This window comes from Bubalus bubalis, chromosome 2 (genome assembly GCF_019923935.1).
Source record: "Bubalus bubalis isolate 160015118507 breed Murrah chromosome 2, NDDB_SH_1, whole genome shotgun sequence".
Taxonomy (NCBI): domain Eukaryota; kingdom Metazoa; phylum Chordata; class Mammalia; order Artiodactyla; family Bovidae; genus Bubalus; species Bubalus bubalis.
The window spans coordinates 142726595-143014952 of NC_059158.1; the positions used below are offsets into that span (position 1 = coordinate 142726595).

General features: G+C 41.4%; 4 protein-coding genes, 1 long non-coding RNA gene and 5 other non-coding genes across 15 annotated transcripts in view; 8 read left to right on the forward strand and 2 right to left on the reverse strand.

The window, feature by feature from the left end:
• Positions 1 to 22456: 22456 nt before the first annotated feature.
• Positions 22457 to 151574, forward strand: KIAA2012 (KIAA2012 ortholog). The gene is made up of 23 exons (XM_006080540.4): positions 22457 to 22855; positions 24222 to 24506; positions 39897 to 40056; positions 41765 to 41920; positions 44690 to 44832; positions 46339 to 46525; positions 47345 to 47487; positions 49881 to 50049; positions 53357 to 53506; positions 57006 to 57176; positions 59512 to 59622; positions 69766 to 69834; positions 79763 to 79839; positions 96177 to 96314; positions 105681 to 105750; positions 133900 to 133990; positions 136553 to 136718; positions 142322 to 142436; positions 144585 to 144922; positions 147215 to 147417; positions 148384 to 148556; positions 149277 to 149496; positions 151436 to 151574. The coding sequence occupies exons 1-23, from the start codon at positions 22772 to 22774 to the stop codon at positions 151572 to 151574; spliced, it is 3558 nt and encodes a 1185-aa protein (XP_006080602.2). The 5' UTR covers positions 22457 to 22771.
• On the reverse strand, positions 111795 to 115370 carry LOC123331992. Of its 3 annotated transcripts, none has more exons than XR_006548798.1 (3): positions 113932 to 115370; positions 113582 to 113781; positions 111795 to 112649 (listed from the first exon to the last, which is right to left on the reverse strand). It is a non-coding gene; the product is annotated as an uncharacterized LOC123331992 (long non-coding RNA). The 3 variants fall into 3 exon arrangements; XR_006548796.1 differs by having other exon boundaries at positions 113568 to 113781; positions 113932 to 115368; XR_006548795.1 differs by lacking the exon at positions 111795 to 112649 and adding an exon at positions 112672 to 113326 and having other exon boundaries at positions 113568 to 113781; positions 113932 to 115368.
• A 2150-nt stretch (positions 151575 to 153724) lies between the features above and the next one.
• On the reverse strand, positions 153725 to 181375 carry SUMO1 (small ubiquitin like modifier 1). The gene is made up of 5 exons (XM_025278012.2): positions 180998 to 181375; positions 167789 to 167863; positions 162860 to 162937; positions 160589 to 160660; positions 153725 to 154555 (listed from the first exon to the last, which is right to left on the reverse strand). Exons 1-5 carry the CDS (start codon positions 181058 to 181060, stop codon positions 154487 to 154489), a joined length of 357 nt encoding a protein of 118 aa, XP_025133797.1. The 5' UTR covers positions 181061 to 181375; the 3' UTR covers positions 153725 to 154486.
• On the forward strand, positions 156922 to 157006 carry LOC112583090. The gene has a single exon (XR_003107438.1). It is a non-coding gene; the product is annotated as a small nucleolar RNA SNORD103/SNORD85 (small nucleolar RNA).
• A 22468-nt stretch (positions 181376 to 203843) lies between the features above and the next one.
• Positions 203844 to 227692, forward strand: NOP58 (NOP58 ribonucleoprotein). Of its 3 annotated transcripts, none has more exons than XM_006080546.4 (15): positions 203844 to 204111; positions 208450 to 208526; positions 210509 to 210561; positions 214544 to 214665; positions 216002 to 216138; positions 217845 to 217909; positions 218754 to 218888; positions 219917 to 220062; positions 220632 to 220758; positions 222308 to 222471; positions 223331 to 223465; positions 223920 to 223981; positions 224754 to 224887; positions 226833 to 226999; positions 227402 to 227692. In XM_006080546.4, the coding sequence occupies exons 1-15, from the start codon at positions 204067 to 204069 to the stop codon at positions 227450 to 227452; spliced, it is 1620 nt and encodes a 539-aa protein (XP_006080608.3). In that variant the 5' UTR covers positions 203844 to 204066; the 3' UTR covers positions 227453 to 227692. The 3 variants fall into 3 exon arrangements, with proteins under 3 accessions (XP_006080608.3, XP_006080610.3, XP_006080611.3); XM_006080549.4 differs by lacking the exon at positions 203844 to 204111 and adding an exon at positions 210763 to 210883; XM_006080548.4 differs by lacking the exon at positions 210509 to 210561.
• LOC112583124 lies at positions 209804 to 209892 on the forward strand. The gene has a single exon (XR_003107469.1). It is a non-coding gene; the product is annotated as a small nucleolar RNA SNORD70 (small nucleolar RNA).
• LOC112583123 lies at positions 210657 to 210743 on the forward strand. The gene has a single exon (XR_003107468.1). It is a non-coding gene; the product is annotated as a small nucleolar RNA SNORD70 (small nucleolar RNA).
• LOC112583137 lies at positions 220116 to 220201 on the forward strand. Its single transcript, XR_003107481.1, has one exon. It is a non-coding gene; the product is annotated as a small nucleolar RNA SNORD11B (small nucleolar RNA).
• On the forward strand, positions 220903 to 220986 carry LOC112583135. Its single transcript, XR_003107479.1, has one exon. It is a non-coding gene; the product is annotated as a small nucleolar RNA SNORD11 (small nucleolar RNA).
• A 53582-nt stretch (positions 227693 to 281274) lies between the features above and the next one.
• The window catches only part of BMPR2 (bone morphogenetic protein receptor type 2), a 152790-nt gene continuing 145706 nt past the window's right edge, over positions 281275 to 288358 (forward strand). The window contains exons 1-2 of one of the 2 annotated variants that reach the window (XM_044937359.2): positions 281275 to 281611; positions 282337 to 282414. In XM_044937359.2, coding sequence (XP_044793294.2) covers positions 282339 to 282414 — 76 coding nt within the window. In that variant the 5' untranslated portion in view covers positions 281275 to 281611; positions 282337 to 282338. Of the gene's footprint in view, positions 282415 to 288358 lie in introns of both variants that reach the window. The other variant, XM_006080551.4, reaches the window with a different exon arrangement.

Below are 288358 nucleotides of genomic sequence, written 5' to 3' on the forward strand. Positions count from 1 at the left end.
ATTAAAGGCTCCATCCTTTACTAACAGTTAGCCCTAAATCTCTTTGTGCATACAAATTAAAGCAAAATCTTTAGGGAGTTCTTCCTTCGCTGTGTGTGTTAACTTCGATGCAAATTATTCAAACACATCAACAGGAAAATAAATGGTATTTCATGTTTGGTGGTTGCAATTTTTTTTTATCACTTAAAAGGAATGATTACATAGAATTTCCCCCCTTTACTTCTGGTGTTCTTGGGCAATTTGAAAAAACAGAGAAATGTGATGACCATTGGTTTCGGGGACATTGGTTTTAGAACTAATAAGCATAACAAAAAAAGAAGAGGAATTTCTACAATTAGTAAATTGTTGTTATACTCAAATGTTTCAAGCTAACATTTTTTTACACTCCAAAAAAAGGCAAAAGAAAAAAAGGGCAATTGCTTAAGTTCTATGGGAATTTGTTTAAAAAAAAAAAAAAAAAACCTCACGGGAGCTTTTTTCATCATCAGAATTGACAAGGACATGGTGAACTAAGAGAAACCTAAAATGACAGCAGTAATTTTCATCAACATGAAGATGACATGGAATTTTAACTCAGACCCTTAAGAAATCCCACTACAAAGGGAAAAGTGTTCACCCACAATTACCCACTCCTCATGCCACATACTAAGGGTATCTGACATATGATATTAGTCAGTGCTCTGCATTTGGTCAAAATACATATTACCAAAATTCACCAGTCATGCATTTCAACCAGAAGAATGGTCTTTCAAAGAGATTATTGAACCCTAACAACGCAGAGTTTGAGCATCTTCTCTCCTTCCTTCCTTCCCCTTTCCCTCCCTCCTTTCCTCCATCTTTCCCTACTTCCCATTATGTATCAGGCACTGTGCTAAGCAAAGGGGAATGACATACATTGTACTCCTGTAAGATTAGGAGGTTTTGGCAGTTATCTCAAATTTGGACAGACAAAGATGCACTTTGGGATGAGGAAATTGTCTTTGATGTGTGTAGGGGGCGGGCAGGAAGCTGGAGGAGAAGAAGAAGGATAATTGCTAAGAATGATTGCCCTTGGGAGGTCCTATTTCAAGGTCCTATTTTAAGACAATTTTGAAAGGCATAGTCATGAGCTACTGCTAATATTCCCACCATGTTACTTCCTCTACTTTCCCTCCAGTGGATCAAACATTTAACTCAGAACTTAAATGACTCCCCTCAAAAACCTATGATATAAATGATGGTATCCAGGACACATGTGTTGATATCATAGGCTAAATTATGAAGGTATGGTGTTCTCTTTTCCTCTCTGAATAGTGTCGTAGGAACATTCATGCCTCATCAAAAAGGAAAAAGGACGAATGAAAAGGACCCCAAAAAGGTTTTAGAAGAGGTATACATTGAAGTTGTTCAAATACATTTTTAGCATTTACTAAAAATAGCTCTGATTGCAGGAGAAAATAAAGTAGATGAAAAGCTTCTAATCAGATTTATGCTATCTGATCATGTAATTACACCCGGCTTTTAGGCCATTCTAACAAGTTTATTTGAAAAGGAAGAGAGATCATTGTTTATTGGAATGGCAATAATTTGGGTTTCTTTAATTGACTCCTGGTGTGAATAAGTTGATGCCTGCTGTTCTCTAAGAGGCAACATGGAAAGTTTCCAGGAAAAGTTCACATTCCAGGGACAGCTTTGGAATCCACTTTCCATTGCAACCCAAGTCTGCCACTGGGGCTTAAGTTCTTCCCAAGGAAACATCGGCTTTCAAAGGCAATCTCACCAGGTGGCAGTCACTGCGGCTGCACCAGGGGTTGGACAAGGAGCCCAGCATTAAGCAGGGCCATCAAGGCAATGGAAGGCATCTCTGAAACCTCACCTTCCCTGTGTCCAAAGCACGGAGGGCGCCAGAGGCTGTGACTTTAGGAGCCAACAGTGAGCATTTGGAGACCGCATTAACAATTTGACACTGAGTCAGTCCAGAGGGGCTACAATGAAGTGGGGGAGGAGAGTGCAAAATCTTTCTCCTCCCAGGGCTCTCAAATGCCCAAAAGCAGTGTTGCCAGGTGCCTGCTAAAAATGAGTACATTCCAGAGGAGTTTAATAAAGTGCAAAATAAAACTAATCCATACCTACTTGAAAGCAGAGGCACGTTTTGAAGTCCCTCACTGCTCTAAGCTCTAGTAGACTGACATTTTCTTTATGGGAGTTTCAGGTAAGAAGGAAGGTAGCCAGCCACTGGGGGCCTGAAAGAGGAAGTGGGGGTTTCAAAGCCTGGTTTGATCCTTAAGGCCTAAAAGGTGGCCGGCTCTGGACACAGTTCTAACAGCTGCCATGTGCTTGGCACACCTGTGGCGAGTTCTGCCTCAGTTCATCCTTACAATGACCTTGCAAGGTTCACGGTATTATTCCAATTCAGCAGATACGGAAAAAGAGGTTGAAGAAGGTTAAGTAACTGGTCCTGGATCTTCTGGCCAGTATATGAGTCTAATATCCCAGTTTCCTCTTTTTTTTTTTTTTTCTATTTGCTTTTACTTTTCCATTAAATGAAGAGTCATCAGCCAAAGGAGAAAAGAAAGCTTCCCCCATTTCTCCATCTGGCCCACATGGTTCGCTTGAAGGATGTGCTGAACCAGGATAGGAGCAGAGCAACTTCTCTTTCCTCCTCTATTTCTCTCAGCACCTGCCAAACAACTTTCAAAAAACACACTCCTACCCACTTCCATCAGACAGAAGATGGAACACTTTAATTTAGTCCGAACCGTCTTTTAAAGCACAAATTGCAAGTCATGCTGCTGTTTCAAAGCTTTCAATGACTTCTCATCCCAAACCCCTTAACACTAACTCACAAGACCCCACTTGACCTGGTTTTTACCTCCCCCACCCTCATCCTTTACTATCCTCCCCTGTGCCAACTGCTCCCCCCACAACACCCACACCACATTGGCCTCCTCCCCTTGGTCAGACCCACCACTCTTACTACAAGGCTTTCAGTGAGGGAATGCCGTGCCCCTACTGCTTCCACTTAGCCCAGCAGGCTCCTTTTCTCTAAAGGTCTCAGCTGAAATGTCCCCTTCAAGACGATCTCACCAACTCTACTATCTAATCAGGTGCCTCCCTACCCCATCATTCTCCATCCACATTCCCTGTTTAATTCCTTTTTGAAACTTATTATCACTTGTAATTATGTATTTTTTGTTTCATTGTGTACTTATGGTCTGTCACCCCATCTGGGCTCCTAACACAGTGCCTGGCACATATTAGATATTCAAAATATATTTGTTAAATGAACAAATGTGCTAGCTCCAAAAACTGTTTTATTATTCTTGACAGAATGGCAATAAAAACCAGTCTCCTCCTGAAAGATTATCGAGCTCTCCAGAGAAGAGGGAGGTCTGGGTGTTTATACATGGCTGAGCACTGGTGCAGAAACACATATTGCAAACATATTCTGCACAGTATAAAAATGATTTTGTCCTCTCAGCAACCCTCCTTCCTTCTGAGAACTTCCAACATGCACAGAGTGACCATGAACCCCCCATGCTGGTATAATGTGGACCATCATGGTCTCTTCCCTGACCCAGTCTCTGTGAACATGGCTGTTCATGGTGAGAGTACCCATCTGACCTAAGCTGGGCCAAGTTGAGCTTTCTCTTGGGACTCAGAATGGGAAGTGAAAAGGGAAATCAGTCTCTTTTGGGGTCTCTGGGTTGCAGGATGTAAAAGGCCAGAAGCCATTAGTGGCCATCCGATGATCCTCAGAAATGAGAGGCAGCAATAGCATCCGGCTGCCATTTCCATCTCAGATTCTGCTTGTCCCTGAGATGCAGGAACTCAATATCATCAGCATCAGGGGTGCTTAGTCTCTCAGTCATGTCTGACTCTTTGTGACCCTACAGACTGCAGCTCCTCTGTCCATGGGGATTTCCCAAGCAAGAATTCTGGAGTGGGTGATCATTCCCTTCTCCAGGGGATCTTCCCAACCCAGGGATCAAATCTGGGTCTCTTACATTGCAGGAGGATTCTTTACCAGCTAAGCCACCAGGGAAGCCCCATCAGCAACATAGTTCACCCTTTTTTGCTTAATCTAGTTTGCCTTAGGTTTCTGCCATTTGTAACAAAGAGAGTCCCAACGAACAAAACAAACCTTTCTTTAAAAAAAAAAACTCTATTTAAATAAATAATTGGCACAATAAGAAAAAATTAGGATGCCTTTCTTTTTTTTTTTTTTTCCTTTTTTTTTCACTTGTTCTTTTTTTTATGGATGTTATGGTTATGAAATTACAATGATTTTTTAAATTTAAATTTATTTATTTTAATTGGAGGCTAATTACTTTACAATATTGTATTGGTTCTGCCACACATCAACATGAATCCACCATGGGCGTACACATGTTCCCCATCCTGAACCCCCCTCCCACCTCCGTACCATCCCTCCGAGTCATCCCAGTGCACCAGCCCCAAGCAAGGATACTGTATCAAACCTGGACTGGCAATTTGTTTCTTATATGATATTATACACGTTTCCATGTTGTTGTTGTTGTTAAGTCACTTCAGTTGTGTCCGACTCTGTGCAATCCCATAGACAGCAGCCCACCAGGCTCCCCCGTCCCTGGGATTCTCCAGGCAAGAACACTGGAGTGGGTTGCCATTTCCTTCTCCAATGCATTAAAGTGAAAAGCGAAAGTGAGGTCAGTCGCTCAGTCATGTCCGACTCTTCGAGACCCCATGGACTGCAGCCTACCAGGCTCCTCCATCCATGGGATTTTCCAGGCAAGAGTACTGGAGTGGGGTGCCATCGCCTTCTCCGACATGCCATTCCCCCATATCATCCCACCCTCTTAGGATGCCTTTCTAATCATCCTCTAGGTCTGCTTCCTTTTCTCCAGGAGACTTTCCCATATGCACTTCTTACTGCCCAAAGTATCTCTCACCCTGGTGAATACCCAACGGCACCAACTTCTAAAACACAGTGGTAATTGGAAAAGGGGGTGAGAAACATCGAAGCAAATGCAGCAACAGATTTGGAATGCATTGAAGACACCCACCTGGCATCTCCACAAAGACTGGGTGTCTGTCCAGGTCCTCCAAGGAGCAGACACCACGAGGGGATTAGATGTGCAAGGGATTTATTATGAAAAACGCCTGTGAGGGAAAATGGGAAGGGAGCCAGGAGAACTACCAGGGACAGGTCTGACCACATAAAGAGGGGAGAAGAAAGTTTGCATTGGAAGCATCTTAGACTCGATGCAGTTCTGAAGAAGCAAGGCTGCCAGAAGTCCTGGAGCCAAAGTTACCCCCACCAGCAGTGCCTCCCAAGAGCTAGCCTGCCTGCCACACCAACTGTCATTCTCAGTCCTCCACGAGGAACGGTCTGCGGGAAGCTTGGCCTCGGTGCCAACGTGATGATGGAGCTCAGAGTGCGCAGGTGGGGTCCTCGATCAGTTATGCTCTGCACAGTCAGAGATCTGAGAGGTGCTTCTTCATGGCCACCACAATCGGCCTGTTTTCTTCACAAGATCCCATCCAGTACCTATTTCTCCAACCTATTTCAAGAGCACTTGAATATCGTCTGCTCCTCTGCCCTGATCCATACAAGCCAAGGTACTCTGTCCCTCTGAATTCCCATAGCATCTCTCCACTCCTCTCTTACACAACTGAATACTTTCTATATTGTCTTACTTTCTTGTAATACTTTCCATTTTGTGTTGTGTGTGTTACATGCAGCACACCCAGATACAACTAATTCCTGGAAAACATGATTCTGTAAGGGGGAGGAGGCTACTTGTCTCTTTGCTAACCCTGAGCACCAGAATCCTAAAATGAATATTGCGAGTTTGCTTCCCTTAGATATCCGCCATATTCCCTTTATTCTCAGACTCTATTTGTTCACATCTGCACCTTTCTAAAATCGGGATGCTGCTTATATCACGGCAAAGAAATTTGCCACCTGCTGGCAGGAGAGTGAGTTGAGACAGAGTTGTCATTGTCTACCCATGGGAGAGCTTAGCGAGGCATGTTTACAGTAAGGGAAGCAAATGTTTATTGCTGAAGGCATGACTACACTTTCATGTTTTCATAGCAAAACAACAGCCAAGCATTTCAGAGGACACAGAAAGGGGATTTGCCAGTCTACACAATGGGCACTGTAATTACATACAATAAGAAGCGACACATCTCTCAGGAGAAACGGAATTTTTAAAGTTAAAGGAGGTTGGAACGGTCAATCCACTCATTGCAAAGTCACCCGCAGGTGCCAAATATCTTTCTGAACCTTTTGGATGACTTTCAAGACAAGCTATTTACCTTCCAGAAAGGAGTAATTTAATTAAGAGTAGGACAAAACTGTGAGTTTAACTGAACAAGAAATACAAATGAATCCCTAGTAGTCTTTTGTTGTTGTTGTTGCTTAGGCTCTAAGACATGTCTGACTCTTTGGGGACCCCCCATGGACTGTAACCTGCCAGGCCCCTGGTAGTCTGCAATATGACTAACAATTAAAATGCCTGGCCTGCACTTGCTAAGGAGGTCAAGATCACTAGGCAAGGTGAAGAAAAGCAGAGAATCCCCATAATGCTACATACAGCTGCCAGTGGTCAAAAATGATTCAGGAAGAATCATCAGGCTGAATTTAAAAAATGTTTATCCTCATAAGTTGGATGGAGTACTGAAAAAAAATGTTGAGATAAATGTTATTTTTAGTGTTCAGATTTACAGTAGTTTCTTATCCTTAAAACCTGTTATTAAATCAAGAATATATCTTAAAATATATGACATCTTGGAATTGAGGAATTAGGTTTAACATACTAATAAATGGAATGGTTAACTTTTGATTCTATGTTAACACCCAAAGAATTTGTTAAGAATAATGAAATCTACACCCTGAAATGAGAATCTGTACAGTTTACAATATTGAATTGGCAAAGCTCAGTATATGTATCACAATTTACTCTTTCTCCCTCGCCTATGGAAGACATAAGTAAAATCAGCTATGGAACTCTTTTTTGCTAGGCTGGGGTCCTGTGGAATTATTTTCAATCAAGTATTCTAGGGAGCCACTAGCAACTGCTTCTACTTGGTCCATAACAGTTAACCTATATGCCATGCCTGTGATATATTCTTTTGTAGACTTAACTCCAAAGAAAATGCAAGGAGTTTTAACCCGAGTCTCCTCTTTCTCCGTCCTAAGGATTAGTGAAAACTCACAACAGTGTGGCCAAAAGGACCATTTGGGGATTAGCTTGGAACCTTCTTGCAAGTTCTTGTGCCCTCGTGTTGCTGTGGCCATCCCATCTTGTTAGTAACCACAAAAAATTTGTTTACATATTTACTCCTATACAGCTTTTAAGTACCAAGCACCTTTCAATTGTAGAGTAGGAAATGGCAACCCACTCCAGTATTCTTGACTGAGAAATCCCACGGACAGAGGAGGCTGGCAGGCTACAGTCCATGCGGTCACAAAAGAGTCAGACATGACTGAGCGACTAAACAACAACAACAAATCTTTCACTTGATGCATATGAAAGATTTTCTTTCTAAAAATATGCCATACTTATGCTTGTTTACTACCTATTCTGCTAACTAATGAAAATAGCAGTGTAGTATGTCATAAAGCTGAATGCACTAACCAAGGGTTCTGTGTCTTTATTCTCTTGGTCTTTAACCAGTGTGCACTATCCTTTGTTAGAAAGGATAAGAATCACTTCCTGCTTAGAATCCAAGCTGAAAATGTGTTCCCACTTCAGAGTGTCTTGAAACTTCCTGTGTCACACCATTAAGATTCCCGCAGGCAAGAGCAGCTTGGAGTCTTAATACTTAATCATGCCCCTCCCTGTAATGTGTAGGCTCACTGTAACATGTCCTCTTTTCCATTGCTAGGATGTAAACTTCCTGAGCCCAGGAACGATATATTTATCTATTTACCCATATCACACTATCTTTTGTCAAAGCCTTCATGTAGATGCTCCATAGTTTTTCCATTTTTTTGAATGTAAAAACTATTTGGAAAAGGCTCAATGACAGAGAACATTTCCACTGCACCAGACTACACCTCCATTCCAATCTGTTGAAAGTCCTGGATCTGAAGAAAGAGCTAAGGAATTTTGTTTCTTTTATTACATCCTCTTCATCTCCATCCCCAAGAATTCCTGATATTCAAGGAATTCCTCAGTCCAAAAAATAAATAACCAAAGAGTCTCCTACCTGCTGCATGTGGTTCTCAATGCTGGCTGAACATTAGAATCACCTGAGGAGCTCCTGTGAATAAAAATGATCAGTGTCAGGACCCTACTTCAGAATAATCAGGATCAGTGGGGGTAGCACATCATTTCTCCTAGTCCTTGCCTAGCCCCACGTGACAGATGCTATTATCCCCATTTTCCAGATGAGGAAACTGAGGCTCAGAGATAGGAAGATTTTTTCCATTACACATCTAACAAGAGTTGGCACAAGCCTAGTCCCCAAATGACTCTCAAATATATGTTGTTTTTGTTAAGTGTCCTCAATAGCATCTTTTAACAACTTGTGAGGTAGCACCACCCAGGGCCCTCACTCGGCTAAGCTGCAGGCAGGCTGGTATCAAACACAGAGACCCATTCATCTGCACACACAGCTGCAGAGAAGGACCTTGGCTTGCCAAGCAGAGCAGCCACAAACCCTAACTGTCTCTGAATTGTCAACTGCCCCATTACATCTTGGCACCACGACCAGGATGACGGTTTCTCTTGAGAACCAGAAGGTTAGGGCAGCACAAATGTTAGGATGAATGGCCAAGCCAAAAGCCAACATCTTTTCTAAAGATTACTGTGCATTTTGAACACTTTAATTCCTGAATGAGGCTATGTGTTTAGATTTCAGTGAGTATAATAAGGACATGGGATGACATTTGATTAAAAAAAAAAAAGATGAAAATGAATTAAATGGATTGGTATAGGTGAGCCAAAAGTGAGAACAGCTTGCCTTCTTTCTCATCTCTATTGATTTCATCTATCCATTCGCTAGACAAAACAAGAAAACTCAAAGTGATTCTCTGTAAGATTAAAGGATTCCCCTAAAAATGCCCATCTTTATTAGTTAGAGAATCTCATCAACTTTCTTCCCCGCAAATGCTGCATGAAGAGCTACTTTACCCTGTTCTTCTTAGCAAATCTGAAGCTGCTAAGACATTTTGGGGTGGGTGGAGGAGACGCCAGGCTCCCTGGGTTCTGTTGGAGGCAGACTTCTTTCCCCGGCTTGTGGCAGACTGGGGACAAGCCTTCTACAATATGGATTTCGTTGTCTGAACTCCCTCAATTCAGCAACGCCCCTTGTCAGAGCACAGAGCCTGCAGTTATATCACAGATCAGCCCAGGAAACAGCGAGTCATGAATCACAGAGGCACATGGATTTCTGCCGAACAAAGAAAGCCAGCTCTGGGAAACTTTCTGGCCCTGGCTTTCCCTCTGTCCCAGTGGAAAAGCAGGTAATTTCCAACTGGTCCTGTAGAAAACCAGTACAAGGATCATGCAAGGCAGGTGTATCCAACCCAGTCCATTGCTTTATCTTCTCACATACACAAATACTATTTTTCATACCAGCTGCATCCTAAACCCCGAGTTAAGATGGTGATTAGTGGTGGTGGTGGGCGTCTCAGTAGGAGCTTTCTTAAGAAGAAAGGGCTTTGATTGAGCCAATGAAAGCTGTTGCCAGGGAACCAGATGCCATGAACAGGCCACTCCAGCAGCGTAAGAATACAAGCCTGGAGTGCTGGACTGAGCATTAAGTGTACTTGGCAGCCGAGTCCTATGAGGCCAGTTAACTCTTTGTGCACCTAACCATGTCTAGACAGTGAATCAAGACGAGGATTTTTGTAAAATCTGAAAAGCTGCCCCTCCTCTCAGCCAATTCCATTGGAATGTACTCTTTCAAAGAGGTTCTTCCTACCTAACAACTGCCCTGTGAAACCTGCTTTAGAAGGGGTTGGCATCAGAGGTGGGCGTGCGCAAGGACTGGTTAAGGCCCAAGGTTCTGCAGAGGACATGCTCACATCTGACCACACTTTTTGTGATATTAGTGGGTCCTCTCGACTCTCAGTAGTCCTGCATCCGGTCTTTGGCCTCTGAGAAAGGACTTTGCTGCTCTAGGTGAGTCTGCTCTGCAAGATCAGAAGGAGATGCTTCTTCCCTCCTTAAACACCTACTTACAGAGCTTCCTAGGGCCAGCCGGAGGTTGGCAACCTCTGCCCCACTTTAATATTGTTGCCTGGAGGAGTGTAGGCACAGGCTGGCTTTCTGGGGAAATGGGGAAACAGGCAAAGGCACTGAGGATGGGCCTCATGAACCCACTTCCCAAGGGAGATTTACCCACTGTCTTGCCCCAACTCTTCCTCTCCCTCATTTCTCCCCCATCAGTCCCAAACCCAGGCATGTGCTCTGGGTCCCCTTCCTACACGGTATGGTTAATGCCATCTCTGCAGAAGGACTCAAACCTGAACTCGGCTCTCCAGAAGATATGAATGCTTTCCCAAAGGAAACTATAAAGGTTGAGTCACAGACAGTGGGTTTACCTGTGGGCCAGGGGCTCCTGGTACAAAGTGAACTCTAGCAGCAAGGGCCTTGAGGTGAAGTTCTCCCAGAACCCAGGCTCCGTGATGCCCCTTCCTCTTCCTCAGACTGTCAGCTCCAGCTCCCTGGCAGCTCCCTTCCTGGGCTAGGAGTGAGGACACTGATTGGTATATCAAAACCTCACTAATGTGGGCAAATAGAGGGGAGGTATTTGTGTACCTTGGGTTATACAATACATATGTCCCTGGAAAGATACAAATGCTTTGTACATCAAATTAACATTTTGCTAAAATGATTAGCAGACAGCCCACAATTTTCACTCCATAGTAGTTAGAAAGTATAAAAACCATTACCATCACATGGTTTAAAGAGTGAACTGGGAGCCAGGTGACGGAGAAGTATCTAGTTGTGCAGCCCCAGCGACTTACTGTGAACAACACATGAGATTCCCTAGTGTGAGAAAATGGCTTTCAGGACATCATTTTGTACAACAAAGCTTCACCACTGTGTGCTAATGGTGGGGGGAGAATTTCTGTGTATTCTCAATTGTGTGATGCCATTCAGTTCAGTTCAGTTCACTCAATGGTGTCCGACTCTTGGCGACCCCATGAACCGCAACGTGCCAGGCTTCCCTGTCTATCACCAACTCCCAGAGTCCACCCAAACCCATGTCCATTGAGTCGGTGATGCCATCCAACCATCTCACAGTCTGTCGTCCCCTTCTCCTCCTGCCCTCAATCTTTCCCAGCATCAGGGTCTTTTCAAATGAGCCAGCTCTTTGCATCAGGTGGCCAAAGTATTGGAGTTTCAGCTTCAGCATCAGTCCTTCCACTGAACACCCAGGACTGATCTCCTCTAGGATGGACTGGTTGGATCTCCTTGCAGTCCTAGGGACTCTCAAGAGTCTTCTCTAACACCACAGTTCAAAAGCATCAATTCTTTGGCTCTCAGCTTAATTTATAGTCCAACTCTCACATCCATACATGACCACAGGAAAAACCATAGCCTTGACCAGACAGACCTTTGTTGGCAAAGTAATGTCTCTGCTCTTTAATATGCTGTCTATGTTGGTCATAATGTTCCTTCCAAGGAGTAAGTGTCTTTTAATTTCACAGCTGCAATCACCATCTGCAGTGATTTTGGAGCCCAGAAAAATAAAGTCAGACACTGTCTCCACTGTTTCCCCATCTATTTCCCATGAAGTGATGGGACCGGATGCCATGATCTTAGTTTTCTGAATGTTGAGCTTTAAGCCAACTTTTTCACTCTCCTCTTTCACTTTCATCAAGAGGCTCTTTAGTTCCTCTTCACTTTCTGCCACAAGGGTGGTGTCATCTGCATATCTGAAGTTATTGATATTTCTCCTGGCAATCTGGATTCCAGCTTGTGCTTCCTCCAGCCCAGCGTTTCTCATGATGTACTCTGCATGTAAGTTAAATAAGCAGGGTGACAATACACAGCCTTGACATACTCCTTTTCCTATTTAGAACCAGTCTGTTGTTCTATGTCCATTATCTATTGAAAAAAATTTTTTTCTATTTACTGAGCAGGTACTGTGTGCCAGGCACTACACCCAGTGTCTTACATAAGTCATCTTATTTGTTAATTAAATAAACATCACTGTACCTATAATTAATGAAAAGAAAAAGAAAAAAATTTACCCACCACCATGTAATGACATATATAAAGTATTTTACCTTCTTACTCTAATATTCAATGGTTCTAAATTATCAGAATCTGTGTACTTTTGATGAATGACATTTGCTCTGAGATTCTCCACTTAGAACTAAAATCACTGTTCTCATCACCCCTCACAAGTTGGCCCCTTCAAAGGTGTATTATGTTTGCCCCTGGTGACTGAGCCGCTAACCAGAATGATTGATTTCCCACATGTTATGAAAGAATCAAGAATGTGTGATTTTTATTTCTTTTCCAACCTTACTATCTCTCCATCGTGAATTTAAAAGCTTGAAATTACTCTGAGCACTCCTACTAATAAAATGAAGCCCTGAGCAAAAGCAAAGCTAAATATTTTAGACTCTCAACGCAAACTGTTCAGAAAGATCTGAAGTAAATAGATCTCTAGCCCCCTCGCTCCTCAACTAGATGAACCATGTGGTCATAATTTATCCATGAGAAGAGGAAGGGAGCAGGGAGTCATGGCTGACACTTTCTCCCTTGCTGTGATTCTAGAGTATTCTTTATTGCCTTTTGCATTTTCTTCTTTCAAACCTGATCTGGGCCGCATGAGAAATTAACCCTAGCCTCTGAACAAGCCAAGGAAGACATCTTCAGCAAGTCTGTGTGTCTTCCAGCAAATTGAGAGCTCTGTATCTCCCTCATTAATTCTCTTGGTGCCCTGTCAGCCTCTAAATATCAAGGTTTTTGTTGGTCAGTGACTTTCACCTATGACCCTAAACTTTGTTTTTGTTGTTGATCAGTCATTAAACCATGTCCGATTCTTTGCAACTCCATGGACTGCAGCACACCAAGCCTCCCTGTCCCTCACAATCTCCAGGAGTTTGCCCAAGTTCATGTCCATTGAACCAGTGATGCCATCGAACCATCTCATCCTCTGCCTCTCTCTTCTTTTGCCTTCAATGTTTCCCAGCACCTTCAATGTTTCCTAAGCTTTATAGTACAGGCGAATTACTAACTACTGAAACAGGCTTTAACCTAATTCTCTCCATATATCAGTCCTACTGGCTCAAAGATCATCACATATCTCTCTGTACATGTTAAAAAGCAAGTCACAAATGTTTATTCAACTGTTACTATATATAAGGGGTGCTAGGGGAAGTACTGGTGGCCCAGACAGTAAAGAATCTACCTGCAATGCAGGATTCCTGGGTTCATTCCCTGGGTTAGGAAGATCTCTTGGAAAAGGGAATGGCAACCTACTCCAGTGTTCTTGCCTGGAGAATTCCAAGGACAGAGGAGCCTGACAGGCTACAGTCCATGGGGTCACAAAGAGTCAGACACGACTGAGCAACTTTCACTTTCAAGAACTATAAGATGTGGTCTCTACCTTCCAAAGATTTCCAGTCTAGTCAGGAGTATAAAACACAAGCAAATAGAGCTTTTCATAATGCAAAGCCATGCTGATTGTGACATACACAGCCCACATTTTTAATATTTTTTATTTGGACTTTCTTGGACAATTTATCTTTGGTGCTTGTGGCAGATGACCACAGATGGTTTTACCAACCATCATTCCATGTCCCTTCAGTGTGGGATGCTGGAAAGCTAAAAATGTGATTGCCTGGACTCCACTGCAACTAGATTTGAAAGGTCAAGTGAAGAGAAGAAAGGTTGAAGAGATGTGACTATTTTGAGGTTATCACAGCTGCTGGACACAAATCCAGTGTCCAGTCACCAGTTTGATGGTAGTGTGATGGCCTCAGTTAGCAGCTTCCAGACTGGTGGATATTAGCCAGGATGTAATATAGCTTCTTATGAATCATTGCTGCTACTCTGTTGCAGAAGCGGGATGACCAATAGGCTGGGATTAGGGCTTCCCAGGTGGTGCTAGTGGTAAAGAACCTGCCTGCCAATGCAGGAGACAGAAAAGACACAGTTCTATCCCTGGGTCGGGAAGATCCCCTGGAGGAGGGCATGGCAACCCACTCCAGTATTCTTGTTTGGAGAATCCCACGGACAGAGGAGCCTGGAGGTCTACAGTCCCTGGAGTCTCAAAGAGCTGGACACGGCTGACCGACTTAGCACTCATGCAGGCAGGACCAAATTTGGACTAGGTCTTATGTCACCTCTGGTTTGTCTGGCTTTGTGCAAATCATTTTTTTTTTTTTACATGTACACACTGCTTTATTTTTTTATTTTTGGCTGCACTGGGTCTTCATTGCTGTGCAGGCTTTTCTCGAGTTGTGGCAAGCGAGGGCTACTTGGCCACAGTGTGGCAAGCCTGGGGTGCTCAGGCTTCTCGCTGCAGTGGCTTCTCTTGTTGTGGAGCACAGGATCTAGGCACATGGGCTTCAGTAGTTGCTGCACAGGGGCTCGTCAGTTATGGCTCATGGGCCCTAGAGTGTGCAGGCTTCAGTAGGTATGGCATACGGGCTCAGTTGCTCCACTGAATGTGGGATCTTCCTGGACCAGGGATCGAACCCTTGTCCCTGGCATTGGCGGGTGGATTCTTATTCCTGTGCCACCACAGGGAAGTCTTGTGCAAATCATTTCATTTCTCTGTGTTCTGGCCTTGCCTCATGGAGTAACTAAGACAGCAGCAATGATTCGCCTTGTAGGCTGCCTGAGCAGGTAACTAGAATTCCTAGACCACATTCTCACATTGCCCTTTAAAGGGGGATAAGGACCTGCACCATCCCATAGGCTACTTCGCCAACGTGGCATCCATTTACTGCAAAACACTCTGGAGCAAGGGACAAATTCCTGGACGTGCTGGGGACATGGCCACTGAATAACATCTCTTTTCTTTGTTTCATGTGGTTTCTATTTATTTACAGAGCGCCATGGTTATTCATGATGCTTTACAAACCATAAAAACGAGGTCTCCACCCTATAGAATTTACAGTGTAATTTAAACAGACATGCTGCATGGGCTGACAGGTCAGGCATGCCAGGAGATGGTGTTGGTGTTATATAACATGGGTGTGGAGGGTTTCTTCTTGAGTTATAAATACTTTCCAGTTACAAGGGCCTTTCATCTGGGATCCCCTAGCACTTTAGAATAGCAATAACCTCGATTGCTTTCTAAATGCACTTTCCATAAACTGCTGTGGGGACTGAGTAAATGCTTTTAAATGTCTATTAATTGATCTGTACATCTGTTCATTGTCTGTATTAAACAGCATGGATGTAAACACGACAGTTCAAGAGAGGCCCTCTTTGGGCTATGATTTGGCTGCTCCCAGACTACCATCCCAGCCTGGCTTCACAGCATTGGGAGAGCCAGATGGGCACCCAGCTATTTTCCCAGGTGAGATGCTCATCCAACCTAGACTCAGAAAGACCACTTCCTGGGGACTGGCTTTACCACCTATGCATGAGTTAACATTTCCAAGTCAGGTGAGCTCAGAGAAAGAATTGCCAATGGAAACCTTGGAGTTATTCCATAGCCAACAACAATGGCTCTCATCCAAGTTCCAGTTACTCCATCACTTTGCTCTTATGCTCCTTACTATCTCCCTTGAGCAGCGGCATTTTCAAAATGTTGTTCTTCTTCAGTCACTAAGTCATGTCCGACTTTTTGTGACCCCATGGACTGCAGCATACCAGTCTTGCCTGTCCATCACTATCTCCCAGAGCTTGCTCAAATTCATGTCCATTGAGTCAGTGATGCTATCTAACCATCTCATCCTCTGCTGTCCTCTTCTCCTTTTACCCTCAGTCTTTCCCAGCATCAGGGTCTTTTCCAATGGACCCTGATGCTTTTCCAGTGGGTTGGCTCTTTGCATCACGTGGCCAAAGTATTGGAGCTTCAGCTTCAGCATCAGTCCTTCCAATAAATATTCAGGGTTGATTTCCTTTAAGATTGACTGGTTTGATCTCCTTGCTATCCGAGGGACTCTCAAGAATCTTCTTAAGCACCGCAATTTGAAAGCATCAATTCTTTGACACTCAGCTTTCTTTTTTGTTTAATTAATTTATTTTTAAATTGAAGGATAATTGCTTTACAGAATTTTGTTAGTTTCTGCCAAACATCAACATGTATCAGCCACAGCTACACATACATCCCCTCCCTCTTGAACCTCCCTGCCATCTCCCTCCCCATCCCACTCCTCTAGGTTGTTACAGAGCCCCTGTTTGAGTTCCCTGAGTCATACAGCAAATTTCCATTGACTATCTATTTTACATGTGGTAATGTAAGTTTCCATGTTACTCTCTCTATACATCTCATCCTCTCCTTCCTCCCCACCCCCACACCATGTCCATAAGTCTGTTTTCTATATCTGTGTCTCCATTGCTGTGCTGCAAATAATTTCATCAGTACCATCTTTCTAGATTCCATATATGTGAGTTACTATACAGTATTTTTCTTTCTCTTTCTGACTTACTTCACTCTGTTTAATAGGCTCTAGGTTCATCCACCTTAACATTCCTTTTTATGGCTAAGTAATATTCTATTGTATATATGTACCACAGCTTCACTATTCATTCATCTGTTGATGGACCTCTAGCTTCCATGTTCTAGCTATTGTAGATAGTTCTGCAATGAACATTGGGGCACATGTCTTTTTCAATTTTGGTTTCCTCAGAGTATATTCCTAGCAGAGGGATTGCTGGGTCATATGGTGGTTTTATTTCTAGTTTTTAAAGGAATCTCCATACTGTCTCTTCCATAGTGACTGTATCATTTGTATTCCCACCAACAGTGCAAGTGAGTTCCCCTTCTCCACACCCTTTCCAGCATTTATTGTTTGTAGACTTTTTGATGATGGCCATTCTGACAACTGTGAGGTGATAATTCATTGTAGTTTGATTTGTATTTCTCTGATAATGGATGCTCAGCTTTCTTTATGGTCCATCTCTCATATTCATACATGACTACTGGAAAAACCACAACTTTGACTATATGGACTTTTGTCGGCAAAGTGATGTCTCTGCTTTTTGCTATGTTGTCTAGGTTTGTCATAGCTTTCCTTTCAAGAAGCAAGCATCTTTTAATTTCATGGCTGCAATCACTGTCCACATTGATTTTGGAACCCAAGAAAATAAAATCTGCCACCATTTCCATTTTTTCCCCATCTATTTACCATGAAATGATGGGACGAGTTGCACAATCTTAGTTTTATGAATGTTGAGTTTTAAGCCAGCTTTTTCACTCTCTTCTTTCACCCTGATCAAGAGCCTTTTAAGTTCCTTTTCATTTTCTGCCATTAGCGTGGTATCATCTGCATATCTGAGGTTGTTGACATTTGGTGATCTTGATTCCAGCTTGTGATTCATCCAGCCTGGCATTTCACATGATATATTCTGCCTGTAAGTTAAATAAGCAGGGTGACAATATACAGCTTTGATGTAATCCTTTCCAAATTTTGAACCAGTCCATTGTTCCATGTCCAGTTCTAACTGTTCCTTCTTGACTTGTATACAGGTTTCTCAGGAGGCAAGTGAGGTGGTCTGGTACTCCCATCTCATTAAGAATTTTCCAGTTTGTTGTGATCCACATAGTCAAAGGCTTTAGCATAGTCAATGGAGAAGAAGTAGATGTTTTTCCAGAATTCCCTTGCTTTCTCCATGATCCAACAAATGTTGGCAATTTGATCTCTGGTTCCTCTGCCTTTTCTAAATCCAGCTTGTACATCTGAAAGCTCTTGGTTCACATATTGCTGAAGGCTAGGTTGAAGGATTTTGAGCATAACCTTGCTAACATGTGAAATGGCAACATTATATATCATTACACTTGGTATGGAATTTTCCCTTCTATGTCTCACTCAAAGGCTATTTAGCAAGTGACTATTCCTGGCCTATTTAACAAATTCATTCAAATCCAGGGGAAGTTTGGCATGGGATGCAAGGTCCTAAAAGTTCACCCAGAAGTTTATGATAAGCTAACATCCCTTGTTCTATCCATCCTTTATACTGTTCTCAGAGTTATTGTTCTAAGATCCAGGTAGAATCACAACAACCCCCTGTTTTCAAAATCCTACTAGAAGATTGAAGTCCAAGATGCCTTTGCAGGGACATGTTGCCTTCGTGGTCTTGGCTAGCTGGCCCGTCTTTCCAGCTTCATCCCTGTCCGTGGGAGCCAAAGCTGTGGTTACACCGAAGAAGCTGGCTACACCAAAGAAAGTGGCCCTCTGCTAGAGATCTCAGACTTTCCTGTCCACGGCTCCTGCCCCTCTCATCCTCCCTGCTCACCATCCATGAATGTCCATTAAAGCCCACCTCTAGTACCCCTCATCCTCATGGCCTTCTACAAGGCCCACCACCATGCATCACCCCACCATCACCACGCATCACCCAGCCATCGCCATGCATCACGCCACCATCACCACACATCACCCAGCCATCACCATGCATCACGCCACCATCACCACACATCACCCAGCCATCACCATGCATCATGCCACCATCACCACACATCACGCCACCACCACCATGCATCACGCCACCACCACCCTTGCTTCTTTTCCTAGAGCACCTGCTCATTTCCACCTCCAAATCACTGTTGTCACATCATCTTTCAGATGCTGGTCCCCACACACCTGTCTTCTCACCCTGATGGGAGCTTCTTGAGGGCAGAGACCACATCTCACATGTAGTAATCTTCTAGTAGAGCTTTGTTGAAAGGTCCTTTTGACCTTTTGGGGATGGAGAAGATGATGGGAGAGAACGTGCATGCACTTCAGTTGTGTCTGACTCTTTGTGACCCCATGGACTGTCACCCACCTGGCTCCTCTGTCCATGGGATTCTCCAGGCAAGAATTCTGGAGTGGGTTACCATGCCTTCCTTCAAGGGATCTTCCCAAACTAGGGATCCAACTCATGTCTCAGCAGATGGGCTCTTTACTACTAGCACCAACTGGGAAGCCCATGGGAGAGAACATCAGTAGCTTAAAAGTCCTGGAAACTTAAAAGTCCTTGGAACCTTCATTTTGTAGAATTTTGTCTCATCTGCTGTAAGGAGTTCACTCTATAGTAATGCTGACCAATGGCTTTCAGATTACAAAGTGCTAAATTCAGTTTTTTATTTTCTTTGCTCTACATTTTTTTAGATTTTAGCTCAAAATCTAAAGTATGCATAACATAAAACGTATCATTTTAATAATTTTTAAATGTACCATTCATTGACATTAAGTACTTTCACATTATTGTACAGTTATCACCACCACCCATTGCCAGAACTTTTTCATCTTCTAAAATTGAAACTCTGTACTCAGTAAACACTAACTTTCCATTCCTTTCCCACATCTCCTCGGAAACATCATTCTAGTTTCTGTCCCTATGAATTCAACTATTCAAAGTATTTACCTCATACATTTGGAGTCATGCAATGTCAATATTTGTTCCTTTGTGACTGTCTCATTTCATTCAGCATAATGTCTTCAAGGAAATCCAGCCAGTTGATCCTAAAGGAAATTAACCCTGAATATTCATGGGAAGGACTGATGCCGAAGCTCCCATACTTTGACCACCTGATGCAAAGAGCTGACTCTTTGGAAAAGATCCTGTTCTGGGTAAGATTGAAGACAAAAGGCGAAAGGGGTAGCAGAAGATGAAATGGTTAGATAGCATCATTGACTCAATGAACATGAATTTGAGCAAACTCTGGGAGACAGTGATGGACAGGGAAGACTGGTGTGCTGAAGTCCATGGGGTCACAAAGAGTCGGACACAGCTTAGCAACTGAACAACAGCGTCTTCAAGGTTCATCTATATTGTAGCGTGTATCCAAATTTATTTCCTTTTCAAGGGTGAATAATATTCTGTTTTATATATTTGTCACACTTTGTTTTTCCATTCATCTATCATCTGTCAAGCAAACAGTTGAATTTTTCCCACATTTCAACTATTGTGAATAACATTGCTATAAACATGGATGTTCAAATATCTAACTCCTTGCTTTCACTTCTTTTGGGTCATACACCCAAAAGTAGAATTACTGGATCATATGGTAATTTATGTTTAATTTTCTGAGTAACTGCCATACAGCTTTTTGTTTATGTATTATGCCAAATGGCTTGTAGATGTTAGCTCCCATCAGTTCAGTTCTGTTCAGTTCAGTCGCTCAGTCGTGTCCAACTCTTTGCGACCCCATGAATCGCAGCATACCAGGCCTCCCTGTCCATCACCAACTCCCGGAGTTCACTCAGACTCATCCATCCATCGAGTCAGTGATGCCATCCAGCCATCTCATCCTCTGTTGTCCTCTTTTCCTCCTGCCCCCAATCCCTCCCAGCATCAGAGTCTTTTCCAATGAGTCAACTCTTCGCATGAGGTGGCCAAAGTACTGGAGTTTCAGCGTTAGCATCATTCCTTCCAAAGAACACCCAGGGCTGATCTCCTTTAGAATGGACTGGTTGGATCTCCTTGCAGTCCAATGAACTCTCAGGAGTCTTCTCCAACACCACAGTTCAAAAGCATCAATTCTTTGGCATTCAGCTTTCTTCACAGTCCAATTCTCACATCCATAGATGACCACTGGAAAAACCATAGCCTTGACTAGATGGACCTTTGTTGGCAAAGTAATGTCTCTGCTTTTCAATATGCTATCTAGATTGGTCATAACCAGGGATTTAATCGATCTTTGGCAGTGAAAGCTCAGAGTCTCAACTACTGGACCATCAAAGAATTCCTGACATACTGTTTTCCACACCTGTTGCATCATTTGATATTCCCACTAATACACAAGGATCCCAATTTCTCCACATCTTCAGAACACTTATTATTTTCTGGACTTTTTCTGTTTGTTTTTATTTTTTTTAATAGTCATTCTAAGATGGTGCTAGTGGTAAAGAACCTGCCTGACAATGCCAATGCAGAAGATGTAACAGACCCAGGTTCGATCCCTGGGTCAGGAAGATCGCCTGGAAGAGGAAATGGCAACCCATTCCAGTATTCTTGCCTGGAGAATCCTGTGGACAGAGGAGCCTGGTGGGCTATAGTCCATGGAGTCTCAGAGTCAAACATGACTGAAGTGACTTAGCACATAGCATGCAAGGACTGTCGAAGTGGTATCCATGGTGGTTTTGACTAAATTCAGTTTTGAGCCTCTGCATTCACTGCCTTGATTCCCTGTGATAAATCCAATCTCATTATACACCATGACCTCTATTTCTTCCTTATGAGACTTGAGCCTGCCTCCCAGAAAAGTGACAGCCACAGAGGGAGATGGAACAGTACGTTGGCCTGGGTCCAGCTGTACTTCTTCCTCCAGGTCAGCAGGGAGCACTCCCACAGGACTGCCCTGAAGACTCCGATGACAGGTGACAGGACAGGTCGCCTTTCCAGACCAAAGTAGAGTCCCAGATCACCTGCAAAAGGGTCTCTTTTTTTCCCCTGGCCACCTCCCCTCAGTCCTGTCCTCCTCATGGTGTCAGCAACAAGGAGAACAAGCAGCCCAGGCCCCAACAGTGTTTCTGAAAGGGGATGACTTTGGCACTCAGAGTGAGACATTTCTTCATTAGGCAGGACAGCAGACGGTCATTGTGACAACCAAAATGCCCACTACCCACATCTCCCAAGTACCCTCTCCCTCTAGAGATGAAAGTGAAAGTGTTTGTTGCTCAGTCTTGTCCAATTCTTTGTGACCCCATGGACCATAGCTTGCCAGGCTCCTCTCCTCTGTCCATGGGATTTCCAAGGCAAGAATACTGGAGTGAGTTGCCATTTCCTCCTGCAGGGGATCTTCCTGACCCAGGGATCAAATCCAGGTCTCCTGCATTGCAGGCAGATTCTTTACCATCTGAGCCACCACAGAAGTCCCTCTAAAGATGGGAGTTGCCCAAGTGAGATCCAGGTATGCAGAGGAATCTCGAGAGTCCAGGTGTCCTGCACTCATTCCTGCAAAGCAGCAAATACCAGAAAAAGGGGCCTCATGTCCAGCTGAGAAGACGCTGGAGCTCAGCCAAGGAAAATGTCACAGGTTGCTTTAGATGACCTAGACGACTCCTCTGAGTCTGTTAATGTTTGGTTGACAGTGAAAAGGCTCTCATATCCGAAGAAGGGGGAGACACTCTCTACCAGCAGAACAAGTCCTGTAACAGAAAGAATATCCCAACATGCCCCCCATCCCCGAAATCAGGACCTGAAATCTGAGCCTGGTCCCTTCGATGTCCATTTGACCCTCCCTCCCCACAGGGTGTGAACCCTGCCCTCAACAGTCCCTGCCTTGCCTAGACTGGCTTCAGCGACTTCACCTCCCTGTGCTGCCATAGCAACCAGGAAACAACCTCCGGTCACAGTGAGAAGGAGGGTGCCTGTGGCCCAGATCTGCCGATGCACACGGCCGGTACCCGAGCAACAGGACCAGGCACAACAAGGGTGCAGGCGAAGAGGAGAGAGGGCTGCCCAGAGAGCAGACAATCCAGGGCTTGAGGAGTCTGGGTGTGTGGTTTATTTTTTCTCCCGACAAAGACACACACTGTCTAAACTGTGTGGCTAGTTGTTATTAAGAAACTGCTGTATGAGTGAAAAAAAATGTATTTCATAAAAGGCCCAGTGTTTGTGGTCTTCTTGGGCTCACTGCTGAGCTCAGGAAACCCTGAGGTGTGACCAGTTTTCAGCCTTCAAAACCAAGATGAACTGCCCTTGAGAAGGGTGCTCAGAGGAAAACCATGTTCACCCTCTCTCTCCTGAGCCGGGGACATGGCAAGCTGGTCCAGAACAAACAGAAGCTAGAAGTCTATTTTGAACCGGAGGTGAGTCTTACCAATGAATAAAAGCATATTTGGGGGATGGGAGGGGAATGTTCTGTTTTTCCACTTGGGGCTGAGCCCTGTGTGTTTTGGTTGGTTTTGTTTCTGAGGTGATGGGGGTCGCCGAGAGATCATCCCTCCTCCTTGGTGAAACTCAAGAAAATAAGGTAGTTTGCTTGACCCACGGAAGTTGCCACCTGGGCCTTGTCCTCCCCCTCCCTCACTGATTTATGGCCTCATTTACTTTAGACAGGAGGAGATTCCACATGGTCTAGAATTGGGGTGGTTTGGTACAAGACCAGAATTTCCACCTGGGTTCTAGGCAAGCTGATGGCTGTTTGGGTTTTTAGACATCGTGTTCTGTGGTTGAAATGCTGAGTGTGCTCATGCCAATTCAATGGCTTCCTTGAACCTTCTGGAATTCAACCCACAAGGACTCATATTTAATATAAGCAAAAAAAAAAAACAACTTTTTTTTTCATTTTAGAAGATTTTTAAAGAGGTGGCAAAATTCCTTTGTTGTACTGGAATTTTATTTCATTGAATCCTGCCAGGAGTAAGAAATCCACTGGGGGTGCTTTGAAAATTTTTGGATCATACAGAGATTTCCATTGTCATGGTAGTTTGTCATGATATTCGACCTTCACTGTATTAAAAGACATATAAAGTTTCAAAAGACCTCTGTGGCCAATGGCGTTCACTTACTTACAAGATATGTAACTACTTTATAGGCTCCTAAACAGCCAAATTAGGTAACATTACATAGCATCTGGAATGTATAGAAATTCTCCCTGAATATAGCTGAAGCGATGGGTTGGAATGGTTTTCTCCCATTTAAACTGCCAGCTACTCCAGGTCTAATTTCAAAGTTATCTGCTGCCCTTGGTAATTCTTACTACTTCCTTGCATACCAGGAAATTTTAACTGGCCTAGAAGCCACATTCTACCCCATTCAAGCCTGTAGGCATAAAAAGGCTCTCTTGAAAGTTATATGGGGTAAAAGAGAAACATGTTCTGGGTTCTACTAACTCTGAGAGGTGGAGAACAAAATCAGTTGCTAAGAGGAGTGTGGGGGGTTGGAAAAGAATGGATACATGTATATATATGGCTGAGTCCCTTCACTGTTCACCCGAAACTATCATAATATTGTTAACTGGCTATACCCCAATACAAAATGTTTTCGGCGTTAAAAAATAAATAAATAAATGAATGAAAAAAAAATTTTTTTAAATATTGTGTTCGTGACACCATGTGAACAATTCAGAGAAAAGCAGTCACAGACAGCATGTTAAACACTTGCCCAGGCAGTATTTGCCATGAAAGGGCCTTCCACTGGGGACCAATTTAAGGTGCTTTGTTTCCACTGCAGGATTACTTGAACTGGAAGTCCCCGGAAGATTACATCCTGGTCAGAAAACCAGAGGATGAGGGCAATGCTGACCAGCACACATGGAGCCTCTTTCTTCCTAAAACATTCAGCACTAGAAAAGGCGCCCTGATCCTCTACTCGGAAGGTTTGGCTATTTCAGCATGGACTCCCGAAGAGAGGAGAAAAGGCCCCTACCGCCCCAAAGGCCGCAGGAAGAGGCCAGATCTTGAACTGCGCACACTGCAGGACCTCAAGGAAGCCATCCTGGCATACGGAAGGAGACAGGTAAGCAGAGCAGTGTCCAGGGCTCAGAGAAGGCCCTGTTCTGAGTGTCTAGGAGTCCAGCTACAGACTTGGGTATAACTTCTTCAGAGATCCTAGGAAGCTCTGAAACCCTCAGATTTCCATTTCTTCATCTCCAGAATGGGACTGTACTCATGGCACACCACTCTCATGAGGCTTACATGAAATAATCTACATGAAAGGGCTCTGGAACACATGTGAATTGAAGTGAAAATCTCTCAGTCATGTCTGACTCTTTGTGATCCCATGGATGATAGCCTATCAGGCTCCTCTGTCCATGGAACTGACCAGGCAAGAATACTGGAGTGGGTTGCCATTTCCTCCTCCAGGGGATTTTCCCTACCCAGGGATGGAACCCCGGTATCCTGCATTGCAGGCAGATTCTTTACTGTTTGACCCACCCGGACTATTTTATTATCGTTTTGTGTTTTCCTTTCCACACAAGGTCCTTTTCAGAATTCAGACAGGTCCTGCCAGCAGACATTTCATCAGCATCCTTGAAATCCTGTCTCATAGCCACAAGCATCATCTTCACACCTCTGATATTCTTGGCTTTGTGGAAAGGAGAATATTTTAAATATTTACCTTGAGCCCTTCAGCATCTGCAGGATAAGTTAATGACTTTTTCCACCCTGAATTTAATATTAAGGGGAAACCCTTATGCTCATTTTTCTGATTCATGCTTTCTAATCTCGTATGAGATGTATATATGTCCCCTGCTTTATATATTAGCATTGCATCAGCCCTTTGGTTGAGGCCATGAGAGAGACTGGATGATGTATCACTTCATGAAATTCTAGGTCATAGATGGTGGGAGACTCCCTAGTTTAAAAGTCTCTGCTGGCTTTTCTTTCTCCATAGGATAAAGTCGTTAACTTCTATGCCAGGCCCTTCATGCACTGGCTTTCTCTTTCATTTCTAGCCATATCTGCCACTCGTTCTAACCACCACCATGGCTGTGGACCCCTCAAGGCCCCGTCCATGTGAAGAGCTCACCTTTCCACTAGTATCTTGTGCCCTTTTGTAACTTTACACTTTTGCATGTGCCTCTACATCTGGAAAACTCCTCTTCATCCTTCAAAACACAACTCCACTATCATCACCCACTGAAGCTTCTCCCACTTCCCTAGACAGAGCTATCCCATTGCTCCCTCCTCTGTGAGCATTCCCATACCATCATACATCGCAAGGCATCTCTGGTCCATCAGTTGCCATCTCCTTGAGGGCAGAAACCACATCTAAATCTTAGTTGCCAAAAAAAAAAATAGTGAGTACCCATAAATGTTTGTGAAATGAATGAATCAATCATGCACGATACCCTCAATGTGTTTTAAATCATCCCCCAGTATCATTATAGAGCAATTTGTCATATCCCTCTGATGAAGAGCTTCCAAAAGGAAAATTTCTCTGCCCTCTTTCCTTCTTTCAAAATATTTCAAAGAAGCTTAATGACCTTGACCCCATGCCCAGTTGCCCTTGATATTAAAAATCATAAATTGGATGAAAGGAAACCTATTGTTGTTGAATACTTATTATATTACAACTTTGATTGCACTGAATCTTCACAATTACCTGTGAGATGTGGTTTCTCTTGCCCCCATTTGTAGATGAGGAAACTGAAGCTTGGAGGAGTTAAGTGACTTGGCCAAATTCTCAAAGCTAGTAAATGACAGAGCCCAGATTCACACCAAGACTGCCTACCTCTCCATGCTTTGCACTTCATCCTGTTGTCTGTGGGCCGGGGGGGCCTCCAGGAATCTGTGTCAGGCCTTGGCCTGTTTGCATTCACATTGTCTCCTCGCCCTTACCTCACTCAACTCTGTATCACAGTTGGATTGGCCACAGGCTGCATGTAATTCCACAGATATCTGTGTCAACTGGCTTCTAATTGCATTTGCCATTGGGTGACATTGGAAGGAGGTTGGAGAGGGAGAAGAGAAAAACCTGGGGATTTCTCTCCTCCCAGTCCACCCATGGTGGTAAGAAGTACCCCCATCACCTCTGTGGTCCAGCTCCAGGAAGGCCCATTGTGGCTCCAGGTTCCTCCAGGTGACCTTGCCAGCTACTCCCTCTGCCCTTTAGCCTAGGGCTCAGACTGGCTTCCTGATATTAGTAATCTCAGTGTTGCCTCAACATCTTTTTGGCGTCTGAGCTTTCTAGTCACTGGTGTAATCAATTTCCTGAATTAAATTTCTTCTATGTTTAAATATTTAGAGTGGTTTCTGTTTTACTGGGTGGACACTGATACTTAGGCTGACTTACTGCCCAAAGCAAGAATACCTTCTATAGTTTTCAGATGCTCGTCCATATGGCTGAAATATTCCAGGCAACAGGAATCTTATTTCTTTATAAAGTAGATGAGTCTTTTGGGGAATGGCTTCATTTTTAGTTAGACCTGGGCTCAATGGAAAAAAGAAGTTCCCATCTCCTTGAGGTATCCATCTATCATATTGACAACATTCAGTCAGTTCAGTCCTTCTGTCATGTCCAACTCTTTGTGACCCCATGGACCGCAGCACGCCAGGCCTCCCTGTCTATCACAAACTCCTGGAGTTTACCCAAACTCATGTCCATTGAGTCAGTGATGCCATCCAACCATCTCATCCTCTATTGTCCCCTTCTCCTCCTGCCTTCAATCTTTCCCAGCATCAGGGTCTTTTCCAATGAGTCAGCTCTTTGAATCAGGTGGCCAAAGTACTGGAGTTTCAGCTTCAACATCAGTCCTTCCAATGAACACGCAGGACTGATCTCCTTTAGGATGGACTGGTTGGATCTCCTCGCAGTCCAAGGGACTCTCAAGAGTCTTCTCCAACAGCACAGTTCAAAAGCATCAATTCTTTGATGCTCAGCTTTCTTTACAGTCCAGCTCTTATATCCATACATGACTACTGGAAAAACCATAGCCTTGATGAGACAGACCTTTGTTGGCAAAGTAATGTCTCTGCTTTTTAATGTCTGCTTTTTAAATGTCTCTGCTGTCTAGGGTGGTCATAGCTTTTCTTCCAAGGAGTAAACATCTTTTGATTTCATGACTGCAGTCACCAGCTGCAGTGATTCTGGAGCCCAAAAAATAAAGTCAGCCACTGTTTCCACAGTTTCCCCATCTATTTGCCATGCAGTGATGGGACCAGATGCCATGATCTTAGTTTTCTGAATGTTGAGCTTTAAGCCAACTTTTTCACTCTCCTCTTTCACTTTAAAGAGGCTCTTTACTTCTTCTTTGCTTTGTGTTATAAGGGTGGTGTCATCTGCATATCTGAGGTTATTGATATTTCTCCCAGCAATCTTGATTCCAGCTTGTGCTTCCTCCAGCCCAGCGTTTCTCATGATGTATTCTGCATGTAAGTTAAATAAGCAGGGTGACAATATACAGCCTTGGCGTACTCCTTTTCCTATTTGGAACCAGTCTATTGTTCCATGTCCAGATCTAACTGTTGCTTCCTGACCTGCATACAGATTTCTCAAGAGGCAGGTCAGGTGGTCTGGTATTCCCATCTCTTTCAGAATTTTCCACAGTTTATTGTGATCCACACAGTCAAAGGCTTTGGTGTAGTCAATAAAGCAGAAATAGATGTTTTTCTGAAACTCTCTTGCCTTTTCCATGATCCAGTGGATGTTGGCAATTTGATCTCTGGTTCCTCTGCCTTTTCTAAAACCAGCTTGAACATCTGCAAGTTCACAGTTCACCTATTGCTGAAGCTTGGCTTGGAGAATTTTGAGCATTACTTTACTAGCATGTGAGATGAGTGCAATTGTGCGGTAGTTTGAGCATTCTTTGGCACTGCTTTTCTTTGGGATTTGAATGAAATTGACCTTTTCCAGTCCTGTGGCCACTGATGAGTTTTCCAAATGTGCTGGCATATTGAGCGCAGCACTTTCACAGCATCATCTTTCAGGATTTGAAATAGCTCAATTGGAATTCCATCACCTCCACTAGCTTTGTTCGTAGTGATGCTTCCTAAGGCCCACTTGACTTCGCATTCCAGGATGTCTGGCTCTAGGTGAGTGATCACACCATTGTGATTATCCAGGTTGTGAAGATCTTTTTTGTACAGTGCTTCTGTGTACTCTTGCTACCTCTTCTTAATATCTTCTGCTTCTGTTAGGTCCTATATTGAGCCCATCTTCACATGAAATGTTCCCTTGATACCTCTAATTTTCTTGAAGAGATCTCTAGTCTTTCCCATTCTGTTGTTTTCCTCTGTTTTTCTTTGCACTGATCACTGAGGAAGGCTTTCTTATCTCTCCTTACCATTCTGTGGAATTCTTCATTCAAATGGGTATATCTTTCCTTTTCTCCTTTGTTTTTCACTTCCCTTCTTTTCACAGCCATTTTGCTTTTTTCCATTTCTTTTTCTTGGGGATGGTCTTGATCACTGTCTCCTGTACAATGTCACGAACCTCTGTTCATAGTTCATGAGGCACTCTGTCTATCAGATATAGTCCCTTAAATCTCTTTCTCACTTCCACTGTATAATCGTAAGAGATTTGATTTAGGTCATACCTGAATGGTCTAGTGGTTTTTCCCTACTTACAAATGTACAAACAGAACACTGTAGTCTAACTCCAGTGAACAGAAGGAAAATGGTGTGAGGAACTAGGAAAGGAAAGAAAATGTTTGGAATAGTAATAAAGCAGGAATCTAAGATTAGAGGATATGGTAGATTAAAATAGAAGAAAAAATAACTCAAGAGTGAGTTGGTATTAAAAACAATGAACACGGTCAGAAGAGGAGAGCTTTGGAAACTACAGAGCACCATCTGATTACAAAAGCTACAGCCTGGCAAGAAACTTTTAAAATCATTATATCCACTACTGAGAAGGCTATGGGGAAATGAGCTGTCTCATACAGAAGTACAAATTCACGTGACATTTCTAGAGGGCATTTTGGCAAAAACCTAAAAAGGGCTAATACTCTTTGATTTAGCATTCTATTTTTATAAAGTTGCCTTAGGAAATAATCAGAGATGTGGCCAAAGATTCATGCACAAGAATGTTTACTACAGGGTTATTTACCATGCAAAACACTGAAAATAATACATGTCCAACAATGGGACATTGATTAAACACAGTCATACAGTGATTTTGGGGTCAGGCAATAAAGTCAAGTATTACTTATGAATAACATATCATGAGTAAATAATAAAGTCACGAATAACATGAGAAAATACAGTGTATTTTTTAAAAGCAGGTTAAAAAATAGTACTCATTTAATAAAAATACCAACATTCATTAACATTTTTTAGTATTTAAAATGTTCCAGCCACTGTTCTAAGTACTTTCTATTATATAACTCAATATACTTTCTATCAATTGTAGGAGTAGGTACTATTATTATCTCATTTTAAAAGTAAGGAAATTAAACCATAGAGAATTCATGTAATTCACTCAAAGTTATACAGCCATGTAGATAATTACACCAGAATTCAAGACTAGACAGTATAGAAAACATCACCTCTCAACCATAATCCCAATTTTTAAAAATTAGTTGTATAAGCAGGAAGATACACATCAAAATTTAACCATGGTGGTGAGATTATGTCATACTTTTATTTTTACATATCCTTTCCAAAAAAAAAATTTTTTTAAGTCATGGGATTTAAAAAATAAGAAACTATGGCCTCGAAAGGATAGTGAAAAGTAGTCTCCAGGATGACCGTAGAGAGCCAGGTAGGGCAGCGAAGCGGAATAGAAACAGTGCTGTAAATTGAGCCCTGCGATCATCACACCATCTGTCCCTCGGGGTCAGTATTTCATCATCCAAATGATATAATACAAGAGTTAAGCACACCACACTCAAAGCAAAAGAGCCAAAAGCGGAGGGGGTAAAAGTGAGAATGGGTAATCGATAGAGCAGTGCTGCTCACAGAAACATCTCTCCTGTCTGAGCTGTCAATCAGGAAACCTATACAACGCAGGCTCCACTCAGACCCGTGAGAATCAAGGCTGTCGCAGGAAGGTGAAATCACATTTTTAAAGCATCTCACACCATCTCCAGTGCTATATATGGATCTAATGACAAGCATGCAGCAATCTGTCTGAGTTTTATAGCCCAACACACACCTACTCTTTAACTTTCTTGATGGCCCAACTTCCTAATGAGCAAAGATTAATGCTAAGTCAAGACATTAGGTGTCAGAGTTCTTACTCTTCTAGATACACACAGATATGTTGCTTTGGTTTAAAAAAAAAAAAAAAACAGAAGGAAATACTGTTCAAATATTTTCAGAGTTAAAACCACGAGGCCTCTAATTCATCCAGCTTCCCATCATGTATTTAAAAATCAAATAACTATGAAATCTAAATAACCATAATTTGGAGTAGTATCTAGATAACAATCAACATGATGCTTCTGAAGCCTAGCAGAAACCTCAAGTACCTCTCAAATCATCAGAAAATGTAGCTAATTTTCATTGTTTTAACATTTATTCTTCTTATATTTTTAGAATTTTATAAGTCCAGTAATATTTTTAAATGTCTAACATGGTATTTGGCTAAATAATGTATTAAAAATAATTTGTTTAAAAATTCATTTCACAGAGCATCTCATTTCTTTATCCCATTGAAGGATGAACAGGATTCAGTTTACTATAACTGGTTTCAACCAAGGTTGTGTTGGGTCTGTCATCTCCCTTATAAATGTGGTTACACCCCCTGGAGGAGGGCACAGCAACCCACTCCAGTATTCTTGCCTGGAGAATCCAATGGGCAGAGGAGCCTGGCAGGCTATAGGCCATAGGGTCGCAAAGAGTTGAACACAACTGAAATGACTTAGCATACACGCACACTTAAAAGCATTGTCAACCTTGCTCCGCAGATTCCATACTGCCTAATCTCTGTACTCAAGGCGCTTAACTATCCAATGGGTGTTTACAGTCATTATGCAGCCCACAAAGGTAACTTCAGACTTCTATTTTATCGAGTAATATTGTGATAATGTTTTTTGAATAAAGTTTATTTTCCATCCTAATCATAATGTCAGCCTGTTATATAAAATAGAAAGATATAGAAAAGTAGAAAGAATAATACATTATCCTTTCAGCCAGTGATCAGGAAGACAAAGTCTGTTTGCAAGACCTGTATAATTACCTGCTACTGGTGTGATGGTGCCCCTAAGAAGTGCTCTGACGGCCCTTAACAAGGTGTCAGAGTGTTAGTCACTTAAGTCATGTCTGACTCTTTGCAACCCATGGACTGTAGCTTGCCGCAGAATTCTCCAGGCAAGAATACTGGAGTGGGTTGCTGTTCCCTCCTCCAGGGGATCTTCTGGATCCAGGGATCAAACCTGGATCAAATCTGCAAAGGCAGATTCTTTACCATCTGAGCCACTGGGGAAGCTAACAAGGTGTCAAGACAGGCACCAAAGCAGCGAGGTGAGTATGACCTGACTTCACTCCTTCTGCTAAGTGTGCTCCATTTAGGCAGCTCCTGAGCAGCTGTACTTAGAGCTTTTAACAAACTAGAAGTAGGAAACATCAGGAGAGATGCATGGGTCATCTGTGATGACGAGGTCAAAGGTTTTATCAATAATAGCTAACATTTATTGACTGCTTGGCATAGGTCAGCCATTTAATCTCTATAACTACACTCAATCTGCACAAGTTTATGAGTGGTGTGCCGCCATTACCTCCATAGTGTAGCAGGAAAAATGGGGGCTTGAGGTTAACTAACTCTCCCAAAGTTATATATCTAAGTGGTGGAGTTAGAATTAGAGCTTGGACAACTGATCCCAAAGCCCCACTCTTAATACCTAGAGGGCCTGATTTTGAAGATTCCACATGCTCCAGGGGAAAAAAACATCTCTCCTGCTTTAACAGCATTTTTTTAAAGGGCTCTGGTTCTTCCAACACATCCTTCAAAACCCTTTACTATACTTCTAGGAACACAAATCAGATTTTCATTAAAACCAACCTCGGTTGTAGGTAACATGTTCAAGTAAGCATACATACAACCCAGTAGGCTTGGCTGTATGTACTTCATCCATTGGGCCCCTGGTATAACCATTTGATGGAAAGTAAGAAGGCAATGGCACCCCACTCCAGTACTCTTGCCAGGAAAATCTCATGGACGGAGGAGCCTGGTAGGCTGGCGTCCATGGGGTCGCTAAGAGTTAGACACGACTGAGCGACTTCACTTTTACTTTTCACCTTCATGCATTGGAGAAGGAAATGGCAACCCACTCCGGTGTTCTTGCCTGAGAATCCCAGGGACAGTGGAGCCTGATGGGCTGCCGTCTATGGGGTCGCACAGAGTTCGACACAACTGAAGCGATTTAGCAGCAGCAGCAGCATGTATAATAACAGCTAATACTTAATAGGCAAACACTTAAGTAATAGTATTGTACCCCTCAGCATTCTAAGCACTTTATACTAATTATCTCATTTAATCCTCACAACAACTTTATGTGTATTTTTTATTGTTGTAACATATAGATAAACATAACATTTACCATTTTAATCAATTTAAGTGTACAGCTGAGTGGCACTAAGTACATTCACCTTGCTATGCAGCCATCACCACCATCCATTTCCAAAACTTTTTTTATCTTGAAAAACTAAAACTCTATACACATTAAACAGTAATTCCCTATTTTCCATTGTTCTAATCTTTGTGTCTATGAATTTGACCATTGTATGTACCTCATAAGAGTAAAATCATATGGTAGTTATCCTTTTAGTATTTTGTGATTGGTTTATTTCGTTGAACATAATGTCTTCAAGCTTTGTTCATACTGTAGCAGGTATCAGAATTATTATTCTGATTATTATTATTCCTTTCTTTTGAAAGCTGAATAGCACTTCACTATGTGTATATACCACAATTTGTTTATTCGTTCATCAGTTGATGGACACTTAGCTTGCATTCATATTTTGGCTATTTGAATAATGCTGCTATAAACATGGGTGTACAAATATCTGTCGATTTCCCTGCTTTTAATTCTTTTGAGTATATACCCGGAAGTAGAATTGCTGGATCATACATAATTCTATTTTTTTGTTTTTTGAGGAACCACCATACTGGTTTCCATAGCCGCAACTACATTATTTGACATTCTTATTAGCCATGCCCAAGGGTTTCAATTTCTCTAAACCTTCAATAACCCTTGTTATTTTCTGTTTTTTTTTTTTTAAATAATAGCTCTTAATAATAGCTCAAACTCGTGAAGTGGTATCTCATTGTGGTTTTGATTTGCATTTCTTAATAACACGTAATATTGAACATCTTTTCATATGCTTATTGGCAATTTATATATATTCTTTGGAAAAATGTCTGTTCAAGTCTTTTGCCCACTTTAAAATCAGATTGATTTTTTGTTTTTGAGTTGTAAGTGTTCTTTAAACATTCTGCACATTAATCCCTTATCAAATATATGACCTGAAAATAATTTCTCCCATTCTGTGGGTTGGCCTTTTCACTCCTGATAGTGTTCTTTGATGTAGAAGAGTTTTACATTTTCTTTTCTTTTTTTGGCCACATGGCATGTGGGACCTTAGTTCCCTGTCCAGGGATCAAACTCGTGCCCCCTGCAAGAGAACCATGGAGACTTAACCACTGAACCACCAGGGAATTTCCAGATTTTACATTTTCATGAAGTCCAACTTACCTACTTTTTCTTCTGTTGCATGTTCTTTTGGTGTCATATCCAAGAAATCATCACCAAATCCAATGTCATGAAGCTTTTCCCCTAAGTTTTATCCTAAGGGTTTTATAGTTTTAGCTCTTATATTAACTATACTTTGAGTTAATTTTTATATATGGTGCACGGTAAGGATTCAACTTCATTTTTTTTGCATGCAGGGTATGTACTTTCATCATCCTTATTTGACAGAAAGACTGAGGCATAGATGGGTCAAGTAATTTCCCCAAAGCCAGACAGCTAGTAAATGATGGAGCCAAGATTCAAACTGAAGCAGGCTGAGTTCTTACAGGAACTGAAGCTTCATATTTTCTGATTTCAATTCTAGTTGTTTTATCTTTGCTTTTGTGGCATATGACTAGTCAAATCTTTGATACTAAATGGTTTGGTCAGGAATCAAACCCTGTTACAACATTGCAGCTATGGGAAAATTCAAACCACTTTATGATTCCCTTCTTAATGGCCTGATATTCAGTAACACATGACTACCAAAGATATTTGGGAGTGAGTGTGAAGTCACTCAGTCGTTTCTGACTCTTTGCGACCCCATGGACTGTAGCCCGCCAGGCTCCTCTGTCCATGGGATTCTCCAAGCAAGAATACTGGAGTGGGTTGCCATTTCCTTCTCCAGGGGATCTTCCCAACCCAGGGATCGAACCTGGGTCTCCTGCATTGCAGGCAGACGCTTTATCCTCTGAGCCATTTGCACAGACTCTCAGAAATTAAACCTGCAGAGAAAGAGCTGGCTGAAAGTGGCACTGTTTACACAAGACTGATGAAAGTCAGGCTGGGGTTGAGAAGTCTTTTCAGGCACAGCTTTAAGTGGACACACACCTCTCCCCTCCCCACCTCACCTTCACCTTGACTCTGGTTGGACTCACCTCGCAGCCCCAAGTCTGGCTACTACACATGTATAACAACAATGATGGTCACTCTCTGTCCTAAAGCTTGGTCTTTGCCAGAGCACACGGACTCTGTGTCTCAGAGCAGGAGAAAACAGGCTTTGCTCCTCTGGAGAGAAGGACTTCTGACTGGAGTGGGCAGCTTGAGGAGACAAGTTGTCAGCAGAAAAGTACAGGAATATTTGGGGGATTTCCATTCCTCTGAGTTAACATCTTGAATAGTTATTAAATAATGCCTTGAACATTGCCTGACACATGGCAAATTCTCAACAAATAGTTGTTAGATGAACATAGTAGTTGCCAGGGTGTGGCGGGGGGAGGCCATAACCTCTACCCAGCAGGGGTGGGTGTACAATGTGATCAGGGAGGCAGATTTGCGCCCCCGTGACACTTGATACAAGGCAGCCTAGGATAGGATATAGACTACAATCTATTAATATGCAGTCAAAGTATAAAGACAGTAGAGACTGATTGCTTCTTGCTAGGAAAATCTAGAGTGACATCTTGGAGGAGGTAGAATTTGAGCTGAGTCTTGTGGTAAAAATAATTGGAGAGAGACTCTCTGGGCATAGGTCAGTGAAGGCCCAGAGAGGAGAGTGGCAGAGGAAAGTCAGAGTAACTAGACAGGTGTGGCTCTTACCTGGAGAAATGGGTAGGGTCAAGTTACAGATGGCTTTGCCTGCCAGCCCTTGGGATATCTGAACTTCCCTCTTCATCTCTTTGTGGACTCCTGCACACAAAGGCTGGCCACCTTCTGTGCTATGATGGCAGCTGGCAATCCGGGTGTTTCATGTCTTCCTGGGGACACTGGCACCCTGCCACCCCATAACTGCAAGGCAGGAGCATTGCACATATGGGCTCCTTCCATCTTCTGAAAACCTTCACCTGCCAGGAGTGGAATAACATGGCCATGACAGCCAGTGGGGGGCTGGGGCCAGATGCAAGGGCAACCCCCTCACCCCTCTGCACATGGGGGCTGGAGGACACCGAGGAGACGGCGGGCCAGAGTAAGTTCCTCATTAGAGGATGCACTCCTAGTGGAATGTGGATAAGAGAGCCCTCTGGGCTTCCCTGGTGGCTCAGTGGTAAAGAATCCACCTTCCAATGCAGGAGATGTGGGTTCCATCCCTGGTCTGGGAAGATCCCACATGCCACAGAGCATCTGAGCCCCTGCGCCACAACCACTGAGCCTGTGCTCTAGAGCCCTGCTCCACGACAAGAGAAGCCATCACTTTGAGCACTGCAACAAAGAGTAGCCCCCACTTTCCACAACTAGAGAAAAGCCCGTATAGCAAGGAAGACCCAATACAGTAAACAATGAATTAATTAATTAATTTTAAAAGAGCGAGAGAGCCCTCTGTACACATTAATCACTCATTTCAGAAGAAACTGAAAGCTGGGGTTGATTAGCAAAACCAAGGCAAGCCTAAGAAGTCTGGAGCCATCGGCAGCCACCCTCCTGCTGTCGTGTATTTCCCAGTTTCAGGAACTCCCTTCCTGGACCCCTTCTGCCTCCTTTCATGTTTTAGAGTCATCTTCGGTAGTTAGAGGTCCAGGATCATGTTGGTGAAGGAAGACAGAAGTATGCAGAAACTATGTAAGGGTGGTGGGTGCAATAAAAAATCAATTCATCAATTTTTAACATGTTTTCCATTTATAAATATAATCTATTTTATGGAAATTTTGATTCTCTAAAAAAGAGAGAAGAAAAAACTATCTGTAATCTTATGCCCAACACTTTAATACCATTGTTATTAAATTTCTAATGTTATTTTCTTCCAGTGTTTCCACCATGATTATGCATTTATAAAATAAACTTTTATGAGATTGCCAATATAATATACATTCACTCTGCTTTTTGCCACTTTTTCCATGTTGGAAATGAATGAACAGGTTTAACCCTGAGTGAGCTTTTCAGTAACCTAAACAGGTCTTAGGCCTTTGGCAGTGCTTCAATTTATGCAATGAGATGTGAACTTTATCAACCAACTTCACAGGCATAATTTGAGAAATTACCAGCTGGAACCAGAAAACTAGAAAAAAAAAAAACTTAAAGAAGCTGTGGTAGGCAGAATAATGGCCCCCCAAAGATGTCTACATCCCAATCCCTGGAATTTATGAATAAAGTAGGTTAGATGGCAAAGAGAAGTTAAGGTCACTAACCAGATGAGCTTGAAACAGTGAGGTTATCCTGGACTATCTGGACAGATCCAGTATATTCACAGGGATCCTTAAACATGGAAGAAGGAATCAAAAGAGAGAACCAGAGAGGGGGCAGCATGAGAAGGACTCAGCCCATTGGTGCTGGCTTGGAAGATGCAGGAAAGGGTCACAGGCCAACGAATGCAGGCAGCCTCTAGAAACTGGGAAGAGCAAAGGAACAGATTCCTCTCTAGAGCCTCCGGAAAGCCCTGTAACACTTGATTTTATCCCAGTGGGACCCATTTCAAACTTCTGATCTCCAGAACTGTAAAATAACGAATTTGTATTGCTTAAAGCCACTACAAGGGGAATTCCTTGGTGTCCAGTGCTTAGGACTCAGTGCTTTCACTCCACTACTCTAGGTTCAACCCCTGGTCAGGAAACTAAGATCCTGCAAGTCGAGTGGCATGGCCAAAAAATAATAATAATTTAAAAATAAAGCCACCGAATGTGTGGTAATCTATTACAGCAGCAACAGGAAACGAACACAGAGGCCAAGATCAGCCTTCAAACTTGAAGCAAAAATGTACCAAGATGTGCCAAATTCCAGGATAAGGAATTTCCTAAATCTCTGCCCCATTGAGCAAGCAGCCCAGTAAAGCTCCAGAACCAACCAGGAGCTTCAGAAATGCACACTGCTGAGAAACAAAGAGCTCTTGTCCACTTCAGACAGTGCATCGTGCAATCTGCTCAGGGCCACAGCATCTCAGAGGAGCCTTGGTCTTATCACATTTAGAAGAGAATCATTGAAAGCAAAGGTTTATGTGAGGAAATGAAGTTGCAGTTCATCCAGAAAAGGCCTTATTATGATGGCTCCATATTACAGGGCTTAACACAGTGCCTGGCACATAGAAGGTGCTCAACAAATTCTTGCTACATGATGCATGAAAAAAATGGAGAGAGTGAAAGAACTTAAATCATTTTGTGTTCACTGCTCTCCCTACACGAACCCTTTCATGTTCTTTGGAAAAAGCCTCAAGTGGGGCTGAATTTTTCAGGCTCTGTTAGCACTTGAAGTAAACTCTTTTTGCCATATAAACTGTCTAGACATCAAGGACCACTTGATGTTCTGTGCTTGGATTCCAAGCATTCATTTAATTAACAAATTTCAAGAAAATAGAGTCAATTGAATAATAAGCCATGCTTTCTTTTACCTTTTACTGAATTTATTTATCAGTTATCGACCTACTTTTTTTGTTGCTTTTTCTCCAGTGCCTGGCATTAGAATTGCTTGATAAGTGAATGAATGAATGAATGAAGGCCTTAGATACCTGTTTACCTCTTCCCAGCAGAGGAATTCCTTCATTTTATGGACTTTGGCATTCCAGCCCTCTCTTAAGCTAAAGAGAAGTCCCTGGTGGTCTTGAATCCTCAGCGATGGCTGTGGGCGTCCACTCTGTGGCATTTCCATCTCCTGAATTAATCAGAATGCGAGCAAATCACAGCTCTGTGTAGCAGGGCAAGCACCCAAACCCTAAAGCCTTCCTCTCACCCATCAATCAGGTTTTAAATTGCCATATTTTTCTTGTTTCCTTTCTCTTTTTTTTGTTAAACTATAAACCTTCACTGGTAAATTTGCCAGGATATGGCAAAGAAACTCAGGCCAGTATCTTACTAACCGCACCTAAGAATGGTGATGACCTGGTACGTATGGAGACATTGACTAGAAAGTGGCATGAGAGAATTTTCTGGGCTGATGGAAGTGTTCTATATTTTATTTTGTGTGGTGGCTACAAAGCTGTATAACTGAATTGTCAGGTTGTATTAAATTGACTATTTAAGCTCTGTGCATATTATTAAATATAAACTATGCCTCAGTTTTTAAAAGAGAAGGATGCTGAGATCACAATCAGTTCATCAGTCAAGAGTCCTGTGATTGATTGGCAATGTCTGCCAGGCACCAGGGGGATGAAAAGAGATATCAACACAAGTACCAAATGTTTGCTATTTGTGTGCTTGAGGGAGTTTCTGCCTCATCTTAGTGGTTATGATATTAACTCATCTACCTTAAAGGATTATAACGAGGTAAAAGTTATTTGTATTTATATAAAGCCCTACCTAGCCAAATGTAAGATGTTATTATTCACATTTATCTGCCATGATGACTTACAGTGGCTTTGGCAGGTAGGTGCCCAGAAACTTCTCCCTGGCTGAAATGAAATGCTGCAGAGCCAGATATTTTCAAAATGCAGTGCTCCCCTTGAACACGGACAGAGCTTGTCTGTCCCATTACTCATATGGCAAACATAGAATGCTAACACTGACTTGTCAAGCTGTCTTTCCCACCGCTGTACAGAGCTACTTTTAAGGTACCGATTTCCACAGGCTAAACTAAATACTCTGTTTTCCTTTGAGGCTCTTTATCCTTTTCTGATGCTCTGTCTCAAAATGGGGTCTGGTAGTTCTCATTTCTCCTTCTCCTTCCAACTGCAAATCCTCAGGGGACTTGCAGAGCTTTGCTCCTTGGGCTCTTGGTTTATGTCTGTTGGCCGTGGCATCCGTTTCTGGTGTCTTGCAGCATCTATCAGGAGTCTCCGGATTACTGATGAGGATGGTTGTACTAGCCAGCCTGTATTACTGGGGGGCTCCGGGCTCAGCAGCCCTGCTGTTTCCTGACTGGTGTCCCCACAGAGAGAGCAGGACAGAGCCTGGCAGCCGTACCTTCACTTCCGAAGCCAACCAGAAAGCCAGGGCCTGCGGCAGATCCAACCTGGGTACTCAGCCAAGAGATACCTCCGCGGCCTCTTGCGGACATGGCCCCCTGGCACCATATACAAGCTCCAATGTGCAGGTCAGTGGGGACGTGGGAGGAGGTGTGCCCTGAGCTGCCCGCCACGCATTCTGGTGCAAGAGTGTGTTTTCCATGAGTGTCTGAAACATCAGAATTTTAGGCCCAATTCTGTGTTAAAGGTGCTCGATCTTGTTAGCCTCCAAGCAACCATCACACCTTTCGCCTCTCCTACATTTGCGGAGGGATGGCAGCCTGAAGTCTTGCCTTCCCTCCAGCGCCCCTCCGCAGCCTCAGGCCCTTCATCCGGAGCAAAACGTGCTTCCCAGGCCTGCCCACTCAGAGACTCCATGTCCTCCAGTTCAATCTCGATCTTTTACAAGAGAAGGAAAAAGAGCCCCAGGGGTAAAGGAATATGTCCAAGGTCATTCAGCCAAAAGCAGTGCTGAGACCGGAAGCCAGGTCCTACCCACATCTCCGACACCACAATCTTCCCAACACCACTGCTTCCCCTTCGGAGGGGACGTCAGATCCCCTAGGAGGTAGAAATGTTAGACTTTCTCCTCGAAGATGGTGGCTTTCCAGCACTACCCACCAGACAGACACCCTGCTGCTGAACAGACACCCCAAATGCACTCTGTGAAGGCTTGAAAATGAAAGCAGGCAGTGGCTGAGAATTAGAATTGCCAGGTTAGCACCTACACATGTGCACATACACACACACACAGAGGCACTAACCAAAAAAAGAGAAAAAGTTAAGCTTACAATATTTGTACATATTCCTACTTTTAAAAAATGGTATTTGTTGTTTATCTGAAATTCAACTTAAACTGGACATCCCATATTGCATTTGGCAAACCTATTGGGGAAGACAAGGGTGAGCAGTAGGATCTGCCAAAGCCTGCCTGGCTAGTTGCCATCTCTTCAGCACCGACAAACAGACGGGACCAGGGGAAGACTGACTCTCTCTTGCTTTATAGGTTTACTTTGGGAGAGAAGAGAAAACAACTCTCTCCCCAGTTAAGTGATGACTTGAAGGAAAATGAGAGTTGTGGGCTTGCCCAGTAGTTGGTTTACCCTTCATGGCCGGCCCACGGTTCCAGGCAGTTCCATTTATCTAACGCTAGTGAGAAACAGCCTCTTAACCAGAGATATATTTATTGTTAGGTGCTGCAGAGGGCAGGGCAGGCCACTGCCCCATAGCCCAGGCCCAAAATCTTCAAGGGGGAAAGCCCTTCTTAATATCAAAAGACGTCTCAGACCCTTCTGTGAAAGTCATGTGGCTACAAGGTGTGGTTTAAGGAAAGGTCCATGTGTCCGTGCATTCTTGGGCCTCTTGCCATAGTTCCTGCCTAGCAGAGAGGTGGGACCATTGGTGAGCCTCAATAAATACTTGTAGAATGGATTGAGAATCACAGGGGTTACAAAGCAAGCCAGGTACATCCAGAAGAAACCTTGAGACTTCATCTAAGGCAGGAGGAGGCTTTTACCCAACCCCAAAGAAACAGCCATGTTCCTTCCACCAGGGGAACCCAATTCCTGGGAATGGAGGGGTGGAAGAAGTATATATATGATACAGAACCAGAGACACCCAAGACATTGGCTAGAGAACCCTTTATGGGTTCTATCTGATTTTTTAATCTCTTCCATCTTCTAATTGTCTTTCTTAATGCGCAATGTCCAAAGCTAAGACTAATGCAAGTGGGGAAACTTGTGGTTACCATCAAGACCTCTAGACTGACAACCATTATTGTCCTGACCTACTCTTCAGGATATATCAAGGATTCTGTGCTGCTTCAGGACAGTCAACTTAACGTACTAAAGAATCTCAGACCACAACAGGACCTTTCAGGTGTACCCCTCAAATACCATCTCCTGCCTGTCTTCCCTCCATTTTGGATTCAACAAGGAAAATCTTTTGGACAAGGTACATGTTGATTTTATCAAACAAGATCTCAAATATTGGGATTTTTAACAGCATAAAATGAAATTTTTCAAAATAAGGTCTAGAGAGTCTTGGTTTCCTTGTCCTCACCTATAAAATGAGGGAGTTAGTCTAGACCAGCACCATCCAATAGTACTTTCTGTGATGATGGAATGTTTTGCATATATAGTGTCCAGTTCCAATATAGTAGTCACCTGCCACATGTGGCTACTGAGCACTTGAAAAGTAGGTAGTGTGACTGTGAAAATGAGTTTTAAAATTTTACTTACTTTTAATTAATTTACATCTAAATAGCTACATGTGGCTAATGGCTACTGTATTGGACAGTGCATGTCTAGAATTTAGATTTTAGATTATTTCTTATGACTTTTTCACTCTCAGAAGAAATATCAATAACCTCAGATATGCAGATTACACCACCCTTATAGCAGAAAGCAAAGAGGAACTAAAGAGCCTCTTGATGAAAGTGAAAGAGGAGAGTGAAAAAGCAGGCTTAAAATTCAACATTCTAAAAACTAAGATCATGGCATCAATCCCATCACTTCATGGCAAATAGATGGGAAAACAATGGAAACAGTGACAGACTTTATTTTCTTGGGTTCTAAAATCAGTGCAGATGGCGACTGCAGCCATGAAATTAAAAGACTCTTGATCTTTGGAAGAAAAGCTATGTATTCTTGCCTTAAGAACCCCGTGAACAGTATGGGCCTCAGTTTCTTCATTTATCAAATGAAGATGACCATACCCACCTTGGGACTCAAATGGGATATGCAGTATCTGGCACACAGCAAGTGCTCAATAAATGTTAGTTATAGACATCCCTACCTTGTGTTTTTTAAACATAATTATAACACCCAATTGCCTATGATCACAAGGACCGAAAATCAACTTGTAAAGAAGGAAAAATAGCTCAGACTATATCTCGAACCCTGACTGATGATTCTATAGGTTTTAATTTTATCTCCCCTTGGCCTCATTCTCCTTGCCAGACACTGTACTGGAGAAAGTAGCAAAAGCCCTGGCCACAAATTTCAGATCCCCCAACAGTGTGATGTTACTTACGCTTCATGCATCCTTAATTTGCTTATCTATAAAATGGGAGTAATGCTATCTGCATTCCACCCTCTCTGGGTTGTTGTAAAAAAATCATAGGAGAAGACATAGATACAAAGCTGTCTAAGAGCTCTAAATTATTACCCCCACTCACACTGTTTGAGTAATCTGAACCCATATTTGAGATAGAGCACATGGTGTGGTCTCCTTTCAAAAGTGAAACTTCCCATACCTTGCTTGCTAACCTGTTTCTGTTAAGCATAAACAAATGAGCCAGAGCTGACATTTGCTGAGAAAAATCTTGGTTTCCCTCACATAGATTGAGTCATATATTCAATATCACCTGGGATACAGCCAAAAGGAAGAATCCCTCTCTGTATCCTCCTACACAAAACACCCTGCCCCAGGTTAAGCAGTCTGCCATGTAAGACCATTCAGCAGGTCAGCAACCATTTGCGCAGAGTTTCACTTCCTATACCCTTAGAAATGCTGGTAGAGGCTACCAAGTGCATCTCACCAGGAAGGATGGCCCTGGAGCCTGGCTTGACCTCAAAGGATCATTCTAAACACATAAAAAGGTCTTTAGTGCTGCATCCTATATGCAGCTGTGGTCTTCTTGGGGACAGGCAGATCGAGGGGCTCCCTGAGTCACTAAACTGAGCAGAGCCCCCGAACCTAAGTGTGAGTCTGCATCTGCTCCACCAACACTCTCAGCATCAGCTCTGAGCCAAGGTCGCCTTCAGGAGCCAATGGACAGAGGAAGGGGAGCTGCAAGGAGGGAGTGCTCCATAAGTGGGCACTTGGCTGTTGACCCAGTGACACCAAGGATGACGTAGGGAATGACAAAGGTTGGGGAATACAGGAGGACGGTGAGGCTGGCCGCGAGCCTCCAGAAGTCCAGTGCTCCAACACACACAGAGCCCCTGAGCGCTTCCAGAGCCCCTGGTTGAAAGACAACCCTACATCATGCCTCAGAGCCACAAGCAGAGATTTGAGGTGTTGCTATAGCAGCTCCAAACAGGGAAGGTTTGCCAGACTATTTCAGCAATAAATCTACCTTGAGTAAGTGATGAAAATAGCTGCAGGACCCTTTAAACCATCGACGAAAGATTTGTTCACTGTGCTGGAGTCATCTGTTGACTCAGATCCTTCCTGGGGGTTGCACAGACAGGGTAAGTGCAGCTTGCTAAGCAGCCATCCCACCGCAGAGGATCGTCTGAGTTTCTCCACAAGGAAATGACCAGTAGACAGCCCCAGAAATCAAGTGCTTCAGACTGAACATCTCAGTGACAACAGAGCAGAGCTGCAGATCATCCCACCATCATCACACCTCGGTTATCCCCTAGCCCCTCACAGCTGACAAAGGGCTGTCACATGCATGATCTTATTTGAGCTCCAGATAACTCTGCAGGGAAGCAAGGGCAAGAAATCAGTATCCACATTTTACCGATGAGGAAACTGAGTCCAAGAAATGACTCAACCTTAAGCTCCTGACTCCCAGAACAGTCTGTTCCACTGAGCTGGCTGCCACTTCCATAGAGACACTACCAGAAATACAGAAATCAGGAGGGCAGAGGAACAAGGGCCTTGATCAACACTGTTGCTCAGAAAAGCAAGAAGGGAGGTAGTTTGTAAGCAGCTAACAGTGTCATACTCGTATTTGGGCTTGCAAAGTTGACCCACTGTTCACCTTTGCAGGTCAGAAGGACCTGGATGAAGGGGAAGCTGGGGCTGGTGGACAAGTGGACCAGGGCTCTGTAGCCAAGGACCGTGGCATCCAGGGGACTTGCTTGCCACCACTCAGGAAGCAGCCCTGGCAGGAAGATGAAACCCAGACAGAGGTACCATTTCTAATGAAGGTCCCCTTTCCCTGATGGCTCAGAGGGTAAAGAGTCTGCCTGCAATGCGGGAGACCCAGGTTCAATCCCTGGGTCGGGAAGATCCCCTAGAGGAAGAAATGGCAACCCACTGCAGTACTCTTGCCTGGAGAATCCCCATGGACAGAGGAGCCTGGCAGGCTACAGTCCATGGGGTCACAAAGAGCCGGACATGACTGAGTGACTTCACTTTCATTTTCTGTCATTGTTCTTCTTGACTTTGGAGATGATACTCTCTCCCGTCACCATTTCCCGGGGTCCTCCAGAGAAGAGAAAAGTGTTAATACTTTGAGCCTATTGATCCCTGTTTTTCAAGGTGCAGCTGGTAGAACCCTAGCACTGCCAGATGCTCCATGGGAGAAAAAAAACTGGGAAATGCTGTGCACCACATTCTCCTTCCAGAGAGGCACAGTGCACATTTGACCATGGACCATTTGAGAAGTTCTGTAGTAGAAGAGCTGATTTAACTTTAACTTGTGGTTTTCCAATCTCACTTAACCACAGATCCTCCCTACCCTCTTCACTGCATCTAGGCATCTCTAGTCATCTCTAGAAAAAAAGAGCTTTTGGTCTTCGAGTTGGAAAAGTCCTGTATCTTGCTAGCTGTGATGAGCACATCCAAGAAACTTAACTCTGAGCCTGAATTACCTCTTATGTAAAATAGAGCATTATCACACACACCTCTCAAGTTTGCTATGAGGATTAAATCAGTAAAAATGCTTTTTAGGGACTTCCTTAGTGCTCCAGTGGCTAAGAAACTGTGCTCCCAATTCAGGGGGTCCAAGGTTCAACCACTGGTCAGGGAACTAAATCTCACATGCTGCAGTTAAGAGTTCACATGGCACAGCTAAAACTCAGTGCAGCCAAAGGGAAAAAAATAAACTTTTGAAACTCTAAGGCCTGTGTGTGTGTGTCTGTACAACAGAGAAGCATAGATAACGCATGTTCCTATCTTGAATAAACACACATGACTTACAAGAAGATCATGTGCCAATGAGATAGGAAAGGGGGAGAAGAGAAGTACCACCTAGTGGGAGGGAAGAGACATTTTATGATGGCTAAAAACAGTGAAGCTAGCATGAATATACTTGATGCCACAGAACTATACACTTAAAAATGATTAAAATGATACATTTATGTTATGTATATTTTACTGTGTTAAAGAAGTCTGCCAAAAAGAAAAGACAACGATACTAGAGCTCCATTTTGATTTTTAATTTTTTTCAAGAAAGCAGTATACATCAGGCATGGCTAAATGTCATTCTTTCTATCACTAGCAATAAAACATTTTATGAATGTAATAAACAGCATTAGAGATCTGGCCACGATAACCATGTTTTTCTTCCCAGGCTGCTAAGAAGATTTCATCCTTGGAATCACAAGTCTAGCCACAAGGTCTGACTGTTAGAGGAACCGGCTCTGTTCCTTTGCAAAACCTGTTTTCAGGAATGCATATCTGTCGTTCCCTAGGACATGTCAAAAGACAATCACCATTGTATCCACACTTCAAAAGAAAGCCACCGTGAAAAAGCACAGCAAACCTCCAAGAGGACCCTCGGGCATGCCCTCTTCGATCACTCTTGGCTCCTGCATGACAAATCCCACACGACATTCTACTACGGAGGCACTTTCCCCAACAGGAAGGCAGACCTCAGCGGTAAGAAGCCGAATGCCTTGCTTGTTGATCTGGGTAAACCTGATCCTGCAGAGAACACTGAGCACGCTGAGTGTCTCTTCCTCATGCCACTCACCTTAGAAAATAACCACTGAAGTTCAGCCAGAGGTGGGAATGAGACTAGTCCTCAACCACACACATTCCACAATCAGACTGCCTGCGCTCAAATGACCCCCACTTACTAACTGTGACCTTGGGCAAGTTATTTAATCTCACTGAGGCTCCATTTTCTCATATGTGGAATGGGAATAATAATAATACCTCCATAAGGCTATTAGGGACTTCCCTGTTTGCTCAGACAGTCAAGGATCTGCCTGCAATGCAGGAAACCTGAGTTTTCCAGGAAAATCCCCTGGAGAAGGGAATGGCAACCACTCCAGTATTCTTGCCTGGAGAATTCTATGGACAGAGAAGCCTGGGAGGCTGCAGACCATGAGGTTGCAGAGAGTCGGACATGACTGAGTGACTAACTTATTATTATTAACACTAAGGCTATTATGGGGATTCAGTTAATGCATGTAAAATACTTTGCCCAATTCTCGTCCCACAGTCAGCACTTAACACATAGTAACTATTAAGATCATTATTAGTCTCTCCATCGCCTGACTCAGCCATCAAGAACCCAACCCAGATCATGAGATTAGGGCTCCCTGAAGCTGCCTCAGCCACTGTGGCTCTCCAGGTGTCTCAGCATCTCCTTGCCTCTCTTCCCATTAACCTAAAGGTGATTAAAGTTGAAAGTCAACTGTTCATCCCCATGCCTGCAACTAATAAGCTCTTGTTGCCATCCTATCTCTACAGACAAACAAGCGACTATGAAGCTGCACCACGGCAGAAGCAGCCACTTGTTCAAGGAGCCTCCTGCTGAACGATGTCTTTTCCCTCCGGTAGCATCTGCTGCTGGCTCAGAAAAAAACATGCCTGGGGACATGAAGAAGAAAAAGGTGTGTGTGTGTGTGTGTGCGTGCGCACGCACGCACGCATGTGCACGCACATGCTTAAAAGATTAACCTTAGTCTAGGAACGAGGTGATTCAAAGAGATGTCTCCAAGAACTGGCCTTACTTGCTTTTGAGCTCACTGTGTGGAGTTGGACTAAAGGGGTAGTAATTCACTAAATGTTGAAAACAATGAATAAGAGGAATTTAAGCTGCCCTGCATTAAAGCAGATGGTGTTACCACACTGATGGCAATAGAACCCTTTACTCTGTTAAGGGGCTGAGGGTTATCTGTAAGCATGTAAGGACAGAATTTGAGTTTGTAAGCAGCTGACCCACTTCAAACTCAAAATGCTTGGAACCTGGTAATGGTTTTGCTTAACTGAGGGTCGGTCAGCTTTGAAAATGTAGGATAAATTTTGCAGGTTTATCAACCCCTTCAGAAGTTTCAGGTACATCTTCCTGAACTTGTGCTGAGCAGGACTGAGCAGGGGCTCTGGAATGTTCAGCCATCGTGGCAGCTGTATGACTTGAGCGAGTGGTTCACCGCTGAGCTGCTCCTCCTCTGTACACAGGGATAATAATACCAGCCTCACAGGGCTGATGGAAGGATGAAAGGAAATGAAGCACTTATGTGAATGTATCTTGTGTCCGATAGGGACCAACAACAATGTTAGTGGGATTCATGCCATCTGAAGTGACCCTGAGGAGCCGTGGGCACGCCAGGTGGCCCCAGTGCCAGTGAAGAGGTTATTTTCCGTCTGTTTAGGATTTTCTCAGATTCTCTGTGTCTAAGGTGATCTAAATCTTTCCATTCACACCAGAAGGACCTCTGGCTTTTCAGGTTCCTTTGGACCAGGAGTAAACAGCAGGCCTGACCTGCCAGGGTCACCCAGGCCCAAGAAAAGTCCTCAGTCTCACACGCAGATCATCCCAGAACTGAGCCAGGCTCAGAGGATAGGAATCCCTCCCATCAACCCATGTATATGATTTAGCAGAGGAAAGCAATATTTTCCACTATATTAAAACTCTGTAAATTTTTAATTACAATGGAGAAATTTAAGGCATAGCTTGTCAGCCATATCTCACACGAACCATTTGAGTTTCCACATAGATTTCCCAATGCAAACCTTGTCAAACAAAATACAAAGGTCGGTATTCAGGAAAGGGCAGTTGGTGGGCAGCTGGCTCCTGGAGAGTGGAGATCTCTAGGAACAGAACGATCCCATGTGCATGCATTGGGTTAATCATTTTCTTAACGTCTCAAAACTATACATATTACCCTGCATGTTGCTGGGTGAATTTCCTCCTCATTCAACTCTAAACACGTAGGATGCTTGTGTGTGTGTCTGATCTTTTTTTCTTTTTGAACACTAAAAAGTAAGAAACGTTTTTATTTTTCCTCCTGTGAAATTGAACTCCCTGAAACCCAGCACACATATACATTTCATAGAGCCGAGTTCATATGTTAAAAGCTGCAAACTAAAAGGAAAAATTTTTAGCAACTTCTGAATAATTGGAAACTGGAAGCTCTAAGTACTAGCCCTAGTGCCTCTCTCCCCCCACCCCCACGGTGCATACATACACCTATGTTTTGGAGCTTTTGGGACATAAAGGAAACTGGGTTAAAGCTGTGGTTGATCCTGACACAGAGTGATTTTCTTTTTCTAGAGATCTTCATATTTCAGATGTGTGGAGACACCTAGGTATTCTGCTAGTGTCAAGATTCAGTATTAAACCCTAAGGACAGAACAGTCTTCTCTCAAAGAAATATTATAGAAATAAGTCTAGTTCCAAACACTATTGTAACTATGTATAGTTAACTCATTTAATCCTCATGGCAATTTATGAGGTGGGCAGTATGATTACCCCCATTTTACAGAAGGAGAAATTGAGGCTTAGAGAGATTACACAAGGCAAGCAAATATACAAATGTGTATTCCTATTTCTGCCCTTTCTTATCTGAAAGGTTGCACAGTTCATAGTCTGAGCCTTGCCTTTTTCCCCATAATGACACAAGTCAAGATTTTTCCCTCTCCAGACATGAAAATAGCTCCAACATGTCAATCCGGCTGTTTCAGGGCTACAAAAGAAAGAAAGACTGCATATCCTCACAAAGGCTCTTGAATTTACCATGTTTATGCTTCTCAGAGCAGTTGGAGACTGGGTTAATAGGGACATAACTTAGTCCCCACCAAGCAAAGCAGCCCCACTCTAGTGAGTTGACCGGCTTCCAGGTTGGTCAGTTTTCCTTCTCAGCCCTGGATACAGAAGCAACATCACATCCAGCAGCTTCTGATGCTAGAGAGTCAATAAGATACCATATCACTTATCCCTTGCAGGCAGCAGGATTTAGATACCTGCCATATTGGGGTCTGTTTGTTTTTACATTTTCTCCAGGCACCTAAAGCTTTGAAATTACCTCTTATCTCAGAAGAACCACCCAGAGTCCTGGACCCCCTGAGGAGTCAACTTAAAGCCAGTGAGCCCCCAGCAGAGCTCTTCATCTTCCCTGTGGAGATTCATTGTCATAGCCAACACCCGCCAAAAGGCAAGGCACAAAGAAGAGGTGGGTCCTTGTGAACGGGTCTCCTGAGGGAATGAGGCAGGCCAGGAAGGACTGGAGTGTGGGACCCGCTCATGCAGCCCTCTCCTAAATCACGGCTGACCCTCTCCAGGGTCACCCCCTTATGAGAACTTTTTTAAAAAGAAACAAAAAGGATAAATCTGCAAATAGGTCTCTACTGGTCATATTCAACTCAGTTTTTAAAATATGCATTGAGTCCTTCATTAAACAGGGCATTTTGCTAAACTGTGGAAGAAAATGGCAGTCAGCCATACACATAAATAAGTCCAGGGCACCATAGATGTTATAAAGGTGCAAGAATTTTCAGGCAGTTTACAACAAGTAAATGCCATATATAACTGAAATTGAAAAAATAAAAATCTGGTTAAAAAGAGTAGAGAAATAAATTTTATCAGACATCTGCAGTGAATTCATTGCCTTTGATAAGCACTGGATTTAGATGAGCTAGCTACCTGGCAGCCAGGATAAAAAGGATATTTGGATCTTTGGATTTTAGTTTTATGAAAGATCAAAGTTTGTCTGAAGAGCCACTTTTCCTGATTTTTTGTAGTTTATTTTATTGAAGTATAGTTGATTTATAATATTGTGTTAATTTCTACTGTACAGCAAAGTGATTCAGTTATACATATATATAGAGAGAGACATTCTTTTTCACATTCTTTTCCATTATGGTTTATCACAGGATATGGACTGCAGTTCCCTGTGCCTTACAGTAGGATCTTGTTGTGTATTCATTCTATATATTCCGGTTTGCATCTGCTAACTCCAGACTCCCACTCCATCCCTACCCAACCCCTTCTTCCCCTTGGCAACCATCAGTCTGTTCTCTATGTCTCTGAGTCTGTTCCATTTTCCTGATTGTGAATTAGGTAACATTATTATGTAACTTAGATGATTTCTACAATCCTTGTCAGGAAAGATGTTGAGCTTTTAAGCAAAGTGCTAAGAGAGTCCGGGTAAGGAGAGATCAATTCCAACCTAAGACTTAGAAAGAGGCTTCTGAGTGACCACTCAGTTCACCCTGCACATGAGCAGAAATTCTTTCTGATCTTCCCAAGCCATTCCACAACACCCTGGCCAAAGGCACATTATTGCCCCTGGGAATTTTCTGGGCAGCCTGAGGCAAAAGGCAACTCTCTAAACAGCTGACTCCAATTTTGAAAAGTCCTAGTTCTGAGCTTTCTAGAAACTTCAGAAAAACTGCCACTGATTTCTCAGTTTTCACTCTCCAGCTGTTTGGAATTCTCACTATGAAGAATATCATAACTGTTAAGCTTAGAAGACTGGTCAATGGAAGGATGCATAAAGGAACTTTCTGAGATGATGAAAATGTTCTAAATCTTAGTTGGTTGCATGGATATATACATTTATCAAAACTCATTGAACTGTTTACTTAGGATCTGCTTGCTTTCACTGTATGTAGATTTTACCTTTCCAAAAAATTATGTAGCTCCTTAAAACACACACATACAGTATTACAGTATTTTTAAATGCAGGGTTTTTTAAATTATTATTCAGGTCTAATGAAGCCAGTAGATCAGGAGACACTTGCCAGTGAAAAGATAGTCTGTTACTCACAGTTCCCAAGAGCAGAGGGCATGCCATGTCCCACAGGGCCACATGGAAAGAACCAGGGTCAGTTAGGAGGCAGAAGTGCTGGCAGGGGGCACAGTGTGTGTGTGTGTGTCGGGGGCGGGGGGGGCGGGGTACAGGGAATGGGCAAGAGTTTTTATTCCATTTTTGGCAGGAAGAAATGGCTGAGGCAGGGCAAGCAGGCTAAGCAAGTTTGGCATTGGCTAGTTGGAATAATTTGGGCAGACTCTGTGCATCAGGGCTGTCCCTGGTTGTTGGATACCTGGCCCTGGGGTCATAAAGGCAGGGTGATAGTGGCCTGGCAGGGACAGGGAGGCCTGGCGTGCTGCAGTCCATGGGGCTGCAAAGAGTCAGACACGACTTGGCGACTAACCAACAGCAACATAGTGTCCTGGAAGTGTAAGAGCTGTTTAAAGGAGGTCATGCCTGGGGAGAGGCGGGAGGGGCTCTAGACTGGTTAGTTGCCGTATGAAATATGCACTTGCCTTTACTGTCTCAAGGCCCTGGCTAGCCCTGGAAGAGACAGTCTCCCCAGGGTCAGTAAAGTCCCAGAAGTCAAAACACTAGAATAAAAAGACATGCTCACTGATTCACTTTGCTGTACACCTGAAACTAACACAGCACTGTAAATCAACTATACTCCAATTTTTAAAAGAACATGCTTAATGCACATAAAGACAAGACTATCAGCAGGATTCAATTGAATCCTGATTATCTTCCATGATGACCCTGGAAGGAAGGTCACCAGGACATCATGCACCAGATTCTTAAAGCAATTAGATCCATTGAGCTTGCCAACACACTGCCAAATGAAAACCAGGAATAAAATACAGAGAAAGTGAATCCATTGAGTTCTTCCTTCTTGTGTATGTCTGTGAGGACTCTTTCAGTAACAAGTGTTAAAAGCCTAACTCAAACGCTCTTAAGCAAAAAAAAGAAATGTATTCACTCATGTAATTGGATAGTACAAGGATCAGCCAACTCCAGGCTGAACTGGATCCAGGTTTCAGAAAATGTCCTCTGGACACTATTTGTCTGAGTCTCTCAGCTCTGTTAGTCTTTCCTCTCAAGTAGGTTGTCCCCATGTAAAGATGGCCTCTTGCAAATCCATGATAGCTTATTAATCCCAGTAGAATGGATATACCTCTTAAAAGCTCTAGAAAAAAGTACCAAAATTGCCTCTGATTGGCCAGGCTTGGACTCTGTGTCCCCCCTGGACTCAATCACTGTGGCTACGACAGTGAGATGCTCTCACAGCCAGGCTTCAGTCACATGCCCATCCCTGGAGTCAGAGAACAGACCACCCAAAACCACATGGAGTGAGTGACAAAGAAATGGGTCCCCAAAAAGAAGAGACAGGGACTTCCCTGGCAGTCCAGTGGTTAAGACTCTATGCTTCCAATGTAGGAGGTGCAGGCTTGATCCCTGGTCAGGGAACTAAGATCCCCCATGCTGTACCCCCAAAAAAAATTTTTTTAAAGGCTGAATGTTTGAGAATTTCCTGGTGGGCCAGTGGTTAGGACTCTGTGCTTCCACTGCTGGGAGCATGGGTTCAATCCCTTCTCGGGGGATTAAGAAAAATAAATAAAATAAAAAGCATTTAAAAAAATAAACAGATTTTTTTAAAAAAGAAGAAAAGACAGCTGGCAAAACCCACAGATGTCCAGCACAACTTGGCTTTCTCTCTGTCTCCTAGGTGCTCCACAGCCTGAGTCAGCACCAGAAACAGAAGAAGAGTACACGCCGTCATGGAGACCTCCCCTGAAGCAGGTGTCCCTAAGGGGGTCAAGGGCGTTAAGAGTGCATCTCCCAATGGACACAGACAGGGACACACTCTCGCCTCAAGGTAGCTACTCCTTCCCTCCAGCATCCCACAGGATCCTGCACCAGAGGAGAGCAAGGCAAGACACGTCAGGGTCCCTAGCCACGAAAAACGAGGCTAAAAGGGACAAAGCTCCTCCCCAGCTACTTGAAGGTACTTCTGCTCAGACAGCAGCTGCCATAATCAAAGTGCCATCGTGAAAACAACTTCATATCTAGCTCACTAGTGACTAATGAAACCCCCTAAGAATATATTCTATGGGCTTCCCAGGTGTCACTAGTGGTAAAGAACCTGCCTGCCAATGCAGGAGACATAAGAGACGTGAGTTTGAGCCCTCTGTCAGGAAGATCCCCTGGAGAAGGAAATGGTAACCCACTCCAGTATTCTTGCCTGGAGAATCCCATGGACGGAGGAACCTGGTAGGCTACAGACCATGGGGCTGCAAAGACTGAAGAGACTTAGAACACAAGAATATATTCTGATTGCAGATGTAAAACAGCAGTAAATTACTAAACATTTACTTCACACTCTAGTTTCTATCTTTTTAACCTAATCTACTTAGAAATATGAGTTTATTCATTAAAAGTTCATAATATCAATAAAAGTCTTCATTTTTTTTCAAAACATCATATGAACATCTGAAATTATGTATATATCAAAGTGTATATTTTTAGGTGTGGATAGGTTGGAAATAATGGGCCATATTTAGAAAGATCTTCACTTTTAGAAAACAACCTCCTTCCCCAAGGGCAAGATGACAGGATCACAGATGCTAGGTGATCTCTGACTGGTGGTAATCAGAAGTAAAAGGAGGCACATTAATATTTAAGTTCCTCCTCAGTGCCAGGCACGCTCCTCAATTTTTAACACCTCTCATCTCATTTGCTCCTCACAACAGTCCTACCCTTGTTTCACAGATCAGAAATCTGAAGCCCTGGGAGATGAGGAATTTGTCTGAGGTCACGCAATTACAAGTGGCCTCGCTGGGCTTGGAGCTGCTTTCCAGTCTCAGAACCTGTACTCTTATTCATCACACTGCACTGCGTCTCAGAACAAACAAAGCAATGAACCCAGGTCACGACATTCTGGACACATTTCAGTTTTGAGAATGGCCCTTCTATTTTTCTGTGTATTATTATATATATTATTTTATTTTGTCATTTAGATATTAAAACAGTGATAGTATATAAGTAGTTTCTTTATTTTTAATTTTCAACTTCATTTTTTTAATGGAGTATAATTGCTTTACAATGTTGTGTTAGTTTCTGCTGCACAAATGAAGTAAATCAACTATATGTATACATATATCCCCTCCCTCTTGGACCTCCTTCCCATCCCCTCATCCTGCCCCTCTAGGTCATCACGGAGCACCGAGCTGAGCTTCCTGTACTTTAGCAGGTTCCCACTAGCTATTTCAGTTCATGGAACTCAAAATCAGAAAAGCAAACAACCCAATCAAAAACTGGACAGAAGATTTAAATAGATATCTCTCCAAAGAAGATACACAGACGGTTAAGAGGCACATGAAAAGATGCTCAGCATCACTAATTATTAGGGAAATGCAAATCCTTTGATTTTTGAGGCAGGGGCTTGTTTACCATGTTTCTTAAGTGAGAGTTAATCATCCTAAAGAATTTGAAGTTGTTTGTAAAAAATCCACACATGACAAGGGTCACTCTGTGAGCAGACAGGTAAGAAAGCAGCTTCTCCCTGTGCACCACAACGTTCAAGGAACAGCCTGAGCCACCAGGATGGATGGCAACACCAGGGAATTTTGTCTTCTGAGCTGCTCGCCTCACCAGCCCTCCACTTGTTTTGAGCTGCTGTGTCCACTGGGGACAGAGGATCTAGAACTTGTCCATCCTCTAGATCTATGAGGATCTACTACCCTGCCAGAAGGAAGTTGGCTAAGAAGTCCCTGATCTCTTGATTAGTTAATATATTAGTTCAGTGTGTAACTCAACCAGGTAGCAGATGCATTTAAAAAAAAAAGGATGTGGGGGTTCAAACAGGCAAGATTTCCGTGGGAATCTTTCTCATCCAATGGTCCCTGAGGCAAAGGTGTTTAAAACTAGTAAGTGAGACTATCCCAGTGTTCAGAGGTTGCACAGACCCATTTACTTGCCTAGCCCTGGATTGTTTCACTTCTCATATCATAAAAATGAAGCCAGATTTTATATATGCACATACACACATACATATTTTATTTTATTGCTGAACCATCTGAGACTTAACTGCAGACTTTGTACATTTCATCCCTTATCAGCATATGTCTCCCAAGAGCAAGGATGTTCTCCTTCATAACCACAGTGCAATTATCACATTCAAAAATATTAACACTGATGTCATACTATTTTCTAATATATAGTCCACATTCCAATTTCTCTAATTACACCAGTAACATTTCTTATAGCTGTTTTCTTCCCAATCAATCCAGGATTCAACTCAGAATCATGCATTGTATTTAACTGTCACATCTCTTGAGCATCTTTTTCTCTAGAACACTTTCGCAGTCTCATTTTTCATGACACTGACATCTTTGAAGAGGATAGGCTAAGCTGCTTTGCAGAATTATCCTCAATTTAGGTTTGTCTGTTTCCTCATAATTAGATTCAGATCAAACATTTTGGACAAGTATACTAAGTTGGTTATGTGTTCTTCCCAGTGCATTACATCAAGGGACATAAATATGCCTTTATATTTATCCCACTAGTTATAATTTGCTCCATTATAGGTGATGTTAAACTTCTTTATTTGGTTAAAGATGTGTCTGCTAGATTTCTCCATTGTAAAGACACCTTTTCCCTTTGTAAGAAGTGGCTTATGGTACTTTGAGACTGTGTGTGAAGCCAGCTTTTCTATACAAACAGCAAGAGTGCATTGAACATGAAATAAAGACCACTCTCTCTGAGATTAAGACAAGGTCTCAATCACTTTTAGATTACTGGGTTTCACCCTCCCTAAAGTAGTCCCTGCTGACTTTAAGAAGGAATAAAAGAGAGAAAGATGGAGGCCAGGATGTGCTTTGTGGAGTGTTATCATCCATGCTGTTACCCTCTACCATCTGGAAGGGGCTGCTGTGTGCTTTATGACCCAGAGGAGCCATGTGATCACTGGCCTGCTTAGGAAAATTGCTTTGTGGTTGGAACTCTGTAACCAATAGTCCCATGAGCTTGAAGGCTGGGTCTCCCCAGTTAGGGAAGGACCTTGCAGCCTCCCTTGCCTTTCTTCTATCTCAGGAGTCCATCAGCAGGACAAGAATAAGAACAACCACTGTTCGGCTTCTCCCAGTTCTTAGAGGTTCCCCCAAGGAAGGGCCAAAAGTAATCCCGCCTTGCCTATAGGAGATACCTGGCCTCTGCTCCTTAGCAGGGCTGGAAAAAAGAGAGACCAATGTAAGAATATGGGGAATAACCAATTCTAGACACCAGGAGCCATCACTTGAAGAGTTAGCAAAAAGGTTACCTCTGCTTCTTGCTGTTCCTGATTCTTACTCATGCTTTTTCTCCTTTTGCTTTTGAAGAGGATGTTGCTCCGCCCCAGAAGGGGACCTCATCACCATCCCTGAGGAAAGGAAAGGAAAGTCCAGAGAGCCAGAGAGGCCCAGACAGCCCCAGGACATCAGGCCGCAGCAGCCCCACAGGCCCCGCACGTGAGAGACCAGCTGGGGGGGCACTTCCAGCAGCAGGACAAGGTAATCACTCCTGGGGTAGATGCACCCCTTTGGCTTGTCTGTGACTCTGGGCTCATTTTAATCATCTTCCAGGGCCACACATAAGCTGTCTGAAAGCCACCCCACTGAAGAAGGGAAATCAGCAGTGTTTCCGACCATGTCAGTGGGATTAACGCTCACCATGCTTATTCCTCAAGAGTCAGTCCATGTTTTTAAAAAGGGTTTTCTGCACCAGCTCACACTGCCAAGCTGTTCTGTGCTTCCCTCCCTCCTGGCAGCACCCGTGATGACGCGGCTCCCTGCGCTCATCACAGAGACTCCCTACTGGGTTTACGGGGCATTCTCCACGCCTAGCCATAACCCTGCCTCTGGGGGACCTGGCTAAGGGGAAGAGTCCCAAGGTAGGAATCACCCTCCCCAGCCCAGGGCAGGGCCTGAGGCCTGTGAACAGAGAGGACTCCAGATCTCTTCTGAAGGGTGAGGCAGGCAGGACCACACCCTCGGTGCTTTAGCCCCACTCGGAGTTCTCATCCTTAAGAGCCGACAGCTCAGGAGGAGACAGCGCAGTGACAGCTTCTGTGGGGGCAGCGCACAAAGCAAAAATTGCTTAGAGTCCAAATCACCCCTGAAAATCCCTTAGGGAGGGTCCGAGCTGGAGACCTACGAACCCACAAACTTCTAGAAAGTGCAGCCCAACCAGCTGTTCCTCCCTCATCAGAGGATGGGCAACTTTCTCAGGTTGAGCAGCAGATGAAGGAGATGGAGTGTGTTTGGTGAAGAAAATGCCTCTGTTAACAGTAGAGCCTCACCTGGGGCTTCTAGAAGCTCACATTCAGAGAGGAACATGGCAACTGAGAGCCACCAAGAAACAACAGGCACCGCCACTTTCGTCCCATCCCACACTCACTCAGGGACAGACGCCTCGCTGTTCAAACCCTGCTCGCTCTCGCTCCGCCTGCCTCAAACCCAGCGTGTATATTTGAAGCCTTGTGAGCATAAATTCAATACATGGATCAATAACCCCATTATGTGTTTGCATCTTCTCTGTTTAAGGCTGAAATGGTCAAAATCAAATCCTATCTCCCCCTCCTCCACCTCTTTTCTTTCACCAAAGAAACTTCCCAACTGTTTCAAGGTGGAACCTTTTTCTTACAATTCCCTCCCTTTTATATTTGCAGGGCAATGATGCTCTCTTAATTTGGAGCTAATTACCTAAACTTTAGGTACCATAATGTCACCACCAAGGGTATTCCTACGAGGTTTCATTACCCAGGACAAATCACACCAAACACACAGACAGACAGACACACACACACACCCCTAATTGGACACCCTTACAAAAGGAGAATCTGATTAGAATAAACAACAGGGCCGTGACTATGAGAGAAGTGTAGCCTGAAGCCTCAAGTGCATAGGTTGAGTATGTGTAAATGAATGTGTGTACAAGGTCACATGTGTGTCTGAGGGCATGTGTGTGCTTATATAGCTATGTGAGTGCATGTATGTACTCGTGTGCTCACGTGTATATGTGTGATTAAGCAGGCATGCATGTTTGCCTTTGCTTGTGTTGCTGTGCGTCCCTGTCCGTGCATACACACCTGCGTGTGTGTGCATGTGTGCTATGTGCATGGGTACATGTGCATGCACACCTCGGTGTAAGTGTGTGTGAGTGTGTGTTCCCATGTGTGTCAGGCCTCAGTGTATGTGTATAAACACACACTTGTAAGCGTCCACTGTGATTGATTGCCAGCTCTTCTCCTGACCCCTTTGCCTTGGAAATGGGGAAAGTCAAGTCATAGAAACATCTTCAGTCTTTCTAGGCAACGGGGAGAAGTACAGTTTTCTCCTCCTCCCTGGCCCGAGCCCCTGGAGTCACTAAGAGTGGCAGCACTTGACCGTCAGGGCACAGCTATGCTGCTGAGTAGGGCACAAAGGCGCCAGGCAGAGCAGGAAGCAGAGGCTGGAGTCTCTCAGACCTGCGCCGAGGCTCTGGGCTGCACACGTGCTTGAAGGACGTGGCTCCATTTCCTTCGCACAAGATGCCCCCGCCAGCCTCACCTTGTCCCTGCAGGGATGCCTGAAACCAGAGGACCCCCTCTTTTCTAGACCTTCACGGAAGCCATGGCATAGGCAAGTGGCAGCCCCACCCCATTCATCCCACACTGACTTTAGACAATGGGGCCCAAACATGGCGCAGCTCTGGAGAACCCCAGGAGGGAGAGGGCAGCTCTGCACCCCGGCGAGCTCCTGAGCACACCCACCAGCAGCTCCCCGCCGGGGAAAGCAGGCCACATTCGGCCTCCCTCCCCTGCTCTAGTGCTAACACTCATTGCCGGTGCCTGTGCTTATTTTCAAGAAAAATCTGGAGACCCTACATCGGGACACTTCTTGCAAGGTCCAGGTGGAGAAAACATCTGCCTGTCCCTCCCAGGGCCCACCCACACCCAGGAGCTTCTGTCAGGGGAAGGTAAGATGAGACAGCCCAGGTCAGCCCTGTTTCCTTGGGGGAAGATTCTACCTGCAGCTTCCAAAACTTCCCAGCAGCAGAGACATCATTAAAAACAGACGCAAGTCAGCCAGTTTCTCTCCTCTCGCTGACACAGAGGTGCTTCTGTAGTTCAGACACAATAACCCAATGTTTGCTTAACAAGTTTGCTCTTGCATCAGGAGAGAGACGTTCCTGTGGAATGGCTCGGAGGAGGCCTAATGTGCTGTGCTGATGCCTCGATGAGGATGATAAAGCCCTCTTGGTATTTGCCCAAACTAAACACCATCTTTTCTCTTCTTTCCAACCACCCTCCAGAGGTGGAGGTGGCTAATTGGTAATCCAATCAGGTCTCCTTGTTATGAGCGTTGGTTCACTGCTGCAAATCATCTGGCTCCTGACAGATAGCAAGGCAGTTTCCAAAAACCCTTCTGGCAATGTTCACTTTTTGGAAAAGGGATGTTGGCTCTGAGCAATAACCATCTTGCAAAGGAGGGAAAAAAAATGAAGTCAGAGGGTGATGAGTGTCAACCACCCAGGAACCCTGATGATATGTATGCATGAGTCGTACAGCCATCAGGCCTCTTGATGAGGAAGATTAAAATCTGCACTTGTTTCATGGGTGATGTCATGACTGCATCAATAAAAAGAGCATGGACTCAGAGCCAGGAGATTCGAGTAACCCTGGCTGGTCCTCTGTATTTTCAGATGACTTTGGGTCCAGTCCTTCCTTGTGTCCAAGGCTCCTCATCCCATTGAAATAAGGAGATGAACTCTGCCACCTGCAGCTATTGATTATTACTTCATTTTATGTGTTGTGTCTGTTGCTGTGGAAGTAGCCACTTAGTATTAATACATGGATTTCTAGAAACAAGAATGCATTCATTCCAAATTCAGCGTTTAAGAACTTCCATCACCACTTAGTCTGTCGCATGATATAAGCATAAAAATAACTTGGTTCTGAACTAAAGGAAGCAGGAGTTAGACAGGTGGAGGCCAGGGTCAGTGCCACCCAGCTGGTACAACAGCTGGAACGCAAACACGATTCTGTTCATCTGCTGCACATTTGTCCACTCTCTTCCAAGAGAAATAGCCCTCCTTCGGGCAGAGCAAAAGCCAGAAGCAAAAGGGAACATCTTCAAGTTACATATTTAAGTGTGTTGTCGCATTGTCAATATCGTGTTTCAGTCGTTTTGGTGTCCCTGGCACTCAGCGCAGTCCCTCACACCAGTGTCTCAGGGTCACAGCAAATGTTTACTGAAAAAGTCTTTCGATGATTGCCACACAAAAGAAAGAAAGAGAGAGAGAAATGAAGTCTATGCTGAATGAATCAAGACTTGCTCTGAGCACTAACCATCTCACATAAGGAAAAAAAAAATTTACTATCTTGTCCTACTCCCCTGAACAATGTATGTAATCCTACTTGCCTCTCAAACCTCCAGACATCCACTGTGAGCTAGATAGATAATGAACAAATGGATCATCAGTCCATCAGTCAGTCAGTCCCTGGCCTCTCCCTACTCTCTATCCTATCCTCCAAATACTGCAGGCTGGTGGACCTGCAGTCTTGATGGTGACTGGGTAGGGCCCAGGGTGGTGGACGAAACCCTTAAACCCACATTTCCCACAAGCGCCCGTAGAACAGGTCCAGCTCTCTAAGAGTCTCTGCTAATGGGAAAGCCTTGTTTTGTTTTGAAAAGCAGTATACTGGAAAAAAATTTCAATTCCTGCAAAGGATTTGCTCCAACCACACCAAATTCTTTGCAGCTGTTTGTTCACATTCATCTTGATCACCATCCCCATCCCACTCTTCCAATCTCACCTCCCACTATATTCAGGCCCACCCTTTTCTCATCTGTCCAGTGACTCAAACATTCAGTCTCCCTTCTCTTGTCTCCCAGCCTTGCCTAAACTGCCCTCAAATATTTAGAATCGTTTTAAGTTCCAGGGGAAGGCTCATCATTTCTGGGATATCGTCCTAAATAAATCCTCCTCAACTCACTGAACTGCCCCAGGGTAGCCTCAGTCCATTTCTCTCTCTCAACCCCACTTTTTTGATTACTGCATTTATCTACATCTGTTTTTCCTTTGAGCTCCCAAATATATTATAAGAGTCCTAGAGAACTTCTTATCTTTATCATATGTCCAAGAAATGTGTGTTGATTGACGCAATACCCCAGGTGCCACAAAAGAAAGTTTTTGGAGATCATAGTTGTTGTTTTTTAATTTAAAAAAAAAAAAAAAAAAACCTTGGGTAAAAGTGGGAATATGATCTGTCTGATCTTTCTGAAACTTTCAGACTCTGTCAACATCTATTTGGAAATAAATTCTTAAGCAATTAGATCATGATATCTTGCTTTCAGATAGCATAGGGAAATGAGTATAAACCTTCAGAAGAAGGAAAAAAAAAGATGTGAAGACTTGAGCTGGAATTTGACCCTCTTGGTCATGTTGAGATGTTGCTACACTTAGAAAATTCAAAGGCTGAAGAAAGGAAATTTTAACTTGGAAGGATACAAGTCAAAACATTGGCTATTCACTTCAAGTTGCTTATCCTTGATTCAAATCCTTCATTTATTCCCCTAGTCACAATGCCAGCAATAGAAGTTTTCTTTCAGAAGATCTTTAATTGAGTTCTTTACTGCAAGAAGTTCAAGGATCTCTGTGCCCATGATTCAGTATGGGACTCCAAGCCCCATGCAAATTTAAATTCTTCATCTCTTTCAGAGTTTTCAGTTAATACTTTCTCTTGTCCTAAATGGATTTTCACCTCCAAATCATGTCTTGGTTTTTGGTCATTTAATTAGCATCTTTCTGTCTTGCAGCTCTTTCTTGGTGTGGTGTTTTTAAAATATGTCTACAAATTCTTTGACACTTGTTTCTTCAAAAGGGGGAGCCCAATTTTCCTCCCTTTGAGTGTGGGCTGGACATAGAGTCTCATTTCTGATAAACTGAAGTAATGGTGTGTGACTTCTGAGACAAGAGAGGAGATGGTCATGCCCAAGTGAAACTTCCAGATGACTATATCCGTGGTTGACACTGTACTGAAGCCTCACAAGAGACTGTACCAGAATCACAGCCTAAGAGTTTCCCAGATTCTCATAGCAACTCTGTGAGATATAATAAAGGCTTACTATATCACTACATATAGTAAGTCACTAGATTTGGGGATAATTTGTTTTCATAATAGATTATGTACTGGTGCCATTTCCTAATGGTCTGCAATTTAGTAAACAGAAAGAAGGGTCCAAGAATATCCCAGTTACTCTCAAAACACTGATTATTTGAAGGCAAACATATGCAAAGTGGTTGACTTTCTCTGTGTTCTCCCCATTTGTCCTTTGTGAAAAGGTTGGTTGTAGGGACTCATGGATAAAAGGATCCTTCCACATTGGTGGGATATTTGACAAAATATGCTTTTCCCTGAGTAGCCTATCTCTTAGCAGCTGTTGCTTTAGCAAAGATGCCTGGAGATTTGAATGGAGAAGTCCATTAGATGAGACAGCATGAAGAAGAAGAAAGAACTCGGGACTAAACGTCCACAGTCTTGGGTTTTATTCGCAGCTCTATCACCTTGATTTCTGTGATCATTGCAAATGAATTCACTGCTTTGGCACTCAGCTTCTCTGTATGGAAAAAGAGGGACTGGAATTCAATCCAGTTCTTCCAGTGTATGTCCCATAGAAATTCAAGTCCTCAGAAAGTTAGCAGGCATTCTGTTTTTTAAAAAAAATTCTAAGACTAAATAAGTTGGAAACCAGTGGGCCAAAGTGAAGCAGATTCCTCCCTGCCAGAGCCTCTACTATGTTAATATGGGTTATGGCTCCTCAAGATGAGAATATGCAGTGTTTCCCAAACTTATTTGACCATTGAATTCTTTCTTGTTTGAGTAAAGTGTCATGCACATCTAACTAGTTTTTGAAACACACTTTGGAAAATGCTAAACTGATGATTTCTAAGGTTCTTTCCAGTTATAATGCTGTATGTTAGTAAATAACCCCATTTCCCAAGAAGACTCTCTGCATAAAGGAGTTCTGTTGTCTAAATCCTGAAGCAGGATATCAGCTATTCAATAATTCATGCTTGTTCTTGTTTTCATTTCCCAAACCTCAGTTCTGAATCTACAATCCTTCCATCTCCCTGTAAAAAGGAAGGTGGAGGAAACCTGGGTGGTGATAAGGCCCTTTTGCCCAGTCAGTGTTTGTTAATAAGCAGTCATGTTGGTGGATTTAGCAGATCTCAGATGTTGAAATAAGGAAAATGTGGTTGGATATGGTCATTTGGCACCCAACAGTTCCTTCCAGGGCACCTTCCTGTACTCCGGAGGCTGGCAGGCTGAAAACCACATTTCCCAGATAACCTTTGCAGTGAGGGAGGCTGAATGCAAATGTGTATGTGTGTGTTAATCGCTCAGTCATGTCTGAATCTTTGCAACTCCATGGAATGTAGCTCACCAGGCTCCTCTGTCCATGGAATTCTCCAGACAAGAATACTGGAGTGGGTTGCCATTCCCTTCTGCAGGGAATCTTCCTGACCCAGGGATCAAACCCAGGTCTCCCACATTTCAGGCTGATTGTTTACTATCTGAGCCACCAGGGAAGCCCTGAATACAAATTAGGTTCTGCCAAATAGATGCACTTGCATGAGGCTTGAAGGGCAGAAATGAGGTAGAGGCACTTTGGCTACTTAATGCCGGCAAGCCAGCTGGTGAAGACTTGGTATCAAGAGGCAGCTGCTGCAGCAATTTTGGAAACACCAAGTTTTCTGTAGCAGCTCCGTTTCCTCTTAAAATACTTTGGTCGTTTCTGTTCTCTACTGAGTCCTGACCCATATACTCTCCTCCCCTTGCAGAAATCATGGGCAGTTCCCAGGAGGCCAGGTGTGGGGCTAATTTGGGTCTATCCCATGGACCACAGGGCAGTGATCACTGGGTTTGTTAGGACTTCAGAGCGAAGCGGAGTTCCTTCCCTTACCGCAGTGAACCCAGCACAGCCTCAGCAGCCCACGCTGGACGGTGCTCTGCTGGCCACCTGCAGAGAGCCACTGAAAACCTCTGGGCGGTCTCCTCTCCTTTGACAGAAACCTCTCATGCTTTCTCTGAGTACAAAGACTCCCCTCCCTCGTATTTGGCTGAAAATGTGATATTATCACCACTTTATGCCTTCCAGAGAAGAAAAATATTAAAAATAACAGTTCTTTCTGAATCTGCTGGAAATTCTCTTTTTTAAGAAGAAATTCAATATGAAGTGTTGAAGAATACTTAATTCCTCTTTATTTTTTGCATATGTACTTATATTTTTCTTTCAGAGCCTGCGAGGCTGTAAATTCTACTCCCCTCACAATTTTTCATAGAACCTTAGGGTTGCGAGGGACTGTAGGCATCATGTTCATCAGCGTGTAAGTAGGGGATGCATTTTATCAAACAGATTTTTCTGGGGATACCTACAGATAAAACAGAAGCAGAGCTGCCTGGTTAAAGTGAGGATGGCCTGACTGTGCGCCCACCCCCTCAACTTCTTCAGAGCCCAGCTAATTCTTTCCCTCCTAAAATGATTCCTGGCTGTGGGGTCTGTGCAGAGTCACTAGAACTATGAGACCACAGTTGAAAACTCATTTTATGGAAGGGAAACTGAGGCCCAGAGAGGTATGGTGACTTGCTCAAAGTCACACAGATTCTATGTGACAAATCTAAGATTCAAGCCCAGATCTTCCTGCAACAACTTAGGCCAAAGATCTTCTCCTTAAAACTTATTGCCTCTAGTTTCTAGGCTTTAAGGAGTAGCTGAAGTCCCATCTTCATTGCACCACCTCACCTGACCATCGAAGCCCACACTGACTGCTGCTATCTTAGGTTCTGCTAATTCTTACTACCTGGGTCTCTCACCAGGCATTCCCTCCTTTTTTATCTTTTTTACTCTTTTTCTTCATTCTCCTCTGAGATTTAAAATTCCTGTAGATATATCCCCCACATCTACTTCTGAATACACCAGAGAACACCATAGGTACTCCCAGAACACTATCCATAAATATTGATTGAAACTGTGAGTAGCAAAGATTTTATCTGTTTCCCAATATATATTTTTCCATTATTCCTATTAATTCTAGAATCTCCTACCATGAAGTTGGCTTCCCTGGTGGCTCAGATAGTAAAACATCTGCCTACAATGTGGGAGACCCAGGTTCGATCCCTGGGTTGGGAAGATCCCCTGGAGAAGGAAATGGCAACCCACTCCAACACCCTTGCCTGGAAAATTCATGGACAGAGGAGCCTGGTAAAGTTGGACACGACTGAGTGAATTCACTTCACTTTCACCATGAAGTTTAATTGAACACATGGCTGCCTGGTTAGAAATTATATTTCCCAGCCTCCTTTGCAGCCAGGTATGACAGGTGTGGCTGATGAAATGTGAACAGAAGTAATGTGTACAACTTCTGAGTCATCTCCTTAAAAAGAAACCACTGCCCTCCTCCTTCTCTTCCTCCTCTTTCTTCCTCTTCTTTCCCCTTGGACTTGGTTGTTGTGATGAAGTAACTTCAAACACGTGGAAAAGGGCAGTGCTCTAGGGGATGATGAAGCCAAAAGATATAAGGAACCACGATGCCCAGATAACTTTGTGGAGCAGCACCACCCCAGTCTACCCACCTCCCTCAGGACTCTTACCTGAAAAAAAAGAAAAATGTTTATCTTGTTGAACCTCTTTGTTACAGCAGCTTGTGTGTGTGCTCAGTCATGTCCTAATCTTTGCAACCCCATGGACTGTAGCCCGCCAGGCTCATCCATCCATGGAATTTCCCAGGCAAGCATACTGGAGTGGGTTGCCATTTGCTCCTCCCAGGGATCTTCCCAACCAGGGATCGAACCAATGTCTCTTGCATCTCCTGCATTGGCAGGCAGATTCTTTACCACTGTGCCACCTGGGGAGCCTACAGCAGTTCACCACGTTCCTTAATATAATGCAACTATGACAATACCTGCCATCCTAGTTTGCTTTGCTTTGTGATAACCAAACCAGATCATACATACAGTACATATTGTAAAATATTAAGTAAAATTTCAATATAAAATGTCATTGGACCTAAAACAGAAAAGACACATTACATTGTGCCTGACTCCTCTATCAGTGGACAGGATGCCTACCATGTACAAGGGATGGAAAAGGATGTTAATACCAAGAGCAGACATCCTCAGGCATCTATGTCATCTCATTCCATCATCCCAATAATCCAATGAAGGGAGTATTTTCATTCACATCACAGGTGAGGAAACTGAAACACAAGGTTAACTCCCTTGTGCACATTAATCGCCCCTGGGGAACAGCTCAGCATAATTGTTCCCAGGTCCGTCTGTTCCAGAAACGGTGCTCTTCTCTTTCCACTGCCCAGGGCTTAGCACCAGACCCTGTGGCTGCTGCCTTCAAAGACCTCACAGCCCACATGAAAACAGATTCACAAGCAACTGACTCTCCCACAAGGCAGAATGAGGTGAGCATTGTCACAGAGGCCAGAATGCAGGGGCCTTGGTGGAAGGTGTGATGGATTCTAACCTGGGGGATGAGAAAGGATTTTTGCAGAGGAATTCCCATTTGCACTGACCTTTAAGAAACTGGTAGAAGTAGATAAACAAAGAAGAAAGACATGACCCAGCGAGGGACCAGCATGAACCAAAGAGATAGGAAAGCCGAGTCCATGCGGGAAATGATGAGTGGCCTGTAAGAAGGCCCTGTGGGGCAGGGGACATGGGGCTGAAAGGTAGACCAAGACCAGACCAGCCTTGTGCACCAGAAAAGAACTGAAATTCTGCTTTTTAGGCAACAAGAAACCACAGATGCCTGAGGAGGGATGTCAGGAACAGGCGTGCCAGCAGCAGGCAGGAGAAAAGGCCAAGTGCTCAGACGACTACAGAACCATCCAGACAGCAGCTGCCAGGGGCCTGGATGGCAGGCAGTGGGCAGACATAGCAGATGTAGCAAGGCGACGGCCCCCAGGGCCACCAGCCGCTTGTGGGGAGGGTCACTGGCACATTGAATCTGAGCAGCCAGTGACAAGCCTGTGTGTAGAGTCTCTTCACAAAATTGGCTACAATTCTCATCTCCCACGTGGCACTAGTGGTAAAATACCTGCCTGCTAATTCAGGAGACTTCAAAGACTTGGATTTGATCCCCAGGTTGGGAAGAGCCCCTGGAGGAGGGCATGGCAACCCACTCCAGTACTCTTGCCTGGAGAATCCCCTTGGACAGAGAAGCCTAGTGAGAGACAAGTCCATGGGGTCGCAGAGTCAGACACGACTGAAGTGACTTAGCACATCCTCATCTCCAATTTTCTACTCAAACTACCATTTTCTGTTTTCACTTTCAGTTAAAAGGATTATTTTGGGGTTTGGGGGGATGTACATGCATCTTGTGTGCTATAATTAAGGTAAAACAAAAATCAAGACCTTGGAGCCCGAGTCCCCCCCACAGGGGCACACACAGGACCACAGTCCTTCCCCGTGTGGCCCTCAGTTCCCACAGCTCCCTTGATTTAAAGTCAAACTCCCACCAACACGCACAAAAAATAAATTCCACAGTAAAAATAAACTGCATCTCCGCTTGTCATGCACCGTGGCTGTTTTCAGGCATGTGTGCTCTTGGGGAACTGGTTGAGCATCCCTACAGAAGGCTGTGGTAAATAACAAGAGTTCTAAGGAAAGCCCTGATCGCAGATTCCCTGGAGCTGTGAGGAGGAAGGGGCAAACCATGATGGAGAGTGTTTGTATAACCCTCCTGCACCCTCTCACCCTGACACACATTGAGCTTTCTCTTTCATGATTGTTTTAGCCTCTTTTTCCCTTCCAACCACCGACCACTCAATTCTTTGAGGGAAAATTAACATTCATTATGCAATTTATCTCTCTCCTTTTAATCCAGCATGCCTGTCTCCAAGGTCCCTACTCAATAATTAATGTTTGTTCTCATTTCCCATTCTCCAGAGCATCTATTCTTGAACTGTAGGGTCAACAATTAACACTAATTATGGCTTTTTCTCTCTCTAGTGTTGCCTCTCAGAATCCCAAGTTGCCCTGCTCAGCCTAGGATATGTGTATGCTTGTGGCTGCGTGCGTGCAATGACGGGGTGGGAAAGCGCCAAGGAGCAGGCTTTTCCAAGCCCCACCATGGTTTAGCAAATCAGCAAAACCAAACATTCTTTTCTGGCAGTGTCTCTGGTATATGTATTATCAGTAATGAGACGATGAAGCATATAAATACAAACATGTATAGGGAAATGAGTGGGGGCGGGGGAGTTAGATAGGTCTCAAAATCTTTTTCAGATGTATTTGATTCTCTATGACCTTCTTCCTCCCTATTTTCTATCTTTCTGATATCTCACACCTTTGTCTCTCTGACAAACAGACACACACACACACATACTTCTCATTAAAAGACCCGTTTCAGATCCACTCAGCTGATCTCCTTGCTATCTGTTACCTCTCCCCTAACTGCCTTTCTCTGGCCTGTTATCCTAACCCTCTTCAGCCATTATTTTAACTAGTTTTCATTTTGACTGACAAGGGCAGCTAGGAGAATATTTCTCATCCAGAGTGACTCTGAAGAGTTTGCAAAAAAAATTCATCAGGGCTGTACAAAAGCCTGTCTGTCTTTCTGGCTGGGATCAGATGGGCTAGAAGCCCTCCTGTCTCCCTGGTCCAACCCTTGAATTTGGCTACAGCTGGAGGCGGGGGCTCCCCACGCTTGTCTGTCATCCCCCCGTCGCTGTCCCCACTGGGGCCCTCATGGCACATCTGCTGTTCAGATCTGGGCATCTCCTCACAGCGGGTGTCAGGAGTTAACTGTTTCATGTTCTTGTTCTGTCGCAGGTTCGCCTCTCCGAATTTACACGTCACAGTATCTACGGGATTTCACCCTCAACACCTCAAATAAGAATATTATTATTTCTTCCATGCTTTTTAAATTCTAGATCAGCCTTCCCTCAATGATGGCATGTAAGGGTTTTCAAAACTATTTAATTCATTAGGAGACCTAGGCATCAAGCCATCCCACTGTGTTTTCCCCCGCCTTGGGGTAAGGAAAATAGCTTTTTTGCAAGACTTTTTTCATAGACTCAGGTAAAACCCTTATTGTTTTTCAGCCTATGAATCTGTCAGTTCAAATGCCAGCCACGGAGAGGAGGAATCTAGTATTCAACATCTATTAAAAGGTAAGATTTCCCCCTAAAGAGTCACTTCTGCTTCTCCTCTGGGTTATTGGACTCATATACATTTTATTTCATACCCAGACCTCCAGAAGCACACAGTTTCTCCCCAAATATAGCAGTAAGTAGGAAATAAGATTCCTTTCATAGAAAGTCTGAGAAATACAGCATCCTCTAGAGTTACTCATGGGCAGTCCTGTTGCTGTGGTATGAGTGTAAATATTAGGAGAGAAGAAAAGTCAGACCAAATGCCTGTGCTGAGCTGGCTCCCAAAGGAGAATTTGCACACATGTCCTGTGGGTTTTGCAGACCAAACGCTGCACAGTTCACATTATAATGAGGTGAGTATTGCCTCCCAGGGTTGGGCATGGTTCAAATTTCACATCCACAAACTAAAAAACTATCCGGAAAAGGTTCTCGGGCTTGTGTTCTAAATGCAGGAGTGAGGTCAGTTCTGCCTCTTCCATGCTTACTTTTCCATTTCGTTTCCCCCATGGAGAAATAAGCAAAAACTGGAAGTATAGGTTTGACTTTGAAGCTCATCTTCCAGCTGCTGCGACTGTTGCTTCTGCTTCAAACCAGGGGGAAGGATGATTATGTAAAGATTTTTCTCTCACTCCTAAAAATAGTCTTTGATTAATAGAGAAATGTGTGTGGTCTTCCTCACTGCTTATTTTGGGACAGGCAGGCATGAATCCTGCATGAGAGACCTGCTATAGCAACAGGAAGCGAGGCCACAGACAGAGGGCTGGAGCCAGATGGGTGGAGGGCACTGGTTTTGCTAGAGACGGCAAAATTCAAAGGACAAAAGCACTGTCACATGCTTGCCAATGTCAAAATCTGTAAGCAGAGGAACACCAGAGAGCCCGGCATTGGTCCTCTCGCCATTCTCCTTGGGGGGACATCCTGATCATGGTGGGAAGAGTGCCGAGGCCAGTTGTGTTCATTCTCACTTGTTGGGCTGGAACTGGGCCAAAGAAGCTCTTCATAGGAGCCCTCCAGGGAAGGATGAGGACGATGAAGATGAGAACTACCATCGCTATCTGTCTTCCACACGCCAAACACTGTGATGAATGTTCCACATTCATTAGATCACATCATCATCATAGCAATGATCAGAGGTAATTTCTATCATTGTCCTCACTTTTCATCTAAGACAAGGTGGCTCAGAGAGGTGAAGTGATTAGCTGAAGGCCATACAGCTAACTGGTGAAGCTGGGATCTGAACCACAGGAACCTGTATTTTTAAGACTATGCATGGTTAGTGGTGATGTCAGGCTAAACACGCATGTTTCCTAGACTTACAGAGAACAGACTTGTGCTTGCCAAGGGGGAGCAGGGGTGGGGAAGAAGGATTGGGAGTTTGGGATTAGCAGAGGGAAACTATTGTATAGACAGTGGATAAACAACAAGGTCCTACCGTATAGCACAGGGTACTATATTCAATATTCTGTGAGAAACCATAATAGAAAAGAATATTGTGTTTATATACATATATAAACACATATATAATCACTTTATTGTAAGGTGGAAATTAACACAACATTGTAAATCAACTATACTTAAATAAAATGTAAAATAGAATAGACAGGTATGTGTCTGCCTAACATACAAGAGCTTAGGAAGTTCCTGACTTAATAATGACTCACACTAATAAATGATTTCTGTTGCACATCCTTTTCACCTTTCAATGACCCTTACTCAGCATCAGACACTTTTTTGTGGATAACACCAAAAATGATTTACAACTTTTAGAGATATAGAAAGAAGTTGAAACAAAGTCAGAACAGTTTAGGAGAACCAAACTCCCAAGATAGATTATCAAGCCAGATAAGCCTGTTTACAGGGTAGCTCTCCAGATCAAAAATATTCTTCCTAATATGGCCGAAAATGGTACAGTTTCACTTCACTCTGTTAAAATCTCACTAATAATAGATTCACTTTGAATTCTGAAGTAGTCTCTTAAAAGGTTGATACTTCTGAGAAGCTTACAGTCATTCACACTTTAGTAAAAATGTGTTTAATCGGGTAACTGTCCTCTCACAACCTGGTAAGAACAGCTGCCCTGAGGGACTAAAAATTCTGATGGGATGGAAACAAAGTTGGAGAATTTGGGAATAAGTGGAGCTTTAAGAGTTGAAATATTCCTGGTAGCTGTGGTACATTGGAGGGCTTGGATGAACAGGAAAATATTAGCTAAATGGAAAAAGAGATTCAAAAAGAAAAGTATAGGAAGGGAAATGGTAAAGTGCCAAAGACAAACCTGAGCTATTTCAGAACAGCCCCATGGCAAGCTTTGTATCCAGGGGAAGGAAAGAAAACTTTTAATTCCTTCTCTTTTCTATTCCTAGTAACTGAAAGACCTTAGGCTAATGCAAATCTCTCTCTCATTTCCAAGCTTTTGAACACACTGTTCCCTTTGCCTGGAGCATAATTCCTCATCTCCTTCAGTCCTCTGACATTTGTTTAATTGTGGCAAAATACACAGGAAATAAAATTTGCCATCTTAACAATTTTTAAGTGTACACTTCAGTAGTGTTCGGTAGATTCACATTGTTGTGTAACCAGTCTCCAGAACTCTTTTTATCTTGCAAAACTGAAAGTCTATCCCCGTTAAATGACAACTCCCATTCCGATGGGACTACCCATAGAAGCATAGAGTACCTGCTTCGGGGCTTAGAGTAGAGGAAACTTATTTGTTCCCTTGATTTGCTCAAAGACCTTAACAAAAAATTCTTACATCTCTTTAAGCCTAACACTCCCCATTTGTTTTTAAGAAAATAGATGTAACACTACTCTGAAAATACCAGATAGCCGCTGGGATTGAGTTTTAAAGAGCAATTTAAAACATCTATTCATCGGAATCTATAGAGCTTTAACGACTTTTTGTTTTCTTGGCCGTTTGGTTTTAAGGAATAGTTTTTATGGTAATTGTGCCACATATAGATGTAGTTTTGATGTGTTTGTGGGAGAAGGTAAGCTCCACGTCCTTCTTTTCTGCCATCTAGATCTCTGCCCCAAGGAATATTTTCAGATAAAAATGATAGGATTTTTAAAAATTATATAGATGACAGACTTTAGGTATTTGTGTACTTGAAGGACAGTTTTGACTATTTGCAAATGACTTCAGAAGTCAGGGACACATACAATCTATCATTTTACAGAGGTAAGAAGTCAAATTATAGGTATGGCCAGGCTAGGAGATAGAAGCTAGTGAGTACACTAAAACAATCTCAGCCTTGTGGTCTATATTCATTGTAACATCTGCAGGAGCTCTTGGGAAGTTAATTTTTTTAAAAGAAGAACACTAAAAAAATAAATAAATAAATAAAAGAAGAACACTGTTTGCTTGTTTGGGGCTGTATTGGGTCTTCGTTGCTGCCCACAGGCTTTCTCTAGTTGCAATGAGCTGGGGTTACTCTTCCTTGTGGTACACAGGCTTCTCATTGAGTGGCTTCTTTTGTTGCCAAGCACATCTTCTAGGCTTCAGTAGTTGTAGCACGTAGGCTTTAGTTGGGGTTCTCAGGCTCTAGAGCACAGGCTCAATAATTGTGGCACATGGGCTTAGTTGCTCCGGGGCATGTGAAATCTTTCGAGACAAGGAATCGAACCTGTGTCCCCTACATTGGCAGGTGAATTTTTATCCACTATACCACCAGGGAAGTAAGTTCTTGATTTTTTTTAACGGCCCTAAAAAGTATACCAACTGCTGTGACTGGTAATGGAATTAAGAGAAAGTGAAGTGGTCTAACAATTTGAGGATTCTCTGCCAAAAAATAGTTTTATAAATCATTCAAATCCTATATATCTATCAACTCATTAAGAGTCTGAAGAGCTCCCCCTCTTTCTTCATTTTTAGTTTAGCTTTACTGGGGATGTGATACACACTAGGAGTATTCACAAATCTAAGGATTCTTGGAATGCTCAGGAAGTGTACTTTCTATAGTGCAGGATCCACTGTCCATTAAGTGTATGACATGCATGAGGGATCAGGGCCTTGCTCAAGCAGTGAAGTCATGCTTAGCACAATGCACTTTAAGGCTGGTATGGATTTCAAGATGTCTCGGTGTGTGTGTGTGTCTGTGTGTGTGTGTGTCTGTGTGTGTGTGTGTGTGTGTGTGTGTATCAGCTGTAATAAAGTTAAGAATATTAAGTTTTGTCCTGTCAGAGTGATTAAAAAATGATAACTTTTATTAACTAATAATCCATAAATACTGTTTTCTGTTCCATTACTCTCCAGACATTTGTGTTACCTTCTCATAAAAAGGATGATAAAGAAGTATGAGGTCTTCTTAGGGATTTTTTTCTCCTGGTTTCTCTCTTGCTTCCTTCACACATCTCCCTATGGCCTGAGGATTTACATTTGCTGTCATCTTCATTCCTAGAAATCCCTCACTTGAAAATTAATGAAGACACCAGCATCAGAACATGTCCAATGGAAAGAATTAGTGCATCTGTTTTACGGGACACATAAAGATTGCTCATTCATTCATCCAACAAACACTGATAGACCATCTACTAATGCCAAATAATGTGCTGGGCATAAGAGTTGAGAGAGAAAGTCCATGCCTTAAAGTCATCCAGACTAGTGGAGTGTGCTGAGAGCACATGGGGAGTACATGCTAACTCAGTCTGGGGGTTAAGAAGGCTGAGTTTCTAAGGATATAGATAGGAACTAGCTATATCAAAGATGAAAGAATGCTCCAGGAAAAGGGACCATAAGAAGGTTAGAAAGCATGGTGGCATGGGAGAAATGTAAGTAGCTCGTAGTGCCTGGACCTCAGGGTACATTTAAGAGAGGAAGTGGTGAGAAATGCAGCTGGTTGGGTAGACAGGAGCAGATCAGAAAGGCTCATAGGTAGCAACTAAGAAATTTCTCCTAAAGGCTGTGAGATCCTGTTTACACACAAACTGACATAACCAGGTTTTTATTTTAGAGAAATGACTCTCCCAACTATGTAGACAATGGATTGAGCAGGGTAAGACCAGAGATCTACACTTGCTTGACAGCAAGTGTCCAAGGACAGTATTTTCCGCAGAATATTGAACCGAATTGATTGGTCACTCTGTATGTAGCTCCACCTTCAGCCTCTTCTTTGAATTCCCTTCTTCCATGCCATCTTCTACCACAAGTATCCTTATTAGTCATATGATGTATGTCAATTGGAGAATTTCTAGTGTAGTTGATATTTTATTGCTACACAACTTGAATTTCAATTTGCCTTCCATCTGGGGCTTGGTAAACTGCCATGCACCTTTGGACCTCTCCATAAAAAGTAATTTATGAACGTTTGAGAGAAGTTGGTATTCCCAAAGCTAGACTCTTGAGACTGAGTTAGCCTTGGTCTAAGAAGATATAAGTAAGTAAAAAAAGTTATTTCAAATTGGAAGAAAAATAATGTCCTTGCATTTAACTAGACATTTCCATATTTAAACCCAGACTGACTCATATCTTCTACATCTGTCTACTTGGCTCCTTTAATAGAGCTCCCTGGGGTACATCTTTAGGCTGGAGACTTTCACAGGTCTTAAGCAACTGTTTGATATGCCCATCTCATCCTCCTCCTCATCCAGGAAGATTTAAAGTGAAAACGTATAGCATAAACAAGACCTTAAATCTTGTTCCAAGAATTTGCTAATGACAATACCAAAAGGCCATCTTGGGTCTTGATCTCCTGCATTAAACAAACAGGTTCAAGATTTATTATAACACAACAAAAGCTCTACAGGTCATAGGCATCTTGAGTCATATCATAGAAAATAAAGTATTTTTAGATACTATTCTTAAGGAAAGGTCAGCAGGGCTATGTAAAGGGGCCAGTATTATCCTTCCTTTTATGGTTTTGTTTCTACTGGAAAGAATTTTTTTTTAACAATCTGGAATTTGCCTTTGCATTTTTCATTTTTGACCAAAAACACAAAACCATGAAGGTATGAAGGCTAACTCTTAAGCCTCCTCCCACTGGTTTCTGCTGCAAGTCCACATGCAAAGCTGTGGGAAGGCAAAAGTACTTTCTGAGATCTATTTGGCATTGGATCAGATCAGATCAGTCACTCAGTCGTGTCCGACTCTTTGCCACCCCATGAATCGCAGCACGCCAGGCCTCCCTGTCCATCACCAACTCCCGGAGTTCACTCAGACTCATGTCCATCAAGTCAGTGATGCCATCCAGCCATCTCATCCTCTGTCGTCCCCTTCTCCTCTTGCCCCCAATCCCTCCCAGCATCAGAGTCTTTTCCAATGAGTCAACTCTTCGCATGGGATGGCCAAAGTACTGGAGTTTCAGCTTTAGCATCATTCCTTCCAAAGAAATCCCAGGGCTGATCTCCTTCAGAATGGACTGTTTGGATCTCCTTGCAGTCCAAGGGACTCTCAAGAGTCTTCTCCAACACCACAGCTCAAAAGCATCAATTCTTCCACACTCAGCCTTCTTCACAGTCCAACTCTCACATCCATACATGACCACAGGAAAAACCATAGCCTTGACTAGACAAACCTTTGTTGGCAAAGTAATGTCTCTGCTTTTCAATATGCTATCTAGTTTGGTCATAACTTTCCTTCCAAGGAGTAACCATCTTCTACTTTCATGGCTGCAATCACCATCTGCAGTGATTTTGGAGCCCAGAAAAATAAAGTCTGACACTGTTTCCACTGTTTCCCCATCTATTTCCCATGAAGTGATGGGACCGGATGCCATGATCTTGGTACATCCCCTCAATGATGAACCACTGCAAGTTATGGGGGCAGTTCCGTGAATGAACATTAGCGGTCAAAGGGAACTCACGCCTCAGGAACAGCATGGTGGAAAAAGACGCTATGCATAATTTAAGAGGCTCCTGCCAGCACTTTTGATAGCTCCTGCCCTTGTATCCACCAAGCATTTGACCCCTTTGGAGCCTGCAGGTCTGACATTCTCTCACAAGAACTGACACACAACTGGGAAGGAATCAGGTGGCCCACTCTGCCTGATAAGGCGACTTTCAGTCTCTATTTTGATATCAGATGAGCATCCTATACCAAGAGAAATAAGTATTCTGAAACAATCAGAATAAATATAGCCATGTTTCATTTTTATTTAAAACAATAAACAACAACTTGGGAATTAAACATGGCCAGCATAGGTTGAGAAGGCAATGGCAACCCACTCCAGTACTCTTGCCTGGAAAATCCCAAGGACAGAGGAGCCTGGTGGGCTGCAGTCCATAGGGTCGCTAAGAGTCGGACATGACTGAGCAAGTTCACTCTCACTTTTCACTTTCATGAATTGGAGAAGGAAATGGTAACCCACTCCAGTGTTCTTGCCTGGAGAATCCCAGGGATGCTGGAGCCTGGTGGGCTGACGTCTATGGGGTCGCACAGAGTAGGACACGACTGAAGCAACTTAGCAGCAGCAACATAGGTTGAACAGCAACAACAATAACATAGATTGAAATTGAAGGAAATTTTTAATTTATTTTTATTTGTAATTGAAGGATAATTGCTTTACAATATGGTGTTGGTTTCTGCCATACATCAACATGAATCAGGCCTAGGTATACGTAGATCCAGGGCTTCCCAGTAAAGAACCCACTTGCCAATACAGTAGACATAAGAGACGTGAGTTGGATCCCTGGGTTGGGAAGGTCCCCTGGAGGAGGGCATGGCAACCCACTCCAGTATGCTTGCATAGAGCATCCCCATGAACAGAGAAGGCTGGCAGGCTATCGTTCATAAGGTTGCAAAGAGTCGGACATGACTGAGCAACTAACGCTTTCACTCACTTTCATCTGTTTTACCTATGGTAGCGTATAGTATATATTTCCATTCTACTCTCGAAATTGAGGGAAATTTTAAGGCACCTATATTGCATGCTAGTATCAGATGCTGTTTACTGCTTTTCAAGTTTTGAGTGCTTGCTGAAGGATCCCATGATTTGAAGAAGGCAAAAGAGGTTTGGCATGAGACCCCACCTAGAAAGGGTCATCTCTGAAATTGCCCGATTATCTGGCAGGAATGCTATCTCCTTGCTAAAAGCCTGCCACTAGATTAATGCTAGCATTTGAAAATCTACTTGGGCCCAATGGCAGGCAGCAGGGGAAGGATGTGTTTTTTGTTTATCTCTTTAGTGGCAGAAATGGTCACCACAAAAGACTCTGAGCCCCCAGTTTCAGGCAGGCCTGAAAGTTGTGTAGTGTGTGGTCTGTGAATGTACACACCAGCTCAGGAATAATGGGAAAAAACTGTGCCTGTATTCACACCCAGCTGCCTGCGATGGTTGATGGGTTAGTCAGTTTCTTCAGCTTGATAAGAGGGGCAGATCCTGCCACATGGTTCAGAGAGGAAGTGTTACCACCCCCATTGCTCTATCTCCCAGGAATGCAATTTGAGTTGTGTCTCCTCCTTGACAGCTTGGACCTCAGTAAATTACCAGGGTCTTGACCCAAGAGATGGAGAAGTCTTAAGCAATTTTTCAGTCTCCTATCTAAAAACGTGTTTACATTTCTTGAACTCTGGCTGACTGATTCATTCTCCTGGTGTTGCAAGAACTTTCCTTATGCATTAGAATTTATAAGTTTCTTTTCTAAGAGACTCATGGTTCCTTCCAAGCCACGGTCAAGTGAACCTCATCGCAACGCAATTTTGTTGGGCTGGATTTGTCCAGAGGATGGATCAGGGCCAAACAGCTGTGATGTGGCAAGATCAAGTGAGGCTAACAGGAGGAGGTGTGAGGTGGAGGGGAAAAGTAGGAGATACTAAGTCAGGAGGTCTGGGTTCAAGTTCTGGTCTTGTGCTCTTTCAAGGTATGGCCTTGAGCCAATCCCATGAAATCACTCTCTGGGCCTCAGTTTCCCTAGTTATCTCAAATAACAAATGTTTTCAATCTGTGCAGAAGCCATTTTCCAGCAAGATAGAACAGCTGAGAAACAACAGAAAAGGGAAAGGGAAAGTCAGCCCACAAAGAAAGAATAGAGGCTTCAGGTCAAAGAGGCAAAGATGCAGAATTGCATATGGCCAGACTCGTCACATAACTACTTAGGAGTAGCAAGTATGTAAAGAACTTTGTGTTGGACACTAGTCCAGTACAAGAGACTAAAATCCTTTTCAGAGGAGCCATGCACTTAGCTGAATCTGTTCCTCAAATAAACATTCCTTTACAGACATGAAATTTACTTTCTTAGGGGAAAAAAAGAAAAACAAAATAAATCCTATCCTCTAGCTGCATGAAGTTTGAGTCTAGCAGTCTTGGACTCAAATCCTTACTCAAAACCTCACTAGTTGCACACCCTTGGGTGGATTACTTTCTCTTTTGAGCCTCAGCCTCCACACCTATAGCAAGTATCACAGCACAGCCATGGAGGGGAGTCGTGAAGGTTACACGCCAGCCCATGCGGTTGTCCATATGTGCCTGCTTCTGGGTGAGCGGCAAGATTTCTGTTAGTCCCCTCCCACCAGCCCCGTTTTGACCCTCGCCTTTGTTTGCTTGTGTTTCCACCTCTCCTATTGCCCCTCCACATAATGAGGAAAAGGGAAGGCTCTGATCTCTCTATCTGGAAGGTTGCAGAAGCATTTTCCTACTTCAGTGAAGTCGGATCATACAAAATTTATATTCAACAGTATCAGCAGATTTTTTTCCATCAATATTTCCTTTTTAATTTCAGCTTTATCTGAATTTTAGTAGCACCAAGAATTTACTTTTGTTCTTTTAAAGAGCAACCAAAACAAGAAAAATAGAATTTGAATATAAGGTCTATAACACTTTGTTAAATGGAGCATTTAGACTGTGCCTATAGAGGTTACATGTGTTATTTGGTAAGTAAATATGAATGCCATAAGCATGTGTGTGTTTATAGTCTTACACATATGAACTAGGTGTGTAGGTGTATGGTATATATAAAAATTCATGAGACCTATATCTGACAACCTTGACCCTTTACTCTCTGATTTTCATCATAGTAAATGCTGAATCCAGAACAGATCTTCATATGAATCTTAATGAGACCTCACCTTTGACTCAAAAGCCAGAGAATCAGGTACAGTATTGATTCTGCATGAGCAAGTGACTGGTAGTCGGGACTTTGAGGTTCTTGTCCCTGCTTGCTATGTGACCCTGGGTGAGATTCTTCACCTCTCTGGGCCTCATTTGCTTCATCACTTAAATGAGACAAGTAGACTATAAAATCACAGAGGTTCCTTAACTCATAGACTTGGAATGTCTTAACTCAACTTGGCCTGTTTTGTCTGGCTCTTCATAAGCGCGAATAAGCTGAAGAGGCCTTTCCCTGACTTCTGCAAAGTCAAAAGGGAACAGGGAAACACAGAAAGGCATCCTCCATGGAGGCAGTGGGGACTAAGACTTTGTGCCAATGGACCCATTTTTTTCCTACTCTATTTCTCATTCCTAATGGGGAGAGAAAAAATAGCAACTAAGAAAAAAATGCAAGGACACTGTGAAGAAAGGAGAAAAATGCTTTATCTGGGTGGATTAAGAATACTTATTAGTGGGACTTCCCTGGTGGTCCAGTGGCTAAGACTCTGAGCTCCCAGTGCAGGGGGCCCAGGTTCGATCCCTGGTCAGGGAGCTAGATCCCACATGCTACAACTAAGACCCAGAGCAGCCAAATAAATAAATAAAATTAAAAAAAAAAAAAAAAAAAAAGAAAGTATACTTACTAGTGATTTGAGGACATATGTTCACAAATATTTATAAATTGGTTCCTTAAAATGAAAGATTTGAAGCTGGCACTGCCTTGAGATTCACTCTAGAGAGACAACTCAGGGTATTTCCTAGAGCTTTGGGGGCCTCAGCAGACGCAGCACAGCCCGGGGCTCTCCCTGCTGAGTGACAGCGGTGGTGGGAGTGAGGAGGTGGGGCCAGGCGGGTGCTGGTGGTTGAGAGATGAACCAACATGGCCTCTATTTCTCCCTTATCTCCAACTTCCTGGCTTTCTCCTCTTCCCTCACACTCATTAAAAAACAGTAATAATAAAAGTAGCTTTGTTTCCCTGTGTGTGCCTAGTTGGTTCTGAGGAAGGACCTGAACTCTCGCTGTTAGGACCCCAGGCCTGGGTCAGGCCTCCCCTGAGCTGAAACACAACTGAGTCGACCCTTCCTGCTACTGAGGAGCCACACAACCAACATTTGCATTTTTTTTAATGTGCCTGTTTTGAAGATACCCTTTATATGGAATGTGAAAGGTTTTCTTCTTCAAGAGAGGCTGTGACAGAGGAAAATATACTGTATTCCAATAATTCCACAACTCCAGAGGCCTTGCAAATACCTCATGTACTCCAAATTCACACAGCCCTGTCGTTATATTCCAGGAGACCTCATATCCCCTGCAATAAGAGTGGCTCAGCCACATCAAATTAAATCCTAGACTGAATTATTAACCTTGCAGCCAGAAAGAGGAACACCAGACCCAGGGTCTTCAACTCTAATCCTGGGTTTCCCCTGTAAGGCTCTGGCAAACCCACTCACTCTGAGACTTGCCCACATCCCCGCTTTGTGAATGGACGGGAGTTGTTCCCACCAGAACCTATTGGTTTGTTCAAGTTGCAGTAGTCTTGCTTCCTTGAGAAGTAGTACCAGAAGGGAAAGCCATCAAGGAAATGTCTAGGAAGTCTCACCAGCCTCCAAACCCAGAGAAAATGGGGGTAAGGTCTGAGAGGGGGAGGTGCCTTCTATGCCTTCCTCACCCCCTTACTTCTTGAGGCTAATGGCTCTTTATTAGATTAATCACTGACTTCAACTTTAACTACTTCCTCAACCTACTCCATGTAAATGGCTAATTTCATGTTTACTATAAAGCATCTGGAAAGGATTTAGAAACAAATTTCTGCCCAGCGGATTTCAGTTATGTACCTTGATGGGCCACTGACAAGCATGGTAGATTCCTTCCACTGTCGCCTTCCCTCTCTGAAGCAGGCTAGGATATCACACAAAATTGATCTTTATCAGCGCCAGCAGTTTCTGCTCTTCTTTCCTTTCCATGAATCCCCACTCCCACCCCTGACTCTGCCCCCCGCCCCGCCCCCTCCCACCACTGGGATCTGACCATATTAGGAGTTCAGTCACATACGATACTTTTACTTTTATATTAGTGTGCTGAGAGGAATCTTTTGGCATCACCATGCTTTAAATGAGAAGTCACACACCTCGATTTGGAAAACAATTTCTGACGGGTGGGTGAGAAAGACAGCCAGACAGCGCTTTGCAGGACGTGCCTGGGTTCCTGGATTTACCCAGTTCTGGAGGCTGCCTCTGGTGCCCCCTAGTGGTTGGATTTTAAAACCTCCGCTGTGCGTTTCCGAAGAGGCGGTGGACGCTGTGGGGATGAGAAGAGTCAGAGAGCTCTTGCCTCTAGCACACAGGATGGCTGCTCTTCCGCACCTGGCCGAGAATCAGGGCCTAGGCGGTAAATCCATAAATAGAGAGGAGTAGCAACCGACGTCAACAACTTCCTAGGAATTGAAGGAGGTGGTTTAGTGGGGAAAGGGTGGGGAGGAAACCTACAAGAGGAAATTCGGAGATGAGAAATGAAAAAAAGAAAAAGGAGACAAGCAGACATGTTTCACTTCCAAGCTCCCATTTCCTCTTTCAAATGAGCTGCTTCCCCACTGTGAACAGAATCAAGTATTTATGAAGGCATTTTTTGCATATTAATAGCTGCATGTGGAACATTTCCAGTTCTGAAGTCCTAAAGGTATGGTGCCCTTTTTTTAATGCAGGTCCTTCAAACTCCTCACAGAATTTGATATTCTTCTTCATATGTATTTTCCTTTCTGCCTTGTGGCTCCTCCTAAGGCATTTCATTTGATTAAGGGAAATTAGTTCCTGGGATACCATCAGAAACGAAGCACTGCTCTTACCTTGGTGGCTGACCTCAATCACTAGAGATTTTCCTCTTCCCCAGGGCTTCTCTATGTAAGAGGCCAAAGGTTGGGTGAGGTGAGCAGAATCTAAAAAGATTATTAAAAGTGTAAATTAAAATTCTATAAGGAAGGGTTAACATATCTATCTTGAGAGGGGAGAAAGTAAAACTTTCTTTAACAAGTAAGAAAAATAATTATAATTGCAGTAACTACAACAGTATTACTATCTATGCTTGGTAAAGATCACATTCAATTTTAAAAGAAAAACATTGGGCTTCTCTGGTGGTCTATTGGTTAAGAATCTGCCTGCCAATGCAGGGGACGCAGTTTCAATTCCTGGTCCCAGAAGATCCCACATGCCACAGAGCATATAAGTCCATGAGCCCCAGCTACTGAAGCCTGAATGCCCTAGAGCCTGCGCTCCGCAACAAGAGAAGCTGCCACAATGAGAGAAGCCCGAGAACCGCAACCAGAGAGTAGGTCCGGAAAGTCTGTATGCAGCAACAAAGACCCAGAGCAGCCAAAAAAAATAAGTAAATCTTTTTTAAAAATAAGAAGAAAACAAAACCAAGTAGAAAAATAAGCAAAAGACATAAATAATTCATATCAAAAATGATAGTAATAGAAAACATATATGGAAACAATAGTCATTTCTGAGTAGCAATTTAAATTCAAATTGAGGCAAACTGGAGGTACAATTTTATATCTGAGATATGTGCCTCCTCTCACCTTTTTTTAATGGTAACACCCAGTACTGTTGAGTTTTTGGCAAAACTGGTACACTTAAACACTTCTGGCGGGTTGTAATTTGATTCAAACCACTTGTAAGGGAAAATGGCAGTATAACTTGTATAACATGAAAAAATATTCATACCCATTGATTCTGTATTTCTGACTTTTGGGGATTTATCCTAAGGAAATAATTCAGCAGGGGGGAAAAAAATCGAGTGAGGATATCCTAGAGAAAAACTGGAAACAATCAGAGAAACGATTCAATTAATTGTGAGGGGTTTAATTCCGGCATTAAAAAAAATGAGGCTTGTTCATCCTAGAAATGTGATTTAGTACAAAAGGTTTAACACAGGGTTTCTCAACTTCAGCGCTTTGAGCCCGATAGCCTTTGTTGCGGGGAGCTTTCCTGGGCATCGCAGGATGCTGAGCGGCACCCCTGGCCTCCACCCACGAGGTGCCGGTAGCACAACCCACTCTTCAGTGACAGCGTCTCCAGTCTTTGCCAAACGGCCCCATGGAAGGTGAAAATTACACACACCCCAGCCCCAACTCCACATTGAGAACTACCAATTTCATTTTAAAAGTGGAAATCAAAGTGATGTCAACTATGACTGCAACTACATTAAAAAAATTACTGTATAAAGACTTGCAAATAATACATGCAAAAGAGCACAGGCATACTTGTTTGAAATTATGAATATGTTGGGTGGAGTTTTTTTATTTTTATTTTATCTTCCTGGTTTTTTATTGTTTTTCTTTCTTTTCTATTTTTTCAAAATTCTCGCTGTAAGGAGGAAAAGTGGGACTATGAGCAGAGCTGGTTTTATTCAAGCCTAGCTTAAAATGATCAGGAGTCACAGTAAACAGCAAATATACAGCAAGTGAAACAAGGGTCAACGCTGTAGTGCCATTATTAACTACTGTTAGTTGCAGTTATTTAACATGAATCAGGTTTTCATTAGATTATTAGATAGGACCATCAAAATTCTCCTCTTAAGGATCTCAAGCCCTTGTCGGCATTTTCTCCCTCTGATCCTAGACTTTGGGGAGGCAACGAATTCACCTATTTTTCTGAAAAGTCTGGATCTCAAAGTATCAAACTCTAATCATCCAGATCCATCTTTTTAAGCTGGAGTCTAGACAGGCCCTGAGCCCACTGATTTATGGAGTTTTCAGGACAGAAAGGTTGTCAGTTAAAAGAGTATCAGAGTACAAGCTCAAACTTTACTAGATTCTCCAAGAATCACTGTGTCTCTGTTTAAAACAAGAAAGAAACCATCTCACCAGTTTTGACATTGTTCTCTCCCTTTGTTAGGGAGAGCAAACATCCTTTCTCACTTGCTTTATCTTGGGTTTTGTTGTGTTGCTTTGTGGGGATTAGAACTTCGGTAGTATCCTAAAAATGCTGTTATACAAGAATTATGTCTCTTTTTCCCATTTCACAAAGCCACTTCTATTTCAACCTATACTGTCTTCTTGAGTTCAGATTTCATGAATGTACAACAGTATAAATTCATATTTGATCTTGTATGTCCTAAATTTACCTCTTTCAGATTTCAAAGAGCAGCCTGTAATTCTAGCGCACTAAGGATTTAGGTTGAATAAACCTGTGTTTACCCCATCTGCTTCCTTGGTGGTTTCACAGATGGTGTTCATATCCCCTTTCAGCCTTCCTCTTTCAGGAGAAAAAAAGAACACCTGTAGACACACTAAGTTTTTGTGCAAGGGTACATAGATAACCTTTTGTTTCAGTGTCCTTCTGAACCATAGCCTGCCTTTTGTTGAACTTTTTAGCTGTCATCTTAGAGAACAAGCTACTACTCTTTAAAGACAGACTTTTTTTTTTTTTTTTTATTCTGCTCTACTCACCCTAGCATCTCACATGTTTAGGACAGTTCTTGGCATATGCTACCTCCTCAAAAAAAGAAAAATTGACAAATAAATCTCTTACTGACATTAAGGTCCATGTCCTAGATGGGAAAAGCCTCTAAATAGGATTCAGAGATTGCAGGTTTTTTAATACTTATTGATGTATTTTATTTGGCTTTGGCTATACCAGATCTTAGTTGCAGCATTCAGGATCTTCCATCTTTCATTGTGGCATGCAGGATCTTTAGTTACAGCATGCAAATTCTTTTAGTTCCCCAACCAGGGATCAAACCCAGGCCCCTACCATTGGAGGCACTGAGTCTTAGCCACTGGACCACCAGGGAAGTCCCAGGTTGCACTTGTTTTATTTCCAAGGAAATGATATGGAAGTTCAGCTCCCATTTCTCTAATAACTCACACCATCTCAGAATACTTCCTGCTGTTGGTTGCCATGATTTGGCATTTCATGCTCTGAAAACTTTTGTTCTTGTGCACATTGGAGATGTCACTAGAGATACTTCTTAGAGTCTTTTTGAGGCTGAGGGGTGAGACTGGACCTAGCAGGAATGCCTGGGAGAATTAACCATCTGCATCTCCCTATCCAGAAAAGCACACTTTACTGCTCGCCTTCTGTTTCTCATTTCTGATGGCATGGCACAGCATTTCCGGAGCTCCGTGCTCTTCCTCCCCACCCCAGCCAGCCCCTCTCTTTTCCTTCCTGCTTTCTTTCTCCCTGGTTTTGTAAATGGCTTTGGTTAGGAAACTTGATTCAAAGGGTTTTGTGTTTTTTGTTTTTTAAAATCTAAGCAAACTTCATCTTCTAGTTCAGTCTTACCCACAGGATTACTTTGTCAGCCCAAAAACTCTGTTGACAATGTAAGGATAATTTACTGAGAGGGATTTGTTTTTAATTACCAAACTGAGGCTTTTGTTTGTTTAATTTTCACTGCAGCTATTATTTATTCCAGTAATTCTGTATCTATTGATATGTTGGCTACTAGTGTGACCAGACACAATATGTGTCTGATTTTCTTTTTTATTTTTATTTTGGAAAATTTCAAATGCAGACAAAAGTAGAGAGAACAGTGTAACAAACCTCCATGTACCTATCATGCCTGCATGCATTCGTGCTTAGTCATATCCAACTCTTTGCAACCCCATGGACTGTAGCCCACCCAGCTCCACTGTGCATGGAGTTTTCCAGGCAAGAATACTAGAGTGGGTTGCCATTTCTACTCCAATGTACCTGTCATAGCCTTCAACAATTATCTCTCCGTTATCAAGAGGGACTTTTTAAATGGTCATAGCAGCCAGTGTTTTTGAGGTTTACTGTGTGCAGAGTTTAGCATTATCTCCCTTAATCCTTACAACAGCCCTATGAGATAGGTGCAGTTATTGTCCCCATTTTACAGATGAGGAAACAGATGTCATGACAGACACGGCCCTATTTAACACGCAACCTGCAGTTGCCGAAAGGCCTACTGGTTTGGGAATCCCTGAAAGCTGCTTTTGATTCTTGGACAGCAAGGAGATCCAACCAGTCAATCCTAAAGGAAATCAACCCTGAATACTCATTGGAGGGACTGATGCTGAAGCTGAAGCTCCAATACTCTGGCCACCTGATTCGAAGAGCTGACTCATTGGAAAAGACCCTGATGCTGGGAAAGATTGAAGGCAGCAAGAGAAGGATGAGATGGCTGGATGGCATCATCGACTCAATGGACATGAGTTTGAGCAAACTCTGGGAGATGGAGAAAGACAGGGAGGCCTGGCGTGCTGCAGTCCATGGAGTCACAAAGAATTGGACACAACTTATTGACTCAACAACAACAAAGCTGATTTTAGATCCCAGCTTCTTCTGTACTGACTGTGACTTCAGAGGGGTTACTTAGCCTCTCTGAGGCTCAATTTCCTCATCTATAAAGGAAAATGACAGATCTTCCTGATGGCTGGGTGGTTAAGACTCTGTGCTTCCAATGCAGGGGGCGTGGGTTTGCTCCCTGATTCCATATTCTGCACAGTGTGGCAAAAAAAAAAAATTAAAGGACAGTGGTAGTTCCCTCATGGGGTCGTGACAAGGATTAGATGAAACAACCTATGGAAAAGGATTAGCACAATGTTGTCACTAGGCAATCCTGATAAATTACAATAGTAATTATTACTCTAGGCCCTTGTTCTCTGCTTGAAAACTGCTATAAAGCTGAATTTGGAGCTTGTAAGCAATCTAAGTGTTCACATGTGGAAAAGGAGAAGTTTGAATGGCAGGAATAACCTGAAGGACTATAAGTCAATCTAACTATGGCTTACCCACTCCACCCACCTTCAGCCCCCAAGGCCCTGCAAGTATCCTCCATACCGTCTGGAATTTTTTGTTTCATTCCTTTATGTAATCCTACCTGTTGCACTTCCCTTTGGGTTTCTCCTATCCCATTGTGGATTGCTATTTATTTGTTCTCCCCCCTGCACCTAAGGGAGCACAGCAGAATGCCAGGGGGAAGGGGAAGCAGAGATTTTGTAGGGGGGTGAGGGATCCTGTATCCAGCAGTGCCCCAGCTCCCCCAGAAGGTGGCTGCCCAGAAACATTGAGAGGTCAGAGGTCAGGAGGGCAGTGGAGGGGAAGGGGGCAGGAAAGAAAAGGAAGGATGTCTTTCTCTTCTCCCAGCCCCGTTTACTAGATTACTAGATTACCCAGCATTACTAGATTAGTTCAGCTCCTCAGCCTAGCTAAATTATGGGTTAAATAACTTTTTAATGGATCCACGTGGGAATCAAATCACCACAGGTAACATTTCTTTTTTAGTGAAAGTTTCATTTTTTACAATGAAATCAGTTTGCAAGTTGAGATCCCCTGTCTCCCAGCTGCCAGGTTGGAAAAGACACACCACAGTCAACATAACACAGAAGGCACACAGTCGGGGGTTAAAGTTTGGGGTTAGAAGAAGCTCGGGACTTCTTCAGATTGCCTGCCCCACAACCCACCACCTCCCATCTCCCCATCTAAGTCTAAAATAGAATGCGTCATGTCTCAAATACAGGCAGAGTTCCAGCCTGAAGATGGCCAGACACCCCCTCACAGAAAAAGCTAGTTTCCATCTCCCTTGGAGCAGAAGAGATCATTATTTTGGCTTAAATTTTTTCTCCTCCAACCCCTGCTAAGCCAGATAAACAATGATTCTGTTGTGTCAACAAAGCACTTAATTAAACTGAGGACAATATCAATTAGAACTCCTGGATAAGATTTTCTTCCAGATAGTCGAAGCTTTGGAATTCAAGTGTCCTGTGTTTCATTATTCCAAAGCTCCTTGAGAACTGAGATAGGGAATCTGAGGCACAGAAAGCTTAATGAGTTGACAACAAAAGTCACCACCAGTCTCTCCCAGAAACTAAATCTAGACATCGCTATGTTTCCCTTCCTGGTCTAATGTTTACTGGCTATCAGGCTAATTTGTAAATGCTTGTGTGCTCGGTTGTGTCCAGCTCCTCGAGACCCCATGGAGCCTGCCAGGCTCCTCTGTCCATGGAATTTTCCAGGCAAAAATACTGGAGCAGGTTGCCATTTCCTACTCCAGGGGATCTTCCCAACCCAGGGATCGAACCGGAGTCTCTTGTGTTTCCTGCATGGGCAGGTGATTTTTTTTTTTTTACCACTGTACCACCTGGGAAGCCCTTAAATGCTTAGGAAGATGTAAAATCTCCTTCCACAGAAGTGAGGATAAAGTGAATGAAGACAGGCAGGGAACAAGAAAGCTCTTCTCTGGCCTCCAACAGAACTGTACCCCCACCACACCTCCTTGTGGAGAACTCCTAAAACACTGTCCACTCAGCCCGTTTCCCCAGCACAAATTGCCTTGAGAATGTAAAAAGAGGGCGAGGATGTCAAGTGGCCCAGATGGGCAGGATGATCACAGGTGACAGGCACATGGACCACTGAGCAGACTTGTGGTGCGTGAAACCACGCTGTCATTTGGGGTCCCATGTGCTCCTCAGAAAGAGGCTGTGCAGGCAGACGGGGTTGTTTAGGGACTTTGGGGGCAGGGGTCTGGCCGCACACCATGTGGGATCTTTGTTCCCCAACCAGGAATCGAACCCTCACCCCCTGCAGTGGAAATGCAGAGTCTTAACCGTTGAACCACCACTATGGACGCCTCGCAAGCCGGGTTGTTGAATTGAGGTCCTGGTGTTTCCTCTGGCCTCCTGAAGACCGAAGGTCTCCCCATCTTCCAGGCCAGTGAAACCTAGACAGACAAGGTCTCAGAGTGGGACTTGGGAAGGCCGAGTGGCTGGCCTTACACAGCTGGGTCCCTCCACATCACCCTGAGCTGACAGTGTATACAGGGCTCAGATCCCTCCCCAGGCAGTCCAGCCATGGGGAGCCCCGCTCAGCCCCACCTGTGTCCCCATTCCTACTGCCTGCTTTTATAATAGCTCCACAGGTTGCCAAGGGCAAGAAAGAGCCTGAGAAGGCCAAGTGCAGGGGAACTCGCCAGGCCCTTCAGCTCATAACTCCAGGCAGGAGTGACCTTTTCCAGGATTCGGTCCCTATCCCCAGTGACTTACTCATCCCCACTGGGATTCAGAGCCACCCCCCACCCCCACCTTCCAGGGAAGCGGAGGGACAGACTCTCGGCCAAGGAGGGGGCCTGGTGGTCCAAAGGAGCCTCTGACTCTTTTCCTTTTGTTTGCTCACAGGAGGGGACAAATGCCCAGTGTGCAGAGAGGTTTGATGTGACAACTTGATAGACCACATAAGGGTTTCAGCAAAGGCCTCCCGACCCCGCTCTCCATGCACTAAGATAATGCTGGGGTGTGTAGCATATTTCAGATCTTGCCTACAAAGGCCCTCCTTCCTTCTGTTTTCCTTCTCCAGCCCAGCTGGCCCACAGGTTCCCAGAGACTCTTGGCAGCTTGCTCTCAGGCAAAACTGAAGTTGTGAACTGCATGGGAGGCAGTGAGACAGCCAGAGTGTTGCAGCCTCCTTAATGTGGGACAATAGCTCCTCTTGGAGCCACAAAGCTGCAGCTACAGAGATGGGGGACCCCAGTTAGGAAGGAGTGGGAGAAGTGAAGAGACACCCACAACAGATCAGAATCTGTGTGGCTCTGTGGGACCTATGGGGGGCGGGACGTCTAACTGGTTGTGTTAGAGTCTCCTTCCCTTCTTAACATAAGATGTTTCAGTGGCTGCAGCCCATGGTCGTGAGCCCTCGAAAAACAACTTGAAAGGAGGAAGGAAAATTATCCAAGAGAGGGTTTCACCTTGAGTTTGTAGCTCAGATATTATAATCCCAGAGTAAGAAAGGAAATGATATTTATTTTATTTGATGGACGTCCTTTGTTGGTTCTCCTACTTTATATGTGTGTGCAAATGGATATTTGTACACAGCCAATAGCTGTCTTTTGTTCTGGCTTTCAAGTGACTCCCATTATGTTTACAGCATGATAATAATCCTGGATTTTCCATGGCTCAGTCTGTCAGAGCATAAGATTAGCTCTTGAATTCATTAACAGTCATCTCCTTTTAAATGTCAGATAAATTCTTAAATGCCAAGCACTTAACACAATGGCTTCTGTGCAATCCAAATCAGCTTTACCAAATTAGCTCATTAATCTTTATTATTTCATTTCCTGAAGAGAAAGGCTTCCTGGGGTTTTTAGCAGAACATAATAATATTAAAGTATTTACAGTACCATACAGGTGAAGGAATGGGTTTTGATTTTCTGCTAAACATTTCACCCTTGCCTCAGTTTTATAATCATTCTCACTGAAACAGACACATTAAAAAAAAAAGCTTCAGGCATCTCTGCTTTCTTCTACTTGCCCTGTTTTCCTTCTCTCAATTTGTGTTTTCTCCTCCCCTCTACTCCCTGAGACCTTGACTCCCTGTGACTATTTATTCTGCGATCTTTAAGAGCCTAGTGTGCGACTCTACCACCCAAAAAACAGAGGGGTGCCTCACAGGGTCCGGATGGAGTCAAAAGGCTGGGGCCGAACAGGCCTGGATATCAGGAACTCTCCTTTCCAAAGAACCCCTCCGAATAATCAGATACAGGCTATGCTGACTGCCAAAGATAGATCCTTCCAGGACTGGCTTCTTCCTGTCACCCAGCTCTCTGCTCAAATGTCACTTCCCCAGAGAGGTCATCCCTGATCACCCAGAGGAAAACCCCACTCCTCCTCCATCAACCTCCATCCTATCACCATTTCATTGTCATCATAGATTTATCACCATCTAAAATCACTCTGCTTGTTTATGTGTTTTTCTGGCACACACAGTATCACTCAATAAATAACAGTTAAATGAATAAAGCTTTAAAACTGTGGTACTAGAAAAGACTCTCTAGAGTCCCTTGGACAGCAAGAAGATCAAACCAATCAATCCTAAAGGAAATCAACCCTGAATATTTATTGGAAGGACTGATGCTGAAGCTGAAGTTCCAATACTTTGGCCATCTGATGCAAAGAGCCAACCCATTGGAAAAGCTCCTGATGCTGGGAAAGATTGAGGGCAGGAGGAGAAGGTGGCAACAGAGGATGAAATGGTTGGATGGCATCACTGACTCAATCGACATGAGTTTGAGCAAGCTCCGGGAGATGGTGAAGGACAGGGAAGCAAAGCCTGCTGTGCTGCAGTCCATGTGGTCACAAAGCGCCAGACTTGATTTAGCAACTGAAAAATAGCAAATGAATAAAGTGAAATGAAAAACCACCCCAATGCATAGCTTTCCTTTTCCTCTTATCACTACTTTCCAGAATCCTATTTATGTATTTAATCTTCTTTCCTCTCATCTCCCAAACCCTCTTTCTTTATAATATATTTGTTAGAATACTTGAACGTAATAAGCAAAAACAGTACTGCGTGGACTTCCCTGGTGGCACAGTGGATAAGAATCATCTTCCAATGTAAAGAACACAGGTTTGAGCTCTGGTCCAGGAAGATTCCACATGCCGTGAAGCAACTAAGCCCATGTGCAGCCCACGCACCTAGAGCCTGTGCTCCACAACAAGAGAAGCCCTTATACCCCAACTAGAGAGGAGCCCCTGCTCTCTGAAACTAGAGAAAGCCTGCGTGCAGCAGCTAAGGCCCAGTGCAGCCAAAAAATAAATAAATTTTAAAAAACAGTACTGCACATTCCAGTGACTGTAGAGTCTCACTGGAAACATTCCATCAAGCTAGAATTGATGGCCCCTAAACCTTAGAGAGATGAGCCATACAGTCAAGAAGCTTGTTTTATCAAATGATTTATAGGCTAAGTGATTTGGAGAGACTTCTCAAAGTCTCTCAGCTCCCTGCTCTTTAATCTGAGCACCACATAAGGAGTTAAAATAATTCCAGCCATTGGATTGAGTCTTGGCTGTGTCTTTTGTCCTCCAACCTAACACAAAATCTTCTCTTGACGATCATGAAGAAACTTCCCTCAAAATCAGTGTTGTCTGATTTCTATTATTCCACCCAGTGACTCATGTATGGTTTTGGAAGCTAGAAAGCTTCAAATGCTTTGTTTGATTCTTGTTTGGACCAAATGCTTTCATTTGATCTAGAAACAGGGAGGGGAGGTCTCACTTGGAGAAGCTAATCAGATATATAACTGAAATGACAAAAAAAAAAATGCGTATGTATTTGTCCAGAATCTCTAGCCCCATTTCAAAACAAAGGAAAAGGGTGTGGATGTTCATCGGAATGATGACTGCTTATGGGGGTTCATTGACTGTTAATTCATCATTAACACTTAAAAGTAATTCAAATGTGATGGGAGGGAAAGCTATGCCCAGAGACAGCCATCCGAGAGTTAGTCTCCTAGAAAATATGGAAATGATCAAATCCACACCCAGGGTGATCTCATAGCACACTAATGTATGTGACCCCAGGAAATCAGCCCTGAAAAATAACACGTCACTTTCCTCTGGGAATAAGGAGGCCGGTGCTACACAGAGGACAGTCCTCGAGGTCAGCACATGCTTTCTGGATGTCTCTCTTGCACTCCCCAACCAAGCTGGGCCATAACATGTAGCTTGTGTGCAATGTTATCATTACTTTTTTTTTCCCCATGCTTTTTTATGGTGGTAAAATTCATATAATATAAAATATACTTATTTTAACTGTATTTAACTGTACAGTTCAGTGGCACTAAGAACTTTCACATTGTTGTGGAGGTCTCACTGTCATCCATCTCCCAAATTCTTCACCTCTCCTAAACTGAAACTCTGGCCCATTAAACACGAACTCCCTATCCCCCACCCCACGCCGCTACTCCCCAGCCCCTGGCATCTACCAATATTGTTTCTGACTCAATGAATTTGTCTATTCTAGGTACCTTGTATGCGTGGAATCAAACCGTATTTGTTTGCACCTAATGTATATTGGCGGAGAAGGCAATGGCACCCCACTCCAGTACTCTTGCCTGGAGAATCCCATGGTCGGAGGAGCCTGGTGGGCTGCAGTCCATGGGGTCACCTGCTAAGAGTCAGACACTACTGAGCGACTTCACGTTGACTTTTCACTTTCATGCATTGGAGAAGAAAATGGCAACCCACTCCAGTGTTCTTGCCTGGAGAATCCCAGGGATGGGGGAGCCTGCTGGGCTGCCGTCTATGGGGTCGCACAGAGTCAGACACGACTGAAGCAACTTAGCAGCAGCAGCAGCAATGTATATTGGAATGCATTTTAATGTTAATTTATGTCCTACAGATTGTACCTTCTTTTTCTCCCCCTGTGGTAGGTTCTCATTAGTTACCTATTTTATACATGAAGTGAAGTGAAAGTCACTCAGTCGTGTCCGACTCTTTGTGACCCCATGCACACAGTCCATGGAATTCTCCAGGCCAGAATACTGGAGTGGGTAGCCTTTCCCTTCTCCAGGGGATCTTCCCAACCCAGGGATCAAACCCAGGTCTCCCACATTGCAGGGGGATTCTTAACCATCTGAGCCACAAGGGAAGCCCTATGTATGTATTTTATATATAGTGTATATATGTGTATGCTGCTGCTGTTGCTAAGTCGCTTCAGTCTTGTCGGACTCTGTGCGACCCCATAGACGGCAGCCCACCAGGCTCCGCCGTCCCTGGGATTCTCCAGGCAAGAACACTGGAGTGGGTTGCCATTTCCTTCTCCATATATGTGTGTGTATGTGTATATATATATATATATAAATCTTAATATCCCAATTTATCTCACCACCCCCTCTCCTCCCTTGGTGTCTATACGGTTGTTCTCTATGTCTGTGTCTCTATTTCTGCTTTGCAAAAATGTTCTTCTGTACTATTTTTCTAGATTCCACATATATGTGCTAATATACGATATTTGTTTTGTTTGGCAAGTATGTAGCAAGTGTGTATTCATTTCCTGACCCTGTGCAGGGCACGGCAGGTACCTGGGAACAGGACAGCCACGGTTTCCGGCCCTCGTGGAGCTTACAGTCAGTCTGGTGGGGAGGAAAAGGTGGCTGCACATGCATGAGCATCTCTCTGGGCAGGGTGGGAAGAGCTGTGTTCTTTAAGATGTCACGGGAGGCACAGATGAGCCAGACCCAAAGGATGGGGAGGAGTTAAAAGGGAGGGGGTGTGTTCCCCAGAGATGGGGGGCATGTGGGCAGCCTTGCTCCTGGAACTGAAAGGTCAGAGCTGACGGCAGCCCTCTGAACTTGCTCTTCCCACGGTGAGGTCAATGGTTCCTATAGAGAGCCCCACCAAAATTCCCCTCGCCTCCTTCAGAGTTTTGCTCAAACACTGCTTTCTTGTAGGCGTTGTAGGGGTTGGGGGGGGCGGTCCTTGACTACTTCAAATTGCAACCTCCATCACCTTCCCCAGCTGCTCCTCACTCCCCTCTCTGCTTTATTTTTCTCCATATCACAAGTAACCTTCAGATGTAACTGATGTTCCACCTATTTGCTTGTTATCTCATCCCTCTCAGTGGAATGTATGTGCAGTTTTCCTGAGAGTGAAGCCTCTGTCTGCTTCTTGCACTGCCGTATGCTTTCTCCTGGGCATAGAACAAGCACACAATAAGTATTTGTTGAATGACTGAATGAGACAAGAAAGATAGTCCAGGGCCAGGCAAGAAGAGTCATGTAAACCTTCTAAGCGGGTTGGCCTTCATCCTGAAGGGAAGGCCTTTGAAGGTCTTAAGCAGAAGAATGATGTGGTCCAGTTTGCATCCAGAAAAAGCACCTGGGTTGCAGTACGGAGCATGGGCTGGCAAGCAAGTTCAGGATATGCTTTGTCATGCTCTGTGGGGTGACAACATTTGCATGTTGTGGCCACAGGAGATCAGAAAAGCCCCCAGACACCTCCACCAGCCCATTCTTCTTCCCTCTCTGCTAGATTTGTTCAAATCACTCTTTCTAACACATCAAATACATTTTAAATTTGGAGATAAACTGAAGTCTTGATATAACTGTGTTTGCTGCAAGGCAGATTTAATAACTGTTCATGGAAGCTGTAGAAGTAGCAAAAAGATCTCATCAAAAAAAGGATTTCAGAAAAAAAAAAAAAGTTCGGGGCAGTCCGTGATTTCGGCTCTGTATTTACCTGCTGTGTGACTTTGGGCAAGTTACTTAACCTCCAAGAGCCTCCAGTTCCTCATCTGCAAAATGGGGCTAGCAATACATGCCTCACAGAGCCGTTGGGAGGATTATATAAAGTGACTCCTACCCGGCAATACAGTAAGGTGCTTTTTCCCACTTTCCCATCATGCCGACTCCAGGTGTGAATTCATAACCAGACTCAAGTTATCCTCCACACATATGAGTCCCCTGTCTCTTCCATGGTAAAAATAGGTGTTACTATTAGTGTTCCAACGATGAAGAATTGCTTTCTATAAATATTTGGGGATTCAGACTAGCTCTTGTCGCACTGTATATCATTCCTATGAACACTGGGCTTTCTGCTTCTCTTCACAGGGAGCCCAGCAGTCCTTGGAGGCAGCAGCTCAGAAGACAGGAGAGCCTCAAAGTTGTATAAATAAAGGGCTGATATGTTCAAACAGAAAAGAATTTTACACGCGCAAGCTGCACCTCGACATGACGCCGTTCCTGAAGGTGATCTCACACTGAGAAGACGAGGGGTTTTATAGACACATACACAGGAATTCCAGTTAATACACTTCTGCATGGTACAAAAAAACAGCTTCAGAAGTCCCTCAGAGTTCCTGCTTTATCAGAAGGGACAGAAAATAGGCAGCTTGTAGCAGAGGAAGATAGAACAAATTAGGACAGTAATCACAGGCAGCCATCGGGGACAAATCAGTTGGGTGTCTGGTTTGGTTGGTGGAGGACAGGGAAGAGAGAGGAGAAAGGATAACCTTGAACCACTCATAAAACAGGTAAATATAACTCATTTTATCTTGACAGTTGTTACAATAATTGTTACTGTTTTACCATTGTAAGCGGGCAGAGCTGATAATCCTACTATAGAGAAGGCTAATTCTTGAGTTAACTATTTAGAAGGCAACTGCCAATCCTCTTCTGGATGTCTGACCCTGTTTTCCGCTCACTAGGAGTTCATTACTTTCCCAAGCTCAGCTTCAATTCAGCTAAGGGTACTGAGAGTTCCTGTGGTGGGGATGGCACTTGTCCATCTTTGCAATACGCCCTCCTGCCCTGGCATCTAACAGCAACTGGCTCATGGAAGAGGCTTCCTAAATGCTCCATAAGTGGATCCCCTTCTCATCCCACAATCCTCTGACTTTAGAGCCTCTTTCTCCCCATTATTTGCCCCCCTCAGAGGTGAATGAACAAGAAATAAATGACCTTGGAGTGAAAGAAACTGATCAGGAACAAAGCAAGTCTTGGCCTGGAAGGATCTCAGGTCCTTCATACTACCCTCAAAAAACAAGATCCCAGGTCCTTGATAAGAAGTGGTGACTAAGAAAGATAGAAACAAAGGTGAAGATGTCAAACACTCATGGGGCTCATGATGAGATCACTTTCCAGTGCTGTAGACTGGCAGGGACTTCCAAGTTCATGTGGGTCACCCTCCTAACCTCACTGGTCCAGAGTTCTTAGGTTCCAACTGCTTTGAGTGGTCCCAGTCCCAGCTTTGACAGGTGGGGCTTTGATTCCGAGTCACGTATTTGCCCCAAATCTGTCTCTCTCCATGGCTGGGCTCTTCTTTCCTGTTTCCTCTTAGATAGGCTCTTTCCCCATGGTTTCAAGGTAGCCATGAGCTTCTGTTTTCTAAATCACTGGCCTAGCTTGCATGGCCATGCACAAATGAATCACCATGGCCAGAGGAATGGAAGACACTGATTTTCCCAGCCTGGAGCCATAGGAACTCAGAGTGGGGAGGAGAGGAGTGTTTCAAAAAGGAAAACTTATAAGTAGAAGAAGATAATGGTTCTGGGAAGCAAAACTAAAGATTTTCCTAGAAGTATTCCAAATAATTACTTTGATTCATTATTCATCGTATGCCACCAAAATAATGTACCACAGTCTGGGTGATTTAAACAACAGAAATTAATTTTCTCACAATTCTGGAGGCCAAAAGTCCAAACTCAAGGTGTCAGCAGAGTTGATTTATTCTGAGGTCTTCTCATTGCTCGTAGATAGCTATCTTCTCTCTGTGTCTTTACGTGATCTTTCCTCTACACATGTCAGTGTCCTAATCTCCTCTTGTTTAAAGACACCAGTCATATTAGCTTATAGACCATCCAAACAACTTCATTTTACCTCTTTAAATATCCTGTCTCCAAACACAGTCACATTCTAGGGTACTGAGGGTGGACTTCAACATACGAATTTCAGAGAAACACAATTCATCCCCAAACACTTATGTTAATGAAACTATGCTCTTCTTTTCCTTAGCAACACTTTAGTTCTTCCCTTAGGGCTTGAAGAATTATGGTTGATGCTTCCTGGGATGCGATATCATCATTAGCACTATTCATTCATTCAACTCATAATGAGCATCCACTACCTACTGTGTGTCTGGCACTTTCTGGGCCTTTGAGATACATCAACAAACAAAACAGATAAAGCCTTGTCCAGGCAACATATACGGTAAATTAATAACTGCTATGTAAATAAGACAAGAACATATTTATGGAGCCTCTAGAAGCTGCAAGTGAGGGATTTTACAATTTTTTTGTGTGTATTTAGTGTCCACAGTGCTTTCCTGTTACACGTTTTCATTCAGCAATTTTGGCACCATATTATAGAAGGAAAGGCACTGTCATCCCCAAGGCCCACTTTCTTGTCCATCCTTTTCAAGACTCACAGAAATTATAACTCAGTCTACTTCTGCATGAGACTGATGGGGACACTCTAGACTTTCAGACTCCCAGACCAGTCCTTGCCCCTCATACTACATCTTTTCTTGCAAATGTTCAGTGTTAACAGCTCTCCCTAGATAGACCTTCTGCTTGCTGAGGTGGCAGCTGATAGACTCTTAGGGGCTGCCTCGTAGAAAGACTCAAATCTCAGGATTGTACATCAAAGGATGGAAAGCTCAAATCAAGAAAGGCACACAGGCTGTTCAACTCAGTCTATACTTTTCATCTCTGCACTTCCTGCCTAGTCAAAGGGCATTTCATTCATTTTTGGCTGGTGCATGTAGGAAGCAGTGCACGTTTCAGGGGATGAGGGTAAGAAATAAAAATATTGGAGCAGAAAAGGGAAATGGAAAGGGATATAAATAATCACAATTGCTGACATGAATGAACAATTGTTCTGTGCTAGGCTCTGTTGTAAGTTTTATATGCAAGAACTTATTTAACTCACAAAGCGAATCTAAGAACTAGGTAGCATTATCCCATTTTACAGATGAGAAAAGTAAGGTCTTGAGAGGTGAAGTGACTTCTCAAATGTCATACAGTTGGTCAGGCAGCCCTGCGCCAGAGTCCATGTTTTGTTTATTTGTTTGTTGGGCACACCACGTGGCACGAAGAAACTAGCGCCCCCTGCAGTGAAAGTGTGGTCTTAACCGCTGGCTACTGCTACTGCTAAGTCACTTCAGTCGTGTCCGACTCTGTGCGACCCCATAGACTGCAGCCCACCAGGCTCCCCTGTCCCTGGGATTCTCCAGGCAAGAACTCTGGAGTGGGTTGCCATTTTCTTCTCCAGTGCATGAAAGTGAAAAGTGAAAGTGAAGTCGCTCAGTCGTGTCCGACCCTCAGCGACCCCATGGACTGCAGCCTTCCAGGCTCCTCCATCCATGGGATTTTCCAGGCAAGAGTACTGGAGTGGGGTGGAAATCCTGCTGCTGCTGCTGCTGCTGCTAAGTCGCTTCAGTCATGTCCGACTCTGTGCGACCCAATAGACGGCAGCCCACCAGGCTCCCCCGTCCCTGGGATTCTCCGAGCAAGAACACTGGAGTGGGTTGCCTTTTCCTTCTCCAATGCATGAAAGTGAAAAGTGAAAGTGAAGTCGCTCAGTCGTGTCTGACTCTTAGCGACCCCATGGACTGCAGCGCACCAGGCTCCTCCGTCCATGGGATTTTCCAGGCAAGAGTACCGGAGTGGGATGCCATTGCCTTCTCCGAGGGAAATCCTGGGACCCATGTTTTCAACCACTTCGCTATAAAACTTCCCTGCAGGCCTCAGCTGAGTCCTATCCAATCAAAATCAGCGCCTACCAAATTAGATACGCATCCAACACAGCTCCTTCTAGAAAATTCCATCCCTAAGCACTCATCCAGTCTTTCGCAGGAAGATTTTCTGATTCTGCGGGGCTCTGCCATTCCCCTCCGTTTCACCTGCGTTCTGTGGAGTCAGCATAAAGCTTTGTCTCCCCATGATCGCTCATTTCCCTTCAGACAGGATACATTGAGTAACCACTGTGTATCAGACACTGTTAGGCGCTGAGAGTACAGAGATGAATCATCGCCATCCCTGGCCTTCCAAGGAATCTGTAATCTAAGAGGCAGATAAACAAAGAAGTGGATAGTATCAGCACAGTTTTGTGCAGAGGTCAGCCCAGGTTGCTACAGGAGAGACGCCGTCATTTATCACACGTGGAATCCTCCTCAGATTCAAGAACCTCTTTATAACACTGAAGGCAATGCTGTCAGCCCATTTTATAGGATAATCTGTATCAGGCTTAGATCTGGGGAAACATGATCAACCCAGAGTACATCTGGGTTCACATAAAAATTGACCCATGTTTTTTCTTTTTAAATCTATTTTTTGTGAAAGAAATGGTAATTGAGGAATAAATTAAGATAGAGTTTTTTTCCCTGGGAATTTTAATAAATTATCAGGGTTAGGTCATGATAGTGGGGAAGAAAAGAGCAATAATGCCAATTAATGCTAGATACAGAATTGAATATGCTTATACTCAACACTGACATCAAAGGGTATGTATGTTATGCCCAGAAGATATGAAGAATGAGAAATAAGCCTCCACCTCACAGCCATCACACAGGCAGTCATCGCTTGGTGCCCTTGAATCCCGACAGAGGGACCTGCCTGAAATGCTGTACCCTGAGTTGTCCCCTGTCCTCGGTTAGGAGTCAGGTGTTACTTGGATGTAACTTACGCAGGCAGGTGTGGGTACATCCCACCAAGAAGAGTCTGGCTGTCACTACCCTGAACCCTGTGGTCATGTGGGGAAGAGACAACATGGATTTCAGTGAGGAGAAGTAACGGCAAAACGATGCTCGATGCTCGAGACGTTGTCCAGAGGCGGAGTGGGCCCCTGAGGAGGGAAGTTCCGGTGTCCAGAGTCATTGAAACCTACTTTGTTGACCACCAGCAGGCAAGTTGCAGAAGAATCCCAAGCTGGTTTCCAGATGCGATGACCTCAGGACACTTGAAAATAATTTTGCCAGCAAGAATATTCAGGGCATTGAGTCTGTGACAGTTCCCCCAAAAAAGAAGCCCGAATTAAGTGGACTCTTATCAATATTAAAGTATCTGACCAGCAGTTGGGAAGCCCTGGGTATTCTCAGACTCTGAGCAACCTTGTCACACTTGTGGGACTCCTCTTCAGCTGCCTCTTCAGTAAGATGGAAATAGTAATACTGGAACCTCCCTACCTACCTCTCAATGGTGAGGCGAGAATTAGACGAAATAATAATTTTCAAGGAGTGTTCACATCTATAAAGGATTCGATTCACAAAGAAGAAAGAAATATTCACTGATCCCTGCTAAGAGCAGGCCTTCCACATATTAAACCTTATTTAATTTCCCCCACCCCCTTCCTGGTAAGTACAGTTCACCACTGTGTAGATGAGGAAACTGAGGATTGGTGAGATGAGCGAACCAAAGGGTGATGTAACTGGCGGGAGAGGGAGCTAGTTTTCAAAGCCACCAAACCCACAATTCCTCTTATTGATGAGGTTTATCTGTGCTGTTCCTGAGAAGAATTTAATTGTATATCTTTGTTTAGCCTTTCAGTACCTGGAAGAGGAACAGAGATTTAATACTTTCATCTTAATAATGCAAGATACCTTATGATTTTCATAAATCCATTCGCTTTATTGAAGAATGAATGTGAGATCTTTTTAATACATGAGAAAAGTTGTACGACCTTGCAGTTGAAACTCACAAATGAGACCCTGATTCCCTTCAAGCATCAATAAGGCATTGAAATTGGTCATATAGATGCATGTGTTAAATGATATGTTACAAAGAATTTCCAAATATATTTTCCTAATTTAGCTTTTCTAGAACTCTCTACAAAATGTATCATTACTCCCATTTCACAGATGGAGAGACTACGATCAGTCATACAGCGTGAGGCCAACTGGAGGCCCACCTCTGGCTCCTGCTCCCCTCCGCCCTATATTTCTTTCCCGGAGCCTGCTATGGGCCTAGAAGTACCATGCTCAGATAGGGGCCTGGGTGTGAGGGGAGAGGGCAGGGCCAGTGGAAGGTTCTCCAAGAACAGCTGAGACCTTCAGGACACCTGGCCCAGCCCCTGTCTGTTGCAGAAACTGAGGCTCAGGAAGTAATTACCTCACATGACCTGTAAGGCCTGAGATGTAGGATCCAAGCTTCAGTGCACAAGGTCTGAGTCCAGGGCCTGCACCCCAACCCCTCGGGCAACTGTCTCTCTTGTCTGGTTTTAGCGCTGCAGTTTGTGTTTACCAAGTGTTTGTTACCATCCCCACTCACCCGCACCCCTCCCCAGCCCTAGAATACCACACTGTTGCCAGCACTCTTTCTAAATACAGCTCAGTCATGCCACTGGTTTGCTTGAAATTTCCTACCACGTCCCCATTGGCCTTCCGGTTAAATCCTGGCATCAAAAAATGTATTTCTTTTATAAATAGAAAAATAGAGCAAACGAAAAAAAAATTTTTTTAACTCCAGACTGCAATATGCAATATCTGGCTGGCCAGAGTCTGATTCCCACTGTCTGGGCACTGAAGCCACGCCGACCATCCCCGGCGCCAGCACAGCCTCCTTGCTCTGCGGGAACTGCCCGCCTCCCCTTCCCCGCAGGACTTCGCACCACGTCCTCTGGTAAACAAACCTCCCCAGCCTAATTTAGCTTCACCTCCCCTGAGGTCCTGCAGAAACCTGTCATATCACTACATTTATCACACTGCATGGCAACGGTGAGATTTCTTGTTTCTCTACTGAGAAACAAGTTACTGAGCTTCTCACAGATTTTTTCAGCTCGGTGCCCCCGGCGTCCAGCACAGTCCCTTGCACACAACAGACACTCAATATATAGTCGTAAGCTGAATGAACAGATGAAGAGCGAATGACTTGGCCAGAATAACTGAGCTGGGATCTGAATTTTCTGTCCTTTGGTTTGTTTGGCTCACTTGAGTATTATTGCCTGTGTTTCAATCATTGCCTTTGTAACTCATTAAAAGCGACAGCATTTTATTTAGTTTTGGTTTTTCCAGTTCAAATCTTGAATTCAAAATATATTCAGGAAGTTTAAAATATTTAACTATAAAAGGGTATGTCTCCCAGCTGGGCTCCCTCCCCATCCCACGCCACTATTGGCTGGTTTTCTGTGTACCCTTCCTGGGGTAGAGACATATTTTATATATGTTTTCACATATTATACTGGAGGAGGAAATGGCAACCCACTCCAGTATTCTTGTCAGGAGAATTCCATGGACAAAGGAGCCTGATCCATAGGGTCAAAAAGAGTCAGTCAATACTGAAGTGACTTAGCAGGTTACGTATTATACACATTGCTTACGGTCTTACTTTTTTGTTTTACTTAATATATCTTGGAGTTCTATTTCAATTCATTAAGAGATCCTTTTTAATGGTTGCATTGTATTCCATCGTGTAAATTACCGTGATTTACTTAATACATCCCCAATTGACGAGACTTGTAAGTTGTTTCTAATATGCTGCAACGAATGACCTCAGATATGCCTTTTCACATGTGTGTTCATGTATGTAAAAAATAATAGGTTTTTGACACCTTTCTAAGCAACAGGCAGAATTTTTTTTCTTAAGGCCACACCACATGGCTTGTGGGGTCTTAGTTCCCGGACCAAGGATTGAGCCCACACTCTTGGCAGTGGAAGCAGGAAGTCCTAACCACTGGACCACCAGGGAACCCCCCAGAATTTCAAATTAAAACTATTTATGTTTCTAACAGGGACTCATCAGAAAATTCTTTCCAAATCCCCAATTCTGTCTGCATCTCTCCATCTGTGAAAGGAAAAGAGTATTTCTTGCCCCTGAAAGCTCATAGCTGCTTGCTATTAAGACTGAAGGTTTATTCTTCTGGGCTTTGAAATTCTTCCAAAAGAGGAAGCTTGTTTTTCCCTTTTAATCCAATTTCCTGTTAGACTAAAAGGATTTATAAACAGGATTTTAAAAAATTTATCTCTTTTCTAGTCTTCTAACTTAGCAGTTTACTAGACTGAGGCAGGTTTTTCCTGCAATCGTTTTTTTAAAAACCTTTCCATTTACTCAGGGATGAATTTTTCTTTTTTCTTTTTTTTACTGCATCAGGCCAAATCTGCTTTGTCTCCGAACGGACACATGCAAAAGAAGGAAAGTTACTTACCTGCTGTAGGTTTTCTTAGTCAGAATATCTTAGCAACCACAAACACTAAGCTAACAGGTGAGAAGCACGCTGGGTAAAAAGCCACCAAGCAAGCAGAGAATGTCAAAACAAATTAGCAGATAATTGACTCTTCTCAAAGCAGCTTAGGTATTTGATGATAAAGTGGAAAACTGACTGTCAGCTAAAGGGTGAAGAACTGGAGTCCCGGGGAAGGCTTCCAGGGCCTTCAGATTCCTTCTCCATGGCTGAAGTGAAGCTGTGTATTAAACAGATTCAGGTGACAAAGGCCAAGACCTGCCTTATAGAACACTGGGGGCTTTATTTGAGTCACTGACTCTACCTGCCACATTTCCTTGGCAACTTAAGAACTGCTCTTCCTGCCCTCTAGAGAAGACGCATGGTTCTCAATGCTGGCTGCATATTGGAATTACCCAAGAAGCCTTAAAGATGCTCCAGCTCCAGAAAGTCTGATTTTAACATTTGAGGTTAGGGCCTAGGAATCTTCAATCCTAAAGGAAATGAGTCCTGAATATTCATTGGAAGGACTGATGCTGAAGCTGAAACTCCAATACTTTGGCCACCTGCTGGGAAGAGCCAACTCATTGAAAAAGACCCTGATGCTGGGACAGATTAAAAGCAAAGGAGAAGAGGGTGGCAGAGGATGAGATGGTTGGATGGCATCACCAATTCAATAGACAAGAATTTGGGCAAACTCCAGGAGATGGTAAGGGACAGGGAAGCCTGGCATGTTGCAGTCCATGGGGCTGCAGAGTCAGACATGACTTGGAGACTGAACAACAACAACTGCCTAGGAATTTTTTTTTTTTTTTTTTAAGTTTCACAGATAATTCTAAGATGCAGCCAGTGTTGAGGACCATCATTATAGAGATTTCTGGGTTGTGGGATTGCAAGCAGCTTGTATCACCCAGAGAAAGAAGAAAGGGTTTCATGTGATAAGAAATCCAATCCATGGTTATCCTGGAAACCCTACAAGCCTGACCCTTTTGCTCCCCCACTTGAATCCCTCAGTACCTTCCATGTGTTTTAAAGGTAAAGACCAAGGTACTGAGAGTCTGACTTGTCCCCAACCTTTCCACTTTGCCCCATCTCAACAGTGGTCACACTGGAACCCCCTCGAATCCCTGCAGGTGCCTCGCTGCCTTCTGTCAGTCCATCTTTGCCAGCGACATTCTTTTGCCCAAGTAGGCCAGGCATGGAGCACAGCTTGGACAGGTAGACAAGCCTTCCAGAGAGAATGACAGATGAAGACAGTGCTCAAGGTCACTGCTAAGCCCACCTGGCTCTTCAGGGCCATTCACCCTGGCAACAGATTTCTTGGACACTTAAGTTAAAATAAACTGACAAAGGAGGAGAAGAGACCACTAAGAAAACTGGATTCCCTTGTAGCAAAGGGCATGGACCCTACGAGTGCTTGCATTTATTGTGTCTTATGTATCTTTTGTTGTTGTTACCTAACAGGCAAGTAGAGAAGAGATGGATGATCATGAAGAAGGCGGAGAACTCAGAGAAAATCATCCAGACGCTCAAGGTAGAGACAGTTGGGTTGGGTTTTATCATATCTGATTACAATAATTGTGGGATGAATTGTGCATCTGTGCATTGTTCAAAGATGTTAATGAGGAATGACCGTTCCATTTCCTGTCAGGCCATGGGTTGGAAGTCAGAGTATAGACTCTGATGCACTCTTAATGCATCACAAGCCAACTGATAATGACATGCTTTTATGTCCTTGGACTTGAGAGATTTATTTCCTGCCAGCGGCTGCAGATTGATGGAAGGCAGTGGAGACTTTGGGGCATTACAAAAAGACCCCACATGCACGTCTGTCTCTGGCTTCTCCTGCTTTCCCCAGCACTTGGGTATGCAGGTGAGGGACCTTAGATTCCCTGTCTGGAGGGACGACCTTACAACAAAGGGAGACAGCATCTTTGGAGACCCAGCCCCTGACACCCACAGCTCTGGGTGACCAGAGCTGTTTGAATGTGACTTCCTCCAAAAACGATGCTGCATTTGATAATGATGATGACTCTGGGAAAGATTGGGCCCAGAACTAGGCTTTGGGGCATAGCTCATATTCTAATACCCTGAACTGGAAGCTCTTCCCTGGAGGGGAGCACCTGGGCTTGCTACAGGATGCTTCAGTTAGCTAGGCCCAGGTCCACAGAGGTGGACTTTATCCTCATTGCTTCTTACAGAAGTGGAAACAGTTGTGTGAGAAACACTTGCATTCTCAAGGAGTGGATGCAGGGTCCGCCAGAATTGCTTTTGTGGATTGCTGTATAAAAGCGTCCAGCAGAGGGAGCCAGAAGGTGAAAGTGAAGTTGCTCAGTCGTGTCTGACTCTCTGCGACCCCATGGACTGTAGCCCACCGGGCTCTTCCATCCATGGAATTTTCTAGGCAAGAGTACTGGAGTAGGTTGCCATTTCCTGCTCCAGGGGATCTTCCCAACTCAGGGATCGAACCCGGGTCTCCCGCATTGCAGGTGGACGCTTTACCGTCTGAGCCACCAGGGAATCCCTGGAGGGAGCCAGAGAGGGCTGAAATCCCGCCTCTGCTCTGTTCCCAGGCGCTCCACCCCTGGGTGCATCCACCCAGGGGAGGCTCCTTTCCCTACTTGGTCCTTCTACTGGGACACCTTTCTGTAAGTCACATAAGGTTCTCTGGATAGCCGGTCAGCAGCAGATCTGAGCAGATGAGTGGAGAGCCTGGGCTCTGGAGATGGACTACCTACCTCTTCCTTAACCTCCCCACCTCAGTATCCTGTTTTCAGAGACGAAAACAGGACTGCCCTTGGACTTCCCTGGTGGTCCAATGGTTAAGACTCCTAGATCCCACTGCAGGGCGCGCGGGTTTGATCTCTGGTCGGGGAACTAAGATCCCACATGCTGCATGGCTTGACTGGAAAATTGTCAGGAAAAAAAAAAACAAAACAGTACTGCCCTGCCCTGCCCTCATAAGTTTGCATGAGGGATAAATGAAGTAATTCATGTACCATAGCCCTTTAATGAATATGAATCTCAACTTGGATATCTCAATGAATAACCATGTACCCTCTTCACAGCCACATTTTACCAGTCTGTGAAATGATGGCACGATTCTTCCTATCCTGTCTGGACCCTCATAGGGTCCAGAGAGACCATAGAACTCACTGGAGATAAGAGTGCAAGTCATGGATTTGGGGGTTGCACCCTAACTTGATCTTTTTCTAGTTTCTATCTTTTGCTATTTTTTTCAAATGACACTCCCCTCCCAAAATTAATTTTAATATTCATTATAATTTTATACTCATTTTTAAATTTTTCATTGCTTCTGAATATCAGACAATAAAATATTACAGTAGCCTGATCCCTGTGTTCAGTCAAACTTTTAAGCAAGGTTTCTGCTGACCTGCGTCTCCTGCCACCTCCGTTTTAAAAGCTGAGTAACAATAACCAGGGAAATGTATTCCGGTCTTCATATCTTCCATATCGTAAATCGCATATCCAGACTGTGAACACTGATGATGCTCCAAGGTCTTGGCCAAGTGCAGTGGAGGTTTTACGCAGTGCAGAACATGGCCAAATCTAAGCAATGACCAAGTCAAAACAGATTTCCTGGGAGGGACAGGCCCCGGCTCAGTTCCATAAAGGTTACTCAGTCTTTTACCCAGTGAAATATCACCACAGAAAATTAAAGAAAGCATTTGCCTGTCCCGAATGATAAATGCTAATGTTCAAAAAGGATTTCAAATCTTTGAAGGGAAAAAAAGGAGGGAGTGCCAAGGAATTTTTTTTAACTATTTAAGGATCAGTTTTCCCCTCGTGGGTCTTACAACTAATTGTCAGGATTTTTTTCCTCCTCTAAATTAAGTAGTGAGCTGCAAGATTAACTATAAGCAATGAGCCAGGGCCACATCCAGTGAGAATACCCTGAGTCTTGGACAGGCTGAGAACACAGCATGCAAGTTTTCACAAGACAGGTCAAATCAGCAACCCCCAAGTCAGAGAGGGCTTGGGAAACAGCTCTTATTTTAAATATGAAACTTTTCTTTCTGCCTCTTTCTCACCCCCGAAGTCCAAGGAAGGAATAAAATTTCCATTCTTTTTTTTTTTCTTTTTGGCTGCACGGGGTCTTCATCCCTGTGCGTGGACTTTCTCTAGTTACAGTGCACAGGCTCCTCATTGTGGTGGCTTCTCTTATAGCAAAGCAAGACCTTCAGTAGTTGTAGCACTGGGACTCAGTAGTTGTGACTCTCGGGCCCTAGAGCAGTAATTGCTCTAGGCTTCAGTAATTGCAGCACGTGGGCTGTGAGGTTGTGGCGCATGGGCTTAGTCGCTCCTCTGCATGTGGAATCTTCCCAGACCAGGGATCGAACCCATGTCCCCTGCATAGGCAGGAAGATTCTTATCCACTGGACAACCAGGGAAGTCCAAAATTTCCATTCTTCTTTCAATTCTTGTTTATTTCTTAGGCCAACTGCTCTCAAACTTCAGTGTGCCTCAGAACCACGTGGCAGACTTGTAAAAATAAAGATGTCTGGGCCTCCAGAGCTTCTGACTCACTAGATCTGGGCTGAGGTCATAGCATTTACAATTTTATTAAATTCCTCAGTGATTCTGAGGCTAGTGGTCCAGGGACCACACTTTGAGAACCACAATCTTGGGCCTTGCTTCGAGGATTTATCTCTCTGAATATGACAGTGACTCAGTTTAATCTGTTCTTTTGGACATAATAGGAGTATGAACATTGGAGGGCTCTGTTTAGGCAGCATCACAATAATCAAGAGCATCTATTATTGGGAATTCCCTGGTGGTCCAGCGGTTGGGACCGTGGGCCATGGGCCTGGGTTTAATTCCTAGTCAGGGAACTAGGATCCTGCAAGTCTCACAGTACAGCCAAAAGAAAAAAGAGCACCAATTATCAAATCTGAGTCCCTGGGTTCAAATCCTGGTTCCACCTCTTACTAACTGTGCAGCCTTGAGTAAGTTACTAAACTTCTCTGGGTATCTTTTCTCTTCATCTGTAAAACGGGGATACTATAGTACTTCTCTTGTGGGGTGGTTGTGATGTACAGGAGTTCATACATACAGTGTGCCTGCAAGAATGCCCCGCACACAGTGAGTACTCACTGAAGGTTAGATACCAGTCTACTTCTTAAATACCTTAGTTTAGTAGCCCTATCAGGAAAGACTTGTTCTCGGTTTAACATGATGTAACATAATGATTTACTTACTTTCCAAATCTGTCTCATTTGCAGGGAGGCAGGGTGGGGTTGCTGGCTCTCAGGGACTGACTGAGTCCTCTTTGAGAGTCCTTCTTCTGCTGAGGTCCAGGGCCAGGTAGCAGATCCAGTCTGAATGAGGTCGTGTTGCAGTAGTGACAGAACCCCTCGGAATGTGGCAGACCTTAAAATAGTCTCAGGAGCTTTGAAAGATCTGGGGAGCCCTGCATGAGTGCAGGGGGTCCTCAGTGACTAGCCTGAAACAATACAGGGTGGGAGACAAAAACCAGATCTGGCAGAAAGCCTTAGAGACCAACCATTTCTATTCTACCAGGAAAAAAGGCTCAGAGCATCCTTGCTCTATCATGCAAGAGACAGATGTGCAGTAGTTAGGATGTTGGTTCTAACAAAGGCCAAAATAAAGTGACTTCAAACAAGAGGGAAGGTTTATTTCTCTCTCAGGGAAGGGTCTGAGCTGGCAGGCAGGGGGTGGGACAGCTCCACTCCACAGGGCTGTCCAGGACACAGGCTCTTTCTTATCATCTCTCTGGCATTCCATTTGCTGTCACTCCTGTCTGCCTGGTCAGAGCTGGCTCAGCTTCCCCTTCACCCTGCAGGACAAGGGAGGGAAAGGCCCAGCTGCCTTGTAAGAGCCTAATTCAGGAATTGCACCTCTTCCACCTCTGCTCATATCCCGCTGGCTTACCTGGCTACAAGTGAGGTTGGGGAATGAAATGTCTTACTGTGTGTTCATGTGTCAAGCTAAAATGTGAGGGGGTCTGCCACCCAAACACAGGGCAGAATGGACATTAGGTGGGACTTAGCATCAGAGTCGGACACGACTGAAGCGACTTAGCAGCACAGCAGCAGCAGCATCTCTGCCAAGCTGGGTAGATGGCTCTGTCTGGCAGATGCTACCACTTCCCTACCTCATGGACTCAGAGTCACCATGGTGGGCCATTTCTCTCTTCCTTTTTTTTGGCCGTGCCATACGGCATGTGGAATCCTAGTTCCCCGACAAGGGATCGAACCCATGCCCCCCGCTTTAGAATCTGAGTCCCAGTCCCTGGACTGCCAGGGAAGTTCCATTTCTCTCTCTGCTGCAGACACCATACATGTTTTAGCCACCCCCTCTGTGACTGGCCTGAGAAGAGGAGCTTGTGTATCCCTGTTTCCCATTGGTCTTTACAGCGTCAAAGGGAAAGCTAAAAATTACGATGCATTTGAGAATTTGCCTGATAACTTTCAAAAGTGCAGAGACTTCAGTGAGGCTTCAGTGCTCTCATTTCCACCAACCCCAGTAGGAACTGCCGAAGGAGCCAGACCCCTTCTTTGAAACTGAGCCCCTTATTAGGGAGCGGCCAACACCAGCTGCTCTCCTTCGCCCTCTCTATCATTTGATGACGCTGCCACCTCCCCCAGAGCACTGAAGTCTAATCCAATTTCACACATACTTATTGGTGGTGCTGCTGCTGCTAAGTCGCTTCAGTCGTGTCCAACTCTGTGCGACCCCATAGACGGCAGCCCGCCAGTCTCCTCTGTCCCTGGGATTCTCCAGGCAAGAATACTGGAGTGGGTTGCCATTTCCTTCTCCGACATACTTTTTGAGCAACCACTAAGTACCATATTTTAGCCCACATGTTAGGTATATTTCTTGAAGGCAAGGATGTGCATGATTTAGTCAGGCCTAGCAGATGTTGCATAGATAAATCAGTCCAGTAAATGGAGGAATGAGTGCCTGACCATTCAGGAGATTCAAAGAAGACAAACCAAGGTTCCTACCCTTAAGAGCTTATAGGGAAGACTCAACTTTGGGCTTGGCATACTTGCTGTGAAGAAACAGTGCCTGCAGGGGTTAGTAAGGTCCAAGTCCTCCAGAAGGACTGCACTTACATACCCACAGCCACCAGTCAAGACCTGCATCTGCACAGAAGACACAGAAGCAGCCAATGGGGCGACCAATAAGGACGAGCCAGTGAGGAGGGCCTGGCCCCGCTGGCTTCTGTGTGAAGGGCCCTATGGCTGGCATGCCTTCATTAACCCAACAGTCTGGTCTAACGAATGGCTAGTGTACTAAGTAGTTACATCATAGCAGAGCTGGCCTGTCTAGCCCTGGTTTTTGTGAGAATCACTGGCCTAGACCTTTTCTAGCTAGAACCTGGGATTGTTTGAAATCTGGGCAGAATTTGGGGTCTCCTCCCAGACCTTGCTGTTGTTCAGTTGCTCAGTCGTGTCCGACTCTTTGCGACCCCATGGACTGCAGCACTGCCAGGCTTCCCTGTCCTTCACCATCTCCCGGAGCTTGCTCAAATTCATGTCCATCGAGTCGGTGACGCCATACAACCATCTCATCCTCTGTCATCCCCTTCTCCTCCTACCTTCAATCTTTCCCAGCATCAGGGTCTTTTCTAATGAGTCGGATCTTCGAATCAGGTGGCCAAATTATTGGAACTTCATTCCTTTCAATGAATATTCAGGGTTGATTTCCTTTAGGATTAAAATCCACCTGGGACTTGTTAGAAATCTGGGCAGAATCTGGGGTCTCCTCCCAGGCCTACCTGTGCCTTAACAGGATCTTCAAGTGCTTCGTGTGTCCATTATTATTTCAGAAACCCTGGAATAGCCTCATTGAGGAGACTGAGTTTCAGATTTGAAAGATATGGATTCAGTTACCAGTTCTGTCTTTGATTAGGCCCCAGACTCTAGAGAACATCACTTCTCTGGGCCGTAGATTCCTTTCCCTTAAACCAAGGAGGGGGCCTGGATAATCTCTCAGGGTCCATGTCCCACCCTCACTCTCTCTGCATCTGTGAGTCACCAGGGTTGGTGATAAGTGATAAGCAGAAAGCCAGGACTAGGGCTGGACCTCCCTCCCAAGCTCTTTCCACCACACCTGCTCCCAGGGAAAGCCAACCGCCATTCAACACATAAAGCTCTGCCGCCCAGTCAACCTTGGGTGGGCCCTGACCGAGAGAGTCTGGAAGGAGATCAGCAGCTCCTGTGCCGCACAAGCAGCCCAGGCTCAGCCACAGCAGCCGGTGAGTGAGAGCCCAACGGGTCAAGAATGAGAATACTGGCTTCACCACAGTCCTCCTGTACCGGCGTGAGGCAGCCAGGAACCCGCTGGCTTCTAGGCTTTGACTTCCTCCCGCATCAGGAAATAACAAGGCTGACCTTTCAGTCTCTACTGCTCATTTCCTGTGACTCGGTGATCTTGGGATTGTTTCTGTTAAGGCGAAGAACAGAAGTCTCAGTGTTACCACCGAGAAGCTCCAGGGTTCAGACCCCAGATTCCGGCCTTCTTGAGTTTTCAGCACTCACTTCACAAATGGGGATTTCCTTCATTTACTTAGCAACCATTTGCTGATCCCCTGCTAATTGCCAGGCCCTCCATGACTGGATAAGACACACTCTTTATGGAACACCCACTCTGATAGAGCAGCCAGACAAATACAGGCATGGTTCAAACCATCTGTGTCTTCAATGTATTTAGCACTCCAAGAGAGCTGGTGCAGACCAACATGGGAGAGACGGGGAAAAGTCAGGGAGGGCTGCCTGGAGGAGGTGATGCCAGACATGCTGGAAGGAGTTTACTGAACCCAGAGTGCATTCACCCATTTGCAATGAAGCCAGTGAGACAGGGGCAGCAGTTCACCCTCACTGTGTGCCAGGCATCACAATTTCTCTGCAAATTGCTTCATTTAATTGTTATAACGATCCTGTAAAGAAGGAGCTCTTATTATTTTCATTTTGCCAGATGGGAAAACTGAGGCACAGTGAAGTTAAGGAATATGTCCTTGCTCACAGAACTGGGCAGAGGCAAGGCTGCAGACTCCATCTGTAGAGATCAATTCTCCTGGTTGTTAACAGTTACCAAAAGGAATGTTTGCAGACCCTGGAGTGCTGGCAGGTAGAGGGGGAGAAAGCAGAAAGGTCAAGGGTAAACGGAGAAGGAGAAATCTTCAGGCAGGTTTTCCAAGAGAAAAAAAACATGTGGCAAATCGGGGAGAGGGAAGAGAGGACAGAAGGGCCCAGCAGTGGCTGTCTCTGCCTCCCAGGGGGTGGCCGCTTCTCTGGTGCCTGCCCCACCGCCCACCGGTGGCTCCCGGACCCTGCATCACCGCCAGCACCAGGCCTTCCCCACCTGTCGTTCCTGACCTCCTTGCAGCGAGGCCGGGACTGCAGGCCCGGCTGGCCCCTGAGGGTCTGTGCTCTGGGCCTCCTGTGTCGGTTTTTCTTCTCCCAGCGGTGGTGTGTGATGTCTCTCCCTGCCCAGGACCTCCTGCGGATCCCAGGCCTGGGTGAACACCCTCAGAGCCAGACGGTCTCAAAATCTGCCCAACAGGCCGACTCAGACTCTAGGAAGAAGGTGGGAGGCAGGCAAATGGGCAACACCCTGAAGTGCCAGCCAAACAGTATAAACTTTGCCATTTATAGTTTATCTTTTGGCTAGCTTTCGGGACATTGTCACTTGGGTAGAGAAAAGGGAAGGAATGTTTGACACTTACTCTGAAGCAGATCACTTTACAAGGTGCTTTTTTTTTTTCTTTTGGTACTTTTATCTCATTTTATCCTCACCATAACCATATAAGATAAAGTGCTTTATCCCTGTTTCCCAGAGGAGGCAAATGAGGCTGAGAGATTAGGTAACTAACCCATGGTCACACAGCCCTAAGTGAAGGAGCTGAGCCATGAACCCAGGTTTCTATACTCCAAGCCCCTGGCTCTTAAAAGCAGTAAAAGCCATCCATGTGTTTCTGATTAGGAAATAATTACAAGGTCGGAGAAGCACCACAAAATTATGGCACCATTTTTTTTTAAGCCAGCATGAAACTTCGAGATTATTTAGAATCTCTACTAGTAGGTAAAGGAACTTGAGGTCTAAAAGCCAAGAGAATCATGAAAAAACCGTGGCTAATAATGAAAACCGAGGTAACCCGAGTCTGCCTCAACTCAGTGTCCCTAGGTGTTTCATTTAGTTTAGATCAATTTACTTTGGTTTTGAAGGCGTTTCCTTAGGAGCAGTGCCCAACACCAGGAATAAACAGCTCCAAAAGGAACAAGAATAATGACTACCTAATTTGTGCCAAGAAGTGAAGCAGCCACTGATGCAAAGTTTCTCTTAAAGCTGGGGATAAAATAGGGAGACCAGAAGGACGTGCCCAGGAGGGGAGGCACTGCTCCTGCGCCAGCATCCATAGCCTGGAAGGTGCTTCCCACTGCAAAGGGCCGCCTCGCAATGTGGGTCTTGGCTCCTCACTTCCAGAACTGCTGTGCCTTGGTCTGCAGTCTCCGTATACTGCCAGGCTCTGATGTCTGGAGCCCTGGCACTGGGTTCAGGGTAGTCTGCTAGCTCTTAGCAGCCTAGATGACCTACACACGGTATCACTCCTTTATTTTTCCTTCTGGAAAGAATTTCAAAGTTCTCCTCTATAGTGGGAAGCGATGCATCCTTAAGACTGTTTCTGGCTCACTCCACTCAGCCCAGGATGGAAACCCCCCAGAATCCCAGAATACAGCTGTTGCCCCTTGATCCTGAAAATCCTCTTCACCTCCCAGGAAGTAAAGCTTATTTCTAACTTGACACCCAGATTCATCAAAACCAAAAAGAAGTTGAAACTAGAGACAAGAACAGCATAAGAAAGAAAAATCTATAGACCAGTCTCACTCGTATGTGTGTATCCAAACGTACCACAACTGAATTCAGTTTACCCCAGGAACTAAAAATGGTCTAACACTCAAAAATCTGTGTCCGTACTTAGGATCATCTCAATAGATGCAAAAGGAAAAATCAATTTATAAAATTCACCCATTCATGACTTAAAATGATCAAACTAGGAATGAAAGAGGAATACCTGATTTTGTTAAAGAGTAGTTTACATCACACTTGAATGGTAGAACTTCTGAAGCAGCCTCATTAGAGGCAAGACTAGGATAAGGACGCCCTCTATCACTGCTTCTCTTTCACCATTGTTCCCGTACAGTAGAGACAGCAAAATAAATGAAATAGAAGAGAACACAAAGGAGGAAATGACCCTGCCATTATTCTCAGACAATAGTACTACTTAGGTAAAAAATTGGAGAAGGCAATGGCACCCCACTCCACTACTCTTGCCTGGAAAATCCCATGGATGGAGGAGTCTGGTAGGCTGCAGTCCATGGGGTCGCTAAGAGTCGGACACAACTGAGCGACTTCACTTTCACTTTTCACTTTCATGCATTGGAGAAGGAAATGGCAACCCACTCCAGTGTTCTTGCCTGGAGAATCCCAGGGACGGGGGAGCCTGGTGGGCTGCTGTCTATGGGGTTGCACAGAGTCGGACATGACTGAAGCGACTTAGCAGCAGGTAAAAAATCTGAAGGCCTCTAAAGACAAGCTATTAAAAGACAAACAAAATTCAGCAAGATTACTAAACATAGTCGTTCAGTCTTAAGTTGTGTCTGACTCCTTGTGGCCCCATAGCCTGCAGCACACCAAGCCTCCTTGCCCTTCAATATCTCTCTGAGTTTGCTCAAACTTATGTCCACTGAGTTGATGATGCCATCCAATCATCTCATTCTCTGTCACCCCCTTCTCCTCCTGCTCTCAATCTTTCCCTGAGTATAGATCAATATACAAAAATCGATTGTGGAAAAAATTAGTGTTTGCAAAATAAAGTACAATTTATGATGCAATTTTAAAATAATTCTTATTATAGAAAACCTCAAACATGCACAAAGATGGATAGGACAGTGAGTTTCATGTACCCATCTCCTGGCCAATACTGTTCACCCATATTCCCAATCCCTTCTTCCCTTCCATAGTATCTGAAACCAGTTCCAGGCTCATACCATTTTACTCATATACATGTGAGTACATATCTCTAAAAGACAAGAAAAGACTCTTTTGACATAACCATACTACCACTGTTGTATCTAAAAATTAGAACTATTCTTTAATATAATTGGATATCCAATCAGTTTTTTCAACATCCTAGTTGTCTCAAAATTATTATAATTGTTTTTTATTTTGTTTGTGGTTGGTTAATATGACTTTTTTTGGTTGACATATGGCTTTATAGGTTTTCCTCATTTATTTTTTTCCCTCCCTCATTTAGTTTATTTTTAGGAAATTGGGTCACTTGCCCTGTAGAGTTTCCCACAATCTAGATTTTGCTGATTGTATTCTCATGGTATAGTTTTCCATGTTTCTCTGTCTTCTGTATTTTCTGTAAATTAGTACTTAGCTCTAGAGACTTGATCAGAGTCAAGTTTGGTTTTTCCATTTGACAAGACGACTTTACGGAGGAGGGCACTGTGTTCTTGTTCTTCCCTTGGGAGGCATGATGTTTACTGGTCTCTTCATGATGTTAGCAGCTGCAGAGCCATTAATTCATTAGAGGTTATGAAATAGTAATATTGAAATCCTATCATACTCACTTCATTTATTACTTGGGAAACTCCTACCAGAATTTTTTTTCTTCTACTGTTTAGCTGTCTAGTGGTGTTGATTAGAAGGCAGGATAAATGTAATTTTAAGACATATATAGTATTTATTTTATATTAATATACATATATAATAAAGTGGTCATGTATGGATGTGAGAGTTGGACTGTGAAGAAAGCTGAGTGCCGAAGAATTGATGCTTTTGAACTGTGGTGTTGGAGAAGACTCTTGAGAGTCCCTTGGACTGCAAGGAGATCCAACCAGTCCATTCTGAAGGAGATCAGCCCTGGGATTTCTTTGGAAGGAATGATGCTAAAGCTGAAACTCCAGTACTTTGGCCACCTGATGCGAAGAGTTGACTCATTGGAAAAGACTCTGATGCTGGGAGGGATTGGGGGCAAGAGGAGAAGGGGACGACAGAGGATGAGATGGCTGGATGGCATCACTGACTCGATGGACGTGAGTCTGAGTGAACTCCGGGAGTTGGTGATGGACAGGGAGGCCTGGCGTGCTGCAATTCATGGGGTCGCAAAGAGTCAGACATGACTGAGCAAGTGATCTGATCTGATAATAATTATTATAATATAAAATATTGTATATATCCTATGTGTATAGAATACACATATATATATCCAAGCAATAAATCAATAAATCTAAAAAAGTATTAGACTTTCATGAAGAAATTATAAATTTTATTAAATTAACTAAAAATAGGCCTGAATAAATATAACATTCTATATAATGCTACATATAATATTCATAGATTTGAAAGTGACAGTTCTCCCTAAATGTATCTATTAATTCAATGAAACTCCATTTTTAAAAATCCCCAATAGGGTTTTTGGTGGAAGTTGATTCCAAAATTCATAAAGAAGGGCCAAAAATAGCCAATACAATTTTGAAGAAAAGCAAAGAGGAAGAGTTTGCCCAGTCAAATATCAAAAATTACTTTAAGGTTGATGATGTTGACTTTGGGAGAGACAGAGTAAAGAATCTAGAAATAAATGCACCCATATATAGAAGTGATATGTGGAAAAGTATTATAAAACAGTGGGGAAAGCACAAACTATTATTCACTATATAATTTTGAGATAACTGATTATCCAATTTTTAATCCTTACTTCACAAAGTATCAAATATATTCAGGATCTAAATGTGAAAAGCAAAACTCTTAAGCCTTTAGAAGAAAATATACAAGAATATCTTTATGAATTCAAGAAGGGAAAATTTTCTTACACATGATTCAAAATACAAACCAAAAAGAAAATTACTGACAAACCCAATTATATTAGAATTAAAGTTTTTGACATGTTATAGTTAAAAAAAACAAATATAGAAGACAGTATCTTTAGTGCATTTAGCCAACAAAGTATTAGTACCCCAAATGCACCAAAAACTGCTACTAATATAGAATGAAAAAGACAATGAACCCAAATGAAAAATGGGTTGTGGTTTTTTAGTTTATTGTTTTTTTAAGGGGGGGGGGACCTAAATAAATAACCATTTATTTATTAGTCAAACTTGCTAATCAGGAAAATTCAAATTAAAACAAAGAGATATCATTTCATATAAATCAGATGAGCAAAAAAATTTTAAGTCTCTAAACACTCATTATTAATAAAGGTATGGAGTTTTAGAAACTCAGAGCAATTTGGAAATACCCAATAATACCCAATAAATTGAATGGATGGACAGAGGATGAGATGGTTGGATGGCATCACCAACTCGATGGACATGAGTTTGAGCAAGCTCCAGAAGTTGGGTGATGCACAGGGAAGCCTGGTGTGCTTCAGTCCATGGGGTCACAAAGAGTCAGACACAACTGAGCGACTGAACTGAATTGAATAAATTGAAGATGCATGTACTCTGCAACCTAACAAGTCCATTCCTAGATATACCTTAGAGAAACTCACATATAAACAGTTACTCAAGAAGGTACCTTGCAGCATTGTTTGTAATCACACACACACACACACACACACACACACACACACACACACAAAACCTGGAAATAAAACAGCCATCAACAGCAAAATGGATAAATTGTGGTAGGTTTATACAACGGAATGGGCTTCTTTGTGGCTCAGACAGTAAAGAATCTGCCTGCAATGCAAGAGACTGAGCTTCTATCCCTGGGTCAGAAAGATCCCCTGGAAAAGGGAATGGCAACCCACACCAGTATTCTTGCCTGGAAAATTCCATGGACAGAGGAGCCTGGGGTCACAGAGTTGGACACAACTGAGCAAGTAACACCATACAATGGAATGGGGCTTCCAAGGTGACGCTAATGATAAAGAACCCACCTACCAATGCAGGAGACATAAGAGACACTGGTTCAATCCCCTGGGTTGGAAAAATCCCCTGGAGAAGAACATGGCAACCACTCCAGTAATCTTGCCTGGAGAATCCCACGGACAGAGGAGCCTGGTGGGCTAGAGTCCACAAGGTCACACAGAATCAGACACAACTGAAGTGACTTAGCATGCACGTATACAATGGAATAAGGTATAGCAGCTTAAAATTAATGAATGAAAACTGTGTGCATTAACAGGGATTAATCTCAAAAACATGGACTTCTCAGGTAGCTCAGAAGTAAAGAATCCACCTGCCAAGCAGAAGTCACGGCTTCAATCACTGGGTTGGGAAGATCCCCTGGAGGAGGGCACAGCAACCCACTCCAGTATTCTTGCCTGGGAAATCCCATGGACAGAGGAGCCTGGCAGGCTACAGTCCATGGGGTCATAAAACAGTAGAACATGACTGAGTGACTAAACAACAATAACAATCTCAAAGACAAAATGATAAGCAAAATAAAGCATGTTGCATAAGTGATACAATACTATTGATACAAAGTTTTAGTATGTAAAATAACATCATCTGTTGTTTACAGGTGCATTTATATGTGGTAAAGATATAAAAATAAACATAAGGACTGTGTCCATCAGTCCCCAGGTCTCACTTGCAGTCAATACACCAGTACTATCCAGTGTAGCTCTGCTGCTGCTGCTACTAAGTCACTTCAATCATGTCCGACTCTGTACGACCCCATAGACGGCAGCCCACCAGGCTCCCCTGTCCCTGGGATTCTCCAGGCAAAAACACTGGAGAGGGTCCAGTGTAGCTCTCAGTTCAGTTCAGTTCAATTGCTCAGTCATGTACAATTCTTTGCGACACCATGAATTGCAGCACGCCAGGCCTCCCTGTCCATCACCAATTCCCGGAGTTCACTCAGACTCACGTCCATCAAGTCAATGATGCCATCCAGCCGTCTCATCCTCTGTCGTCCCCTTCTCCTTCTGCCCCCAATCCCTCCCAGCATCAGGGTCTTTTCCAATGAGTCAACTCTTCACATGAGGTGGCCAAAGTACTGGAGTTTCAGCTTCAGCATCAGTCCTTCCAATGAACACCCAGGACTGATCTCCTATAGGATGGATTGGTTGGATCTCCTTGCAGTCCAAGGAACTCTCAAGAGTCTTCTTCAACACCACAGTTCAAAAGCATCAATTCTTCAGCACTCAGCTTTCTTCACAGTCCAACTCTCACATCCATACATGATCACTGGAAAAACCATAGCCTTGACTAGACGGACCTTTCTTGGCAAAGTAATGTCTCTGCTTTTTAATATACTATCTAGGTTGGTCATGGAGAAGGCAATGGCACCCCACTCCAGTACTCTTGCCTGGAAAATCCCATGGGCGGAGGACTGCCTGGTAGGCTACAGTCCATGGGGTCGCTAAGAGTCGGACACAACTGAGCGACTTCACTTTCACTTTTCACTTGCATGCATTGGAGAAGGAAATGGCAACTCACTCCAGTGTTCTTGCCTGGAGAATCCCAGGGATGGAGGAGCCTGGTGGGTTGCCATTGTCTACGGGGTCGCACAGAGTCGGACACGACTGAAGCAACTTAGCAGCAGCAGCAGCAGGTTGGTCATAACTTTCCTTCCAAGGAGTGTCTTTTAATTTCATGGCTGCGATCACCATCTGCAGTGATTTTGGAGCCTCAAAAAATAAAGTCTGACATTGTTTCCACTGTTTCCCCATCTATTTCCCATGAAGTGATGGGACCAGATGCCATGATCTTCGTTTTCTGAATGTTGAGCTTTAAGCCAACTTTTTCACTCTCCTCTTTCACTTTCATCAAGAGGCTTTTGAGTTCCTCTTCACTTTCTGCCATAAGGGTGGTGTCATCTGCATATCTGAGGTGATTGATATTTCTCCCGGCAATCTTGATTCCAGCTTGTGCTTCTTCCAGCCCAGCGTTTCTCATCATGTACTCTGCATAGAAGTTAAATAAGCAGGGTGACAAATATACAAAATATACAGCCTTGACGTACTGCTTTTCCTATTTGGAACCAGTCTGTTGTTTCATGTCCAGTTCTAACTGTTGCTTCCTGACCTGCATATAGGTTTCTCAAGAGACAAGTCATGTGGTCCGGTATTCCCATCTCTTCAAGAATTTTCCACAGTTTATTGTGATCCACACAGTCAAAGGCTTTGGCATAGTCAGTAAAGCAGAAATAGATGTTTTTCTGGAACTCCTTTGCTTTTTCCATGATCCAGCTGATGTTGACAATTTGATCTCTCGTTCCTCTGCCTTTTCTAAAACCAGCTTGAACAACTGGAAGTTCACAGTTCACATATTGCTGAGGCCTGGCTTGGAGAATTTTGAGCATTACTTTACTAGCGTGTGAGATGAGTACAATTCCGCGGTAGTTTGAGCATTCTTTGGCATTGCCTTTCTTTGGGATTGGAATGAAAACTGACCTTTTCCAGTCTTGGGGCCACTGCTGAGTTTTCCAAATGTGCTGGCATATTGAGTGCAGCACTTTCACAGCATCATCTTTCAGGATTTGAAAGAGCTCCACTGGAATTCCATCACCTCCACTAGCTTTGTTTATAGTGATGCTTTCTAAGGCCCACTTGACTTCACATTCCAGGATGTCTGGCTCTAGGTGAGTAATCACATCATTGTGATTATCTGGGTTGTGAAGATCTTTTTTGTACAGTTCTTCTGTGTATTCTTGCCACCTCTTCTTAATATCTTCTGCTTCTGTTAGGTCCATACCATTTCTGTCCTTTATCGAGCCCATCTTTGCATGAAATGTTCCCTTGCTATCTCTAATTTTCTTGAAGAGATCTCTAGTCTTTCCAATTCTGTTGTTTTCCTCTATTTCTTTGCATTGATAGCTGAGGAAGGCTTTCTTATCTCTCCTTGCTATTCTTTGGAACTCTGCATTCAGATGCTGATATCTTTCCTTTTCTCCTTTGCTTTTCACTTCTCTTTTTTTCACAGCTATTTGTAAGGCCTCCTCAGACAGCCATTTTGCTTTTTTGCATTTCTTTTCCTTGGGGATGGTCTTGATCCCTGTCTCCTGTACAAAGTCATGAACCTCCGTCCACAGTTCATCAGGCACTCTGTCTATCAGATCTAGTCCCTTAAATCTATTTCCCACTTCCACTGTGTAGTCATGAGGGATTTGATTTAGGTCATACCTGAATGGTCTAGTGGTTTTCCCTACTTTCTTCAATTTAAGTCTGAATTTGGCAATAAGGTGTTCATGATCTGAGCCACAGTCATCTCCTGGCCTTGTTTTTGCTGACTGTATAGAGCTTCTCCATCTTTGGCTGCAAAGAATATAATCAATCTGATTTCGGTGTTGACCATCTGGTGATGTCCATGTGTAGAGTCTTCTCTTGTGTTGTTGGCAGAGGGTGTTTGCAATGACCAGTGTGTTCTCTTGGCAAAACTCTATTAGCCTTTGCCCTGCTTCATTCCATACTCAAAGGCCAAATTTGCATGTTACTCCAGGTGTTTCTTGACTTCTTGCTTTTGCATTCCAGTCCCCAATGGTGACCCACTCCAGTACTCTTGCCTGGAAAATCCCACGGATGGAGGAGCCTGGTATGCTGCAGTCCATGGGGTTGCTGAGTCGGACACGACTGAGCGACTTCACTTTCACTTTTCACTTTCATGCACTGGAGAAGGAAATGGCAACCCACTCCAGTGTTCTTGCCTGGAGAATCCCAGGGATGGGGGAGCCTGGTGGGCTGCCATCTATGGGGTCACACAGAGTCAGACACGGCTGAAGCAACTTAGCAGCAGCAGCAACCCCTATACTGAAAAGGGCATCTCTTTTGGGTGTTAGTTCTAAAAGGCCTTGTAGGTCTTCATAAAACCGTTCAACGTCAGCTTCTTCAGCATTACTGGTTGGGGCATAGACTTGGATTACCGTGATATTGAATGGTTTGCCTTGGAAACAAACAGATATCATTCTGTCGTTTTTGAGATTGCATCCAAGTACTGCATTTCGGACTCTTTTGTTGACCATGATGGCTACTCCATTTCTTCTAAGGGATTCCTGCCCGCAGTAGTAGATATAATGGTCATCTGAGTTAAATTCACCCATTCCAGTCCATTTTAGTTCGCTGATTCCTAGAATGTCGACATTCACTCTTGCCATCTCTTGTTTGACCACTTCCAATTTGCCTCGATTCATGGACATAACATTTCAGGTTCCTATGCAATATTGCTCTTTACAGCATTGGACCTTGCTTCCATCACCAGTCACATCCACAACTGGGTATTGTTTTTGCTTTGGCTCCATCCCTTCATTCTTTCTGGAGTTATTTCTCCACTGATCTCCAGTAGCATATTGGGCACTTACCAACCTGGGGAGTTCCCCTTTCAGTATCCTATCATTTTGCCTTTTCATACTGTTCATGGGGTTCTCAAGGTAAGAATACTGAAGTGGTTTGCCATTCCCTTCTCCAGTGGACCACATTCTGTCAGACCTCTACACCATGACCCGTCCGTCTTGGGTGGCCCCACATGGCATGGCTTAATTTCATTGAGTTAGACAAGGCTGTGGTCCATGTGATCAGATTGACCAGTTTTCTGTGATTATGGTTTCAGTGTGCCTGCCCTCTGATGCCCTCTTGCAACGCATACCGTCTTACTTGGGTTTCTCTTACCTTGAGAGATACATGGGATATCTCTTCACGGCTGCTCCAGCAAAGCACAGCCGCTGCTCCTTACCTTGGACGAGTTGCCCCTCCTGACCTTGAACGTAGAGTAGCTCCTTTCAGCCCTCCTGCACCCGCACAGCCGCCGCTCCTTGGATGTGGGGTAGCTCTCTCGGCCGCTGCCCCTGACCTCAGATGTGGGGTAGCTCCTGTCGGCCACTCCTGCGCCATTACAGCCTGGTAACTCTACTGGTTGTTAAAATCTGAAAGTACTGTTAGTGTGTGCAATCAGTGTATCCAACTCTTTGCCACCCCATGCACTGGGGCCCGCCAGGCTCCTCTGTCCAAGGGATTCTCTAGGCAGGAATACTGGAGTGGGTTGCCATTTCCTCCTCCAGGGGATCTTCCCAATCCAGGGATCGAACCCACATCTCCTGTGACTTCTGCATTGGCAGGCACTCTTTATCACTGAGCCACCTAGGAGAGACCTGTGTAGGAGAGGAAAAACTTTTCTTCTACTCTCTTTGAGGCCCTAGCTGGGCCTGAAAATTAAAATGACAAAGACAGACTAGGAGAAAAGCACACAAATTTATTTGATATAAGCTTTATGTCACATGGGAGGTTTTATAAACAAATAAGGACCCAAAGAAGTGGTTAAGCCTGAGCATTTTTTTAAGTAGGTTTGATGAAGAGTGGAGAGTTGTGGGAAAATGTGATAGGAGAAAGGGATAAGTACAAAGGGTAATCAAGTCGAGGAAGGAGAGCAAGGCTTGTTTGTCTGCTTTCCTCTCAGAGTCCCTCTGTCTTCAGAAATAAGGGTGCTCCCTTCCTCCAGGTATTGAGTTGGCCAAAAAGTTCTTTTGAGTTTTTCCATAACATCTTACAGAAAAACCCAAACAAACTTTTTGGCCAACCCAATAGAACCTACTTCTTACATGAGTAGCAGGTCTGATAATTTGCACTCCCCTTTCTCAGATTCCTTCCACTTAAAGTAGTCAATATGCCAAGGTGCAGTGTTTAGGGGGTAGCATATTCTGAACTCAGTCAGTTGATAAATACCAAATTTAAGGGCTTCCATGGTGGTTCAGTGGTAAAGAATCTGCCTATATTGCAAGAGATGGGAGTTCAATCCCTGGGTCGGGAAGACCCCCTGGAGAAGGAAATGGCAACCGACTCCAGTATTCCTGCCAGGATAATCTCACGGACAGAGGAGCCTGGCGGGCTATATGGGGTCACAAAGAGTTGGACATGACTTAGTGACTCCCCTCTGGGGAGAGAGTGAGGGGAATAGGATTTTATGTGATACAATAAAGTCTTAGATGATATCTGAATTGTTTTATCTCTTCAGAAAAAATGTGCATCGAATATGGCAAAATGTTAAGATTTCACAAAGGTAGGTGGTAAGTACATGGATAATCATTATACAGTAGTTTTTCTATGCTCTGCTGTTTTAGCTTTTTTAAAAACAGTTAAAAGACATGGGCATACCAGACCACCTGACCTGCCTCTTGAGAAACCTATATGCAGGTCAGGAAGCAACAGTTAGAACTGGACATGAAACAACAGACTGGTTCCAAATAGGAAAAGGAGTTCATTAAGGCTGTATATTTTGTATATTTGTCACCCCACTTATCTAACTTATATGCAGAGTACATGATGAGAAACGCTGGGCTGGAAGAAGCACAAGCTGGAATCAAGATTGCCGGGAGAAATATCAATCACCTCAGATATGCAGATGACACCACCCTTATGGCAGAAAGTGAAGAGGAACTCAAAAGCCTCTTGATGAAAGTGAAAGAGGAGAGTGAAAAAGTTGGCTTAAAGCTCAACATTCAGAAAACGAAGATCATGGCATCTGGTCCCATCACTTCATGGGAAATAGATGGGGAAACAGTGGAAACAGTGTCAGGCTTTATTTTGGGGGGCTCCAAAATCACTGCAGATGGTAATTGCAGCCATGAAATTAAAAGATGCTTATTCCTTGGAAGGAAAGTTATGACCAACCTAGATAGCATATTCAAAAGCAGAGACATTACTTTGCCAACAAAGGTCTGTCTAGTCAAGGCTATGGTTTTTCCTGTGGTCATGTATGGATGTGAGAGTTGGACTGTGAAGAAAGCTGAGTGCTGAAGAATTGATACTTTGGAACTGTGGTGTTGGAGAAAACTCTTGAGAGTTCCTTGGACTGCAAGGAGATCCAACTAGTCCATCCTAAAGGAGATCAGTCCTGGGATTTCTTTGGAAGGAATGATGCTAAAGCTGAAACTCCAGTACTTTGGCCACCTCATGCGAAGAGTTGACTCATTGGAAAAGACTCTGATGCTGGGAGGGATTGGGGGCAGGAGGAGAAGGGGACGACAGAGGATGAGATGGCTGGATGGCATCACTGACTCGATGGACGTGAGTCTGGGTGAACTCCGGGAGTTGGTGATGGACAGGGAGGCCTGGCATTCGGCAATTCATGGGGTCGCAAAGAGTCCGACACAACTGAGCGACTGAACTGAACTGAAAATTGTAGGCTATTAGTCAAATACTGACTTGGTTTATTCCAATATTTCCTAAATATAAGGTTGTTTTACTAGAGAAACAAAACAAGCACTCTTCTATGGTCCACATCCCAGCGACAGGATATCAATTCTAATCAAAACCGTGAAATCACACCAGTTGTAAACCCTCAGCTTTTGGTCAATACAAACGCGCCCTCTGCTGGTCATATAGTGCTTTGTCCCAAATTTCAAAACAGTGGTGAAGAGCTGTGAAATCCGTTCCATCAGACAGATTTTATTAAGCCGGCAAATTAGGGAAAGAAACCCTCACAGAATTCCTCTTAATCACAAAAATACTTAAATCAGTTCCCACTCTCTACTAATATTTACATGTTATCCAAGACAAAATAAATTCTGGGTACCAAGCCAATCAACCTTTCCAGTTTCCTCAGCAACCTCATACACTGACAATTTTGTCCACACTCCAAAGTCTGTAGTTGATGTATGAGACAGTAGATGCCATCCTTAACATTTGGGAATAGCAGAAAGGAACCCAAGTTCCTCTGCATGGCAGTGCAGACACCACCGAACACTGAAAAATGAGCAAATTATTACTAGTATTAAGGGAATAATGCTGGTGGGATAACAGGTACATTTTTTCTTTTCAAATCTTTTTTTGAAGTTACCAGTTCAGTTGCTCAGTTGTGTCTGACTCTTTGCAGCCCCATGGACTGCAGCACACCAAGCTTCCCTGTCCATCACCAACTAAAGCTTCAGTGATGCCATCTAACCATCTCATCATCTATTGTCCCCTTCTCCCCCTGCCTTCAATCTTTCCCAGCATCAGCATCTTTTCCAATGAGTCAGTTCTTCATATCAGGTAGCCAAACTATTGGAGTTTCAGCTTCAGCATCAGTCCTTCCAGTGAATATTCAGGACTGATTTCCTTTAGGATGGACTGGTTGGATCTCCTTGCAGTCCAAGGGACTCTCAAGAGTCTTCTCCAACACCACAGTTCAAAAGCATCAATTCTTCAGCGCTCAGCTTTCTTTATGGTCCAACTCTCACATCCATACATGATTACTGAAAAAACCATAGCTTTGACTACATGGACCTCTGTTGGCAAAGTAATAACGTCTCTGCTTTTTAATATGCTGTCTGTTGATCATAGCTTTTCTTCCAAGGAGCAAGCAACTTCTAATTTAATGGCTGCGATCATCATCTGCAGTGATTTTGGAGCCCAAAACAATAAAGTCTCTCACTGCTTCCATTGTTTCCCCATCTATTTGCCATGAAGTGATGGGACCGGATGCCAGGATCTTAGTTTTCTGAATGTTGAGTTTTAAGCCAACTTTTCACTCTCCTCTTTCACTTTCATCAAGAGGCTCCTTGAAGTTATGATATCTTTAAATAAACAAAATTGAGGAAAAATCAATTAATTCATGCAAGAATCTACTGCTCAAAGAGAGAGGGTATTGAATATTAGAGTCTTCCTTTCAAAAAGTTTTTTTTTTAACTTTTTAAATTATTTAATTTTTCTTTTGTTTTACTTTGTGCTAGTATCCATCTTCCCGACTAAAATTTAAGCTTCCTGAGACCAGGGTGTGTATCCATCCTACTCACCACTATATTCCCAGCACCTAATGTAATGACCATCATGTCAGAGATCAGATCAGTTGCTCAGTCCTATCCGACTCTTTGCGACCCCATGAATCGCAGCACGCCAGGCCTCCCTGTCCATCACCAACTCCCGGAGTTCACTCAGACTCACGTCCATCGAGTCAGTGATGCCATCCAGCCATCTCATCCTCTGTCGTCCCCTTCTCCTCTTGCCCCCAATCCCTCCCAGCATCAGAGTCTTTTCCAATGAGTCAACTCTTCGCATGAGGTGGCCAAAGTACTGGAGTTTCAGCTTCAGCATCATTCCTTCCAAAGAAATCCCAGGACTGATCTCCTTTAGAATGGGCTGGTTGGATCTTCTTGTAGTCCAAGGGACTCTCAAGAGTCTTCTCCAACACCCCAGTTCAAAAGCGTCAATTCTTCAGTGCTCAGCCTTCTTCACAGTCCAGCTCTCACATCCATACATGACCACAGGAAAAACCATAGCCTTGACTAGACAGACCTTTGTTGACAAAGTAATGTCTCTGCTTTTGAATATGCTATCTAGGTTGGTCATAACTTTCCTTCCAAGGAGTAAGCATCTTTTAATTTCATGGCTACAATCACCATCTGCAGTGATTTTAGAGCCCAGAAAAATAAAGTCTGAGACTGTTTCCACTGTTTCCCCATCTATTTCCCATGAAGTGATGGGACCAGATGCCATGATCTTCATTTTCTGAATGTTGAGCTTTAAGCCAACTTTTTCACTCTCCACTTTCACGTTCATCAAGAGGCTTTTGAGTTCCTCTTCACTTTCTGCCATAAGGGTGGTGTCATCTGCATATCTGAGGTGATTGATATTTCTCCCGGCAATCTTGATTCCAGCTTGTGCTTCTTCCAGCCCAGGGTTTCTCATGATGTACTCTGCATATAAGTTAAATAAACAGGGTGACAATATACAGCCTTGGCGTACTCCTTTTCCTATTTGGAACCAGTCTGTTGTTTCATGTCCAGTTCTAACTGTTGCTTCCTGACCTGCATACAGATTTCTCAAGAGGCAGGTCAGGTGGTCTGGTATTCCCATCTCTTTCAGAATTTCCCACAGTTTATTGTGATCCACACAGTCAAAGGCTTTGGCATAGTCAATAAAGCAGAAATAGATGTTCTTCTGGAACTCTCTTGCTTTTTCCATGATCCAGCGGATGTTGGCAATTTGATCTCTGGTTCCTCTGCCTTTTCTAAAACCAGCTTGAACATCTGCAAGTTCACGGTTCACATATTGCTGAGGCCTGGCTTGGAGAATTTTGAGCATGACTTTACTAGCGTGTGAGATGAGTGCAATTGTGTGGTAGTTTGAGCATTCTTTGGCATTGCCTTTCTTTGGGATTGGAATGAAAACTGACCTTTTCCAGTCCTGTGGCCACTGCTGTTTTCCAAATGTGCTGGCATATTGAGTGCAGCACTTTCACAGCATCATCTTTCAGGATTTGGAATAGCTCAACTGGAATTCCATCACCTCCACTAGCTTTGTTTGTAGTGATGCTTTCTAAGGCCCACTTGACTTCACATTCCAGGATGTCTGAGTCTAGGTCAGTGATCACACCATCGTGATTATCTGGGTCTTGAAGGTCTTTTTTGTACAGTTCTTCTGTGTATTCTTACCACCTCTTCTTAGTATTTTCTGCTTCTGTTAGGTCCATACCATTTCTGTCCTTTATCGAGCCCATCTTTGTATGAAATGTTCCTTTGGTATCTCTGATTTTCTTGAAGAGATCTCTAGTCTTTCCCATTCTGTTGTTTTCCTCTATTTCTTTGCATTGATCGCTGAAGAAGGCTTTCTTATCTCTTCTTGCTATTCTTTGGAACTCTGCATCCAGATGTTTATATCTTTCCTTTTCTCCTTTGCTTTTCACTTCTCTTCTTTTCACAGCTATTTGTAAGGCCTCCTCAGACAGCCATTTTGCTTTTTTGCATTTCTTTTCCATGGGGATGGTCTTGATCCCTATCTCCTGTACAATGTCACGAACCTCATTCCATAGTTCATCAGGCACTCTATCTATCAGATCTAGGCCCTTAAATCTATTTCTCACTTCAACTGTATAATCATAAGGGATTTGATTTAGGTCATACCTGAATGGTCTAGTGGTTTTCCCTACTTTCTTCAATTTAAGTCTGAATTTGGCAATAAGGAGTTCATGATCTGAGCCACAGTTAGACAAACCCAAGTAAGACGGTAGGTGTTGCAAGAGGGCATCAGAGGGCAGGCACACTGAAACCATACTCACAGAAAACTAGTCAGTCTAATCACACTAGGACCACAGCCTTGTCTAACTCAATGAAACTAAGCCATGCCCGTGGGGCAACCCAAGATGGGCGGGTCATGGTGTAGAGGTCTGACAGAATGTGGTCCACTGGAGAAGGGAATGGCAAACCACTTCAGTATTCTTGCCTTGAGAACCCCATGAACAGTATGAAAAGGCAAAATGATAGGATACTGAAAGAGAAACTCCCCAGGTCAGTAGGTGCCCAATATGCTACTGGAGATCAGTGGAGAAATAACTCCAGAAAGAATGAAGGGATGGAGCCAAAGCAAAAACAATACCCAGCTGTGGATGTGACTGGTGATGGAAGCAAGGTCCGATGTTGTAAAGAGCAATATTGCATAGGAACCTGGAATGTCAGGTCCATGAATCAAGGCAGATTGGAAGTGGTCAAACAAGAGATGGCAACAGTGAATGTCGACATTCTAGGAATCAGCGACCTAAAATGGACTGGAATGGGTGAATTTAACTCAGATGACCATTATATCTACTACTGCGGGCAGGAATCCCTTAGAAGAAATGGAGTAGCCATCATGGTCAACAAAAGAGTCCGAAATGCAGTACTTGGATGCAATCTCAAAAACGACAGAATGATCTCTGTTCGTTTCCAAGGCAAACCATTCAATATCACAGTAATCCAAGTCTATGCCCCAACCAGTAACACTGAAGAAGCTGACGTTGAACGGTTCTATGAAGACCTACAAGACCTTTTAGAACTAACACACAAAAAAGATGTCCTTTTCATTATAGGGGACTGGAATGCAAAAGTAGGAAGTCAAGAAACACCTGGAGTAACAGGCAAACTTGGCCTTAGAATACAGAATGAAGCAGGGCAAAGACTAATAGAGTTTTGCCAAGAAAATGCACTGGTCATAACAAACACCCTCTTCCAACAACACAAGAGAAGACCATCATGTAGCAGGTATTTAATAAACATGGGATAAATGAAGGAATGAATGACGATTTCTTTGGCATGTAAATTGGTACAAATTTTCTGGGAAGCAATTCAGCAATAGACATTTTACTCTTAAGACTGTACATTCTTCAGTCGTAATAGATGTGGACAAAGAATTAAGTCCTTTGGTAAACAGAAACATTCCTTATAAGCATAAGCTATATAAAGTACATTTTAGATATAAAAATTCAAAGCAACTTGAATTTTAATAGCTACATGTTTGGTTAAGTCAGTTAAGGTATCCATATGATGAAATGCCATGCTGGTATTAAAATCATTTTTAGAATATTTAATGATATGGGAGATTCTAATAACATCAAAGTTGATTTGAATTATATGTATTATTTCATTAACTTATTAAAATGAGTATATATTTACTATATATGCATGAAAGTATATACACCAAAATATTTGCTGTAGTTGTATGTAAGTACAACTACATACATAAAACCCTGATCATGAGTCAGGGTTTTTTGGGTTTTGGGGGTTTTGTTGTTGTAGTGGTGGGTTCTTTTTTTTTGGTTCTTGTTTTTAGCAGGTGCCAGCACTGTTTTAAACACTTTATTTGTATTAATATATCTTCAGTTCAGTTCAGTTCAGTCGCTCAGTCGTGTCCGACTCTTTGCGACCCCATGAACCACAGCACGCCAGGCCTCCCTATCCATCACCAACTCCCGGAGTTCACTCAGACTCACGTCCATCAAGTCAGTGATGCCATCCAGCCATCTCATCCTCTGTCATCCCCTTCTCCTCTTGCCCCAATCCCTCCCAGCATCAGAGTCTTTTCCAAGGAGTCAACTCTTCACATGAGGTGGCCATATAACTTAACTTTGTTAAGCTTTTTAAACAGCCTTATAATAAATTATACCTATTTAAATTGTACAATTAGATAAATTATCTTTAAGTGTTAAATATTGCCATTTTTCTATTAAAAAAAGATTTTAATGCAATCAACTTCACTTTTCCTTAGATTTTAATTATGTATAATTATTTAGTAGAATATAAAATTATTCAACCATCAGTTTTCTTCTATATAAACATTGAATATTGCTATGATTTGAAGGGGCAGCTTCTAGTTTTCTGGAGATATAATTGACATATAACACTGTAATTAGTTTAAGAGGTACCACACTATGATGTGATACATATTGCAAAATGGTTACCACAGTTAACATCAGTCAGCACAAGTAGTTACTTTTTTTTCTTGTGATGAGAACTCAAGATCTACTAGGTAAGTTCTGATACATATCTATACTCATGAAACTCACCACAGTCAAGAAAAAACATTTCGTCTTTTCCAAACGATTCTTCTTCCTCTGGTCTCTAACACCAGTCTCTCTCATTTCCAAACCAATCTGCTTTCTGTCACTATAGACTGGTTTTCACTTTCTAGAATTTACTAAATGGAAGTGTACCATACATACCATTCTTTGGTTGCTTTTACTCCACATAATTCTTTTGAGATTCATCCATATTGTTGAGTGTATCAATACTTCCTTTCTATTTGCTACTGAGCAGTCTTGCATTGTATGTGTATACTAGCATTTTATCCATTCACCTGTTGATGGGTATGTCGGTTGTTGCAAGTTTTTGACTATTGCAAATAAAGTTGCTATGACCACTTGTGTATAAGTACTTATGTGGACATATGCTTTCATCCTTTTTGAGTAAAATACCTAGAAGTATAATGGTTGGATGATATGGTGTATTTAATATTTAATTTTTCAAGAAACAGTCAAACTGTTTTCCTAAGTGGTTGTACCATTTTATATTCTAACCAACAGTGAATGAGCATTCCAGTTCCTCTGGATCTTTGTTAATTCTCGGTATAGTCAGGCTTTTTAGTCATTCTAATAATTACGTGTTGATGGGGAAGGTTCTTATTTATACTTGTGTTTTCCTATTTTCTTCAATGAAATATATCTTTCATAATTAAAAATTGTTTAAAGTAACTAAAATAAAAAGTATCCTAGTCTAATATGAAGTCAGTCTGGAGACTCTTATTCTAAAAACTACCCAGTATGATCTTCAGAGAACCCAGCAATAGCTGTGTAGCCTGCATAAACCTTCCTCAAAATATAACAATTTTTTAATCAATTTTCTTTTCAAGGTTATAACCACGCTGGGGTTTTAAGAAAAAATTTAAACACACATAAACCCCTTTAACATATTATTTCCTTTTTCTGTTTTGTCTTCCAGCTCTTATTCATCTACACACATATTTTATAGAGCTTTAATACACAATTCTAGTTTACTATTTTTTACTTGTCATTATATCGTATTTTCCATACTACTGATTTATCTTTTCAACCATAATTTTAAATGTCAAAATAATGCATTGCAAATTTCCCATTGTTTGGCTGTTTCTAATTTTTTATTATTTATCATGTTGTAATTAACAACTTTGTACAAAAAGCTTGTTTCTTCTTTTAAATTTTTTCCTTATGATAATACCCAGGAGTGAGATTCCTGATCAAAGACAAGAACGTTTTTCTAGATCTTGATATGTACTGTCACATCGCTTTCCCAATGGGGCTTACTGATCTTAATATCACTTGCCATGTGTCAGCTCTAGTTTCTGCAGCATTTGCGAATTTCCTAGGTATAACATACCCTATTGTTCTAATTAGCATGCTGTTGACTGCTCACCAGGTAGATGTATTCTCGTGTCTGGGATCACAGCCTGCTGTCCTTTGCTGATTCAGGATGCTTTTTGTCTTTGCAGACCCAGTGCGGAGGAATATGACCCTTGACCCTCTTTGGGCTTCCCTGGCCGAGCACATGCAGACCCCTGAAGCAGATACTGTCCAAAAGGCGTAAGTATTCAAAGCCATCCTAACATGGACTTCTCAACTTTTGTTTTTCTTTGCTTTTATGAACTTCATTTCTGTTTTTTTCTAAGTGATGTGAAGGCTCTCAGCTAACCAACCACAGGCTCTGGCAACCAGAATCAAATTACTGGCTAAGAAACAAAGATTTGGGGGAAGGATTATATTGTGATGTGTTTCCTACTTTTAAACCTGTTCTTTGGCTGGGTGGGTGAGAAGCAAAGTTGAACTTTAAACCGTGTGGAAGCCACTTTCTCCATTTTTCTACATCTGAGCTCTGCGGCCATGCCCAGAAAGTAGAGGTCAATTCAACCTTGGTTTCTCCTCTTAGCATTCACTCAGCCCTGGGTAAAATCAATAATACCATTAATACTAATAAATTGCTAACATGTATTAAGTGCTTCCTACATGCTGACTATGTGCTAACTATGAGCTCATCAGCCAGCAGCTCAGACAATCAGGCTCAGTCACTTGACCTAAGCCTTGTTTGGCAGTAGCAGCTGGAACGACAGCCTCTTGTGACCTCCCATGAGCCTCAGTGATTTGCGAATCTGCCCTCACCTGCCTTGTGGTATAACAATTCCCTCCTGGGTCAAAAAAAGGCTGGGTGTTCCCTAGGAATAAAGAAGGACGAGCACTTGGGTGGTGAGGCAGCTATCTGAAGAATTCCACTTTTTAACTTTTGTATTTCATCTTCTCCAAATGGATTTAAACTGCTTATAATAACGCACACCCCCCACCCCAGCCTATCCACCAAAAAAAAAAAAAAACAAAACTAGATAATATAAAAATATATATATATTTTTTAATCTGGAGGAAAAGAAAAAAGAACATCAACAATCTCCAATAAGTGACTAAAGTTCAGACTTTCAAAAAAAAGAGAAAACTGAAAAATAGAAAACTTCAGACTTTCAGACTGAATGTGAAAGCAAAAAAAGCCAAAAAGGAGCAACTCAATCAGGTTTTGTGGTTCTCGTTTGCAGCATGCTCATTCCTCAGGGGAAATAAAGGTTTTCCTACCACTAAATTCTAAAGGATACTTCTATGGGTTTTTATAGAGTGACATTGAATGATTTAAAGACTCATTTATTTATAGGAAATTCCATTTACCTCATTCGACAAGTATTTCTCAAGTTTCTATAGTAAGGCTCTGTACTAGCCCAGCACAGTAAATATAATACTGATTTAGCTAAAAAATAAAATCTTCAGGACCAGGCCTGGCACAACAGTAGCGGCTGCAGCAGCCGTCACTGAATCCACGTGGCTCTGTCGTGGTGACATTTTTACCTGGAGAACGTAAGTCAGCTGCCCTCCAGGCACATGGTCCGTGACAGCGGTTCTCCACAGGATCATACTCATACAGCAGTGAACTTTGGTGGCTGAATTTGATCAAGAATAGAATTCAGAGGGTGTAAAAAATGGATATATAGGTAGGTTCATGTTCTGATGACACTCTTTCTTAAAGGTCACTTTTTCTTCAACTAAGCCACGGATAAAAGAAACTTCAGCCTGAGAGAACCCCAAAAGTGAAGGCCAGACTTTCTAATCTCCTTTATTCAGGGATGTGTTGAGAGAAAGAGCGCTGACCACGTGTGTAAAATGCCCGCCACAGTGCAGTGCCTGGCAGAGCACAGTGGTTCAATCAGTGTTTGTTCATTTTCCCCTCTTTCTTGTTCACTAGAGGTTTTCTTTTTCTTTTTAATTGAAGCACGGTCATCATTTACGATCATGTTGAATGGTTTGCTTAGAAACGACCCAAGCTCATTCTGTCACTTTTGAGGTTGTACCCAAGTACTGCATTTTGAACTCTTTTGTTGTCTATGAAGGCTATTTCTTCTAAGGCATTTTTGCCCATAGTACTAGATATAATGGTCATCTGAGTTAAATTCACCCCTTCCCGTCCATTTTAGTTCACTGAGTCCTAAGATGTCGATGTTCAGTCTTACCATCTGCTGCTTGACCACGTCCAGTTTACCTTGATTCACAGACCTAACATTCCAGGCTTCTATGCAATATTGTCCTTTACAACACTAGACACATCCACAGCTTAGGATTGTTCCTGCTTTGGCCCGGCCGCTTCATTCTTTCTGGAGCTATTAGTAATTGCCCTCTGCTATCCCCCATAGCATATGGGAGGAGGTCTTATCTTGGTGTCATATCTTTTGCCTTTTCAAACTGTTCATGAAGTTCTCTAGGCAAGTATACTGGAGTGGGTTGCCATTTCCTCCTCCTGTGGACCACATTTTGTCAGAAGCTCCACCAAGACTGCTCTGTCTTTGGTGGCCCTGCATGGCATGGCTCATAGCTTCATTGAGTTATGCTGGCCCCTTCGCCACGACAAGGCTGTGATCCAGTTTCAGGTGAACAGCAAAGTGATTCAATTATACATAACCTTTTTTTTTCTGGTTCTTTTCCATTGTAGGCTATAACAAGGTATCGTCTAGAGTTCCCTGTGCTATACAGCAAATTCTCTTGTTTATGTTACATATAGTGGTGTGTACACCAGAGTTTTTCTTTAGTTTGGTCCTGCTGTTTTACTTTTTTCCAAAGGGGCAAAGATTATAATGTACACCATCGGCACAGAGGACTTTCAGGACATGGGCCTGACTCACCAGAAGGGCTGGATCCTACAGACACATCTTTTCTTCCAAGAGGAAAAGAAGGGAAGACTGAGCCAAGGCTGTTCAACCAGAAGACATCAAACAACATCAGTAACGTGAGTGTAAACACCTAGGTAGGCGCTTGGTCCAAAACCCCACCTGGAAGGTGCTCCCATCAAGGTTGCCATGTCCAGTTGTAGAGACTGCTTACTAGACAAGGGCACCTGCAAAGGGGGGCAGTGAGAGCTCAAATCCACTCTGTGGTTCACTCACTATGCCCTGCATCCCAGTAATGGGTTGCATCTTTCTGAAGCATGGGGTACCCTTTTGTAATTTCTACAAAGGTACTACAAGGAAGCTTAGTTTTCCTACACTTTCATATCACTTCTAACATCAAATGTGTGAAGGCTTTTCCCACATCAACCAATTCTTCAGCTCTCTGGAGACCAACCAGGTGACCTACAATTCTACTCTGACGCTAACTACCAGGAATTAGCACCGACCCCACAGGTTAAGGGCTCAGTCCCACATGCCTGTTCCACTTCAGCCACCAAGTCCCAGGTTGTCACCTGTACTTCTGATCAAAAAGCTATAAATAGGGGGTTCCTACAACCCATCCTCAGTTTCAGTAATTTGCTAGAATAGCTCAGGAAACATTTACTTACTACTACTGATTTATTACAAAAGATATTTTAAAGGATACAGTTAAGTCCCCTACATACAAATGAGTTCAAGAGCATGTTCATAAGTTCAATTTGTTCATTAAGTCCAACAAAGTTAGCCTAGGTACCCAGCTAACACAGTCAGCTATATAGTACTATACTGCAATAGGTTTGTAATACTTTTCACACAAATAAAGTAAAGTGAAGTCGCTCAGTCGTGTCTGATTCTTTGTAACCCCATGGACTGTAGCCTACCAGGCTGCTCAGTCCATGGAATTTTCCAGGCAAGAGTACTGGAGTGGGTTGCCATTTCCTTCTCCAGGAGATCTCCCCAACCCAGGGATCAAACCCAGATCTCCTGCACTGCAGGCAGACGCTTTACCATCTGAGCCACCAGGGAAGCCCTTTCACACAAATAATACATAACAAATACAGAAACAAAACATTTTTAATCTTCCCTAAAATTGGCCAGCAGTGCTGGAGACCTGAGTTCAATCCCTGGGTCAGGAAGATCCCCTGGAGAAGGGAATGACAACCCACTCCAGTATTCTTCCCTGGAGAATCCCAAGGACAGAGAGGAGCCTGGCGGGCTACAGTCCCTGGTGTCCTAAAGAGTCAGACGCAACTGAGCGACTAACACTTGAAAAGTAGAGTAGAACAGTGCTGGCATACAAGGGCTGGCATTGGGTGAACATCCTGGTCTTGAAGTAAAGATACTGTACTACTCTATCAAATTGTAAAGTACACAAAAGCACAACCACTTGTAGAGGACGCATGCATGTGACAGTGTACACCAGACACATGAACTAACTTATGTGATTGGACATGCAAAGACATGTCCACATCTTTGGAAGTTCACAACTTGAAGGTTCATATGCAGGGGACTCACTGTCCATGTGAACAGCGAGGAAGAGACACACAGGGCAAGGCCCTGACGGGTCCCAAGCACAGGTGCTCCTGTCGCCTTGGAGTTTGGGATGTGCCACCCTCCTACCACACCGATGTGTTCACCAGCCCTGGAGCAGTCCGAACACGTTTGGTTAGAGCTTCTATGGGGGCTCTGTTACACAAGCAGAATTGATTAAGTCACTGGCCAACGGTGATTAATGCAACTTCTAGCCCTTCTCCCCTCCTCTAAGGTAGTGGGAGGGGCAGGGGGCTGAAAAGGCCAACGTTCTGATCACGTGATTGGTCCTCCTGGTAACCAGTGCCCCTTTTTAGGGGCTTTCCAAAATAATGGTATTAACATAATCTCAGGTGCTGTTGAAAGGGGCTTGTTAATGAATAACAAAAGACAATCCTTTCATGTTTATGCTCCAGAAGTTACAGGCATGTCTCTCATTTTATTGTGCTTCACTTTATTGGCTTCACAGATAATGTGATTTTACATATTGAAAGTTCAAGCAAGTCTATCAGCCCCATTTTTTCGAACAGCATTTGCTCATTTCATGTCTCTGTGTCACATTTTGATAATTCGCAAAACATTTCAAGCTTTTTCATTATTATTGTATTTGTTTTGGTGATGTGATCAGTTCAGTTCAGTCGTGTCCAACTCTTTGCGACCCCATGGACTGCATGCAGCATGCCAGGCCTCCCTGTCCATCACCAACTCTTGGAGCTTGCTCATACTCATGTACATTGAGTCACTGATGCCATCCAACTATCTCACCCTCTGTCATCCCGTTCTCCTCCTGCCTTCAATCTTTCCCAGCATCATGGTCTTTTCCAATGAATCAGAAAGAATTGGAACTTCAGCTTCAGCATCAGTCCTTCCAATGATATTCAGGACTGATTTCCTTTAGGATGGATTGGTTGGATCTCCTTGCAGTCCAAGGGACTCGCAAGAGTCTTCTCTTAACACCACAGTTCAAAAGCATCAATCCTTTGGCACTCAGCTTTCTTTATGGTCCAACTCTCACATCCATACAGGACTACTGGAAAAACCATAGCTTTGACTAAACAGACCTTTGTTGGCGAAGCAATGTCTCTACTTTTCAATAGCTGTCTAGGTTGGTCATAGCTTTTCTTCCAAGGAGCAAGTGTCTTTTAATTTCATGGCTGCAGTCACCATCTGCAGTGATTCTGGAGCCCCAAAAAAATAAAGTTAGCCACTGTCTCCACTGTTTCCCCATCTATTTGCCATGAAGTGATGGGACTGGATGCCATGATCTCAGTTTTCTGAATGTTGAGTTTTAAGCCAAATTTTTCACTCTCCTCTTTCACTTTCATCAAGAAGCTCTTTAGTTCTTCATTTTCTGCCATAAGGGTGGTATCATCTGTGTATCTGAGGTTACTGATATTGATACTGAAGTGTGATCAGTAAGTGATATTTGATGTTACCATTGTAATTGTTTTGGGGTATCGTGAACCATACCCATATGAGATGGTGAATTTAATCAATAAATGTGTGTTCTGACTGCTCCACCAACCAGCCGTTCCCTCTGTTCCTTTCCTCAAGCCTCTCCCCCACCCCCATTCCCCGAGACACGACAACATTGAAATCAGGCCAGCTGATAACCCTGCAGGAGCCTCTAAGTGTTCACGTAAAAGGAAACGTCTCCTGTGTCTCATAACAGCGAACAACAACTCATGTTTCTTAATTTACATCAAAAGCTAGAAATGGTTAATGAGGAAGCCACGTGGAAAGCTGAGAGGGGCCAAAAAGCTTGGCCTCTTGCACCAAATGGTTAGCCAAGTTGTGACTGCAAAGGAAAAGTTCTTGAAGGAAATTAAAAGTGCTACTCCAGTGAATACATGAATGGTAAGAAAAGAAAACGGGCTTATTGCTGATATGGAGAAGGTTTAAGTGGTCTGGATGGAAGATCAAACCAACCACAACATTCTCATAAGCCAAAGCCTAATCTAGAGCAAGGTCTTAACTTTCTTCAATTCTATGAAGGATCAGAGAGGTGAAGAAGCTGCAGAAGAAGAATTTGAAGTGAGCAAATGTTGGTTCATAAGGTTTAAGGCATGAAGGTGAAGCAGCAAGTTATCCAGAAGCTCTAGCTAAGATAATTAATGAAGGTGGCTACTCTAAACAATAGATCTTCAATATTGATGAACAGCCTTATGTTGAAAGAAGATGCCATCTTGGACTTTCAGAGCTGGAGACACGTCAATGCCTGGCATCAAAGCTTCAAAGGACAGGCTGACATCATGTTAGGGGCTAATGCAGCTTGTAACTTGAAGTTGAAGCCCGTGCTCATTTACCATTCCAAAAATCCTAGGGCCCTTAAGATTTATGCTAAATCTATTCTGCCTGTGTTCTGTATGTAGAACAACAAAGCCTGGATGACAGCTTATCTGTTAGCAACGTGTTCTACTGAGTATTTTAAGCCCACTGAGACCTACTGCTCAGAAAAAAGACCCCTTTCAAAATATTACTGCTCGTTGACAATCAGCTAGGCCAGCCAAGAGCTCTAATGGAGATGGACAAGATTAGGGTTGTTTTCATGCCTGCTAACACAACATTCTGCAGCCCACATATCAAGGAGTCATTTTGACTTTCAATTCCTATTTTTTAACAAATACACTTAAGACTATAGCTGCCACAGTTAGTGATTCCTTGGATGGATCTGGGTAAAGTCAATTGAGAACCTTCTGAAAAGTATTCACCATCCTAGATGCCATTAAGAACATTTGTGGGGAATTGCCTGGTTGTTCAGTGGCTAGGACTTAACACTTTTACTGCTGCAGCCCAGGTTCAATCCCTGGTAGGGGACCTAAGATCCCACATGCCTTGTGACATGGCAAAAAAAGAAAAAAAGAGATTACAATTTGTTGAAGGCTCAGATGATAGTTAACAGTTTTTTTGCAATATAGCATCTTCAAATTCAGGTATGTGCACTGTTTTTTTAGACATAATGCTACTGCACACTTTAATAGACTACATAAGTAAACATAATTTTCATATGCCCTGAGAAACAAAATATTCATGTGGTGTGCTTTATTTCCAGTATTCACACTGTTGGGGTGGTCTACAACCAAACCCACACTATCTCTGAGGTACGTTTGTGCAAGGGTTTTAGGAGCTCTGTGCCAGAGGCTAGGTTCAAAGACCAAACATATATTTCTTATTTTGTCACAATATTATAGGTACTAAGTGGGGTAGTCATGGCCTGACTGTGCCATCCCCTGTTAGAAAGAAACACTATACTGTCCCAATCCTTGGGGAAAGGTGAAAACTGACATAGCCATGGTCATATGCTTGAAGTTTCCCAAAAGCTAGCAAATGATGCAACAGTGAATACAGCTGGCTTTGATTTAAACTAGTTAATCATTAATTGTGGCAACAGCAATCTGTCAAAGGTGAAAACTGCTTCACTTTGATCCAGCTCTGTAGATGATGGTTTAGCATCAAAAAAGGGGGCAGGACTTCCCTGGTGATCCAGTGGTTAAGAATCCTCCTGCCAATGCAGGGGACATGGGTTGGATCCCAGTCCAGGAAGATCCCCCAAGTCACAGGGGAACTAAGCCTGAGCACTGCAACTACTGAAGCCTACACTCTGAAGCCCAGCTCTGCAACCAGAGAAGCCACCCACGAGAAGCCCGCTCTCTGCAACTAGAGAAACACCTTTGCGGCAACAAAGACCCAGCACAGCCAAAAAGATATAACTAAATAAAATTAATTTTTTATAATTATTTAAAAAGGGGGGGCAGATCATCAAGCACGTTCTATTTCTCTTTTCTTCTATGAAATTATACCTGAAATTATATCAAAGGCTGAATCTTAGGATTCTCCCCTCTGGCTCCACACTCTCTGTCTCATTCATTTGCTTCATCTGGAACCCATATAAATTCCATTCTAAGCCATTCTGTCTTGTTCAACATAATCTCCCTTTTCTTCTGTTTTCTATTTTTATTTGTTGGCCATTGGGATCTTAGTTCCCTGACCAGGTATTGAAAGTGCTGAAGTCACTTTCAAAGTGAAAGTGACTATTGAAAGTCCAGTCCTAACCACTGGACTGCCAGGGAATTCCCAAAATAATCTTTTGATTTTTTTTTTTCCCCTTGCTTTCTACTTTAAAATGTTCCCTTTCCTTAATTTTCCCCTTTAGGAGATGGAATTGATTGAAAAAGCCAAGAGCAGGAAAAGGGCCAAGACAGATAAGTCCAAGGCACCCAAGAGGGAGAAAGAAGGAAAACTCCATGAGGAAGCAGAGGCTGCTGTTGGTAAGAGTCCATCCGGTAGAAGACACCTAATGGGAGCCGGAAGGTGTCACAGAGACTCAGCATGGATCCCATGGGATAAACTGTCTGTGCTGAGTCTCCTTGATGACCACAGCTAAGATGGTGTTGCGTCCCTACTTCATGTCAGTATCTTGGGAGACAGGGATAGAGGAAACTGGGGGAGCCTGGAGGCCTGTAATTAACAAGAAAGGAAATTACAAAAATAATACCAACACCTACTAAATGAACACGCACTGTATTAGTGATAGCTTACGGCGAACGCTGTCAGATTCTTGATCTCCAAAGAAGACTTAGCTTCGGGACCAGGCTTGATCACTCAAAGGGACAAAGAAAGCTTCTGACATAGACATCAGAAGGCGGGTGGAGAGTGCCCCACTCACTAGTCTTAGGAAGGGAATTATATACTTTTTAAATTAGTTCTTACAATAAATCAAATGAATGTCTCAAGGTTGTAAAGATCTTACTAGACCCACTCCCATAATATACATTTTAAGATAACAGGATTAGTCAGAAGGCTTTTCAGGAAGGAGAAACATGTCCTCAAGCAGGATACATTATTGTTATATAGTCCTTACTAAGGAATAAAGAAAAAAACATTTGTCCTTTCCTCCTCCTCAAGAATTCCAGGCCCCTATCTTCTCCTTGAGAGCCCCAGACCCCTTTTTCCTCCTCAGGGACCCCAGACTTATCAACCTAGGAATTGACCGTCTCATTAGGAGCTCTGCATTTATGATGTCATGAAATCCCCACATATCCTTAAAGCAAGCACCATTATTATATCATGTGGAGAGGCTGGCTGATTTAACACTGAACAGTAAAAAGTGGTGGACCCAGGGTCTGAACCTGCCATTTGATTCCAAACTCATGCCTTTCAAACCCTGCCTCTATGAATAATAAACAAGTCACAAGCTGAGAATTGGGCTATGAGAGCATTTGGGAGGGAGAAGTTTGCAGCATGCCCTGAATGGTTACTCCAGCTACCGTTTTTCCTCTTGGTTCATTGTGTTGCACCTCACTGGGAACTCAGGTGCCTATGCTTCTGAGGACCTTCTTTCTTTTTAAATTAATTTTTATTGGAGTGTAGTTGATTTACAATGTTGTGTTCTGAGGACTTTCTTTAACCTGAAACCTACACGCATTCTTTCCTGGCCATGTGAAGACCCTCAAAACAAATCAAAGGCCGCAGCAACGAATGACACTGCATAGCCAGCCTCCTGGGCCAGATTTTTTTTTTTAATTGAAGTGTAGTTGACTTACAATGTTGTGCCAATCTCTGCTTTACAGCAAAGTGACCCATTTATACAATATAGACATTTTTAATATTCTTTTCCATTACGATTTATCACAGGATATTGAATATAGTCCCCTGTGCTATACAGTGGGGCTCTGTTGCTTATCCAGATCTATTTTTGAGGTCTGCTTTTTAAAGTCTTGCTCAGTTTATGTTGCTGTAGCCTGTAACTTGGGTAGCATTGGCAGGACTGGAAAAAGAAATACTTGTGGCGCCCTGCGGTGAATTGAGGAAGAAGCCCTAGAGTATGGAAGGCTCAAACTGTGCCAGGTTACAAAGTTGCAACCTCAAGCTAGACTCTTGAGGCATGATTTTCCAGCTGTGCCTATAGGTCTTCTTCCCTCCAGAGAGTCTTGTCCCCACCATAGGTCAGGGTGAATCAGAACTCTTTTAGTAGCAAGACTGCTGATTACAGTTGAGGCAGGTTCTCAAAGGGTGGTCTGTAGGCTGTGCTGTGCTAAGTGGCTTTAGTCGTGTCTGACTCTTTGTGACCCTATGGACTGTAGCTGGCCAGACCCCACTGTCCATGGGATTTGGGTTGCCCATGCCCTCCTCCAAGGGATCTTCGTGACCCAAGGATTCAGCCCACGTCTCTTATGTCTCCTGCATTGGCAGGAGGGTTCTTTACCACTAGCACCACTTGGGTCTATGGACTACCCTTCTCAAAATCTTTGGAGTGATAGCTGAAATGCAGATTCCTACAAAATCAGACTCTAAGGGCGGGCTCAGGTATCTGCACACAGATGATTCCATTGCACATGGGAGTTTTAAAGTCAATGAAAAGGATACAGAGATCATGTTTATTAGCTATGCCTCTATCCCCAATTGTTCTCTCCTAGGAAAGTCAAAGGAATCAAAAGCTGAAAAGAAATCACAGCTAATTCCCAAAGGAAAAAAACCAGGAGCCAAAGGGAAAAGGACACGGAAGGAGGGGAATCTGGAAACAGCTGCAGAGCTGAGTGGGCCTGATGGCATTAACTCTAAGGAAACCAAAGACCGCTCAGGTGGAGGTTTCTTCCGCTCAGGCTCTGGTGTAGAGGACCCTTGGCTCTCTTCCAAAGTTGAGGCTCCTGAGAGCCAAGTTTCTATAGATGGAAGGTCATCACCCACCCAGACTGCAGCTGTCCCTGGAAACATGGAACCCGAAGAAGAGAGAAGCCACGAGGACCCTTCCAAGGTAGGCTTCAATATTCTAACCCTGGCCAAAAGGATCTCTGTCCTCACTGGTATAACTGCAGAGGTGGAGAAAACTGCCCCGGATTATATTAAACTGCCTAATTTTATTTATTTTACTTTGTTTTTTCTGACCCTTTAAGATGCCAGATCTGATAAAAGACACTAGGGTGGCAAAGTCCCTCTGAAATGAGGCATTCTGTGAGGCTCCCGAACCGCCCGGCCATGTACCCACCCCTCATGAGCAGAAAGGTGGCACAGCACTCGTCTGTGAGAAGTACAGGCCTCACAGTTAAAAGGAAAGGTGAATTCAGGCCTCAGAGCCAAGCACATATTATTGACTTAGCCAGGAGTTTATGCACGGCTTGCCTCCCCAACACTGTAGAAATTCCTCCATCCCTAATCTGCTTTACTGCAGCACAAAGCTGGGCCACAGGCAACTTACACACACACATCTATCTGCCTTTTCTTTGAACACTGCAAATGTACCCACAGCTAAACCACTACTATGGTTAAACTCACAGAAGTTACATGTAAATAGGAACAATTCTGCTGAATTTCATTTCATCTCTACAGCCACACTCGTGACCCAGGTATGATCCACCCATTTCATACACCTACAAGCTAAGATTAAAAGGGTTAGATGTTTGCTGCCAGAAATTGGGCAACCATCAAGTGGCAGAGTCAAGACTTAGATCTTTTGACTCCAAAAGAGCTCCAGAGCTCTTGCACTATTTTTAATTATTATGTATTTATTTTATAGCCCCTGGTCTTCCAAAAAGGATTTCAGGAAGCTTTTTCCTTTCTGGTTCTCATTCTTCCCAGCTGCCAAGGCTACAGCATTCTACTCTATATAGCAGATGAAAATTTTAAGCTGTGGGCAGAACTTCTCTGAGCCTGCTATAGACTCAGAATTTCTAGATTTATTGTCAGTACACAGTACTGCACTGCCTCTGCAAAGGCTAAATAAGGAAGTACCCACCTCATACTGGATACACAGAGCTGCCATGGGACAGTGGCCATCCATCCAGTGTTCCCCTCAGAGGCATACTTCTGACTGAGGAGGAGGCATCAGGAAGACCAAGAAATCTAAGACACTCTTCACAGAAACTGAGAGCACGTTTCATTGGAAAAGTGGATTTGCATAGCATTAAATAGGAGTCTGACACATCTACACCTAGGGCTGCCCCTAAAGGAGCCTTTAGCTAGAACCTGTGGTTCTGACCCCTGGCTTCACATTAGCATCACTGCAAGATGTTTTTTAAAACCACCAAGAAAAATAATATATTTTTAAGTAGGTGGTTGGGGTGGAGGAGAAGTTTCCTGGCAGTCCAGTGGTTAGGACTCTGTGCTTCTACTGCCAGCCAGGTTCAATCCCTGGTCAGGGAACTAAGATCCCACAAGCCTTGCTGAGTAGCAAAAAAAAAAATTTTTTTAATTAAAATTTAAAAACCTGCCAAGGCCTCCCACCTAAGTATTCTTATTTAATTGGTCCGGGTGGGGCTTTGGCCTCAAGTAATCTTTAAAAGCTCCTTGGGTGATTATTAGACACATGTAGCAGACATGGTCAGAGAAGGCAATGGCAACCCACTCCAGTCCTCTTGCCTGGAACATCCCATGGACGGAGGAGCCTGGTAGGCTGCAGTCCATGGGGTCACTAGGAGTTGGACTTAGAGACTTAGCAGCAGCAGCAGCAGACATAGTAGCTCAGCTGGTAAAGAATCTCCTGGGTCAGGAAGATCCCCTGGAGAAGGGATAGGCTACCCACTCCAGTTTTCTTGAGCTTCCCTGGAGGCTCAGATGGTAAAGAATCCACCTGCAATGTGGGAGATCTGGTTTTGATCCCTGGGTTGGGAAGATCCCTTGGAGGAGGGCATGGCAACCCACTCCACTATTCTTGCCTGGAGAATTCCATGGCCAGAGGAGCCTGGCAGGCTACAGTCCATGGGGTCGCAAAGAGTCTGGCGACTAAGCGACTAAGCACAGCACAGCAGGCATTATGTTGGCACTTTCACTGTTTGAGTTAATTCTGGTAATAGCCAGCCAAGAGGAAGACAGTTCAGACAAATTAAGTTGTTACCCTTGAATTCTGAAGCAAGTAAGAGAGAGACTTGGATCCAGGTCAGTCAGAGCCCAGAGCCCGGGCCAGTGGTAGCAGAGTTTGTACGACTGTGGTCAGAGTGTGGAAACCACCTTATCTCTGATTAGAGGCCATGTGGTGGGGGTGGAGGAGGGCGCGCTGCCAAGACGAGGTCACCAGCGATCACTGCTCACTGACAACACTCTGGCTCCTCAGGCCTTCCTCGTCAAGAGGGAACAAGAGAAGGCTTCCCGGGACAGGCTTCGAGCAGAGCGGGCCGAGATGAGACGGCTGGAGGTGGAGAGGAAGAGAAGGGAGCAGGAGGAGCAGAGGCGGCTCCAGCAGGAGCAGCTGGAGAGGGCAGAGAGGATGAAGGAGGAACTGGAGCTGGAGCAGCAGCGCCGCGTGGAGGAAATCCGGTGGGTGGGGAGGTCGTGGCCACGGCTGTGATGGGAAGCAGAAGACAAGTGGGGCTGACCTCCTCTGGGGGTACATTGGCTCTGAGGCTCATCGTTGTTGTATTCAGTCGTTTAGTCATGTCTGACTCTGTGACCCCATGGACTGCAGCACTGCCAGGCTTCCCTTCACCACCTCCCAGAGCTTGCTCAAACTCATGTCCATTAAGCCGGTGATGCCATCCAACCATCTCGTCCTCTGAGGTCCCCTTCTCCTTCTGCCTTCAATCTTTCCCAGCATCAAGGTCTTTTCCAATGAGTCCACTCTTTGCATCACATGGCCAAAGTATTGGAGCTTCAGCTTCGGCATCCGTCCCTCCAATGATATTCAGGGTTGATTTCTTTTAGGATTGACTAGTTTGATCTCCTTGCTGTTCAAGGGACTCTTTAAGAGAGTCTTCTCCAGAGGCTCATGCCCTAAAGGAAAACAGCATGTCTCATTTTATCCTCAGTTATCCCAGGGACAGTCTGGACCAAAGATAGATAAGGTGTCTTAAACTGTTAGGGTTACTCCAGACAGATGTTGGTGGATCTTCCCGGGAAGGCTTTGAGATCCGTTCCAGCAAACATTTGTTATGCCTCTTGCCACACTGTCTGCATTGCGCAAGGCCCTTCATAAGCTTCTAGGCTCATTTAATCTTCCCAACTACCCAGTGAAACAGGAACTTCAAAATCCATTTGATAAGAATGGAAAATGAGGATCTGGGAACTGAAGAGCACAGAGCTGTCAAAACTTTCAGGCCTCTAGTTTCAGTCCTGTTGTGTTCTGGCTTCTGCTGTTCAGTCAGGCTTCCCTTGGAAAAGGAGTCTCTGCATGAGATGCTGTTTGTGAACTACAGCCTGCAAAGTCTCCACCAGAGGCACAGTCTGTCCTGTAAGGACACTGCAGTGTTTCTGCCATCTCCCTTACCTGTTTATGGGTTTTCTCAGCTTGAGGAAACAGAGACTTGAGGAAGAACGACAGCGGCAGGAGGAGGAGGAGAGAAGGCAGTGGCTCCAGTTGCAAATGGCCCAGGAGAGAGCTCGGCAGCAACAGGAGGAGTTCCGGAGGAAATGTCAGGAGCTGCAGAGAAAGAAGCAGCAGGAGGAAGCTGAGAGGGCTGGTGAGAGGTGCTCCGCTCTCTGCAACTCCCTCTATCTGGGACAGAAATATTTTTATCCCCCTGTGGGTGTTCATCTGATTCTCCCCAGAGTTATTCCTATCCTAGGTCTCAGTGTGAAGCACTCTAAATGGGTAAGCTGATTTTTTTTCCAAAGTGATTAGTAGGTGTGACTCTAGTGAGCTGAGATAGAAGATCAAAATAAGAAAGACTTGTTTGTAGCAATGACTCGTGTGGTCCCAGTGATCTCCTGGAGTGGGACCCAGCCCCTTGCATTGCCCTTCCAGCATTGCTCAGAAGCTGCCTAAATTGGAGACACAGCTCTGCTCCTTGCCTGCTTCCCTAGCAGATGGAAACAAACACCTGGATGGCTGCTGGGCAGCCTTTCAGGTGATGTATGGATTTTCTGTAGCCTCATATTTGAGGAATAGGTAAGTGCTTCAGCAGATGATGCCCCTCTAGAGTGGTCAGACCAGCTGAGTAAGCACCAAGGTTCTCCAGACCCTGCCCTGCACTGCACACAGTAGGTACTTGATAAAGGACTCTTAAGTTAGTAAATGAACACAGGGTAATACCCACAGAAGATCTGGCAACCAGCTGTCAGGTAAACCATAGAACATCTCATTGGGAGTCCCTGGGAATCAGACTTGAGAGTCAGATCAGAGAATTGTTTTCTTGAATAATGAGACCCCTGCTGAGCCTACCTGTTCTTCTGTTCTGCAGAGGCAGAAAAGCAAAGGCTGAAGGAGTTAGAAATGCAGCTAGCAGAAGAGCAAAAGCACCTGATGGAAATGGCTGAAGAAGAACGGCTGGAGTACCAGCGGCGGAAACAGGAAGCAGAAGAGAAGACTCGGCGGGAAGCAGAGGACAGATGGCAGAAGGAAAAGGAAGCGGCAAGGTTGGCTCAGGAGGAAGCCATGAAACAAGCCCAGGATCAAGCCAGGTATTTGACATTTGAACAACAGTTGCAAGAGTGGGATTGTTCAAGGACTTGACTGCCTGCTTCTAGTACCAGCTTTGAGCTGCCTTTGGACACGTGATGTTTTCCCACTTCCCATAGCATGGTTTGGAAGAACTGAAAAATAGAGATTCTCCTGCTGCAAAGGTGATAGAATTTTTTGATGGCTTTAAGAACTGACATTGAAGCTAGATGGGGTTTAGAGATCATCTAGCTCAGCCCTCTGCTTCACAGATGAGAAAAGCAAGTCCGAGAGAAAAGGACCCTGATCAGGGCTATCAGTGAACTAGGAGTAGCACCAAGACTAGACCAAAGACTCCACCCCCACCCCTGATTCTGAAACACTGCCTTTCTCAGTATGTGTTTACTGGGTACCTGTTATGTGCCGAACATTGTTCTGGACACTGGGAACTCAGGATTAAGAAAGACAGACGTCTCTTCTCCCATAGCATTTACATTCTAGGGATGGGGGTGGGGAGACAGACTCTAAACAAAGGTTTTTTAAGTTGGCAATAAATGTTATTCAAAAAAATTTTAAACAGATATGATAGGATTGCAGGAGGTTTAGTTTAGACAGGTTGGCCAGGGCAAAACCTTAGCAGAGGTGATATATAAGGGTGGGACCTGAATGACAAAGAGTTAGTCACATAAACATCTGGAAGAAAAATATCCCAGGAGGTAAACAGCAAGTGCAAAAAAAAAAAGTTCAAAGAAAAGAATGAGCCTGGCATGGCTAAAGAATAAAAGAAAAGTTAGCATGGCTGGAATGAAGTGAACAAGGCACAAAGAATACTTGTAGATGAGGTCAGAGAGGTAGACCTTTTTAGTAGAAATAGCTCAGAATCAGCCATCGGGGCCAGCAGCATTTCCCCCTTTATCATCTTACAATAATGATTATTACACCTCTCTGATAATAGAATCTCTTTAGTAATGTGCTTTCAATTGACTCCTTAAAAACCAGGTCCTCCATAGTGGCTATTATCATAAATTTTCCCTCCTTAGTGAAAGCAACAAAGTAATCCTTGTTTAGAACCATCACAACTGAAGCGAAAGCAACAGTCATCCATCACAACTGAAGTGTAAAGAAGTCTGGCAAAGAAAACCATGTGATTCCACTCTTAACCATAAACAATTTACTCCTTGAAATTTATTTTCTACAACTTAAGCTGAATCTAAGCTAATAAATACTCTTCAGGGGACGAGAAAAAAAAAAGGGAGCCAGAACAACTCTATTTCAGGGTTTCCCACCTTACCTTGAGTTGTCCTCCTGGATGTTCCTCAGCTGTTATGGGAATTACAAAATAGATTAAGGGAAGTCTTGATTCAGTTTCAAAGTTGTATTCCACGTATCACAACAGTAGGCCTGGGTTCATAAGTATTGAAACCAAAAGCAAAGCTGAGTTGCAATTTTCCACAAAGAAAACTGTCCAGAAATACAAGGGGAAGTTGAGCTATTGTGCAACGCTAATCCAAGTTGCTTTGAAGAAACAGCTTCATCTCCACCAAGAATAATTAAAGGGGTACGTGAAGGGTGTGAAAGAGCCTCATTCTAGCAAGTGTTAGAACTTAATGCCAGCTGGCTTGATTTCATCTTCGCTTGTGTGACACTGGCCCAGGTATACTTTAACTTCTCTGGCCTGTTTCTTCATCCCTAAGACAAGAGAGTCCCTTCATGAACACAGATTTAAGAACTGTTATACCCTTCCTTTTAACATTTCTAGAAGGAAGATCATGATCCTTGAAACCTCATATGTAAAGTTACTGAATGAAGACAGTATGACCTTCCACTAAAATGCAAGTCAGTAACCCCAAGTCTAATGATGATTACTGAAATTCTTAGTGAAAATTATTCGACTAGCTTATAAAGACAATTTTCTAGGATGTTTTATCAGTGTTGTGATCATGGGTGTGAATTGTTTCTTAGGCAAAAAGACGCTTTGAAGAAACATCTTCATTTCCACCAAGAACTCCATAAGGAAGCCAGTGGCCTACAGTGGACACACAACATTTCCAGACCATGGGTCTACTCTTACTTCCACTTCCTACAAATACCAAGACCTTAAGACTAGAAGAAAACTAAAAAGTTGGAAGATGGTGATGGAAAAAGAGAACCTTCCTTCTATAATGAAGTTCCATACTGAGCTGCATTAGTTCCATTTCATCTGGTTCACTTCACTGTACAGCTGACTTCACTCTAGGACCTCCATCCACACCACTGTCCAGTAAGTAGCCACATGTAGCTATATAAACGTAAAACATTCAGTTCTCCAGTCACACTAGTCACATTTCAAGTAATCAGTAACTGAATGTGGCTACTGGCTACAATATTGGACAGCAGATACAGTGGAACATTTTCATCACAGAAAGTTATATTGGACAACATTGTATTCTTGAGCCCTGAAAATTAACCAGCCTTGAGGTTTTGCTCCTAACTATGCCTTGAAAAACCAGCCACTAGCATGATTTCCCCATTTTAAAAATCACACTGACTCTATCAAGAGTCTTGATTAGATAATTTATCTTTAACATCTCTTTAGTAAGTAAAAAAAAATTATAACAGTAAGTATCTACTACAGAACGATTGTTAAAGGGGATGAAGAACCTTTAAGATACATAAAAAGATGTTAAAGCAAGCAGTATCTGAAGCAAAATTTTCCCACAAATTTCCTTTGGACCCACTCTATACTTCAGTCTGCATTTAAAAACTTAATACTTGCAGATGATTCCCTGGAAATCTCACACTACTGCTTATAAGGTGCTTTCTACAGGAGCTGCACTTCCACAAACCAGAAGTCAAGCTCTGTGTTTGTACTGCTGTGTTACTGGACTTGCTTAAATGTGATGCTCCAACTCCTTGCTTTATGTAACATAGAAATAAAATGGCCAAAACACCGGCTATTGTAGTGAATATGTCACAGTCTTTCTCAAACTTGTTGACCCTACTTGCACATTATTCAATTGATCCAATAATACTTAGATGAGAAAGGAGCATCTCAAATAATTCAACCAAGAGAAGAAAGAACACTCAAGGAAAACATCCTGGTGGGGGAAATTACCATTCCTGATTTTATTTTCTCTCTTCTTTTACAAATTTCAAAAGTTGCAGTCAAGCACCAGGTAGAGTGGCTACACTATAATGTTATTCGAGGTGCCTTCCAAATCTGATATTCTATTAAACTGCTGCTGTTAAAGGCCTATTTTATCAGCACTACTAACCAGATAAGCACATTTCTCAGTTAACCATAGCAGAATGCACAGCATTTAGAAGAATCCAATAAACTAAAATCAAGTATCCCCCACAGCTAAGCTCCACCACCTAAATGCCAAGTCTTCAGACATGCAAACAAAGCTGATACCAAACTACATATAGCGCATTCTGGATAGCTCAAATAGCCTATCAGTTTTCTCAGGCCTGACAGAAATATGCAACTCAATAAGGACTTTCTGGAAATGGGCCTTATTTCTATGTACTATTTAATACAATGGTCTAAAAGTTCTAATTTACCTAGACTATATATGTACAATACAAATAATTTTTCAGGTATGGTCAAAATAAGATTTATAAGACAAGCCAATTATTTTTCAACAGGAAATTTGAGAGGGTATTCAAACTATAATAGTTTGCATTAGAGATAGGTTTTATTTGCTCTTCTCAAGTAGCTAGATGACATTCTATTTGGAATAATACGAAATTGGATTACATATGTGCATATTTATTCTGTGTTCTGTGATTCATTAAGGAGTTAAAAGAAAAAGTTAAGCCCTCTAATTTAGGAACTAATTTAGTATTTTAATTTTACAGTTGAAATGACGATATAAAGAAAGAAAATATAAACAACCTTAACTACAGAGAACATTTTGAAAATTGTTAAGGGAAAAACTGAAATTATCAATATCAATTAAGAATTTCTGGCGTGCCCATTTTCAACATATTGGGTAACTGTATCATATAAATGCACCATACAGGAATATCAAGTTTTTTTAAAAAACAACAGTGAGTATTTAAGAAGGTACTGTGACCTTAATTAAATCCTTAATTCTGAAGGCACTTCAGTAACTTTCAGTGCTTCAAAGTCATGATCATCACCGCACAATCCGTAAAAAAATCTGTACCATGTATGAACAATAATTTCCAGTATGATGCAAAAAAACCTTATGTTTTAAGCATTTTCTTTTTTTCTTTCTGTATAATTAAAAATAAAATAAACATGGGTACAGTTTTTACAAATATTTTGTTTATTTTAATGAAGCTGGTACAGACACTGTCCATTTAAAACCCATATCCCAGGCCAAAAAGTACAAATAAAGTCAAAAAGAGCAGTGTTCTGTTGTATACACTTCTGCATGAATAACTTTAACTGCTAATGAAAATTAGATCTTTTCTGGGATCTTCTGACAAGATTTTTCTTTCATCTTAAAATGCTTTCTCTTCAGTGAAGTCATCTTTGGAGTTAGTCATTATTCTCTGTCATTTTGACTCCAAATGGATATTCCTCTTCTTTTGGTCCAGACCCTCAGATTTTAAAAGTAGCTTCAAGTTAAGGAAAGGTCATTTTTCCACAGTTCTGTTTTCCGAAAAACTTCCATCTCCCACTGAAAGTCATAGTCCAGGAGTGAAGCAATCACATGCTAGAACGTCAGGGCCAATTGGAAAGTCATTAGGAACACTTGCATTAGTTGATCTTATTTATCACAAGCCTGCAAATGCACAGTCCTGGAAAAGGCGGGCTCTCTATGCACACATGTAATTTTTAAAAAGGAGAGAGCGATATGAAGGGGGCTGAGGTTTGATCACCAAAAATCAGCACAATGAAAAGAAACAATAATGAATAATGGGCACTAGAATTCAAATTACCAGATGTTTTAAAGAGATGGGGTGCCAGTTTCAATTATGTTTTGAACACCACATTACAAAAGAACTATTTTTAAAAATAAAAAAGGATTAAGGGGAAAGAAAAAAAAATAAAAAGAATATCTAAACCGTTGAATGACCCCCTGTTTGTTCCTGATAAACTTCAATCACATCTTCTTCCTCCATTCCCAGCTGTAAGAGGAAAGAAAAGTGTTAGTAGTAGAATAAAAAGTACTCTTTTTTTAACTGGCTGCAACTATGTGGCAACTGTGCAAAAAAGATACAAAAATAATCCATAGTTATCCTGTTCTGAAACTAATAATCTTGTTTCCTTTAATCCAAAGAACAGAGAGGTATATTCTTTTCTTCTGATACTATGTCGATATGAAATCATTCATGTTACTTTGCTGAGCCAACTTTACTTCCCAGTTTATTCACCATGTAAAATTTAAGTGTTTCTGAAAAGTACCTTAAAGGAGTTTTAAATCTAATGAAACATGTATAGAATAGTTTAAGTAATAGTTTGATGCCATGTTTTCTAAAAATCATTTTACTTCCAGATGTAATTACTCGATAGAATCTCTTTCTTCTCTTTCAAAAAACCTGACTTCACTTGAAATATATGTGGGTTTTGGCTAGAAAAATACTGTCTAAGGGTTCATTTCTAAGTAGTTTGCTTTGTTATCTACAATTCCTTCTAGAATTTAACTATTATTTTCTTTGATACTGACCACTCTCAATGAAGAGTTATTATACATCTACTTTTGACACTTCAATTCTATAGGCTTGATTTTTCAGGCCAATTCTCAATTCTTACAGAAAAGGGGGGTGAAAAAAAGACCCTTTACAATGCCTTTTACAGAACATTAAGCAAAATATATGCAATTTTTTTTTATATGCGTGAAGTGTCTGGAATGTTTTTCTTAAAGACATTATTAATAATGGTTGCCTCTGAGAAATGGGAATGCAGAGATATCTAGAGTGTATTTTCCATTTTATATACTTTGGTAGTTTGGTTTTTTAATACTTTCATTTTTAACTACAAGCATTCTTTATTTAAAAAATAAAAGTGTACAGAAGGGGGCTGGTGTTGCATAGAAACCCATAGAAGCCTCAATGAGGCTTGTAAAAAACTGAAAATATGTTGATTCTGGTGTGCAGCCAGGGTTAAAGAACACTGAAATAGGCAGACTGAAAACAAAAATCAGCATTGTTTCCAATGAACTACAGTGAATCACAAAAGCAAATGAAAAATAATAGTTCATATGGACTCTGTGAGAGAGGGAGAGGGTGGGAAGATTTGGGAGAATGGCATTGAAACATGTAAAATATCATGTATGAAACAAGTTGCCAGTCCAGGTTCGATGCACGATACTGGATGCTTGGGGCTGGTGCACTGGGACGACCCAGAGGGATGGAATGGGGAGGGAGGAGGGAGGAGGGTTCAGGATGGGGAACACATGTATACCTGTGGCGGATTCATTTTGATATTTGGCAAAACTAATACAGTTATGTAAAGTTTAAAAATAAAATAAAATTAAAAAAAAAAAAAGAAAAATAATAGTTCAAAGGAAAGTTCAAGTAATCTCTAATGAGACAAGTTCTATATTTTATACAGGACAATTTTGTGCTGAATTAAAAAATGTGAAAATTAAAATATGCTAAGAAATATAAAAATAAGTGGATTTAGAATTTTTTAAAGTGATTAATTGGTTCTGGTGTCACAGATATCTTGACTGTGATAAAACATGAATGTTAAAATAATTATTAAAGATGCTATTAAAATTTAATTTTAATTGCACACACAGCCTGGTAAACACTGCAAGGACTAGAATTCCGAACAGTACAAGGAACCCTTGAATGGGGAAGGTAGCATATGTCCTTACACTATGGTGAATATGAAACCATCAGCTTTAAGAAGTACACTGTCGGATAAGAGTAAACAAGCAACAGTACAAAGAGGTCACTCCCTAAATACCTACTCTCTCCCACTGCCCCATTATTCTTCTAGAAAGATAAATCTTTTAATGATAGTAAGGGAGGTGTCACTAAAATGTATCAAATAACCTCCTGTGTTGGTGAGATTATGCCAAGCTTTTGTTGTTCAGTCACTAAGTCTGACTCTGCAACCCTGTGGACTGCAACATGCCAGGCCTCCCTATCCCTGTGCCTTAGCCAAGTTAAGACAGGGAAAATATAAAATGAGTTTGGAATATCTTGTGCCAGACAGTAAGGAAGTACTCAATAAAGTAGGTGGTTACTACACCTACAGGGGAAAGTCTGATGAGAAAAAGGACAGTCACATAGTTTCAAAGTATGTGCCCACATATTACTCAATTACAACAGGAAAAATGGTTTAACCACACAGGAAAAAAAAACGATAACTGTTAAACCCAGTGATATACTCCAGATATTACAGCCTGAGAAAGACACATCACCATTTACATAGTAATCCAGACAAACACACATGATCCAAATCTAGTCATGAGTTAACAGAACAGCCCAAATTGAGAGTCTTTCTGGAAAATAACTGGTTTGTACTCTTCAAAATGTAAATGTCTGGCAGTGATGAGCCACTTGCCCTCTCTGAGAACAGAGTTCGGTAATGACAATCTTTACTCTGGACTCAAGTTCTGAGCCAGACGAGGCACCCACCACCTCCAGTTCAAAACAAAACACCATGCTGGTGTTGGCGATGGCAGTTGAAGGCTGGGGAGTCGAGTCCTTAAGCTGTGAGACTCAGATGGGCCTGTCAAGATGCTGGTGAGGGCAGAGGGAATGTTGAAGATGCACAGCAGGTTGGGAGTTCATTCCATTCAGTGCCCAGCACAGGAGGTACAGGGAGAAGAGGATGTTGTGTGTAAGTGATTAGAAGCAGGGGTGAGGCTACTAGTTTGTTTTCTCCTAATGTTCAGATCGTTATCAGTTTTAATTTTCCCTGGGGTGTTTCAGGATGAAAATGTGATGACTGAATCTTTCCTTGTTAATTTTCTTGTTTCTTTCGAACATGGAACTTTTCCCCCTCTCTTGACCATAATGCCCACTTACTGAAATCAAGCAGGAAATTTTTATTTCCCAGGTATTTTCCATATCTTTGCCCTCTCCCACCAATATGATACATTGTTGATTTTTTAGATATATATTTTACTGTATTTTTTTGTTTGTTTTCTGATCCAGTGGCTACACTGTAGTAGTTTTTGTCTCCCTTCTCTTCCCTGTGCCCCACCCCACCATTTGTTCTTTCTACCCTATATATTCCTGAGTATCTTTTCCTGATCTGGTTTCTCTGGGATTCCTGTTCTGGGTCTAAACTACCTTTTCCAGTACAAATAACTTAGTGTTTTCCATATGTAAGTGTATTTTAGGTGAAATAAATTGATCTCCAGTGGGGAGAGGGGGGATGTAAATGTCATGAAGACAAGGACAGTCTGAAGTTCCAAGTTAAAGATAATTAAAGTGAAAATGAAAGTCGCTCAGTCATGTCTGACTCTTTGCGACCCCATGGACAATAGCCCACCAGGCTCCTTCCTGTCCATGGGATTCTCCAGGCAAGAATACTGGAGTAAGTTGCCATTCCCTTCTCCAGAGGATCTTCCCAACCCAGAGATCGAACCCAGGTCTCCCGCATTGCAGGAGGATTCTTTACCAGCTGAGTCACCATGTGTTCATACTGAACTGGATCCTACGATGAGGGAGAAAACTTATTATAAGAGGGAAAATTGGGACAAATGACAAAACAGTATTCTAACAGTATTAAGTGTCCTGAATCTTAACAGTACTTGAGTTATATAAAAGAAAATACTTGTTCTTAAGAAATACACACTAAAATATTTAGCAAATGACCATAGTGTATGCAACCTACTCCCAAATGGTTCAGATGATACACATACACACACACACACATATGGTGGGGGGCGGGGGAGGCGAATAATAAAGTACATAAAGTACAGGTAGGAAAATGTTAAAAACTGGTAAATCTAGGTAGAAGAGAGTACAATTTTTTGCACTTATTCTTGCCACTTTTCTGTAATTTGAAAATCATCACAAAATAAAAACTTTTTAATTTAAAAAGATGAAGGGATGTCAAAAGAACAGATGTGCCAACTTGAAGGGATTCCCACTGGCTAATATCTAAAGAACATCACTCATACCAAGTATCTCCCCACAAATTACTTATTAATTACAAAATAACTTGGATAAATTGATACAATGCTACAGTGGATAAAATGATACAATGGATAAAATATCTGGCAGTTACCATCTTAACTAAGTGATCAAAATTAGTATTACCCATAGTAAGACATGGACATCATATACTTCCTAACATCATGCACTTGGAATTTCACAGCTTCATTCAGTGTTGCTCCTACCAAATGTTCAAACCTGAATCTAATCATAAGGAAACAACAAACCCCAACTGAAGGACATTCTTTTTTTTTTAATTCATTTATTTTAATTGGAGGCTAATTACTTTACATGAAGGACAATCTAAAATACAGTTGGCCTGAATTCTTTTTAAAAACGTCAGTGTAATGAATCAGTCAGTCCTAAAGAAATCAACCCTGAATATTCATTGGAAAGACTGATGTTGAAGCTGAAGCTCCAACACTTTGGCCACCTGATGCAAAGAGCTGTTCACTGGAAAAGACCCTGATTCTGGGAAAGACTGAAGGCAGGAGAAGGGGACCTCACAGTTGGATGGCATCATCAACCCAATGGACATGAGTATGAACAAACTCCGGGAAATGGTGAAAGACCGGGAATACTGGTGTGCTGCAGGACTATTGTGTGCATGGGGAAACAAAGAGTTGGACACAACTTAGCGACTAAACAACAACAGTATAATGAAAAATGAAGACTGAGTAACTGTTTCATATGAAAAGGAAGCTAAGAAGCATGATAACCAGTTAGAATGCATATCCTGGATGAGATCCCAGGTTAAGTTAAAAAAAAAAAAAAGGCAGGTGAGCTATAAAGGACCTTACTGAGACAAATTGCAAAATCAGATTATTTTGACTGTATATTCAATTACAGTATTGTATCAAGGTTAAATCACCTAAATTAGATAATTTAACTGTGACTCTTAGGAGAACAATAACACTGAAATATTGAGAGGTAAAGAGCCATATCACCTGCAAATTAATATCAAATGGTCCACCAGTAGTGATAATCTGTACATACACAGAGAATGATAAATCAAACACAGCACAACGTTAATAAATGAAGAATCTACGAAAAAGGTTATACAGGAGAATATTATACTAGTCTCATCATTCAGTAAGTTTGAAATGTTTTCAAATAAAAAAGCTAATAATAGCCATACATCATTCCCACTATCAGAAATATCAGAAATGTTATTTTGTATTTGGAGGAGGGGAATCTGTATAATTGTAAATACACACACACTCTTTTTCTCACATTTTATGACTTTCAGATATCCGGGGGTAGGAGTGAGAATGAGGGTAGAGAGGGTGGAATATATAAACAGAGAAATAAGACAATATATTCAATAAAACAAATGAAGGCATAGAAGCATTAAAAAACATAACCCAAAATGACAGAGCCAAAAATATATACTAAGCTTCTGTATTTGGAGAAGGCGATGGGACCCCACTCCAGTACTCTTGCCTGGAAAATCCCATGGACGGAGGAACCTGGTAGGCTGCAGTCTATGGGGTCGCTAAGAGTTGGACACGACTGAGCAACTTCACTTTCACTTTTCACTGTCATGCACTGGAGAAGGAAATGGCCACCCACTCCAAGTTCTGGCCTGGAGAATCCCAGGGATGGGGGAGCCTGGTGGGCTGCTGTCTATGGGGTCGCACAGAGTCGGACACGACTGAAGTGACTTAGCAGCAAGCTTCTATATTAAGTTCTCAAGATGGGCCAAAAGTCAAAATCGAACTCTAAAGGTCACTATCACCATGAAAATGAACCCAAAATCTGCCAAATTTGAGAACCATCTGTCCATCCTTAAAAAGGCATAGTATGTGCCTTATAACAATTTAAGTACTCAATCCCTACTTTTCACCTCTTTTTACAGGCACATTTGAAGGCACTAAAAGGGAAATTCAACCCAAAAGATTGTTTTTCTCTCTGACAAATAATATATCACTTAACTCAGAGAATATTCAAGAAAAGGGCAGTTTAATGGTACCAGCGAACCACATCATTCAATGCAAAATTCAAAATATGTCTTGAATTCAGAGAAGAAATTATACTCACTTCTTTTGGAGTGTGATTATCAGCAATTCTCTGACCTTCAAAGAGAAACCTGAGTGAATTCATGGGAACTCCCTAAAAAGACAGAAAATGTACAAATACAAACCTTATAAGAGATAACAGAAACTTTGATGCACAAAAAGCAAATATGAAAGCTCCAACAGAATGTGTAGAACATAAAACTAGACAGCTAATTCTATCATCATTACCATTAACTGAGTAAAAACTATTTGCTAGGTACTCCTGATACCAAATATTTTATATACAGAATCATAAATTTTTCATCACAACGGCCCTAAAAGGTGAGTATTGTCACCTTATCTTCATTTACAGCTAGAAAATCTAAGGTATAGAGAGGACACACAAGCTGGTCACCCACTGAAGGCCAAATCTGTTCCCAACCCTGTGTATTCTTAACCACTATTCTATATAGTTTCCTCTCAAATCTATAAGCTAACATAAAAATAAAATCAGATATTGGATGAACACCAGCTACCAACTGTACAAGCAAAATTGGTTTTAAACAGACTAAATCATAGAAATTTGGCAAAGCACAGGAGCAAGCCAGATAAACCACAGTAAACCTGTGATGGCATTTATAGCACTTTAAGTATCACAAAAGGCATTAAAATATATTTTTCTAATCACTTATTCCACAAAAATGGCTAAAAGAGAGTAGATGGCTCATTTAAAGAGAAGTAACTTCACTAACAAGTATAAATCAATAATCATTTATTTAGTCCACAAGTATCAGAAAGTTCTGCTCAATAACTAATGTGTTAAGATTTCCACCATGTTTAAATACTATCCCAAAAACATCATAAAAAACTCAAACAATCTTCCTAATATGTACTACACTTATATATACAAGACTGTGCAAACTTACCCTGGAGGTGGTTTTAAACTTTTTCTTAGTTCCCTGACCAGGGATTGACCAGGGCCCCAGCAGTCAAACTGCAAAGTCCTAAGCACTGAACCACCAGAAAATTCTCTACTTTTAAATTATTTCCAGGGTTATATTAACTAATAAACATAACTGACAAGGACAAAATATTCTTTGATTTTAAATACAAGATCTTTCAAAAAGTGAGTATCTTATACTGCAGTCATAAAAGTTTCTACAGAAGCAAGTCTACAATATCAAAATGGAAAGATGATTCAATCTTTCTTATTGGGTAAGAATTCCATACTTCAGATAAATTAAGTGTCCCACTGCATGTATATCAGCAAATATAAGAAAAAAATTTATCAAGCCTTTGTGAACTGAGTATAGATAGAAACTTTTTCTAAAGACTATAAACTCTAAAGCATAAAAAATTATTCCAACTTGATGTTATATTATCTCCCCTGGCACCTTAGGGCTTCCCTGGTAAGCTCAGCTGGTAAAGAATTCACCTGCAATGCAGGAAACCTGGGTTTGATCCCTGGGTTGGGAAGATCCCCTGGAGGAAGGCATGGCAACCCACTCCAGTATTCTTGCCTGGAGAATTCCGTGGACAGAGGAGCCTGGTGGGCTACAGTCCATGGGGTCATAAAGAGTCAGACACAACTAAGCACAGCACAGCACAGCAATTTCAATTCTGAATCAGTTTAATTTTCACTTTTGCACTGTTTCTCCTCAATAATCAACTCCATTGTCTACAGATGAGGTAAAAGACTACATATTTTCTTTGGAGTTATTGTGAAGAGTAAATGAGAATGTATCTAAGTACCTATTAGCACAGTGCAGTTAATACACGTTCATTTCCAGTTTTAGTTCCCATCAATATTATTACAAATGTGAGCTAGTTGAGCCCCAATTAATAAGACTTTACTGAGCTTAACAATTAACATCAAAAACAGAAACAGGGAATTCCCTGGCAGTTCAGTGGTGAGGACTGAACTTTTACTGCCAAGGGCATAGGTTCGATCCTTGGTCCAGGAATTAGGATCCCACAGGCGATGCAGTACAGCAAAAAAAAAAAAAGTTTATTGGCTCACTTATCCTAACACTGGAGTGGGTAGCCAGTCCCTCCTCCAGGGGATTTTCCTGACCCTGCAGGGATAGAATCTAGGTCTCCTGTCTTGCAGGCAGATTCTCTACTGTCTGAGCCACCAGGGAAGCCCACTGTTTTCCGTATCCCAACACCTAAATGATCTCTTTTTCTTCTTGCAAAGTCCTAAACACTAGACCACCAAAGAATTCCCAAAAGATTACTTTTCTTTTGACAAGCTTTCTTAAAAGAAAAGTTAATGATATATAAAGCACTGAATTTAATACTGCAACATACAGACCTGTCTTTGACAGTATGATTCTTTGAGTTTCTTGAGATGTGTCGTCATTTTCACTTTGAAGTGAATCTCACTGCTATCCTAAGGAGATAAGAGGAAAAGGATTATCACTCTTCATGTAAGTTACTTGCTTTGCCTGAAACAAATTATTTAATTATACATATACTACATACAAACACATACAACTTGTCATCTATATTTTCCCTCCAAAATATTCTTCTTAGCATTCCTAACAGGTTTTATTAAAATAATCATCCTCAAACTTGCTTTATACCCATTTCAAAGCAAGTTTCAGTTCAGTTCAGTTGTTCAGTCGTGTCCAACTCTTTGCGACCCCATGAATTGCAACACACCAGGCCTCCTTGTCCATCACCAACTCCCGGAGTTCACCCTAACCCATGTCCATTGATTCCGTGATGCCATCCAACCATCTCATCTTCTGTCATCCCCTTCTCCTCCTGCCCTCAATCTTTCCCAGCATCAGGGTCTTCTCAAATGAGTCAGCTCTTCACATCAGGTGGCCAAAGTACTGGAGTTTCAGCTTCAGCATCAGTCCTTCCAATGAACACCCAGGACTGATCTCCTTTAGGATGGACTGGTTGGATCTCCTTGCAGTCCAAGGGACTCTCAAGAGTCTTCTCCAACACCACAGTTCAAAAGCATCAATTTTTTGGTGTTCAGCTTTCTTTATAGTCCAACTCTCACACCCATACATGACTAGTAGAAAAACCATAGCCTTGACTAGACAGACCTTTGTTGACAGAGTAATGTCTCTGCTTTTTAATATGCAGTCTAGGTTGGTCATAACTTTCCTTCCAAGGAGTAAGCATCAAAACATAATCTATTTTAGGTATTAAAATTAGCAGTATAAGTAAAAGTATATATGTCAAAAATGCATTCCTTCAGAATTGCATACCTATTCTACTTTCAAAATAAAAATCTAAACTATCACAAATTCCCAAAGGCAACTCAGAATAAAAAGTGAAGTGACACTGAAGTGTCATTAAAGATGGTCAAAGCTATAAGAGAAACATATACTGTAAAACAGCAGACTGAGCAATTCTTCCTGAAATAAAAAGTCACCATACAGAGTCTGGTTTCTCTTGCATGAGTAAAATGAATAACCTGAGTCACTCAAATTGAAATATGGGACCACAGATAATTTTCTTCTACTGAGACTGTCAAGTAAACTATCAGGCAACCATCAGAAAAAAATATTGGCACTTGCACACTGTAAAAATTTCAAAGCCAATTCTAATGATTACATAATACATTCACAGATACATATTAGTGGAAGTTGCATGTTTTGTTTATAATTATTAAAAAAAAAAAGGAATTCTCTGGCGGTCAGTCCAATGGTTAGGACTTGGTGCTTTCACTGCCATGACTGGGAATGATCCTGGTTGGGGAACTAAGATCCTGCATGCTGTGTGGTATAGCCAAATTTTCTTTAAAAATAATAATAAATAAATTCTCATCCTGTGGATAATTTCAGGAACAGACAAAACTTCTAGAGCAATACCTCACTCCATCAACTAAAATCATTTCCAGATTAATTAAAGAGCTTGCTGCTGCTACTGCCGCTGCTAAGTCACTTCAGTCGTGTCCGAGATTCTCTGTGTGACCCCATAGACGGCAGCCCACCAGGCTTCCCCGTCCCTGGGATTCTCCAGGCAAGAACACTGGAGTGGGTTGCCATTTCCTTCTCCAATGCGTGAAAGTGAAAAGTAAAAGTGAAGTCACTCAGTCGTGTCCGACTCTAGCAACCCCATGGACTGCAGCCTACCAGGCTCCTCCGTCCATGGGATTTTCTTGGCAAAAGTACTGGAGTGGGGTGCCATTGCCTTCTCCGATTAATTAATATTTAATTAATGTTTAAATTAATTAAAACATTAAAAAAAATTTAGTTATCTTCTCCTCTTCTTTGGGAAAGACTTTTTTCCTAATCTTGACATTAGTAAATCCTTACTTTAAAGCAAGATTTTAACTCAGAAGCCATTAAAAAAAAAAAGGAGACTGATAAATCCAACTTAATAAAAACATACACCACCTATAAGTAAGTTACGAGACTCGGAAGAAAATATTCACATGTTAACATATATAGCAGACAAGAAAAAATAAGTAAATATAAAGAATTCCTACAAATTAGTAATTGTTAAAAAGGTAATCTATGGCATAGGAGAAACATACACAAGCATACCTACTTTACTACACTCTGCTTTTTTTTACTTGGCTATGCCAGATCTGTTGTGGTACACAGGATCTTCAGTTGCAGCATATGGGAGCCACAGTTCCCTGACCAAGAAACGAACCTGTGCCCCCTGCACTGGGAGCAGAGTCCTAGCCATTGGACCACCAAGGAAGTCCCTGTGCTGTCTTTATTGAATTTTGCAGGTACTGCGTTTTTTACAAACTTTTTGTTTGTTTTACAAACTTTTTGAAAGTTTGTAACAAACTTGCATTCAGCAAGTCTACCCACACTATTTTTCCAATGGTGTTTGCTCATTTCAGGTCTCTGTGTCACAGTTTGGTAATCAGTAATTTGGTAATTCTCTCAGTAATTCAAATCCTACCCCAACAAAAAAAGCTCACTGAAGGCTCAGATGATGGTTAGTACTTTTGAGCAATAAAGTATTTTTTAATTAAGGTGTGTACATTGTTTTTTTTCCAGACATAACACTATTATACACTTAAACCACATTATAGAGTAAACATAAGTTTCATATGCACTGGGAAACAAAAGATCCAAGTGATTCACTTTACTGCAGTGGTCTGGAACCAAATCCTCAATATTTCTGAAGTATGCCTACAAATCAATGGAATAAAATTGAAAGTCCAGAAATAAATTCATATATATCTACGGTCAACTGATTTTGACAAAGATGCCAAGCAATTCAATGGGAAAAGAACAGAACTTTCAATTAGTGTTCTAGGAAAAACAGATAGCCATATGCAAAAGAAGTTAGACTCTCCTTCATACCCATACTAAAAGCATGCAAAAAGTACTCAAAATGATCAAAAACTTAATGTAAGAGCTAAAACCATAAAAACTTTAAAAGAATCTATAGGTGTGAATTTCTGTGACCCTGATTGAGGTAATAGTTTCTTATATATGACACTAAAGTGAAAGTGAAGTCGCTCCGTCGTGTCTGACTCTTTGCGACCCCATGTACTGTAGCCTACCAGGCTCCTCTGTCCACGGGATTTTCCAGGCAATAGTACTGGAGTGGATTGCCATTTCCTTCTCCAGGGGATCTTCCTGACCCAGGGATCGAACCCAGGTCTCCTGCATTGTAGACTGACGCTTAACCATCTGAGCCACCAGGGAAGTCCCATATATGACACTAAAATCACAGCAAAAAAAGAAAAAAATAGGGATTTCCTTGGTGGTCCAGTGGTTAACAACCTGCCTGCCAATGCAGGAGACACAGGTTTGATCTCTGGTCTGGGGAGATTCCACATGCCAAGGAGCAACCCAGCCCGTGTGCCGCAACTATTGAGCCTGTGCTCTTATAGAGCCAGGGAACTACTGAGCCCGAGTGCCCAGAGCCCATGCTCCACAACAAGAGAAGTCACTGCAACGAGAAGCCCATGTACCACATAGAGAGGTCCCCACTCACTGCAACTAGAGACAGCCTGTGCAAAGAACAAAGACCCAGCACAGCCAAGAAGTTTTTAAAAAGATACATTCAATTCACTGAAATCAAAAACTGTTGGTGCACAGGACACAACCCAGAAAGTGAAAAGACAACCCAAAGATGGGAGAAAACATCTGCAAACCATCTAACTGATAAGGATCTGATAACCAAAATACATGTGAAAAGTTATTACAACTCAAAAATAAAGACAAATAATCCAATCTAAAAATGGACAAAAGATCTGAATAGACACATTTCTCCAAAGATGTGCAAATGGCCAATAAGAACAGGAAAAGATATCCATCATTAACCATCAGGGAAATACAAATCAAAAACACAATGAGATACCACTTCACACTCACTAGGATGACTATATATATTTAAAAAAAAAAAAAAAGAACAACAAATACTGGATGAAATGTAAAATAATAAACCTTCATTTATTGTTGGTAAGAATAATGTATAAAATGGTGCAGCCACTGCTAAAAGCTGTTTGAAGGCTCCTAGACAAAGTTACTACTATACTAGACCCAACAATTGCACTCCTACATATATAGAGAATTGAAAACATATCCACACAAAAATTATAATGAATATTCAAAGCAATATCATCATACTGGCCCAAAACTAAAAGATTGGTATAATAATACCCCATGTTTCAGAGAATGTGGGAAAATGTACTCTCACACTTCCATGGTGAGAGTGCACCAGTTCTTCTGTCCCTTAAAAAAACAACTATGAAGATTCATTCCTCCACTAATTTCCAGCTAACCTTTATTATCTATTAGCACCTCAAACGGAGAAGGAAATGGCAACCCACTCCAGTGTTCTTGCCTGGAGAAGCCCAGGGACAGGGGAGCCTGGTGGGCTACCGTCTATGAGGTCGCACAGAGTCGGACACAACTGAAGCGACTTAGCAGCAGCATCTCAAAAAGGGTCAATAAGATAAAGATCAGAGTCTGGAGAAATCAGGTGCCAACAGAGAGAAAGGATCAGGAAAAGGCCTGAGGGGCTCTTTTGTGTAAGGCCTCTAGCGTTATCACTTAATAGTAGTCACTGTATTTGCCACTGAAGTATGCTAAACAAGAAAAAGTTCTACTAGAAGAAATTAAAGTGATAAGTTGCCTAGTGGAGCAATTTAAAAATACAGTATCACCCTCTCCTACCTCTAACAGATGCACATACAGTAAATGAAACTCCACTTTTCAACAACTTGCCTTAGTTGAATCATTTTTTCTGTTTCAGAAATCATTCACACATTCCAGAGTCAAAGGAGAAAAATAATGAAACTCACCTGTCCAATGACTTTGAGTTTAATATACTCTCCTTCCTTCTTATCCCCCAAGTCCTCGGTTGAAGGTTTTGCTTCCTGAAAGTACATATAAATATAAAAGTTTCTATGTGCTATTTTAATTACTCATCCATTACTTTGACTTAGGGTACAAAATTTGCAACTAAAAATACAGCAAGCATTTATTTTCTCTGCCAGTCAATCAAGCAAAAAAGGTTCTAAGTCAATTACTCTCTCAAACAACAGTTTACTAAAAATCATGAAAGAAGTCTCTTTTATTATAATCCTACAGTAAAGGTTCTAAAACTTCACCGTGCATCAGAATCACTGGAAGGACTTGTTAAAAAGGCGGCTGGGTCTCACACCCAGCTTTTTATTCGGTAGGTCTCGGGTAGGTCTGTAATATGCACTTCTGACTAATTACCAGGCAATACTAATGCTTCTAGGCAAAGGAACAACCTGGAAACCATTATCTTACAGTCAACTACTACCAGTCAGAGGAAGCTCATCTTCCAGGAATCCTTGACCAAACATTTTGAATCCAAGGTTATTTTCTTACAACCTAGTGGGAAAAATTAACTACTCCAATTACAAAACTGTACTAAGAAATATAAATTAATCATATTAACATAAGCAAAGTCTTTTTAGGAAGGAAAATCAAACAGCAAAGTATTGGCTTAATGTACTCGAGTCAAAACAAATCATTTTATATCAGTTATTATTTTAGACTATCTGAAGCAGTATATCCAATTTCAAAAGATTAGGCTTGGGTGAAAAAAAATTAGAATTAAACTGGAACAAGAAAAAAGCCCAAGCAGGGTAAGTAGTAATAGGAAAGAGCAAACAAAATTGGAAGACAGAAGGAAAGAGTATAACCCTCTTACAAATTATACCATAAGAAAATGAAGCTAGAATAAACTAGTTGAAACAACTTTGCCATGAAGTATTAAGAAAGGTAAGCCATTTTTAGTAAAAGGGTAGCTTGGTAAACTTCACTCAATGGTGTGATAAAAGTAGCTTTCCCATGCACTTGACCTTAGTTTGGCAACCATATTATTCACTTATTTAAATATATACTTCTTTATTATTCATAGTAATTTCAAGCTGTTAATCTACTCTTGGTAAGAACAGTTATTGTTTAGCTGCTAAGTCATGTCTGACTCTTTGCAAACCCATGGACTGTGGCCCTCCAGGTTCCTCTTCCCATGAGATTTTCCAGACAAGAATACTGGAGTGGGTTGCCATTTCCTTCTCCAGATCTTCTTCATCCAGAGATCGAACCCGAGTCTCCTGCATTGACAGGTGGATTCTTTACCACTAAGCCCCAGGGAAGCCCTTTGGTAAGAATACAACCAACTTACTTAAGAGTATATAATAAGAATTTTGTATACTTAAGAACATACAATCAGAATATTGTATATTCTTAACAATTTAATATACTTCTGTAATTCAGAAGTAACAGGGCCATTACCTGTTTATTCATGCCAGTAACTGAAAACTAACAAACTCTTTAACATTCAAAATTTAACAAAATATATTAAACTAGAAGTAGCTTTTAAATTTACGATACAGGCTAGAGTCCAGGGAAATGCTTAGATAACAGAACTGACTTCATTAGTATGAATTCTTGCCTGTTTATCATTCTGCAGTACTTTCAACATTTGCTTACTACTGCATTTTATGGCAGCTGGCAAAATTAACCTTCTTTAGTGAGACAGTATTTCACCTGAAAACTAGAAGACTGTCTTCAAACAGTCTCACAACCACATTTCTCTGAATTTATATTCAAAGTAAACAATTCCTTCTTCCTTTAAGTACTGAGAGAGGACAAGGACAATTTATTCCATGCAGTGAAAGGCAATAAAGAGCAAAGAAGCCCTGAGTCCTCTTTAACTGAGAGAAGGTGTCTTAAGAAGCTTCATCTGAGTTTCCACAAGGAAGAAAACATCCCCCTCCAAGAGGATCAGCAATACATCAGCACAATGGGACTGACTGTGCTCCAGTGTTTCCTAGACAGAGGATACTCAGAACATAAGAGTTCTTCCCTCTTCTCCAATCCATCCTCCACGCTGCTTCAGAACCCTTTCCAAAGCACAGCTTCTCTGACTGGTTTGTTTTCGTGCACTCAGTCGTGTCCAACTCTTTACGACCCCCTTGGATTGTATGTAGCCCACCAGGCTCCTCTGTCCATGGGATTCTGCAGGCAAGAATACTGGAGTAGGTTGCCATTTCCTTCTCCAGGGGTTCTTCCCGATCCAGGAATCGAACCTGCATCTCTTGTGTCTCCTATATTGCCAGGCAGGTTCTTTACCATTAGCGCCACCTGGGAAGCCCCTCTCTGACTGTATAACTACCCCTATCAGAAAGCATTAATAGCTCCCAGTACTTTAAGGCCTAGAAACAAAGTCCACAACACGGCATTCAGTTCCTCCAGTACCAACCTTAACTCCCATTTTTCTCTCACCACTTTCTTTACAGCCCAAGGATTTGGTTAAATTCGACTTGTGCTATTCCCTGAACATGTCTATAAACTTCCTTCCATCTTCAGCCCTTTGCTGTCCTTGTTTCCTTTACCTGTAATACACATCTTCCCTTTACCATAACCTCTCTTGAAGTCATCTCACGGAAATCCATCATCTGAAGTCCAGTATGTAAAGAACTCTTCTGGGAACCACATCTCCCCTCAACTTTCCAACTGGGATTAATATTTTCCTTTAATGCTCCTATTGGCAGTGTATTCATATCCTTTAAAAGACATTTATTCTCTATTTAAAAACATTCTCCCTTTACTATCATCTCAAGTTGTACTCATACTTTTCTTCAGATTTCTTTTAAGTTCAGTTCAGTAGCTCAGTCGTGTCCAACCCCGCGAACCCCATGAACCGCAGCACACCAGGCCTCCCTGTCCGTCACCAACTCCCGGAGTCCACCCAAACCCATGTCCATTGAGTCGGTGATGCCATCCAACCATCTCATCCTCTGTCGTCCCTTTCTCCTCCTGCCCTCAATCTTTCCCAGCATCAGGGTCTTTTCCAATGAGTCAGCTCTTCGCATCAGGTGGCCAAAGTACTGGAGTTTCAGCTTCAACATCAGTCCCTCCTATGAACACCCAGGACTGATCTCCTTTAGGATGGACTGGTTGGATCTCCTTGCAGTCCAAGGGACTCTCAAGAGTCTTCTCCAACACCACAGTTCAAAAGCATCAATTCTTCGGTGCTCAGCTTTCTTTATAGTCCAAACCTCACATCCATACATGACTACTGGAAAAACCATAGCCTTGACTAGACGGACCTTTGTTGGCAAAGTAATGTCTCTGCTTTTTAATGTGCTGTCTAGGTTGGTTATAACTTTCCTTCCAAGGAGCAAGCATCTTTTAATTTCATGGCTGCAATCACCATATGCAGTGATTTTGGAGCCCAGAAAAATAAACTCAGCCACTGTTTCCACTGTTTCCCCATCAGCATTTGCTATTTCCACTTTTACTCTCAACTCACTGCCATCAGGTTTATATAATACCCCACCATTCCAATTGACACTTCTTTCACCAAGGTTACCAGTTCAACTTCTTACTGCTAAACCCAAAGGACAATCTAAAGTCTTATCTTTAAACAATAGACACTGATGACTCCTTCAAACTCTCTACCTTTGGCCTCTAAGATTCTATGTCCCCTCATCTTGACCACTTCCTTAAATGCTGGTGCTCCTCTGGGTCCTAAGTCTTTAAGCTTCTTTTTCTTCATCTTCCTGGGTGACCTACAATTCCAACTCTCTCTCAGATACTAACCATTCTCAATAACCTGACCACTTTTCTGAGTTTCACTCAATTTATCCAAGAGCTTGAACATTTATCTCCACTCTGGATGTCTCCATGGGTAGCTCAACTTAAAACTGAGTGCATTACTTCTAGCTCCTCTTCCTGAAAACCAAAACCCAAAAAAGACTACAACTCCTCCTGGATTCCCAATTACAATAAATGTTTGACACACACTCAACTGCACACAACAGAAATTCAGTAGTCATCATTGGCTATCTTCCTCTCCTAAATCTCATACTTAATAATTCACCATTCTGACAACTATATCTCTTAGTGATTCTCATTCTCTATCCCACTGCCTTATTTCAGGCAGTCACTGTTGCTCCTTAGCAATACCACAATGGTGTAACAGATGCCCCAAGTCTAGCTCCCTCCAATTAATTCTTCCTAACTACAACCAGAGCCATTTCTCTAAAACGCAATCTGATCTGCCCAGAGTCTTCAGGATTAAGTTCAAACTCCTTAGCTGACACATACTGGTCCTCCATGTGCTGGTCCCTGCCTAGCAAGCAAGCCTTATTCTCCTACCTCTTTTGCTAATAATATTCTTTGCTCCAGCCAAACTGAACTATCTACAACTCCTTAACCATGGCACTCTCTACCTTATCTCCACTATCCCTGCACCTGTTACTCACCTCTGCTTAGTATGCCCTTTCTTACCCTATTCCCCTTTTAAGACCACTTAAGCATCACTTCTACAAAATCATTTCCCTGATCACCCTCTTAAATGTTCTCATACTGCTTACTTTAATTTTATTATAACCACATGTCTGCATATCTGTGTTTCCCACAAGATCGAGTTCCTTATCGACATGCCTTATTCTTTGTATTTCTGGTCAAGTACAGTGCCTAGTATTTTAAGGATACTCAATATGCTTATTAAATTAACATTTTCTGTGACAGTTTTGTGTGTCTTGACTTTCCTACAAGTTTACAAGGAGGAGGTCCACATTTTCACCAGGCAATTCTTTAATGCTGGTTGAATTAAGCTGACAGCACTATCATCTGAATTATACCACAAAATCTTACTAGTGTTTCATACTTCTACCGTACACAACAGTCAATACAAACAAAATCCTTTCAGCATTCACTTCAATTTCACAAAACATGTGAACACTAGAATTTGAAATTTCCAAGAATACTGCCACTTTCCTTAGTCACTCCATTTTGACAATCTTTTCCCAACTCTGAAGCACAAGAGCAATGCCATCTGTACCCACTTCTTTAATAGCCTCATGCTTGCCCAATGCAGTCATCTAGCTTTTCATGTGCTTTTTTCCTTCAACAAACTAGTCTGGAAAATGAGAAGATCTTGTACAGAAAAAGGCCAAAGTTTGTCTCTAGCAATCTCAGTGTCTTTTGTATGCCTTCTTTCCTTCTCTCCCCTGTTTAAAAAAAAAAAGAAGCTGCCAATACAGAATGGTATGGCACACTAGTCACAAAACACTGAAAGCATTCAGCACTAGACGCAGAACAGTAGGTCATCAGAGAAAAGAGAATCCCAGAGAGGGCTGGCTTATTAGGCTGGGAAGGTTACACAGCCCCAGAGCAGAAGAAACTGGTAATGTAAAGAAAAGTAAAGGAACATACAAGATCAAAGGCAAGAACTGGAAATCTCTAAATTTTCAGGTCTGTGTCATCTAGAGATTGAATCATGGTAACCAGAATGGTAGAAAAGAATTTATCAGACACCAGGCACTATCAACTCTTCTTACCAAGATATATATGTAACAGCCTAGAAATAGAAGATGGCTGGATCTGAAAAGAAGAACAAGACAGGAAAGGACACAAAACACAACAATCCTCATTTACAAATGCACAGAATTCAAGAAAAGAATTTTATTGTGCCATTTCAAAGTCAAAAGAACAAAAATTTTGCTAAAAATCTCTATGATAATCCGTATGTTGACAATTCGATCACAGGGTAAGAGCACCACACTTAACTACTCCCAGCCTGAAACTGACCCTTCCAATTGTACAAGGATTGTTCATTCTTTTGAAAGAGGGGGGATTCTGGGGAAAACCAAAAATAAAGATTGCATTTACTCTTATTTGACGACATTAGAAAATTTTCTGGTTATGTTAAAAGAAAAAAAGTCACATATTAAGTGACTTCCCTGGCAGTCCAGTGGTTAAGAATCCAAGCTCCCAATGCAGAGGGCACAGGTTTGATCACTATTCCAGAAACTAAGATCTCACATGGCATGGCCAAAAAAATAAAGCAAATCTCTGTTAAAGATATATATTGAAATATCTGTGGATGAAATAATACAATGTCTGGGACTAGTTTCAAAAGATGTTATGAAGTGGTGTGGGGTCATGTAGATAAGATAGGTCAAGAGATGAGTATATGGGTATAATTATATATACACTAAATTTGTCCATAATAAATCACTTAAAATACCTTCAAAGTTTCCAAAATTTCTGTAACTGTAGTTCTTACTATATGTCCGTTTATTTCATTTTATTTCCTAATAAAGAAAGCTCAACAAAGGATTAAACTGGATGATTCTAATAATTATATCCATTGTTAAAAGATACAAAAACCCAAATTACAATAAAGTCATCTCCCTCATACTTCAGTAGATTTACCACAATTCTAAAAGGACACACTTATATAGTTTCAGCTCGTGCTACCTATGTGCAAACTTAGGGAGACACTACTAGACATTTGGAATAAAACTGACCAGACTTAGCTCCATAACTTGGAGGTTTATGTCAACCTGTCAAGACACTGGAACTTCTGAAAATTTACATTCAACCCTACAATTGCAGTTTAACACCAGACAAACACAGACAACTTCTCAAGAACTACAAATTATAACTGAAAATTCCACTGGTTGTATAGCCCCTACTCTCTGCAGCCATACTGTGGACCTATGCAAACCAGAACAAACTGGCTCCACTGTATCCAGAAGTATAGCATGCAAATGTAGAGGTATGGCAGACATTGTTAATTACCTATCCAATATCCATGTCCCCCTTCTTCCCAAATTTGCCGGCAGGGGGTGGGTGGGGGGAATTCTAAGCTTCTCTCATGGCCACGTGATGTGGTGCTGGCCATGGAAATATAAAGTGACAGACATACTTTTTCCTGGTATATACTTTTTGGCATACTTTTTCTCTTTTCTCCATTCCTTTCTCCTTCCTGGAACAAAGAAACAAAGTAATCTTGCCCAAAAAGAGACTATCTTTTCAGTGAAGACATCTGCTAAGGAGAAAGGAGTAAGAAGGCATAGTGGAACTGTCTGACCATCCCTGACTTGTTTCATTATAAAAACAAATTGCATACTTGTTTAACCTACTACATATCAGATTTTCTGCTATTTAGTCCAGAAGCAATCCGAATTGACATAGGAGGTGGTCTAAATAGGAAGCATTTGGCTTATGTTAAAAAACAGCTTCTAGAAAACCACCTCAGTGTGTATCGAATTGCAGAAGAGATAAGTAAATTGTGGTATAGTCACACAATGGAATGCCACATAGTAATGAGATTTAACAACAAACTATACACAATAATACAGACAAATTTCCAAACAATGCTGAGCAAAAGAAGCCATACACAGAACCACATACTGTATGATTGCACTTAGGGGAGGAAATGGCAACCCACTCCATTATTCTTGCCTGTGAAATCCCACAGATAGAGAAGCTTGGTGGGCCATAGTCCATAGGGTCACAAACAGTTGGACATGACAGAGAAACATACACACACTCAGACACACGCACACAGTCAGGACAGTCATTCTTAATATGGGTGCGGGCTGCACAGATGTGATCAGTTTGTGAAAATTTAGCAAACTGTACATTTATGTACATTTTTTCATATATGTATTAATCTTCAGTAAAACCTTTCAAAATATCTGGCCTTAGCTATTGAGAACAGTGGGTCTAGCAAATGGAACTCCACCCTAGCTTCCTTCAGGTCTTTTCCTTCAGATTCTCACTAGCTCAGTAAAGGCAATCAAATACAAAAAGAATGGTCAAAATATAAAAGAATAACAATTACAACACATCTTTAAATAAACTTAAATCATGTTGTAGGAATTTCAAAATAATTTAAACTCTAAGACTAAGTATTCAATAATAGGATCTGTGTGACCTTACCCACATGACTTTTCTAAAGTAGAGTATCAGAGAATTAATTACCAAAAAGAAAAAAACACAATTTCAATAAATTCAAAAATGAGATACCAAACATGATGCTGAGAAAATTATCTGTGGGGAATTCCCTGGCGGTCCAGTGGTTAGGACTTGACGTTTCCACTGTCCTAGGCCCGGGCTCAATCCCCTACTGCCTTACTCAGGGAACTAAGATCCTGCAAACCACTGGGGATTATTATTATCCATAACAATCCCAATGTCCTGGAAGAAGCAAATGATTCAACTTTGGAGATAAAGTTACTAGTTCTATTGCTAATAGAAGTAAAAACCAAGAAGGTATGCAAACATCATAAAAGGAAAACTACCGCGTGACAATCAATCCTTCGTCAATAACAAAACATAAAGGGAATTGAAAGAGGAAGAGGAAAACACCTGCTGGTTCACATTTTTGAGACAACCTTCCAGTTCTGGGGCTTAGAATGGTGCCTGGAACATACTGACATTCAATAAATGCTTGTTAAATCAATGACTCTTACACTCACTCCTTTAAAAACTTTTACTAAGTATTCAGTCATTGCTGGCACTTCAGAAAAAAAGGGTGAGTAAAGCCTGATTTCTGACCATGGAAAGCAAACAATGTAATGGAGAAAGGTACTTAAATAATTGTAACACTATATATAAAAGCTATAATATACAATACTATTCTAATTGATATGGGAGGAGGCTAATGAGAATCAAGAGATATTTGACAACTGCTTTAGTTTTGAAATCTGAACTACTCCACTAACACTCATAAGTACTCTAACCATAATAATCATACTCAGTTTTTAAAATACTATTAAGTAATGTTCACATTTTATTTGAAATGTTTTATTATAATCAATGTTTGCAACATCTACTAGCAGCACTTCATGTATCTATCTGTCAGAGAGAAGACAGAATATATCATTCCTCTCCTGGGGCATGGAATACTTTGTATCAGTTCAGTTCAGTCGAGTCCCACTCTTTGCGACGCCATGAATTGCAAGCACACCAGGCCTCCCTGTCCATCACCAACTCCCGGAATTCACCCAAACTCACGTCCATCGAGTTGGTGATGCATACGTATCAGTAACTAAATGCTCAAGTCATAGCATCAGTGTAACATATTTATTCTACGAGGTAAGTAGTATACATAATTATGAACTTCAATATACACCTAGTTTATCATATTCTTCTGCCATCTCAGGCTAACAGGAAGATCAGCGAACACCAAAAACAGGGGGATATAAATAATGCTGCAGGGAATGATGGTATCCTAACAAAAGAAATATAGCTAGTGTGGTAGATTAAAGAGAACTGCAAATTCTTTGTTACTCTTCCCATTAAGAATTGGAATCTAGATGTCTTTTCCTTGGTGACTATAGTTAATAATACTGTATTGTATATTTGAAAGTTGCTGAGAATAGCTCTTAACACAAGAAAAATTTGTAACTGTGTGTGTTGATGGATGTTAACTAGACCTATCCTGGGGATCATTTCACAATATATGCAAATAGTTACAATGTATAATCTGAAACTAATATGTCAATTGTCTCTACGATGAAATAAATAAATGCCTTTCCCTGGAATTTGAGTTGAACTTAGTGATTTGCCTAACAAACAATGCAAAAGTGACTTCCAAAGTTAGGTTCTAGGAGGCTTGGGGTTTCTACCCAAGGTTCTCTGGAACACTATCTTGTGAGCCCTGAGCTGCCTACGTCTGAATATCCTGGGGTCCCTGTGCTGAAGCGAATACATGACAAGACCACTCAGCGAGGCCTTGAGACTATATGAAGAAGCCATTCATTACAGCCCACAGCCCCCTGAGTAATCCCAGCAGAGGCCCCACACGTCAAGGAGCAGTGATGAGCCCAAACCACAGAGACCTGCCAAAATTGAGATTTATGAGCAAAACAAGACTGTTGTTTTAAGCCATTATGTTTTGAAGTAGTTTGTTAGGTACCAACAGATAGCCGAAATTACATAAGGTTTCCAAATCCTTGACTAAAGATAAAAGGAACTCAATCAATCAGTATCTGTCTCCCTCTCCACCCCTCCTCTCTCTGAGGTTGGGATGGAGACAGTAAACCTACAACAGATTCAGTTTGCATTTGAACCAAACCAGTCATCCAATTACTACAAATTTAACAGACCTAAACTGAAAAGCTGAAGTCCATGCTGTCTTTCATGACTTGAGTATGGAAAAGAAACACTATAAATGTGAATACAGGGAAGAAAGAAGGAAAAATATTTGTACAAATTATCCTTACCAGTTTGACATTGGCATCTGGGTCTATATATTGTGCTCAGTTTTGCTGCAAGGTGAAATCAGGCTAAAAGTAAGCACACCATTGGATCTCTATTATTGGTTAAAGGCTAGTCCTTAAACTTTTTGAGGGATCATGTACCCCTAATGAAAGCTATGGATCCTTTCTCCCTAAACAAATACACATGCAAAAAAAACACAGATTGCCATAAAATTTCAGTGGATTTTCAGCCCTGAGGATTCATGATCCTCAGGTTCAGAATCTGTATTAGAGGATTATTCAAAAACGGTTCACTGGGCAATGCTAGCATTGTTAGAATTATGAGAAATTATTTCACTCAAATTCCAAAAATAATCATTTTCTATTAATCAATGCAGAATCCAGCAATTCAAGTCTTGCATGACTTTAACATCCACCTATTTTAACTTGAAATTATTGCTCAATTCCAGTTATCTTCAGCACAGACAAAAAACCCTCGGAGAGGTGCCTCAGAATATATGTCATTCTAAAACAACTTGGTTGATATTAAGACTGTCTTCTGGGGACTGTGGTCCAGTCTCATGCTACTGGTATGGCGCAGGAGTAACTTGGGATTCTCACTCATAAGCTTCATCAGGGTAAGAGTTCCACTTCTTATCTCTTTAAATCCCTAGCACTACAACACTAAAATTGTACTGGCTCCTGATTATTAATAATGATATTGGTTGATCAGCATAGAGCAACAGTTCTGAAACTTTATAGTCTCAGGATTCCTCTTAAAAATCCTTTAGAACTCCATAAAGCTTCTGTTAGGTTGGTTGTACCTACTGCAGTTTATCTGAAGTATGTTTTATAAACACATAATTAATTTTAGGATAATAAATCACACTGATACTTATGAAAAGTATTTGAATAGTAACAATATGAAACACCTGTAAGGATATGATGATACCCTCATTAAATGGTACTGTATATATAAAAACAATTTCTTAAAAGTAGCAATAAAGCATCAATCTTAAAAAAACATTTTTTTAAAAACAAAATTAGTAAGAAAAGTGGCACTGGTTTGCATTTTTTACAAATCTCTTCAATGTCTGGCTTAATAGAAAGCAGCTGAATTTCCACATCTGCCTCTATGTTTCAATCTGTTGTGATATCCCAGGTCATGTCAATCTTTAGAAAACCCCATGAAAGAATGAGAGTGAAAAAGACAATGTCCCAGCATTATTGTGAAAATAGTTTTGGCTACCTGTTAGTGTCCTAGGTCCTTTATTTCTTCAAGTTTCTCTTAAATAGCTGGAATTGAAACTGGAGCAATAAATTCTACAATTCACTTTATAATTCCTTCTGTACACTGCTCTTTCCTCAGACTACATAGTAAATTTCAACATACTTCCCAGCCACTTCTGAGCATCAAAATAAAAGGCTGATGAAATAAAGCATTTACACCTTTCTTTCCTCCCTGGAAATCAAGTAAACAACTACCTAGGGAGATAGTTATAACTCTGTTCCCGTATCAATTTGGGAGTTAATCTAGACTGTTAGTAACAAGATCCACTCAAAACTAATCTAGATTATGGTTTAACCTTATAAATGTACGTTTTGTGCAACAGTAAAAACGCACAAAAGCCTCACTTGCTCTCACCAAGTGGCACAAAACTGAACTGGGTTAAAAGCCAAGGGAATAGTGTGTTAAATTTAAAAGTTCAAGTACACTGTGGAGTTGAATGAGAAACAGTTTTCTAAATAACTATCATTAAACAAGCAAAAGGTTTAAAAATACTTTAAAAAGTCAAAGTCATCTAAGCAAACAAAACGAAGGCCAAAAACCTTATAAAGTAAAAACTAGCCATAAACATTTTGTTGTTGTTTAGTCGCTTAGTCGTGTAGGACTTTACAACCCCATGAACTATAGCCCTCCAGGCTCCTCTGTCCATGGGATTTCTCCGGCAAGAATACTGGAGTGGGTTGCCATTTTCTCCTTCAGGGGATCTTCCCGACCCAGGGCTCGAACCCGCATCTCCTGCATTGGCAGGCTGATTCTTTACGCTGAGCCACCAGCAAAGCCCATCAGCCACAAACAAGGTTAACTAGAAATGAATGAGGAAGAAAAACTCACCACGGAAAATCGAACACTCCTGATTGAATGCAAATCCCAAGTAAATTCCTGCTAATAACACTGAGATGGAGCACTCTGCTATAACACGAAGCTTTCTGCAAATGTTCTGCAACTGCTTCATGCACACGAAGTTTTCCTATCCTTTTCCTCAAAGGTTATCAGTCATCTTCAAATTAACTCCCAGATGAAATGCTTTCTGTAGCTCCAGCAGTTTCGTTCTACTTTGTTTCTTGGTTATTCTGAGTGCTCTCTTCCAACTGGAGAGCTACTGAACCAATCCCGAGTGAGAAATGGGAAAGTACAAGGAAAGAGGCGACAGCTCTGCACCCCCACACGGAGAAACACTCAGAGCAGAGCAGCGGCGGCCTAGCTGCAATCCAAATGGAAAGCGGAGCTTTCGAGGTTCTCAGCAACACGAGACAATGTCTCCCTCTCTCCGTCCCCACGTCCCACTTCGCGACTATCTAAAGACCAAGAATCAAGGAGTGGAGTCCACCCGCTTTTCAGGGCCACAGAGCCTCCGGGGCAGGGATTCTCTCCCGTTACATAACTGGGGCCTAGGGCCCTGCTTCTGCAGTGAGTTCTCCGGAGAGGCAGGCGGGCGGAATCCTCAGCGACCCTCTTGGGAAAGTGGAAGGAAGCTGGGCTCTGCACCTGGTCCGCCCCGGAGAAAAGACGGGGACGAATAGAGGGAGGCCGCGACCAGAGGCGCTGGGGCACAGGGGGTGATGAGCCAGCTCGGAGAGGGTCAGGGTGGCTCCTAGAGGCCCGCGACAGGCCCGGGCGTCTCCTGCCCTAGGCTACTCCCCTCCCTCTTCAGCCCAGTCCCCACCGGCCGCCCCCTCCCCCATTCCACGCTCCCCTCCCCCGCGCCTCCATCCCCGGCCCCAGACGATCAGCAGGCGGACCTGCAGAGTAAGGCCTTGGCCACCGCTATCGGATGGCTCCCAGCCTGGTACCTGGTCAGACATGGTGACGGTGGTTTCCCCCGGGGTCTCCGCACACCAGCAGCCTCGGGTAGGTAGAACCTCGCTCCGGGGTTTACAAATCCGTCTCTCTACCCGACAGCACAACACCGCGGCTGGAGGGACTTCCGCTACGCCTTGCGTCACTTCCGATACGCGCAGTGAGGACGGAGAGGGGAAAGAGGAAAGGCGACGCGGGAAAACTAGTGGGGGGCGGCGGGGCTCCCCGGAGGCTGGAGGACTGAGAGCGGGCTTTACTTGTGGTCGCACAGATGAATTAATCACCGCAGCACCGAGATAGGCCTTGTGCCTCGGGCCCGAGTCCATCCCCTGAGGAAAAGTTTCCGGCGTCCAGTCTGTTTGGAACCGTACTGACAGGCCAGCCTCCTCCCGCCGACACCTTGCGCGTTTCTGAAGGCTCAGCCAAAGTACTTCTATTGTCTACTTCTGGCCTTGCTCATCTACCTCCCTAAATAAACTGGACTGAATACCAGTGATCCTTAGCCTGGAGGTAACATTTTCGGTTAACCAACCCTGGCCAAACACGATGACCTTAATTTAAAACAAACAAAACAAAACGTAATCGCATTGGGTGGGATTTTGATGGCTGCTGATGAAAAAGATGCCCCTGAAACTTTAGGAGCATCTTTAGCTCCTAAACTGGTAGTGCGAAGAAGCTGATTCCCACTCTTGACTTGGTTATTTTGAGTTAATGAATGGTTTTTCCATGAGTTCGTTCTAAAAAACAAAACAAAACAAAATTAGTGGCCCTACTGGCAAAAGCATAGAGCATAAGGATATGGATAAGCGGAATTGAATTGAGATTCCAGAATAAATGAACAGACTAAAAGAGAAGTTACTTGGACAACTGGATATCCATATATAAAAGAATGAATTTGGATTACTAACTCATAACATTTGAAAAGTTAAAATGAATCAAAGGCCTAAATGTAAGAGCTGAAACCTTAAAATACTCTGGAGAAAACATAAGTATAAATCTTCTTGACTTTGGATCAGGCACAAGCAACCAAAGAAAAATAAATAATATGGACCTCATCAAAAGACAATCTAAGGAATAGGATAAAATATTTGCAAATAATATATCTCATAAAGGTCTAATATTTAGAATACATAAAGAACTATTATAATTCAACAATTAAAAGACAATCTAATTTAAAAATGGACAAACCATCTGAATAGAAATTTCTGTAAAGCAGATATACGAATGGACACGAAAAGATGCTCAACATCATTTGCCATCATGGAAATCCAAATTAAAACCACAATGAAATAACGTTTCAGATCCTTTAGGATATATGTCTATAACCGAAAAAAAAATAAGTTCTGAAGAAATTGGAACTGTTGTACTGTACTTAATGGGAGCATAAAGTGCTTTGGAAAACACTTCATTTGAAAAACATTCCTGCCTTCCTCAAACTATTAGGTATAAAATTACCATGACCCAGTAATTCTAATAGATACACACTCAAGGAATTGAGGACTTATGTTCACACAAAAACGTACACAAATATGCACAGCACCCATATTCATAGCAGCAAAAAAAAAAACAACCCAAATGTACATCAGCTGACTAATGGATAACCAAAAGTGGTATAGCCATACAAAGAAAAGTTATTAGGCACAAAAGGGAAGGAATGAAGAGCTCATACAAGGTGGATGAAACTTGAAAACATTATGCTAAGTGAAAGAAGCCTGTTGCAAAGTATGATTCTGTTTATATGATGTATCCAGAATAGGTAAGTCTATAGATACAGAAAATAGATTAGCAGGCTACTGCTTCAGTGAATTCTACTAGGGCTGGAGAATTGAGGGGAAATGGGAGTGACTATTAAAGGGCAAAGTTTTTTTGCAGGGGGTGATCAAAGTGCTTTAAAATTGAGTGATGAGGGACTTCCCTGGAGGTCCAGTGGCTAAGAATTGGCCTTCTAATGCAGGGGACATGGGTTTGATCCCTGGCTGGGGAACTAAAATCCCACATGCTGTTGAGCAACCAAACTTGCGTGCTACAACCAAGACCCAATGCAGTCTAAATAAATAAAGTTTAAAATAAATAAAATTGAGTGATGATTGTATAGCTCTGTAAATATACTGGAAAACTACCAATTGTATAAATAGGTGAGCTGTATGATATGTTAATTGTATCTCTCAAACTATTACATAAAGCAAAAAATACAATGCTAATAAGTAAAGTATAGTGTATTATTGGAGAAAGCAATGGCACCCCACTCCAGTACTCTGGCCTGGAAAATCCCATGGATGGAGGAGTCTGGTAGGCTGCAGTCCATGGGGTCGCTAAGAGTTGGACATGACCGAGCAACTTCACTTTCACTTTTCACTTTCATGCATTGGAGAAGGAAATGGCAACCCACTTCAGTGTTCTTGCCTGGAGAATCCCAGGGACAGAGGAGCCTGGTGGGCTGCTGTCTATGGGGTCGCACAGAGTCGGACACGACTGAAGCGACTTAGCAGCAGCAGCAATGTATTATTAAGGGAGTATATAGGATTTTCATATCCAATAATGATTGACATGAAAAGCTTCCAAAATAAAAAACAGATTTTTATTTGAAAAATATATTTTTTAAATAAAGCTTTAAAATCTAAATTAAAATCCAGAGGGGAAGTGGAAATAGGCTAGTGCAGCAGTCTTAAAATGTTTTGATCATAGGACTCCTTTAAACTTTGAAATTGATTGAAGACTCTAAAGAGTTTTCCTTTGTGTGTTATATCTATTGATATTTACCATATTAAAGATTAAAACAGAAAATTTTAAACTATTAACTCATTGAAAAATAATAAATCCTTTATATATTAGCATAAATAACATATTTGTTTGAAAAATGACCATATTTTCCAAAAACAAAAAATAACTAGTGAGAAGAGTCACAATGTATTACATTTTTGCAAGTATCTTTAACTTCCTTAATGCCTGATTTGTAGAAGACAGCAGGATAGTTGTATATACTACTTCATTCAATTGTTACCATACTGGTTGTGGTTGGTTGAAATATGTAAAAAAAAAAGAAAAATCCAACCTCATACAGACATGTGACTGGGGGAAGGGAGAAGACTATATTAGTAGCTAAATGTAGTATTTTCTTCAATAGCACACCCAAACTTGACTAGTATAGTTTCTTAATTGAAATGTAGAATTTGAAACTGTATCAATGAACTTTTTGTACTCTGTTACAGTACAAATCCATTGGTTTACCTTACACTTCAGGAAGATCTTTTTTCCATGCATAATTTTGTAACATTATGGATTGGTCATTTAGAAAAACATTGATTTGCTGAGTTATACAGGTCTCCTAAATGTTGACACACTTCATTATACAGTATATAAAGAACATATTATTTTCACAGACATCAGAAGAAGTCTTTAAATACTGAGAAACTGTCAAATTCAGTGATGAATGCAGTTTTTCTAAAATGCTAATTTTTGTGTGAAAAGTCAAATATTGTCATTCTCAGTTGTTTTCTTTAAGTGTTAGGCTCATCTGTTCATTTTTTGAGAAAATCTCTGCTATATTTCCATTGGTTATTCCAACAATGAATAACCATTATTGACCTGTCATTCATTCTGACATAAAAATACTGTTCCTTTTTTTTTTAAACAGCTGAATAAGCTTATAACTCAATCTCTTGTGAGCTTTTTTCCCCCTACAGATAGCCACCTTATGGAACAGAAAAGACTGCTTTTCTTTGCATAAAATATTTTTAAACATTATTCAAGCATTCAGTTCAGTTCAGTCGCTCAGTCGTGTCCAACTCTTTGTGACCCCATGGACTGCAGCACGCCAGACCTCCCTGTTCATCACCAACTCCCAGAGTTTACTCAAACTCATGTCCATTGAGTCTGTGATGCCATCCAACCATCTCATCCTCTGTCGTCCACTTCTCCTCCTGCCCTCAATCTTTCCCAATATCAGGGTCTTTTCAAATGAGTCAGCTCTTTGCATCAGGTGGCCAAAGTATTGGAGTTTCAGCTTCAGCATCAGTCCTTCCAATGAATATTCAGGACTGATTTCCTTTAGGATGGACTGGTTGGCTCTCCTTGCAGTCCAAGGGACTCTCAAGAGTCTTCTCCGACACCACAGTTCAAAATCATCAATTCTTCGGCACTCAGCTTTCTTTATAGTCCAACTCTTACATCCATACATGACTACTGGAAAAACCATAGCCTTGACTAGACGAAGCTTTGTTGGCAAAGTAATGTTTCTGCTTTTTAATATGCTGTCTAGGTTGGTCATAACTTTTCTTCCAAGGAGTAAGCGTCTTTTTATTTCATGGCTGCAGTCACCATCTCAAGTATTAAAACTTAGCAAAATTAATGTTTGTTTCCTATTGCTGCTGTAAGAAATTCCCGCAAACTTCATGGCTTACAACAACACAGGTTTATTTATCTTATAGTTCTGAAAATCAGAAATCCTAAACTCAAGGTGTTGGTGAGTCAATATCTTCTGGAGGCTCTCGAGGAGAATTGTGGGGTGTTTTGTTTTGGCCATGATGAGGGATCTTAGTTCTCCTACTAGGGACTGAACCCATGCCTCATACAGTGGAAATGTGGAATCCTAGCCCTGAACCACCAGGGAAGTCCCAGGGAGAATTTATTTTCTTCTCCAACTTCTAGAGACCGCCTGCATTCTTTAGTTCATGGCTCCTTCCTCCATCTTCAGGGCCTAGCTGGATCTTTCACAACTCCCTTTCTCTCTCCCCTTCTCCCTCTCCCTCTCTCTGTCTCCTTAGCTTCTGTGATCACATCTCCTCTAACTCTGACCCTTTTGTCTCCTTCTTTTAACAACTCTTAACGATTGCATTGAACTACTCAGATAATCCAGGGTAGCCACCCTATCTCAAGATCCTTAATTTAAATCACATCAGCAAAATATTTTTTTGCCGAGTGAAATAACATATTCACAGGTTTCAGGGATTAGGAAGTAGGCATCTTTGGGATGCCATTAATTAGGCTACCATAATTAATTTACTGTTTCATCAATGACATTCTCAAGTGAAACTTTAAGTGATTCACAGTGAGGAATACAATGAATAGTAGTACAGTTGGTGTCACTGTCTTGATTCATGCTAAAATGCCAGCAGTTTTACAAACCATTGGTTTTGCACTATTAGTGCCTATGTCCACACAATGGAAAAAGGAATTAATGTCTTAATATTATTATGAAAATCATCTTGACCTTGCAGACCTCCGTAAAAGTCCCAGGTCCTCCAGTAGTCCAAAGACCATAGTTTGATCTAGAAAAAGGGAAGTAAAGGTTTTCCCTAGCCTAGACAAATGACAGGACATAAAGAAGCAAGCATTACAAGTTCTGTATAGTAGGAGCATGGTTTGGAAAGAAGGAGCTAGAGGAAAACACCAACAAGGAAAGCAAGGGCCCATAAGTCTAGTAAAGTAAGCCTGCTGCTGCTGCTGCTAAGTCGCCTCAGTCGTGTCCAACTCTGTGCAACCCCATAGATGGCAGCCCACCAGGCTCCCCCATCCCTGGGATTCTCCAGGCAAGAACAGTGGAGTGGTTTGCGATTTCCTTCTCCAAAAACTAAGCCTAGTAAACCATTTTAAGAAATTTGGACTTAATCCTGAAAGACATAAGGTTGGCAGTGAAGGGGTGTGGGAGGCATAAAGTGTTTCTAATCAGTGGAAGCAATAATACCGGCTTGCAGTGTGAAAAATAGACAATAATAAGAGGGAAATAAGGAAACTGAAGCAGTAGTCGAAAAGAAAAAAAGAGAATGACAGGAAATCAGATCAATGGTAGTAGAGATGAAAATGGATATGATACAACCAACAGGTTTTGGAAATTGATTAGATCCTTTTTTTTTTTTGGAGTACGCATGCTAAGTCACTTTAATCATGCCCAGTTCTTTGTGACCCCATGGACCCCATGCCAGCCTCCTCTGTCCATGGGATTTTCCAGGCAGGAATGCTAGAGTGGGTTGCCATTCCCTTCTCCAGAGTTATTGGAGTATAGCTGCTTTCCAATGTTGTGACAGTTTCTTCTGTACAGCAAAGTAAATCAACTCTACAAGTACATGTATCCCCCCTTTTTTGGACTTCCTTCCCATTTAGGTCACCACAGAGCATTGAGTAGAGTTCTCTGTGCTATAAAGTTGGTTTTCATTAGTTATCTATTTTATACATAGTAGTGTATATGTCGGAGAAGGCAATGGCACCCCACTTCAGTACTCTTGCCTGGAAAATCCCATGGACAGAGGAGCCTGGAAGGCTGCAGTCCATGGGGTCGCTGAGGGTCGGACACGACTGAGCGACTTCACTTTCAATTTTCACTTTCATGCATTGAAGAAGGACATGGCAACCCACTCCAGTGTTCTTGCCTGGAGAATCCCAGGGACCGGGGAGCCTGGTGGGCTGCCGTCTATGGGGTCGCACAGAGTCGGACACGACTGAAGCGACTTAGCAGTAGCAGTAGCAGTGTATATGTGTCAATCCCAGACTCCCAATCCATTCCACCACCACCACCCCTTTTCCCCTGGCATCCAAACGTTTGATCTCTACATCTGTGTCTCTATTTCTGCTTTACAAATAAGTTCATCTATACTATTTTTATTTATTAGATTCTTACTTGGGTAACTTGATGTGATGATGCATTTTGAGATTTGATAGAAAACCTTTGAGAAGAGGAACAGATTTAAAAAGAAAAAAAATGATAAGATTTAAATGTAAGTATGAAGTGCACAGAGTTACTCAGGAAAACATGTCTAGCAGGCAACTGATGCAATTTGGAGCACTGAGAGAAACCCAGGCTGAAGATAAGAGATTTGGAAATCACTGGCATATAAATGTTGATGATGATGATCATTCTTAACATTTATTTACCTGCAGACACTCTTCCAAGTACTATATGTTTGTTATTTCACTTAATCCTATAAGGTAAGTGATAATACTATCCTCATCTTATATTAATAGATGCAAAAACAGAGGCAAGAGAGATTGAATTCACACAAATAAGTGACGTGTCAGTATTTGAACACAGGAGACACTTACTCCAGTTCCTTCAGTGGTTTATATCAGGTAGAGAGGGCAGGAGAAATACTACCTGTAGGATGCCCATTGAAGTCACCTGTGGAGGTTTTCAAATTAAGCAAACCTCCTAGATTCAGATGAATGCCCTTAGGAGTTAGTTCCTTTCTTCCTCACTCCTCAGCTTGAGAACCACAGACAAGGTAATCCACAGTTATTGCCAGGAGGCCTTAGGTGTGTTATGACAATAATAGAGTGTCTTAAGATTTCAGAGGTGAGAAATTCTTGGTTATAACAAGGAGTAGGGTGTGGCCTTGGAAGTGAGTGGCTAAAGTGTTCTGAGAAATGAAGGGATAGAGGAATATAAGATTAGGGTGTTATAACATAAAATGAGTTATAACATAAAAATTAAAGCCACTCTAGAGGACAGTGGGCTTTCTAGGTGGCGCTAGGGGTAAAGAACACGCCTGATAGTGCAGGAGAGGAAAGTGACAAGGGTTCGATACCTGAGTCGGGAAGATCTCCTGGAGTAGGAAATGGCATCCAACTCCAGTACTCTTGCCTGGAGAAACCCTTGGACAGAGAAACCTAGAAGTCTGCTGTCCATAGGGTCGCAAAGAGTCAGACACGACTGAAGCAACTTAACACTAGAAGATAGCAGGGTTTGGGGAAGCCAGTGAACCAGTGACCAAGTTTAGTTTAAAGGGGAAGAACAAGTTTTTAAACTAAAGAATGCTGGTCTGAAAGTACTATTGGAAAGACTGGGAAACAGGAAGAACTTTGACCAATCTTTTAGTGTTTCTCAAACAAGATTCTTGAAGAAATTAAAATGAAACATTACCTGCGAATCTATTCTGCACCCATGCCCTGGGCCTTTCTTTGTTGTCACCAGCTCTCCTTCCCTACTCCAAAAAAGAATCACAACAGTGTTTTCCTACACTAGCAGGATACTCTGGATGAAGCAGAATTCCACAGCTATGTTAATTAATGGACAAACCAGCCAAGAATAAATTCCTGAGGTGAGGGATAAACAACTTCTTTGCCATTTGAGGGAATTAAGCCCTATCGGTGGAAGCCATTGGTAGTTGGAACATTTTTAAGGGCTGAAAAAGGCATAAAAAGTAAAAGTAAGAAATATTGGGAAAATGGCCTTTGTTAAAAGGTGGTACCTTTTGCCTCAGGTGCGAAAGCAAAGTAACACAAAGTGGAAGGATTTCCCATCCATTGGCAGATCAACAGGCTTATAACTTCAACTATTCCTGTTTTTCTAATAATTTCCCTATTATCTCTGAAGATGAGGCTTTTTCAATAAAACTATATGTTTGATATGAATAAAAACAGTGCCTAAAATTAGAAACTGGTGAAATCTGTAATCACCACACTCATTTTCTCACTGGGGAAAGAAGTCAGAAGATAGAGAACTTTCTCTTTTTTTAAGAAAAGGAAGAAAGAAAAAGAAAAATTGAGTCAAAGGGGAAAGAAACATAGAATGAAAATTTTGACTTCTTTTCCACTTGGTTTTTAGTGTCAAAATATGACTTAGATGCTCTTTGGAGTGATTTTTGGACCTAGCCTATTTTCTGTTTCTGATTTCAAAATTTTAAGTATATTGTATTTATTACAATAAATCCATTTTTAAAAGCCTGTTAAATATTGACTAATGTCACAGTAAATTTTTTTTGGAAATCAAAAGGAAAATAGCCTCCTCAGATAAAAACAGATGAACTTAACAAGGGGAAGCATTTCTAAACAAAATATTTTACTTAAGTCATTATATCTCATAAAAATTACAAAGTTGGGACATAGTGTCAGTAACATGTCTTATATTTTCCTCTTTAAAAAATTAGTTCAACCTAAACTGTGTGAAATTAATGATCTAACAATTAGTAAAGAATTATTTAAAGGACAATAATTTGATTGTACCCAGCAAATGGAACATATTCTAGAGACAAAAAACACAAATCTTAAATGAATTTAGTATTAACAACAGTGTTAGCAATGTTATTCTGAAACAGTGCTGTGCTTAGTCACTCAGTTGTGTCCAACTCTTTGCAACCTCAGGGACTGTAGCCTGCCAAGCTCCTCTGTCCATGGGGATTCTCCAGGGAAGAATACTGGAGTGGATTGCCATGCCCTCCTCCAGGAAATCTCCCCAACCCAGGAATCAACTCAGGTCTCCTGCATTGCAAGCAGATTTTTTTTACCATCTGAGCCACCATGGGAAGCCCAAGAATACTGGAGTGGATGCCTATCCCTTCTCTAGGGGAACTTCACAACCCAGGAATCAAACCGGGGTCTCCTGCATTGCAGGTAGATTCTTCACCAGCTGAGCTACCAGGGAAGCCTTATTCTGAAACTATTATGTATCAGATATAAAGTATATAACTATTTTGTTATCTTTTTAATGTCTGTAAAATCAGATGCCTGCCTTTTTATTCCTAATATTGTTTGTTTATACTTTCTCTATTTTTCTTGAACAGTCTCATCAGAGTTGTATTAATTTTATCAATCATTTCAAAAACCAACTTTTTAATTTCTTGATTCTCTATGTTGTATGTTTTTTGCTATTTTATTTCTGCTTTTATCCTATTTCTTTCCTTCTGCTTCCTTTGGGTTTAATCTGTTCTTCTTTTTCTAGCTTCTTGAAGTTAATACTGAGATCACTGATTTTTAACTTTTTATTCTTTATCATCTATAAAGGTTTCATTCTATATATAGCTTCAGCTTTTTCCCACAAAATTTGATGTATAATTTTCATATTTTCATTATTATTTAACTAAAAATATTTTATAATGTTCACTGGGATTTCTTAACTCATTGATTATTTAGAAGTTTATTCCTTAATTTCAAAATGTATGGTAATTTTCTATTATCTTTTTGTTATTAATATCTATCTCAAAGAATATCTCTTTTAATCTCAGAGAATATTCTGTACACAACTTCTGTGCTTTGCAATTTGTTGAGACTTGCTTTAAGTCCTAGCATATGGTTAGTTTTGATAAGTGATACCCTGGAGAAGGAAATGGCAACCCATTCCAGTATTCTTGCCTGGAGAATCCCATGGACATAGGAGCCTGGAAGGCTGCAGTCCATGGGGTCACAAGAGTTGGACACAACTTAGCGACTAAACCACCACCACCACCACACATATCCTTGGATTAAAACGTTTTCTTCAGTTGAACTCTAGTTTTTGACCCCTCATCCCCAAAGCTCTGTTTAGCTTCCCCATCTCTCAGCCACTGCTTTATGTTCACTTTCTCGTTCCCATAGTCATCACCTTTGGGTTAACAAATTCTACAAAGTGAGAAATGGCACCAAAGTAGGAGCTCACTTCTCTGGACTTCTCTCTTCTCTGACAGCTTTTCCCTGAAAATCCTCACTGCCTAGGTAAGCCTCAGATGCCTTTTTTTTTCATTCTTTTTTTTTTTTTTGCTTTGGTGTCTTTGCTGAAAAGTAAGTTAACTGATAAGTGTCGGACTTTATGATATCTTAAAAGCAGATAATTTAAGTCCTTGAACTTTGTTCTTCATTTTATTTTATGATTTTTTAAAAAGTTTTATTGGAGTATAGTTGATTTACAGTGTTGTGTTAGTTTCTGCTGTACAGAAAAGTCAATCAGTTACACATATATGTGTGTGTATATATATATATATATATATATATCTGTCTCCACCCTTTTTTTAGATTCTTTTCCCATATAGGTCATTACAAAGTATTGAATAGAGTTCCCTGTATACAGCAGGTCGTTATTAGTTATCTAGTTGATATATATCATAGTATGTATATGTCAATCCCAGTCTCCCAATTGATCCCTCTGCCCCTAGGGTCTTAACTTTGGGGGCCCAACATTTTATGAGCAGAAAATAGGCTGACAAAGCAGAGCAAACTACCCCAAAATACATGCAATGTCCACTTCACATATGACCAAGAAGAATAACCAAAAAACCTCCCAGAATGCATCAACAAGAAGCCTGGAGAGCAATGGACAAGGGAGTCCCTCCCAAGGACTAGAATTAGACCTAAACAGGACCATATTCCCCACCACAAGGATCTGGGGTCCTTGGACAAATGACTACTGTATATTTCCCATCCTTCCCCACTTGCCAAATGGAATCTTTATTATATTATGTATACCCAGTACCCAGTCCTTGCTACACCTTGGCATTCTGAGTATGTGGGTGCGGATACCTTGCCCCTTTAGTTCATAAGTCTCTAGACCAAAAGAGACCTATGTCAATCAATGAGGGATAAGATTAAAAACAATATGCCACACCCTTAGAATTATATGCCATCATTTTTAAAAATGAGATTAATCTGTAGAGACTGACATGGGAAAAATGTCCAAGCTATACTTAGTGTTAAAAAAAACATTGTATGTTTATTACGATTTCCATTTCTATGAAGAAAAAAAAAACTGCTATACTACTGCTAACTGTAGTACAATTACTAATAACAGCAAACACCATTTATAAGACAATGCTGTATGCAAAATATAAATTATTTCATTTAATCTTCAGAACAACCATATGAAATAACACTATTTGAAGATGAGCAAAATGGGGGACAAATAGGTTATGTAACTTACCCAAGAATTCATAGACAAAAAGCTGGAATTTGAACCCTGGCAGTCTGACTAAGCCACTATGCCAGGTCACCTAATGTTTGTATGTAAGCTTATACATACACAGTTTGTAATCATATACATCAAACTCTAAACAATAGTTTTTTTATCAAAGAGGGATTACAGTGACTTTCAAATTCTGTAACTTTTGAGGGGTAATATTTAGATTGTTTTTTACACCATGGATATACTACTTTTGTAAACAAAATTATTTAGTTCCTGCCATAAGCCAGGAAATGGCAACCCACTCCAGTATTCTTGACTGGAAAATCCCATGGACGGAGGAGCCTGGTGAGCTACAGTGCATGGGGTCACAAAGAGTCAGACATGACTGAGCCACCAACACTATGAGCCAGGTACCAGGGAGAGCAGTATTTTAGTAATAGGGTAGTTAGCTACTAACAAATAACTCAAAGATCTCAATGTCTTAACAAAATTAAGCTTTCTTTTTCACTTGCATCACAGCCTGAATTGGGTGCTCAGCAGGCAGCTTTTCATATTTTGATTCAGAATTCTGCCTCCAATCAACATGTGGTGGCACCATCTTCTCAAGCAGAGACCTGCAAATATTTTCTGTAAAGGGACAGATAGCAAATATTTTAGGTTTTGTGGGACATATTGTCATAACTACTCAATGATCCCATTGTGTCATGAAAGCAACTATAGACAATATGTAAAGAAATGGGCATGTTCCAGGGGGGCTTCCCTGGTGGCTCAGTGGTAAAGAACCAATGCAGAAGATTCGAGTTTGATCCCTAGATCAGAAAGATCCCCTGGAGAAGGAAATGGCAACCCAATCCAGTATTCTTGCCTGGGAAATCCCATGGACAGAGGAGCCTGGTTGGCTACAGTCCATGGGGTCACAAAAGAGTCAGACACAACTTAGCAACTAAACAACAATGTTCCAATAAACCTTTATTAACAAAAATATATAGTAGGCTAAATTGGGCTTCCCTGGTGGCTCAGAGGTTAAAGCATCTGCCCCCAATGCGGGAGACCTGGGATCAATCCCTGGGTTTGACCTATGGGCCATAGTTTACCAATCCCTGTTCCACAGTCTTCTCAGAGTCCTAAATTGAATGCTCTCTGCTTTCAAATGGTCAAGAGAAAGAATGAGGAAGGCCTAGAAATGGGACATGATTTCAACCCATATCCTCTTGGCCAGAATCCACTCACATGGCCTCAGCCAAATGAGTCTAGGGTATGTAGTTTTCTTGTGACTCAATGCAAGGAAAAGCCATTGCTCATCTGCAAGCAAGGATGTGGCACTGTCAGCTCTTTTTGTCACCGTATATTGTTTACTATTTTTTCTTTGTATAGATAATGCTTTCTGCAAGAGGACACCTGAAAGTCCCCCTCCATGCCCGCCCCCCACCCCGCCTCCCGCCCCAGTAAATACATCCAGCTCAAAGTCCAAGCTCTCCAGGTGTTGTTCAGTTTTCTTCATCAGGCTCAGGTATGACTCTTTATGGTCCAATGACCTATGAACTAAAAAGACAAGTCATCTTCCCAGACACACCCACTGGTAACTCAAGGAAGACTGAAGACTGTAAAAACATTCTTAATCAGAACAAGGAAAAACTGAAGACACACAGTATTCACTGGGCCACAGCAATTCTGAAATCCCACTGGGTAAACACATGAAGGTCTCCTTCTCTGGGGGTGGGTCAACCCCCGTGTGGTTCTGATAACCTCACAACAGCCTGCTACCCCACAAGGATGCCCTCATGTCCCTCAAACTCTAATATCCTGCACTGGGTAGTCATCCACAGGGAAGTCTCCCTCCCCTGCCCAAGTTCTGACATCTTTTTTTTTTTTAGTATTTATTTGACTGGGCCGGGTCTTAGTTGCAGCATGTAGGAAATACTTCGCTGACCAAAGATCGAACCTGAGACCCCTGCATTGGGAGTGTGGAGTCTTAGCCACTGGACCACCAGGGAAGTCCCAAGTTCTGAAATCCCTTTCTTTTTTTTTTTTTTTTTTTTGATATGATCTGACATCCCTTTCTAACCCTCCCCTCTATAGGACACCCTTCTCACCCCAGGCTCTTCACTCCTATTCAAGTAACACCAGGACATTAGTTAATGACTCTACCTAATGACATAGTTCCAGAAGGAAAAGAGAGAAAAAAGAAGAGAAAGTGAAGGGAAAAGAGGAAGAGGAAAAGAAAAAGCTCAAAGACTTTTCTTATCTCTTACTATGGAAGTCTAGAAGTAGCCAGAGCTTTTACTTGCAAGGCTCTAAATTTTTGCCTCTGTTTTCTTCTATTTCCTACAATCCCATGAAAGAATTCTTTCCTGATCTCATCTCTTTCTTATAATATCTTGACACACACCACTAAAAATAACCTCTATTAAATTTCTGTTTTCTATTTTGGTCACCCAGGACTGGATAGACACATGGTCTGCTGCTCAAGTAACCTCAGGCAACAGTGTTGCAAAATGTATTGCTGCTGCATCTCAAGGCTAACCATCTTTTCAGCCACTCATACTAAGTTTGTTGCAACCCACCTGCTCTGTAAATGCCACATAGGTTTTTGGAGGTTTTTTTGTTTGTTTTGCAGTAGTGTTCCACTTCCAGCAGTGAACAAAACAAAGTCTGCCCAGTACTTCCCTGGCACTCCAGTAGTTAAGACTCTGCACTTCCACTGCAGGGGGTGTGGCTCCCATCCCTGGTCAGGAGACAGTAAGTTCCTGCATGCCACATGGCATGGCCAGACAACAAAACAATAAAGTGTCTTCTCTCCCTGAGCTTACATTCTACAGTATGTTTTTGTTTTGTTTTGTTTTAATTTTATTTACTTACTTATTTTTGGCTTTGCTGGGTCTTCGTTGCTGCATGGGCTTTTCTTTACTTGTGGCAAGTGGGGGCTAGTCTCTTGTGGAGCACTGGCTCTAGGGCACAAGGGCTTTAGTAGTTGCAGATCCCAGGTTCTAGAGAACAGGTTCAGTAGTTGTGGTGCTTGGGCTTAGTCACACCATGGCATGTGAGATCTATCATGGATCAGGGACTGAACCCGTGCCTCCTGCATTGGCAGGTGGATTCTTTACCACTGAGCCACCAGAGAAGCAGGGGTTTAGTAGCAGTCATGTCTGGCACCCCACTGACTATAGCCTAGCCTACCAGGCTCCTTCCCAGGCAAGAATAAAGTATGGTTTTATTTTGGGAAGGACATGCTTGTTTTAAAATATGCTCCAGATTTGTTTATTTGTGTGTTTTTTGTTTGTTTTAGGATTCCTTTTAATCAGGTATAGTAAGATGTTGTTCAGTCGCTCAGTCCTGTCCAACTCTTTGCAACATGCAGACGAAAATGACTGTCATAAAGGAAGAAGTTTGTATACTCATAGATCCCTAGAAGCAGGAGACATGGCACACCACACAGGACCACATCCGTGAGGCACGGGAGTGAGGGGAAAGCATGGGCAAAAGACCTTATTGTGGTTTTCACAGGAAGGAAAGGGTAAGGCAGGGTAAGCAGGCTGAGCAGGTCTCGGATTGGACAGTTTGATTTTGGTAGAGAACTGCAGGGGTGGTCCCTAGGTGTCTGTGTCCCATATCTGGCCCGGGAGTGATTTAAGGCAGGATGGTAGCATGCTGAACTGCAACAGCCTGATGAAAGGAGATGGGTGGGGGTGTGGACTCAGGATTGACTGGCTTGTATGTTCCCAAGCAAGTCCTTTACTATCTCTAGGAATTAAACAGGGAGGGACAGCCCTCCCTTGGTCCTTAAGGTCATCATAAAATTTGGACTATCTAAAAAAGTGATTAATGCAATCACTGACTAGAAGAGAATCCTATGCCCTTCCTAGTTCATTTCACTTGGAACATACCTATCTATTTAGTAGAACTCTAATAGTATTTCAGTTAGTCACCTCATCTCTTGCCCAAATATCCAGATTCAAAAATCTCATACATCATCCAGATTCAAAAATCATTAAGATTTTGCACAGTTCCTGCCTCTCTCTCACTATCCCTTCTCCAGGGGATCTTTCTGAACCAGGAATCAAACAGGGGTCTCCTGTGTTGCAGGTGGAAATTTTTACCAGCTGAGCTACCAGGGAAGCCCCCTACTGCTTCTAGGAAACTTTAAGTAAGGTTTAGGTATAAAAGTCATCTGAACAGTTTTATTATTTTGCATTTGGGGTTTGAATTGGAGAAGGACTATAATTAAAAACTTATCAGAGGAGACAATATGAACATAAGTCATATCAGTAACTATTAATCTCTGTAAGCCAAATAAAACAGTGAAAGTGAAGTTTCTCAGTTGTGTCCGCCTCTTTGCGACCCCATGGTCTGTAGCCTACCAGGCTCCTCTGTCCATGGGATTTTCAAGGCAAGAGTACTGGAGTGGGTTGCTATTTCCTTCTCCAGGGGATCTTCCTGACCCAGGGATCAAACCCGGGTCTCCTGAGTTGTAGGCAGATGCTTTTACCATCTGAAACAGAGGCCCTGTTCAATTTAAGATAATTTTTAATACTTTTATTCTGGAGCTAGGCAAGAGTATACTAACATCTTTACTCAGAAAATATTTCACACACACACAAATAAGTAGAATCTTATTGGAATCTTGGGCAAGCAAGGGGTTTCTGAAGAATATTCTCACTGGATCTCTCCCCAAGTCATGCACTATGTTTTGTAATATTTGTTTGGATTAATCTAGGTTATGGATTAATCCAGAGGCATAACTTTAGGATTTATTAATACTTTGTTTATACCTGTAGCTCTCCCTCACAACTTGACTTAGTTCATTTGTATATTTACATGGGAGTTTCCTATTTCCTTTCAAGGAAGGGGAGAGAAAAAGTCATGCCTCCAGAACCCTTTAGATTTCTCAGGAGATGGTGAAATTCCAGACAAGCCTTAAACAGTAAGTCCTCTATTTAGATTTCCATTCTATCACACATTCGTGTACTTATTCATTCCTATACTTGTGAATCCATTTTAAACTGATTCTTTTCTTTATTCTAAATCTATATGCCTGGAGTTAGCCAAACTGAAGAGTTTAGAGCCTTCTGTCCTGTGTAGAGAGTACTCAGTCCTCCACAAGACTGCCCTCACTTCAGATACTAGCTGCAAGTTGAGGGGGTTCCCAAAACCACCCTCAGATAATTCACTAGAAGGACTCACAGAATTTACTGACAGCTGTTATACTCCTGGTTACATTTATATACAGCCAAAGTATATGGGCCAAACTAAGATCATGGCATCCGGTCCCATCACTTCATGGCAAATAGATGGGGAAGCAGTGGAAACAGTGGCTGACTTTATTTTTCTGGGCTCCAAAATCACTGCAGATGGTGATTGCAGCCATTAAATTAAAAGACGCTTATTCCTTGGAAGAAAAGTTATGACCAACCTAGACAGCATATTAAAAACCTTGGACATTACTTTGCTAACAAAGCTCCATCTAGTCAAAGCTAAGCTTTTTCCAGTGGTCACGTATGGATGTGAGAGTTGGACTATAACGAAAGCTGAGCACTGAAGAATTGATGCTTTTGAACTGTGGTGTTGGAGAAGACTCTTGAGAGTCCCTTGGACTGCAAGGAGATCCAACCAGTCCATCCTAAAGGAGAACAGTCCTGGGTGTTCATTGGAAGGACTGATGTTGAAGCTGAAACTCCAATACTTTGGCCACCTGATGCGAAGAGCTGACTCATTTGAAAAGACCCTGATGCTGGGAAAGATTGAGGGCAGGAGGAGAAGGCGACAGCGGAGGATGAGATGCTTGGATGGTATCACCGACTCAATCCACATGAGTTTGAGTAAACTCTGGGAGTTGGTGATGGACAGGGAGGCCTGGTGTGCTGCAGTCCGTGGGGTTGCAATCTCCCTTAGTTCCTCAACCAGGGATTAAACCCACACCCTCAGCAGTGAAAGCACAGAGTCCTAACCACTGGACCACCAGGGAATTCACTCAGTTTTTCTTTCATTGTATACATTTTCTCCCCTTTGATGGTGATTTTCCTGATTGCATACTAATGACAGATTTTTACCACCTATTAATCTATAATAGTTTTCAGAGAAAGGGTAGACAGCTATAGATACAGAAATACAAATTAACCATCATAAAAGCTATCTACCTTTCTTTTGCAGGGAAGGAAAAGGCTTTTTTTCATTCATACAGAAAAGTAAACCAGTAGTCATAGTTCAACCTCAGCCATGGGTTGAAAGGAAACACAGAACACAATACTCACCAGTTGGTATAGCAGTTCCAAACCTCAAAAAAACTTTCTGTTCACAGACACATACATTAATTTTACTTCTTTAATTCATAATACCTACAAACAAAAAAACAATAGACTGTCAAACCAAACAAATAGACAAACAAACAAGAACTTAAAAAAAAAAAAAAAACTCGAAAAACATAAAAAGCAAGATACTTTGACTTCTGCTACCCAATCATGACCAGGTTCCCTCTGGCTGTCTACCATCTGGCGTAGACCAAATGATTATATCATAAACAACTAAATGCCAGATGCAATGTTTCTGCCACCAGTTGTATACAAATCAAAACCAGAACTACATCCAGACTTTACCACTAACTAGAAACATAGAACCAGAAACCCAGATTTAGTCCAAGTAAACTCTATTGTCACATGAGAGTGAACTCAGGAGTCATCAAGATTATGTCTAGTGAAAATAGCCCACTGGTTCCCTTCTCTGGCAAGGCAGTGTACTCAGATCTTATAGGTAAATCCACCTGGAATTCTCAGTGGAATCTGAAACTGCCAAAAGAAGACTAAGAGAGAAAGTAATTTAGAAAAAAAAATTTTTACTTGCCAAGGAAGTTATTAAGGGGGCCAGTATTTAAAAGGCTGGCTCACCACAAAACAAACCAGAATAAATGAACAAACATGTATTAAAAGGAAAATACCCAAAAAGTTGCCAAGTTTATCAAGTTAACAATCTGTAAATAGAGGAAAAATAACTATTTTCTCACACGATTATCTGTAAAGCTTCCCCCCATATCTTGCAATGAGATAGTCTCATTGCAAAAGTCAAAAACAGAACTGTTTTTGTTTGAGAGTCAGTAATTTATAGGACAGCTCAAGGTTTCATTTAATTTGGGATCCAGAGCTGGATCCTGGCTTTGTCCTGCTTTGTTTTCCTTTTTCCAATGTTCAAAGTGGTGTACGCGCTGAAAGGTATGCGTGGGGGTCCGCCTGCTTGCTGCTTCAAAGCCAGTAAACAGGTCAGATTGGTGGAAAGGAAGGTTAGCTTTATTTCAGATGCCGACAACTGGAGGGGCAGGTGGAGGGTGACAGACATCTGTCCAAAGGCCGACTCTGCCCTTCCCCCCCAACCCCCGCCCCCCAGCCCACAAGGAGAGGGTGAGAACTTTTATAGACAGAGTATCGGGGAATGGTTACATGCAGAAACAGCACAGTCATCTCTAACAGTCATCTTCAAATTGGTCATCACTGGTCTGACTACCATCATCTTGGTTGTTTTAGGTACAGTTAATCTTTAGTTCCTGGGTGCACTTGTTCCCATTTCTTTGCAGTCAATTCTCAGAATTGTGGTAGCTCAGGTCCTGGGTACAGTCTGGCCATCAGGTAATTAACTTCTCCACCTGAGGTTTTAGTATCCATAAGACAGCTCACAGAATATGGCTCAGAATATTATCTACAGCCCTTGAGAAAGAACTGAAGGTCCGTGACTATGCTTAATGACTACATTATTATTTAGTCTCCTTTGCTGGTTTTCCTTTGTTTCTCACTCCTTTGTTGGCAAAGTAATGTCTCAGGTTTTTAATATGCTATCTAGGTTGGTTACAGCTTTTCTTCTAAGGAGCAAGCATCTTTTAATTTCAGAAACTCAATTCTGGCCATGTATTCAGAGCTGATTAGTTAGAGGGAATGCTCATTTTGTCCAAGCTCAAAACTTGGACATTTCTCACTCCTCTGATTAAACTTATTCTTTGACTAAAGTTTTCCACAGGCAAAAGGCAGGCAGAGGACACGATGGGGGGCAAGCACCATATGGTCCTGCTCCGTTTCATGTGTGTATGTTTATTTCCTATCAGGGGGATGCAGTATGTACGCTTATCCTTAGTAGAAGCAGTCAGTGTCAATTTAATTTCACATTTCTTTAGTTTCCTTCTTGACATCTCCCTCCACTAGTCTATCTGAATTATTATTTTATCTTAATTGAATTGCATGGTAACAAAGGCCATTTACTGAGCATTTATGTCAAACAAAAATATTATCTTATTTAACAGTCACAAAAACTCTGTGAGGTAAATGTTACTCTTATTTTATACACACACAAAAAAAGTACCAAAGAAGTTAAATCATTTACTCAGGGACCCAAAGACCTATAAGTAGTAAGAGGTGAGGCTGAGCTTTAGACTCTTGCTTACTTCTGTTGTATCATTTTTATATTGTATTAATTGTCTTTCTCTACCGATCATAGGCTCCTTGACAGCAAGGATTATGTACTTCACGTCTTTGAATGACTAAAACAAAATATATGATCTAGTATGTAGTCTCCCGCATTGCAGGCAGACGCTTTACTGTCTGAGCCACCAGGGAAGCCCAGTTTGTTGTAGGTATATTAAAAATTATGTATCTTTTAGAATTTTATAATTGTTTAACACACATACATCTTATTTTTGAAAAAATAGTAAGCTCCCTGCAGGCAAGGAATGTAGAAGTTAAAACAGAAATGGTAATGTCAAAGGTAAATGCCAGCTGAGGGTCTGCCTGGGCCCATACTAAGATGTGGTTTAGGATCTGGACCTCAGCTTTACAAGTCAGTTCAGTTCAGTTGCTCAGTCGTGTCTGATTCTTTGCGACCCCATGGACTGCAGCACACCAGGCCTCCCTGTCCATCACCAACTCCCAGAGTTTACTCAAACTCATGTCCATTAAGTCGGTGATGCCATCCAACCATCTCATCCTCTGTGATCCCTTCTCCACCCACCTTCAATCTTTCCCAACATCAGGGTCTTTTCATATGAGTCAGCTCTTCACATCAGGTGGCCAAAGTATTGGAGTTTCAGCTCCAGCATCAGTCCTTCCAATGAATATTCAGGACTGATCTCCTTTAGGATGGACTGGTTGGATCTCCTCGCAGTCCAAGGAACTCTCAAGAGTCTTCTCCAACACCACAGTTCAAAAGCATCAATTCTTTGGCGCTCAGCTTTCTTTATAGTCCAACTCTCACATCCATACATGACTACTGGAAAAACCATAGCCTTGACTAGATGGACCTTTGTTGGCAAAGTAATGTCTCAGGTTTTTAATATGCTATCTAGGTTGGTTACAGCTTTTCTTCTAAGGAGCAAGCATCTTTTAATTTCAGAAACTCAATTCTGGCCATGTATTCAGAGCTGATTAGTTAGAGGGAATGCTCATTTTGTCCAAGCTCAAAAGAACATGATGCATGGGCAAAACCATATTTTAGCTGGTCAGAGATGAGACTTTCTTAGACTGATTTGTCACCAGAACACAGATCACCTTTGTGTTCTCTGGATAGAGTAGTCTCCAAAGTTTATGTCTCAATGTTCACGAAACCCTAGAATGGACCTAGACAGGAACTCAACTGAAACAGATGCATTTGATTTACATAAGGCCCATGGGTATGATAAGGGAAAAACTTGGGTTGGATTACTTAACTTCTCTGAGAAGGAAAATGATGGTTACAATAAGAGTATCTACTGCCCATGTTTCTTATGAAGACTATATCACATGACAAGCACTGAAAACCAACAAATACACTAGTTGGTACACTGATAAGAATTCTAATTCATTAGGTCATTTGGAGTCACTCCAATACTGGTCCTACTGTTCTGAGAATATACCAGGCACCCTCCTGCCTTGTTGACTTTGAATATGCTGTTCTGTTTGCCTCTTTTCCTCTATGTGTCTTCATTTATTCAAATGTAATCTTCTTAATGAAGCCTTTCCTATCCTAAAACATCTACTTCTCTCCTGCTTTTCCTCTGTACTATCTATATTATCTACTACACTAGATATTTATGTATTTTCTGTTTCTTCTTACTAGAATGAGCTTTCCTGGTGGCTCAGTTGGTAAAGAATCCGCCTGCAATTCAGGAGACCCTGGATCGATTCCTGGGTCAGGAAGATCCTCCTAATGAATATTCAGAACTGATCTCCTTTAGGATGGTCTTGTTGGATCTCCTTGCAGTCCAAGGGACTCTCAAGAGTCTTCTCCAACACCACAGTTCAAAAGCATCAATTCTTTGGCGCTCAGCTTTCTTTGTAGTCCAACTCTGACATCCAAACATGACTACTGGAAAACCTTTCAACATGTTGCAACTGAACATTTATAAGCAATCTGCCTACAGGGCCTGGGAAGTGGGGAAGGAAATTTTATTCCTATTAGAAGCCACACTGGTGGAATAAAGGAGGTACTAAGACTTAAAAGACCCAGAAAAGCAAATTATACTAAAACAGGGACATAAAGTCTAAGCATACTAGAGTCCTTGCAGCAAAAATGGGAATGGCCTACATATATTTGAACAACATCTAGGTTATAAAAATCAGTTTGGCCAGAGAAGATTACGGTTACGAGTGTTTTCAGATAAACTGACAGTCGTGGCACTCTGAGGACTTCACATCTAGGCAGGGCAATCGGGGAGTAAAGTCTAGTGGCTAGCATTTCCCAAATTCCAGTTGCTTAAGGCAAACACAGGAGACAGCTCCGCATTTCTCTCAAGGTAAAATACATCATATATGGGAGTTCAAAAATCAGTAATCAGAAGCGAAGTTTTTCGCTTTCAGAGTTCCCTGAGCCTAACAGTGTAAATGGAGAAGGCAATGGCACCCCACTCCAGTACTCTTGTCTGGAAAATCCCATGGACGGAGGAGCCTAGTAGGCTGCAGTCCATGGGGTCGCGAAGAATCGGACACGACTCAGCGGCTTCACTTTCACTTTTCACTTTCATGCATTGGAGAAGGAAATGGCAACCCACTCCAGTGTTCTTGCTTGGAGAATCCCAGGGACGGGGGAGCCTGGTAGGCTGCCGTCTATCGGGTCGCAGAGAGTCGGATACGACTCAAGCGACTTGTCAGCAGCAACAGTGTAAAAGCTCGTATCGTTCGGAAGAAATCTCGCGATATTTTTGTGAGTTCCTTTGGCGGGAACATACCGGAAGTCAGGGCGCTCTAAGTGGTACGTCATCTGGCGGAAGTGAGGTCATGTCCCAGAGGCCTTAGCGAGGAACTCTCCCGTTCGGGAGTTCAGCTTGTAGTGTGGTGTGGAACGTTTAGGCAACGTGGTTTGCTTCTTTGCGGGAAGGCTGGTCTTTGGCCGGCTACGGCCTTACGGGCCTTTGGGGACCATAGATTTGGTCTTTTTTCACTGGTAGGAGAGCTCGCGGCGAGCCGCGCAGCGCCCTGACCCGTCCTCACCATGCTGGTGCTGTTCGAAACGTCCGTCGGCTACGCCATCTTTAAGGTCTGTGGGAGATTGAGCTCTTGGAGGGGGAAGGCGGATGTTGGGCAGGAGATGAGAGGGAAAGCTGTAGGAGAGGACGACAGTGTTCAGAATTGCGTGGGTGCCTTTTCTGTACCCCTGCTCTGAAAGGAAGGGGAAAACTTTGGGCCTGGGAGGCGCATGTTTCAGTGAACACGTGGCCGCGCTGTTGGGGGCGTCGGGTTTGGTAAAAGGTTTTGGCCCAGTTAGGTGCAAGATCCGTGTTAGAATTTTACCGGTTATGGTACCTGGTTTAGATTTTGTTCTGAGAGTTTTCAGGAATGATTGGAAAGTTTTAACAGAGAAATGACCTCATCTAACTTTGTTAATGAAGTTTCTTTGCGCAGAATAGGAGGTAGAACTGACAGGATTGGCTGACGGATTTTAAACTATGCGAGATTTGCGTTTAAAAAGTTGGGTGTGTGGAGGTAGGGAAGGAAAGAAAAGTTTTAGGGATTTGGGGGCTAGGGAAGGGGAGGATAATAGAATTCCAGTTTGGGCTATGTGAAGCTTTCGCTGTCTGTTAAACTTGGAAATACAAAGGGTCCTTTCAAGTTCGAAGCCCAGAGAAGAAATCTGAGCTGGAGGTAACCAATTTGAGTTCGCTGTTTTAATAAGGAAGGTTAACTTTCAGTTCATCAGCAAGGAAATAATTGAACAGTGGGACGTGCATATAGTACAATGCTGTTGAGATGTTAGGAAGAATGAGGTAAATTAGGTGCCACCCACGTGCCTGGCACTCGAGCTCTAGGAATATAGCAAAGAAAAAAATGTTCATATGTACGGACAAGGCAAAAGAAGTTCTAGATAAAATATGTGGTATGATTCTAGTTATGAATTTTAAAACTATGTGGTGTGGGTGCAGAGAGTCTGGAAGGGTACATACCAAAATACTTGGGGACGTTTTTCGTTTTATTTTTCCAAGATTCTTTTGACATTTGAAAATATACTTCTGTTTGCATGTTAAAGTAAATGTTTGTTATTTTTAAGTAAACCAGTAAGATAATTAACCCAAAGCTGATTTTGCTTATTTTTCCTCTCATTATTGTTGTCTGAGATTGTAATATTAGCAATTTTAAGAGACTAAAGTGCCTTAGAACCTGTCAACAGCTCTATTAAGCTTTCCCCCAGCTTCCTGCAGTCTTTTCTAAATTCTTAGAGTTCTGCACGTGCCCCCAAATTTTCTTAGCCAACATAGTCTATTGTATTTTGAGTCCTGTGGATGAATTTCATCTAAATTGATGTTGATGTGTACTGTCGTGATCTGGATGCTAAGAGGGTAACTTTGCACTGTTAGTAGTTACCTCTAATGGTGGGGCGGAATTGGCTTAGCAATTGTGTGGTTTCTAGATCTGGGTCATAAAGTGTAAAGTCATATGATGAATTGTTGATTTCTGTTAATAAAGAGAACTCTCCATAAAACTAAGTCTTGAGTATTCTATTGCAGTTTTTAATGTTATGTGCAAGTTTTTTTGTTCAAAATTGTTAATTTTTTTTCTATAATGTAACCCAATATTAGAAATAACTAAAGGCTTGAATATATTAAAATATGCTTCATTTATAAATATTCAGTATTAGTAGCAGTTATTGATTCTGAATAAAATAGACTTCCAGAATATTCTGGATAAGTGATGGTTGCACAATTTTGTGAAAATTCCTAGAAAGTAAATTGTACACCTTAAAGGGGTGAATCTTACTGTATATGAAATATCTGTGTGTAAATATGCAATACAAAGTTGTTAGCTCCCTTTCCTATGATCTTTCAAAATGCTGGAGTATAAAATTATTAATATATTGGTTGCCTAAAATTCATCCTTGAATGAGAATCCTTTAAGAACATTTTTTCAGACTTTTGTTTTTTAAGGAATACATTTTATCCATATATACACAGTGGTTCAAAAAGAATTTAAAACTTTAAAACATTGTTACTCCTTAATGAAGTTATATGTAAATGCAGAGAGAATACCTAAAAGAATTATTATTTGTAGACCATTGCAAAAACTCAAGCCTGTGTTCCTTATGTCACGTGGCACACAGAATAAGACTCAGCGTTCTTGAGCCTTACTATCCCAATCCTTCACTATCCCAGATCTTTCCTAGCTGTGCTTCCCAGTGTGGTAGCCAGTAGCTGCATACAGCTGTGTGGGTGCATGCATGTTTAGTCGTTTCAGTTGTGTCCAACTCTCTGCGACCCTGTGGACCATGGCCTGCCAGGCTCCTCTGTCCATGGGATTCTCCAGGCAAGAATACTGGAGTGGGTTGCCATTTCCTTCTTCGATTCAGCTATGTAGCACTTGAAATGTGACTGGTAAAGCTGGGGAGATGGCATTTTTAATTTTAATTCATCAGTCACATTGTACAGTGCTGCTGTGTAGCATAGTGTTGTGTGTTCCTTTATTTTTTGAGAGCTCACAGTTCTTATGTGAATACCAAAGTTCCTATACAACATGATTACTAAGCAATGTATTTTTCCAGCTTTATTGACTATAATTACATACTGTGTAACTCACTTTTGTAAATGTAAATAAGTACATATAGTGCTTTTTATAGTAAAATAACAGTATAACAGCAGCGCTAAAGATTTTAGTGGTAACAATAGCTAAGCTATTCATTCCATCTTAATTCAAAATGATAAACTCTAAATGAATTTTGCATACTAATATTTCAGATTTCCTTGTCTGAAAATGAAGGATTAAAAGTTAGAAAATAGAAAATGTAGCCTAATTTTATTTTTTTTCAGACGTCATGTTTGTTTCAATATGTTGCCCACAAATGGGAACATAACTGTAACCAAGGTTTTGTTTGAAGACCTTTCAGTGGTCATGATTTCACTACATTTCCTTTGGTGCTTTAACTTAGTGAATACTGATAATATCTCTTAAATATGTCAGTTTTGTTATCCAAATATTACCTTCAAATATACTTGCTTTTCAACTAGAAAAAAGGTGAGTTTTACTCATGAGTCATATCCCCTATTTGGTGGTACATATCCTCTCAGCAATCATTGGACTTTGGGTATGGTTGATCACATTCTGAGTGAACTATTTTCAAAAAACCACAACTATTCTGTGAATTATTTCAAAAAAGTAACTTTAATTACCAGTTTCAGTGCTTTCTTGAGATTTGATGAAATGTCTTTGGGTTCTAGTTTTCATGACAAAAATAGAACAGTTCATAGCTCGTTATTTTTTAATATGAAAGTGTGGTTTGCATTTACTACTTCATTACTCTGATTCCTGTTTTTCCAGTTCTGTAAATATATTTGATTCGGCTCTGTTGGGGGTTAAATTGAAACAATGCAAATCCTTGAAATCATCTTGCCGCTCTGACAGAAAATTTCTTGATGTTTTATCATTAAATATGTATTAGGCTATAACTGGGAAATAAGTCTTACTCTATAAATGTTCTGTGATGTTAAGGATTTGATGAAATGTAGTTTAGCAGTAAAGCATAATTTTTCATTGATCAGCTAACTTTCCATAAAACAACACTTGCAAAAAATATATATGTATGTCTATAATACTGTATTTCATCAAATATAATATGCCATTATTTTACACTGCTGATTAATCTGACCTGCTATCAGTTGTAAGACATCCCAGTTTCAAGGTGTTATATAAATATGGGGGAACTGCATTTTAGGACAGGTACTACCTTAGCTTATATTTGAACAGTTGACTTCTCACCTAGTATTGGTGAGGAAAATAAGAACTTACATTCATTCTTGATTTAAGTGAAACTGTTAGAAGTTCTTGAAGGCATTTTGACAATATGTCTGTCAACATGCATTTCTTATATGATCGTTTAACTCCACTTTCAGTAATTTGTCCTATAGAAATACATGTATACATATACAAATACATAAAGGGTATAAATGATGCTATATTCATACAGTGCAATTCTTGTTAAAACCTAGAATTACGTCCATGATATGTTAAGTGTATAGCATGATTCCCAAAAGTACACGTTAATAAAATGTAGCATAGACAGTCAAAAAGTCTTGAGGAATATATACCTAAATGTTAATGACTATGTTTCATAGGTAAAAGTGCCCCTTTTCCCCCTTCCCATGTTAAAATTTCTTACGTCAGAATGTGTCTTAGAACTAATAGTATCTAAGTTTTAGAGAAATCCTTAGTAATTTCATATTAGGGAGATCATAGCAATAAATAACAAATCTTCTGTAGAAAGTAGGCAAATTTTTTATTTTTTTGATTTGTGAATATGATAGGCTTTGTGAAGGGGTCAAGGGGCTCTCTAAAAATAGAAAGTTTTTAACAAATATCCAACTCAATTTAAATTCCATCCATTTATTTGCAGGTTTTAAATGAAAAGAAACTTCAAGAAGTTGATAGTTTATGGAAAGAATTTGAAACTCCAGAGAAAGCAAATAAAATGTAAGTCTTCATGAAACTAAGAACTTAACAGTTAACATTTAGAGGTGTTTGTTTTTGTTTTTGCCTTCTTCTGCGAGTTTGTGTGTCCGCCTCATTCATATAATATATCCATAACTTTTTGAACTCAGCTTCAGGAGTAACAGTGGTATGAGCCTAATTATTAGATTTTTTATCTGGAACATAGGCTGTCTCAGTTAATTTGTGTTAATTGCAGATGAGATTGGAAGCACCCCAAAATCACTATTTTGTAAGATGTTTTGAACTGTAAATTGATTGTGAATTAAGTATAAACTTTAAGGTAATAACTGTCAAAAGCGTGGGCTGTGGGAATTTCCTGGTTGTTCAGTGGTTAGGACTCAGCACTCTCTGCCAAGGGCCTAGGTTCAGTCCCTGGTTGGGGAACTAAGATCCCACAAGCCACAAGATGTGGCCAAAAAGGAAAAAAGCATGGACTGCTAATAGATTTAACTTACAGATTCTCTTAGTGATATTCAGATGTTTTTGAACTTAGTGTATTTACTCTTCTTGGCTAATATTTCCTAACTCACCCTAAAGTGGTTAAATAACTAGCTAATAAATCCTAGAAAGACAGACTTGTGTTCCCCAAGATCTCTGGACAAGAAAATAGAGTATGATAACCTTCATACCCAGATTAAGAAATGAGTGGTGGGGGAGAAAGCTGGCTTTTCCTCAAGGTAGAGTCAAGAAGGCGGTTTCACCACCTGTGAATCACCTTGTAAAATAGCCCATTTGGTGAACGTGGTCCTTAGGAAGGACCTAACTAATCTCTTGATTGTATCCTTGAATGCCAAAGCATATGTGACAATTCATCTGCTAATGCTAATAAAAACTCACTAGAATCAAAGGAAACTACTTAACCTTGCTAAAGAGTATTGAACCCAAAGAGATGTCATACTAAACTATTACAGAAACATGGTATACTGGAAAACTGTGCTTCAGAGTAATGCATATAACATGATTGCATTTTTGTATGTATTGTACAGCAATATATGTGTTTATGCAAATATAGAGATGAATAGATGCCACTTCAGATGAGTGAAATTGGTGGGGAGGTGAGGTGGAATAAGGTGAAATAACTGCTTTCTTCTTAAAAATCTTTGTATTGTTAAGTGTGCATTTGAGGTGCCACTAGGATGCTCCCCGACTAGGTAAGGGAACAGTATTGCTGAAGATAATACTGCTTTAGACTCAGTGGAAGACTGGTTTTGGTTTTCCCTTTAAAAGGGCTATATGGTTTCGTTGTTTGAGTAACCCGATTCATTGTTGTCGATGATGTATTCTTGTTGGACCTGAATTTGCATGATCTAACTCAAATATTCGTCACTACCACTGAGACAACAATGGGTTAACAATGTATTTGTTTTGATATAAAACAGTGTTGCCTTGCACATAAGTGAATAGGGAGGAGGAGGGAAAGTGAGGTTAGCAAAATTTAGATCTAACTGAGTTATTTTTTCATGGCACTTGTACTAGATGGACAAATCAGTGTCATGAGATTCTCAAACTAAGACAGACCCTTACACCTTTTCTATCCTATATAGTAAAAGGCATCTGTGTCTAGCTTTAAGCAGCAGAGGTTATGTTGAAGCTTCAACATCTTTCCTGTTTAGATACGGTGGCATACTTTTCTGTTGTTGTTCTAAAGGAAAGGAACGGAAAGTGAAGTCACTCAGTCATGTCCGACTCTGTGACCCCGTGGACTGTAGCTTACCAGGCTCCTCTCCAGAGTACTGGAGTGGGTTGCCATTTCCAAATCTGTAATAGTTCCTCTGAATGTTACTAGCCTAGCATTTAGAGAAATTGGTCATTTTATGAAGTGTCTACCTTTGCAGCAATATGCAGTGGCAGGAAAGTTTCTTTTATTGGTGTATGCCTTGGAAGCAGTCCACTACCTCTCCTAAATATGTGGCATTTGCAAAATCAGTGTGCCCTCATAACATTTTTTTTTCCCTTAATTCTAGAGTAAAGCTGAAACATTTTGAGAAATTTCAGGATACAGCAGAGGCATTGGCAGGTAAAATCAAAGACTAGCTCTTTTGTTTTTTAAATACTGGTAATTTGTTATTCTTATAAAGAAATTGTTTGCTTTAGTTGCCTAAGTTAATCTTATTCAATGTTGTCAATGATGCATTCTTTTTGAAACTGAATTTAAGTGATCTAACTCAAATTCGTCACTACCACTGAGACAACATTGAGTTAGCTTTTTTTACTATAGGGCTGGTTTTTCCCCTACATGTGATGAGAGGTGAGAAGTGGTTAAGTTGATCTCCCTGTGGAAACCCAACAGCGTAATGCTGAAGCACAATTCAGTAAAAGCTGTTCTACAAGGGATCAAGGTAATGTCAAGTCCACGGGTCTCTGATTTTTTAAATTCAGTGGTAAAGTTGAGAATAGCTAGGATTTGGAGTTGAAATAGTAAGGCAGCTCTCCAGGTATATACATTTTTAAAGTTCAAAAAGAAAGCACAATGTTATTAAAAGATTTAAGAAAACTAAAGAGGTGAGGGGGGGCATTGTGGGTTTTTGTTTTTTAAAGAAGCATACATAAGTTTCCCTAAAAGGGCATGATTTTTTTTATTATTTAGAAGAATGGGTGATGACTGTTACATCCTTCAACTAGTCCTAGTGATGAGACAGCAGATACAGAGTAGCGTTTACTAAGTAGGCTAGGCAGTAGGCACTTGATTTTCTTTTTGGCTGTGCTGGGTGTTTGTTGCTGCACTGCAGCGAGTAGGGGCTATTCTTTGTTGTGCTTATTTAAGAACAGTCTCTAGGGCACATGGGCTTCAGTAGTTGTGGTGAAGAGACTTAGATGCCGTCGGCACATAGGATCTTCCCAGACTGGGTATCGAACCTTTGTCCTCCTGCATTTGGCAGGAGGATTCCTCAGCACTGAACTACCGAGGAAGCCCAGCACTTGGTTTTCTAATGTTCTTTTAATGCTAGGGAAAACAGGAAGATTGAATATAAAACTTATCATGAATTTTTCAGTTGCTTGAATTCTGTATCTCAAGTCAGCTAACTACTTGGTGGTATATTTTGAAAATGAAGGATCATAAGGAAGAATATGGCTAACAGTTAAGCCCTAAAATTCATTTGACTGATCCAAATAATTTTTGTTCACCCCACAAGACAAGGGTAGTTCCCTTATATAGTGAAAATTAGGAGTCTCATTAAATAATGTTGGCATATCAATGGACTACCCCAACCTTGGCAGAGGGGTAAGCGGAAGGAGGAGTCAACAGTAGGGCCAATTTTTAAAATAGTTCTAGGGCTGCATAGATCAATTCATTAAAGCCTCATAGAGCATAAATATGGTCATTTTGGCCTGGGGAAAAATTTAAAAATGTAAATTAAAAAAAATTTTTTTAAGATAGTTCTCTTCATCACAGTTTTAAAAAAAAAGTATGGGTAGAATTTTGGTAGTGTCCCAAGTGAAATTGTGTTAGCTGTTCTTCAACTCTGGGGAGCATTATTCGTATAGACTGATTTGAATGTCTCCTCCTGGAGTTGTAAAGGGCTGTAGCTCTGATCTCAAGTGCCCTTGGTAAGAGGGAGCACCGGACAATTGTGGGATCTTAGTTCCCAACTAGGGATTGAGAGGTTATCTCATACTGACTCATTTGAGAAGACCCTGATGCTGGGAAAGACTGAGGGCAGGAGGAGAAGGGGACGACAGAGGATGAGATGGCTGGATGGCATCACCAAATCAGTGGACACGGGTTTGGGTAGACTCCTGCATGTTGGTGATGGATAGGGAGGTCTGGTGTGCTACGGTTCATGGGGTCGCAAAGAGTCGAACACGACTGAGTGACTGAACTGAACTCATACTGAGCTTTTGGTATTCCTTAAAATAATGTCATATAAATGGAGAAAATGTCATGCTAGATGAGAATTTAAAATCAGTCCCAGACTCTCTCAGTCTAAATTCCATGAGGGTAAAGGCTGTGTTGTTCACTGTCAAATCCCTAGCACATAAATATTTTTGGGTAAATGAATGAAAGTAGTGAGCCCTGCCAGGAATCTGGTCTTAGAAACCTACAATGACTTTTCCCATCTATTTTTACCAGAAAGTTGAACTTGATCACCTTATTATTAGAACAATCCTTCCTGGGAATTAACTTCCCACTCCTTGTTAAAAGGCAGTTTTGATATTACAGAACTGAAACTGAGTGATTGTAGGTGTCAGGGTATACATTTAAAACTTGTAGCCTAAGAACGAGTCTGGGGTGTGATGTCAGTTTTATATTGGTCTCAGAAGCTAAAATGTGCTATTTGCATGGCAAGATTTTTAGTCTTGGTCATACTTTGAAGTTGCATGTCTTACAAACAGCCACAGTAAAATTTGGGGCCAGCCTAAATTTGGATGAAGGGAAAGATGCTGAGGGATGCTGAAGAGTGCCTAATAGAGAAAGGGAAAGATTCAGCTTCCCCTTATCCCTGTCACCATCTTTGTATACCATCTACATATACCATATACCATCTACACATACCATATACCATCTACATATTATGAAGAGTGATTAACAGGGTTTTTGATACAGGGAAGATAAATAATCGTGAATGTTAGAATAGGATCTAGAGTAGAAATTTTTTACTTTTAAGAAATCTTAAGGGAGAGCACTAGGTTAGGTTAAAGTGTGAAAGTAAATGATAGGGAAGATTGAGAGCTAGAGGGAGGACATTGAATAAAAATTTTTAATTATAAAAGATTAAACACTTGTAAGGAAAGATTTCAGTTATTAGAGAAATGTAAATTAGAAAGGAGTCAGTGTTTCACAATATGTAAATTGTTAGAACTCAACAGAAGTAGTTTGAATCTTGGCTTATTTTTAAAGACCTCTTTGTGAGGTGTGTGTGACAGCTAGATCACTTTTGTCCTCGCCTTTCATCTTCCAGATACCAGATGAAATGGATTTGAAATTCAAATGAATGGAAATTTGGTCAGGAGGAAAGAACAAGTACCTGGCTGATTAAGCACAAACTGCCTGACCTTTTAGAAATTGTGACAGACTTTCTGTCAGGCATACTTTAAATTTGGCCAAAACCCAGACAGATACCAGAAGAGATGTGGGTCCAGAGAATCTCAGTACAGGTCTAAGAAAGGAGGATGAGAGTTAACAGTAGCACATTTAGAGCTTGCCAAAAATGAAAAGAGTCTCGAAATCAAATTGGCTGCCCTCAGTAGTAATTCCCCAATCAATGGACATTGATTAGTAGTAGAGGCCTGTTGGCACATTTGGATCAAGGATTGGCAAAGATAAGACCCCCACTCAGGCATGCTTACAATGTGGCAGAACCTTCAAAATGAATAAATTCCTTTTTACCAGTCATGACAGGATTTTTATGATATTTCACAATCCAGAACATCAGATCAATTGATGCATAGTGGCATGCTGCTGCTGCTGCTAAGTCACCTCAGTCGTGTCCGACTCTGTGCGACCCCATAGATGGCAGCCCACCATGCTCCCCCCCCGTCCCTGGGATTCTCAAGGCAAGAACACTGGAGTGGGTTACCATTTCCTTCTCCAGTGCATGAAAGTGAAAAGTGAAAGTGAAGTTGCTCAGCCGTGTCCGACTCTTAGCAACCCCATGGACTGTAGCCCACCAGGCTCCTCCATCCATGGGATTTTCCAGGCAAGAGTACCGGAGTGGGGTGCCATTGCCTTCTCAGATAGTGACATAGGGGAGTGAATCTATTTGCTATTACAGAACAGATTATTTCTAACGTATAATTCTGAGCTCAGAGGGATTGAGTGATGTATAGGGAAGGAATGCTGGATCTGGTTTAACTCCTGGTTCTCGAGTGCAAATGAGGGTGGGAAGATCAGATGAGATTATGAAGTTTGTAATGTTTATCATTTCATTTCAGAAGTAATGTTAAAATCAGCTTTTGAAATATGTTGTCTTTTTTGCTTTATTTATAAAATTTAAATAAGATCATGAGCTTTGAAGATAAAGTTTTGAGTTAGTTCTTTTGTTTTTCTTCCTAACAAGCATTCACAGCTCTAATGGAAGGCAAAATCAATAAGCAATTGAAGAAAGTTTTGAAGAAAATAGTTAAAGAAGCCCATGAACCCTTGGCTGTGGCTGATGCTAAACTAGGAGGGGTTATAAAGGTAAAGTTACAGTTTTCTTTAGCCTTCTAATCAGAGCTGACCTTTGTAATGAATGAAAAAGCCTGGCCTTTGTGATGAATTGTTTTTTATAAGTTCTCAGGATTGAATTCTTGATTCCCCCCCCATACTATGTAATAATTGGTTTTCAATGTGGTTGTTAAAACTAAGGATATATAAGTAATACCTCAGATAAAACACTCTATATATCCTGCCATATTTTTGTTTAGGGACTTTTTTCCTTTCAATATAAATGGAATCATATCTTTTTTAGTGTATATGTTTATTAGAACATTTTACTGGAGGTAGAGTTGCTAAAAATTAAATATAAAGTAAGAATGGAAAGAAAGATTGGATAGGTAGGCCCCAAAACATGAAAAGCAGGACATTTTAGAAGCCAGTTGTGATGGTTTGATTTTCAGTAGTTACAGTAGGTCTTACAGTGCAAGCACACGAACATACCTCTCATTCTTTTTTCTTATTTTAATTGAAGTATAGTTGATTTATAGTCCCCTCACTCTTGAAGTAAGGATTAATTCCTTGTAGGTATTTGAAGGTAGCAAACTGGTGACAAGATTTGAGGGTTTTTTTATTTTTTTAAGGTAGGATTGTGAACTTGGTATTTGTTTAGGTGGGTTATTTCTAATACTGTCACGTAATAAAGTTTCTGTACTATCAATCTCATCTTCATATTTTTCTGTTAAAAACATAAAGCTTTAGCATAAAAAACATACACATAGAAAGGCATATATAGAAAGGCATATAGGAGGGCAAATTGCTGACTAGTGGGATTATGAGTACCTTTTTCTCCTTTTCAGTTTCTCCATTTGAAAAACTTAAACTGAATATCTCCTGTGTAAATACTAAATATTTGTTTCTTTTAAATGTGATGTAGCATTTGCAATTTTGCATGCTTGTCATTTGCATTTGATGAAATACAACTGTAGATTTGTATGGAGTTAGCAAATACCCTACAAAGTGAAAAAAATGAAGGCTTGCAAGACAGATTCATTCCGTTTGTATGAGGTATATAAAGATTTATGTGTATTTGTACTTACATACATTAGTGCATATTTTGAAAGTACCTCAGGGACCCTGACTGTAGGGAAAGGACCTGAGACCCAGATCTATTTATGGCTGTTGATTCATGTACACAGGCTGCCTTTCTAGAAGCTTATACCAGTTTTGACCTCCACCAACAGTATGTTCAAGTGATCTTCCCACACACATACCCAAAACTGCTTTTATGAAACTGAAAAATGTATATGTTTAAATCAATGCTATTTTAATATTTAGGAGAAGTTTTCTGTATTTAATACACATGTTCTTGTTCATATAGGAAAAACTGAATCTCAGTTGTATCCACAGTCCTGTTGTTAATGAACTTATGAGAGGAATCCGTTCACAGATGGATGGGTTAATCCCTGGGGTAGAACCACGTGAAATGACAGCTATGTGTCTTGGGTTGGCACACAGGTGAGATTTACTGGAAGATAGTCATCTTATTTTTACTTAATAATTATATAGCATGTTACAAATACTAATGTAATCCTCAAGAATCTAAAGAGGAACATAGTTATAGTATCCTCATTTAACAGATGAGGAAATTGATGTATAAAGTCATAATAGCTGGTAAGTGATGGAGCCATTATTTCAACCCAGGCAGTTTGGCTTCATTGTCTGGGCTCTAAACCTCGTGATGGTACACTCTACCTCTCCAGCATTAGATGCTGCAATTCTTGGGTCCCCCCACCGGCGCCCCCACCCCCACCCTCCCGGTTTTACATCTTCTAAATCATTTGCTACTCTCATCTGCTTGGCATCTCCCTGAACTTTCTCATCTGCTAATGATCTTTCTGTTCTGCTTTGTGTGTGTTTGTTGTTTTACTCTGATTTTTATTCAGATTTTTCTTGAGGCAAAGAGAAACACGTTAACCTATCATGTTTAACAAGAGGTCATTGGAACAGGCATTTCTGTGATATATGTCTTCCTGAAAAACATGGCATTCAGTGAAATTTCACTACAGTACTAGGGTTTGTGAAATGAAAAGATTGTGGGTAAAAGACTCAAATCCTATGTAACTTTGTAACTCGAAAGAAATGTTAACAGTTAAAAAGACATGTTGGAACTTCTCTCCACGCTTCACTGCACAGGGCATAGGTTTGATTCCTGGTCAAGAAAGTAAATTCCCACATGCTGCCAAAAGAGAAAAACAAAGTTTATATTAAAGACAATATATATGACAAGTATGTATTAAATACTAAAGAGACTTTCTTGGTGGTCCTGTGGCTAAGACTGTGCTCCCAATGCAGGGGCCCTGGTTTGATCCCAGGTGAGAGAACTAGATCCTGCATGCCACACTTAAGACCTAAAGCAGCCAAATAAAAATACTTAAAAAAAAAAAATACTACATAAACAAAGGCCTTTACCTTTGAATAAATAAAATATGAGCATAGATTAATGAAAGGATTAAAGTGAGTTTTATAAATGAGCAAAATGCACAAGAGTCAGGAAAAACTTTTTAATAAACTTTCCTAAGAGAGAACAAATAGCTAAATTGAGTTAGGATCCAAATTAAGATTAATTGGCATTGTGCACAGTAGTCGCTCTCATCTGAGGCAGTCAGATATCCCTCAGAAGACAGGTGGCAGTTGGGTTGAGGCTGGGGATGTTGTTGCACATCAGACAGTGCCCAGAATAGCCCCCACAACAAGTAATCAGGCCTCTGTTAATAGTGCCAGGATTAAGAAAACCCGTATGTACGATATTATTGTTCCATGGCTTTCTTCTCTTTGGATGTTTATGAAGAGAAGAAACTGCTGTAGTTTTCTCACTGGTGGTATAAAACATTAAGAATGCTGCACAAATTGTGTCATATGAACCGGTATGACTTGGACTACACGATATTATCCTATTTGTCATCATAAATGAATTCATGTTACAGAAATGTCAGTTATAACGAGACAGATGTATTGTTTTCTTTCTAAATGTGTGCTTTGGGATCTTGAATGTTACATTCTTGTTTAGCTGATTTTTCCCATGTAGAAAAAATAATGTAGCTCCAGAAGAGGGGTTTGGGTAAAAGTGGTTTTTTTTTTTTTTTTTTTTTTTTTAAGATGTTAATTAAATGCTTTTCCTAGATGCTGTTTTAGTAATTTATGTTTTTCTCCCTTCTCCCCAGCTTGTCCCGATACAGATTGAAATTTAGCGCTGATAAAGTGGACACCATGATTGTTCAGGCAATTTGTGAGTATAGGACATGTGAGGTCTAACCTGTCTCTTCATTGTGGTTTTTTCCTCCTATTAAAATTGTATCTTTTATGATTGTTGAGGAAGAAAAAGACGAGCTAGAAGTTTAGTAAGTAAATTGGGAAATGCAGAATAGAAAATTGGAAAACTAATTATAATTTGACTACTTGGGGATAATAGGAATTACGCTACACTATTAATGTAAGCTGACTGACTAATATTTTTCCATGAAAAATGATAAAACCTTAAGATATGGGTGTGGGGTATTTTTTGCTATTATATATGTAATAAATCATTCGGTGATTTTTGGACATCCAAGTCTCAACAGTTTCAAATTTTAAACATTTCTTTAAATAGCAGTTGTATTTCCAGGTGTGTATGCCCCCAAAACTGAAAGGAGTTACTTAGTTACTTATGCAGCTATGTTCATAGCATCGTGCTTCAGCTAAAGGTAGAAACAATCCAGATACCTGTTAACAGACGAAGGGATAAACAAAGTGGTATATGCATACAATGGAATATTATTTATCCTTACAAGTTCTAATACATGGTACAGCATAGATGAATTTTGAAAACACTGTGCTAGGTAAAATAGACTACTGTGCTAGGTAAAATAGACTACTTGCAAGAAGACAAATATTGTGTGATTCCTCTTATGAGGTACTTAGAATAGGCAAATTCATAGAGGGAATAGAAGAGATCAGCAAAGGCTGGAGTGGTGAAAATGAGTAATTATTTCATGGGTGCAGAGTTTCTGTTTGGGATGATGGGCTATTTCGTCACAAGTTTTTTAAAAACCCTTTTAAGTTCTTGTTTTCTTTTTCATTTTAATCTACTGCAGCCCTGTTAGATGACTTAGATAAAGAACTAAACAACTACATTATGCGGTGTAGAGAATGGTATGGCTGGCATTTCCCTGAGTTAGGAAAAATTATTTCGGATAATTTGACATACTGCAAGTGTTTACAGAAAGTTGGTGAGTAACTTTATCCTTTAAGGTATTGAAAATAGTGATTTATTTAAATCCTAAAACATGAGTTACTGGTTTTTTAATTCTCTTCCCAGAGTTTTTAGTCTTGTATGTTTGAGGAGTATATCCATATTAACATCTGCTAGATTTCAAAAACAAAATTTGATTTCAGTGGCCTGCGCAGTAGAGGACATAGTTCTCTAATTTGGTTTTTCTTGGGCTTCTTTTTAAAAAATTTTTTTGGAGTATAGGTGGCTCAGTGGTAAAGAATCTTGTCTGCCAGTGCAAGAAACACAGGAGACCTGGTTTGAATCCCTGGGCAAGGAAGATACCCTGGAGGAGGAAATGGCAACCTACTCTAGTATTTTTGCCTGGGAAATTCCATGGACAGAGGAGCCTGGCAGGCTACAGTCCATAGGGTCACAAAGGATGTGACTAAGCACACACACTCATTGTGTTACTTTTTACTGTACAGCACAGTGAATCAGTTTTATATATATGTATCCACTCTTTAGACTTTTTCCATGTAGGTCATTCCAGAGTATTAAGTAGTTTCCTGTGCTATGTAGCAGGTTCTTATCAGTAATCTGTTTTATATATCATAGTGTGTATATGTCGATCCCAATTTATCTGCTCCCCACTCCCCTGAATTGGCTTCTTACGGTGAATGTGTCTGACTGAAGTTGCCATTAATAAGGACAACTGTGGGACTGGGAAGTTTCCTGAAATACATTAATAGTGATTAATATTAACAATAGTATTGCTATCTATACTGTTAATATTAAATTGTATACTATTACTATAATAATAATACTAGTAGAGGAACCTGAGGACTGTTCATAGAATGAATTACTTTAATCTCTAAAATCAAGCCCTTACATGTGTAAAGTTACTTGGTCAAACTTGTTTGCTTTTTGTTTTGTTCAGGCATCCCTTTCATTGGCTTATCTCTACTTTTTCTTTTGACTCTTTGGTGGATTTTATATAATTTACTGAAGAGTGATTCTCCCTCATCCTCTGCAAACATTCCATAGGCGATAGGAAGAATTATGCCTCAGCTCAACTTTCTGAATTATTGCCAGAGGAAGTTGAAGCAGAAGTGAAAGCAGCTGCAGAGATATCTATGGGAACCGAAGTTTCCGAAGAAGATATTTGCAATATTCTGCACCTTTGCACTCAGGTACACTATGCACATAGGGAAACTCGTGGTGGTGGTACCAGCTCTGTAATTTCTGATGGCAGTGATGATTTTTAAATGTATTGTTCACCTGATAAATAAATATGAAGGTGTTCAGTCACTACCTCATCTGATGCCGTCTTGACTTATATACTTGCAGGGAGAAATATATCCTAAAATGAGGTTAAAGGAGTACTGTCTAGTTGATTTCTATTGTTAGCAGTATCTGAATGTTTATAGCCTGTAATTTTTACCCCTCATTTGAAGATAGCTATATGACAATCACAGAGGATGACACAAATGTCTAGCCTTTCGAGTTTTTTTTTTTAACAAATGTTGATTAACATTTTTAAGCAGTGTATTAGGTTTACATATTTGTCTAATTTTTAAATATTAAAATTTCACAACAGCCTTTTTATAGAAAACTGAGGTAAGGAATGGTTAATTTTCCTGGGATTGTACAACTAACTGCTCTGTGATCATTTGGGGCTCTGATGTTTTAGACATGTGAATTTTATACTGCTTTTACTCTTAAACTATTTATGCCTTACTCATTTTGTTTCTTAAACTAGGTGATTGAAATCTCTGAATATAGAACCCAGCTTTATGAATATCTGCAAAATCGAATGATGGCCATTGCACCCAATGTTACAGTCATGGTTGGGGAATTAGTTGGAGCACGACTTATTGCTCATGCAGGTGATGATTTTAATATAATTTGTAAACATGGGTATTGAGAGTTGTTTTCTAGGTAGGATCTTATTTTCTTTTAAACTGGAGTTTAAAGATAAATCTGGGTAATAAGTAGAAGTGAATGGTGTATGTGCGAGGACTAAGGACCAAGTGTTTGATGATGATTTTTATTTGTATGCCTGATTTCCTTTCGGATAGTGAAGGCATCGTTAGTCACTACCTCTTCTGAGACACTTGTGGTCCATTGTCAGAAGTTTGTTTTGGTTAATTAGAGTAATTGGATGAATACAGGAGGATGAAATCAGGTTTACCTCATTTTACTGTGCTTCACAGATACTGTGTTTTTTAAATTCATAGTTTGTGTTAGCCCTGTGTAGAACAAGTCCATTGGCATCATTTTTCCAACACCACTTGTTCACTTCATGACTCTGCCGTATTTTGGTGATTCCCACAATATTTCTAACTTTTCCATTCTTAGATTTGTAATGTTGGTCTTTGGTCAGTGATCTTTGATGTTACTACTACAACTTGCTAAAGGTTCAGATGATGTTAACATGTTTTTAACAGTAAAGCATTTTTAAATTGAGGTATGTACATTGTTTTTCCAGACAATGCTATTTCATACTGAGTAGAGTACCCATAACATATAGCTTCAATATGCACTGGGAAACAAAAATTAGTATACTTAGTTTATTGCAACACTTGCTTTATTGTGGTGATCTGGAACGAAATCCACTATATCTCGAGTGTGCCTGTATATACTATTGATAGAGAATTTATTTACATCAAAGTGTTTAAACTAGAGTGCTTCTTTTACCTGCATCATTAATCAGAAAAATAGGACATTCACATCTCCTCAGCTTCTAGGTTGCTCATCTGGGCTGGTTTTGTTGTCTACATCTGAAATTTCATAGATGTAGCTAAATGAGTAGCAGGAAGAGAGGCAGGGATTAATAGAAATATATGTTTCTTGAATTTTAAAAATGTATCTAGTGGTTGAGCGACTATTAATATTGATATTCTCTGACAGAAAATCTGTGCAGCATATCTGGCAAAGCAGCAGCTTTTGATGCCTGATTATAGATTGTGTTTATATCTCCTCAGCATGAATTTATCACATCATTTTACTGAGATGCCTTAATAATGAGTTTTTCATTTACCTATTATTTTAATATTTAAAGGAGTAGAATATTTCATGTCTAAAATACGTCTCAGAAAAATAAGGGCTATATTGGATGATGTCTGTGAATACATAAACTTTGAACTCTCCCATGGTATGCTACTGAAATGTGAGGTAGTGATACCATCTCTTCAGGCAAATAGGTATGATTAAACAGATAAGCTTCAGTTTGCCATAGACATTCATCACAGACCTCTGCTTGTGGTGCTAATGGATGAATCACAAATGCTCAAGTATCAGGAATTTGGGCTAATTCCAAACTATAAAATCCTGTATTATATCTGATTTTTATATACTCTGTGGCTATAATACTTAGACTCCAGGTCTTTTGTATTTGGAAGAACTTTCCTCAAAGTTACTACTTTTCTTTTGAAGGTTCTCTTTTGAATTTGGCCAAACATGCAGCTTCTACAGTTCAGATTCTTGGAGCAGAAAAGGCACTCTTCAGAGCCCTCAAGTCTAGACGAGATACCCCTAAGTATGGTCTCATTTATCATGCTTCACTTGTAGGCCAGACAAGCCCCAAACACAAAGGAAAGGTGAGTTACAATTTTCCTGGTGCAGGCCTTTTTTTCCTCCAAATGATTTTGATCTTATTCTGGTGGTCAATAAATCTTTGTTGTTTCTTTTTCATCAAATAGAGAATTGTGAATTCTTTAAACTCTAGTGAACACTGAAAGAAAAGGTTAGAAGATAAAGTGTTTGCTGTTTTAGTACTTTTCCAGACTCCCATTCATTGGTGGGCGGGGGTAGGGTGTAGCCCATCAGAAGTTTTCTGTGTGGCAGGAAATCAATTTAACATCAATGTTCATGACCCGTTTTAAAATGATATCACATACACTGTGCTAAACACTGGATAGGCCTTTGGTGGATGCTTTTAATAGCCCTATAAGTTGTTAGTGTCTGTTTTACAGAGGAGGAATCTGACGCTTAAAAATACTTTCAAGCTTTTATACATACCTAGTTTAACAGAAATTTTATAAAATTTAGAGTAGCGTGATGAAAGAAATAAATGAAAATGAATCAGTAAAATGAAATGTTATTTAGCTTAAAAGGGGGGCAATAGTTAACTGTGGATGACCTCATAATGTAGGTCTAATATCACATAGTAAAAACGAAAAGATGGGAAAATGGCTTGAGCTAGTTTTAGGCATGAACTACTGGCAAGATCTTTTCCGTTAGCCATCACATGGTGGCAGAGGTTCTAAGAGGAGGTGAACGGCTTAAATATGGTTTACAATAAATATATTTGTAATTCCTGACTTTTAAAAATTCCTAGAGTGACTCATAAAGTCGGTGATTGAGCTGTAGTGTTTTCATGAATAAACTGAGTGATTTTTTTTACATTTCAACTTGGAGTATAGTTTGAATGCATCTAACTTCAAGTTCTTTTGTTAGATTTCTCGGATGCTGGCAGCCAAGACTGTTTTGGCTATCCGGTATGATGCTTTTGGTGAGGATTCCAGTTCTGCAATGGGAGTTGAGAACAGAGCGAAACTAGAAGCCAGGTTGAGAACGTTGGAAGATAGAGGGGTAAGAATCATGTTCTGCACATTGTAGAAATGTTACCTATCAAAAATTAATAAACCGTAGCTTATGTACATTTTCATTTTACCTGCTAATCAGTTTTACTTTATGATACATTTTAGTATGTCTGATATTGATACATTCTATTTCTGCTTACTGTTAAAAGAGTTTCCCTAGTATGTGACTGTGGTCTAGTGGTTAATTAAGATCTACCTGCCAGTGCAGGGGACATGGATTTGATCCCTGGTCCGGGACGATCCACATGCCATGAGGTACATCTCATGGCAGAGCCACAACAAAAGAAGCCACTGCAATGAGTAGCCCACACTGCAACTGGAAAGTAGCCTATATGTAGCAACAAAGACCCAGAGCAGCCAAAAAAATAAATTATTGACATACTAATGTATATATTATAAAGAGATTATCCCTTAGAAAACATTAATAATTTTTCTTTTCTTAGATAAGGAAAATAAGTGGGACAGGAAAAGCATTAGCAAAAGCAGAAAAATATGAACATAAAAGGTAAGTTGAGTGTATTTGGGGGAAGCATGTATGAATAATTTTTGCTTAAAGAGAGTCAGAAGACAAAAGTCTAAAAGCAGCTAAGAAGCATAAGTATTCAGACCTCACTATGAAATTATAAAAAATATTTGTTGGGAGAAGTGTTTTTGTTCTTATTTAAAATGTTCAATACTGATGAAGTAGGTGGTGGTGATGCAAATAGAACATGGGTAACAATTTGAAAACTGTGTGTCAAGAGCCTTAATTATTTCTTTTTATCTTGTTAGAACAAAAGCAGGTATCTTGGTTTTAGGGAATCTTTATCCATATGGATCCCTTCTTATTCCTCTGCCTCTTGTAATCTTGTGAATGGAGTATTATTCTGTATTAAACTTGATTCAGGGCTTTTTTTTGTTTTCACTGAATTGCCCAGTGTCCTAAAACTTGAATTGGTTCAGTTTTTACTTTCTAGTATAATCATTTGGTTTAAAGAGATTTCTTCCATTTTTCTTTTTTAATTGAATATTTCTTCTGTGCTATAGTTACTACATTGATTACTAAATCAGAATTCATTTAGTTCACTTCTCGTTAAATGTGATTGACCTCCCTAGAAAATAGGTAGACATCTCTTTACCTTTTGGAGACTTAACTTACATAAACTTCCCTAAAGTCACTAAAATTAAAGTGTGGTATGCTCATGTATTACCTAATGACCGTTTCCTTTAAATCTCTTTAGAATTAATTTGATTATAAGCATTTGTAAAGATTTTCTAAGATTCTGTGGCTCTTTCAGTGAAGTGAAGACTTACGATCCTTCTGGTGACTCCACATTACCAACCTATTCTAAAAAACGCAAGATTGAACAAGTAGACAAAGAGGATGAAGTTATTGAAAAGAAGGCCAAAAAGGCCAAGGTTAAAATTAAAGGTTAGTTTGAATTTTGTTAATGTCATTTCTATTCCTGTTGCATAAGAAGTACAGAATTCTGGGGACGGGGGGGGGGAAAGAAGTACAGAATTCTGTATGACTCAGGGAACTCAAACTGGGCTCTGTAACAACTTAGAAGGGCAGGAAGTGGGAGGGGTATATGCACACTTATGGCTAATTCATGTTGATGTGTGGCAGAAATCAAACCAATATTGTAAAGCAATTATCCTTTGATTAAAAATATATAAAGAAAAATGGGGAAAGTGCATACCATAGAACTTTATTATGAAACCACCATATTGGAAGCTAATTCTAATAACCGTCTTCTCTAGGGAGTTAGAATATTGTTAAATTTATCATATTTCATAAGAGAAATAGGAAAAGCATCTCTTTGAATATATAGGATTATATATTAAGTGTATCAAAACTTTAATTTCTAACGTGAACTATTTTGAGAGTCAGCTTAACAGAGAAGAAAACAAGGTATGTGGTTTCTAAATTAGTAGCCGAAATATTTTTGTTGAGCATAGAATTGATGCCGCAGTACTTCATTGTTTCTGTTACATGAAAAGAACTAGAGTAATAACTGGGTAGCCTACCATCAGAGTAATAGTTAATAGGTGCTCCCCAGTGAACTAGGCTCACTTAAGTTGATAAGTAAATTCCCCCATTTATTAGCTGCACTTGTGTTGAGTGCTTAGCATTAAAGCAATTACCGATTTAACGTTTAGTTTCTAAATAGCTTAGGGGTCAAAAAGCACTATCAGCAAATGTGGACTTCTGCTCTGCACTGAGTGAAGAAAACATAAGCAAGTTATTTAACTCCTATGTTTCATTTTCCTTACTCAACAAAAAGAACTGTAAGCCCATTAGTAGATTTGAATCTTGACTTGTAATATTCATTAAGCTTTTCAAACTTAACCTTCCTGGATCTTTGCCACTCCCAATCCATTTCTACATGATATTCTCTGTTTTATAAATGGGAATCCTGGTTGCTTTGGCCTTTAACATTGACTTGTCTTATAACCCAAGTGTATTCTGGTAGCACATCCTTTTAATTCTACTTGGAAAGTATTTCTAGCACCTAACCATTTATCATACCCATCACTGCCATTCTTAGCTGCAATGGCACTCCCATTGCCTTCTCATCTAATTCTATTCCTTTGGTCACTCTGCTCCAGCCACACTAGCTGCCTTGCTATTCCACGAACCTGTCAACTTCCCTTCTCTTCTAAAATAATCTTAGTATTTGGTCTTCTCTTAATGTGGGATATTTTCCCTCAGTATAGATGAATCATTCACTTCCTTTTTTAGGTATTTGCCTAGCTGCCCTGTATAAAATGTCCACAGGAATTGCCTTCATTTGTGCTCCTTTCTTTGTTTGCTTTTATCCTTTAGACTGTTTACTAAATAAAATATTTTATGGTGTACCTTTTTTCTCTTTTTTGATGTATTTCTTAGTAAAATAAAGGGTTTGCAAGGGCAAGAATTTTTGTCTGTGCTATTCCTTGCTGTATCTCCAGTTGTCTAGAACAAGCCCTAGCATATAGTAGGTACTAAATGACTGTTTGGTCAGTGAATTTCTAATGATAGCTACCCATTATTGAGTCCTTATTTTAATGTGCTAAGCGTTTATGCTAAGCATTTTGCATAAATTTTCATGTGTTAAATCAGCAAACCCTAGAAACAGTCACAGGAGATAGACATTACTAAATTTTAAAAAGAATGAGGAGGTTGGGTGTACAGAGGTATTAAATTGCTTACTATCATTTACTGTTAGTACTATTATACTAGGTAAATATTTGAAGGACATTTACAGCTATAAAATTATATGTAACGAACATTGGAGAGTTGACTATAATGTTGGGAAAAAACATTCTCAAAGGGGTTTGAAGGGAGAGAAGCCTGATACAATGTTAATTGTAGTATTTTTACACTTGTTCAGTTGAAGAAGAAGTAGTAGAAGATGTAGAAGACACAGAAGAAGAAGGAGTACAAGTTGTAGAAGAACAGGAAACATCTGTGAAGAAGAAGAAGAAAAAGGACAAGAAGAAACACGTTAAGGAAGAACCACTTTCTGAAGAAGAGCCATGCACCAGCACAGCAGTTGCTGTATGTTTGTTTTTAATTATTAATATTTTATTGACATGGGCAGCGTTTCCATATTTTATTCTACTCTGTATGTTAGAAATGAACAGGTAGTTTTTTAAAAAACATTTTTAAAAATGGTTTCATTAAAGAGAAACAATTAAAAAACTCACTGTTGTGTTTGGAACCCCCATGTTATAAAAAGCCGCTTCCCAAACCTAGAATCTTATTACAAAATGGGTTTGGTCTGAAATGGAAGAGAATATCATTTGCTGCAGATCACTGAGGTGATTTTTAGATTTTAGTCTTTGTTCCAGGCTTGTTTTCAAGGGAAATAAAATAGACTGCTGTTTATAAAGAAAAGTTATTTTTAGTCACTTGTACATTTCCAGCTCTTTCAAAAGCCTTCTTGTTGATTATTTTCAGAGTCCAGAGAAAAAGAAGAAAAAGAAAAAAAAGAAAGTTAATGAGGACTAATGGAAGGAACCATTCTTTCAAAGAGTTCATAATTGAATCACCTGGATACATCATGCTTACGATGTCAGAAATATACCCAAGATACTCTGTAAAATAATTGATGGGAGGTTGGATGAGAAAGAAAGATTAATCATTAATAACATTTCATACCTATTTGTGTCTTGACATACTTTATGTTAATTTTATTATGTCATCATTTCTTAGGATATTTGTTATACAAATAAAAATATTTTCTTTGTATTTTGACAGTTCTGTGATTTCTCTACTTTAGGTCAAGAATTTGGGGCTCTTTATGTTATGTAGCATTTGATAATTAGTATTTTGATAATTATACCTGAAAAGTAAGAGTTGTGAACCATTAATCTGAAATTTAGCCTTTAGGAAGGCAATAATTAGATGGACCAGTTTAAGAATCCCACTTAATGTGTTTCTCTTGCCTTTTTGGACTGTCTTCTATTTTTCTCCTACCTTTCTGTTTTTGTTATATAAGTAAAGCTATCTTTTGTGTTCAAAGCTTTAAAATTAGGTGAACAAACTTTCCTTCTGTCTCTTTAGGAAGAAAAAAACTGTCCCTAACTTAGTTTGCATTTCTAGAATGTGGAAGAAAATCATTATTAATCTAGACCCTGATTTGTTTTTAAAGTAATCTAAAGTGATGTTTTAAAAAGATAATACAAAATGATTTTATAGTGAAGAACGAGGGTGTATAAAGGAAAAACAAGAGGAGAAAAAATAAAATGTCAGTAGGAGTGAAGTATAAACCAGGACATAGAACACCAAAGATGCTGCTACTACTGAGCCCACGTGCTGCAACCACTGAAGACCTTGCGCCTAGAGCCTGTGCGCCACGAGAGAAGTGACTGCACTGAGAAGACAGTGTATTGCAACTGGAGGAAGCTCACACACAGCATCAAAGACCCAGCGCAACCAAAAAAGAGAAATCTTTGTTTCACAAGACAATATTTAATATGTGAGTGTCAGCCTTATAGTCATGACAGCTACAAGTTTCATGGACTTTTGTTTTGCATCTTTGTGTATGCCAGAAGCATGGTGCTAATAGGTAGCCCAGTTTTATAAAAGGGTTCAGCATTGAAGAAGCTATATTGATTGTAAGCTTTTGATTTCCACCTCTGCTTTTCCTGTAACATTGAGCAAGTCAGTAGCTCTTTAGTTCCTCATTTGCAAATCAGAGGTAATGGTCAGTGTTACTCCTAACAGTGGTTTGTAGGAAATGAAATTATATAAATTTTCAGAGATGAAAATGAATTTCTCATATAGATACTTTAATTGAAATAAATGCTACATGAAGTACATGTAGCCATCTCTAGAAAATTTTGCCTTGTGGAGAATATTGCCATTTTATGTCACACCACAGTACTCCAGACACATACTTGATTCGGAACTTAACAGACATGTTTTTAATGAATTTTGGTGAAAGGGGTTTGTCAACCAACAAGAGCTATATTGTAAGTCCAAAAAGGCTATGTCTGAAATGATAGACCTTAAGAATACTAGTTAATAACCTTCTAGTCGTTTTGAGTGGTCTCCAACAGGCCTGGGGAAAACCTAGATGAATCACAGCTATGTCCTAACTGTTTAATACACTAACCAAGTGAATTTCCTGGCTTAGGTTCAATCTTTGATCAGTTAACAGATTCTACAAGCCACTCGCTATGACCAAAAAAGAGAAGAAAAATCTTGGATACTTAGGCTGAAATCGAAAGCTCAGATGAATTGTATGTACCTAAATTTGATTGCTGGGAGGGATTGGGGGCAGGAGGAGAAGTGGACGACAGAGAATGAGATGGCTGGATGGAATCACTGACTCTGGACGTGAGTCTGAGTGAACTCCGGGAGTTGGTGATGGACAGGGAGGCCTGGTGTGCTGCAATTCATGGGGTCGCAAAGAGTCGGACACGACTGAGATACTGAACTGAACTGAAGTTTGATTAGCAAATCTAAAGAACTTTGATCAGAGCACATAAAATATTCCATGCTTTAAAACTTTTGATTCTCCATTGTACTCCACCCATTTCCATTCAGAAATGCAAATTTCTATTTTCTGGTTTAAAGGACTGTTGTCTCCAGTGCCTGCTGAGTCCTCAGTATGCTTACTTAACAAAACCTTGGCTGAGTTCTGCCCTCTCCAGGGCTCCAACCTCAACACTCTGTGTTCTTGAATTCTGTTCAATCCATCTGTTGCCTTTTTAAGGTCATCTTTTAGAATGTGGCTCTGGCTCATCCCCTATGCCAGCTCTACTGCTGGGAAGCTATGCATCAGGGCCAAATATCACAAGCTTTAACGTGCCTAGGAATCACCTGAGGCTCTTGGTAAATTGCAGATCTGAGTAAGTAGGTCTGGGATGAGGTCCAGACCTCCAGCAAGCTCTTGGATGATGTGTGGAGATAACATTTAGGGTAGTAAAGTATTCAGAGCCTGTATACCTACCTGAAACTGGATTTCTCTGAGAATTAGAGAATGTAAAGGGGTTTTTGAAAGCCATTAATTTCCTTCTAACATTCCTTGAACATTCCCCTTTCCAGTTGAAGACCTTTCTGTGTGTTCTATCACTAATGCCAGTAGTAATATGGACTTAGTATTTGTTTAGTGATGAATGAATGGCTTGTGGAGGAATTAAGTAGGCTTATGTGTTATTCAGATGAAAGTAAAATTAATGCTACTTCTGATTTTTTATTAATGTTTTAAGTGATAGATCCAGGTTTTGGAACACAACACGGTTTTGTATCTTATTTTGTCATGTGGCCATTCTCTGTAAGCTCTGTTACCAAAAGTCAAATACAACTTTATTCTCAATAGTTTTTTGTTCAAAAATGTATTTGGCAGCAAGTGTCAAATAGTAATTCTTCTGGAGCATTTTATACTGAGTTTGGTTTCAAGGAGAAACTAGAAGTACAGTTGTCCCTTGAACAACATGGGTTTGAAGTGCACAGCTCCAATTATATAAGAACTTTTTTCAGTAGTAAATACTACAGTACGCAGATGTGGAAATGCAGGTATGGCAGGCCAACTGTAAAGTTACATGCAGGTTTTCAACTATGGGGGTCAGTGCTCCTAACCCTTGCTGTTGATCAAGGATCAACTAATTAGAACAGTGAATATTATTACTAATTTGTGGGAATTATAATCACCTGGGGCTTCCCTGATGGCTCTGACAGTAAAGAATTTGCCTGCAATGCAGGAGGCCTGGGTTCCATCCCTGGATTGGGAAGATCCCCTGGAGAAGGAAATGGTAACCCACTGCAGTACTCTTGCCTGGAGAACTCCATGGACAGAGGAGCCTGGCAGGTGACAGTCTGTGAGGTCACAAAAGGTCAAACACGACTGAGCAACTGACACTTTATAATCACCTGGAGAACACTAAAAGGTAAATTACTTGGGTAGATCTAGGATGTAGTGCCCAAGAGTAATGCATTTTCACAAGTTTGCAACTGGTGATGGGTACAACTTGACTTCAGGGTGGACTGCCTTCTGTTATTTTGCTGTCCCTGTGGTACTCCAACTAGAACCTAAATTGATAGCCAGGAAGTCAGACCTGTGTACTCTGTTAAGGACCAGGGACTTCGCTAGCAGTCCAATGGTTAAGACCCCACTTCTGGAGACAGCGCTGGTTCAATCCCTGGTTGGGGAACTAGGATCCTACATCTGTGCAGTATCACCAAAAAATAAAAATTTCTAAAAATGAGGACCACCAGGATACCAGCATCAGACAGTGGCTATATTGTTTCAGTGTAAGTAGAGGAGGCCCTGGGGCTGGGCATTTAATCAGGTCAGTGCTCTTCCCACACAAATAAGGAAAGGTTTGAATAGGTACAAGAAATACAATTATCACAATTGTTCCCTGTCCAGAAGAATTTGCGTTCTAAGGAATGAATTTAGTTGCTGATTCTGCAAGTGTTCTGTGCCTATTTGGTGTATAAAAAAATGAAAAAAATCTTGCTGTTTTAAGTTTGTGAGACCAAAACACCAGATATGAAGCAGCACACAACATATTGCAAAACGCATAGAAAAGCATCTTTTGAAAGAAACATCAATAAGATAAATTTATGAACTAGTCCCAGACATGCAAATGGCTGCGTATTTCTGTCTTTCTTTGACTATCAACGTACTAAACCAGTGCTCATACCAGCATCACCATTTTTGTCTATTGTTATATAGTATTTTTCTTTGGCATACGTAGTTTCTGTTCTTGCTGGTTTGTTTTGCTGTTTTATTACAAAGCTGCAGTGAATGTTTTCTGCATGTTTATCTTCATGTACTTATGTTTCTGTAGGATAAATTTCTAGGTGTAAAATTACTGTATCAAAGGGATTAAGTGTAAAATAGTGCCAGTTTGCTTCCAAAATATTGTAGATGGTTGTATACTCCAACCAGTAGTGTTAAGAGAAGGCTCCTGTTTTAGGAACAGTCTCATAATTGTCTTTTTGTTATCCCAGTCTCTTTCTTGCTAACACAATTTTGCATATGGTTTTTTAAAATACTAATTTAAATTAAGTGGCTTTAAATTAGATAATTTTCCCTTTCTACCTTTTGAAATTCAGTAGTCGAAATACACAAGAGGATTCCAGTTTATCAGAATAGAACTGAATCATACACTCGCATCCAACCCTCCAAAGGGAGAATTTGAGTAGAAAAAGGTAAATTTTCTTCAACAACTATACCACTAGGTGCCAGAAAATACAAATTAATGACTCCCACCCCAGGTTTGTGCAGAGAACAACTTGCACAGTTGTAAGCACAGCCCTGCATCTCTGGTTCTTTATAGTCTGCTATCATTTATTGGAAAATATGGACAGGGAGGCCTGGTGTGCTGTGGTTTATGGGGTTGCAAAGAGGCGGACACGACTGAGCGACTGAACTGACCTGAAGCCTAAAATGATAATTGTCATTTATTGAGCACTTATAATGTGTCATGTGCTGTTAAATTTTAGTCAAACAACAATTTCTAACAAATACTCTTATGCCCCCTTTACATGTGAGAATGCACAGAGAGGTTTAGGAACTTCGTCAATACCATTACAATCGTTACAAATGCTTCTTGTTGAAGAAAAAAATGAACAATGTGAAAGTTTCAAGTTAAGTTTTATTTTGAGCAATATGAGGACTGCAGCCTCTGAGACAGGTTTCAGATAGCTCGGAGAAACTGCTCTGAGTTGGGGGCTAGGATTTATAGGGGTTTTGCAACAAATGGCAGGAACATCAAAAGGTTGTTAATTAAAACTAGATAGAAATTTAGCACTTTACTATGTATGGAAATATGCAAGAGTCTGGGCTCACTGCAGTTATTCCCTTGATATGCTCCTCAGCTATCTGGGGCCAGTATCCTGTGTTTTCACATCCTGAGTTTCCTCAGGGCTCACCATACGGAATGGCTGCAGTCTGATGCCTGCTTGATAGCAGGTGTTTTCTTTCCTGAGCTTCCTCAGGACTGACCAGCTCAGGCTGGAAGGCTATAATTGTTGACTCTGATGACTGTGACATCCTTGTTTACTGATAGAGCAGGACATGTTCCATTTCTCACTCTAATGCTACTGCCCTATGATTCTGAAAAGTGCATGCTGAAACATTTTCTTAGTAGCCTCGGGATAATTGGAATCCTGTTGAAATATGTGCAGGTGAGTATATGGATGTAATTTTTTTCCCCTGTATGCTTGAAAATAATTGTAATTAAAAGTTTTAATATTTTTAAAGCAATAGCATGCTATTTTTTTTTTTTTTTTGGCTTTAATTCTGTGTTCTTTTTACTGAAAACTTTTAAGATTGCTACAGCACTGATGGTCAACAAGCAACTGGGGAAACCCACTACAGTCCAGGCACTTGTTAGATGGCCAGAGTCAAGGAAACAGATTCAGCAGTGGCTGCCCTCAAGGAGTTTATAAAGTGAGCTTCAAGCCTCACACCTCTTCGGATGAAGGTCATGTTCTCTTTTTAAGTCTTTTTTGTTCTAAGGAAGGGGAAATTCAGGGAAACAACAAGCAGAAATCTCAGTAGAAGACAAGAAATACGGAAATTATGAAGATAGAAGCTGGAAAGTAGAATTTGCCTTTATGGAAATTCTGAAGAAAGTAAAGCACAGCAGAAATAACAGCAGCAGAGACCTACCCTTTGGCAGGTAATAGAGTTTTTAGTGGGTTTCCCTGGTGGCTCAGAATCTCCCTGGTGGCTCAGATGGTAAAGAATCTGGCTACAATGCAGGAGACCTGGGTTCGATCCTTCAGTTGGTAAGATCCCCTGAAGGAGGGCATGGCAACCTACTCCAATATTCTTGCCTGGAGAATCCCCATGGGCAGAGGAGCCTGGTGGGCTACAGTCCATGGGGTCACAAAGAGTCGGACACAACTGAGTGACTAAGCACAGAGCAACACAGAGTTGTTGGTACAGCTGCATCCTTACCCTGCAACTGCTCTTCAACAGCCTTTGAGCCTTGGCGATTTGGTACTCACTTGGAGCTCTGCTATGACACAGAACTGTGGGGAAGCCATCCTGTGAGTTCTTGGGACCTCAAAACTCCTGCCTTCTTAACCTGAACCAAGAAGCAAGTGTGTGCGTGTGTATGTACTCACTTGTTCACTTGTGTCCAACTCTTTGTAACCCCATGGACTGCAGTCAGCCAGGCTCCTCTGTCTATGGTAAACATTAAATGTACCTGACTTCAGGAAAAAAAAATTGGTCAGACAACAAATACATCTATTTATATCCTATAATCTGCTAGGCCAGCAACATGCTAATAACCAGCTGGGCATGATAGAGAGGCTGCAAGCCGGCTGTCAGAATTGGAAGATCCTAAACTAGTGGTTAGAGAAAGTAATTCACGTGAAAGTGCTGCTTACACCAAAAAATACTGTATAAATATCCTTCCTTTTAGTATGAGCTGTTCAATTGCTCAGTCGTGTCTGACTCTTTGCAACCCCATGGACTGCTTACAGCAGGCTTCCCTGTCCATCACCAGTTCATCTCCTTGGACAAGTTGACCTATGCCGTCTTGGAGCCTCAATTTCTGCATCTATAAAATGAAAATAATAGTTAACTATTTACACCATTTGTGTAAAATTTTTGAAAGGATATGTATGTAATTTTTTCCCCCCACTGGATCCATATATAAGAAACAATTATTAACAGTTGACACCATTTGAGAGAGTGATTGGAAATTTGAGGATCAGAGGATAGGGAGAAAGATCTTTGCTTTCCATTCATTCCTGTATGGCTTCATTTTATAAAAATCATGCCCTTGTGTTGTTTTTCACATGTATTATTTTTATATTTTTTAATATAAAATAAGTGAAGGCATAGTCCAAAGCTACCACAATATATGTTGTATCTAAAGCCATGATTCTGGCTATTTATTTTGTTGTTTGTTGATTTAGTTTTTTCCCTGCAGAGAGCCAGAGAGATATATATATTTTTGTTAGCTTTGTGGTTTCACCAGTGTAATCACCAAGCCTTTTCAAATAAAGAACAGAGTGGGGAGCATAAAGTATGAACAAATTATTTGAAATGTATCAGTTGCCTGTACATGTTCTCCCTAAGCCCCCAATTACTAGTCTTTACACTTTATTCTGAGAAATCACCCTATGATTTTGAAGATATTAGGGTCTCACCCCATTTTATAGCAGAACTAGAATCACAGAAGGGTCACCTGTTCAATATAATGGAGAAAAACTAATCTATATGAAATGCTAGTCTCTGATCACGTTGGGGTCACCAAAAAAAAAAAAAAAAAAAGAAATGCTAGTCTCTGAACCAAAGGGTTGTAGTAAATTAAGGCAGATAATCTGATTTGATCTTAAATGATCTGTCATAATTTGGAAGAAAGCTTTTGTTATCCAGCCTCGTCTTGTTCTTGTGCTTTTCTTTCTCATGCTCTTACTTAGTGCTTTCCCCCATCTCTTTCATCAGTTCTTAGCGTTGGATTTTCTTTCCTCTTCCCAAATCACAGAAGTTTTCCCACCCTGTGAAATGTAGTGACTGGCTGGCCAGAGCACTACCACAATTGTGTTCTTCTGAAGGAAATCCTTTTTTTAACTGCCAGGAATTTCAGGCTCCAAACTGGGAGGTGGAAGGAGGATGGAAGGGGGAATTTTTGGCATACCGCCAGGTAACTGCCTTCTTTTCCCTTCAGCAATCTGAAGGAGACTGGCTGGAGCCCAAGGATAAAACCACAGCCTAGCAGGGCTGGAAGGGACAGATTTTCAGGAATCCTGGGAGGCTGAGACCAGTCACTTCCCTCCTTACAGACAGGACCTCTTTAAACCACAGCCTGGCCTAACCCCAGTGCTTTCCAAAAAGAAAAGTCATATCAATTCTGTTGATCACATATTCCAGTGTTGAAAAACAATAACATAAAACCTTTCTTTCATCTAAATCAGAGTTTGGCAAACTTTCTGCAAAGGATCAGTAAATATTTTGGACTTCACAGACCATATGCTCTCTCTTGCAACCATTTAACTCTACCCCTGTAGAGCAAAAATAGCCATGGACAATATCTAAACAAATGAGATTGGCTATACTCCAATAAAACTTTATAGACAATGAAATTTGAATTTTTTCTAATTTTTACATGGCATGTAAAAGAATCCTTTTCTTCCTCCAGCCATTTAAAACTGGAAAAACCATTCTTAACTTGTGGTAAACTGGAAAAATCATTCTTAATTCATAGTCCATACAAAAATAGGCAGCCAGAAAAAAAAAAAATAGGCAGCCAGGTAAGGTTTATTGACCCCTGATTTAAGCCACTAGTTTTCAACTTGCTTTGGCAAGTCCTCTGAGGGGTGAAAGAGCTGGTGTGCTAGGCTGTCCCCACTCAGGCTTCCATTAGTCATTCTCCTTTTCTCTGTTTTATGTGTTGGATTCTTAGGTTTTGTTTTTTTTTAATTTATTTTTTAATATAAATTTATTTATTTTAATTGGAGGCTAATTACTTTACAATATTGTATTGGTTTTGCCATACATCAACATGAATCCGCCACGGGTGTACACATGTTCCCCATCCTGAACCCCCCTCCCACCTCCTTCCCCGTACCATCCCTCTGGGTCATCCCAGTGCACCAGCCCCGAGCATCCTGTATCATGCATTGAACCTGGACTGGTGATTCGTTTCACATATGATATTATACATGTTTCAATGCCATTCTCCCAAATCATCCCACCCTCGCCCTCTCCCACAGAGTCCGAAAGACTGTTCTATACATCTGTCTCTTTTGCTGTCTCACATACAGGGTTATCGTTACCTCTTTCTAAATTCCATATACATGCGTTAGTATACTGTATTGGTGTTTTTCTTTCTGGCTTACTTCACTCTGTATAATAGGCTCCAGTTTCATCTACCTCATTAGAACTGATTCAAATGTATTCTTTTTAATGGCTGAGTAATACTCCATTGTGTATATGTACCACAGCTTTCTTATCCATTCATCTGCTGATGAACATCTAGGTTGCTTCCATGTCCTGGCTATTATGAACAGTGCTAGGTTTTTGTTTTGTTTTTTTGGTTTTTTTTTTTAAGAAAGTATTCTATTGCCAAGAGTTTAAAAGTCACTGATCTAACCAGAATCTCCTCTTTTCAACTTAAGCCCGTTTTCTTCTTCTCTTCCCTCAGTGGAGACAAAGAATAGTTTGTTATCTAACTCATTTTAAGAGCCTCCCAAGAAATAATCTACCATTCAGTCTTAAATAAGCCTTGTCTTTTCATCTACTCCATAAGTCTGTCCTATTTTGCCAACCCTTTATTTTGCATTTGTGATCTTTTTGTCCAAGTTCTCAAAGTCCTATAGAATTCTAAAAAATGAAATAATACTTCACAGGGAAAAGCACCTTGCTGTGTGTACCCCAGCCTCTTTTCTCTATCATTCAGGGTGGTCAGCAGCACCATGGCCTATGGGAGAGTCCAAACTGTGCCAGAAGGAAGAACCGAGTGGCAAGGCCAAAGAGACTGTGCTTGGAGTTTGGTCTGAGCCCCTAAATGGGGGGAGAAAGAGCTCCTGATGTCATAATCTAAAAGTCTTTTCTTTTAAAAAAAAAATTATTTATTTTTAAATGAAACAAAGATGAATATTTTTAATGATAAAAAGTATAATTCACAAAGAAGATAGACATCATATGCCATTAGACACCTAACAAGAGAACAAAGATACACATAAAGCAAAATTCAGAAGACATATAAGGGAAAGAAAAAATATATAGTCGTAGTGAGACATACTAACATTCCTCTGAGAATATTTTATAAAATGCAGAAAAAAATAAGAATACGAACATCTTGAGTGATGTCTTCAAGAAAATTAGAGATACCAAGGGAACATTTAATGCAAAGATAGGCACAATAAAGGACAGAAATGGTACGGACCTTCCAGATGTTCAAGCTGGTTTTAGAAAAGGCAGAAGAACCAGAGATCAAATTGCCAACATCCACTGGATCATCAAAAAAGCAAGAGAGTTCCAGAAAAACGTCTATTTCTGCTTTATTGACTATGCCAAAGCCTTTGACTGTGTGGGTCACAATAAACTATGGAAAATTCTTCAAGAGATGGGAATACCAGACCACCTGACCTGCTCCTTGAGAAACCTGTATGCCGGTCAGGAAGCAACAGTTAGAACTGGACATGGAACAACAGACTGGTTCCAAATAGGAAAAGGAATACGTCAAGGCTGTATATTGTCACCCTGCTTATTTAACTTATATGCAGAGTACATCATGAGAAACGCTGGGCTGGAAGAAGCACAGGCTGGGATCAAGATTGCAGGGAGAAATATCAATCATCTCAGATATGCAGATGACACCACCCTTATGGCAGAAAGTGAAGAAGAACCAAAGAGCCTCTTGATGAAAGTGAAAGAGGAGCGTGAAAAAGTTGGCTTAAAACTCAACATTCAGAAAACCAAGATCATGGCATTTGGTCCCATCACTTCATGACAAATAGGTGTGGAAATGATGGAAACAGTGTCAGACTTTATTTTGGGGGGCTCCACAATCACTGCAGATGGTGATTGCAGCCATGAAATTAATAGACGCTTGCTCCTTGGAAGAAAAGCTATGACCAGACTAGACAGCGTACTAAAAAGCGGAGACATTACTTTGCCAACAAAGGTCCAAAGTCAAGGCTATGGTTTTTCCAGTAGTCATGTATGCATGTGAGAGTTAGACTATAAAGAAAGCTGAGTGCTGAAGAATTGATGCTTTTGAACTGTGCTGTTGGAGAAGACTCTCGAGAGTTCCCTGGACTGCAAGGAGATCCAACCAGCTCATCCTAAAGGAAATCAGTCCTGAATATTCATTGGAAGGACTGATGCTGAAGCTGAAACTCCAATGTTTTGGCCACCTGATGCGAAGAACTGACTCATTTGAAAAGACCCTGATGCTGGGAAAGATTGAAGGCAGGAGGAGAAGGGGACAAGAGAAGATGAGATGGTTGGATGGCATCACCAACTCAATGGACATGAGTTAGAGTAAACTCCGGGAGTTGGTGATAGACAGGGAGGCCTCATGTGCTGCAGTCCATGAGGTAGCAAAAAGTTGGACATGACTGAGCGACTGAACTGAACTCAATGATGTCATTAATAATTTAAATATAATAGATTTATATCCATATTAATCATATCCTACACAAATATATTTAAAATTTTGTATTTCATACTTTGTTATTAGATGTCCATAGAACATTTAGAAAAACTGGCAAAAAGATAAACATTACTAAATTTCAAAAAGTAGAATTCCTTTTTGTGTGTGTGATTCAGTTATACATATACACATATATTATTTTTGAAGTTATTTTCCATCAGAATTTAAAAAATCTTGAATGGACAAGAAACAAAGTGGGAAGTAGATTAAGAGCAAGGAATTTAGGATGCATGCCCTGAGCAACACAGGGATACCTCACGATCCTCTCCTATGCCTCCTTGATACACAGATAATACATGTTCATCACAGCACATATACAATAAAAAGAATTAAAATCACCCATAATCCTGCCACTCAGACATAATAACTTAAAATTTAGGAGTAAGGCTTTCCAGAATATTTTCTATGAACATACATATGTATAAATTTTATATACTCATCATTGCTACTTAGATGTCTCAAAGGCAATTCAAATTCACCATGTGCCAAAAAAAGTTCTTCATCTTCTCTAAACCTGCTTTACTCACACTCACTGCCCATTTCAAAACCTAGGAAGGCGTAACTTACCTTGGGTCTACCTCAGCATCAATTCATGGCTCACCAGCTTTCCTTGTTAGCTCTTTTCTTCCCAGTGTCAGAATACTCACACTCTGACCCATTCTTTTAAAACTGATATCTGATTCTTAAGCAAATAGAAAACATGTTTGTTTCAAAGAGAGTCTTTTCATTTGCATAACTAAAAACCAGGCATAGATTGGGCAGTGTCTCTGCCAGGTAATATTCTGCTGTACATCTGAAAGTTGTCTTTGTCAGGGAAACCAATAAAGACTGATGCAAAGCTTTTTTCGAGACATTCCCTAGTGACTCATATGGGAAAGAATCCACCTGCAATGCAGGAGACCTGGGTTCGATCTTGGGTTGGGAAGATCCCCTGGAAAAGGGAATGGCTACCCCCTCCAGTATTCTGGTAGAATTCCAGGGAGAGGAGAAGCCTGGCAGGCTATAGTCCATGGGTTGCAGTCAGACACGACCAAGCGACTTTCACTTCACAACAGAATGAGCCAATCTGGGCTTTTGAAGAGACTCCCAGTGCAGAGTTAGCTGCCCTGGACATTAAGGCCAGAAATCTACCAGGTATCCAGTCTCCTATGTCTACCACTCTGCAAGTTCATCAGCTGATGCTCATCTCCTAATTTAACAATCCATATGCAGAGTTAACGGAAACCTTTAGGATTACAAAAACACTGTAGGGAATTCCGTGGTGGTCCAGTGGCTAAGACTCTGCACCCCCAATACAGGGGAGCTGGGTTCGTTCCCTGGTCAGGGAACTAGATCCCACGTACCACAACTAAGACTCTATGCAGCCAAATAAATAAAAATAAATATTAAAAACAAAAGTACTGTCATCACATATAGCACTCACTCCAATCATTCATTGCCCTTGCAAGCCACCAAGTGCCTGAAGGTCAGTTACATACTCATTCAGCAGCTATGTATCGAGCACTGTGTTTCAGGCCTTGTGTCAGATGCTGGATACACAGTGAACAAGAAAACTAAAATCTCTATTTTCACGGAGCATAGGAGAGCTTCCCAGGTGGCTCAGTGGTAAAGAGCCCGCCTACAAATGCAGTAGACACAGGTTTGATCCCTGGGTTGGGAAGACCCCCTGGAAAGGGAAATGGCAACCCACTCCAGTATTCTTGCCTGAAGAATCCCATGGACAGAACAGCCTGGCGGGCTATAGTCCATGGGGTCGCAAAGAGTTGGAGGTAACTGAGCATGCACGCAAGGGGGTAAATCACACGGTAGAGGAATGCTGTGATGGGAAAGTACAGGACTCCAGGAAAACACAGGAGGTCAGGGAAAGTCTCCTTGAGGAAGTAACTTTTAAGTTCAACCCTGAAGAAATAATTATTGGCCACATGAAAGAGGAAGTAATAAAAGGTAAGCAATCTAGGTAGAGGAAAGCCTAATGGCAAGGATGTGGAAAAGCTGCCAGAGAAGGAGGAGAATAAGGTCAGCAGTTGGAAGGGAAAGTGAGATCCAGGAAGAGGTCGTTGTTTTTCTTATTTGACTGTGCTGGGTCTTAGTTGCAACACACAGATAGATCTTCAGTCTTGGTTTTGGCATTTGGGATCTTTAGTTTCTTTTTTTGTTTTGTTTGTTTGTTTGTTTGTTTTGGGGGGGGGATCTTTTGTTTCAACATGTGGGATCTAGTTCCCTGACCAGGGATTGAACCCAGGACCCCTGCATTGGGAACACACAGTCTTAGCCACTGGACCACTAAAGGAATCCCAGGGACAGGTTTTTGCTGTTGGTATATTTGTTTACAAGATGGGAGAGGTTTTATAAGATGCGAGAAAAACAAATAAGGATAAAATATAAACAATTGGTTAGGGACTTCCAAATGTATAAATATTAAAAAAAAAAAAGTTGGTGAATTTGAGTAAAGGTGTATGGAAAAGGGGGCTTCCCTGATAGCTCAGTTGTAAAGAATCTGCCTGCAATGCAGGAGATCCAGGTTCAATTCCTGGGTCGGGACAATCTGCTGGAGAAGAAATAGGGTACCCACTGCAGTATTCTTGGGCTTCCCTTGTGGCTCAGCTGGTAAAGAATCCGCCTGCAATGCAGGAGACCTGGGTTTGATTCCTGGGTTGAAAAGATCCCCTATCGAAGGGAAAGGGAACCCACTCCGGTGTTCTGGCCTGGAGAATTCCATGGATTGCATGGTCCTTGGGGTCGTGAAGAGTTGGACACGACTGAGTGACTTTCACTCACTCACTCACTCATATGGAAAAGGATATATATCCTCCAAAAAAAACTGATCGTGTTGGTCCCCTGGTAGTAACTCTCTGATGGCTTACCAAGATGTGAAAATGAAGACTCATTAGGACATACAAAGTCCCTGAGAAGTGGAACCTGCTTACCTTCCAGGCCTTATCTCCTTCTGTTCTTTTAACACAGCCTTCCAGCCACATAGCTCCCTGAGTACTTTAAACTCATTTCTGCCTCAGGGTCCTAGGATTTCTGGTTCCCTCAGTCTGAAAAATTCTTTCTATAACTCACCAGGCTGATTCTTCATTCAGATTGCAGTACATGCATTACCTTTTCAAAGAGCCTTCTCCAACCACGTTTCTTACATTAGTCTCATCCCTCTACCCCAAATTTTTCAGAACCCAAGTTCTTTATCGATGTTACTTGTCTATGCTTGTGTCCTTTGGTACACTGTAAATTCCCCAAGAGTAGGATCTGTTTCATCTTGTCCATCACTGTATCTCTTGCACTTCATTCAGTATAAGAGGATGTGTTCAATAAATAGTTTTTTAATAAATGAACAAACAAGGAAGGAGACTGTGGCCAGAGAGCACATTAGTGAAGGAAGTAGAGCAGTCCTGATGATAAGGTCCGGGTATAAAAGTGGGTGTGAGTCCCTGAAGTGCAGGGGAGGCTCTTCAAGTGCTCTTTGAATGAGTGAAGAGAGCAGATGTCTATGAAGTAAGGAACAATGGTGTTGCATAGAAGAAAACAGTTTTTATTGTTTCCCCATTTATCTCCCTTCCTTGGAAGCTGGAAAGGAGCTGCCAGGGATTAAGGCATTTGCTTCTGCTCACTGTTAAAGCTTCATCTGAATCTTTGCAGCACTCCTAAAATGTAGAAGCTGGAAAACAGCCCAACAGAGTCAAAATCCTGACTTTGATTCATACACATGTTTAAAAAGGGTGGGGTGAGGGGGGATGGAGAAAGAAAGAAAAAGAGAAATTATACATATGACCTAACTGTAGTCAAGAAATCTCTTTGACTTCCATTGGTTTGGTGTTAATGGAAGCCTTTTATCTTCAGAACTTTGTACTTGTGCTGCCAAGCGGAGAGAGAGAAAATGCAGCAAGCTCAGTCTGCATCATCAGCCCCTACTGGCCCTCCCCAGATTCAGAGCTCCACATGAAGGCTCACCCCCTGGTTCTCAGAGGCCCCAGGCTAGCATGAGAAATCAGTGGGAAAATGTTCCTTTAGATGTCAAATCCATACTTTCTACCAGAGAACAAGGACAGATGAATAAGGCCTCAGGCAAGGACAGGCAGACCCTTATGTTGCTTCTATGAACTTTCCTCATAAGTGCTTAGCCTGGAGTTCTTAGACCAAATGCTAATATGTTCTGACCTAAAGCACAGTTTATAAAATTAAAGGATCTTTTCCAAGGGTGCCTAATCTTCACCTTCATAGCCACTATTTCTTGCTTGGTAGGACCAATTTCAAGAGGGAATAATTTATACAAAACCATATTTTACAACCTGAGGCTCTCTCCAAAAAATAACTTTTCCTAGTAAGAATTTTCTAAATAAAAGCTTTAATTTGGAAATAACTTCAGACTTAACAGAAAAGTCGCATCAATAATACAGTTACCATAGACGACTCATTCAGTTTCTCCTGTCTTTAACATTTTATGTTACTATAGGACTCTTGTCACAGCTAAGGAACCAACACTGGTCCACAGATATTAAGTAAGCCCCACACTTTGTAGATTTCACTAGTTTTCCCTTAATATCTTTTATCTAGTCCAGATTTCATCCAGGGTGCCACACAACATTTGAATATCATGAATCTTTAGGCTCCTCTGGGCTATGAAAGTTTCTCAGATGTTCCCTGTATTTTGATGACCTTGATAGTTTTGAGGAGTACTGGTCAAATACTTCGTAGAATGTCCCTCAAGTTAGGATTTCTCTGTTCTGGCGTGTTTTTTTTTTTTTTTTTTTTTTCTATCGTAAATAGATTGGAGTTATGGGTTTTTGAAACTGAACACTTTAGAGATGAAGTGCCTTTCTTATATCAAGGGTAGATGACCTTAGGTAACATCACTAGAGAAATTAACCTTTATCACTAGGTTGAGGCAAAATTTGCCAGATTTCTCGACTATAATATTACTTTTTTTCTCTTATCTATTTTTTTTTTTTTTTGAAGCAAGCCAATAAATCTAGACTACTCAGAAGAAGGTAGAGGAGGAACAGGATGGGGGAGGAGTAGAGATTAGACTCTTCTGGAAGAGGGCCAATCTATATATACATCAAATGGAATTCTGTCAGGAAGATTTGTTTCTTCTTCTCCATTCATTTACTTATTCATTAATTCATTTGTATCTGTGTGGACTCATATATACTAAACTTTACTCCGAGTTATATAATCCAACACTATGTTATTACGCTGCTAACACTGTCCCAGTTTTGCCTGTCTGGAGTTCTTTCAGTTTGTCCCTTTGATGTGCTCCTTTCCTAGGTGTTGTAAAGCTGGTGCTGGCCTGCTAGGGACTGGGGCTAGACCTCTTGGGTATTGGCATGCTGGTGGGCAGGGCCAGGTCACAACATGCCTGGCTGCACCATCTAAAATGTCGCGATGCTGGTGTTCATTGACTTAGGTTAGGCTGTTTCTGGTGCTGGCCGATTGGTGGGTGGAGCCAGGTCACAAGGTCTCTGACTGTAGGATCTTGGGGGTCATGGAGCTAGTGCTGGAGCACTGGTGTATAGGGCAGAGTTCTGGGCCATCTGGTGGACAGGGTTGGGCCCCATGGTAGGTGTGGGCGTAGAGGGATTTAAGACAGCAGGCCCATGGACGTGTTGGTGTCACATGATTGCTGACGTGTGGCAGAGACTTGGTGTCCACCCATAATTGTGTTCTTTTTTTCCTGACTGCATAGCTAGAATCCATCTTCCAACTTGCACTACACCTAGATGTGACTGTGTTCTGATCAATGGAATGTGAGCAGGCGTGGTAGGAACAATGTCTGGGTCCATTAAAACCTCCCGAACACAATCCTCCGTCTTTCACTACCCATTCTCCTGCTGAATGGAGAGGACTTTAAGGACAAAGACATGGGTGGAAGGGGTGCCCCCATGGCTCAGCTGGTAAAGAATTTGCCTGCAATGCAGGAGACACAGGAGCCATGGGTTTGATCCCTGTGTTAGGAAGATCCCCCGGAGAAGGAAATGATAACCCACTCCAGTATTTCTACCTGAAAAATCCCATAGACAGAGGAGCCTGGTGGGCTATAGTCCAATGCGGTTGCAAAGAGTTGCAAAGAATGACTAAACGCAGGATAGAACAAGGTGGAAAAACTTATCCAAAATGTGAAAGTGCCAAAGATAGCTTTGCTTATCTCCAGTAAGAGCTGGCTTAATACTCAGAAAATGTCTGAGTACTTGTTCTTGTTCTATGTACTTGTTCTATGCATGAAGACAGTGGAACTGATGTTGACACTAATCTGAAGGGTAAATAATGCATGCTAGATGCTCAAGACTGGGTGGGATGGGAGAGTGGGAGGGAGGCTCATGAGGGAGGGGATATATGTATGCATATAGCTGATTAACGTTGTTGTACAGCAGAAACTAATAGAACATTGTAAAGCAATTATACTCCAATTAAAAATAAATGTAAAAAAAAGACTGACAATAATAGTGATTTCAAATTAAAAGAATAACTAGGGACTTCCTTGGTGGTCCAGTGGTTAAGACTCTGCACTTCCACTGCAGGAGTCAAGGGTTCTATCCCTGGTCCGAGAACTAAGATCCCACATGCTACTCGGCTCTACCAAAAGAAAAAATAAATGAATAAAAGGAGAATGTTTAAAAAAAAATAAAAGATGAACAATAGTACTTTACCTTTATAAGAGCATCTGAGAATGTGCAAAGCATCTGTGCATCCATTAATTTATTTAGACCTGACTGAGATAGTGAGGAAAAAGGACACTGAGGTTCTGAAAGAGTGTTTGATCACTAGCTCAAGGATCACTCTCATAACTATCTAAGCTCGACTAGACTCCAGGCATCTTGACTAGGACTAGCATCTTTTCATTTCACTTCTGGAACAAATCTGACCCTCAGGGTGACATGATGAGAGACTTTCAGAAGAATCCACAGGAAGGGATATTACAATAATAGAGAGTTCAAAGCAAAAATTGTGAAAAATTACAGTGTTCTGAAAAACAAAGGCCCAAACCATGTAATGTTGGATGATTGTTTTTGAATTCCCTTGATTCCACATCAAGTTAGGTCCTGCACAGACATTCAGGTTTACTCTTTGTTTATTACTTGGCTGGAGACACTAAAGTCAGATCACACAGTTATACTGTGCAGTCCAAACACCTGAGGGCTGATTTTCTTCCCACTTCTGCTTTGTGATGAAGATTTCTCAAGTGAGTAGGTGTTATTTGCCATGATGGAACTTCATTTAAAAATGCTTAACAGGAGTGAAGAGTCCTAGTTTCTTCCTAGGAAATTTTTAGGTAAATTAGTAGGGAAACTCAGTTAACATTTTTTAAAAATACAATTCATTTGGGTGAAACTGTATTATTTGAGAAGTTTACTTCCTTTTATCATAGCATTTCCTATTCAAGAGAGTTCTTGAACTTAAATCATTTGGAGGTCAGTTAGAGTAGTACTTCTCTGGGTAATAGTCTACAAAATGTGTGCCATGCTCGGTCACTTCTGTCATGTCCAACTCTGTGACACCCCATGGACTGTAACCCGCCAGGCTCCCCTGTCCATGGGATTCTCCAGGCAAGAATATTGGAGTGGGTTGCCATGCTCTCATCCAGGGGATTGTCCTAACCCAGGGATGGAACCCAAATTTCTTGAATCTCCTGCATTGGTAGGCAGAATTCTTTACCACTAGCACCACCTGGGAAGCCACAAAATATACATGGAGAGTATATTTTCTGGGTCCTTGAAAGAATGAAGAACATATGAAGATACTTTCTGTTGTACAGCTTGTGAAGAACCGCATAGCTGGAAATAGACTGTTGGATCACAATCATTTTTCCTCAAATTTTGTGGGTCTTACTTCACTGTATTCTGTTACTTGTTGTTAAAGGGGAGGAATGTGATTATATTTGATTCATTTTCTTCGCAGTAGCTTTTAAAATAAGTATCTCAATATTTGTCAGGTTTCTTTTATCTATATTTAATTTAAAAAAAAAATTCTGATCATGAAAGTGTGATTGGAGATTACAGAAAATTTGGACAGTACAGAAAATTTAAAGAATAACATTAAAAATAATCAATGAACCTACTATCTCAGGATAATTTTAATTTTTTAAATTAAAAAATTTATTTTTTTACATTTTTAAAAAACTTATTTTAATTGGAAGACAATTGTTTACAATGTTGTATTGGTCTCTGCCATACAACAATGTGAGTTAGACATAAGTAAATATATGTCCTCTCCCTCTTGAACCTCCCTCCAACCCCTCATTCCACCCCCCTCTCTCTGTGTGTGTGCTCAGCTGTGTCCAACTCTTTTTGACTGCATGAACTGTAGCCCACCAGGCTTCTCTGTCCATGGAATTTTTCAGGCAAGAATACTGGAATGGGTTGCTACTCCAGGGGATCTGCCCAACCCAGGGATTGAACCAGTGCCTCTTCTGTTTCGTGCAGTAGCAGGTGGGGTCTTTACCACTGTACCACCAGGGAAGCCCCTCCCACACCCCGAGCTTGGTACCAGGTTGAGCTCCCTGTGCTGTACAGCAACTTCCCACTAGCTATCTGTTTTACATATGGCAATGCAAATGTTTCAGTGCTCCTCTTTCACTTTGTCCCACCACCTTCCCCTGCTGCGTCCACAAGTGTGTTTTCTATGTCTGTGTCTCTATTTCTGCCATGTTTCCTTCTAGCCTTTTAGTGTATTTTTAATACAGTTAATCCTTGAACACAGGTTTAAATTGATGGATCCACTTATGTGCAGATTTTTTTCAATAAGTATATTGGAAAAATATTTGGACATTTGTCACAATTTGAAAAAATAAACTGCATACTCTAAAAATGTTGAAAAAATTAAGAACAAGTTAACTAGGTCATGAATGCATAAAATATATGCAGATACTAGTCTATCCTTAGGAGAAGGCAATGGCAACCCACTCCAGTACTCTTGCCTGGAAATCCCATGGATGGAGGAGCCTGGTAGGCTTCAGTCCATGGGGTCGTGAAGAGTCAGACATGACTGAGCGACTTCACTTTTACTTTTCACTTTTATGCACTGGAGAAGGAAATGGCAACCCACTCCAGTGTTCTTGCCTGGAGAATCCCAGGGACGGCAGAGCCTGGTGGGCTGCCATCTATGGGGTTGCACAGAGTCGGACACGACTGAAGTGACTTAGCAGTAGCAGCAGTCTATCCTTACATAAGCATAAGGTGAGTAATAGTTAATATAAAGTTTATAATATTTTAGTTTCCTTACTATTTTATAATTTTGCTTTCAAAAAATTTAATTACTGTACAGTATGCTTCTCTCTCTCTGGTCATTGGAGAAACTGTGTTTCAGCCTGTCTTCACAGGTAAGTGTTTTTGGCTTTATTTTTTTTTAAGTAACAGCATTTCCAATACTGTATTATGAATATGACTGTAATACTGTATGCCATAAAAATGTTATAACAACTCATTCATTATTATATAGACTGGCTACCATTAAGCAATCATATTGGTTACACGAGGCCATGGGAAAGTAATCATATCGCTACTTCTTCATTATCAGTGAATGAATCTTCATACCTGTATATAAATACAAATTTCTTTTTCACATTATCTTTACATTTTTGATGTCTATTGTTAGTAATTTGTATAGCATCTATGATGTTTTATATCATATAAGACAATATTGATGTAGGTAATGACAGATGATTCATCTTATAAACAGTGCAGTTGAAACAACTTTTAACCTCAGTTGAGAAAGTTCCACATTATGCTGCTACATCTAGGCTGACCAAGAAATAATAGTGACCGGATATAATAGTGACCACCACAGTCTGGAGACTGTTATTCTGAGCTCTACCATCACTGCCTTGTCATGGCAAAAGGGACTTGCTTAATTCAATGAAGCTATGAGCCATGCCGTGTAGGACTACCCAAGACGGGTCATACTGGAGAGTTGTGACCAAACGCAGTCCACTGGAGGAGGGAACGGCAGACCACCCAGTATACTTGCTGTGAGAACCTCATGAACTATACCATTAATAGAGGGCTAAAAAAAATTTGCTTTGAGTCTCTTGGGTGCATAAAGAAAGCAAATGTTGGTGATTATAAAACAGCACCCAACTTTTTGGAACTTCTCCCATTCATTGGTGAAGTCTATGTCTTTCCTTGAAACTGGAGAAATGGAATTAAAGGACAGAACATGAAAATGGTAAGTAACTAATTCTCAGCACTGGATCCTTGTATTACTTTGTTGATAAGTCTCTCCCTTATTCACTTAGTCTCATTACAGCCTATGCCTGATTCTGTCAAGTTACTGTTGAATGTGTTTCTAAAGTTTGGAGATGTTCATTCATGTTAATTTTCTAGCTGCTCAAACATTGTTATTTATTTATTTATTCCTGGCTGCACTGGGTGTTTGTTGCTACACGTGGGCTTTTTTCTAGCTGTGGTGAGCAGGGACTGCTCTCTAGTTGGGGTGCTCCAGCTTCTCATTCCGGTGCCTTCTTTGGTTGCAGAGCATAGCCTCCAGAGCGAGGAGGCTCAGCAGTTGTGGCTCACGGGCTTAGTTGCCCTATGCCATGTGGAATCTTCCCGGATCAGGGATCAAACTCATGTCCCCTACTTTGACAGGTGGATTCTTAACCACTGGACCACTGGAGAAGTCCTGGTGAAAAGGTTTTGGATTTGGAAGACAAAGTACAATGAAATATAAGATTAGATTAACTTATTTCCCTTTTATTTTGCTTTCCAGGCTTTTGAGATCCTAGTTCCACAATCAGGGATTGAAAGCTTGAAGTCCTAACCACTGAACTGCCAGAGAATTCTTGATTAACTTTTATTTTTAAATTATTGGTTAGAAAGATACATCATTAATGGTAATTGGGAAGGCTTGTACTAATGAAGCCAGTAAACACAAACAGTAGACCAGTTTGCAAAGAAATAAAAATGCTTGCTACAAGAAGACACTGTCAGTTAACCACATCAAAGGAATAGCCAAATGCTAATTTTGACTAGGACCCAAAGGTACTACTTACATAAATGTGTCACATGGTGTTTAACCCAAGTATCCTAAAATGAATGCCACACACATGATCTACATTTGGAATTAGATGATAAAATAGGGAATAGCTCTCAGAATTCTAATATTGGCCAGGGCAGTTAAAGTCAAATCTATCATAAATTCATTTTTGTATTACACTGAGAATTTTGGTATTGGAGAAGACTCTTGAGAGTCCCTTGGACTGCAAGGAGATCAAACCAGTCAATCCTAAAGGAAATCAACCCTGAATATTCGTTGGAAGGACTGATGCTGAAGCTGAACTTTTAGTACTTCAGCCACCTGATGCAAAGAGCTGACTCATTGGAAAACACCCTGTTGCTAGGAAAGATTGAAGGCAGTGGGGAAGGGGGGAGACAGAAGATGAGATGGTTGGATGGCATCACCGATTCAATGGACATGAAATGAGCAAACTCCTGGAGATAGTGAAGGACAGGAAAGACTGGCTTGCTGCAGTCCATGGAGTTGCAAAGAGTCAGACATGATTTAGCAACTGAACAACAATAACAAGTGTTTCATAAAACAAGATATAGAATTTTCTTATTAACTAGAATGTCTTGCTTTGACTTTACCATGCTACCATAAATAAATGAGCAGAAATGAGCAAGGTACTGATAGACATGAATTAAAGGGAATACCAGACCACCTGACCTGACTCTTGAGAAACCTATATGCAGGTCAGGAAGCAACAGTTAGACCTGTACATGGAACAGCAGACTGGTTCCAAATAGGAAAAGGAGTACGTCAAGGCTGTATATTGTCACACTGCTTAATTAACTTATATGCAGAGTACATCATGAGAAATGCTGGGCTGGAAGAAGCACAAGATGGAATCAAGATTGCCAGGAGGAATATCAATCACCTCAGATGTGCAGATGACACCACCCTTATGGCAGAAAGTGAAGAGGAACTAAAGAGCTTCTTAATGAAAGTGAAAGTGAAAAAGTTGGCTTTAAAGCTCAACATTCAGAAAACTAAGATCGTGGCATCTAGTCCCATCACTTGATGGGAAATAGATGGGGAAACAGTGGAAATAGTGGCTGACTTTATTTTGGGGGGCTTCAGAATCACTGTAGATGGTGACTGCAGCCATGAAATTAAAAGATGCTTACTCCTTGGAAGGGAAGTTATGACCAAGCTAGATAGCATATTCAAAAGCAGAGACATTACTTTGCCAACAAAGGTCCGTCTAGTCAAGGCTATGGTTTTTCCTGTGGTCATGTATGGATGTGAAAGTTGGACTGTGAAGAAAGCTGAGTGCCAAAGAATTGATGCTTTTGAACTGGGGTGTTGGAGAAGACTCTTGAGAGTCCCTTGGACTACAAGAAGATCCAACCAGCCCATTCTAAAGGAGATCAGTCCTGGGTGTTCTTTGGAAGGAATGATGCTAAAGCTGAAACTCCTCAATACTTAGGCCACCTCATGCGAAGAGTTGACTCATTAGAAAAGACTCTGATGCTGGGAGGGATTGGGGGCAGGAGGAGAAGGGGACGACAAAGGATGAGATGGCTGGATGGCATCACCGACTCGATGGACATGAGTTTGGGTAAACTCTGGGAGTTGGTGATGGACAGGGAGGCCTGGCATGCTGCAATTCATGGGGTTGCAAAGAGTCGGACACAACTGAGTGACTGAACTGAACTTAACTGAAAGTTTGTCATTTGGCATATAGACATAAAAAAGGAGGAAACTTTTCAAGGTAGCAATAGAAAAACAAGTATGGCAATACAGGATTCATAACCTGGTTTCTGGATATGCACACAGCACTAAGCTATATTTATATTTGAAATTAATGATACCCTACAGGTAGTAACCAAATATTTTGGTGTTTGGCATCTCTTATGCCTAACTGGACAGAGAAGGTAAGTATTCAGAGAGCTCGGAGATTTTTTAATCTTTTTATTTATTTGGCTGTGTCATGTCTTAGTCGTTGCACACAGGATCTTTGATCTTTGCAGTATGTGGCATTTTTAGTTGTGTATTGTTTCCTGACCAAACATTGAATCCAGTCTTCCTGCATTTGGAGCACATAGTCTTAGCCACTGGACCAACAGGGAAGTCCCCAAATTCTGTATTTTTTCACAGCCTGTTTCTAGATGGCAAGACTGAAGTCAGTAAGATGGATTTCGAGGGATTTGGGGATAATATTGGTATAGCAAAAGTCCTAAAAGAAATCATGAGTAAATATATTAACAAAATTTTAAAGAGAACAACTCAAGCTGCTTCTTTTATGCAGAAATTGACAAGTTGATTCCAAATTTCCTATGGAAATGGAAGGAGCCCATTAAAGCCAAAAACAATCTTGAAGAACAAGGGGTAAGATTCACACTTCTTGATCCCAAAACTTACTACAAAGTGACAGTAAATCAAGACTCTATGGAGTCATAAAGCAACCCAAATTTATTTATTTATATAAATATTTATTCTTATTTATTTATTTGGCTGCATCAATCTTACTTGTGACACATTAAAAAAAGACTCTATGTTACTGGCATAAGCAGAAATATTAAGATCAATGGAATAAAATTGAGAATTCAGAAATAAACCCATACATGAAGGATCAACTAATCTTTTAAAAACAATATATTTATTTATTTATTTGTTTGCTGAACTCCAGGCTTGTGAGATCACAGTTCCCTGACCAGGGATCACAGCCATGCCTCTTACACTGGAAGTGCAGAACCTTAACCACTGGACTGCCAGAGAATTTCCAGGATCAACTAATTTTGTTTTTTTAATGTTTGTTTGTTTGGCTGCACTAGGTCTTAGTTGTGGCATATGGGATCTAGTTCCCTGATCAGGATCATCCAGGCCCCCTGCATTGGAAGCCCGGGGTCCCCAGGATCAACTAATTTTTTATAATAATGCTGAAATAGCTCAAAAGATAAAGAATCCTCTTTCCTGGAAGCTTCCCTGGCATCCACTGGTTAAGATTCCAAGCTTCTGCTGCTGAGGGCACAGGTTCCATAACGGGTCCCGGAACTAAGATTCTTCATGCCAAGTGGCCAAAAAAATTTAAAGAAAAAAAATTGTCTTTTCAAGCAGTGGTGCTGAGACCAATGGGTACGTTGGGTGTATTCTCAGTCACTCAGTCGTGTCCAACTCTTTGGGACCCCATGGACTGCAGCCCACCAGGCTCCTCTGTCCACGGAACTTTCCAGGCAAGAATACTGGAGTGGGTGGCCATTTCCTTCTCCAGGGGATCCTCGAAATCCAGGATCGAACCTGTTTCTCTTGCATCTCCTGCATTGGCAGGAAGATTCTTTACCACTGAGCCACTTGGAAAGCCTAGGACCACTGGTTACCTATACACAAAACAATGAAGTTGGACCTCTACCTCACTTAATACACAAAAATTAACTTAAAATGGGCCCAAAACCTAAAACTAAGAGCTAAAACTGTACAACTCTTAGGAAAAAACATAATAATAAGTATGATCTTGGATAAGGTAATAGTTTCATGGATATGATACCAAAAGCACAAGCAAGTAAAAGAAAACATAAATAATTGGATTTTATAAAAATTATCAAAATTGGGTTTAAATTTTGATATAAAAATTATCAAAATTCAAAAATATTATACTTTTTTAAGTATAAACACTACTTTTTAAGTATAAAGAACACTACCAAGGAAAAGACAACCCACATAATGGGAAAAAGTACTTGAAAATTACATATATAATTAGGCTCTAGTATCCAGGACATCTATTTCTGCTTTATTGACTATGCCAAAGCCTTTGACTGTGGGGATCACAATAAACTGTGGGAAATTCTGAAAGAGATGGGAATACCAGACCACCTGATCTGCCTCTTGAGAAATTTGTATGCAGGTCAGGAAGCAACAGTTAGAACTGGACATGGAACAACAGACTGGTTCCAAATAGGAAAAGGAGTTCGTCAAGGCTGTATATTGTCACCCTGTTTATTAACTTATATGCAGAGTACATCATGAGAAACGCTGGACTGGAAGAAGCACAAGCTGGAATCAAGATTGCCGGGAGAAATATCAATAACCTCAGATAGGCAGATGACACCACCCTTATGGCAGAAAGTGAAGAGAAACTCAAAAGCCTCTTGATGAAAGCAAAAGAGGAGAGTGAAAAAGTTGGCTTAAAGCTCAACATTCAGAAAATGAAGATCATGGCATCCGGTCCCACCACTTTATGGGAAATAGATGGGGAAACAGTGGAAACAGTGTCAGACTTTCTTTTTGGGGGCTCCAAAATCACTGCAGATGGTGACTGCAGCCATGAAATTAAAAGACGCTTACTCCTTGGAAGGAAAGTTATGACCAACCTAGATAGCATATTCAAAAGCAGAGACATTACTTTGCCAACAAAGGTCCGTCTAGTCAAGGCTATGGTTTTTCCTGTGGTCATGTATGGATGTGAGAGTTGGACTGTGAAGAAGGCTGAGTGCGGAAGAATTGATGCTTTTGAACTGTGGTGTTGGAGAAGACTCTTGAGAGTCCCTTGGACTGCAAGGAGATCCAACCAGTCCATTCTGAAGGAGTTCAGCCCTGGGATTTCTTTGGAAGGAACGATGCTAAAGCTGAAACTCCAGTACTTTGGCCACCTCATGCGAAGAGTTGATTAATTGGAAAAGACTCTGATGCTGGGAGGGATTGGGGGCAGGAGGAGAAGGGGATGACAAAGGATGAGATGGCTGGATGGCATCACTGACTCGATGGACGTGAATCTCAGTGAACTCCAGTAGTTGGTGATGGACAGGGAGGCCTGGCGTGCTGCGATTCATGGGGTCGCAAAGAGTCGGACACGACTGAGTGATCTGATCTGATCTGATCCAGGATATATAAGCTTATATATTCCTGGAACAGGAAGATCCCCTGGAGTGGAAATGGCAAGCCATTCAAGTATTCTCGCCTGGAAAATTCCATGGACAGAGGAGCCTGGAAGACTGCAGTTCATGGGGTAACAAAGAGTCAGATATGATTGAGTGACTGAGCGTTCACTCACGCACACACATCCAGGATATATAAAGAACTCAACCCAACAACAACAAATCCAGTTAACAAATGAGAAAAGGATTTCAACTGACCTTTGTCCAAAGAAACTAGACAAATCACCAATAAGCACATGAAAAAATGCTCAACATTATTACCATTCAGTTCAGTTCAGTTCAGTCACTCAGTCGTGTCCGACTCTCTACGACCCCATTGAACCTCAGCACGCCAGGCCTCCCTGTCCATCACCAACTCCCAGAGTCCACCCAAACCCACGTCCATCGAGTCGGTGATGCCATCCAACCATCTCATCCTCTGTCGTACCCTTCTCCTCCTGCCCTCAATCTTTCCCAACATCAGGGTCTTTTCAAATGAGGCAGCCGGGAAATGTAAATCATGACCACGATGAGAGACCACTTCACACCTAGTAGAATGGCTAAAACTTAAGTGGCAAACAATAAGAAATATGACAGAAGTTCCCTAGTGGTCCAGTGGTTGGACTTAAGAGTTCTATTGATATGGCCCACGTTCAATCCCTGATTGGGGAACTAAGATCCTACAAATCAGGTAACATGGCAAAAAAAAAAAAAAAAATAATGACAAGAATGTGGAGAAATTGGAAACGTAATATTAATACATTACTGGTGGGATTGTTAAATACTACAGCTGCTTGGGACACAGGAAGTTCCTCAAAAATGTCAAACATAGAGTTACCAGATAACCCAGCAATTCTACTTCCAGGTATCTACCCAAAATAATTGAAAATAGGTGTTCAAACAAAAATGTGTGTACTGATGTTTATAGTTTATAGAAGTGTTTTTTTTTTTTTTTTTTTTTTGGCTGCAGGTCTTAGTTCCCTGACCAGGGATCAAACCCAGGCCCTTGGCAGTGAGAGTTCAGGGTCCTAATCACTGGACTGCCAGGGAACTCCTGCAGCATTAATCACAATAGGCCAAAAGTGGAAACAACTCAAATATCCATCAATTTTTATAGCTGTAAACAATATTATTCAGCTGTGTAAAGGAATTAATAACAGTTACACGCCACAATGTGAATATAACTTGAAAACATTATGCTAAGTGAAGGAAGCCAAGCACAGATCAGATCAGATCAGATCATATATGCAAATGGCACCACCCTAATGGCAGAAAGTGAAGAGGAACTAAAGAGCATCTTGATGAAGGTGAAAGAGGAGAGTGAAAAAACTGGATTAAAACTCAACATTCAAATCATGAAGATCATGGCATTGGTCCCATCACTTCACAGCAAATAGATAGGGGGACAAATGGAAACAGTGACAGACTTTATTTTCTTGGGCTCCAAAATCACTGGGGATGGTGACTGCAGCCATGAAATTAAAGGATGCTTGCTCCTTGGAAGGAAAGTTATGACCAACCTAGACAGAGTATTATAAAGTAGAGATATCATTTTGCCAACAAAGGTCTGTATAGTCAAAGCTATGGTTTTTCCAGTAGTCATGTATAGATGTGAAAGTTGGACCATAAGGAAGGCTAAGTGTGGAAGAATTGATGCCTTCAAACTGTGGTGTTGGAGAAGACTCTTGAGAGTCCCTTGAACAGCAAGGAGATCAAACCAATTAATCCTAAAGGAAATCAACCCTGAATATTCATTAGAAGGACTAAAACTGAAGCTCTTATACTTTGGCCACCTGATGCACAAGAGCCAACTCACTAGAAAAGATCCCAATGCTAGGAAAGATTGAAGGCAGGAGGAGACGGGGATGACAGAGAAAGAGATGGTTGGATGGCATCACTGATTCAATGGACATAAGTTTGAGCAAACTCTGGGTGATAGTGAAGGACAAGGAAGCCTGGCGTGCTGCAGTCCATGGGGTTGCAAAGAGTCGAACACGACTGAACAACTGAACAGTGAACAGCAACAAAATTAGAAACAAATGTCCTTCAAAAGGTGATTGGGTAGGGACTTTCCTGGTAGTCCAGTGGTTAAGACTTCAAACTGTCAGTGCAGGGGCCTTGGGTTTGATCTCTGGCCATGGAACTAAGATGCACAGCCAAAAGATGTTTTTTAAAAGGTGATAGGAGAAGGCAATAGCACCCCACTCCAGTACTCTTGCCTGGAGAATCCCATGGACGGAGGGGCCTGGTGGGCTGCAGTCCATGGGGTCGCTAGGAGTCGGACACGACTGAGCGATTTCACTTTATTTTTTCACTTTCATGCATTGGAGAAGGAAATGGCAACCCACTCCAGTGTTCTTGCCTGGAGAATCCCAGGGACAGGGGAGCCTGGTGGGCTGCCGTCTATGGGGTCGCACAGGGTTGGACACGACTGAAGCGACTTAGCAGCAGCAGCAGCAGGATAAATAAGTTTTGATCTATTCATAAACAGAAGGTTATTCAGTCACTGGAAGGAGTTCTATATGGAAAGATACTTAAGATAAAATAACTACAAGAAAATAAAATACTGTTTGCAGAAGGGACTGGAATTAATTGAGGCAAGACCTAGGCCTGGTACACAATACCTAAGGAGGCACACGCCTTTAGCACAATAAGAGTGCAGGGTTGGTCCCGGAGAGTGGAGTCCTTAAATTTTACTTTTTAGTCTCTCTCTCACTTGCCTCATTCTAGTCTCGGCCCTGTAGTATAGTACACATAATATAATCCTATATTTTTAAATAATATATATATGTATATGTCATTGTGTAAATCGGTACAAATTTTTTGGAGGATGTATACACACACACACAGTTGACTATTGAACAACTGGGAGGGGGTGGTTAGTGGCGCCAACCCCCTGTGCAGTTGAAAATCCAAGTGCTGTAATCTTGCCACAAAAACAAAGGAATTGGTAAATGACTCATTCAAGGACAGGAAGCTGAAATAGTTTGGATAGACTCACAACTCAAACCCTAGTTGTTTTGATTCCACATATTGTGATCGCTGCTGCTGCTGCTAAGTCACTTCAGTCGTGTCAGACTCTGTGCGACTCCATAGACGCAGCCCACCAGGCTCCCTCGTCCCTGGGATTCTCCAGGCAAGAACACTGGAGTGTGTTGCCATTTCCTTCTCCAATGCATGTGATCACTAATCAGACACAAATTCTCCCCGCACACTTCGTTAATTTAAAGGTCTATAAACAATAATACTGTTACCGTATTTATTGAAAAAAAATCCTCATGTAAGTGGGCCTGTGTTGGTCAAACCATGTTGTTCAAGGTTTAACTGTACATACACATATACACATTAGTTACGTAATATATATTAGTTACCACTTTGTGTGTGTGTGTGTTAAATGGGAAATAAAAAGAAATATATACCAAACTACTAGCAGTGGTTTTCTGGGGCATGGGATTATAAGGGATTTTATCAGCCATATACATCTTTTTTTTTTATTCATTTATGTGTTTGGCTGTGCCAGATCTTCACTGTGGCATTTGGGATCTTTCACTGTGGCATGTAAACTCTTAGTTGCAGCATGTGGGATCCAGTTCCCTGAACAGGGATCCAACTCAACCCTCTGCAATGGGAGTGTGGAGTTTCTTAGCCACTGGACCACCAAGCAAGTCCCTATATTTTTCTTTTTTAAAAAAATTTATTTATTTTATTGAAGTATAATTGATTTACAATGTTAATTTCTACTCTATAGCAATGTGATTCAGTTACACACACACATACACATACACACACACATATATATTCTTTTTCATATTCTTTTCCCTTATGGTTTATCACAAGCTACTAAATATACAGTGCTATACAGTAAGACCTTGTTGTTTATTCATTATATATATAATAGTTTGCATCTACTAATTCCAAACTCCCTTCCCTCGCAAAGCCTGTTTTTTGTTTTTTTTTTACCTCCCTGTGCGGCAGGTAGTATCTTAGTTCCTGGACCAGGGATTGAACTTGTATCCCTTGCAACAGAAATGAGGTATCTTAACCACTGGACCACCAGGGAAGTACTGGGAATCCTATTGTTAAGGATCCTGGCTTGGCACATTGAAAGGATAAAACAAATTCTTAGACAAGACAGGGTTAAAATATCCTTTCCTGTGCCACAAGTATACTGACCACTCTCTACGCATTATTTCATTAAATCCACAACGTGATGAAGCAGTTCTTATCATTGTGCTTCTCATTTTACAGATAAAGAGAGAGCCTGATAGTGAGACTTACTTAACATTACATAATCACATTACATAAGGTAAGAATGCAAGGCAGGATTCTAAAAATCAAGTTGGTAATGCTGAATTTGATCTTGCCGCTTTCTCCTCCTTGTTTTTTCTTTTTTATAATTTCTGCCACTTGGATCAGGCACATGATTTTAATTTGCCATTTTGAGTGGATATATTTATGAATATATCCATTTAAACAATAATTATAAACAGTTTAATTAATGAGCACGTTTCTATGCCGAACAGTGAAACTATTTCCAATTTTTTCTGTTCTCATTTTTTAAAAATTTTATTTATTTATTTTGGCTGCCCTGGGTCTTGGTTTATGCATGAGCTTTTACTCTAGTTTCGGAGTGGGGGCTACGCTCTAGTTGCAGTGCGTGGTCTTCTCGTTGTGGTGGCTTTCCTTGTTGTGGAGCATGGGCTCTCAGCACGAAGGCTTCAGTATTTGCAGCACTTGGGCTCCGTAGTTGCGGCTCCCAGCCTCTAGAGCACAGGCTTAATAGTTGTGGCACACGGGCTTAGATCTTTGCACCATGTGGGATCTTCCCTCATCAGTGATTGAACCTGTGTCTCTGGCATGCGCAGGTAGATTCTTAACCACTGAGCCACCAGGGAAGACTCTCTAGTCTCATTTTTATTATGCTGAAATGACTATGCTCAGGATCAACTTTTTCCATGTATATTTTACAATCAGATTTGTTTCTGTCATCAGGTTTTCATCCTTATAAAGCTGTCAATTTTAACTACTTCGATGGTAAACTTTCTTTTGTAACTAATATTCTATTCAGTTCAGTCGTTCAATCATGTCCAACTGTTTGTGACCCTGTGAACTGCAGCACGCCAGGCCTCCCTGTCCATCACCAACTCCCGGAATTTACCCAAACCAATGTCCATTGAGTCGGTGATGCCATCCAACCATCTTATCCTCTGTCGTTCCCTTCTCCTCCTGCCCTCAATCTTTCCCAGCATCAGGATCTTTTCCAATGAGTCAACTCTTCACATGAGGTGGCCACAGTATTGGAGTTTCAGCTTCAACATCAGTCCTTCCAATGAACATCCAGGACTGATTTCCTTTAGGATGGACTGGTTAGATCTCCTTGCAGTCCAAGGGACTCTCAAGAGTCTTCTCCATCACCACAGTTCAAAAGCATCAATTCTTCGGCACTCAGCTTTCTTTATAGTCCAACTCTCACATCCATATATGACCACTGGAAAAACCATGGCCTTAACTAGATGGACCTTTGTTGACAAAGTAACATCTCTGCTTTTCAATATGCTATCTAGGTTGGTCATAACTTTCGTTCCAAGGAGTAAGCGTCTTTTAATTTCATGGCTGCAGTCACCATCTGCAGTGATTTGGAGCCCAGAAAAATAAACTCAGCCACTGTTCCCCATCTATTTGCTATGAAGTGATGAGACTGGAGGCCATGATCTTAGTTTTCTGAATGTTGAGCTTTAAGCCAACTTTTTCACTCTCCTCTTTCACTTTCATCAAGAGGCTCTTTAGTTCCTCTTCACTTTCTGCCATAAGGGTGGTGTCATCTGCATATCTGAGGTGATTGATATTTCTCCCTGCAATCTTGATCTCAGCTTGTGCTTCTTCCAGCCCAGCGTTTCTCATGATGTACTCTGCATAGAAGTTAAATAAGCAGGGTGACAATATACAGCCTTGACGTATTCCTTTTCCTATTTGGAACCAGTCTGTTGTTCCATGTCCAGTTCTAACTGTTGCTTCCTAACCTGCATATAGGTTTCTCAAGGAGCAGGTCAGGTGGTCTGGTATTCCCATCTCTTGAAGAATTTTCCATAGTTTATTGTGATCCACACAGTCAAAGGCTTTGGCATAGTCAATAAAGCAGAAATAGACGTTTTTCTGGAGCTCTCTTGCTTTTTCGATGATCCAGCGGATGTTGGCAATTTGATCTCTGGTTCCTCTGCCTTTTCTAAAGCCAGCTTGAACATCTGCAAGTTCACGGTTCACATATTGCTGAAGCCTGGCTTGGAGAATTTTGAGCATTACTTTACTAGTGTGTGAGAGGAGTGCAATTGTGTGGTAGTTTGAGCATTCTTTGGCATTGCCTTTCTTTGGGATTGGAATGAAAACTGACCTTTTCCAGTCCTGTGGCCACTGCTGAGTTTTCCAAATTTGTTGGCATATTGAGTGCAGCACTTTCACAGCATCATCTTTCAGGATTTGAAAGAGCTCAACTGGAATTCCATCACCTCCACTAGCTTTGCTTGTAGTGATGCTTTCTAAGGCCCACTTGACTTCACATTCCAGGATGTCTGGCTCTAGGTGAGTGATCACACCATCGTGATTATCTGGGTCATGAAAATCTTTTTTGTACAGTTCTTCTGTGTATTCTTGCCACCTCTTCTTAGTATCTTCTGCTTCTGTTAGGTCCATACCATTTCTGTCCTTTATTGAGCCCATCTTTGCATGAAATGTTCCCTTGGTATCTTTAATTTTCTTGAAGAGATCTCTAATCTTTCCCATTCTATTGTTTTCCTCTATTTCTTTGTATTGATTGATTGCTGAGGAAGGCTTTCTTATCTCTCCTTGCCATTCTTTGGAACTCTGCATTCAAATGGGTATATCTTTCCTTTTCTCCTTTGCTTTTTGCTTCCCTTCTTTTCACAGCTATTTGTAAGGCCTCCTCAGACAGCCATTTTGCTTTTTGCATGTCTTTTTCTTTTTTTTTTTTTTTGCATTTCTTTTTCTTGGGGATGGTCTTGATTCCTGTCTCCTGTACAATATCACGAACCTCCATCCATAGTTCATCAGGCACTCTGTCTATTAGATCTAGTCCTTTAAATCTATTTCCCACTTCCACTGTATAGTCATAAGGGATTTGATTTAGGTCATACCTGAATGGTGTAGTGGTTTTCTCCACTTTCTTCAATTTAAGTCTGAATTTGGCAATAAGGAGTTCATGATCTGAGCCACAGTCAGCTCCTGGTCTTGTTTTTGCTGACTGTATAGACTTTTCTATCTTTGGCTGCAAAGTATATAATCAATCTGATTTTGGTGTTGACCATCTGGTGATGTCCATGTGTAGAGTCTTCTCTTGTGTTGTTGGAAGAGGGTGTTTGCTATGACCAGTGCATTCTCTTGGCAAAACTCTATTAGCCTTTGCCCTGCCTCATTCTGTACTCCAAGGCCAAATTTTTCTGTTACTCCAGATGTTTCTTGACTTTCTACTTTTGCATTGCAGTCCCCTATAATGAAAAGGACATCTGTTTTGAGTGTTGGTTCTAGAAGGTCTTGTAGGTCTTCATAGGACTGTTCAGCTTCTTCAGCATTACTGGTCAGGGCATAGACTTGGATTACTGTGATATTGAATGGTTTGCCTTGGAAATGAACCGAGATCATTCTGTCATTTTGAGATTGCATCCAAGTATTGCATTTTGGACTCTTTTGTCTACTATGATGGCTATTCCATTTCTTCTAAGGGATTCCTGCCCACAGTAGTAGATATAATGGACATCTGAGTTAAATTCACACATTCCATGACATTTTATTTTTCTGTGACCCAGTCAGAACATTCATTGGGTTAACATGGTCAAGTCAAAATATCTTTTTGCTAGGTAGAAGAATTCAATATAGGTCATTTTTATGTTAATGGATGATGAGACAGGAAATACTTGCTCTAGCTGCCTATCCAGGGAGATGCTCAAATGGAAAAAAATAAATGTGAAAGTGCTTTGTAATCTGTAAAAGTTAGGTAAACGTCACTTTACTAATTGTTAAAACAAATCATATAAATCCATCCTCCTGGAACTGTTCTAGAAGGCAAACATCTTCGTCTTCCTGTTTTGATATTATTTGCAAAAATGCTAGCAGACTTCATCTGCCTTTCTCAGTATTTCCTAGTGAGATAGTGACCACTCACTCACTGTTCTCTTGTCATTTGCCTTCCATTCTGACCTCATTAACTTTCTTTTTCTTTAGTCCTAGTACTTAAATCCTCTGTGATGTAGAGACCGACACTGACACTGTAATGAAGTCATACTATTGGTTATCAGTTTCATCATCTTGGTTGCTGTAATTGTTGCATGGAATTGAATGATAGTATTACTGGCTGGCTGTTCTTTGAGAAAAATTAAAACTAGTCTCACCAAATCAATGATATCTCAGCAGGGGTGCAGGTACACTGTTATTCTTAATACAAACTTCAAGAGCAGGATAAAATTAGGGTGATGAAATTGGATCTCTTACTCCACATGGGTCTTTACCTGATATTATCGGCATATTTATAAACAATTTGGTTTGTTGAAAACAATGTTTGAAATCTTAAGCTGTTTTAGGATATACGAAGGGGAGAGAAACCTTTAATCTGCAAACTTTGGCCTTAAAGTAAATACCAGAATTTGTAAGCGTCCCTTAAATTACCAATGGCCTTTCTACTTACTTCAAACTCTTATATAAGTAAATGGTATATTAAGCAAGAGATAGAGCTGTGATCAGAGAAGGCAATGGCAACCCCACTCCAGTACTCTTGCCTGGAAAATCCATGGACAGGGGAGCCTGGTAGGCTGCAGTCCATGGGGTCGCTAAGAGTCGGACACAACTGAGCGACTTTACTTTCACTTTTCACTTTCATGCATTGGAGAAGGAAATGGCAACCCACTCCAGTGTTCTTGCCTGGAGAATCCCAGGGACAGGGAAGCCTGGTGGGCTGCCGTCTATGGGGTCGCACAGAGTCGGACACGACTGAAGCGACTTAGCAGCAGCAGCAGCAGAGCTGTGATACAAGGAGAATTTCTTACAATAACAGATTTTTCCTTTAAGAACCTGCTGTATTTCTCAAGTATCTTCATGTTATTTAAAAATATTCTCATTTCGATATATGGCAAAACCAATACAATATTGTAAAGTTAAAAAATAAAATAAAATTTAAAAAAAAAAGAAAAAAATATTCTGCAAAAGAAAATGTTGAGGATTAGCAATGTAATTGTTACTGGCAAAATGCTTTTTAGTTCCCTTTTTTAAAAATATCTTTACTGAGATAAAATTCACATAGAATAAATCATCCATTTAAAGTAGACAATTGAATAATTTTTAGCATATTCATAAAGTTGTGCAACCATTACGACAATCAGTTTTAGAACATTTCATCATCCCAAAAAGAAACTCCTTACCCAGTACCAGTCACTCCCCATTTATTCCCAACTCCCCTTTGCTCTGGCTTCCCTGGTTGCTCAGTGGTAAAGAATCTGCCTGCAGTGCAGGAGACCCAGATTCGATTCCTGGGTTGGGAAGACTCCCCTGGAGGAAGAAATGGCAACCCATTCCAGTACTCCTGCCTGGAAAATCCCGGACAGAGGAGCCTGGCAGGCTATACCCCAACGGGTCTCAGAGTCAGACATGACTTAGTGACTGAGCACACACACACACACCCCCACACACACCCCTTTCCTTCTAACCCTAGGAAACCACCAGTTTACTTTCTAACTCCAGATTTGCCTATTCTAGACATTTTATATATAGAAATCATAAAGCTTGTGGTCATTTGAGATTGGCTTCTTTCATTCAACATCATGTTGTAGAATGTGTATGTACTTCAAATCCTTTTTGTAGTTAAAATAGCATTTCACTGCATGAATATAACACATGGACATTTGAGTTGTTTCTCCTTTATGGTTATTATGAATAGTGCTGCTATGAATGTTTGTGTAGACAAGTTCTCATTTCTCATGGGTATATACCTAAGAATGAAATTGCAGTGTCATGTGGTACCTCTGTGCTTAACTTTTGAAGAATTGTCAAACTGCTTTCCAAAGCAGGTACATCATATTACATTCCTACCAATAATATGTCAGGTTCTAATTTCTCTATATCATTGTCAACACTTTTATCTGTCTTTTTTATCTTAGCCACTTTAGTGAGTGTGAAGTGGTATCTCAAGGTTTTGATTTGTATTTCTCTAATGCTAATGATGTTAACATCTCTTCATGTTTTTAAAGGTCATTTGTATATTCTTTGGAGAAATGTCTATATAGCTCCTTTGCCTATTTTAAAAATTGGTTGACTTTTAGTTCAGGAAATCACCATATATATATATATATATATATATGAAGTGAAAGTCGCTCAGTCGTGTTTGACTTTGCAACCCCATACAGTCCATGGAATTCTCCAGGCCAGAATACTGGAATGGGGAGCTGTTCCCTTCTCCAGGGGATCTTCCTAACCCAGGGATTCTTTACCAAAATCTGTCTGTAATGCAGGAGACCTGGGTTTGATCCCTGGGTTGGAAGATTCCCCTGGAGAAGGGAACAGCTCCCCAACTCCAGTGTTCTGGCCTGGAGAATTCCATGGACAGAGGAGAATGGTGGGCTACAGTCCATGAGGTTGCAAAGAGTCAGACATGACTGAGTGACTAACAATTTTCACTTTTCATATACATATATATTTGTCATCCTGTGCAGTTTGTAGGATCTTAGTTCCCTGAGCAGGGACTGAAACTGTGCCCTCTGCAGTGAAATTGCAGAATCCTAACCACTCGACTGCTAGGGAATTTCCCCCTCATTTTATATTTTTAATTAATTTGAAAAATTCTCCTGATGCTTCTCTGTGTCTTAAAAGGTATGATTTAGTTGTTCATTTATTTACTCAAAATAAATACTGAATTTTTGAGGACCTAAAATGTGTCAGATATATGCTAAATCCTGAGACTAAAATCCATTTCCTTAAGGAGTTGATCATCTCCTGGCTTCCTAAGGAGGTAATTTGCAATACAATGGTGTAAGTGCTATCATGGACCTCACAGTGTAAGATTAAAATGGCTCTACGGTATATCCTTGCAGGGATGTGGACATGAACGTTTTAACTGTTACAGAGGAAATATAATGGAGACTATGTTTTTGCTCAAGGTGGAAAAAGTCAAAATATACAGATTACACCTCTCACCAGTCAGTAGTTACAGAAAATACTGACCACATCAAGCCTGGAGACAGCTGAGTAAGAGACCCTGGCACAGAGCAGAGCTTGCAGTGCAGAGCACTGGCCTAGCCTCCTGGCCAATACAACTGATAGAGTCTCTGTTTGAAGTGATCATTCAGCAATTACAAGTTAAAGTATCTCTGCTTTTGCAAATAATAATAAACTCATTGATCTCAGATGCCACCTTGCATCCCAGTCAGATCTGCATGGTACAAGAACAGTATACATGAAAGGAAATCAGCACTGGATGATGCAAGAAGATAAACTGAGATAGAAAACACGACAGTCATCTATGGCTAAGGGTTTTTACCACTTCTATAATGAAGAGGAGACAGAAATAAATATAGGAATCATTTACACATCAGTTACGGCTTATTGCATACAGACATGCTTATGTTGACTGCCTACGGGAGCTCTTTTAAACTAAGGATTTTAGCCACTTGGATAGCTATTTTGCTGTGTTCATGATGTCTTGCTCTGAAGAAGCATTCCCATTCCACTTAAATATGTGGATCTAGTGGAACCTGCCAGGGACAGTTAAAATTCTAGGTCCCTAGTGGCTTATTTATACCTTTTCTATTCCACCAAGGGCTTGAGGAATGATACAATACATGAACAATATAATACAATAGAATAGAAGAAAATAAAATCACACACATAACTAATAATAAACCATAATATTAAATAGAACACTAACATAGCCAGAAGATTTAAATAAATATTTGGATACAGTGCCAATGAAAAAGTATTATCTGTGAAGTAACTTGTTTTTTGATGATATGCAGAGAATTTGTTTAATTTTTTGCATTTTCTTACCTTGAGTGTAATTTTTGTTCTGAATGCCAAAGATTGCTTGTTTTTTATTTTCTTTGTCCTGAACTATTGTCATATTTGTATTTTTCTAATTAAAAATACAATACATTGTAGGAAGTCAAAATATATGGAAAAAGTATAAAGAAGAAAGGTCTTTCCAGGTGGCTCAGATGGTAAAGAGTCTGCCTGCAGTGTGGGAAACCTGGATTCAATCCCTGGTTCAGGAAGATCCCCTGGAGAAGGGCATGTATTCTTGCCTGGAGAATTCCAAGCACAGATGAGCCTGGCAGGTTACTGTCCATGGAGTCACAAAGAGTCATAGACATGACTGAACAACTAACACACACACTTTCACATAAAGAAGAAAATAAAATTACCCACAACCCCCTCCCTTTCCAAATCAAAATTAGGAACAATAAAAATAGAAGAAGATTAAAAAATTAATAAATAAAAGAGGAATGTTACACTGCTCCAGAGTGTGAAGGGAGGACAAGACAGGTAATGTTGACCCGGGAATTGGAGAATGCTTAACCTGGGATGTAACAATTAGGCTGGGTTTTGAAAAAAGAATAGAGATTGCCTGAAGAAGGGGCAGGAAAAGGCTTTGCCAGTGAAATAACTAATCTTTAGAAAATTATAGATGTCTCTTTACCTTTTAAAAATTAAAAAAAAAATTAAGTTATAAAGAAGGTAAGATTTAGAAAAGGGCCTGGATTATTTAGCAAATTGTAAGAGGTTTAGTCTGTCTGGATTTCTGGACTCTTGGGGGTAAAAAAGAGGTATAAAGCTGGAACTACTGTGAGGACTTTTGTTCATAAGGCTACAGAATTGTCCTTAGTTATACTGAGATAAGTGAGGTAAAGGATAACTGGAAATGTGATGTTAATCATTAGCCTTTTAATTAGAAAATTGTTACTTAGCCTAATCACCTCATCAGATTTACCCCTCCTTTCCCATTTTTCTATTACTGAAGTTTGGTGGCCAAGAGAAAAAAACTCCTTTTAGGGAGATGTAGGAAGGCGAGACAATGGCAAATAAGATTTCTTACAGATGTTCTACATAAAAACTTGGCAAACAAAATGCATATGAGTAATCCTTAGCTGTGAAACTGTTCTAGTAATAGTTTGTGTTTAGTGCATTTTCCTAAAGGCATTTATTTTTGGTATATGGAAAGATTATTCTGTAATATTTAAAAGAGAAAAAATCCACAAGTCTGGTAGTTCCATATTTTTAAATTCTGTGCTTTAAGAAGAATAAATGTATAGAGCCTGTTTCTGTATGGTAGCAGATATATTCTGAAAAAAATGATTAATATGAGAACTATATATGAGCAAACAGTCCCCTCAAGAGCAACAGTTAGACAGTGGAAGGCAATGATGGTTTTGAAGCAAAAGAATATTAAAGATGCCAGAGATACTGTAAGCCTCATGCTGAGTGAAATAGTGATATGCCCTGAGAGTAGTCCATGATCAACCTTTTTTTTAAAATTTATTTATTGTAACTGAAGGCTAATTACTTTACAATATTGTGGTGGTTTTGGCCATACATTGACATGAATCAGCCACGGGTGTACACGTGTCCTCCCATCCTCAGCGCCGCTCCCAAGTCCCTCTGGGTTGTCCCAGAGCACCAGCTTTGAGTGCCCTGCTTTATGTATTGAACTTGCACTGGTCATCTATTTTACATCTGGTAATATACATTCAACCTTCTTTTAAACTGTTATTTTTAAAAACTGAAAACTGGATTTCTCTCCATAAAAAAGAATAGGTAGTCACCTTGCTTTTTGAACATTTTTAGACCAAATTGAGACGAAAGTTTTATCCTAAATTTGTTGTAGCACTTGATTTCCTACTGCAAAAGAGGTTTTAAAAATGATCTTTTACATATCTGTAACTTACATAATATTGTACATCAACTATACTTCAATAAAATAATAAAGCCCACTGAAGTATACACTTAAAAATGGTCGTTTAGGTGCAGGGAAAAGGAACTCATTGAATTGGAAGAAGTTCAAATTTTAAAGCATGATTAGTTTTGTTTAGAATCTAGCTTTAAATATCTAATCAGTTTTTAATTAGGGAAATTCAAGATTAAGAAAGAAGAAAGTAAGTTTTGATGTGGATATTTCTGTGTTTCAGGGGCATCTAAAAGGATGAATATGTACTTGTTTGGCACAGGGTGAAGGTTGTCAGGATGAGTATTACAGTAGCTTCAGCTGCTCCTGAAATTATTTGTGTAATTTCTGCAAGCAGATATGTAATGCAGTTATTTGGAGGTCATTATGAAAGGCCAGATAAATATTTATCAAAAGTCAGAAAAACTAGAATGCAAGGCTGTAAAACACTCTTTTTCTCTAACATCAGTGTATTTCAAATGCTTATGCAACAGCCTTAGCAATCTAAGTGAGAAACTATTGATATGCTTAATAACTGACAGAAGTATATAAAAAGTATTAAACTTTTGAAAATGTGCAATAAGAAAAAAAATAATTCTAATTTTTTCCCTAATCCTCAAGATACAAATAAGCTGCTGCTACTGCTAAGTCACTTCAGTCGTGTCCGACTCTGTGCGACTCCACAGACGGCAGGCAGCCCACCAGGCTCCGCCGTCCCCAGGATTCCCCAGCCAAGAACACTGGAGTGGGTTGCCATTTCCTTCTCCAATGCATGAAAGTGAAAAGTGAAAGTGAAGTCGCTCAAGTCGTGTCCAACTCTTAGCGACCCCATGGACTGCAGCCTACCAGGCTCCTCCGTCCTTGGGATTTTCCAGGCACGAGTACTGGAGTGGAGTGCCATTGCCTTCTCCAACAAATAAGCTATGTAGGGTCAAATATTTTTGCCTTGTTTTGTGTCAATTGGCTTTTCACTTAAGTTACTATCTATTGAACATTTTCTGTGTATGTAGTGGCAAATGATTAAGCCACTGCTCTCCAGTATTACAGGACTTCCCTCATAGCTCAGTTGGTAAAGAATCTGCCTGCAATGCAGGAGACCTGGGTTCATTCCCTGGATTGGGAAGATCCCCTGGAAAAGGAAATGGCAGCCCACTCCAGTATTCTTGCCTGGAGAATCCCATGGACAGAGGAGCCTGGCAGGCTACAATCCATGGGGTCTCAAGAGGCGACACAACTTAGCGACTAAACCACTACCACCACTAGTATTATGAGTCTTTCTGGGAAAATAAGATTTTAACATGTCAAATAATTGTACATGAAATAATTAGGAATATCTCATGCCTTTAAATTTCTTGAAAACATTATGTTATGCTCACCATACTGAAATAGAGAGCTTTAAAAATTAGTATTGTTATAGGACTTCCCTGGTGACACTGTGGGCAAGAATTTGCCTGCCAGTACAGGGGACACAGGTTCATTCCCTGGTCTGGGATGATTCCACATGCAGTGAAGCGGCTGGGTCCATGCACCGCAACTACTGAGCCAGTGCTCTAGAGCCTGTGAGCCGCGACTACTGAGCCAGAGTGCTGCAGCTACTGAAGTTTGTGTACCCAGAGCCTGTGCTCCACCACAAGAGAAGCCACTGCAATGAGAATCCCATGCACCTCAATAAAGAGTAGTCCCCACTTGCCCCAACTGGAGAAAAGGCCGTAGAAAGTAACAAAGCCCCAGCACAGCCAAAAAAAAAATTAGTATTGTTATAGCATTTGTATAAAGTTACACACTGAAGCAACTTAGCAGCAGCAGCAGCAGACATAAGGTTCGGAGAAGACAATGGCACCCCACTCCGGTACTCTTACCTGGAAAATCCCATGGATGGAGGAGCCTGGTGGGCTGCAGTCCATGGGGTCACTAAGAGTCGGACACAACTGAGCGACTTCACTTTCACTTTTCACTTTCATGCATTGGAGAAGGAAATGGCAACCCACTCCAGTGTTCTTGCCTGGAGAATCCCAGGGATGGGGGAGCTTGGTGGGCTGCACAGGGTCTCTGAGGTCGCACAGAGTCAGACATGACTGAAGCGACTTAGCAGCAGCACCACACACCCAAAGGGATTCAATAAACATTCACTGATATATATATATGTGTTACACACACACACACACACACATGTTTACTGGCCGCACTACTCGAGGGATCTTAGTTCCCTGACCAGGAATCAAACCTATGCCCCCTGCAATGGAAGGGCAGATCCTAACCACTGGACTGCAAGGGAAATTTCAAGTCTTTGTATTCCTGAGGACGTTGTGAGGTATGATTCGTACCTTTCTGGGCATCATAAAGGGCAAATTGTGTACTCTGAGCAGATATTAGAATATAACTGGGCAAATCTGTTGCTTCTACATTTTGGCTATGAACAGCAAGAATCATGATTTTTTTAAGAAGAAAAATGCAAAAACAACAATTTCTTTTTTTAAAATTGCTTAACTCAGGATTCGACATTATACAAATAGCTCCAACTATTTCGTGAAATAATTTTTTAAAAATCACTACATTTTTCACTAATATAAAGTAATATACAGTAGAAAAGCTTTTTTCTCAAATATTGTTGTTTTCAACTTATGTCATTTAGGGTAAAAATGAAACCTGTCATAAATAATTTTCTTAATATAGGAAAGTCAGTGATGTAAATAAATAATGGATTTTAAAGTTGGAGGGAAACAGGGCTAGATAGTCCACAATTATTTTACAGATAAAGAATTGAGGTCTACAGAAGTGAAATGATTTGCTTGATGTCACAGAATCAGTGACAGTAGAGCTGTTCCTAAAGCTTTGGGTTAATGTTTTTTCTCCCACTACATCTAGTTGCTTCCTTTAATCACAAATGAGAGAGATTTCGATAGCTTACTGACTTGAGGAGGTAGAGCTCTACAGTTGCCAAATTTTGCCATTTGGCTTAGTGTTTTGTTTTTTTTTTTTTAAAGATATGGCTTGAACTGGTCCAGTTAATTGATAGCTTGATATGGTTCTCTTACTATTTGTTGTTGTTTAGTGGCTAAGTCCGGAGAAGGCAATGGCACCCCACTCCAGTACTCTTGCCTGGAAAATCCCATGGATGGAGGAGCCTGGTAGGCTGCAGTTCATGGGGTCGCACAGAGTTGGACACGACTGAAGAGACTTAGCAGCAGCAGCAGTGGCTAAGTCTATCTGTTTTGTGACCCCATGGATGGCAGCCCAGCAGCGTCTGTCCATGGGATTTCCCAGGAAAGAATACTGGAGTGGATTTCATTTTCTCCTTCAGAGGATCTTCCATGACCCAGGGATCCAACTCGAACTCTTTTTTCCTGTATTGTAGGTGGATTCTTTACTACTGAGCCATGGGAGAAGAAGCCCTCTCTTACTATGTAAACAATCTAATCCTAAATTTGCAAAACTCCCCCAAATTCCACTTTCATATTCTTCCATCGCCCACTGGTGACTCTTTTAAACCATAATAGTTTCAGATGATTTTCTTCTGATGGTCAGTCTTTGTAATTTGCCTGTATCTGATGTTCCCTTGGCACCCATGACTAAGGTCAGGTGTTCCAGATCCTTAGGTTGATCCTCAGGTATTCTTCGTACTTTTTAATGAGATGTTTCAGTAATTAAAAAAAAAAAAAATTAGCTATTCTCCTTCATGATTCTTATTTGTGAATTATGACCGTGTTCTGTAAAAATGCGCTGACATGATATTAATACTAGATGTAATATACCGATGTAGCCTGTCACTTGAGTACTATATCTGTTGAAACTAACATGACTGAGTATACACACACATAGACTAGGTTATGCTCAATAACTATTCTGTAATTTCTGTATCTTAATATAAAGGTATATTTTTCACTCCAGATGCATGTCCAGCAAAGGTTAATGTGGACTTCCATTCAGTTATAAGAGAACTGAGGTAATGGATGCTGTAGTTGTACTACCTAGAATACTTGACCTTCGTGGTTCTTGTGGGAAAGGCTGGAGTATAATACTGACTCTTCTGTGCTTTGGCTGGAAGTGACACACATTACTTCTACTACAGCTTCACAAAGGAGCTAGAAAAACTGGGGAGCAGATAATATGTTTGTGGAGCACCAATGTCTTTGCTACTAATGTCAAAGTAGCCACACTTCCTATAGGACAGTCGCCTATTGTCCAGACTCTGCATCCTTCTCCCCAGAGTTTACCTGAGTTCCAGCTACAAGCCTAGTTTCACCTTTTCCCCTGAGCACGGACAAGAAGGGATTCTGTAATGATAGTCCTGGGGTTTAGCATTTTAACCTTTGGGTTAAAACTCACTCCGGGTTTAAGTTTCTCTCTCTTTCTGACAGTAGAGTAGCCACCTTGTGTCCTGTTTCATCCTTATTTTATTCCTTGTACCTGAATTCCTATTTTAACTGGTAATTTTGAGACTGATACAAAGAACTAGTCTAAAGTAGAGCTGAAGTATACCAGAAAATGTTGCTGGTTTTTAGTAATTAGCTACAATCATGAACTATTGGTTCTATTATTAACTTCTGGTTACATAGGTCTTTTGGTCTAAGTGATTCTTTTTTTTTCTTTAATAATCTTTATTTATTTATTTTTGGCTGTTTTGGGTCTTCACTGTTGCATGGGCTTTTCTTTAGTTGCAAACAGTCGGGGCTACTCTTCATTGCAGTGCTTCTCATTGCGATGACTTCTCTTGTCGTGGCTTGAGGGATCTAGAGCACAGGGTCGGTAGCTGTGGTTCATGGGCTTAGTTACTCTGCAGCATGTGGGATCTTCCCTGTTCAAGGTTCAAACCCATGTTTCTGGCATGGGCAGGTGGATTCTTTACCACTGAGCCACCAAGGAATCCCCTAAGGGATTCTTAACATAAAGATCTCTCCTCCCGGCTAGGTAGCCTCCCAGCTGATCCCTTGATCCACTCATTCTAAACCAATCTCTATCTAGCAGTCAGAACCACTTATTCTAAACCAGTCTCTAGCAGTCTGATGATTTGTGCAAAATGCATATTTGATCATGCTACTCCTCTGCTTAACACACTTCAGGTTAACTCAAAAGCATCGAAAACATTCCAGGAAAACTTTTTCTTCTTTTCATGAACTTTTATAGACTGGTTATTACATTTAACTCACTATTGCTTTGACATGCTGTGTGTCTTTAATATTTTACAAGTCCTACAAGTCAGACCTCATTGACTCATTGTCTCAGGTGCCCTTTCACCTGATTTAATCCAAATTAGTAAACGTTTGTCATATTACCTCCTACTTGCTTTCTTAGACTCTTAGGTCTAGAGAACTAATAGTTTCTAATTAATAATGTCTAAAATCATTAGTGATTATAATCTGAAAAAGGCTATTTTAGGGTAGAAGGAAACCTAAAAGTATCCTTAAAATGTATTGATATGAGAAAAAGTACTAGCTGTTCAGTCATGTTCATCTCTTTGTGACCCCATAGACTGTAGCCCACCAGGTTCCTCTGTCCATGGATTCTCCAGGCAAGAATACTGGAGTGGGTTGCTATTTCCTTCTCCAGGGGATCTTCCCAACCCAGGGACTGAACCGGTATCTCTTATGTCTCCTGCATTGGCAGGCAGGTTCTTTACCACTAGGGCCACCTGGGAAGCCCTATATTGATATAAGGAGAGGCAAATCAGCTGTTAATCCTAACTACCTCATTCCTAGATTATAAGGAAGATTCATAGAGTCTAGAAAATCCAAGATCTCAACACCCACCTCATTGTTAACACTGTAATAAGGGTGATCATAAACAGTTCAATTCATTTCTACAGTCTTTATTGAGAACCTATTCTGTGCTAGGTATTGTGCTTATTGCTGGGGATAGAGTGATAAATAAGAGTTCATCCCTCTTTTTAAATTGCTCACAATCTATTAAGGGAGAAAAGGAAAGCAGATAATAAAAATGCAGCCTGAAAAGTGCAATACTAGAAGCTTATAAAAGCCACAGAGGTAACACAAAGAGGGAATAATTCTGATTGGGATTTGGGGTCTGGGAAATATTCTTAAAGGTAGTACTGTCTGACCTGGATGTTGTGTGATGAAAAAAAATTAATAAGACAACAAGAGGGGAAAAGGGCATTCTTGGTTGATACAAGGTTAAGCATAAAGACACAAAGGTGTGTGTGTTTGAGGAACTGTAAATTCTTTGCTAGCATAAAGGTCTAGAGAATAGAAGTTTTTACTAGCATAGTACAGATCCTGGAGCACAGTAGACAATAAATACTTGCTGAACAAAGGAGTAAATGAGAGGAGCTTGGACTGAATCTTGTACCTCCCATTGGGTGAACCTAATTAGAAGCCAGTGGGCAATGGAGTCATGAAAATTTAATTTGTAGGAATCAGTCTCTGACAAAGGAGAAAAGGGGAGGGACTGGAACTGAGAACAAATAGGCACATGATCTACATCCTTATTATGGCCTATTAACCTTGTAAGGCATGCCTACTTCTCTTAACTGTATCTCCTGCTGCTGCTGCTAAGTCGCTTCAGTCGTGTCCAACTCTGTGTGACCCCATAGATGGCAGCCCACTAGGCTCCCCCGTCCCTGGGATTCTCCAGGCAAGAACACTGAAGTGGGTTGCCATTTCCTTCTCCAATGGAGGAAAGTGAAAAGTGAAAGTGAAGTTGCTCAGTCATGTCCAAGTCTTCGCGACCCCATGGACTGCAGCCTACCAGGCTCCTCCATCCATGGGATTTTCCAGGCAAGAGTACTGGAGTGGGGTGCCATTGCCTTCTCCAACTGTATCTCTTATGCTCCAATAAATGGGCCCCCTTTTCATTAGCCAGACATACCAAGATTGTCCTAACTAGTTCAGGGCTTTTGCTTGTTTCCTAAGCCAAAAAGGCTCTTTTACCAGATCTCTAGTAGAGATCATTCTGGTGGAATCCTTTTCATCATTCAAATCCCAGGTCAAGTGACACTTCCTCAGGTAAGACTTCTCTGATAAGTCATTTTAAGGTAGAATATGACTCTCCCTCTCATATTTTTCTCCTTGCTAAAAGGTAATGTGATGAACATAACCTAAGGTGACCCCCAATTATCCACATCCTTTTAAAATCCCTTCCCTTGGAGTGTGGGTGGAAACTATGATGTGCTTCTAATCAACAGAATATGGCAAAGGAGATAGGATGCCACTCTCATGATTATGTTATTTATACAAGACTCAGTCCTAGCAGACTCCAGCAAGAGAGACTCTCCCTGTTGCCTTGGCATAAATCAGTTACTATACTGTGAAAACAGTTATAGAAGGCCATATGGCAAGCAACTGTAGGGGCCTCTAGGAGCTTAGAGCAGTCCCTGGCAGACAGTCAACATGTTAATGAGCTTAAAAGGAGATTCTTCCCCAGTCAGTCCTTCAGATGAGAACACAGCCTGGCTGACACCATGATTGCAACCTTGAGAGATTCTGAGCAGAGAACCCAGCTAAACTGTGCCTGGACTCTTGATCCATAGAAACTGTGAGATAATAAGTATGTGTGGTTTGGGGCTGCTAAGTTTGTGGAAATTTGTTAAACAACAATAGAAAAAAAACCACAAGTGTCATGAAAGGATGAGCATAACGAACCTAGCTCCCTTGTTCATTTCTGTATCATTATTTCTAGAATAGTAACTAGAACATAGTTCAGTGAAATGTTTATTGATTATATAAATAAAAGAATGAAGGGCAGATAGGTGGATGAATGGATGAACTTTAGCTAAATATAGCAAGAGGACAAGACTGGATCCTAGAAAAATGGCTAGTGGCTATAGGCTAAGGAATACTACTTTCAAAGGGAAAAGTGGATACATTGGGCAGGTATTGGTGTGTTTCAAAGACTACAGGGAGCCAGGATATCTCATATTCTAAGATTTCTTTTATTATGTTAAACTTCAAAAAAATTTTAAGTCTTAGTAAAAATTTTAATCATATTTTAGAGTAGCTTAAGAAGTAAAGAAAGGGTCCTGTTGCTACTCCTGGGAGGAAAGCAGAGCTCAGTGTCTGACATCTGCAAGAAAAAGCTCTTACAAGGTGTTAGTAGAGAAGTTCAGACCAAATCAGATAAATCTGTGGAAAACATAAGCCCTCCATTTCAGGTTTGGGATCTTTCACATGCTTAGGGAGAGGCTGGGTTCTCCTGTTGTGAGTCACTCAGGATGGGAGGCTCAGATGATTTTATTTTGTACTTACAGGGAAGGGTTACCCCAGAAGCTAGGCTAACTAATATTTCAAAAGTTATATACGAAAAGTAGGAAAGAGATGGGGCAATAGATCTATGTTCCAAATTTTTTTGTTTGTTTTATTTTTAAAGCTTTGCTTGTTTCAGAGAGAGACTTAAGTTTGCTTTTAGATCCAGAGCATGTTGGGGTGAGTGGAGGTCAATTTCCAATTTGATTTTCCTCATATTTCACATCTGGGTTTTCCCCTTTCCCCAGAACTAAAACTTAGTCTTATAATAGGAGACAGTGCCATATTGCATATTGCTCAATTATATCCTAAAGATTAAATCTTAAAGTGTCTAAGCAGCTTTAAGTTGCCTTCTGTTACTAGACCCTGAAGGTTGTTTCAATGCTAACTTCTGGGCATCTGTATTTTTTTTATTCTAGAGTTAAGAGTTTTTCTTCTATTTTTCCTTGACACCACTGCTTTATGATGATAAAGTTTGTTCTTAAAAGTATTCAGTATCTCTGCGCCCAGGTAACTCCTACTAGTCCTCATAGAGCATAATAGGGTTTCTGTCCTTATTCTGATCCTAGTTCTAATAATCTGCTTAGTCCCCCCAGACCCCTCCTAAACCCAGGGCCTTACTTTGTTTTTGCAAGTCTTCCACCTCAGAGGAAACATATAATCCATAGTGACACATCTTGGTCTGTTCACCTGAATGTCATGTTGCTCCCTTCATTTTCCAGTTTCTTACCCTAGAGTTTTTCTCATATGTTAGAAAACCCTCCTATACTATTTGTTGGGCTTTTGATTAGAGGTCCAAGGATTAACTTCCCCTTGGACACCATGGTAGTTATTAGAGTTGTTCACAGATTTTCATGTTCTCTTCTTTCTAGTCATGTTCGATAGCATTACATTTCCCTTTTCTCTTGAAGTTAGGTTTAGCCATGTTGACTTCTTTGGCCAATAACATGTGAGTGGAAGTGAAGCATATTCCTCCTGGGAGGAAGCATTTTAATGGCTAATACAAGACACTGTAAACTAGCAGTTAAATTTTACGATCCCTATTGCGGTAATCCTGAAAGCACGTATCTTAGTGAAGCCTCCACCAGTCTGGGGACTTAAGTGATTACAATGAGCAGAGTCCATGTAGTGGATGTTGTGCTGAACTCCAAGATTCACCATTTAGAATTAAACACCATCTCTCCCAACTGCTGGAAATATTGGTAGCTGACAGTCCTCAGCTGTATCCCTCTCTGGAGGTGTTGCTTTTGGATAAAGACAGCCCTTTCACCCAAGGAGCACCTCCCTTCCCTGGTGCTGCCCGTATCCAATGATGGGTTGATATGAGGATATAAAGACCTAGCTCCTTGCCTCTATTTAGGACAATGTTGAAGGGCCATGCTAGTGCCAGAGCTCTCTGCAGAACTGCCTGAAGCCTCAGTGGTAACTATGCTGACAACTTCTCCCTCTGCCTGATCTTGTAACCCGCAGTCTTCAGAAATTGTTCTTGAGAGCATTACCCCCAAATCTCCTACGTTTTGGTTTGGTTTCCAGTGAACCACATTTGTGATAGGCTTCCTAACCACTTGTATCAAACATGTAACATGTGTGAGAACTAAATTTTGTTGTAATAAGCTGCTGTTTGTTATAACCCAGTTTATCCTAACTAGGACAGATAACAAACTTTCCTGCCCTGCCAGTATCTTCCTCACCTGAGTTTGACTTGTATTGTCTGTCTTGTCTTTTTGAACAGATTGATTGCCAAGTTCTAGTTCTTCTAGAGAAGGAAATGGCAACCCACTCCAGTATTCTTGCCTGGAGAATCCCAGGAACAGAGGAGCCTAGTGGGCTGCTGTCTATGGGGTCGCACAGAGTTGGACACAACTGAAGCGACTTAGCAGCAGCAGTTCTTCTCTGATGTTATTTCTCATAATGAGTGAACAGCCATGTCCCAATTGAGATATTACAAGGAAAAACAGAAAAGGGAAGGGGGTTGTATATCTAGTTATCTACTAATTATTCATATCAAGTTGGTGGCATAATTTTTTCATGTAAATTTTCTAGGACTCACTTCTTTTCTATATAACTTATTATACATTTATAATATATATAAGGGTACACTGTTTCTTAGGAGAATTTTTGTGCAAGTAAAAAGAGTAATCAAAGACTTAATCCTAATTTTAGAAAGTAAAACAATATACTACCACTGTCTACGTGCTTACCTCTGACGTGCTTACTTCCTGTTACTCTGAGTGCTCAATCTTATTTCTTTCTTTTCTTTTTTTTTTATTTCTTGAAAATCAAATGGTAAAACAATTTTGAGTCTTTGGGCAATACACACACACACACACACACACACACACACACACATATACACAGATATACATACACACGTATACGGCGTTGTGCTCAGCTGTGTCTGATTCTTTGCGACTCCATGGACTCTAGGCCACCAGGCTCCTCTGTCCATGGAATTTTCCAGGCAAGAATACTGGGTTGGGTTGCCATTTTCCTCCTCCAGAGGATCTTCCCGACCCAAGGATCAAACCCTCCTCTCCTGCTTTGGCAGGCAGATTCTTTAGCACTGAGCCCCTGGGAAGCCACGCGCGCGCACGCGCACACACATACACCATAAAGCTCGTGAATCAAAGCCTTTGCTCCTTTTTTTTTTCTTCTCTGTTTAAAGGATTTTACTACAAAAACCCCTCTCCGCCTTAAGGGTAAACAGTATAAAAATATTTCCACTAAAAAGGGTCTGAGAATTCTGAGCTGGGATTACCACAACCCCTAATTATATAAGATACTTAGTATGATAACACCAACTAGTGTAAGGAATGTGCAGATTTATTTACATCAAGTTCAGATAAAGAGATAAAAGGGGACTTGAATAAGCAAGCAAAGATTAGGACTTCAGGAGTGTATATTTGAAGGTATCTTTGGAACTGCCCCTTAGCTACAATGAAAGACCAGTAAAACCAGCCTTCAGAATAACCCTTCTGCTTAGTAGAAGGGAAGGCTAGAATTCACCTCTAAGATCGCCCTCCCACGCAGATTTTCCACCTAGCAGCTAAGAATTAAACCCAGACTTCCGATCATGGCGCCACGCACGTCACCTTCTCCCTCTTCGCCTAGCAAAATCCCACCCAAGTCGACCAGATCCTGCAGGAGTGTGTAGAAGCTGCAGGGCGGGGGGAGAATTCCCTTCCACAATCCTGGTAGCTTGGGGTTTTGCAATTCAAAAAAACCTGCTAAATAGATCCGAGCCAGATTCAAAGGAGGCTTAGATACCAGCAAGACCTGCTCTTTCCCTTGGGTGCGTAGACTCGACCCCACTCTTTACCCTGAGAGGCTACTCCTCACCGCAAATTTCCTTTCAAATGCCTTAGGGGCTTCCAAGGCTCCCAGCCTTTGTGAATAAAGGCCCACCCTCGAAGTGGAAACCTCGCTGCGTAAGAAATATGCACAGACAGCAGGACAGCGAACAGAATTGCAAAAGAACGAGTTCTTTCTAGCTTTGCATCCTTTCGAATGTTCAATATTCCTGTTAGCCAAGAAGGGTTCCGGTAATGGGTACTTGAGGGAAGCAGACCACCGATTAGAGCAAAAAAACATCAATACAGGGGTGGTCTTTCCAATTCCGGCTTTTGTTTGAGTCAGTGAGGGTAGCCCGAGGAGGCCAAAGTCTCTGGTTCTGGGAAAGGCGGGTCCGTCCCGATTCTTTTAGCTACGGAGAGGCAGGCGCCGGCCCCCAAAAACAAAGGGGGTAGTTCTGCCCCTCCAGGCTTTTACTCCAGGAGTCCCAGAGGAGTCAGAGGCTAAATCACTGATCTCGGAAGTTTGCCAAAGGTTGGACAACAGACGCGGCTGTCCTCTCTTAAGCACACAAATCCCACGCGTGCCCGTCTAGAAGGTATGTGAGCGTCAAGGAGAAAGGCCATTGCTGCCCATCGCGGGCGTCCAGCCCCGCCCTACTCTCGGTGGCTGGGGGGAGACTCGCAGCGCGAGAGCCCGGGAGTCAGCCTCAGCAAGCCCGGGAGCGAGGGGTGGGGACGGGCGGGGCCGCGAGAGCGCAGGCGCAGTGCGGGCCTTGTCGCGCCGCCGCTGCTGCCGCCGCCCGCGCTGCACCACAGGCCCGAGACAGACAGGGCCGGGAAGAGCTGGAGACTGAGGAGGAGGCGGAGGCGGCGGCGGAGGCGGGGCGACTCCGGTGACCGGGAGCGCCGCAGACTGGCAGCTGCGGCGACTCCCCCCTTTGTGTCTGGTCTGCTCGGAGCCTCTGGAAGTGCTTCCCGGAGGGGCGCGGGGTGTTTCGCCGCCTCCCTAGCCACCTACATCCGCCCTCCCGCCGCCCCCCGCCCTCGGCCCGCGACACCCGAGCTCCGCCCGGAGCCTAGAGCTGCGGGAAAAGGAGGCGGCGGCGGCGGCGGCTTCCTCTGGGGAGGGGGTTGTGATTCGCTCACCGGAGCCCTTGAAGGCAGAAGACGAAGCTTTTACGGTGGAATTTACCTCAGGCAAGATGGAGCGGCAGCAATAAAAAAGAGAAAGAGCGAGGAGCGCACCCAGGAGAGCTAGAAAGGGTAGCTTGCCGACCCCTCCCCTCCCCCGCTTCCCACCGCCCCTCAGCCCTCCGGCCGGGACCTGCCCAACCCTCGCAGGATTGTTCCGCGAAGGCGTGAAGGCGGTGGGTTTGTCCATGGAGGCAGGCACCTTTTTCGATCCAGTCAAGGAGGAGGATTTGCTGTGCTCAAGATCGGAGTAAGGGAAGCACCGAAGCGAAAGTTAAAAGGATTCTTGCCCTCCCGGAGCACAGGCGATGCGCCTCGGGTCGCCGGGCGCCGCCGCTGGCCGTCCGGCTTCACCCTTCCCGGCAGTCGGGAACTTGTTCTGATCCTCGGCGCCCCTCGAATGCCCGCTGCCCACCCTTCGGCACCCTGGATATGTTTTCTCCCAGACCTGGATATTTCTTCGATATCGTGAAACTACGGGGGAAATAACTGCGGGGCTTTTTTTTTTTTCCTAGTCTCCGTGCTTCTCCCCACGGACATGCCTTCAGTTTGGGGCGCCAAGGCACCCAGTCCTGGGCGAATGAACACCCCCAGCCGCGAGGGAGAGAAATGAAGGGAATTTGTGCAGCGGAATGAAAACTCTGCCGCTCGGTCCTCCCATCTGCCATTTGTCCTTTCAAACTGCATTGTAGTACGGGCCGGAGAAGTCCGACGAGAGCGAGGACTAGCCTCCCGGCCGCGTTTCTCCGCCCGTATTCACTTTCCGTGTTTTTCTCTGCTCTCCTTGGCTGACATAGGGATGACTTCGTCGCCGCGGCGGCCCCGGCGGGTGCCCTCGCTGCTGTGGACCGTCCTGCTGGTCAGCGCTGCGGCCGGTGAGTCGCCCCGGGTGGCGCGTCCGGGCCACTTCCCTGCGGCTGGCGGGGTGGGAGCCCGCAGAGGCCGAGGCCTGCGCTCGCCCTTCTCCGCGCGTCCCCTGATCGGCCCGGACCTGCTCCTTTCCCGGTCCTCCCGGAGAGCTAACCTTTCACGTTTTCATGGAGTTTCAAATCCCCACACCTCGTATTCCTCACCCCCGACTCCCCCCACCGGGGCGGGGGGGGGGGGGGGGGGGAGAAAGACACGTAGGGTGTGGTATCTTGACATTTTTAGCTGTGAGGTAATGCAGGGATTAAAAATAATATTTTAATCACCAGTGAACAGTGCCTATTAGGAGATCTTTGGGAACAGACCTGTAGTTTTTTTTTTTTTTTTAATATAAAGAAGCAGAATTGGCTGTAAGTAGAAAGGACATCCACTGTAGAACACACACTTGAAGCTTATTTTTAGATGTAGATCACTCTTTGAGAATCCCTGGTACTTTGATTATTCCAAAAAATGTTGAGGAAGGCAGATCTGAGAGATTCTTAATACATTGTATACTACTGTTAATCGTTGTTACCATTATTTTGTTTTGAAGTATATTAGTAATTTTTATTTTTTCATTCTGGACACATATTTTGTATACTTTTGAATTACTTTTGGGCTTAGAAGTGTTTTCGGTAAGTTTTAGTCATCTGGCTTTCTATTGGCTTTCCTGTCATTGAGGCAACTTTGACCTCACATCAAGACTTCTAGGAGATTTGAGTCCTGAAAGTCTTTTGACATTTTACTGAAGCTTAAAGGGAAGCTTCAGTAAATATCCTTTCTTAAGGATATTTTGTTCTTTAGTTCTCAGACACCTTTAGGAAAAAACCTCGTTTTGTTTGCAATTACTTTTCAAGCAGTCTTTTGGTGATTTGCTTTTAGAAATTTTAGGGAGTGAATTATGCATGTAATTTTTAAATTGGGTTTAGGATGGCCAGATAGATTATACATTTAGAAATGAATAGAGGACAACATAACACCTTTCCAGTTATTTTTTCTTAATAAGTATAATTTTCACATTCAATAAAATTCTCAATGCTGTGTTAGATTTGGAGATTGCATATTTCCATTTAAAAACTGCGTATTTTCACATTCAGTAAATTTCTCATTGTGTTAGATATGGAGATTTCATATTTCCATTTGGAAAACACTGAAAAAAATTTTGAACTTTTGTGCTTTTGATATTGTTGATTGATGTCTATTATGTTTATGATAGTTGGGTTAAAATGATATGAACTTCTGAATTTATTTTAACACTGATATTTTAATATTACTAATCATCACAATTCCTTTTGGGGAAAAGTGAATGATTTTTCTCTAGATTACTTTATATTGTGTTACCTCTTTAAATTCTCTAGTAATAAGCCATGTGGTTGGTCCCTGTAAAATAAGAAGACAGTAAAAGGCTTTAAGTTTAAGCAGTCATTCTAAGGGCAGAAATCTCAGAGCATACACTTTTCACTGTTGGTTATTCTTGACTTTTGTACAACACAGATTCTAATTTATAGTTGACAGAATTATTATTTTGTGATTAGAACTGATAAACGTAAGAGAAAGATCAATTGACTTAAAAAAATGTGATTTGTTTGGTAAATGAAATATTAGAATAATGGTCCTTAAGAGGGATAGATTAATTACTGTTTAAAAGTGATTTTAGTCATCTTTTTTTTCTTCAGTATTACTAATTACCAGATGCTAAAATTTGTGAAGTTGGATTTCAGATCTGTAACAATAATAGTAACAACAGTATTTACTAAGTGCTAGCTACGTGCCAGGAACTGTTCTAGTAGCCTTACATGTATTTTCTCATTTGATCCCCATGACAGTTCTTTACTCCAGGTTCAGTTATGCTCCTTTTATAGAGAGTGAAGTACTCTGTGCATCCCCATGGACTTTAGCCCACCGGGCTCCTCTGTCCATGGAATTCTCCAGGAAAGAAGACTGGAGTGGGTTGCCATGTCCTTCTCCAGGGCATCTTCCCCACCCAGGGATTGAACCGGGGTCTCCTGTGTTGCTGGCAGATTCTTTACCATCTGAGCCACTTGGGAAGCCCCGAGTGAGGTACAGAGAATTTAAATAACTCACCACACAGTAAATTGTGGAGCTAAAATTACAACCTGCACCTACCATGTTACCTACCATGTTAATGAAGGCAACAACTTCTCAGTCTAATTGGGAACATGAGATAGAGTTAGTGTCTTCAGATTAACCTTTGAAAAGAAGCCGGGACTCTTGACACGATCTTAGTACAGCACTTGTTATGCAAATGTCATGGTTCTAAATGTGTAAAACTTTGCCTAATATTGGAGTGGTTAGTGCAGTTTCATTAAGTGTAAGGTAGCTAGAGAGGGCCTGTGTGAATTTGGGATGTACAGATGCAGTGATGTAACTAGACAGGTGCAAATGGTGCAGCTGAACAGGAAAATAACACTGGGAGATTGACATCACATCCCTCTGTGGGGTCATGGATAAATCCTATTTCTTTTGGGTCCCTCTTTCCCACTTATTCTATCTAGTTCTTGGATCCTTAATTCTAGGAACAGTTAGTATGCAGAAATTAGAATTTATAGAAAATACATGCTGGTTTGGTTTGTAAATGAAGTCTTAATTTTAATAAAAGGATGCGATATAATGCAGTAGTTATTTAAGAGTCAGCTTCTGTTAAAAAATTTTTTTTATTTAAGTTGCCAAGCTGTTCATTTAGGTTGTAATGGTTACAAATAACAGATGTAACCTTGTGTCCTTCTCCACCATATGAGGAACCAGACTCAGCTACTCTTTTTTCCTCTAGTCTTCGTTCTTGTTTTCATGCTTCTTGTCCTTCCTGCCATCTTTGTTGGCCTCAGAGGCCAGTGAGTCCGTGGTATTTCGAATGGTCTCATTTTTGGGATCCAAACCTGGAAGGCTCTCCAGGACCCAGAGGAGTTCAGGAGTCCTACATCCTTTCTTAATCCTCTCTCCTTATCTGGCTCAGTTGTGTCCATGGCTCAGTTGGCACCCATGTTAGCTGATTCTGCCTCATCGGTGTCAGCTGATTCTTCCTGCATTTGAAATAGTTCACTTGACTAGGTTTCAGTTTTACATACATCTCTTCAGCAACACACACGTTGTCTACAAAAGCTATCATGGCATGTGGATTGTGGTGGTGGTGGTATTGTTGGAGTGGGTGTTGGTGTGTGTGTGTGTGTAAAATGTGGGGAGAGAGATGTTTATTCCAGCTTTACTACATTAAAGGCCAACTTTCTTAACCGTGAAAGATGATGGGTAAGTTTTAATTATAAAAGGTACAGAATGAAGTCAGTGTAAATCAGTTAATTTTATAACTGGCCATATCACTTTTTTAAAAAAATAGAAATATAGTTGACTTACAGTGTTATGTTAATTTCTGATGTAGAGCAAAGTAATTCAGTTGTACATATTTCATATTCTTTCCCATTATGCTTTATTATAGAATATTGAATATAGTTCCCTGTGCTATACAGTTGGACCTTATTGCTTATATATTATATATATAGTAGTTTGTATCTGCTAATCCCAAACTCCTAATTTATCTCTCCCTCACTGCCTTTCTCTTTAGTTCTCTAAGTCTATGAATCTGTTTCTGTTTAGTAAATAAATTCATTTGTATCCTATTTTAGGGTCCACATACAAGTGATATCATATGGTATTTGTGTTTCTCTTTCTGACTTAAACTTCATTTAGTATGATAATCTCTAGGTCCATCCATGTTGCTGCAAATGGCATTATTTCATTCTGTTACCAAGTAGTATTCCATTTGTATATATACCACGTCTTCTTTATCTATTAGTTTGTTGATGGACATTTAGGTTACTTCCATGTCTTGGCTATTATAAATAGTGCTATGATCATTGAGGTGCTTATATCTTTTCAAATTATAGTTTTCTCTGTATATATGCCCAGGAGTGGAATTGCTGGATCATATGGCAACTCTAGTTTTTTAAGGAACCACCATATTGCTTTCATTAGTGGCTGCACCAATTTATATTCCCACCAGCAGTATAGGAGAGTTCCCTTTTCTCCACACGCTTTCTAACATTTATTTTTTGTGTTCTTTTTAGTGATGGCCATTTTGACTGGTGTGAGATGATACTTCATTGTAGCTTTTGATTTGCATTTCTCTAGTAATTAGTAAAGTTGAAGATCTTTTAATGTGCCTGTTGGCCATCTGTATATTTGTTTAGGTCTTCTGCCCATTTTTGATTTTTTGTTGTTGTTGTTATTGAGTTACATGAACTGTTTATATATTTTGAAAATTAAGTCCTTATTGGTCATATTATTTGCAGATATTTTCTTCCAGTTCTTAGTTTGTCTTTTTATTTTGTTTATGGTTTCCTTTGCTGTACAAAAGCTTCTAAGTTTGATTAGATCCCATTTTTGCTTTTATTTATTTATTTTTTTGGCCACAACGTGTAGGATCTTAATTCCCTGCCTGGGGATTGAACCCAACCAGGGATTGAACCCACACGAGTAGAAGTGTAGAGTCTTAACTGCTAGTTTACCAGGGAAGTCTCTATTTTTGTTTTTATTTCTGTTGCCTTGGGAGACTGACCTAAGAAAGCATTGTTAGGATTTATGTCAGAGAATGTTTTGTGCATGTTCTCTTCTAGAAATTTTATGGTGTCATGTCTTACATTTATGTCTTTAAGCTATTTTGAGGTTATTTTTGTGTAGTGTGAGGGAGTGTTCTAACTGCATTGGTTTACATTCAGTTGTCTAGCTTTCCTAGCACCACTTGCTGAAGAGACTCTTTTTCTCTGTTGTATATTCTTGCCTCCTTTCTCAGAGATTAATGACTAGGTTTGTGGGTTTATTTTTGGGCTCTCCTTCTGTTCCATTGATCTATATGTCTGTTTTTGTGCCAGTACCATGCTGTTTTAATTACTGTAGCTTTGTAGTATTGTTTGAAGTCTGGGAGGGTTATGCCTCCATTTTTTTCCTTTTTCTTCAGGATTACTTTGGCAATTCTGGGTCTTTTATCGTTCCTTATAAATTTTAGGATTATTCTTTTAAGTTCTGTGAAAAATATCATGGGTAATTTGATAGGGATCTCATTAAGTCTGTAGATTGCTTTAGGGTAGTGGCCATACCACTAATTTTGGTGCTTACTCATGTATTGCCTTGCTTTTGGTGATTAGTTTTGTGTATTTGCCTTGTCCTCCTAGGGCCTCCCTTTGGCTCAGCTGGTAAAGAATCCGCCTGCAATGTGGGAGACCTAGGTTCAATACCTGGGTTGGGAAGATCCTCTAGATAAGGGAAAGGCTACCCACTCCAGTATTCTGTCCTGGAGAAGTCCGTGGACTATATATAGTCCATGGAATTGCAGAGTCTGACATGACTGAGCAACTTTGACTTCACTTCACTTGTCCTCCTAATTGATAATTACCTCTAGAAGACAGGGTTCATATCTTAAATTGTTTTGTAATATAGCATTTTGCTAGGCACATACAAGAATTTAAGAGTTACTAAATGAATTAATAATAAAAAAGAATTCTAAAATTGCTCAATACAGCAGATTATGTATTAGTAACATATTCTTTCTTTGTCTCAGGCCTTTTAACTACAAAATAGTTTAAATGGTATACTAGGAAGAGTACTGTCTTGAGTTAAGGAGACTTGCATTCTGTGTGCTTCTGGATAAATAGACTATTTAACATAGTATTCTTAGTTGCAGTATTATGGAATTGGACAAGATTATATTTGAAATGCAGATTCCTGGACACCAACCCAGACCCACTTAATATTGAATGGCATTGAGTTTTAAGAATCTGCATTTTAAACAGATTTCCCGCAAGTAAAACTTATGTATCTTAAAAGTTTGAGAAGTACTGGATCTAAGATTTTTTTCTGAGATTTTACTTTATTTATTTTCTTACTTTTTGTGCCAGTTGTAAC

Excerpts from the sequence above, each read along its gene's own strand:
- KIAA2012 (XM_006080540.4), top strand. The coding sequence starts at position 22,772 with ATGTTCACCCTCTCTCTCCTGAGCCGGGGACATGGCAAGCTGGTCCAG. Across the intron at positions 44,833-46,338 it reads AAGATGAAACCCAGACAGAG|GACATGTCAAAAGACAATCA; the intron begins GTACCATTTCTA and ends GTCGTTCCCTAG. Across the intron at positions 79,840-96,176 it reads CTCAAAAGCCAGAGAATCAG|GGAGCCCAGCAGTCCTTGGA; the intron begins GTACAGTATTGA and ends TTCTCTTCACAG.
- SUMO1 (XM_025278012.2), bottom strand. The coding sequence starts at position 181,060 with ATGTCTGACCAGGTACCAGGCTGGGAGCCATCCGATAGCGGTGGCCAA. Across the intron at positions 162,938-167,788 it reads AACTCAAAGTCATTGGACAG|GATAGCAGTGAGATTCACTT; the intron begins GTGAGTTTCATT and ends TTATCTCCTTAG. Across the intron at positions 160,661-162,859 it reads AATCATACTGTCAAAGACAG|GGAGTTCCCATGAATTCACT; the intron begins GTCTGTATGTTG and ends CTGTCTTTTTAG.
- NOP58 (XM_006080546.4), top strand. The coding sequence starts at position 204,067 with ATGCTGGTGCTGTTCGAAACGTCCGTCGGCTACGCCATCTTTAAG. Across the intron at positions 223,466-223,919 it reads GAACGTTGGAAGATAGAGGG|ATAAGGAAAATAAGTGGGAC; the intron begins GTAAGAATCATG and ends TTCTTTTCTTAG. Across the intron at positions 224,888-226,832 it reads GGCCAAGGTTAAAATTAAAG|TTGAAGAAGAAGTAGTAGAA; the intron begins GTTAGTTTGAAT and ends ACACTTGTTCAG.